The following is a 202,646-nucleotide window of genomic DNA, read 5'->3' as shown; positions in this document are numbered from 1 at the left end:
ACTCAAAATTCTGAGTCTATGCTGACGGGTTGCTCAGGTTCTAGGATAAGTTATGTGTACCCAGTGATAGCAAACTAAAAAATGATATCATGATAGAGGCTCACAGTTCAAAGTTCACCATGCATATGGAAAGTACTAAGATGTACCAAAACATGCGATCTCGATTCAGGTAGAACAAGATGAAAAATAAATTTTATGGATTTCGTCTCCAAGTGCCTTATATGCCAATAGATCAAGGTAGAGCATCAACGCCTAGACATACTATTTCAGCCATTACCAATCCCATAGTAGAAATGGAAATATATCACCATGGACTTTATAACAAGATTATCTAGGGCACGCTCGAGACATGATCTAATCTGGGTGATTGTTGACCGACTCATAAAGTTATCTCATTTCTTGGCCATCAGAATGATTGATCCTTTGGATAAGCTAGTTAGAATCTATATTTGGGAGATAGTTAAACTTCATGGAGTTCCGGTGATAGTGGTATCAGACAGGGACCCTAGGCTCACTTTTCGGTTTTGGATAGATTTTTAATAAGTAATAGGGATGAAAGTGTCTCTTAGTACAATATTTCACCCCCAGATAGATGGAAAATCAGAGCGAACCATTTGCACATTAAAGAATATGCTCAGAGCTTGTATTCTAAATTTTGGAGGACACTGGGATGACTACCTACCCATGGTAGAGTTTACCTACAATAACAATTATCATATAAGTATTGGTATGGCTCCGCATGAGGCATTGTATAGCCGACCCTATAAATCACCAATTTGTTGGGAGGAGGTGGGCGACAAGAAATTAATTTGGCTAAGATCTTATAGATGAGACCATAATGAAGATTGTTAAAATCAAGAAAAATATTCAGACAGTCTAGAGTAGATAAAAAAGTTATGCGGACACCCAAATGAGAGATTTAAAATTTGAGAAAGGCGATTGAATGTTCTTTAATGTTACATTCTTTAAAGGTATCACTAGGTTTAGAAAGAAGAGAAAGTTGAACTCCTGGTTCATCGGACCATTTGAAATTTTGGATAAAATTTGGGTATCTACCTACAGACTAGCACTACCTTCGAAATTATCCAGAGTCTACAATGTCTTTCATTCGTTAATACTACGCAAGTATAACCTTGACCCCTCACATGTCTTATCTTACAAGCCATTTCTATTTTAGGAGAATTTATCTTACAATGAGGTATCGGTTAGTATGTTAGACTGAAAGAGCAGAGTGCTTCGCGACAGAGAAATTCTCTTTATCAATGTCTTATAGCAAAACCACTCGTAGGACGAGGTCAGTTGGGAGTTAGAATCAGAGTTCAAGACCCAATATCCTCAATTGTTTAACTAGTGAGTGGGGCAACAATTTGAGGGACCTAATTTTCTTAAAGGGAGGAGAGTTGTAACACTCTGAGCCTGGGATGACAAAATTTATATTAATAATAATTTTAGAAATTTTTAGTTTTAATTTTTTTAGAATTTTTGAAGAAAATTATATTTTAAATGTATTTGAAAATAATTTTAAAAGGGATGGGCCAAATTGAAAATAAGGAAGGACCCATTTAAAATAAAAATTTAAAAATTGGGGCAAAAGTGTAAAAATAAAAAAGGTTGCCACATCAGTAGCACGACCAGTTGTCGTGCGCCACATGGCAAACACGCGGATATGCATTCCACATAGGAGGCCACGTGGGCAATCTACGTAGTAATCGATCCAACAGCCTGTACTCCTGCGTGCACGAATGGCTCATATCCGTTTTTTCATCAGGTGCGATCAAATAGTCCACGTGTCTTCAATCGGACGACCTTGATTTACTTCCCAAATAAGCTAGATCCGACAGTGGAGATCATTCCATGTAGACCTAAATAGATGGTTCATATCAAGAAAAGAGAAGTATTTAAACTCTTCTTTCATTGAAACCCTAACCCTAGCCACAATTAGTTCACAGGAGAAGAAGAAGAAGAAGAGCAGTCGGAAGAGAAGCTGACCACCGTCGCTGCTGCATCGGAGACCCAAATCGACCTTAGTAAGTGAAATTTTTCTCCTCTTCATTTCATTTTTTCATTCCAAACTACCCAAAGCCCTGATGCTGAAAAACTCGAGGGAAAACTAGAAATGGTGGCCAGAGCTTGGATGAGCCATTTCTCCCGAAATAAAAAAACTCCTCCAGTGATTTCTGAAAAAAATAAATAAATAAATGTGATCTGAAAAATGAAATAATATTCTATAGATAAAATACAATAGTTTAAGCCAATTTTAAAATATGTTTGATAATAAAAAACTTATGAGATATGGAGTTTAAAAATTTTTATTACATGCTTAGTAATTTTTAACTTTTATTATTTCAATGATAAAAATGATATATTTGTGGATAATAGATGGTATAAAGGTAGTATTTTTTAAAATTATTAATGGTTATTTTAATATGTTCTTTAATTAATAGTAGCTTTAATGTAAAATATATGACTAATAGCTTTTTAAAAATTCATTATAAGATTTTGTGAATTATTTAATTTATTAAAATTATTTATAATTTATTCAGTTTTTTAATCAACTGTGTAAGTTTATTATGCATAAAGGACCATCAAATTTAATTGAGTCCTGTTTAAAAATGATCTGTTATGTTTAAAAATATTTTTAATTTTAATGTATCAAATTAAAGAGGTGATTTTATTTTATGTGTAGAGATCAAAAACATAATTTCTGATTTTATAATTGATAAAATTAAAAATAACAAAAATTTAAAAATATAATTAGACGATTATGTTCTCTAAATCATACGTAATATTTTTCGATTCTAACATTTTGTTATAAAAAAAAAAGTGTGAGAAATTTAACATAATCATGTATTAATTTAAAAGATCTATCACGGAACGCATAAATTTCTTCTACTGTAGATTTAGCTACGTTTCTATTACAGATTTATTCTCTTTGATTCGATACGAACATATTTTATATTTTATATGTAAACCTAATTTATTTTGAAATCCCTATATAACCTTCATTAAATTAACTCAAACATTCTTTTTAGTTGATTTTGATGATCTCCAAACATGAGTGGTAATATCCAGCTTATTTTAATCTATTCAAAGATTGAAAAATATGCTTAAGAAATGAGAATCTTAACTTAAACATATTTTTGGTGTAGAAAATCATTACCTAACCAAGACTAGAGTTAATAATTAATCATTCATATATATATATATAATTACTATATATTAAAGCTGTCTTAACAGCTATAGAAAATACAAATAACAAACTTTTCTAAGAATCAACCTGCAAAAGTAGTCAAAAGATTTTCAACATACGATATGCTAATAATAAATTATTATTATTCTCTGCTAATTGTGTTCCGCTGGTGGTAATTGATGGATTAGTGAATTAAATTAGAAATTTAGGATGTGATTATGGAAAAATGAAGTAATGGGTAGGTGGAGTTCTTTCTAGAAACAAATTTTTAGGTTAAGAATTTAATTTAATTTAATTTGTAATATATTTTATTTATTAAAATTTTTTAATTAAAAAATTACATATTTTAATGGTAGAATATGGTATGAATTTATGCACAACACAAGCCTAGATTTTTAAGAAAATAATTATATTTAACTAAAAGTAATTAATAATTATGTTTAAAATTAAGTAAGTGACAAACTCACATTTGAGTTTCTTTTTTTTTTTTTTTTTCAAATACAGAATGGCATTTTAGTAATTAAATGGGGATTCGTGGGAGATTTTTAAGAAAGTAGAAAACGTGGGCGTTGAAAAGTCAATGGTTCGTGGCGAAAAGCATTGGAGTGAAGTAGAAACCAAGACTTGACGCAAAACGATGCCGAATTAGCTGACGTTCAAGGCAGCTACGGGGAAGGAAGCTTCTTCAGTTCGCATTTCATTTCATTTCATTTCATTTTAATTTGAAGAAACGTTTCGTTTTTAATTCAACAATGGGGCGGTCAAACATTTAACAAAGAAAATTTTTCTCCACCAAGTGTATTCATATATACACACACACACATATATATATATATTAATAAATGAAATAATGCCCACACCACCCATGAAATTTAAGTGATTATTGTTTTTTTTTTACAAAATTTTTAAAGCGATTTTCTAAATTGTCATTTAAATTATAGATTTCAATTTTGATTATTGACTAATGTAAAAAATATATATATATTATGTTAAAGTGAAAAATATAAAAATTATTTATTTAATTAAATAATAACTTATAATTCTTCTTTTGAATCTTTAATTAGTAGTGTTCAGACTACTAATTATGTATTAATTTATATATGTATTGGATAAATACCCAAATCACTACTCCAAAAGATACTATTTTGTTATATATTTTTCAGGTTATTTTTTATTTTACTTTACTTTACGAAAAATATTAAAAAAATAAATTTATAATATATATACAATCACATAACAAAATAAAATTAAAAAAGATATAAAATTTAACGTAATTTAACAAATATATCTACATTCACGGATAAAACTTGAAAGAAAATTTAATATGATGAAAGTTGATAATACATTACCAACAGAGTTGTATACCTTTATATTAACAAAATATTAGAATTTTTTCTCTTTTTTCGTAATACTTCTTAAGACGTGCACAAAATATTTCTTATAATATACACAAAATATTGCAAGAATGAAACTATATCGACAAAAAAATAATATGAAAATTACATAAAGTATTAAATAGATATTAGATATTAGTTATATATGGCTCTCCTATTTCCGACTATAAAAATAGAGAGAGAGAGCCATAGAGAGGAGACATTCTGAGCGTAAAAAGGGAGAGATCTGTGCATATAGAGAGAAAGAGAGCTGTGTGTAGAGAGAGAAAGTAAACTGAATAAAAAGACCGACATGTAGTGGAAAGAGTTGTCTGGTGCGCAGTGAGAAACTTGTCTGTATGTGCCGAAAACAGAAAGTCAGATAGGGAATAGTGCAACGAGGTGCGGCTGGAGAAAGAGACCCACATAATGAATATATGAGCATTAGAATGTATGCAAATGAATGATTTGTGAATTAGTATAAATAAATTATGGATGAGTCTATGTATGGGTGTAGTGTATATAGGTAAGAATGTATAAGTGTCATGGTTATAGGAATTATCTTAGAAATTCCATTAAACTAAGAAGGTTATGTATGTATATATGTAAAACTATACATGTATCTGTTGTGTTTATGTGAATAAAATTATTTGTATAAAGGGTGTGCATGTATATAAGTGTATTGATTGATAATTAAATAATTATAAAAGTTAAACTTTGTAGGAATATGGGTAAATAGAGTATACTTGTTATATGTGGAGATATATAAGCATTTAGGTTTTGTAAGTAGGTGTGCTAGAGCGATGAGATTAATTTATAAAATAATAATGAATATTTAAAAGATGTAAAAATCCGTTTAACCGGTATTACTGAGGGTGGGTGTGCGTGTAGTCTTTTAGCGTGTGACCGTGGTGAACCCTACCTGTGGATACAGTTTTAGCCAGACATGGTGAAACGATAAGAATTGTGAACTGTATACTGTGTACTACAAACTGTGAACTGTGAACTGAATTAGAACATATTCACGTAGTAGAGGGGATCTTTACTGCTCTCGTTGATGCCAGTGGGAATGACATCGCACGATGAAACTCTTAAAAGATGAAAAAAATAAAAATTATAAATCTTAAAAAAATGTAACTGAGAATAAAAGTATAACTGAAAAATGATAAGTAAACAATTTAATATGAAAGTCATATTAACATATACAATGATAAGTAATTCAGTGACAAGTATAAATGATTATCAGAAAGTATAAGTTCAAATGCTAACTAATGAACAATATTATTTGTTTATGTAGACGTAATTTTAGAATATTTGTGATGTCTATGAAATCATATATAAAAGAGTGAATTATTGAGATATGTGAAATTATGGTTATTGTATTACTTAATAATTGATTTTAAAGAAAATATGCATATGTGCTGTAAATCTTACGTGATTAAGTGTATGTATATCTTATTATGGGCATTGCCTCTTTTTCCTTACTGAATCCATCAAACTCACCCTGTAACAGCCCCGAAAATTTAAAAGAAAATGTATGTATTAAAAATTCTAAGTGCGGAACCGAAATAAAAATTCTGATTAACATCCCTTACACAATAACCAAAAACGTATTCAACGTGTGAAAGAATAAACTAACTAAGGTAAATACTAGTAATGAATGCTATAAATAAAACTATGAAATCCTTAGGTGTCTACAAGCCGTCTTCTTACGGGACGGGCTCGGAAACCAAATCCTCATGATCTGAAATGGTTAAATAAGGAATGAGCTACACTAGTCCAGTAAAGATATCACATTATCTCACTGTCACAGAAGTAAAAGTTGGTAGAAAACAAAAACAACCAATGGAGTATAATTCATGATAAATTCATTTATCAATAATAAAACCCTTTACTGTCCACTTACCTCGGTGAGCTTCATGAAAACAATATAAAAAAATAATAACATTATAATATCATGAAATCATACACGTTTTATAACATAACACATATCATACCTTTGCATTTCAATCATCAGACCACATATTTTCATCTTTTATCAGCATACTAGTATCTATAGGGATCCATAGGGGTTCCCGCTACACGTGAATCATTCAGATTGATAACTTGATTCAGGGCCGTCCCCATACCCTGTCCGGTATGGGTGCCAAAAACTATAAACCTCAATACCTCGTCCCGGATGAGGGTGAAACGGGCCGTCCCCATATCCCGTCCGGTATGGGTGCCAAAACACATAAGGTCTCCATACCCCATCCGATATGAGAGACCACGTTCCTGGTAGGGTTCCCTACGGACCCGGTCCGTCCACCATCTCCCAGGATATCTAGTTAGGCTGTCGACATCATCCATTTATCAATTCACATACCTTTTTCTATTTTTCTTGATCTCAATTATCCAATCAAACATAAACACGTAAACAAGTAACGAACACCAAATAAGACAACAACGGGTTCCCAATAATTCAAACCATAATAAATGAAACCGTGATTCATGCATATGAAATCATAAAATAAATACATCAGATACCATGCTGCATTTTAAACTGTAAAATAGAACAACAACTGACCGAAAAATACATCAGATTCGGGCTCTATTAGCAACCTTAATTAATTATACACAATTCATGAAATACCATTTTATCATTTATTGAACTTTAATACCGTGATAGAAAATAGGGTGAGAAATCCTTACTTATTTCGGGGTCTGAAATTGGGTTCTTACTGCGCCTACGGGCTGTCCCTAAATTTCTTGAATTTTTTCTAGGAAACTGAAACACACTTCCGGTACCTGCACGTGTCCCAAAAAACTCCAAATCAGACACAGGGCCCTTTTCGGCCAATATCGAAATTCCGGCACGGCAGCTCCGCCGTGCTCTGGCGACGGTACCGCCGCCCGCAACGGCGATCCGCCTCGGGTTGGCCGTTTTCGGCCGAATTCTGCCAAACTTGCAATGGTTCCTGTGATAAAAAAATCCTAGGGCCCTCAGTGGGCCAAAAAATCACGAAAAACTGAGACTTACCGACGGCGGAGCTCTCGAGTGCGGCGGCTTCTTCGGCACGAGTCGCGATTTGATATTTTGCTTCGGTCAACATGTAGAGAAAAGGACGGTGATCACAGTGGTGTAAAAATTGCATCGAATGGGAACCGGGAAGGGCCTCATCGGAGGCAAAAATCGAGGGAAGCTACGGCAGTGCCGTTGGACTTCGGCGGTGTTTTTCGGCCGATTGACTGGTGGTTTAGCTCCGATTTGGCCATAGGCGAATTCAGTATCGAAAAACGAGCTAATGAGAGAAAACTTACCTCGTTTGGTGGTCAAAAATTCTCCGGTGCGGCGGCGGGCGGCGGCGGGTGGCGGCGGCCGGCTCTTCCGGTGACTGGTTCTTTTTTTCCGGCGAGGGTACTGGCGGCTAGGGTTTGGGGTTGAGTGTGGGTGATGTTATTTATAATCTTCTCCTTTTAATCTCAGCCGTCCATCATGATTTAATATGGACCGTCCGATCGCGATTAAAAGGGGAATAAATCTGGGTCGTCCATCGCGATGCGATCTAGGCTGTCCGTACGCGTGAGATCTGAACCGTTCGATCGCATGCATGCGAATCGCCCACGTGGCTCCGTTCCGCATCAACGTCCTTGCCACGCAGCGTGTTCTGGTTGGCCGGAGCTGCTAACGTGGCTGCTGACGTGACACAACTTTTTTAAATTATATTTTGACCCCCGATTTTCGATTTTCTTTTCAAAAACACCCCCAGAATCTAAAATTTCACCTCTTTTTCTCAAAATTAATTTCAGTTAAATCCCAAAAATAATTTTACCCTATTTTATTATTATTATTATTTTTATTTCTATTAAATTAAATTAAAATCTTATAAATTAAATATTAAAATAGAATAAAATTAAACAAAAATTCTAATAAAAATTAAAATAAATTAAATAATAAAAATACAAATTTTGAGTGTTACACACCCCAATTCACATCCTCCTCAATGTAGATTAGTTTAGATCAAGAGTAAGTTTAAAGTCAAATAAAAACTTTGAAAAATCTTTAGTGATAGTGAGAGTTCGTCTTGTAGAATCAGTTTAATTATATTATAACGATATAATATAAAGAATTTTGTAAACCTCATTACTTGTAATTTCGTATAGAGAATGATAGAATATTAAGTTTTTGCTTATTGTTACGTAAATTTATCAGGTTGTGTGTGGAATAACATCTTTTTCTCAATAGAGAAAGCGGGTCGTTACATATATAATTAACTAAAACTATCTGATTTGCTCGATTTCACTTAAATTAATTAAATTTAATCAATTCAATTGATTAACATAAGTCAATCGTTTTTTAAATATTCAAAAAAATTTAACCAAATCCAATCCCCTAAATCTATAAGTATGTATTGACTTAAAATTTTTAGCCACGAATATATGATTCGGATGATATGATATATTTTTTTTTGAAATTAATGACTTAAGCTTAACGTCTTATTTTTACTTTATCTAAAAAAATAAAATTTTAGTACTATTGGTATTAATAAGTTGTTGCACATTGTCAAATTTGAAAGCTGGACATACCCAAAACACTCACTTCACAAGCAATCATGTATCCAATTCCAAATGAATTCAAGAATTAAAAATAAATCCAACTATAATTATATAAGAATCTTAAGAACTTCTGTAGAATTTATTTAATGTAAATGAGTATTTTGCTACAAGCAAAATTCTGAGAGAGACAACTAATTTTCTTATTAAACCAATAGAATCAACTAATGTATAGCATTATCAAGAAATCCAGCAGATTTTCTTGAGCACTTCAAAATATAAATGAACTTAAAAATAGAAATTAAAGGTTAATTATTCCTTATAACTAAAAGGTTTAGCCTGATGCAAAGAGGAGCCTATGCCTTGGATGGAGCCAATTGCTGCAGCTAAGGAAACAAGAAGGCAAATGAAGCCTAAAATTTGCAAGCCAATCCACTTGATTGAGAAACTTTTGATTTGATTTTGAGCAATGTGCATTTGAACTGGAAAATAAACTGTCAGTGGCCAATACCCAATTGCTCCAAGCATTGAAAGAATGTCATTGAAGAAAGGCATTGCCATGGCTAAAATTGTTGCAATCACCACAAATCCTGTTCTCCATGTCAATCTCAACATATTCACTTTCAGTTCCATGTTGTTAATGCAGATTCCAATTGGGTATTCCTCTCTTACAAATTTGGACTTTACCCATTTCTTCTTTGCCCAGGATTCTACAGCAGAATATATGGGTTGTGCCAATACCTGTCATATAATATATATTATATGAGTAAATGAAAAAATAAAATGAACCCATTTTATCAAGAACCCTAATAAAGATCATAATGGAATTGATTAAACTGTGAAGAACCTGGTAGGCTCCAACTAGATGGATCACAATGAAGACATTGGCCAAATCAATTAACCAGAAAGGCTCATAAAACCCAAACCCAGTTAAGAGATTGCCAGGAGCAAGATTCCCAAATGCACCATAACCAACACAACCACATATAATATATATTGTTGTTGCTGTAGATATTCCTATCATGCTTGCCCTTTTCATCACTTTGTTTTCTGCTGGTTTTGACTTCAATGTGTCCTGAAAATTCAAACCCAAACTCATTCATTTTCAAATAAATATCTCCCAGTTTGTAAATTATGTCATAATGTTTCTTTCAAGAAATTTAAAAAAGGAAACAATGGATATATATATATATATATATATATATATATAAGAGACCTGTACTTCAATGAGAACTGAGGAATAAGTAAAGGAAAAAGCCATATCACCAAGGGCTCTGAACATTCTCCATGTTTTATCTGCAACGCTGTCAATATCTACACCCACTTCAATTCCACCCAAACTAGTTCTTTTCCCTTTCCCTATTGCATGACAAAAATTCTATTATTCTCAATGTGATTCTGTTTATAATTTTTTTCAATTAGATTTTCTTCATGCATAAACAAACATGTACAAATTGTATTTTCTTAAATCACGAAAACGTCTTGGACAAAACCCTTGTTTGAAAACATAGATTGTTGTAGAGAAAAAGAACGTTGAATTTTAAACATGTGATATGCTTTCATATTAGATGTACTGCTTGCAGTTTCTATTTTCTCGTCGATGAACTATTACGTAGTTCTTTCATATATATATCTCCTCTATCTCACTTTTCTTCTAGTATGTGTAGCGTAAAGAGTCACACAAATAAAACTTATCCTATAATAATAAGTACGCTTGATATATTTCTTAATGATTTTATTTAGTTTGAGACACATTCAACAATATATATACACACATCAATATATTTTGTACCATAATAATAATGGATAGTATAGTAAGACTTTGGATATTACCTGAAACAAGGGTTGCAATGGAAAGTCCAATCCCAATGGATGCATAACTAAAAGACATAGTAGCAGCAATAGTAGAGAGCCATGAGAGCTTGTGGATGTTTGGAATTTGAGATGCAAATATTTCAACTATACCCAAGCATATCATGTACGCATTATTTGAAAATTTGCATGAAGCTTTATGTCCTCTCTCATGAAAACAATTCGATTTCGCGATCGCCCTACAAATCATGTATTTCTTCTCATTATGTGCATCTCAATACATTTGTTTATATAGTTGAATCCTCATTAATAAACTTGTGGTTAGCAGTTTAGAATTACAATGTAAACGATTTTCCTTACACCATGCTTATTGATGCGGTGATTGTATAGCCGATCACCATCATACTTAGCATTGTATATTGGAAGATGCCACAAACTTTATACTTTTTGCCACCTATATAAATATTGCGTGAGAAAAAAGAAAAAATATCAACGTGTTAATAAGTTAAATCTATTATCTCAATATGTTAAAATAGTATGTGAAAATATTTGGACCAAGCCGAGATATATGTCAATGTTTATAAACTTTTGAGGACAATAAAAATAATAATAAGAAAATTTACGCAGGAAAATTTAATTACACTTAGAAGAAAATTTTTACAAGATGGTCTATTCTCAAGTAGTATCAGATTTTATCGTGACAAACGTACGTGAATTTCATTCTAAAATATCTGAATTAGAGATATTTATAGTAGAAACTTTATATTTTCGTTACATATTTTCTCTTTTTTCTATTTTTATAGGTTTCGAGAAAACTATAGCTTAGCAAAACAGAAGAAGGGACTATTAACATAATCGTTTATACTAAATTATATTATGTATAATTAAAATGGAAGAAAATTATTAGAAAAATTACCTAAATAAGCTTTGACAGCATGGATGTAAGAGTGATTTCTAGTGCCATTGGTGGGATGTGGAGATCTATAACAATCAGCCAAGAGAGTTGAAGTGTAGAAAGTGACTACGGAGAAGATAAGAAGAGTTGAAACACCAGCTATCCATCCAATCTGTGCAATGCCCCAACCAAGTGATAAAATTCCTGAACCTATTACTGCTGTTATTATATGTGCACTTGCTGTCCACATTGTCCCTGCATTTTCAAAATAAATAAATAAATAGATAATTTCAGCTATATAAGATATATATATATATAAGTAGAGGACTTAAAATTATTTTACTAATAAATTGAGAAAGCAGCTTTTTTCTCAAGAAAAAATCGTAACATAGAGAATGAAATAAAATAATAAACCAGGTAGTTGTTTTTTTGTACTCCCAGACAATTCGTCCATAGATCAAATCGGATATATAATTATCGAAATAATTATTGGAGATTCAAATAGTAGATATGCGAGTATGATAATTTATATGTTATTTTATATCTTTATGAATTTAAAAAAATTTGTTTGTATTGTATCGTTTGATCTACGTATCGAAACTGATAACGTTCGAGATTATGTAGAATTATACATAAAAAAAATTTTTTTGGCTCTCTCTTTAGATTTATATCTCTTTTATCTCTAAGAAGTTTTACTCCACTAGCAGATTTTTTCAGAAAATTTTATGTGTTTTAGTGTAGATGACGTATTTATTTATATTTTTTGGTTTCAATAATATTTTTTACGAACTTTATTTTTATTTATTATTACTTAAAAATGATCAATTTATTATTATCTAAGAGGTTTTACTTCACTAGTAGATTTTTTTGGAAAATTTTATGTATTTTAGTGTAGATGATATATATATTATATTTTTTTATTTTAATAAAATATTAATTATTAACTTATTCTATTAAATACTAACCAAAATATTAGTTGAATAACACAGTTTATGACATAATTATCGCATCACAAATAAATGTTAAAAGAATTTAATCCGACCCAAATCAAATTACTCACAGCACGACCTACGTTTAAATATCTAAACATAAATTAATATTAAATCCTAATTATATTTTGCATAACAGTTTAAGTCAAATTGATGGACTGGCTTGATTGATATTTAATAATAAGAATTAATGATGGCTAATTAATTATATATTAAAATGAAAGTGATGAATTAATATTTTTTAACTGTATGATACACATTTTTATCTGTTGTATGAAAATGTAAGTTCAAATTGTGAAATGTATATTTTGTTAAAATAAATTATATTACATTGCAATATTTTTATAGAATTGTATTATTATTAATTTGAATGCGCAAATTAATTAATTTTTAATACATGTAAAAATGTATAGGTTTAATTTTAAGAATATGCTTGATTGTATGGCATAATTATCTATATGCCGTTACACTACCATGTAATCAAACAGGAGTATATAAGTTTGATTATTATTTACAATCTGAATTGTTGAGTTGCACAAAAATCAGCTATTTTATATATATATATATATATATATATACACACACACACGCACATATATATATAATAAAAAGTACATACAATATATTAATAATATGGCACTAAAGGGTGTCACCTATTTACAAAATATTTACTATCAGCAAATATATACGTATGACATTTTCGAAATTCTTCGTTCAAAATTCCTCGTTCTATAAATGTTAGAACAGTTGTTTATATATATATATATATATATATTAAATAAAAAGTATATATAGTTTATTAATAATATGGCATTAAGGGGTTGTCGCCCATTTACAGATATTTAAACCTCAGCAAATATATATATATATATATATATATGTGACATTTCCAAAACTCTTTATTCAAAAGTCTTCATTCAATAAATGTTATAACAGCTGTTTATATATATATATATATTAAATAAAAAGTACATACAGTATATTAATAATATGGCCCTAAGAGCTGTTTATATATATATATATATATATAGTATTATCTTTTGGTTACTGCTAAAAACCAGGAGTAAAACTGGGGAAGCAAAATTGCGTGTAAATGACAAATAAAAACCTTGCGAGCATATCTGTAAATGGCAAAATGGCATTACTAAAGTAAAATTTTAATTTGAGACGTATACATTATATATAGTTCACCAAAAATTATATATTGGGAAAAAATATATATTTATATACGTGTGTGTAATTAATACACGACCACAAAAGTGGTAAAAGGAATGAAAAAAAAAAACAGTAAAACGCCTGTCCTTCAAACTTTTGGTAGGAGTTATATATATCTATATATACATATATACATATACATATATAGATATATACATATAGCATTTATTTTATTTCCCCGAAAGGAGCTGGGTCTCTATCTCAAGATATTATCGTCCCCCCCCCCCCCCCCTCAGCACCTCTTTATGCCATGGTCAGCTTGCTGTCATGGGGAGTTTCCAAAATATATTACTTTGATAAATTAGATTATGGATGAGTTAATCTTAATTAGCGACATTAAACATATTAGTATAATGATTTTTATTTCCAGATTGTTGTAATTAAATATAATTTAATTAATTATATTAATATTAGACTTTCATTTAATTTAATTAATTAATTAATAATAAACAAATATCAGAGTCCAGTTTCATAAAGTAGTCAAAATAAAAAAATTAAATTAAGTGGTCTTAAGGGTTCATTAATCTACTCCGTACATATATTATTAATTAATCCATAATTACAGTGAGAAAAAGATGGCAGATTGTATTCCTGGGTATTTTTTTGTCCCGAGTTGATATTAGTAAACGAAAATGTTGAATGCATGAGTATCGATATATATTTATATATATAGATGCATGTGTATTACGCGTGTGTGTGTGTATATGCATAAATATATATATATAGAGAGAGAGAGAGGGTTTGGGTACCGGTTCTTGCAGGCATTCCATCATCGTCAACCTCCATGTGAGCTCTGTCTACAACTTCGCCACCTTCAGAACCCAATTCGCATATTTCTGCATCCATCCCGCTCTCGCCTGCGTCAAATCTTCAATATTTACACCCATACGTACGTACATATATATACATATATACATGGGGGAAGAGGGAGAGAGGGAAGAGAAATGGGATTTTTAATGTTAAAAATCAAATAAGAAGAGAGGGTACAGATACTTACTGCCTCTGGGATCTGACTGCGAGTCAACCTACACGGTTGCTTTGGATTTTTTTTGGCCATATATGTATTAATGTGTGACTGGCTTTTATAGGACAACCCATCCACGTGGCGACATATTATTGGACAGAAATTAAACAGCATCGAACCTTTCGCGTTCCTTCTTTTTGCTTGCCTGCTCCAGATTTTCTTTTTTCTCTTTTTTTTTTAGTTAAAGAAATTAAAATTAAGTTTTTTTTTTAATTTTAATTTCCAAGTAGATTTTTATTTAACTTATTTCAATCTTAATAAATTTTTTAATTAATTGTATAATTTTAGTATCAATTTAAGTAAAAATTGTAATTGCATATGTTTTTTTATTATAAATCAAGTAGAAATTTTTAATTTATTTAATTTCGATGTAATTTTTAATTATAATTACTTGACTTTTTAATCAGATATTTTAACTATAGTAGAATTTTAAATTAAATTTTTAATGTGAATAAATAGTAAATGATTTCTTAATGTGAATTTATTTTAGACCTAAATAGGAAGAGGTAAACATATAAATAAGAAGCTAAATTTGTTATTTTGAAAACTAATTTCTATTTAGATTAATATGTAACAATCCCGGAAATTCAAAAGGAAATATATAATAATTTAAGTGCGGAAGCGAAATAAAAAGTTAAGGTTTACATCTCTTAGACAATAAGTTAAAAGTACTAAACAAATATTACGGAATGAATCTATTTAAAGAAACACGAGAAATGAGAAAAGTAAAAAAAAATAAAAATAAAGTATCTAGCATCTACTCGCAATCTTCTTGCAAATCGGGCTTGGGAACCAGGTCCTCTTGATCTGAAATTGTTAAATAAGTGGTGAGCTATACTAGTCTAGTAAGGACATTACACTATATCACCGGCACAGAAGTAAAGGTTGGTAGAAAATAAAAAACAACCAATGGAGCACTAAATTTAAACCAATACATTTATTAAAAATAAAACCATTTAGCTTTTTACTTATCATTGGGGAATTTATGAAAACAAATTATATAAGCAATAATATCATACAGATCATAACTTCATGCACGATCAGCAATATAGAATATATCATAAATTCACATTTATTAACAATAAACTAAATCATAACCGTTTCTCGTTTCACTAGCCTACTAGTATCCATAGGGGTGTCCCCACTACACGTGAACGTTTTTCCTTAACAATCTCAATTACAGGGCTGTCCTCATATCCCATCCGGTATGAGCACTAAGACATTAAACCTCAATACCTCGTCCAGTATGAGGGTGAAGCGGGCCGTCCCCATACCCCGTCCGATATAAGACAACGTTCACGGTAAGGTTCCCTATGAACCCGGTTCGTCCACCATCTCCCAAGATATCTAGTGAGGCTGTCATCTTATCTGTCTATTAGATCACACCCCTTTTCTGTTTTCCCTTAGTCTCCATTACCAAATCAAATATAGTTACATAAATAAATAAATATGCATCCGGCAATGCAATCATATGTTAGATCCCAAAATCAAACAGTGGTCAAGTAAGGCAATAATACATGCATTTAAACTATAAAATAGATAAACCAGAAACCATCATGCTTTTAGACTGCAAAATCAATCAACAGAAATTAATAAAGAACAATGTCCGGTTCGAGCTCCATTAGTAATCCAGAATTAATTATGAACATCTATTTAATTTGTACAAAATATAATATTATCATTTATTCAAACTTCAATTTCATGATAGGAAATAGAGTGAGGGTCCTTACTTGATTTGACGCCGAAAAATTAAATAGTTTACTGCACCTAAGGGCAGTCCTTAGGTTTCCTGAATTTTTCTTTGGGAATTGAAACGCACTTACAGTACCTACAAATATCCTAAATAAACCCAAAAATCAGTCCCAGAGCCTACTCAGCCAATTTTAAAAATCCGGCACGGTGGCTATTTCATGCTCCAACGACGGCACCGTCGCTTGTGGTTGCGATCCGCCTCGAGTTGGTTGTTTTCGGCCGAATTCAGCCAAATTTGTATCAGTTCCTTCGAGAAAACACACATAAGGCCTTCGGTTGGCTGAAAAAACATAGAAAACCGAAACTCACCAGCGGCGGGGCTCTCCGGTGCAGCGGCTCCTCCGGCTCACGTTGCGGTTGGATGTTTTGCTCCAGTCAACCTGTAGAGAAGGAAACGGTGATCACAACGATGGAAAAATCACATCGAACGGGAATCAAGAAGGACTTCATCGGAGGCATTTTTTAAAATACCCCGCGGCGGCACCGTTGGGCTTTGCTAGTATTTTTCGGCCAATTAGCCGGTCCTTTTGCTCTGTTTTGGTCATGGGTGTGTTTAAAATTATATTCTGAGCAAAGAGTAAAATTTTTACCTCGTTTGGCGGTCAAAAATTGCTCCGATGCGGCGGTAGGTGGCGGCTGCCCGGCGGCTGGGTTGTCTTCTCTGACGAGGGATTTTGGCGGCTAGGGTTAGGGTTTGGGTGCGGATGGGGTTATTTATACCCATCCACTTTTGATTTAAGTCGTCCATCGCTTTTGATCTGGACCGTCCGATCGCGATTAAATAGGAAGTGAATCTGGACCGTTCATCGCGATTCAATCTAGGCCGTCCGTGTGTGATTCAATCTGGATCGTCCGTGCGCGTGGGAATGGATCTCAACCGTTCGACTGCGAGCACGCGGATCGCCCACGTGACTCCTCCCGGCATGGCCTCCCGCGTCAGAGCCTCTGCTACCTGGCGCGTCCTGGTTGGTCGGGGCTGCTGACCGAGCATTTGATGTGGGGTAATTTTTTTAAATTATATTTTGACCCTCGGTTTCCTATTTTTCTTTCAAAAATACCCTCAAAATCTAAATTTTCACCCTTTTTTTCCAAAATTATTTTCAATTTAATCCTTAACAAATTTTTTTACCCATTTTTTTCATTAAAATAAATTAAATAAATAAATAACTATATTTAAAAAAAAAAATAAAAATAAAAGAAATTATTGGGTGTTACATAATATATGTAGTATCTAATTTATTTGTGTATAGAATTTTGATTATTTTGCATTTTAAATTTACTTTTAAAAATTGAATATAATTACATCATTATATTATCATCAATTTTCTTCCGCCTGTCTTCACTAATTGTATGATTATAATAAATTTGCAACAATAAATTACCAAATAATTCCTCAAAATTTGCCTTATTTTTTATTTTAGTTCTAAGTATTATTTTATTACAAAATGTTCTTTGCACTTTTTCAATTTTTATTTTCTGAAATATCATTTTGGCTAAAATGTTAAAATTTTCAATGAAAAGAGTTTAAATCCTTATGCCTTGTTTAGTTATTTTTGCTAACATATAATCAATTAAAACTTTAATCCTAAACAAAATTCATTTTTCTTTACTCTCTCTTTTTTCTTCATAAAACCTAACAAAAAGTTACTCTAGTTTGAATTAATGAATTAGACTAAAACTATGATAGAATCAATTAAGAAAAAAAAAACTAAAAATCATGAACACAAGATTGATTTGACTTTTGTTACATCCAAATTGAGGATCAAAAATGAAAATGTAAATCGATTAATAGAAATCCCGAAAATTGGAGCACATTAGTAAACTTAGTGAAAACAACAATTAATGTAAAGATATGGAACCTTAAAGGAAATAAATTTATAATTTAAATGCGGAAACGAATAATATGTTAGGATTTATATTTCTTACACAGTAAATTAAAATGTCCAATAGAGTTACGGGAATGTCCCTAATACAATAGTTCGTAAAAAAAATAAATGATTTAAAACATATAGATAAATGTCCTAGAGTTAATCTCTATTAGCTTTTGAAGGGGTTCGGGAGATAAACTTCTCACAGTCTTCTTACTTATCGGGATTTGGATCCTGATCTTCTTGATCTGAAATGGTTAATTAAATGATGAATTACACTAACCTAATAAGAATATCACACTACTCAATAATACAAAAAACTGAAGATTGGTAAAAATCAGAAGAACAACTAATGGAGCCCTTATTTTAATTAAATATATTTAATTTAAAAATATTTGTTTGATACTTACCGTTACGAGTTTTTTTAAAAAATAACCTATGAAGATCCATATTCATGCAACTTTTCATTTTCATGCACAAGAGGATAAGAGATGATAATTTTTCTTTCTTACTTGCTTACTGGAACCCGTAGGGGTCCATAGGGATGTTCCCCTACTCGTGAACCCAATATCTAATTTTAAAAATTAACCGGTCATCCCTATATCTCATACGGTAATGGACGTCAAACATTCTATCGTTTCGATATCTTGTCCGGTATGAAAGTGAACCATCTCTCTCGTACTTTTTCAGTAATGGACTTTTTAGTTCCATTCGACTGATGTATCATTCATGGTAGGATTCCATATATACTGGGCCCATCCGTCCTTTCATTGGGTAACCAGTAAGTCTTTCACATAAAAATTCTCATCAACAAAACAACCAATAAATACATATCAACATCTCTAATTATATTTACAGATCAATTAGACGACAATTATGTAGACGATATAGCTTATCATAACAAGGGATCGAGTAACCAAATAACCGAATAAACTAGATAAATTGATAAGACCATAAAAACTATAAATTAAGAACATGCACAATATGATAACAAGCAAGTAGAACAATACAAAAAAATAAACAAGAAATCAGGACAATTGTGAACTAACTAGTTCTGCCTCCACTAGTGGCCTGTAATTATTTTTAGGATTTTTTAAATTTTTACAAAAAAAATAAAATTATACGTCGTTAATTCTCAATTTACCATAACGGGAAATAGGGTGAGGGATCCTTACCCGGATTGGTGTTTCAAGACTCCACACTACCTAATACGTCTCCTAACGACCCTGAGTTTCTTAAATTTTTCTTGTGGAATTAAAAATATTCGTCACATATCTAAAAATACCCAAAAATTTAAATCGATGTTCAAAACTCTTTCATACCCATTTTGGGGTTCTAGCAAGGTGTCGCCACCCTGCTCCGGTGCCGGCTCTGCCGCCTGCAGTGGTGATTCGCCCTGGTCTAGTCAGTTTTGGTCGATTTTAGTCGATTTTACATGTAACCTTGTCGAAAAACACGTTAGGGGACCTAATTGGTCGAAAAATTACAAAAAATCGAACCTACCAACGGAGGGGTCTCCAGGTGCGGCGGCTCCGTTGGTCCTCCTTCGCGGCTGGGGTTTTTTCTTTGACTAACTTACACAGAAAAGGAAGGTGAACATAATGGTCAGAAAATCGCGTGAAACAGGAAGTGGGAAAGGGCTCATTAGAGGGATTTTTAGGTTTTAGCTGTGGTAGCTCCACCAAGCTTTGCCCAGAATTTTTGGCTCATCTGTCATCTCTCTTGCTCCGATATACCCACAGAGAGGCTCAGAATCGAATTCCAATTGGGTAGGGAGAAATTTTACCTTTTTTAGTAGTCGACGGTGGCTCCGGTACAATGACGGTTGGAAGTCGGCCTTCTTCTTTGGCGCCTAATTCTTCTTCTTCGATGGGGGATGGCGGCTAGGCTTTAGATTTCCTTGCGACACGAGGTATTTATACCCATTCCACGTTGATCTTGACAGTCCATTCGCGTCGATGTAGAGTAAGGAGGGTCATCCGATCTTTGTCTTGTTTAGGCTGATTGCGTGTACAAATCTGAATCATTTATCATGATTGATCTCGTCTATCAATCTCTATCAGGTCCATACTCAATTTTCTATCTACTATGTCTATGATACAAGCTTTGTATATAATCTCTCCTAGTAGTATCCTACTTCTAGGAATAGACATAAACAACACAAAATTTAGTTTTTCAGGTTATACATTCAAGTTTTGTGTAAAAATAGGTGAGATAAATAAATGTGAAGCACCAATATCAATTAAAATATGTGCAAGGTGATTACAGATAGTGTACGTATCCTCCATCACATCCGGGTTGACTTTATCATCTTGCTAAGTGAGGTTGTAAGCTCTGTCCTAAATAGGAGATGTGGCTTGGTTTTGATTTCGTAGGCACTGTCTCGCGTAGTGTTGGGCACTCCCACATATACAATAGTTTTACCGCGTACTGTTACCGGAGCCTGAAGAGGAGCTGAGTCACTAGCCTAGGCCTCTTGTTTTGTTAAAATTGTGTAGTGGGTACTGGTTTACGGTGTGAAACCAGAAGTCTGGGATTCCCCACTGCTTGAGGAAAGATGCGAAGGTTTCTCTTTACTAGTTATGCCTTGGCCATAACGGCTAAGTAGGTTTTGAGCTTAAATACGTACAGGTGTTGTCTAATCTCATGACAGAGGCCTCACTCAAACTTTCTTATCTTCCTGCCCTCATCCATCATGCTCTCAGGGGAATATCGGCTTAATTATAGGAACCTTCAAATATACTCTAACACAGTCATATCACCCTCAACTTGTGATATCCCATGTGTTAATTAAGACAAATGGGTGTCAGATACAGATTAAGAATAACGAGCGCATGATAATATTTATGTAGCGGAATCAAAACCCTAACAAATTCCTTATAGATACATATATATTATTCCAAATAAATACATCACTGAGGCCATAAGTGGCTACAAAATATAAAACATATGGGCCACTTATTTCACTATGCTACTGGAATTCATTAGTGTGCGGGAACAGATATGCACTCAGACTTGTAGATCCACGGGATCCTCGTAGACTTCCAAATATAGGTTTGCTTGTGGTTCCTCATTTTCTTCCTCATCTGGAGAAAGGGGGAGGGGGGAATGGAAATAGTAAGTTTCATATGCTCAGTAAAAAAAATAGTATTAAATTAACATGGTAAGATCTCAAAAGTTTATTATTTTATCTTATCGTTTAACTTTCTCATGTACCTAACTCATCATTAGGAAAAATCATTTATTTAAATATCAAAATAGTACATTAGCACAGAAAATCAATATACATATATCATGCCAATAATAGAAAAAATCAAATAAATTATGAAATACTCAGATATTTCGTGTCATACTTCATGAAATCCTTATAAACTTCCACCTCTGATGGCAGATACAGATACAGATTTTCAACTGTCCAAGTGGAATGACCAGATCAGATACAAATACGGCAATTTGCTCAAGCCCACATCCTACTAGCCAAACCATGGTATGATCTACGACCACAGTCGTACCAACCATAGTGGTCCTAACAAATAGTCTACAGTCACGATATTACTTAGTCACAGGTGATCCCTACAGATAGTGTGATACCACTCTCGTTAGAGAATACGTCGTCATCCACTTGGAGTGGTCCTCTTACGTCTTTCCAGACCAGATAGGAGAGAGAAAAATAGATACCCTAAAAGGCAAGGAGAACAAATACCTCTCAGAGATAAAAAAACATAACGAGACACTTGACGCAATATGCATATCATCAATACATATACACTTCGGACCATGTAGGCTTTATTTCACTTTTCTCCTTTTCTTTTATTTTATTTTATTCTTATTATCACAGGCTACGTATTACATTTATCACATGCAAATTCATCAAGTATCAGTAAATCACACAACATTCTTGAAAATCAGAACAATTCGACTCATTTGAATACAGAGGTATGCAAAACAGATAAAATAACTATCATATTAAATTTACTTATCTAAAATACTCGTTAGGACGTCGAAAGTAATATTAGATTTCTTATTAAAATCTCAATATTTTCTCCTTCAGCATTTTCCTTTCTTTTTCTTCTTCTTTCACTATTTTACTATCTCTCTCTCTCTCTTTCTAAATCTTTAAAAATGGAAAAAAAATGGAAGTATGGAGATGAAGGAAAGGGGAAGGGAAATTTTTAAAATTTCAGAACCGTTGGATTTGTGCCAAGTGACGAAATCTGATGAAAAGAGAGGAAGAAAAGAGTTTTGGCATGAAAAACGAGGGAAAAAATTTTTTTTCCACCGGCGACGGTGGCGCCTCGCCCAAGGCAACGACGGAGCCCTGCCCGAGGTGGCAGAGCCTGGCCAGACAAGCCTACTGCCACGTACATAAGGGCTAGTTTTCTCGTGCAAAGGGCCTAGGCGTACTAGGCGCCGTGCACGCAAGCCTCAGGGGCAAAGGGCCTATTCGCAAAGGCCTGTAGCGCCGACGGCATGCGAATAGTCTGTGGCACCAGTCCATGCATAAAGTGATGCGCGGACGGTCCGCCTGCATGCAACAAGATGCACGTACAAGTCCTAACCCCGAACCGTGTGTGCAGATCAAACGTGTGTGTTGTGTGCACATCTCGTGCGTGCGTGCGTGCAACAAGGACTTGCGCGTTGTGCGCACATCTCATGCGTGCTGGTATGCGGATGAGACGTACGCATTGTGTACACGCCTCGCGGCCACTGTGCGCGTATGCACGCGCGCACAATTCCTAGCACCCCCGCAGGTAAACCTATTTTCCCGCGAGTCAATTTTCTCTCATTTTGTCATTTTTTATTTTTATTTTTTATTTTTTCATTTTTGAAATAAGACAAAATAATGTAATGTAAATTAAAATAAAATGAAATAAATAATAGTAAAATTAATGAAATAAAAATAAAAATAAAAATAGATTAAAATCACGGATATTGAGAATGACATAAATTAATTTAAATTTAAGGTGGTAAAAAACCCTAATAAATAGAGTTTTCAAATTATTTTAGCACAGTGATGGGCGGGGTGTTACATCCCTCCCACCTAAAAAAATTTGGTCCTCAAATTTGTCTCGAATAAGTCTGGATACTTCTTCTGTATTTCGTCCTCTAACTCCTACGTCGCTTCTTCTGGAGTGTGATGCTACCAATGTACCTTCACCATAGGAATCGTCTTACTATATAAGACCTTATCAGTCCACCCGAGAATTTCTATAGGAATCTCCTCATAGGACATATCGACCTCTACCTGTACGTCATTACGAGAAATAACATAAGAAGGATCAGAGTGGTACTTCTTGAGCATCGAGATATGAAAGACATCATGTAAACCCGCGAACTCCTGAGATAGAGTGAGGCGTTAAACCACTAGTCCAATGCACTCGATGATAGAAAAAGGTCCCACATATCGAGGGCTCAACTTCCCTCTCTTTTTAAATCGCATCTTGCCTTTGTAAGGATATACTTTTAGGAAAACTTAATCTCCTACGACAAACTATAAGGGGCGCCTATGATTATCGGCGTACCTCTTTTGGCGGCTCTGGCCAGATGTGAAATTCTTGCAGATAATTGCAACTTTCTCAATGGTCTCCTGAATGAGGTCTGGTCCTAAGTGACGCTAGTTCCCGACTTCACTCCAGCAAGTAGAGGAACGACAAGGTCTTTCATACAAAACTTCATATGGGACCATACCGATACTAGAATGATAATTGTTATTATCAGCGAATTCACAAAGAGGAAGACGTTCATACCAGTTATTACCAAAGTCGAGAACGCAAATACGTAACATGTCTTCTAAATTATGGATCGTACGCTCAAGTTGACCATCAATCTGGGGATGATAAACGGTGCTGAAGTACAACCCAAACCCCAAGGCTTCTTGGAAGTTGTCCCAAAAGTGAGAGGTGAACCGGAGATCGTGGTCGGATATAATGGATGAGGGAACTCCATAGAGTCAAATAATCTCATCCACATATAGGCGGGCTAACTTACTGATGGAGTATGTGGTTCAAATAGGTAAGAAATGGGCAGTCTTGGTCAGCCTATCCACAATTACTCAAATAGTATTTCGACCAGAACAGGTCCTAAGTAATCTGGTGAAAAAATTCATAGTTACGTGCTCCCATTTCCATTTAGGAATTGGAAGACCCTGTAGCAATCCACCGAATCTCTCAGTTTCTGCCTTTATCTGTTGATAAGGAAGGCATCAGGAGACGTAATCGACTATATTCTTCTTCATTTCTGGCCATCAATATTGTCGCTTCAAGTCCTTATATATCTTGGTACTTCATGGATGGATAAATTAGAAACATGGGCAGTCTTGAGTACATTTGTGCATACTGCATTAGGGACCCAAGTTCGGTTCCAAAAATTAAACAATCCATCATTAGAGATCCTGAAATCAGGAGATTCATCCGAAGTAAACTTACCCAGGCTCTTGATGAGTTTCGGGTCTGTGGTCTGTGCTTCCCAAATCTTCATAAAAAAGATCCTGTAAGGCTCGGATCTAGGCGAGATAGGTGCCCTTGCCATAATAGTTAAGGCAGATCGATTGCACGATGTCCATCATCTTCTAACTGGAGGCAATGGTTTGGGCTAGCATAGTAGGCTCTCGTCGACTTAGGGCATCGACGACTAGATTCTCTCTCTCTGGGTGATAAATGATCTGACAATCATAATCCTTTAGAAGATCCATCCAACGTCTCTACCTCATGCTTAACTCCCATTGCGAAAAGGTATATTTGAGACTCTTATGGTCAGCGTAGATTTTAAAAGTTTGGCCATATAGGTAATGCCCCCATAACTTCAGGGCGAAGATAATGGTTGTCAGCTCCAGGTCGTGGGTATGGTAGTTCTGCTCGTGGACTTTGAGCTATCGAGATCCAAAGACGACTACTCTACCATGCTACATCATAACACACCCCAAATCGATATGAGATGCATCACAGTAAACTTGGAATCTCCCCTCATTGTCTAGGAGGATCAACACAGGGGTAGAAGTGAGACGGTGTTTTAGCTCCATAAAACTTTCACTGCATGCATAATTCCAATGAAAGGGTATACCCTTTTTGGTGAGCTGAGTCATGGGGATAGCGATCCTAATGAATTCGTCAATGAATCCTCGATAGTAACCTGTCAAGCAAAGAAAACTATGTACTTCAGCCACATTGGTGGGTGGACTCCGACTGGTCACTGATTCCACCTTAGACGGGTCTACAGAAACTCCTTCACTTGAGATTACATGACGAAAAAAAGAAACTTGATCCAACTAAAAGGAACACTTGCTTAATTTCGCATACAGTTGGTTTTGGCAAAGGGTCTCCAGCACTTCAGCTAAATGTATAATATGTTCCCCATAGCTTTTGGAATACACCAAAATGTCATCAATAAAGACAATGACTATCGATCCAGTGCATGTCGAAAAACTCGGTTCATTAGGTCCATGAAAGCTGCTGGGGCATTGGTCAATCCGAACGAAATCACCCTGAACTCGTACAATCCGTATCTACACCGAAAGGCAGTTTTCAGAATATTTTCTTCCTTCACACTTAATTGGTTGTACCCAATTCTGATATCGATCTTAGAGAATACCGTGACTCCTTGCCGTTGATCGAAGAGATCATCAATCTAAGGTAACAGGTACTTGCTTTTGATAGTCACTCGGTTGAGTTTCCTATAGTCCATGCAGAGTCGGAGGGTACCATCTTTTTTTTTACGAATAACACCACAGCGCCCTAAGGAGAATGACTAGAGAAAATGAATTTTCGAGTGATAAGATCAAAAAGTTGATGATCCAGCTCAGTTAGTTCAGTGCGACTCCTGCGATACGCGAGCTTCGAGATTGGTTGGGTGGCAGACAATAATTCAATCAAGAACTCTACCTCACGTGGGGGAGGTAGACCAGGGAGTTCAATGGGAAAGATGTCAGGAAAATTACAAACAATTAGTATGGAACATACAGTAGGATCAGCGTCCGTATTCCTATTCAATTGCTAGGAAAATGATAACAACTTTTATTTTGGGATCGTAAAGTTATAATTTTATTTTCACAGTTTATGTAGCTCTATACCTTTCCAACCAATCCATTCCTAATATTATATCAAATCCTACAAAATCTAATAGCATCAAGCTTACACATACTTCTATCCCTTAAGTTTTTATCTTACAGTCTTTATATACGCAATAAGCCTCTAATAGTCCCTTAGAGGGAGTTTCCGCCACTAGTGTTTTTCCTAAAGCTTCTGGTTTCAATTTTAGATTACCAACAAGTGCACAAGAAATAAAGAAGTGAGTTACACCAGTATCGATTAAAGCCTTGACATGAGTATTATGAATAGAAAGCATACCCTAGATGAGAACAGGAGTCAGAAGGACTTCAGTTTCATCTAAATGGTACACTCGACCTTGTGCTCTGGGTCTGACTACATCCTTCGATCGCTGAGGGCAGTCTTTTATAAGGTGTTGGGTGCTTTCGCACAGATAGCAGGCGTGATTGATATGCCGACATGGCAGGTCACGATGTGAGCGACCACAATGTTGACAAGGTTGATTAATTAGAAGGTAGGTGGGGCTGTAGATGGGGGCAAAGCAGGAGGAAGGGCAATTTTAGTTTGTTTGTCTGGGGGGTTACTCACTAAGTCAGGCAATCTCTTTCTAAGTTGTTGGGGTTGTTGTTGGGCTTGAACTTAAGCAAAGCGTTGGTGCTTAGCCGAGATAAGATCTTCGACCAACTAAGTATGTTTAAGTACCTCTACATACGAGCTAGGTCTCAGCATTAGGACCCAGTCATAAATGTCGACACGAAAGCCCTTGAGAAACTTTTTGACTTTTGGTGGTGACCATCAAAGGGGAAACCTAGACAACTGAACAAATCGGGCTACATATTGGGCTATAGACAAGCTTCCTTAGTGGAGGTCCTGGAATTCCTCCTCTTTTTTTACTGAATATAAGTAGGAAAGAAGTTATCAAAGAAAACATCCATGAAAACTTCCCAGGTAGTAATGGTAGGCAGGACTTCTTTTTTAAGTCGACATCAGTGTTCAGCTTCATTGTTTAACATAAAGGTTGCAATAAAGATTTTTTGTTCTTCGGTCAGGTCTAATACAGAGAAAAACTTCTCTATTTGTAGGATCCAAGCTTCAGCTACTAAAGGATCAGGACCACCTTCAAAGTGTGGGGGGTTAAGTTTCCTAAACTTCGTTACATTATGGGAGATCGACCGATCTAGGTTTTAGAATTCAGGGGCAGGGGGTGGACAAGGGTTAGCATGATTTTATCCTATGGCTGTAGTTAATCTTTGAAAAACTCAAAAAAGTTCTGCAAATTCAGCCCTGGTCGGATAATCAGGGCTTCAGGTCGTTTAGTACGCTTTACAGATGGTCTTCATCGCGTCATTCCTACAAAAACAAAAAGACACGAGTTGGCAGTTTAATCTTTGAAAGGAGGACATTTATCTTTCTTAGGTACTCTTAATGGTGTATCTATCTTAGACCTCAATATAAGGGATTTGTTCCACGATATTCTGCTCTCATACCACCTGTGACACCCCAAGTACTAGTTAAGACAAACGGGTGTCAGATACATATTTAGAATAACGAGTGCATGATAATATTTATGCAGTGAAATCAAAATCTTAACAAATTCCTTACAGATACATATATATTGTTCCAAATACATATATCACAGAGGCTAGAAGTGGCTATAAAATACAAAACATATGGGTTACTTCTTTCACTACGCTACTGGAATTCATCATAGTGCGGGAATAGACATGCACTCAGACTTACAGATCCACGAGATCCTCATAGATTTCCAAGGGTAGGTCTGTTTGTGGTTCTTCATTTTTTTCCTCATCTGGGAGAGAATGGAAAGAGTTAGTTTCATATTCTCAGTAAGAAAAACAATATTAAATTAACATCGTAAAATTTTAAAAGTTTATTATTTTATCTTACTGTTTAACTTCCTCGTTTACCTAACTCATCATTAGAAAAAATCATTTATTTGAATATCAAAATATAGCACAGAAAATCAATATACATATATCATGATAATAATAGAGAAAATCAAATAAATCATGAAATGCTCATATATTTCGTGTCATACTTCACGGAGTCGCTACAAACTTCCATCTCTGAGGACAGATACAGATACAGATTTCTAACTGTCCAAGTAGAATGACCAGATCATATAGGCAATTTGCTTAAGCCCACTTTCGACTAGCTAAACTATGGTACGATCTATGACCACTGTCGTACCAACCATAGTGGTCCTAACAGATAATCTATAGTCACGACATTACTTAGTCACGAGTGACTCCTACAGATAGTGCAATACTACTCTAGTCAGAGGGCACGACATCATCCACTAGGAGTAGTCCTCTTACAATTTTCCAAACCAGATAGGGGAAGGAAAAACAGATACCCGGAAGGGTAAGGAGAACAGATATCCCTCATATATAAAAAGGTTAACGAGATACTTGATACAGTATGCATGTCAATACATATATACTTCGGACCATATAGGCTTCATTCCACTTTTTTTTTCTTTTTCTTTTATTTTATTTTTATTATCACGGGCTACGTATTACATTTATCACATGCAAATTCATCAAGTGTTAGTAAATCACACAGCATGCTTGAAAATCAGAATAATTTGACTCATTTGAATACAGAGGCATGCAAAATAGAAAAAATAACTATCACATTAAATTTGTTTATCTAAAAATACTCCTTAGGACGTTGAAAGTAATACTAGATTCCTTACCAAAATATCGATATTTTCTTTTTCTTCTCTCTCACTATTACTACCTCTCTCTCTCTCTCTTAATCTTTAAAAATAAAATAAATAGAAGTATGGAGAGGAAGGGAAGAAGAAGGGCAATTTATAGAATTTTGAAAACATTGGATTCGCACCAAGTGGCAAAATCCAATGAAGAGAGAAGAGGAAAAGATTCTTTACACGAAAAACGAAGGAGAAAAATTTCCTCCATTGCCCGAGGTGGCAGAGCCCAACCGACGTGCTGCAAGCTAGCCCCAGGCACAAAGGTCCGTAGGCCTATAGTGCCAGTTCGTGTGCGTAGTGAGGCACGGACGGCCTGCCTGTGCGCGACAGGATACGGGCGCAGGTCTTGTTTTAATTAAATATATTTAACTTAAAAACTTTTGTTTAATACTTACCGTTACAAGTTTTTCAAAAAATAACCTATGAAGACCCATATTTATACCACTTTTTATTTTCATGCACAAAAGAATAAGAAAATAATTTTTCTTTCTTACTTGCTTACTAGTACCCCTAAGGGTCCATAGGGATGCTCTCCTACTTGTGAACCCAATATTCAATTTTAACAATTAACTGATCGTCCTCATACCCCGTTCAGTAATAGGCGTCAAATATCCAATTGCCTCGATATCTCATCTAGTATGAGGGTGAACCATATCTCCTACACCTTTTCGGTAAGAGACTTTTCAATCCTGTTCGACTGAGGTAACGTTCACGGTAGAGTTCCCTATGTATCGGGCCCATCCGCCCTTTCGTTGAATACCTAGTAAGTCTTTCATATAAATATTCACATCAACTAAACAACTAACAAACGCATACCAATATCTCATATTATATTTACATATCAATTAAATGACATTTATGCAGACGATATAATTTATCATAATAAATGATCGAGTAACCAGATAACCGAATAAACTAGATAAATCAATAAGAGCATAGAAAATATAAATTAAGAACATGTATAATATGAAAACAAACAAGTAGAATAGTACAGAAAAATAAACAAAAAATCAGAATATTTGTGAGCTAACCGGTTTTGACTCCACTAGTGAGCTGTAATTATTTTTAGAATTTTTTAAATTTTTATAAAAATACAAAATTATATATCGTTAAGCCTCAATTTACCGTAACAGGAAATAGGGTGAGAGATCTTTACCTGAATCAGTGTTTCGAGATGTCACATTGTCTATTACACCTCCTAACGGATCCCAAATTTTCTGAGTTTTTCTTATAGAATCCAAAACACTCATCACGTACCTAAAAATACCCCAAAAATTTAAAATCGATGTCCAAAACTCTTTCCGACCAATTTTTAGGTTCCGACACAGCGCTGGCTCCACCGCCCATTGTGGTGGTTCGCCCCGGCTTGACTGATTTTGGCCAGTTTTACACGTATCCCTACGAAAAAATACGTTATAAGGTCTCGATTGGCCGAAAAATCATAAAAAAACTGAACTTACCGACGAGGGGGTCTCCAGGTGCGGCAGCTCCGCCAGTATTTTTTTGCGGCTAGGTTCCTTCTTCGGCTACCTGCACACAAAAAGACGATGAAGACAATAATTAGAAAATCGTATGAAACAGGAAGCGGAAAGGGGCTCATCAAAGGAAGTTTTTAGTTTTGGCTGCGGCAGCTCCGTCGAACTCTGCTCGCAGTTTCTGGCTCACACATCATCCCTCTTACTCCGATATGGCCACAAAGAGGTTCGAAATCAAATTCTGAACATGTAGGGAGAAATTTTACCTTTTTTGACAGTCGACGGTGGCTCCGGTGCAGCATCGGTTGGCGATCGATCTTCTTCTCCAACGCCTGGTTCCTCTTCTCCGGCGAAGGCTAGCAGTCAAGGTTTGGGTTCCCTTGCGACGCGAGGTATTTATACCCATCTCGCATCTATCCGGACCATCCATTCGCATTGACGTGGAACAAGGAGGGCTATCTAATCTTTGCCTCTTTAGGCCGATTGCATGGACAAATCTAGACCGTTCATTGCGATTGATCTCGTACGTCCGATCGCGCCTAATGAGGAAACGAATGTAAGTCGTTCACGTGCGTGGGATCGAACTTAAGCTGTCGAATTGCTGGGTGCACGGATCGCTCGCGTGGTGCCGACGTCAACGTGTTTTGACACACGGCGTACTCCAATTCGTCGTAGCTGCTAACTACGTCATCCCGCATGACAGAATTTTTTTTTTTGTACTTTAACCTTCTGTTTCTAATTTTTCTTTCAAAAATACTTTTCGAACTCAAATTTTTACTAATTTTTTTAAAATTATTTTCAATTTTGTCTCTAATTTATTTTTTTTCAAAAATTTAATTAAATAAAAGTAAAATAAATTAAATAATTATTTTTATGTAATTATTAGATAACTAATCTAATAGAAAAATTATCCCGAACCGATTTCCGTATTCTCAAAAAAAAAAAAAAACTCTCTCTTTCTTATAGACAATCAACAACAAAACATCATTACATTACATGACTCAAACATAATCCAAAAAGAAAAACACTAATGACTATTCATCTTTTCTTTTGTTACAGAGAGAAATCTGGAACAAGAAAGTCAGTTCGGCGTATAACTTAATCTTCAACATTACTGTCATGGTCTCCTCATCTGAGCATGAGTTTCTCGTTCAATCAATTCCCAAGATCTCAGAACTTTTTGGAGACTAAAGTTGTCGCCTATTAGATTAGCTGAAACTAAATGCACGGTCAATCAACTACCCAAATCTATTTGCCGCTATCATTCTCAATTACTTCCCAAGATCAGACAACTTTTGGTATGCCAAACTTGTGGCTTATGTCAAGCCGATCTGGGTTATGTTGGCTGGGAATAGGTGCACGAAGATGACGAGACAGTACAATAGCCTAATTTTATCTTGCCTAATTTTTAGTCCAACATTATTACTAAGTACCAAGCCATTTTTCATCCAAATTATTTTTATATAAATAATTCAACTTATTCATCAAAAAAATATTCAAAATTTAAATAGAAATTATCTCATCTAACGTATTATCTTAAACAATAAGACATAAAATCAGTACATAAACATAAAATCGGTACGTATTTTTCTTCTTCGCTCTATTCGCCTTTAATACAAGTTAATACTCCATCCCGCTCGCGGTGCTTTTCAGAACCAATAGCAAATAGCATTATGTTCTTGATTTTTAGTTGCATTTTCTTTCCTGGTCCATCAAATATTTAAGCAGAACCAATAAATCCTTCAAGAGCTCAAGGGTATCTTGGCTCTTCATGATAATATAGAGCATTAGCTTCATTCCTCACTTTGTTATTTTTATGTATTTCAGACTAGTTTAGGTCATGGGTTACTTCATTGGCCTTTGACACATATGCTTTTATTCTTTCTGATGCACGTGATCTGGATTCCTTTTGATTTCTCTCCCTTTTTTTTTTTTTTTTTTTGCAGACTTTTATGATTATTTTTTGGTCCCTTTTCTTTGGTTTGATGATTAAAAAAAAAAAAGTAGTTTTATTATCGTATATTTTCTTTGTTTGTATTTTTATTTACATTCTATTCTATTACTGTATGATAATTTAGGACTCACGCACACATGGACGAATATGTATATAGATGAATACTTGGTACAACATAGATTATGCATTGATTAGACTTTTTAAGTCAACTAGATACTGTCTTCATATTCGCACATACATACAATAATACAAGTACGTACATATATTGTTGATTATAATAAAATAAGATGGCAGAATGTGTATCTGCAGACTCAGTTCACTTCAGCTTGTCTCACCAACTGAAAACATGTCAATAGGCAGTTCAATAACGATTAACTATAAGCCAATTACATAAACATATATATATATATGTGTGTGTGTGTGTGTGTGTGTTTATATATACATGTGTATGTACGTAATGGAGGAAAGGAAAGACCTGGAAATAAGCTTCAAGCTTCCTCCTTAAAACCGCATACTCTTGTTTCACTTGTTGGAAGCTCCTAATACATCTATAAGTTACATCAACTTCACTAATCAGCTTCATTATTGCTTCAAATCTCAGAAGTTGACTGTTAATATAATTACTCTTACAATTATTTGAAGAGAAAATTAATTTAAGTCTGATACAAAATTAAGAGATACCCGTTACCATCCAATCAAAAAAGAAAAAGAAAAGAATATTTTGAAGACTTACCCTTCAGCATCTTTTGCAATGCAGTGTTGCCTGAATACTGTACATTCATTCTTCACCTTTTTAGCTCCAATGCTGCAACCAACACATCAATATCCTATTCTCGTTTAATTCATTACATATTAATTACTTGACTTATTATTATCATAGTTTACATATTTCGTGCATAATTATTTATATGTTCTACTCGATAATCATAAATTTTGTATTATGACTTGTTATTATAAAAGTAAAAGTAAAAATTATCGAGAATATATAGAGATAAACTACGATTTAAAATTTTATTTATCAAAAAAAATTTATTAAATTAATATAAAATTAATACTTATTACAGTTTAGTATTTAAATTAATCCATCATTTGTATTATATTTTTATTTTTATTTTTATTCGATAGATTTAGAGCTCGAATCACCTTGAATGAAGAAACTAAAAGTAAGATTGAAGCAGCAATGTTTAAATTTGGTGTACCTTGAGATGCTACCTTTGAACTGGTGCATGAAATCATCCAGCTTTTCAAAATCAACAACTTTCTTCGCCCTGCAAATATTCTGAAAGTTACTTACAATATGTGTGTGTGTATATATATATATATATATATTAATTAAAAAGAAATAATTGTAGTTACAGAGCCATTTCTATGTTTTGAATGAGTCTTGCTGAGTCTTTGTAAAATAATACAACAACTTCCTCTACAAAATGTGGATTAGCATCATCTTCCAGTTCTTCTAGCTCAATGAATTGCTCGTCAAGGTACCCCTACAATAATTCATTTTCCTTATTTAACTATCATATATACATGCATACACATATGTATTACATATATATATATATATATATATATGTGGACATAGCTAATTTGAAGTGGGTTGCAATTTGGGCTTCTAAAACCCAATAGATAATTTCGTTTTGAAAAATAAAAAATAAAAAATAAAAAATGAATAAAACAGCAGATGGAAAAAGAGATATTATTGATATTGAAGAAAAATCAAGGATAAAGAGAAAAGAAAAGAAATAGAGTAATTAATAGTAAAAATAATATAATTAAATACTATATTCAAAATAGTTTATAAAATATAATAATAATTATTATTATTATTATAAGTCATTTGTGAATATTCTTTATTAATTATTACTCAAAATGATATGCACATAACAATAGAAATGCAACGTACCCAGCTACGAATATTCCATCAATTTTTTTCTGTCTGAAATTTCATCTCATCAAAAGAATTAATTTTTACACACACACACACACATATATATATATATGCAGATATAATTTAGCCAAAAAGTATGTTAATAAAATTAATCGCAATAAAATTTTATTTACATATATATATATATATAATAAGAACAAGAGAATGTTTATAAAAATGGAAAAAAAAAAGAACCCATTTTCCATTAATCATAAAATGGGTATGTCATCTATATTGTATAAAACATAGAAAGAAGATATATATTTATATATAATTTTTCATTAGTTATATAATGGGTATATTTATATAATTACATTTTTCCTTTACTTAATTATTGTAGGTGGGTATAGAAAGAAGATGCATATATTTATATTTTTATATATATATATATATACATAACCTGATCAAAGAGGGACTTCCTCATGCTGGCAACTTGGTTTTGCAAGTCCATCGTAACGTGATTTTATATTTTGTGTTTTATGGGAATGATGCAATAGCAAAGGCGCACATATGTATTTATAGACAATATGGCTGGAGACAGAATTGGTGAAAAAAATAAATAAAAATCCAGAGGGTATACGTGTCAAGAAATACCAGATTATCAGGTTGGCACATCAAAGATATTTTCCATGCCTACAAAAACTTGGGTTATTGATCTATTTATTTCTAAGCATATATATATACACACACACACACATATATATGTGCGTGTATATATATATATATATGCTTAGAAATAAACAGATATATATATATATATGTATATATGGTTCTCATGATATTTCTGCCAACAATTTTCAATTAATCATATTCCTTTATTTATTTTTTTTTCTAATCATATATACATATATTCCTTCAACAGTTTGGATAATAGCCATGCAAGAAAACTAAATCAATTTCAAAGAAATGAAGTACGAGATTTAGTTCATAAACCTAATGATATAAACATTATTGGAACCAATGTATGTTTAGGAATAAAATGGATTAAATGTTAAATGGATGTAGTTATGGTGGAATATGATTAAATGTTAAATGGATGTTAAAGGAATATGCATATGCTTAAGATATAAAGACAACTAATTGATTCATTTCCAACAGATGACCTAATTCTTACTATTAGAAAGTATATATTACGTGTAATTAGAATAAAAAGTATGTTAGTAAAGTATCTGCTTACATAATTAATTGTATAATTTCTTTGTACTATTTTCTTAAAAATATTGTATATATAGTTTAATACTCAACTTAAAAATATAACATTTATTTTTTCACATGATATAAGAGTTTTAGAAAAAAAAACTTTACCATTTTTTTTATAAATTTTAATTGAATTTTCTCTCCAAAATAAAAAATATATATAAAAACTCTAAACGAGGTTAGTCTTCATAACCGGCCACCACAACCACCACTATCTGCCATCATAATTGGCCACCAACAAGCTCAACCACCTCAAACCGTTGCTCTAAGCAATTGTGCATCTCACACAACCATACCCATCAATCATGTACCCAACCGCGTGTTTTCCCTCTTCCATATTTGTTCTAGTCGTGACTCCACGTAAACATCACACCCTAGGACGGGCTACTATTGTTTCCCTCTACACCGCCAACACCTACGCATGCTAGCTCCTTATTAGAACCGACTTTAATGGACTATTTAAATCATATCGAATGTCACATCGTAAGTAACGGGCACAAAACCTAACATGACAAATTTGCAATAAACAATTGAAGAATTTCAACAAACTCATATTATTTACCGTCTAAATGGATAAAGTTATCATAACTGATCGATACAATATTAAAATAGAAAAAAAAAACTTACACATTTTAAACACTAGACTAAGACTGGTAGACCTATTAATTTGATGCTTGGGATGAAAAAAACTAAATGATAATGGCATAGCTCTAAACCTTAGTACTCTCAAATATTAGTGGTGCATGTATATTCTTATCAATGTAAGATAGGTTTTCGAAGCCGTCAGAGAAACGTACTCAAAGGTTAAGACACAACACATTTGTTATTTAACAACCACGCTTGCTCTACAAAATATAGAAACATACAAGTGACGAAATACTCCAACCTCTTAAAAGGTTGGTGATAAGAACTTGACCAGTGTTGATGTCCCATTGTGGATTGCATCAAAAACATAGTCACTACAAAGAAATTTGTGGAGAATAATAAAGCATACCAATTGATAGTAGGTCTTCATAAACAATATGATTACGCAAGTCAGATTATGGAAAAATAAGAAATTTCATCACTAAATGAAGCGATATCTCTTATAATTACAAAAGTGAGTTGAAGGGTGGTTATGCTAGAGCCTCGCTCCACAAAAAGCTTAATGATGACAACTAAAGGCTCCAAACCATAGCAACAGACGAATGAGACGAGTCACAATAATACATCAATAACTAGTATAGAGAATAAGAATAATCTTTGATATAACTTTTGCAAGAAACCAAGGTACACCAAGGAAAAATGCTAGAAGCTCTATGATAAGCCTACCACCTCCACTAAAGATTAGGGTACAAGAATAATTTCTCGAGGTCTCAAGGATAAACTCATATGGCCAACCAACAAGGGGAAGAGCATACTACCCATCTCAGTGAATAACGCAAAAATTGAGCACCTATACATTTGAGTTGAGTTTTTTGTAAAAGTCTAAAGATATAAGTCTATTGGCACATTCGGGTTACGTTTCTATTTCACATGAATTAAATCCATCAAGTAAACATTTTCACTTTCTTGATGATACATCTAGGAGCAAAAGTTCAAATAACCAATTCCATTAAGTACTTCAACACCTATATCCTGTGTCCCAATAATAAGAAAACAATCATCATTGATAGTTCAATAACGACAAGAATAGAAGTTAGAGACATAAAAATTAGTCATCACTTTACGCTTACTAATGTGCCTCATGTTCCCAAATTATACACGAATCTAAATTTCAGTAACCAAACTATTGCATTACGTCAATTAAGTCTTTCCTTCTTCTCATAATCAATCTCAAGACTAAAACTATGAAAAAATAATTAGACATACTCATGCATGGAACAAGTTATACTTCTCGAATGCACTTGAAATGCCACATATTGCTCTTTCCACTAAAATTTTAAAGACGACATTGTTACAACACAAACAATTAAGGACATCATTCTTTTTTCAATCCTTAATGTTATGTTTCCCTCCTTATTTAAAAATTTTAATAATCAAAATTTACAATGTGATGTATATAAATTAAAACATAAATGTGTAATTTTTTCTTAATAAGAAAAAAATCAACATTCCTTTTATATTGCTTCAAATGTGATGTTTGAGGACTAAATATTAATAATATTTCTGGAGATAAATGGTTTATTTCACTTATCGATGATTGCATTAAAGTAACTTAGCTCTTCTTACTAAAATTCAAATCTTGAAACCAGTCGTGTTATTCCTCATTTTCACAAAGTATATAGCTTTTAAAGCTAAGTTAAAATATGAAGGATATCTAAATACAGTTAAGTTAGTCCTACAAATATAGGAGGGTTGAAGTTAAAGAGAGAAGAAAACAAAAACTTATTCCTTACATTTAGTACTCAGTTCATCCTACTATATTCACTGAATATTAGAAATATATAAAATTCTTTTAGTATTTAAATTATATAACATCATAATTGTAAAATTTTTTATTCTAAGAAACAAAGAAAATTGAATTTCAACGTAACATTCACATTAAGTTTATGTATTTTACGCAGAATTTATATAATTAACTAAAATTTACCACTTGAATAAAAATGGGTAAATAGAAAGAGTAGTGGGATGAGAATTTTGTTGATAAGACATAGAATGCTACTTCATGGTGTAAAGTCCAAAGAAAGGTAAGGCTACGTGGCGGATAGAAATATGGTAATCGAAAGCAACTCCATAGAAGGAATCTCTTGTGGACCAAATAGCAAGCCACGTTTTTAGAATCCCATCAAAACAAAATGAACTCATCATAAAAGAATTTCAGAAATGGTTAGGGTCAGGCGTGAGTTTCTATAAGAAGCTTAAGGATATATGGAACCTCTCTGTAGCAGATGCTCCCTCTAGAACCACTACTGTATGCAAGTAGACCCACATTAATTCTACTATAGAAACAGTCTCTTCAACTACTTAAATTTCAAAGTAATATCTAAACTACAGAGGTTTAGCAGCTTGAATCATAACTAGAAGTTCAATAGGCCATTATTTTATTATTCTGCCTTTTCTTTTTTATACTATTACAAGCATGTTATGAAAGTTCCTCCTTTGGTTAAAAGCCAAAAAAATGTTGTAATTTTTTTAGCAGAAATTATAAAAACAACGGCAAAGGAGAATATAAACTGCTTTTTTTTTTTTTTGCCTTTTGTTTTCACAATCACTGCAAATATAAGACTTCTCTTTCTATCATTGTCTACTATGTCGACAGGAATCCAGCGAGGAAACTGATAAAGCCTCCACGTAATGCCCTGATTTGGCTTCTAAAGATAGAAAAAAGCTTCCTAACCATATTCCCATTTTCTTCTATTGTGTAAAAAATATCCTACTTTCTTTTCTTCCGATAACCAAGAGCACCAGAATAACAAGATTCCCGTTGGGTGTACTTTGTCTTCATATATTCTGCAGATACAACTCATTTTAGTTGCAATAAGGTTCTAACTATTTAGCAGGCCCTCGCAACAATAAAATACAACAAAAATATGTGACCAAGAAAAAAAGGGAGAGAAAACAAAGATTTCAACCTGTTACCAGATTGCCTTGGATTAGAAGGATAATTTATCAGTAATTATAATTTACTTCTCAGCAAGCTACAAAACCAAGATTTGTTAAGCATACAATTAAAATAAATACTTATCATTTAAAGGACTGAAAAGAAAGAAACAGAGGAGGAAAAAATGAAAAGACCACGTTCAGTGTACGGCAGCAATTTAAATGCACCTGTCCAGAAGCGAGAGGTAGAAATGACTGCATCAAAGAATCAGTAGGCCTTGCTAATTATTACCTTTGTTCCCTGATCAAGCATATGCTTATGCTCAAGGGTCGCCTCCAGAGGTTTGTGGGCGACATTGAATCATCCAAAAGCAAACTTTAAGGTTGTTGTATGTAACTTTCATATATATTCTTCTTGCAACACTGATTCTCTCATCTACGCAAGAATCCCATTGCTTGGTAGACATTACCGAGAGTAGCATCTGCTATCTCTGCAGCTTTTGTAGCGCCTTCTGCCAAAACTCTATCTAAATAAGCTGAATCAGATATTATTTCCTCATAGCGAAACTGCAAAAGCAGAGAATAATTGATGATAGAGGGACAATAATCAGTAGCAACTGGAAAATCAGTATCAGAAACCAAGCGAATAAACTGCCGTAAGAAAAAGGCTACCAACTCCACAAAATTAAAAACACAACCAATAAATTGATTGGAAATAAGATGCAGTTACATACTTTTCAGAGAAAAGAATCCAACTGCACTGATATAAAGCAAAAAAAAATTGCAGTTCATGCAAAAACTACTTAAATAAAATGCGGGCACAATAAATTGAATTAGAAAGTGAAACATCTAAGCAGATAATGAGACTTGCTTCAGTGGTCTGCCCTTCCCCTTGCTATTGTGGCTGAGTTCCATGGTATGGCTTCAAATCCCACAACTTACGACAAGAGGTGTAACCCTTGACCGAAAAAAGTGAGTAAACATGGCCATGGTTTACAAAGAATCCTGCTTCCAGCTCCCCATGGATAACAATTGGACTAGATCGGAGTGCCAACAGCATATGGTTCGAAAAATAATTCATGCTTGCTGGATTGCAGTCTGGAGACAAATATTGTTGCCAAAAAAGTGGCATTCAGGACAGTGGAAAAAAAGTTTGATATCACAATACTAACTGAAATCGACCTTGAAAGCAAAGATTACTTTCTAGATCGTTCGGACTGGCATTAAACATGGGTTCCTAGAAAGTATATCAAGTGAACTTTCTGCTTTCCATGCATGTAAAAAGGGAACAAAGAAGAAAACTTTTGAGCCTCTCCCATTTTCTTTACCGCAGATAATAAAAGAAGTGAGAAACCCATTTTATTTTATGACATTCTGATACAAACAACTACTGCTTCCTTTTTTGGGTATAGAAGATATCCATTTGGCTTTCATCTTTAGAAGCTAAACAAACAGCAATAGACCTTACTTAAACACTCAACCCCCAGTACCAGTAGATCCTTGTGCAACCATAAATGACCTTAGCAAAATTCCATAGTTAGCACCCACTCAAGCTGTTTTCTCATGGTAAGGTCCTCAAGTGAAACAACCCTTGACGAGCCAAGCCATATAATTTGTTGGGGCAAAGGTTTCCTTGTACATAGTTCACATATCAAAGATTTGAAACCCATCTTATATACTCAAAGAAAATACCAGTACCAGTGATCAGGGATAGACTTTATTTGACCACCCAACTCCAGGTGTTAGTAGATCCTTGTGGGACCTTACAGGAACTTACTGACCATATAGTTAGCACCCAGTCAAGCTGGTTTCTTTTCATAAGGACCTCAAGTGAAACTACATTTGATGTGCCCAAGCCATCTAGCTATTGGAGCAAACATTTCCTTGTGCTTAGTTCAATATCAAGGGTTCAAAACCCAATTTATATACCCCAACAAACCTACCTTTGCAGAACAACACACCACAAAGCTGTTCTATTCTGGAAATAATTATATGAAATGGGACGATAATTGGAAAGAAAATTACAGAGAGTTCAATATATCAAAAATGTGTTTGGCTGCACCATAACGCGCTAAAAGAGAGAAACCTGAATAGGATGTAGATGATCAATCAAGGCATCTGTTAAGAGGGTTTTAAACATTCCCCAATTCATATTTTGACATTCCTGTGCAACTTCCTGCAATAGAAGAAAGTCATACATTCTACATTTTAGACTATCTTGAAGCTAAATGAAGCACCTTATAATTAATACACAATCAAACATCTGGATGCCAATGAAATATTCATCCTAAATTCACCAACTTTCCACACCTCTTTTGTCTTGCCTGAAATGAGCTGATATATTGAAAGAAGATTGCTGCATTCGGGTCTTTCAGGATTGTCAAATTCTAAGCTGTGGAATATACCAGACCAACATAAGAAAGAGATCGTAGAAGACATCAAATTAGAAATAACCTTTGACATAAGTGAAGAAACTATAAAAACAATAAATTCATAAGTAAGCACTAACCCTGGAAATGAGTCTGTTTTGCAACGCTTTATCTTGTTTGATATTACCTACCCAAAAAAAAAAACAATCACAAACCATTGAGAAATCAGAAGACGGAAAGTAACACCATTAAGAGGGACAATAACAAAAGCACTAATCCAGATTGAAAAGAGGGAGAGTAACACCACTGAGAACTCAGTACCTCAAATATGTTCTATAATCTTCAATGACAATATTAAAATGAGAATATAATGCACACAACCACCAAAATCACATACCATAAAACCCAATTAATATTCATAAATCTAACTAGGAGAGCAACAAAATATTAGAAGCCCATAAATCCAACTTGGCGAGCAAAACAAATATTAGAAGCCAATTGCCAAAGGTGGAGGTGAAAATGAGAGCCACATTACATTTATGTGCTAAACGTTTTAAAAAAATGATTGAGTGTATTATGTGTGTGCTTGGAATGTTCTCAGACAATATCACAACCCTTCTTGGAAACAAACATTGAACTATCAGCTTTACTGGCCACAAAAGCCTAATTAAGAGACGAATGAATGGAACCTCTAAAACCAAGCCAACATAACTTGATTAAGACATTAAAGGGATTTTTAAAACTTACCAATATAGGCTGGATTTTCTTGTCCTCAAAACATCAGGGTTGCTTCATATAGAAATTTCTTTTAAGCACCCATAGAAGGAATGCATTCTTACATATTAGATGTATAGATCAGCTATACAGAAACTAGCAAGAGACAATTAGGACGCCAGAAGCCTAAATGACAGTATGTAAGTTTCATCACAATGAATTCCTGACCTATTGTCAAACACCTTGTGTAGCAAACGAGCTTTGAACCTTTCTAGAGACCCAACCTTTTATATTTCTTTTATATACCAAAGAAGAAGCCAGAATATTAGCACCAGGAGGAGGTGGAACAAAGCGCCATGACTAAATTCAGATGCCATAGCCGATGCCACTCGAAGAACTTAACTGGCCAGCATAAAACCTTAAGTTCTTTGGTCAAGGATGAAATCTTGGTCGAAGGAAACTTGGAAGATGTAATGACAAGGTAACAGTTCTTAGGTTTCAGCTTTGTCATCCAATCAGACACCAAGTAGTCTAGATACATCTGGGTTGGTGGAATGGTAGAAGCAAAGTTAAGAATGGAAAATTGAGTCTTAGAGATCAAGGAAAGTAAGCATTCTCCTCTCTCGTCTCTCCTCTCATGCGTGCATAGGTCCGGTAACCATAATAGACAACCCTAAATTTCTCTTCCATCCTTTGTCTGTTTCTCTCCCGGATACGCAAGGCTAGGGTTATGCGCCCGTGTTTGGTCGGCCATTGAGCTGACCAATCTCTCCAGTGGTCGACGTCTTTTAACCCAAACATACGTTTTTTTCTCATCGACCGAAAATCTTTTGACGTGATAAGGAACAACAAGTAACTAGATGGCCTCAAACTGTGCGAAAATGGCAAAGGCATTAGAATCACGATTTCTATGAATAGAAAATAGGTAAACTGGCTCATTGATTCCCTCAGAAGATTTCTATTGGCTTAGGGGGGGGGGGGCCCACTTGGGGCAAGAAGATTGTAGAGAACACACGTACAATATACTTAGTACTTTCAAGAAACCAGAATGGTAGAACACTGGTGCTATCGGAATAAAAAGGAAAACTTTACAAACGTGTGTTCATCCCAGAAGGGTATCAGGCGGAAGGATGGTGGCGTCTTATGAAAGTGGTGTTTGAGCTAACCAACATCCTGTTGGTTCATCCGGAAAAACATGGATCGAACTTGATTGCTTCAAATCCTCCTGAGTTAGGCTTCTTACCGAAGAGTACATCTGTGATATGTTGTCCTTATTGTTTACAAGATTTCTACATTGAAACGCTGGTTAGCAGGAAAAAAATCCTTCACAAAAAATCGTTCAGGTGGAGAAGCTTAACTGTGGTCGGGTGGAGAAGACAGTACCCGACTCGGTTGACACTTAGTTGACTAAATTTGAAAATCAAAAGGGCACAAAGGCGGGAAATAATTCCTCAAAGCCCAGTGGTGAAGGCTCATGCTCTACACCCTCCTGGAAGCCCAAATTTACTAAAGAAGAAAAAGAGAAATGAACTGCAAACTCTGGCCCGCACAAAGAAAACAGGAAAAAAAGAAACCCTAAAGTTTTATGGCAATAGAAGCCCAGAAAGAAGCAATCCCCAAAAAATCTTCCCAAACCAAGTTTAGACGAAAGGAATGATGATGCGAGCTGCTCTTATCCTCTTAAAGAGAATGAACTATCAGAGTACATAAAGAAAGACAAAATGAAAGACAGAGAGACAGACGAACAAGATACTGCTCGTTCGGTTTGCTCTAAGATTAGTGATCGAATTGATAAAGTGGGTGCCAGAGAACCAGACGACTCCAACTCTCCTTCCCTTCAGAATGCTTCGATGGATTACAATGCCCCTGTTCCAGAAGAGCTACCAATCGAAATTGCGTCCTTAGAGGAGGAACAAAAACCACCTTCAGAAGGTATGGCTCCCCCCTCCACTGACCTTGAAATTGCTATTTTATCTGAGACAGGTCTGGATAATAGCACAAGAGCTATGAACGTTAAGCACCCGAAATGGGTATTGGAACAAATATACTCGTAGTGGGTTCTCAGAAACATTCAACAAATCAGTGCAGAACTCGGTATCTCCCTGCAAGGTTTGGAACATGTATTTTTCCTGTTCTCAGAACTTGAAAAGAGACTGAATGAAGCAAGGTTGAACGATGAAAGTCTCAAAACTGCAAAGAAAAAAAAGGAAGTTGGCTTACGAGAATTGAGGCATCTCTACTCATCAATTAATTACAATGGCAGACGCAAGAAAAAGCTAGATTTGGCGGACAAACAAAACATTGTCAATGATAGGTAAAATCATTTCATGGAACGTGTGGGGATTAAATGACAGTAAAAAAATGACTATGATAAAAGGGTATCTAAATCGGTGGAAGTCAAATATTGTTTGTCTCCAGGAAACTAAGATGGAGAACATGAATGATTCGTTGGTCAACAGCATTTGGGGCATCAAAGACATTAGGTGGGTTCACCTTCAGGCTTCGGGCACCGCTGGAGGCATTTTATTAATGTGGAAACAGGAAATTATGGTTTCCAAAAATCATTTTATTGGCAAAACCACTACCTCTTGTCTTTTCACCTCTGTTTCGCATGGTACTAAATGGTACTTTGTCGAGGTTTATTATAGAGGCAGCAAAGAAGAAAGGGACATTCTTTGGAAGGAATTGTTTGAGTGCCAATGCCGTTGGGGGTATGTGGGTGTAGTTGGCGGTGAGTTCAATATGGTTCTCTATAGAAATGAATGTTCCGGTGATTTTTTCAATGGTGCTCTTGCGGATGAATTCTGCGACAACTTGGAAGCCCTCAATCTTTCTGATATGCCGTTGGTGGGTGGCTTTTGGATCTGGAGCAATCAAAGAAATCTTCCCAGTTTCTCCAGGATTGACCACTTGTTGATCCCTCTCTTCTTCTTTTGTTACCTAGTTTGTGTCAAAAAGTCCTTCCTAGACCAGTTTCTGACCACTTCCCTATCTCTTTAACCGATGATGGTATACACTGGGTCTTATCCCATTTCAGATTGATAACAAGTGGCTTCGGATTAACAGCTTCAAGGATATAGTCAAGAATTTTTGGAACTGTAGCTGGGTTGAGGGAATGGCGATTGGAACTGTAGCAGGGTTGAGGGAATGGCAAGTTACAGGTTGGCTTTTAAACTCAAGTCTCTGAAAAACACTATCAAAAAATGGACTAAGGAGGTGGGTCTCAAAGATGAATTGATGATTAATGACATACTAAATGAACTAAACTTGTTAGAACAACTTGAAGGTGTTTCTGGGCTCAACAGTTCTGATTTTCAAAAAAGGAATCAGTTGAGAAATGAGCTAGCTGAAAAACTTCATCAGGAAGCCATCGTTTGGAAGCAAAAATCAAGAGAAAAATGAATTAAAGAATGTGACAAGAATACAAAATTTTTCACTGTCTTGCTAATCACAAAAAGAGAAATAATTATGTTGATGAAATAAAGTATGAGGGGGAGGAGATCTCCGAAAATGGGAAGTTAAGAGAAGCTGCCCTCAATTATTTCCAACAGCTTTACACTGAGGAATTTCCAATCAGACCAAAGCTGGATAACCTGCACTTTGACACCCTTGACACAGCCAACAGTGAAATTCTTTGAGCAAGAGTTTTCTGAGGATGAAATTGTTGCTGCACTTAAAAGTTGTGATCGAGATAAATCCCCTGGACCAGATGGCTTCAATCTTAGATTTTTCCAGACCTTCTAGTCTATCATGAAAGATGAGATGCTTGACCTTTTCAAAGAATTCCATCGTGATGATGAGTTTGTTAAGTCCCTTAACTCTACATTGATTGTACTCATTCCAACGAAAGAGGGAGCTTATAGTTTCAAGGACTTCCGACCTATAAGTTTGAGCAGTAGTTTGTACAAATTAATTTCTAAGGTATTAGCCAAAAGGTTATCTAATGTTTTGCATTTAATCATTGGAGAAAATCAACACGCTTTTGTAAAGAGCAAACAAATTACTGATGACTTTATGATTGCCAATGAGATGGTGGATGATTTGATGGTTAATAAGAGATCCGGGGTGCTTTATAAACTTGATATGGAGAAGGCTTTTGACCATTTCAACTGGGAATTCATTGATTATATGCTTAACAGATTTGGGTTCGGTGTCAAATGGAGGAAATGGATAAGAACTTGTATCTCAACTCCTAACTTTGCTGTTATGGTGAACGCTGGCCCCTGCTCCTTTTTCCGTTTCTCTGGAGGCCTTCGACAAGGTGATTCTCTCTCTCCTTTGCTCTTTATTATTGTCATAGAAGCTTTTAGTAAGCTACTTAAGAGAACTACCGAACTAAGGATGATAAAAGGCAGCACTTTGGTTTGTGGGGATAGAAAAATTGAAATATCTCATCTCTTTTTTGCTGATGATTCACTGATTTTCTGCAAACCCAAACTCAATTATCTTCTTCATCTAAGATGCATGCTTCTTTGCTTTCAAGCTGTTTCCGGGCTCAAAATAAATATAAATAAGACTGAACTGGTGTGTATTGGTTCTGAGGTAGATAGTGACCATTTTGCCACTGTTTTGGGCTGTCAAGAGAAAAAGTTCCCTATTAAATACTTAGGTTTCCCCTTGGGCCTAAAGTATAAAGATTACAAAGGGTAGGATTCTGTCATTGATTTGTGGATAAAAGTTTGGCAAACTGGAAGAGGGGGTTTCCTGTCCAAAGGTGGTAGGTTAACTCTTATAAAAAGCACACTTTCCAACCTTCCCATATACTTCCTTTCAGTGTTGTCCATCCCTAGCAAAGTAGCCAAGCGTTTGGAAGCTATACATAACATATTTTTATGGAGTGGTACGGAGAACAAAAGAGTGTATCATCTTCTTAAATGGGAAGAAGTTCAATTGCCGATGAAGTTGGGAGGTCTCGGCATAAGATCTATCACTAACATCAATAAAGCTTTCCATGAAAAATTGATATGGAGATATTTAAATGAAGATAACAACCTTTGGAGGAAAGTTATAAAGATTAAATGGATGAAAAAAAACAATGATGGCAGATTTGTCTATCCTGAAAGACCTCACAGTACTAGTGCATGGAAAGGCATACTTGCCAATTATAATGAGCTGATTGCAAACACCCATTGGCAGGTGGGTCGGGGCACCAAGATTAATTTTTGGTATGATGTTTGGTGTGAAGAAAGAAACCTCAAATCTATTTTCCCCGCCATCTATGTTATAGCACAACGGAAAAATTTGCTAGTTTCTGAGACTTTTGACAGTTCAGGTCACTGTTATGTTGCGGTTAGTAGGAACTTAAACGATTAGGAGCTAGAAGAATTTGAGAATTTGTGATGGCCTATGTTCATTCGAGAGACACTCCTGACACTTTCATTTGGAAATTGAGTAAAAATGACAAGTTTTTCATCAACTCTTTTTATAATAAGATTGTTGGTTTTTGGGACCAGAACAACTTCGATCAAAAATTATCATTTCCGTTTAAAGTTATATGGAAAACAATGGCTCCCCCCAAGATTGCTTTCTTTTCATGGGAAGTGGCTAAGGAGAAAATTCTGACTTTGGATAATTTGATGAAAAGAGGTAGAACTTTGGTCAACAGGTGTTTCCTCTGCAAATGCAACGCTGAAAGCTGCAACCATATTCTGCTATGGTGCCCCTTCTCTACATATTTATGGAATATGATCTACAGCTTGATGGGTATTAATTAGGTAATGGCGGGCTCTATTCATAGAGAACTTTTGGTTTGGGAAAGTCTGCTTTCTAAGAACAAAGCTGTTTGCCTTATCCCCCTCTCTATTTTTTGGATCTTGTGGAAAGAGAGAAACAACCGTATTTTTGAGGGCATTGAAAATACTCTTGTAAATATTATAGATAGATGGTTACATTATTTTGTCTCCTTACTCTTGAGTCACAATTTACTATCTTTAAAAAATATTGAAGCAATTGTTGATATACTAATTGACATGTAACATCCTTTTGTATATGGGGCGGTACCTCCTTGGTACCTTTTAATTCGAATTTTCTTTTATTTCAAAAAAAAAGTTAAGAATGTTAACCAATAGATGAGAAAGAGTCTTATTGGTGGTTGAGAGACTGTTTTAGCTGTTGAAAATAGTTAAGTTAGCAGATATAGGTGGTCCATTAGGTTTGGAGAACTTTAGAAGCCTTTGGCTTACATAAGTAAGATTTTTAGGATAGGTGTAGGATAAGTAGGTGGAGTAGGATAGAGTAGAAGCAGAGGTCGACTTTGGAGGATGCAAAAATCCAAAATAAAGTTGGAGGAGAGATGCTGATTATCAATTAAAATAATCGAAGTCTGGAACCACTAATCTCTAGTTTTTTTTTAAAATAAAAATTGTAAATATATATTAACAGGGTACCAATGGGGGTACAACCCATTTACAAATTTACAAAGTTGTTAAGGTGTCCATAACATCCCCAAAATCTTCATTTCTAATGATATCATGACCGAAAACAATGTTTCTAAAATAATTAAATCATAACTCTGTTAGTCTATTAGTATCCATCTCTATACCATCAAACGCTCTCGTATTCCTTTCTTTTCAAATGACTCAGAAAAAGGTTAAAGGGATGATCTTAAGGCCAATCCCGTTCCAAGCCCATATCTCATCAAAAACCAAGCCTGAAATGACCCAATTGATCCTTAGCAGTCTATAAATCTAGCAGCATAGTTCATAGACAACCTGGCAGTGAAGAAGAAAATTACAGCATGATTCTTCAGCCCTCTTACACATCAAACACCCATTAACCACAATCTGTCCTCTAGTCTTAAGCTTATCAAGTGTCAATATACTTTCTCTACTAGCCTCCCACGCGAAGAAAGCAATTCTAGGCAGAACTCTGAATTTCCAAACCTATCTTGAAGGGAAGAGGGGTGTGTTATCCTGCCCAGCTCCATATCCTATTTCTAAAAATGCGTTTCATCAGTTCAGAAATATCAAATGCAGAAAAAAAGGGTTTGTCTATTCTGTCCAAAAAAAGAGGGGAATGCGCATTTGCTTGAAACAGTTCCCAAGTAACTGTTTTACGTCTTTGAGGACACATGGATCCTTTGATTATGTCTCCACGAAAATCTGATTGTTATGAATAACGTATCAAAGCTACTTCGTCTCTTTCATCAGAATTATTAGTATCCCCCACTATCTGCCTATAAAACAATTTAACCGTGAATTCACCCTTTTTGGACGGTTTCCATCGAACTTGGTCCGCATCATCTCTAATGCGACATTGTGAGACCAGCCTCAAAATTTCTTCATAATCAAAATACCTCTCAATCATTTAGATTTCGGAATCACTGATTTCTAGCGAAAGCAAAAGAAGATATAGTGCCATCAAAAACCCTCTTCCTTTCTTTCAAAATAATCCACATGATAGCCAATGGAATGAGAGAAGTAAGCTTTCTCCATGACTAGCACACCCTAATTTCATCCCAAGCAAACAATTCATCTGCAATCAAACCTCACTAGCCACCCAAGACAAGTTTAGGAAGTACAAATGTGAATCTCATAACCATCTAGCCTCGACACATCAAGGGAGTAGATGGTTGGGGAATTGACCCTCTTGCAAACAAGTCAAACATCCGTTAACAATGAATCTTCTGTGCTCCTTTAAGTGCCAATTTTCCTCACACAACCTCCTAGGCAAAAAAAGTGAACTTCTTTCTTCCTGCTCCTCTCTAAGGTGAGGATCAAAATTTGAACTTATTTCTGTTGTCTTTTTCCACGTGACCAAGTCCTCCCTTCAACCTGTGTTGGATTTTCAGATAACCAGCTTTAGACTAGAAATTGTCTTTGAGGCCTTGCACTTATTTTCCAATTAATCTAATGGAGATAACCAACTGAGAGTCACAAGACAAGAACCCAGCTAACATCAACGACTGCTAATTACAGGAGCAACGTCACAATCCTTACTTTTTTTTGCACATAAGCAATCGTAGCAAATTCAATGTCTCCGTTCTCCCTACCTCCAAAGAAGCAAATTTTCTTTAAACCATCATTGACTTTTCTGTAGTAGTGGTAGGAATCTCCTTAAGTTCCTTCCCATAGAAGAAATACCTAATTTTCTCTTTGCACTCCCTAAACCATAGGGACTTACCAAAATTCCCAAAGAGCTCAGAAAAAGCTTTAAACAGCCAAAATCTCTTGGTCAGAATATTATCTAGACAGTGAACAACATTCTTGAAAAGCCCAAGATACTCATTCTTGGCTTCTTCTGAATTCACATCTAATAACTCCCCGCACGTGTTTCAGAAAGTTTGGATACTTCTAGATTTTTCTAAGGCTTGATTTTTTTTAAAATAAAAATTACACCAAGTATATCAAATCACCAGCACCAAGGGGATGTCACCCACTTACAAAAATATTTATAAATCAGTTAGTATATTCATAACATTCCCAAAATCTGCCAACCTGTAAATATTATGTCCTAATATCAAAGACCCAAAGCAACGTAGCCATCTATTCCTAATTTTGGTCATCTCCTCTAGTCACTTTAATCAGAGGATATGCGTGTATCAACTATCCTTTCTAAGGGCTTATTAATTTGTTCAATCAGAGGATATGCAGCTTAGCATCTTCTCTAGTCACTTTAATGTAACAATCTTAAATACCTCTAATTATGCTTGTATCAACTCTGCCACCTCCTATGCCCACCTCATACTGATACGTCCTTTATTTCCTCTTTGCAACTAAAGCAGGCAAAGGATAGTTCAATCCAACTAAATATTCATTGTCCAGAAAACTTTTGCTCTACAATTAAAGCATCAACCAGTTAATTCATTTTGCATTGATTCAAAGTTGAAAGTAACAGGTAACTCTACCGAGTAACCTAAAGGCAATAATCAAACATAGGAACAGAAGAATGCAACTTTAGAAGACCTGTCTACCATCATTTTCAACAGATTTAATAGCATTAACTGTAAAATCTACATATGCATTTTCTTATCTCAAAAAATTCACATTGAATTTCTCTTTTCCAATGAATAAATTTCCCAGTGCATTAACAAAGTAAATAAGTAAAGGAAAAGAGAAGTGCTTAGAAATGAAGACATGACGCACGTAAAGAACATCTACTTACATCCTTTGTGTCTAGAAGATTAATTCTAGATTGATCAGAAGGTGCCGACTTGGACATCTAAACGATTGAAAAACAGAAGAATTAGTAGTCAATAGAAAGCTCCTTTCAGCAAATACTGCAAAAACAGTTATAAATAATTAAGCAACCATCTCTATCCAACCAAGGCTTTTAGGCTGAATGGTCATGTCATTTCAATTCAATTCCAGGTAATTTACTACCACATTTGCCATCATTAAAAAAAATAACTACCTATAGCCTCTCTTCTTATCAAGATATAGAATATAAGCCCTCAAAGAAAACAAGAAAAGGAGCATATAGCAGTAACATATTAAACTGAGTTGACGTTTAGAAGCTCTCTTTTAATGAGACTAGACAAGACAAGTTCTTAGTTCTGTTTGGTAACAAAAGTACAGAAACCGGACAACACAAGATCACTTTTTGGTGGAACCATTTCCTTACCTACCAAACCATGTAACAAGGTTTTTCTCAAAAGAAGAACAAAATAAAATCTCAACTTCTCTTAGAACCGCTCTCTAACGAGTCTCCAGACACCCCTTCCCTGAATCCCATCCCTAACCCTCTCCTTCTCAAAAGTGACAACAGGCAATGGCAATAATATTTTTACTTGAAACAAGTGAGCTAATGTGGTGATGTTGGCAGGCCAGCTTCATCAATTTAATAAAAATAACTATCAACTAACCAAATCAAAATTAACTTTATGGTTTGACATTAATTACAATATTTTTAATTTTTATAAATAATTTAATCATTGAAAAAAAGAATTCTATAGGAAAAGAACTACTATCAAAATTAAGGGAGAGACATTCCAAGGACAGAGGATGAGACATCCTACTGATTCTTTAGCTAGTAAAAAACAACATAAAGTAACATCAAAAAGCATTAAAAGGTCAAAAACAAAAAGCTTCCTCGGGTTACACATGATTATTGCATCTCAGCTTCTATGGAGGAAGTAAGAGAGACACCAAAAAGCTTTTCATGTCTTAATCCATAGGGAGGTCAAAAATGTCATTTTCTTAGATAGAAGAAGAATTATTGAGAAAAGACAAGACTATTACAAAAAGTACAGCGGACAAGTTATCCAGCTGAGGAAAGATGGAAAAGAAAACAAAATAAAAGGTGAATTACAACAAAACAAACAATACAAAACCGAAAGCATGTAACTTGACCATAGCTTCCCAACTCCTATGTAAAACAGAGAGGGAGATATCCAAGTAATTCCCATGAGCCTTAGCCCAAAGGAAAGCCAAGAAGGTTGTCTTCTCCCAAAGGATCGAGTCCAAAAAGAACGATTATTGAATATTTGATGATTTCTTTCAAACCAAATCATCCACTAAGCCTGTAAAAAGTGCTCCTTTCAATAATGGTCTACTCTTCACTCTTATCCCAACCCCACCAACGCTTGAACTAAGAAAGTATTCCAGTGAAGGAGGGGTAGCCAAAAAAATATTGAAAGTGCCATGAAGCTTACTCCATAATTTCCATGTTGTCTTACGATGAAGGAAGAGATGATTGTGTGTCTCTTCACTGTTACAGCACATCACATAAATTTTTTAACTGAACCAACTGAACCGACTGTTTGCTCACCCTTAGGCAACATCCAGAGTGGCCCTTTTTATTTGGCAGGTTAGTAGAGATTGCATCTTAACCTTGGATAAGCTGATTAGGAGGGGAAGAATATTCGTAATGGCTGGTACATATGCAAGAGAGATGCAAAATAATGTAACCATATTCGCATGTCTATAGACAATTTGGTTGTAAAGAAACCATCAAATATTTAATAATTGATCTTTCCCGGTTGATATGTTATGGAAAAGATATGACTTTTTCAGCTTCCTTATAGGCCAAGCACATGGAAAATTATCTGAGATTCATAGAAATTGAGAAGTAATAATACGTGATGACTCATGATTTCATCATGTTCCATGTGTTATTTATGTTATTTTGTTTTCACTAGCATCCTTTTGATGTGATATTTTATCCATTATTCTCGCATTGACTCTTTCTCTTTCTTAATTATTTCTATTTCTATCAAAAAACTAAGTACTGACACAAAAGATTGGGAAAACATTAAGCTATTGAAACAAAAAAACTTCAGTTTCTCATGTCCATGCATTGCATAGAAAATTTAAAACTTTTATGGTCAAACTTCAGAAATGATGAAACCTTGGAAAGACCATCAGTGAGAGACATAACTCTTGCTCCTGCTGGTGAAATAAGAGGCTCAGGAACCTAAAGTATAACATGCTGTCAATAAAGAGTTTCCATCACTTGTAAAACTTGAAAGATTAGATGAAAGATGTCAATTAGTCATAGAGAAAAAAAGATTTCACCTTAAAAATAGAACCACCACGTCTGCAATCATAATACAGTATTTAAGTGTTAATTCTTCAAACTAGATTAGCATAAGAAGAAAAGAAAGTTATACTAAATGATAATTTTTGCAATGTTTGACTCAATATTCTATATCTGCAACTGATATAACTCCTTACCCGCCCAGTTTTTTCCACTTTCTTCCACCATATAAATAATTAATACGATCAGCCAGTTCACGAGTCAACTCTAAATGCTGCTTCTGATCCTCACCAACTGGAACAAAGTCAGACTGCAGATGCATGCTGCAGTTTATAAGAATCATGAATATTCATAGTAGTTATCAACTCAAAATCAGTTTATGCATTTGTGAAAAGCAATAAGCAAATATAAATATTTTAGTGACAAAATCTTATGAAGAAATTTCCATATCAAGTATAATAATAGTTTCAATTTTGATCAACACCTGGTATAAAAGAATATCAGAAGCCATGAGGACTGGATACGTTAAAAGAGCCACACCAACATTTTCATCCCCCTGCAAAACCAACATCAGGATAACACAATCATTCTGCGATTCATTGAAAAACTATGGTTATCTAGGACCATTGGAAGCGAATATCAAATTCATTACGAAGAAGCAATAATGTCAAACAAATCTAATCATGTATTATAGATAAAATGTATTAGCTTTTATTGCACTTGAAACTGATAAACATGATCTTTTAGCTTGCACCATAATCCACGATAAAAATATTAGTATTTTCTTTCAATTATAATAAGTGCAACGAAGATCTCCTTCAAGTCCTCAAGGACGAGTGACTAAGTGTTTCAGCACTGGAGCACTTTGAGGAGGCTTTACCAAAGATAAGTTATTTCACTCTATATCAATAGTCGAAAGTTTATAAAATCACTAGAGGTCATGATGCAAAATCTAAATCAAATGCAATGCTAAATGGACAAGAAGCTCTCATGCAATGACAAACATACCGCCTTGCGAGATTTTTCTTTGAACTGAATCATTCGATTCAACCAACCAATAGGTGTAGATGAGCTTAGAAGCCACATTAATTCTACATGGGCACGGACATGAGACTGCACAAATACACAAGCCTGCATATCCAAATCAAATATCTCAGAAATTTGGAGTTATGAATGTCTAGCATGACTATTTAAAAAAAAAGAAGTAAATATCTAGTATGCCTATTGATTAAAGGACATCATAGAAAACCAATAACTGCAGAGAACCTTTGAGGTGTCTACACCACATGCCAAATATATTGCAGCTGTATCTCTGGTTGCCTTCAAAAGCTTTTGTGTATCATAAGGTAAAGTAATCTATGGATCAAGAGAAGTGTAGTAATCAGTAGAGAGAGAGAGAGAGAGGCAATTTTCACAAGAAATACCATAAAATAAGAAAAATGTATCAAAAAAAAGAATTTCAGAATCATATGAATGCCAACAACAACTCAAACAACATACCGCATGAAGGTCCACAATAAAAAAGAGAGTCTCATATGCACTCTGCAAATTAGAAAAGTACAATAGGCATCAAAATCGTACAAGCTTACTGAAAATTTTGATTAATCAATGTGCAGTAAACAACCAAGATAACTATTTCAAAACCATTTGATGTGCTTCCATCCTGTTTTCATCCCGAACCACAACTTAATTGAACCATCTCAAATGAGATCTGCAATGAGTTGAACTCCTCAAATGACTTGTAAGTTTTCTTTTCATTGGAACTGACTTGGTAACTTGGTTTTACAGAAACATCCATAATATATAATTTATAAAGAAATAGCAAAACTGACATTAAAGTCTATAAAATTTAGGTTGAGTTGCTAATAGTTGGTAAACTGAATGACAATATCCTTTAGATAAGAAATAATTCTACTTAAAACACTATGCCACGAGGGAAAAAAAAAAACAATAAACCACCTGAAGAGCTATCCAATTTTTTATTGCACCAAGATAATTCCCGAGGTGAATAGACCCTGTAGGCTGGACACCAGACACTACTCTCTTCCTGTAACCAAAGGATTATCTCAATTAAGCATGGACATAATGAAATTAAAAAAGAAGGCAAAAGATTAAAAAAATAACTAAAGGCCAAACACGTTTTTCAAACCATACCATCCACATGCCTACCTGTTACCCACTATCACCAACAAATGGGACCTAAAACCCCTAATAAGTAAGGCCAACACAAGCACAGAGTGATTCAATTGATCTATGTCCCATAATTGTAAGCTATTCATCGATGAAACATTCCTCTAAAGCAGCGAAGTAACCTAGTTATAGCATTCAGTAGTGAACAAACAATAAGACTTCCAAGCACCTTTCTACAAGAAAGTAATTTCGTTTATACCAGCAGATTATAAAAAATGCGAGACTAAATAAACTTCAATCAATATTCAAACGATTCACATTGATAAATGAGGAATCAAACACCTAAAAAATGGAAATTACTTGACTGGTGTCGAAGAAACCTCGGGAGCAACAGGTTGCGCGAGCGAGACACTGCAGCAGCAACGGGAACCAGCACAATTGTATCCATCTACAGCATGCCTCTTGAGAATCAACTCCGAACTTCTCAATAACTTACTCCGGTATCCACCATTTATCCTGCTCGGAACCAGAAACCACGTACATTTATTCATTTTAAATTGGTGAAAACAAAGGGGAACGAATGACATTATACGGCAAATATAGAGAGAGTACAGTGAAGAGCTGAGGCGTGGAGAGGACTGAGAGAGGATTAGAAAGTGAGAGAGAATGGCACCGGCACCGCCCATCTCTTCGTTCTCTCCTGGCGTTCTTCCTTGTCTCTTGAGTTTTTCTGTGACTCCCGTGTACTTCTAGGAGGACAAGAGCCAATTAAGAGATATCCGTAGCTTATTCATCAAAATATGTATACGTCTGTATATTTAAGGGTTAAAAGAATTTAACGCGAAGTGACAAAATGAAAATTAATACAATTAAATAAAAAATATTCTATATTATTTGAATAAGATAGTAATAAAAGTGAAATATATATATATTGTTTTGATAGGGAGGAAATAGAAGTAAAAAAAGTAAAATTATGAATATATAAAAGTAAATAATCACTATTATTATCTTATTTTGTTCTTTATACATAAAATCTGGTATCCTTCGTTGCTACACGCAAGTTATAAAAAAGAGAAATTTGAATAATTAATTTAATACTTTATAAAATTAATTCAATTATTTTCATAATTAATTTAAAATATTAAATGTATCAGTTAATTGCAGTTGTTAAATTTTATAGGATTTAACTAATTTGTGCATTTTAACATGAATTTTATATTTCAATTATACATTTATTTAATATAATTCAATAAATATAAATATAAATAAAATTAATGGTTTATTAAAATCAAATAAAAATAATGAATTAACTTAAAACTAGACTCCTGCGTGTATAACCCCAATTTTTGGCTTAATAATAGTATCTTCATACAACAATCTCATAACATTTTTTGCTACTCACAAAAAGATATATTAAACATCACTACTATCAAAATTTATTTGCATTACTAGATAATTTTTACAAGAAGAATCTAATGTTAGATGAACAACTATGTTCTTCAACCAAAGCCATTGCCTGAATTCTGCTGCTTGTCTACCTAGCACTCTGACAGTCTCTTCCTTGATAGTTTGAAGCCATCATTTTCTCCTCTCATTTTATGGTAATAAGACTAAAACACTCCATAACTACAATGATTCTGGACTCATGGAGGGTCTAATCCTTGAAGGCATTCTCATAATTTCCTGTGATTGAACTCCAAACCTGGACTTGAATGAATTATTGGGCGTGATTGACATCTTATTTAATGCATAGTCAAGATCAAGATCTTGCTCATCAAAGCTTCTTCCCATCTCCTCCATGAAATTATCCCCATTCTCATTCACAAAGACCTCCGCAACTTCGTCATCACTATTGTCAACACTATTGTCTTCTTCATCAACTTCATTGCTACTTCTTACCATTGACCAGTATATAAAGTTTGGCCGGATGAAACTGTTTATAAAGATTTAAAAAGACAAGAAAGACAACAAAAAAAGAGTATATCAGCAACAAGATTGAAGCAATAAGTCTTATTCAAAATGAGTGGTCACCCTACCAACTGCTGCATGCATTCCTATTATCTAAGTAATTCATCAATATATCCACAATATCTTCTATTTGGAGGATTACTTCAGAAACTCAAAAGTTAAACCACAACATTTTACCATTGAATTTTTATTTTCTTCTTTGTCCAATTACCAAGACACTTGATTATGATTGAACAAGAAATTCTGGTTCCAGGACAGTTAATTAAACACAAAGAAGACCTCCGGGTATGCCTCCTTGGAGCTCTGATAACATGTGGATTTTAAGCACTAAGAGTACATAAAGTAATATTAATCAACCTAAAAGTTAGAATTTAAACCTGTCACACTTCTTCAGCAAGCATGGATCGAATGGAAAGAACATATCAAGCCTTTCAATGCCGCCATATACACGTGAAAGTTCCGACTCCAGTAGGTCATCAAAAATGAACATTTCAGATACCACAAATAGATGAGCTGCTTTAGCTTGGCGAAGGAACTCATCTACCACAGATGGCAAGCAAACCTGTTTATAACATTAACAGGAGGATTAAACCATCTTTATCCGATTAAACGTGAGGTGTCACAAATCTTAGCAATAACAAAGAAAACAAAGATAGATCCTCTCCTAAAGAATTAGGATAGATGCTTAGGAACTAATCTTTTATTTCATATATGTTAGGATCCATTTTCTAAAAAATTTAATCCCCAGAATTGCTCACCTTCAGTGGGTTTAATTTATGTTTCAAGATCAGCTCCAGAGGCAAGATTGAAAGCTGTGACTTGAGACGAGGAATGTCCATAATAGATCTCATTCGAAAGCATAGGACATACATAATAGCCTGTTGTTATGCATTAAGCATCAATGTATCAGTTTCATAACCAATTCATACTACTAGAAATGGACAAGACAAGTATGCAATAGCTTTACTTTTATTCCCAAAATTTTTCACAGAAAACAATGAGCAAAGATGTTTGTAGTGGTAAGCATTGCTGACCTGGCAATCATACAACCAACTAGGACAATAAGAGTGTTCTCTGCTCACAGCAGATTTGAGACCATAATGAAAAAAAATGTACTTTAGGTTATGTTTGGGATACATGAACTTCACTTTGGTAATGGTAACTCATTTTGAATTTTGATTGAATTTGAAATGCATTCTTTTAGTTTCACGTGATATTCCCTTGAAGTCAATTTTCATCATTGATAACCTCATTAAACATGGTAAGATTGTGGTTAGAAGATGTTTTCTTTTGCAACAATGCTATGGAGACAACTTAAAATCAGGCTGCATCGGGGCTGAAAATAAACCTCTTCAAATCAGAGCTTGCTAGAGCAGGGAGTCGTGGGGATGGCAGCAAATATGCCAAGGTATTGGGGTGCAAGGCAGTGGTGTTTCCTATGAAATATTTGGGGGTTCCTTTGGGAGCCAAATTTAAAGATAAGTGTACCTGGAAACCGGTTATTGAAATGTTTGAAAATAGACTTGCAGGTTGGAAAAGAAATTTCCTATCAAAGGGCCACTTAACTCTAATCAAAAGCACTATGTCCAACCTCCCTATTTACAACCTTTCGACACTCACCATCCCTAAAGAAATTGCAAGGAAATTGGAAGCTATTCAATGTAGATTTCTATGGAGCGATGAAGATGGAAAAAGAAGGTACTATTTGGTTAATTGGAAGGAGGTTTAAAAACCAATTCATAGTGGTGGTTTGGGGATAAGATCTCTTGTCAACATGAATTTGGCACTTCAAGGAAAATGGTTATGGAAGTTTTTGAATGAAGATTACAAGCTGTGGAGAAAAACTGTGCCTGTCCGCTGGGGTGATCTGAATGCGGTATGTTCTGGGGCCAGCTCTAGGCCTCATGGACGAGGCTTGTGGAAGAACATAATGAAACAATGGCTGAGGTTCTATAGCTGTATTAAATGGAACCAGTGGGAAGGGAATAAAATCAGTTTCTGGTGTGACAAATGACTTGGTGATGACAGTTTGCAGAATAGATTTCCCATAATTTTTTACTGCCCATTCGAAATTGATGTTGGTGGCTGATGCATACCAGGTTTGCAATGATTGTGTTGTATGGTCTGTTAATGTGAATAGACACTTAAACGACTGGGAAATTCAAGAGTTTGAAGAACTTTTGGCGCTTTTGGAGAAGCAGAATGTGAAAGAGGGCTCGGATCAGGTCTCCTAGAAGTTAGAAAAAAGGGAAAATTTTTCTGTCCATTCATACTACAGAATGCTGAATGGTGGGGATGAGGATGACAGTTGGGATTTCCCTTTTAAACAAATTTGGAATTCTAAAGTTCCGCCCAAAGTGGCCTTTTTTGCGTGGGAAGCAACCAGGGAAAGTATTCTCACTATGGACAAATTAAAAAGGAGGGGACAGGTTATTGTATGTGTGCAGAGGAAACTTGCAATCACTTACTTTTATGGTGCCCCGTGACCTATAGTTTGTGGTGTATAATTTATAGGCTGCTGGGGATTAATTGGGTTGTGACTGGAAATGTTAGGGATGAAATTTGGGCTTGGGATGGGCTTAAGATCAATGGTAATGTTTCTACTTTGATTCCATTGATTGTTTTTTGGGTTATAGAATGCAAGAACATTTGAGAGGAAAGAATTAGAGTTGTATTAATTAAGAGATAGGTGATTTAATTATTTCAGGACAAACTCGTTAGGGCATGATATGATGAGTGAGGAGAATTTTGGGATTGTCATTGATATGCTAACTACACTGTAAATCTTTTGTAAATAGGTTGGTATCCCTTTTTTGGTACCATGTCAATATACTAATACATTTTTATTTCAAAAAAGAAACGATGCTATGGAGACAACATATCTTCTTCTGCTAAGATGTATCATCTCGTATTTTTGTGGTCTATGATTCTGAACCCCTAAAGAGTGCAAACAGTTCATGGCCGGTGTGCTAGCAGATGTTGTGGGTGTGACCAGGTATCTTGCGTGATCAGAGAAGAAAAAAGATTATTTCTCTCATTCCTCCGGTTAGTTCATAGGTTATATTGTAGGAAAAGAATAATTATGTTTGTTATTATGATGTTTGCCACTAGAAATTTTTTTTTTTTTTTTTGTTTAAGGGTCATGAACTCAAATTAGCAGAAGATCAAGAGGACACTATTGACATTGTGACTAACTGGTAAAGTCTATCTTTTACTTCATCTTGTACTTGGAATGCACCACTTTGGTGCTTTTAAATAAATTCTTCTTTTCTTCTAAAAAAATTTATCCTCATTGTTGAAATCTGGATTTCCCAATAAAGTCCATAAATGAGGTTTATTCATCCAAACGTAGCCTTAAAGTTTTTTTATCATGGATAGAATTAAACACTGAACATGCAATGATATTACGTTTTTGTACAACACGCAGCTATATGCATGTGGTGCAGAACAAGAAGATGCTAATTTGGAACAAATTCAGTACTAACGAAGTTTATGTAAATTATTATTGCCGTTTTAACATTTTTTGTTCATTTAGCTTGCTTAGGTAGATTTTAAGTATCATTAGGTTATAATACTTTTCTCATTGTAGTTACAGTTATTTACCAACAAAAATCCTTTTTTTCTGTCTTTCAAACTTTTTCTGTTCTCATGCAGAAAATGGAAGATAAAACATTAGCACAAAAAGTTAGAAAAACAAAAGATGTATCTACTTTTGTTTGTTATCGAAAGAGCACATACCTGGCATGCAGAGTAGAAAACTTGGTGCATTCTTGGATTAGAATCATATTCCCTAGTTTTGCAATATTCCAAGCACCAATCCACCAGCCTAAAATTTAAAAAATTAAGAATAATGTCTATGCTAAAATGAAATGGTTAGATCATTATAATTTCATCTTCAACATCAAATAACAGAATGCAAAGGACCTTTTCAGCATGGTAACAATAAAAGAGGCTGACAAGAATTTTCCGCGTGATAAATAACTAGCGAGATAAGCCACAGCACTCATCCTGCATAGGAAAGAAAATATAGATTATTGCTGGACGAGAAGCCTCTAAACATTTAATTAACCCAATCATGCACTATGCTAGTTTAGGAGTGTAAGAGAGTGCAACTCAAATTCAGAACTGTTGAAAAATGATCTAATTTAAGGTAATAACAATACATCATAATAATGCATGAGTCTTAAAAGCACACAGGTTCATGTATTGATGCATATTGATATTAGGTTCATGTATCATCAAAAGTCACGTATATGGATAACTAAATTCACGTACATTTAAAATTACTTGTGATAGCCCTATTCATGTATTTGATCAAAAGTCCTCACCTACACATTAAGGGTGATAAAGAGTAAAACAGAGTGTCACAGACAGTAACCTAAGAAATCTAACTTCTGTTGAAAATCGTCTGTTTGAAAGAACTTTCTGGTTGGAAGAAATGCCTCTATCAAAATACATGAATAAGATGGCTGCTATTACATTCTTAAGTTACTGTCCCGTTTTGTGTTTTCTTCATGTGAACATCATGATGAGGTTGAAGCCTACTGGGCCCTCCTATCTGCCTCCTCTGTCTGCGCCTCCAAACAACCTTCTGCCTCCAATTTGTTTCAGCCGTCCAAATATTTCAATTGCTAGATTCTGCTCTGTTTTCCTCATTCCAGCTAGGCTTTTGTTTTGGGAAATCACTTGGAACTGGCTTTTGGAAGATTTTTTGGCAGCCCATTGATAACAGCCTCGTATGCTTTAGGCTGATTTCTACTTTCCTTCTCACATCTCACCTTACCTATTTTCTTGGAGGTCATCCATAATAATTAGAAATATTCCTCTAGTAAAAGCTGATCCCCCTTGATTGCCTCCTTTATCAATAACTTTCTACTGTTACTCCAGACTATATCCTTAGGCTTGATTCTAGCTTTTCTAAAAATTGAGTCAACTCCCTTACCAATCTGCTGTGAGACCCCAATCACACCACCATCAACTCCCTTAATGCCTGCTCTGTCTCCATTGGCTCTCTATTCTGGCTCCGTTAAATTTCCATGCTCTCCCAACTGCTCCAGTGCCAACTCTAATTCCCTCCAGCCAGAGCAATTCTTTTCCTCTGGCACACAAATCCTACTCCTACTTTTCTTCCTTATGTAATGGGAAATAGCTATGAATCTCCAGTTTCCGCACACCTCGGCCAATGTGTCCTGTCAATACCTTGCATACTCGCACATACAGCGCAACTTTGCCCAAAGATACTCTTAAGAATTGCCTAAGGCAATCAACTCTCTTCTGTTCAACAGATATTTGAAAAGACTGGAAGAAATACTCACAGTTCTCCCAGGTCCAATCTCTCTGCAAACTCCAAATTTCTTTCCTCTCAGTACTGAAATCAACCCAAGAATCTGTTGTGCCTGCTTTGCATGAGTCAACTGTATGTTTGCTCCATGACTTTTATGATCTCAGAAAATGTGCAAATCTAGAAACTAAAAGGATCAATTGACCAAAAGAAACTTTCTATCAGAATCAGAATATGACTGGTTACCTTTTACTGGTTGCTCAGAACCATCATCTCTTTCAACCATAAGTTAAAAGGGGTGGTCTGTTTAAAAGAACTTTCTGGTTGGAAGAAAACCATTAAGTGTGATGCTTAAGATTCATAGGTTTGATATCAGGAATCCTAGGTTTGATATCTAAGTTCTATCCCCAAATGCAAACATGCATACATGTACAAGTGCATATTGTTATCATCTAGTTTCATGGATAATTGAAGGTTCAAACATATTTATCATTAACTGTCAGTGCATGTATCATTGAAAAGTGTATTCTTGTACCACTAATTGCCATAATCATATTCACATATACGATTATATATAAGTGTGATTAACAATCGAGCAAATGTAACATGCAGTAACTTTGGACATCTAAATACTCCCTAAATTTGGGCATCTAGTCTTGAGTCAAGAAGTAATTAGTTGCTATTGTGTAGACCAAAACTATACGAGAAAGAGGTCAAACCAAGCCAAGTTAAACCCTGGAGATTAGAGTTGCTAAACCCTTGCACAGTGGGAGGCTCTAACTATCTCCAAGAAGTGTCATTGCATCTTTTAGCCAGTTTCAATATAACTTCATTCTGATTTTAATGTGTTTGTCTGTGTGGGTAACATAAGAATCAAAATAGATACATCGATTAGAAAAGTACATGCTTCATTTGGCATTTTGAACACCCACATCAACTAAACTCATAACATGCTTTTCCGGGGCCACTCATACCATGCTTGATAGCAGTCATAATATGCATTTATGGTACCATATGGCATAACTAAATATTAAAAATTTAGATTCTGTTTGGATAAATTTTAGTGATGGATAATTAATGTATGATCATAACAGTGATTGAATGGCAATAACACAAAATGAGAACAACAATATTTTTTATATTTAGATAATTGTGTATTAATGTATATTAATGACAGCTGTTTTGTTTAGATGACAGAATAGTATGGTTGTATTTTCAGTCAAATTATTAATTTATCTATGTCTTATTATATATAATACTAAATGATATATAATAAGTATGTAATAAAAATAAATAAATTATATAAGAATATAATTAAATTTGTATTTAAATAAATAATTATTAAACATAATCAAAATAAATTTTTATATTTAATAAAATAAATAAAATTTTATTAATTATTATTTATATTATCACATTAATTTAATTTTAATAAAAATAAAATAATTTATATATTAGAAACAAATAGTTGTAATAATATATTATTATATTAAATTTAAAATTATTTCAAAAAATAAAAAATTAAAATGTATTTGAAATAATCATTTATTTAGGAGGGTATAGCAAGAATTAAACATATTTTATAAGGGTATAATGGAAAATACAATTATTTGTCAGTCACATACCACCGATTCGGTAGTTTTTAAAATTCATTTAAAATGTGCCAGTTGGCTACCATTTGCTACCATCTCATCAGGTTGTAAGTTGAAACAAACAAAATTTTATCACGCTCATGAAATACCATACATTAATTTACTATCATTTACTACTATCCAAATAGGACGTTAAGAAGATGACCGAACTTATTTTCAAGATAAAGATGACTATATCTACACAAATACCAATTGGAAATTTATTTGAGTACTGAAACAGTATCGCAAATCAATTTTACAATCCACATCAAGCACCAACCGATCACCACTTAAGAAGCAACATATACGCCTAAAATATGGAGTCACTGATACAGTATGCCATACCTTGTCATTGATGGGTTGCTACTGCAAACAAAAATATCTGCCAGCTTGGTGGCATATCTAACACCACATTTTTCAGGATCTAGTGCGCAGGCATAGAACAGTATAAACTGCAACAAGAAGAAAATAAGGGCTAAATTAATTAGATAACCAGGTGAGGCTGTTGAGCTTTATGTACTTGCTAAAGGAAGCTCAAAAAATCAGTGACATCTTTTTAATAAAAGAAAAATCAGTGACATATTGATGCTAGTATATACATTACCTGGGAAAATTTTGACTTGTATGTACTCATAACATATTTCTCAAATGACCGGAGAAGAGTTTCAAATATCTGAAACAGCAATCAAACTTCAGAATGTACCTTTGCTGATTAGATGAAACGAACAAATTGAGGGAACATAGCTTCAAAATGTACCTCAATTAATCGGCCAGCGGCTTGGCAGGATTCAAGGTGCTCAAGAGTTAGGACCATCAAGCTATCTAATAATTCAGCAATTACATTCCCGCCTAAACTCTTCCTACTTAAAGATCCACTTGGAAACTGTTAAGGAATCATTGATTAGCATAAGCCAGCAAACAGCCATTCTAGGAGATTGTAGATATAGCTCAATATAATCAATTCAACTTTATATGAATAAACAGAAAGAGGCTAATATGCTATATAACATCTCAAATCCAGAAACAGATATAGCAATAGCTTGCCCCTACCAACTAACCTTATCTTCGGAATAATTGAACATTGAAATTCCCGTTAATCCCAAATTGTAATTGAAACTTATGTTTGGAATAAATCATAAATCTGCAAAGTATTTTATGAAATTTAACGCACTTTGAGTTTTTTTTTTTTTAAATAAAAGTCTTGCATGTATTGAGTTGAAGGTGCCAAGGGGGCACCACCTATGCACAACATTACTTACAAGTCGATTAAATTATCAATCACAGAACCAAAATCATCTAAACAATCAATGTTATGTCCCAAAATAGTGGAGACAAAAAAATGAAACCAACTGTTAGTGATAATGCTAAAGTCAGCTTCTTTGTCTTCAAATGCTCGGTTGTTCCTCTCGAACCCAGAAGATAGTGATAGGAATTAGTCTGAGGATTTTCCTTATTTTGCTTATGCCTTCCCAAGCAAGGAGCACTTGAGCATTTTTAATCTGGTGAAACTTTGGTGATTTATATTTATCTTTCGAACAACATAATTCACTTCCAAATTCCATCAAGTTTATGGAAATTACAAAATGCATGTTTCCAATACCACTCAAAGTTCATTGGGAATGAATTTTCATGTTTGGAAGAATTCTAAATTAAAAACTAAGATTTAAATGAATTCTACGAAGTTCGTCAATTCATTTGTTCAAATCACAAACACAATGTACAGGAATAGATTTTAGTTTCTATGGCTTCAGATGCTAGACTGACAGCATCATCTAAAACGGTTCCAGACTCAGGTCCGGGGTAGTTATGTGTCGGGTGCCTGACTCATTCACTGTCTAAATGGATCAATCTGACTTAGGGTAGAAGGGTAGAAAATGAGGAACAGGCAATTTCACCCTGGTGTGTTATCCCATAGAGAGGACTCCACAAACTCCCGGCATAGACGAGCAATTTCATCCTCTACTCTTGACCAGAAGGGTTCTGTGAAGCTGAAGGTGGATTAAAAGCCACATGCTGTGTGGCCATCAAACACTGCATTGTCTCCACAATCAGCACATATAGTTGGGATTGGTTTTATGCCAGTTTAGCCTGAAGTTTCACTTCCAACTTCGAAGCCACATTCTTGTACACCTCTATCATGAAGTTTTGGAGTCGCTGATCCATTCCTCTTGCTCTAACTGATTCCTCCAACTTGAGAAATCCTTTGAGAGTCAGCGTTTCCTTTGTTTTTCTCCAGCTTAACAATAGTAGCGAGAGACTAGCCCAGTGTAGGCGGCAGGTACCTGACTCGTTCATTGTTTTGAATGAATCAAGCTGGCTTAGGGTTAGAGAGATGGAAAATGAAGAAGACCAGAGGGAGAGCAACATGAGGAAGAGGGTTTAGAAAAAAAGAGAATAGTAGAGAATATGAAATATATTTTCATTAAAATTCCCATATCTACTATTACAAGTCTCCTTGGTACTATATTGCACCACCCAGCCGGTAGATGGCAAAACAGAAAAATAACAAACATAATAGTTAAGTTAAGTATACTGACAGTTGGCACTCCAATTGTTGTTTGTACTAGTTATTCTTCTTATCTAATTTCTAAAGGCTATATTATTTATGAAAAAAAATAACAGAAAGTGATACACCATAGTCTTCTACCTAGTTATTCTGGATCCTAGCAGTAAGCAGCCAACTAAAAGTCACCAAATTGATTCAATGATGCATACAGGAATCACAAACTTATTTATGAAATAATAATAATAATAGACTAATTATTGATAGATGTCAAGACCCAATAATCCACTTTAGAGTAAGTTAATGTGATCGTGCAAGAAACCTGATAGGTAAACCTCATGCAAAACAATAATTGTCCTTCAATATTCTGAATTTCCTCACCCTTTCCACAGCTTCCTTAGGAAAAAAAAGAATATTAGCATTTGCTTCCAAAGAGCTTGAGCTAATATCACATTCAAGTGCATGCAATCTGAACCCACCAAAAACGAAGTCCTTGAATGCAGAAGATATTAATTCTGTGAATAGTATTGATGCTTCTAATAAACTACCACTGGAGATAGCACTTATTGATTGAAGGTCAACATAAAAACCAATAATTAGCCAAAAGACATAAGACCTTACCTCATCACCATCTTGGTTGTCATCTGCAGCATCATTGACATCTTCAAGTTCCATATCAAATATGCCTTTACCTGAGTCTTCTTGTAGAATGTCATCCCAACCTATCTCCACCTAAAAGGGGACGAATACATCATGCCCCATGACATTAAAGCAAATCATGTTTTAGAAGGCACTAACTGTGCTATAGGGCATGTTTTATTCACTTACATCCAAATCTCTCAGCCTCTCCACCACTGCCTCAAGTATCACACTACCAACAATTTCACCAATTGTGCTACTCTCCAACCTTAACATGTTCTCCACATAAATCACAATTAACTGCATGGGAAAGAAATGCTTTTAATTAGGAAAAGTGATACTTTTGGCTGGCGTCTTTAACCAGAATCACAAGAAATTCCAATTTAAAGAACATCAAGATAAATCAACTGATGGAGAATGGCACGTTGAACTAACATTATCCTTTTTATGGATTGTTGGCATTCTTTGGGCAATTATTGGCAATAATCTCAAAGGAACCAGAGGCACCAAATCAGAAATTTTTTGCAGAGCTGTATGCACCCTAGAAAGAACTTCATACTTCTGAGCAAGACCGCGTGGCATTGTAAGTTTATCTAAGAAATAATAAGGAGGCATGAAATTGCTTACGAGCATCTCCAAACATGAATCAAGATATTTTTCACTTGAAACAGCCTATAATATGGCAAAAAGATTGTCACAAGGATGGCCAAACAAATTTCAAAAATCATATAATTTCAGGAGAAACAAAACAACAGACCAAAGAGGTAATCAGGTCAATCAGCGCGTCCAACACATGAGGTCCATAGTTCCACATGCTCATTCCAAAAATCTGAAAAAAAAAAAACATTATCGTGCAAAATAGGAGAAAGAAGTGAAAGAACAAACTGATATCTAAAAAATAAGAGTATAAACGTAAATACAGCATAAACTCACGGAGGAAAGAAGAGAGCCATGATGAACAACATCTATGAAAGTCACTGCTCCTGAGAGTCCCTTTAAACTCGTCTGTCAATGGAATGCAGACTGATTATTTTAAGTTGCGGAAGGCAAATGCTCAATCACTTGAAGAAACTAAACATACCTCAAGCAGGGCCACCTCATCAGGGGCAAGACGTCCACTGTGGTGCATAACTCCAACAAGCTGATTATAACTATCACTATCACCCTAAACAACAAAAACCATCTTCAAGTAACTTGAGCGCATAATGACATAGCAAGTTGATCAGTTAAAGGACTAGTCTCAAAAATCCAATTATCAAAAAAATAAAATAAAATAAAATAGATAGTGACGAAATCACAACTAAATTTATTGTGGAAGAGTACATAATAGTAAGAATCCAAAGAGAGTAAATCACTAAAAGCACTCCACAAGTGACCTTTTGTCAAGAAAAGTAAAAACTATGAGCGTCAATCTTCTGGAAGCTAAAGTCAACCAAATGGAAAAAAAAACGTGGTATGTGAAACCTGATAAGCAGCACAAGCGCCTAGTGCAGGTTGTACTCCAGTGCGGCAGGCTCTAATTGCACACCTAATCCTAAACCTTACATATTGTCTGATCTTAAATCCTAAACCAAATCCCCTGTGCGCTAAAGCTGATGAAGATTCATATTGTCCGATACAAATATAAGCCCTATAAAATAAACAAAATATTAAGAACCATTTGAATACTTACATATTGGACTGAAGCAAGGGCGTCCCGGACATAGCGGACCACATTAAGATCGTCAAGCTCATCGTATACACTGTTGTTATTCGCCAATTCCACTCCCATTATTAGAGACACTAAACCAGTCGCGGCAACTATCAGCGGTGGGGAATTCGAAACTAGCAAGGACGCAAGTTTGAGAAACTTGGCGAAGAGTGTTTGCGGTATTGGGCGCTGCGTACCGGCGAAGCTCCGAGAAGTAAGATGCTAAGGCTGTTTGACGGAGATGCGAAACCGACGGCAATAGACTCTGATGCTCCGGTGACCGTGGGAATCAAAGGAGGAAAAATACTACTTTGCAAGAAGCTGGAGACGGGGGGAAGGTGAGAGGATTGTCAGGTTGCCGCGAACTGGATAAAGAGAGAGGGAGAGAGGAGGCTTTGAAGATACCTAAAAAGGGTTTTGATGAATGGAATAATGGAAGTACGCGGCTCCGGAGCAAAAAGAGCTTAGAGCTGTCTACGAGTTGCAGTCACAAAGTGGGTAAAATTTACAGGACTTCGATGCGGAAAAGTAATATAGTATTATTAAAATTTGTGTGAAATATAATATTATAACTAATTAATTAATTAATTATGTTATACAATTAGAATTTAGTATTAGAAACATAATATTATATTTATTTATTTAATAAATTATTAATTTCGAATGAAATTTAATCAAAATAGAATTTACCTATAAAATTATAATTTCCAACTCATAAATGCGAACACACTCTTCTACATTGAAGTGCTCTCTTGCAAAATTGTGGTAAAAAATATTTTGTATTTGAATCTTTAAAATATATATACAAAAATTTCCACATTCAATAAATATGTTGGTTAAAACAAAAAATAAAATTAATAAATAAATAAATAAAGAAAATAGAATTAAAGACATAAAAAATGATTTACAATTTAAAATTTAGCCAGCTCCCTTCTTGCTTGTTTTAAAGAATTTAAAAATTATTATGTGGATTCATTTTCTTGGTCACGTGACCTTGGTTGTGAAAACTAATTATAAAAAGAAGTTTTAAATATTAGTTAAAAAATTTAACTATTTCTTTAAATACAAAAAATTAGCCAAAATTAATTTGCCTTTATGTTAAAATTAATTTGTCTTTTTCTTTTTAACATTAAGGTATATTTTAGTGTTTAATTTAGCTTTCAATATGATTAACAACAATTCATTCCCCTGTAACTATAATCATATGTTTTTTTTATAGGTTGTTATCGGTAACACCATAACCAAACTTTTATTTCTTCTATTCAAATAATATTACGCTTAAATAATCCATGCTATACACTCAGAAAAAGCTTGAACAAGTACTTATACTCGAAACCAATACAAGTGGGTAGATAGAGAATATCTAGGACGCGAGACAACTCTCTCCAATAAACTCGGCAAAATAATCTTGTAACTTCGGGAGAATGAGTGCCTCCTCACAAAAGAGATTACAGCAACTAGATTGGGGCGACTGTTTACCAAAAACTTAGGTCTCTGTAAAATCATAAGACCATGTATGGGGGTTAACCCCTGTAAAGTGCTGGAAGTCAAAGAAGTTGGTGATCTGATGACTAAGGAGCTGGCGACATAAACCTAGGTGAACATCAGTCGTAACTATAACGATTATAAGATAGTGAAATTTTTTGTTGGGTAAGTTCTGACGTGCTTAACATCATAACCAGACTTTATTTCATACATTCATATAATGTATTAGGAAATAAAGATGTTATAATTAGTTACTAGATAAGTAATGTTAATGAGTAAAAAATTGTCAATTATAAATTTAAAAGTACTAATAATTGAGTAAGACATGATCAACTCTCATAATTATTGTATAGTTAACAGTATAAGATAATATGTAAAGGTTCGAAACTTAAATATAAATAAATTCATAAATTAAATGCGGAAGCGATTAATAGAGTTAGAGTTTACATTCTTTATACAATTGTTTTGAATGCTAAATAGGGTTACGAGAATATCCATTATAAAAGACAAAAAATAATTAAAGAAATAAAACGAAAAACGAATAACTAAACATCTTATGACAACCTTCACTAGCACTTAAAGGAAGTATAAATAATGAACTACTCACAACCTTCTTATTGACCGGGATCTGGATATTGGTTCTCTTGATTTGAAATAGTTAATAAAATGGTGAGTTATACTACCACAGTAATAATATCACACTAATTATAAATACGAAAAACTGAATATTAGTAAAAAAATAAATAAATAAAAACTAAAAGAGCCATTGCTTTATTTAAATACATTTAAACTTAAAGCCATTTATTTAATATTTACCATAATAAGTTTTTAAAATATAATCTATGAAAATCTATATCTATACCACTTTCACTCTCACGCATAAGAGAATAATAAATAATAACTTTCATTTCTTACCTGCTTACTGGTACCTCTGGGATCCATAGGAGTGTCCTCCTTACCCGTGAACCCGATATCCAATTAAAATAATTAACTGACATTCCCTATACCCTGTATGATAATGAGCACCAAATATTTCATCGCCTTGATACTCCGTGTAACACCCGAATAAAAATAAAGATTTTATTTATTTATTTTTATCCTTATTTATTTATTTGAATTTTTTTATTTAATTTAATTTAATTTAATTCAATGAAAATAAAAAATAATAATAATGATAAATTTGGGTAAAAATATTATTTGGATTTAATTGAAATTGATTTTGGGAAAAAGAGTTGAAAATTTGGATTCTATGGGAGTTTTTGAAAAGAAAATCGGAAACCGGAGGTCAAAACGTAATTTAGAAAAGTTGTGCCACGTCAGCGGCCCGGTCAGCAGCCCTGGCCAACCAGAACGCGCTGCGTGGTAAGGCAACGCTGACCAGGGAACGGGCCACGTGGGCGATCCGTGTACGCGCGATCGGACGGCCCAGATCAAACGTGCGCACGGACGGCCCAGATTGCATCGCGATGAACAGTCCAGATTTAGTCATAATTAAATCGCGATCGAACGGTCCAGATTCAATCTTGATGGACGGTCGAGATTAAAAGGCAAATGGTATAAAGACCCCCACCCACACCTGACCAAAGAAACCCAAGCCGCCAGTGCTTGCCGGAGAAGAAGAACTAGACGTCGGAGGAGCCGACCGCCGCCACCCGCCGCCGCGCCGAGGAAGTTTCTGACCGCCGATCGAGGTAATTTTTCTTCCCCTTACTCGTTTTTCGACGCTGAGTCCGCCTATGGCCAAACCGGAGCCAAACAACAGGCCAAACGACCGAAAAATCGAGCCGAAACCCAGCGGCGCCGCCGCGCCCCTCCTCGGTTTTTGTCTCCGATGAGACCCTTCCCGGCCTTCGTTTGATGCAAATTTTATACTACAGTGATCACCGTTTTTTTCTCTACAGGTTGATCGGAGCCAAACATCAAAACGCGACTCACGCCGGAGGAGCCGCCGCACCCGAGAGCACCGCCGCCGGTAAGTTTCAGTTTTTCGTGATTTTTCGGCCCACCGAGGGCCCTAGGGTTATTCTATCGCAGGGACCGATGCAAGCGTGGCCGAATTCGACCGAAAACGGCCGAAAAAGCCAACCCGAGGCGAATCACCGCCGCAAGCCTAATTTGGGATTTTTTGGAACACGTGCAGGTACCAGTAGTGCGTTTCAGTTCCCCAGAAAAAAATTCAGGAAAAATTTGGGACAGCCTGTAGGCGCACTGTAGAGCCGTATTCAGACCCCGAAACAAGTAAGGACCCCTCACCCTATTTCCTATCACGGTATTAAAGCTTAATAAATAATTAAGCGGTATTTTGTGACTTTATAGATGTGAAATTGATTAAGGTTACCAATGGAGCCCGAATCTGGTATATTGTTGGTCAGTTCTCATTTGATCTATTTTCAGTATTAAATGCAGCATGATGTTTGATGTATTCATTTTATGGTCTCGTATGCATGAACTATGGTTTCTTTTATTATGGTTGGTATTATGGTGAACCCGATACTGTGTTGTCTTGTTTGGTGTCAATTACTAGTTTACAGGTTTGTGTATGATTGGATGAGTGATACCAAGAAAAATGACAAAAAGGTTATGTGAATTGATGAGTGGATAATGTGGACAGCCTGACTAGATATCATGGGAGATAGAGGACGGATCGGGTCCGTAGGGAACCCTACCAGGAACGTGGTCTCTCATACCGAACGGGGTATGGAGACCTTCTGTGTTTTGGCGCCCATACCAGACGGGGTGTGGGGATGGCCCGTTTCACCCTCATACCGGACGCAGTATTGAGGTTCATAGTTTTGGTGCCCATACCGGACGGGGTATGGGGACGGCTCTGGAATCAGGTTATAAATGTTAAGGGTTCACGAGTAGCGGGACCCCTATGGATCCCCATGTATACTAGTAGGCTGGTAAATGAGGAAAATGTGTTGTTTAATGATTGAAATGCAAATGCGTGATAAGTATTATGTTATACAGTTCATATGATTTCATGATGATGATAATGTTATTGCTTTCATATGTTGTTTTATGGATCTCACCGAGGTAAGTGGACAGTAAAGGTTTTTATATTAATAAACGAGTTTATTATAAATTATGTTCTATTGGTCTTTTTTTTGTGTTTTCTACCCACCTTTACCTCCGTGGCGGTGAGATAGTGTGATGTCTTTACTGGGCTGGTGTAGCTCATTCCTTATTTAACCATTTCAGATCAGGAAAACATTGTTCCAGAGCCCGTTCCGCAGAAAGACGACGAAGGGGACGCCTAAAGACTCCGTAGTTATATTTATAGTTCTTATTTTCGAGTATCTCTTTTAGTTAGTTTGTTCTTTTATATTTTGAGCACTTTTTTGCTTTTGTGTAAGGGATGTTAATCAAAATTTTTATTACGTTTCCACATTTGATATTTTTAATACATATATTTCATTCTAAATTTTCGGGGCCGTTACACTCCGTCTGGTATGAGGGTGAACTATATCTCCTAAACGTTTGTGTTATGAGACTTCTTAGCCCTGTCCAACTGAAATAACGTCTACGGTAGAGTTCTCTATGTACCAAGATTGTCCACTCTTTCACCGGGTACCTAGTAAGTCTTTCACATACAGATTTCCATCAACAACTAACCAACAAGCACATACCAATATCTCATTGTATATTTACAGTTCAATCATACGACATTTAAACAAACAGTACGATTTTATACCTCAACAATTAAAAAATATAATTGAGGTATTTATTTCAAATTAATGAATTAGATAAAGATCACGATCAGACAATTAATAAATGAAAAATAATTAAAAGTAATAATTTTAATCATATGGTTGATCAATCAAACAAGTATGACAATACTGAAAAATAAACGAGAAATCAATACGATTGTGAACTAATCGATTCCGGGTCCATTAGTAACTTATAATTATTTTTACAATTTTCTAATTTTTAAAAAAAATACAAAATTATATATCGTTAAATTTTAATTTACCGTAATAGAGAATAGGGTGAGGGATCCTTATCTAGGTTGGTGTTTCAAGACGTTGAACTATCTACTACGTCTCCTAACGGGTACTGAATTTCTTGAATTTTTTTTTGTAGAATCTAAAATACTCGTCACATACCTAAAAATACCCCAAAAATCCAAAATCGGTGTCCAAAACTCATTTCGGTCAATTTTAAGGTTCCAGCATGGCGGCACCGTCGTGCTCCAGCGCTGGCTCCATTGCTCACGGTAGCAGTTCACCTTGGCCTGGCAAGTTTTGGCTGGTTTTGGTCGTATCCTTGTAGAACAACACATTAGGAGACTCGGTTGACCGAAAGATAACAAAAAATCGAACCTATCGGCGGGGAGAACCTTCGGGTGCGACTGCTCCGTCGGTTCTCCTTCGTGACTGAGATTCTTTCTTTGGCTAACTTACACATAAAAGGACGGTAAACACAATAATTAAAAAATTACGTAAAACGAGAATCGAGAAGGGGCTCATCGGAGGGATTTTGGAGTTTTAGCCGTAGCAGCTCTGCTGGACTTCGCTCGCAATTTATGGTTCACTCGCCATCTTTCTTACTCTGATTTGACAATAAGTGTGCTAGAAATCGAATTTCGAGCGGGTAGGAAAATTTTTTATCTTTTTTGGCGACCGATGGTGGCTCCGGTGTGGTGGAGTTTGGCAGTCGACTTCTTTTTTCTGCATTTTCTCCTTCTTCTTCGGCGAAGGTTAACAGCTAAGGTTCGAGTTTCTGTGTGATGCAAAGTATTTATACCCATTCTACGTTGATTTGAATCATCTATCGTGATCAATCTCGTCCATCCGATCACGTCTAAAGGAGAAACGAATTCGTACCATCCACGTGCACAGGATTGATCTTGGACCGTTTGATTGCGGGGCACGCGGATCGCCAGTGTGGCTTCCCGTGTGGCACTGATGTCAGTGTACTTTGCTGCACGACGTGCTCTAATTCGTCGAGATTGTTGACTGGACAGTCCTACGTGGTCAAACTTTCTCTTTTTGCACTTTAATCTCCCTTTTTCCAATTTTTCTTTTAAAAATACTATTTGAATTCAAAATTTCATCAATTTTTCTCAAAATTATTTTTAATATCGTCCCTAATTTTTTTTTCATAATTTCAATTAAATAAAAATAAATTAAATAAAATAATTTGATAAAAAAAATATTTCAGGCATTTTTTAGGGCTGAGTATTACATCATGATATCATGCACTATAAATAAAAATGTAGTTAGAAATATATATATAACATAAAGAGGAGATAGAAACATATATAATGTAAAGAAAAACATCTACTTCTAAATCTTTATTGAGATTATTACATTTAACAAGTAAAATGTTTAATATTATTTATGCATGATAATCCTTTTATTATTATAATTTTTTTCCACAATATTTATCTATAAATAATAATGTCAAATATATTTTTTGGTAAAGTAACAATACTGAAAAATTAAATAAAAAATAATGAAAAATTCAAGATTTTAATGTTGTTCTAATTTATCTTACCCATTAATTAAAACAAATATCACTGTCCAGAATAAACAATTTAAAAATATTTTAACTGGTCTATGCTATATTTTTCTTATATTACTTAAAATATTAGTATCCAATTGAAAGTATGTTCTAATAATAGATTTATGACTCGCATTTGGTGTGTGCTCAAGCATTCTGCTTAATTACTTTTTTAGCCTCAAAGTATACTTTTTCTAATAAATTATTTTTTTTTCACTTTATAGGTACATATTATATACATGCAATTTCGATAACATAGTCTATAAATGTTAATATAAATTAAATGTTAAGAGTTTTGTTTTGTTATTGTATGAATATATATAACATGTTGATTACATTTCAAGTTTTGTAGGTGATATATTTAGTATAGTTTAGGTGTTACATACGATTATCTTTCAATTGGATATATTAAATTTATTTTTAAAATATTCTAGATAAAATAAAAAAATTATGAAGTGACAAAAATTTCAGACAAAATTAATTGAACCGGTTTAAACTGAATTGGTCAAACAATTTGTTCAATTGAATCAATTAAGAATATATAAATTTTAAAAAAATCCTAAAATCCATCCGGCGCATGAATCGACTCATCGCCTTTAGCCCTGGTTGTTGGTCTTTCACAGTCAGTATTTACAAACTCGCTCAACTCATCTTCCCTATTTCCTCTTGTTCTCTGATTGATTCACATTTCTTGACGGCTTTCTCTTACAAGTTTGAGCTGTGCTCAACCTTGAGGCTCCCACCTAAGCTCATATTATTTTCAATATCGTCCTTAATTTTTTTTTCTCATAATTTCAAATAAATAAAATAAAATAATTTTTTTAAAAAATAATTTAATAACAAAAAAATATTTCAAGCCTTTTTTGGGGCCAAGTATTACATAATGATGTCATGCACTATAAATAATAATATAGTTAGAAATATATATATATATAACATAAATAGAAGATAGAAACATATATAATATAAAGAAAAACATCTACTTCTAAATCCTTATTGAGATTATTATATTTAACAAGTAAAATGTTTAATATTATTTATGTATGATAATCCTTTTATTATTATAATTTTTTTTGCACAATATTTATCTATTAATAATAGTGTCAAATATATTTTTAGGTAAAGCAACAATACCGAAAAATTAAATAAAAAATAACGAAAGATTCAAGATTTTAATGTTGTTCTAATTTATCTTACCCATTAATTAAAAAAAATATTACTGTCTGAAATAAACAACTTCAAAATATTTTAACTGGTTTATGCTATATTTTTCTTATATTACTTAAAATATTAGTATCTAATTGAAAGTATGTTTTAATAATAGATTTATGACTCGCATTTGGTTTGTGTTCAAGCATTCTGCTCAATTACTTTTTTAGCCTCAAAGTATAGTTTTCCTAATAATTTTTTTTTTCACTTTATAGGTACATATTATATATATGCAATTTTGATAACATAGTCTATAAATGTTAATGTAAATTAAATGTTAAGAGTTTTTTTTGTTATTGTATGAATATATATAACATGTTGATTACATTTCACGTTTTGTAGGTGATATATTGAGTATAATTTAGGTTTTATATATGATTATCTTTCAATTGGATATATTAAATTTATTTTGTAAATATTTTAGATAAAATAAAAAAATTATGAAGTGACAAAAATTTCAGACAAAATTAATTGAACCGGTTTAAACTAAATTGATCAAACAATTTGTTTAATTGAATCAATTAAGAATATATAAATTCTAAAAAAACTTAAAATCCATCCGGCGCATGAGTCGACTCGTCGCCCTTGGCCCTAGTTGTCAGTCTTTCACAGTCAATATTTACAAACTCACTCAACTCATCTTCCCTCCTCATATTCTCTATTTGATTCTGTAGCAGCCCCGGTAATTCATAATGGAAATTATATTATAAATATCAAATGCGGAAGCGAAGACAAAATTGATTAACATCGCTTACACTAAAACCAAAAACGTGCTCGCAAAATATAAAAGATTAAACTACCTAAAGGGGAAACTTGAAAGTAAAAACTACGAATGTGACTATGAAGTCCTTAGGCGTCCCCTTCGTCGTCCTCCTGCGGAACCGGCTCGGGAACGATGTCTTCTTGATCTGAAATGATTAAATAAGGAATGAGCTACACTAGCCCAGTAAAGACATCACGATATCTCACCGTCACGGAGGTAAAGGTGGGTAGAAAACACAAAAGACCAATGGAGCATGATTTACGACAAATCATTTTATTAATAATAAAACCTTTACCATCCACTTACTTCGGTGGAATTTATAAAACAATATACGAAAGCAATAATATTATCATAATCATGGAATCATATAAACTGTAAAACATAACACTTATCACGCCTTTTGTAATTCAATCATTATACAACATATCTTTTCCTTATTTACCAGCCTACTAGTATCCGTGGGGGTCCATAGGGGTCCCACTACCCGTTAATCCTTAACACTTGAAATCAAATTCCAGGGCCGTCCCCATACCCCGTCCGGTATGGGCGCCAAACCATAGACCTCATTACCCCGCCCGGTATGAGGGTGAAACGGGCCGTCCCCATACCCCGTCCGGTATGGGCGCCAAAACATAGACCTCATTACCCCGTCCGGTATGAGGGTGAAACTGGCCGTCCCCATACCCCATCCGGTATGGGAGACCACAATCCCGGTAGGGTTCCCTACAGACCCGGTCCGTCCACCATCTCCCAGGATATCTAGTCAGGCTGACCACATTATACCATTATCCATTTACATAATTTTTCATTCTCTTTTTCCTCAGCCAGCATCATTAATCCACATACAAGCAAGCAAACAGTAATTTATGCTAAACAGACAACATACAGCATCAATATCCCGGTCATTTAATCCATAATCAATAAAACAGTACAACATGCACACGAAACTATAAAATGAAAACATCGAACCTCATGCTACATTTAAAACTGTAAAACATGCCAAATAACAGTTAACCGACAAATACACTAGACTTGGGCTCCATTAGCGACCTTAAGCAATTTCACACATTCGTTGATTCATGAAATACCGTTTTATCATTTATTGAACTTTAAAACCGTGATAGGAAATAAGGTGAGGGGTCCTTACTCATTTCGAGGTCCGAACACGGCTTCACAGTGCGCTTGCAGGCTGTCCCTAATTTTCCCTGAATTTTCCTCGGGGAACTGAAACGCACTACTGGTACCTGCACGTGTTCCAAAAAAAATCCCAAATTAGGCCCAGGGCCCCTTTCGGCCCAAATCGCAACTCCGGCATGGCGGCTCCGCCGTGCTCCGGCGACGGCGCCGCCGCTGGCGGCGGCGATTCGCCTCGGGTTGGCTGTTTTCAGCCGTTTCCGGCCGAATTCGGCCACACTCGCATCGGTCCCTGCAAGAAAACAACCCTAGGGCCCTCGGGGGGCCAAAAAATCACGAAAAAACGGAGCTTACCGGCGGCGGCGCTCTCGGGTGCGGCGGCTCTCCGACGAGATTCATGTTTTGGTGATTCGGCTCCGGTCAACCTGTAGAGAAAATAATGGTGATCACGGTGATATAAAAATTGCATCAAACGGAGGCCGGGAAGGGCCTCATCGGAGGCAAAAATCGAGAAGGGCGCGGCGGCGCCGCTGGGCTTCGGCCGTGTATTCCGGCCGTTTGGCCGGGATTTTGGCTCCGATTTGGCCACAGGAGGAATCAGCGTGGAAAAATGAGTCGGGGGTACGAAATTTACCTCGATCGGCGGTCGGAAGTTCCTCCGGTGCGGCGACGGGTGGCGGCGGCCGGCTTCTGGTTCGTCTTCTTCGGCGAGTGGCAGGCGACTAGGGTTTGTGGTCTGGTGTGGGGGTTCTATTTATAACCCCTTGCCTTTTGATCTCAGCCGTCCATTTTGTTTTAATCTGAGCCGTCCGTTTTTGATTAAATCTGGGTCGTCCGTGCGTTTAAATCTGGGCCGTCCGATCGCACGCTCGATCTGGGCCGTCCGATCGTGCCCACGCGGATCGCCAGCGTGGCCCTTTTTGGAACGACGTGATTTTGCCACGTAGCAGGTCTCGATTGGCCGGGACTGCTGACCGGGCCTGCTGACGTGGCTGCCGACGTGGCTTTTTTTTTTTTTTTTTTTCTTGGTCCGGGCGCTACAGTTTCACATTTCTTGACGGCCTTCCCTCACAAGTTTGAGCTGTGCTCAGCCTTGAGGCTCCCACATGAGCTCCTATTGTTTTCAATATCGTTCCTAATTTTTTATTCTCATAATTTTAATTAAATAAAAATAAATTAAATAAAATAAATTTTAATAAATAATTTAATAATAAAACAATATTTATTGACTTTTTTGGGGCCAAGTATTACATAATGATATCATGCACTATAAATAGTTAGAAATATATATATCTATATATATATATATAACATAAATAAAAGATAGAAACATATATAAAGTAAATAAAAACATCTACTTCTAAATCCTTATTAAGATTATTACATTTAACAAGTAAAATGTTTAACATTATTTATGCATGATAATCCTTTTATTATTATAATTTTTTTCCACAATATTTATCTATTAATAATAGTGTCAAATATATTTTTAGGTAAAGTAACAATACTGAAAAATTAAATAAAAAATAATGAAAGATTCAAGATTTTAATGTTGTTCTAATTTATCTTATCCATTAATTAAAAAAAATATTACTGTCTGGAATAAACAACTTAAAAATATTTTAATTGGTTTATACTATATTTTTCTTATATTACTTAAAATATTAGTATCTAATTGAAAGTATGTTCTAATAATAGATTTATGACTCGCATTTGGTTTGTGTTAAAACATTCTGCTTAATTACTTTTTTAGCCTCAAAGTATACTTTTCCTAATAATTTTTTTTTTTTCACTTTATAGATACATTTTATATATATGTAATTTCGATAACATAGTTTATAAATGTTAATGTAAATTAAATGTTAAGAGTTTTGTTTTCTTATTGCATGAATATGTATAAGATATTGATTACATTTCAAGTTTTGTAGGTGATATATTGAGTATAATTTAGGTTTTACATATGATTATCTTTCAATTGAATATACTAAATTTATTTTGTAAATATTTTAGATAAAATAAAAAAATTATGAAGTGACAAAAATTTCAGACAAAATTAATTGAACCGGTTTAAACTGAATTGGTCAAACAATTTGTTCAATTGAATCAATTAAGAATATATAAATTTTAAAAAAACCTAAAATCCATCCGGCGCATGAGTCGACTCGTCGCCCTTGGCCCTGGTTGTCGGTCTTTCACAGTCAGTATTTACAAACTCACTCAATTCATCTTCCCTATTTCCTCAAATTCTGTGTTTGATTCACGTTTCTTGACGACCTTCCCTCACAAGTTTGAGCTGTGCTCCACCTTGAGGCTCCCACCTGAGCTCCTATTGTTTTCAATATCGTCCCTAATTTTTTTTTCTCATAATTTCAATTAAATAAAATAATTTAATAATAAAAAAATATTTCAAGCCTTTTTTGGGGCCGAGTATTACATAATGATATCATGCACTATAAATAATAATGTAGTTAGAAATATAACATAAAGAGAAGATAGAAACATATATAATGTAAGGAAAAACATCTACTTTAAATCCTTATTGAGATTATTACATTTAACAAGTAAAATGTTTAATATTATTTATGCATGATAATCCTTTTATTATTATAATTTTTTTCCACAATATTTATCTATTAATAATAGTGTCAAATATATTTTTAGGTAAAGTAACAATACTGAAAAATTAAATAAAAAATAATGAAAGATTCAAGATTTTAAGATTGTTCTAATTTATCTTACCCATTAATTAAAAAAAAATATTACTGTATGGAATAAACAACTTAAAAATATTTTAACTGGTTTATGCTATATTTTTCTTATATTACTTAAAATATTAGTATCCAATTGAAAGTATGTTCTAATAATAGATTTATGACTCACATTTGGTTTGTGTTCAAGCATTCTGTTTAATTACTTTTTTAGCCTCAAAGTATACTTTTCCTAATAAATTATTATTATTATTTTCATTTTATAGGTACATATTATATATATGCAATTTCGATAACGAAGTCTATAAATGTTAATGTAAATTAAATGTTAAGAGTTTTGTTTTGTTATTGTATGAATATATATAACATGTTGATTACATTTCAAGTTTTGTAGATAATATATTGAGTATAATTTAAGTTTTACACATGATTATCTTTCAATTGGACATATTAAATTTATTTTGTAAATATTTTAGATAAAATAAAAAAATTATGAAGTGACAAAAATTTCAGACAAAATTAATTGAACCGGTTTAAACTGAATTTGTCAAACAATTTGTTTAATTGAATCAAGTAAGAATATATAAATTTTAAAAAATCCTAAAATTTATCCGGCGCATGAATCGACTCATCGTCATTGGCCCTGGTTGTCGGTCTTTTACAGTCAGTATTTACAAACTCACTCAACTCATCTTCCCTATTTCCTCAAATTCTGTGTTTGATTCACGTTTCTTGACGACCTTCTCTCACAAGTTTGAGTTGTGCTCAGCCTTGAGGCTCCCACTTGAGCTCCTATTGTTTTCAATATCGTCTTTAATTTTTTTCTCATAATTTCAATTAAATAAAAATAATTTAATAATAACAAAATATTTCATGCCTTTTTTGGGGCCGAGTATTACAATATGATATCATGCACTATAAATAATAATGTAGTTAGAAATATATATATAAAACATAAATAGAAGATAGAAACATATATAATATAAAGAAAAACATCTACTTTTAAATCTTTATTGAGAGTATTATATTTAACAAGTAAAATATTTAATATTATTTATGCATGATAATCCTTTTATTATTATAATTTTTTTCCACAATATTTATCTATTAATAATAGTGTCAAATACATTTTTAGGTAAAGTAACAATACTGAAAAATTAAATAAAAAATAATAAAAGATTCAAGATTTTAATATTGTTCTAATTTATCTTACCCATTAATTAAAAGAAATATTATTGTATGGAATAAATAACTTAAAAATATTTTAATTGATTTATACTATATTTTTCTTATATTACTTAAAATATTAGTATCTAATTGAAAGTATATTTTAATAATAGATTTATGACTCGCATTTGGTTTGTGTTTAAGCATTCTGCTCAGTTACTTTTTTAGCCTTAAAATATACTTTTCCTAATAAATTATTATTTTTTTTCACTTTATAGGTACATATTATATATATGCAATTTTAATAACGCAGTCTATAAATATTAATGTAAATTAAATATTAAGAGTTTTATTTTGTTATTGTATGAATATATATAACATGTTTATTACATTTCAAGTTTTGTAAGTAATATATTGATTATAATTTAAGTTTTACATATGATTTTCTTTCAAATAGATATATTAAATTTATTTTATAAATATTTTAAATAAAATAAAAAAATTATAAAGTGACAAAAATTTCAGATAAAATTAATTGAATTGGTCATACAATATATTCAATTAAATCAATTAACAATATATAAATTTTAAAAAAACCTAAAATCCCTTGGCCTTAGTTGTCATCTTTCACAGTCAGTATTTACAAACTCACTCAATTCATTTTCCCTATTTCCTCCTCTTCTCTATTTGATTCACGTTTCTTGACGGCCTTTCCCTCACAAGTTTGAGCTGTGCTCAGCCTTGAGGCTCCCTCCTATTCTCCGCCTCACGAGTCACGGCTATCACGAACTCTCCGGTTATTCATCCTTACCTCGCTCGCCGCGGTCCAAGCTTGCTACCTGCCTCGCCGTGGTCGGCCATCACACCTGCAGTGGACAGAAAATCAGAAAGCGCCGAACCTTGCCCGAGCCCGGAGGTGACTCAGCAACTCGATGCTCATTTATGTTTGGGATGTCGTTTCTTTTTCAATTGTTTTTAAAAAGCAAAAGACTATGGTATTGTTGTGTTCTGTTATTGTGGTGTGTAATTTTGTAAACTAGGTAGTTGTAGAAAAACTAGGAAGTGAAAATTGAAGTACAATTGATGTTGGAGTGGAGGTTGCCGGATTGCTATAAACTTTGTGTTTTGACGAATTTGAAAACTAGGAAGGTTATTTGGTTTCGGTTCATAATGCTTAATGAGTTGGTTCAGTCAGTTAATGGAGTTAATCGGTTTTTCAGTTTGGTTTTTTTTAAACAAGGAGACCAATGTTCACCAAGGTAGGATGTTATGAACGATCTCTTTGTGTCAATTTCAAGCTTATATTGAATTTTTCTTGAGCCAGTCTCAAATTTTGTATTATTTTTCCAAATGAGCTGAACTGTATTAAAAAACTTTTGGTTTTGAGCCAAGTGTGAGACGAAATGCTCGTGTCTGGGTTTGCCAGGTTCTTCGCTATTTTTTGGTCTGTTTATCGTTCAATACAAAAAATTAGCTCTCTTCAACACAGTAAGCTACTTTTTCATTAATTTTGATATGAACTCTGTCTTCATCTGTATGTAGATATGAAGTTTTGTATATTTATGAATACGATACAGTTATATTTCTTCTTTTCGTCTATTGCAAGTCATTAATTCATCGTTCTGTCTGTTGTTTGTGGCAAAATCCTAGTTCTCTCTTTATGACAGTTAGTTCTGTCTTCAATATGATATGAACTTTACCTGCATATGTATATAGATATAAACTTATTTGTGAGTATGATGCCGTGGGTGTACTGAATGGTTTCTATTTTTATTTTTCTTGATCTTTTAAGTGCTAGTTAGAGAGATGCAGAAACCAAAGAATATAGAGTTCACCAAGCAGCCTTATATTGAGGATGTTGGCCCTCGAAGAATGTAAGTATTTTCTATGATAGGGTTTTTTTTAACCATCTTTTATAGTTTTTCTGAAGTTAAAATCAATTGAAGAAGGCTCCATTTCTTGTTAAACTTTTTAGTAATATTTTATGTTGTAATTCCGCAGAAAGAGCATAGAATTCTCAATGCTTTCTGATTCAGAGATTGTCAAATCAGGGGAAGTGCAAGTATGGCAAGGGGTATACTATGATCCCAAAGGCAAGCCTATTGAAGGTGGCTTATTGGACCCCCGCATGGTATTACATTCTTCTTTTTCTATATAGTTTAAAAGAAATGCACACATGTATGAGCTTGTGTTTCCATATCTCTCTCTCTATATGTATAGTGCAGACATGTATGTATGCAGGGGCATGCATGAGCTTGTATTTCCATACTGCTCTCTATGTATACTATTTGTTTCCTCTCTCCCTATGCATGCTAGTATAACTTCTCTCTCTCTCTAATTTCCCTTTCTCTTTATGTATGTTAGTATGTTTCTAGTTGTTAAATATGGGGCATGCTTGAAGCATTGTTCTTATTTAACGGATTGATGAGTTTTTGATTGACTTTGAGCTTGTAGAAGATTTGGAAATGTCAGAAAATATAGGATTGCAGGCAGGATTTAAAGGGTTAGTATTGGCTGTGGATTAACCTGGTATTATCTTAGGTTGGATCCAGTAATATAATAAGTACTCTTCTCTCAAAATATAAAAGTAGCATGGGATCTCTACTGAAGAGTGAAATGAAAATGAAAATCTAACTGGACGATTGATTGTTGAAAGCAAATGATTGAACAATATGCTATTTTTTTCTCTCTATAAGCCCTTATGTGTACTAAACTGGGGCTGAACCTGTTAAGTAAATCTGACAAAGAAACACCTATATTATTGAGCCACCCATGGCCTGGATAATGGGAAAGGTTCTTGGAAAGGATGAGGCAGTGCATGTGTAGGGTCTGGGGAGGGCAGATATGTAGAAGAGGAAAAAATTTGAATGGCATTAGAACTTCAATAATGAACTGTGTTTTTATCGTTTCATCTATATTTCTGTTGCCCTCTACTCTAAGAAAGGCAGCTTGGTATTTGCTGCCTCCTCGGTTAAGATTATGCAAAGTAGGAATTGCTGTCTTCATGAGTGATTTAGTCGGATTTAAATGTTATCTTTTTTTGGAGGAACTCATTTTCGTACTTATGCTTTTGTGTTGGATATATACTATATCCTTTTGATAGTATTACTTTCATTATTTAAATTTGTGGTGAAGAAAGAGAGAGACTCTGAATAAGGGTTTATCCTGTTTAAGAAAGGGCCATATTCTTTATACTTATGAGGACTTTTGAGACCTTATTGGTATCTTGACAGATCTGTAAAAGTTTCTTTATGGGTTGCACCTCCTAGGAGTTATATATACTAACTAATATTTACTCTCAAAAGAGAAAGAAAAAGGCACTGAATGGTCGCTGATTCGTTGGTTTCAGGGTCCTGCAAATAAAACTTGCAGATGCGCCACCTGCGGTGGGGACTATGGAGATTGTCCAGGACATTATGGATACTTGAGTCTTGCTCTCCCTGTTTATAATGTTGGATATCTGGCTACTATTTTGGACATTTTAAAGTGCATTTGTAAGGTATTGGAATGATAATACATGAATATTTGGCACTTTTTCCAAGTCTCATTTTCTTCAGCAGAATAAATTGTGTTCGATATGTATTTTCATGTCATGTTATGACTGAAGTATATGTTTGCTGGTACAGATAAACTCGATTTTTGGAATTTATTTGAAATTTCACATTTAGTAGAACTATGAGACACAAAAATTATTTACTTTGTTAGGATTAACCTTATTGAGAATTTCAAGTGGAATTGTAAATTACATTTTAAATTCTACCAGAATTCGTGGGCTTTAGAATGTATTTGAGATTCTCTAGGATGTCAATTTTATCATTTATAAAGACATTTTCTTCGTTTCATAGTGGACTACGAGTAGATTTTTAGTAATTCCATAAGAAATAGTTTATTTGTTTTGATAATAGCAGCAGGGAACTATAAAATATGGTTATAAAAGAGTCAGATGAGGTCTTACGGCAGCTTTTTTCCACAATAAGGAGGCTAAGTTGGGTCAAGCTTCCTGCATGTCCCATACTCAAATTTGATAGCACTATTATAGCCACGACACTGTGTCTGGATATTCTGTTACAGTCCATTGCTTTCTGTCAAGTATTTTAAACAGAAAATAAGTAATATAGCCAATTTTGATTGGAAAGGGTAACCATTCAAACTAAGATTAAGAAAATAATGATGCGAAATTCCTAACTGCTTAGAACTTTTAAATATAGTAAGAACATACATGATGCAGGCTTGTAAAACATGTCAAATATGCAAGTGTAGGCGGTGGCTGAGTCATGAATTTTGTGGACAGGGGAGGGGAATAATTCATCACTGAGAATAAATGGAGCTGTTGGGCAAAACTCCCATTATAAATAATTTTTAATTGTAACTTTTTTCTTTTATTTATTATATAAATATTTTTTTTTGTTCTTATTATGTTTATTGCTTTAGTTTTCTTACAACAAAATATTATTGCACCTTATGTCATATACGTGTTTATGTTTTTAATTTTTCATTTACTTATTTACTTTATTTATATATAAAAATCTAATCCACTTATGTATTTTCTTTTTTATTATTGTAAACAAAATTAAGAAATTATAAGCAAATTACAAATTTTGCAAAAAATATTTAAAAATAATAATACATAAAATATTGAAAAAATCTTGGGGCAATAGAAGAAATATTAAGAAATTCATGATGCTACAAAATTTGAACCCGTGCATGGGTTGGGGGGGGGGGGGGGGGTGTTGGGGTTGGGTTGGCGGCATACCTTGAAAGCCTTTGATGGCAGTGTTAGGCAATAGCTGTTGCATGCATGGCAGGACTAATATGTATAAATTTTGAATTTTGTAGGTGAGCTACTTGGTCAAGTGTCTTCTGTACTTCTATGAATATTGATTATTATAAATGGAGTCATATTCCATTGTTCATCCTTGAATGCAAGCTTGAATTCTGTTAACCATGATTTTAGCAGTTCTGATTTAGAAAACTTTCTTGACAGTCTTGTTCCTGTATACTTCTCGAGGAGAAATTGTGCAAAGACTATTTGAAGAAGATGAGAAGTCCGAGAATGGAACCTCTGCGGAAGAGTGATTTGATGAAAACAATTGTAAAAAAGTGCAGTGCCATGGCAAGCAGCAAAGCTATAAAGTGCTCAAGATGTGGTTATATAAATGGTTTGGCATCTAATTAACTAAGTATATCTCTGGACATGATGCATTAATTATTGATCATGAAATAGGATGGCTATTGAATCAGTGCAAATGTAAGACTTAAACCGTTGCTTTGGCATCTAATTAACTAAGTATATCTCTATACATAATACATTAATTTTTTTTTTTTGAGATAAAAGATGAAAGTGTTATTATTCATGAAGGTGTTATTATTCACAAAGGTACTAAGGAAGTACCATCCATATATGTATTAGTTACATATCAATTAAATGGTCAATGACACATCCCATATCTTCCCAATCTAATATGTCATGCCCCAGTAAAATGGAACCGAAAGTATGAAACACATAATGCATCAATTATTGATCGTGAAATAGGATGGCTATTGAATCAGTGCAAATGCAACAGTTAAATGGTTGCTGTGCTATCAAACATTATGTCTAACTTGCAAAGTGATCTGTGTTTGAGAGATTCAATGTGAGTGAAAAGATTTCCTATAAGACTAATGGTGTTATCCAATAAATATTTTACTTACTATTTTCCTGGAAATTTCATCATAGTGATTGCTTTGGTATTTGATAACTCGAAATGGGGTCAAAGTTTCGTTTTGTGGATTTTCTTTTCAATTGCTTGAGTGCCATTTATTTGTAATTTGATATATATAATTTCCTATATTCTTATGCAAAAATATATGGAACTTTCAGGAATGGTTAAGAAAGCAATATCTATGCTGGGTATCATTCATGATCGTTCAAAAATCAATGGTGGGAGCTTGGAAGAATTCAGATCTGCAATCTCTCACACAAAAGAATCTAAGTCATCCATTAATCCTGCTACTTATATTATTAATCCTGTGGAAGTGCTTTCTCTCTTCAGAAGGATGAGTGATGAGGTATATCTCTATGGACAGTTTAATCTTCTTTTCTTCTTTGAGGTACTGAATGGAATCATCAGTCATATTCATTTTTAAGAAAGTAGGTTCACAACAATGGAAGAGGTATTCTAAACAAAGAAAAGGCATGCATTTTACACCATGCAGAGAAAGTCTGATCTTCTAACAATATAAACCGTCATTTTGTTTAATTGTATGACAGGATTGTGAATTGCTTTATCTTTCTGACAGACCTGAGAAGCTCATGATAACAAGCATTGCTGTACCACCTATACCTGTCCGGCCTTCTGTTATCATTGATGGATCACAGAGGTTTTGCAAGCATATTTAGCTGGATTTTGTATTAAATAGTTTTCTCATTAAATTTTAAACTTCTCTTCTAGCTCATCAATGCTTGGTTTGGCTAGAAAGCTAATGCTTAATTCGTCTTCCTTTGTGCAGCAATGAAAACGACATAACAGAGAGGTTAAAACGAATCATTCAAGCAAATGCGAGCCTTCGTCAAGAATTGTTAGAACCAAGTGCGGCATTTAAAAGTTTGGTATAAGAAATTTTATTTGTTAAACTTTATGTTCTAGGACTTTCATTTGTCACTATCATAATGATATTATAATAAAGTAATAGGATCCTAACCTCCGGGACATTTGTTTCTATTATTCTTGTGTGAATTTATTTATGGTTATCAGCCATCCTTGGCCTAAAATGAAATATTGAGCAAAAGAGGAATATGCATTAGAGATGAACTTCTTGGGTCCTCTCTGAGTTGTCTTTTTTTACTGCAAAAAGAAGTAATACGAATAGAGAGAAAAAGAAGAAAGTAGAATTGAGAGGATCACAAATCCTCAAAGACCTCAAGAAGAACAACAGGAAAAAGTAAACAAAGCAGAAAAAATCAATTCAATAGTGCACCTTGATCCATTAGTAACAAGGTTAAGGAGACATATTTGAGACACCCATGAACCTTGTGTCAGGAACCTGTCCTGATCCATAAAGAAACTAAGGTAGAAGAAGGAGAGGAAAGTAAAGAATTGAAGAAGCACGCTTTGCTGTAGAGAAACAAACCAATTTCTGACCATTTCTCTTACATTACCAACCATTACCCAGCTAATCCCAAAAACCCACATGCCATAGTCCAGAAATTATATGCAAGAGAACACTATAGTAAGATATGGTTACAAGTCTCATCGGCTCTCTTACATAGAAAGCATGAGGTCACCATAATCTTTCATCATCTCAACAATTTGTCAATGGCAAGAATACATCCATGCTCTGCTTCCCAAGTAAAGAAAGCAACTTTAGAGATATTATTCACATTTCAGATTTAATGGAAAGGAAACTTGTTCTCTAATGTATCATTCTTGGGCAAATAGTTATAAAAGGACACAACCGAGACATCCCTACTTAGGTGAAAGTGCAAATCGGTTGGTAATAGTTCTCATTCAGACATGTAGAAGACAATGAACTCAAGAGAGTTTCATATTCATTTATTTTCTAATCCTTAAGATTTCTCAATACCTGACTGAAATATCCTTATATCTTGCAATAGCAAACATCTGTAGAAACCTGTCTCTAAGTGCACCTTCTCCAAGCCAAGGATTCGTCTCGGAGCTGGTTCTCTCTCCATTGCCAACAATCCACCTGATACATTCCTGAAATTTATAACTTTCCATAAATATTTTTTTACATCCCATCCAATGCAGTTTTATCAAAACTCTGGAATACCAACTTCTATCTACCATACCAAATTTTGCCTCAGTCACCCTCCACCAAAGAATACTGTTTTCTTTCATAAACCCGAAATCTACTTGTCATGAAGTGCTTGCTTCATTTCTACTATAGATCTCAAATCCAAACTGCAGTGATGCAATAGTCTTTTTATCATTTCCCATGCCACCAAATGATATTTCCCTTTCTCCTGGGAATCATGCTATAGAATGTACATTAATTTGCTTCCAATTTCTTATCTACACACATGGGGATTGTTAAAAGGGATATATAGTACAAAGGAAAGTTGGATAACGTACTTTTAATGAGTAAAGCACCCACTTTTGGATAATAAATTTCTCACCCTGCCAATCTCCTCTCATACCTTACCACAACAGGATCTCTCATTCTCCCATATTTGTATTTTGCTCCCAAAGGGCATCAAATTACACCCCAAGACTTCTGCAAATCTAGTAGTGTTACTCCCCTCGCCCAGTTTCATCAATTCTGACTTTGTAAGATTGATATTAGAGGTGCAATTCTCGTGCTCAGGAATCTCACCCCTTTTTCTTTTTCTTTCTCTCTTGTGGTGATGAAATAGAGGATTAAGTGGAATTTGACTATTGGAATTCCCAATATGTAGCAAACAAATACACATAGGCATTCACATTGTCGGAGTTACATTTTTCTTATTTATTAACTACAAAAACCAAGAGGTGACCAAGGGATACTTGAAGATTCTAGGGTTGCGTTTTAACCGCAAAACACATAACTCAACCAAACGAGCACCTCTCCAGAGGATCCTACATTCTACTTCACCCCAACTCCTCCAAGAGACAAATTTAGTAAAACAATTGAGGAAAGGGGAGAAATTCACATGTCGCCAAAAGAATTAAGAAGCCTAGTCGTAAGGTTCAATACCACAGGTCAAATTTATCTTGTGTATTCCATGTATTTGAGTGAATGGCATAACTTAGTTTTTAATGAAAACTTCCATAACCATTTAGCTTTAAAGTGTTAATATTAGAGGCCTGATTCCTGAGACTCAAGTGCCAAGCCCTTTGGTTATGTATTTTCCTCATGACTAGTAGTATCTATGTTACTACTTATACATGCAAATACTATTATTGTTACTTTTGGTACTGCTGTATTTCTTGTTATGCTTACGTTGAAGATTTTTGTTTAGGCTGGATGGGATATGCTTCAAGTTGAGGTTGCACAGTACATAAATAGTGATGTTCGTGGTGTTCCGTTTGCCATGCAAGTGGCCAAACCTTTGAGTGGTTTTGTCCAGCGCCTTAAGGGGAAGCAGGGACGCTTTCGTGGGAACTTATCTGGAAAGCGTGTTGAATTTACCGGACGGACTGTTATATCTCCTGACCCTAATTTGAAAATTACTGAGGTAGCTCTTTGTTGCAAAACTCGAAGTACTTTTTTCTCTAAAAAATATATTTTTCCCTAAAAAAGATGAAGGTTTTATAGGAGCTTGTGTTAGAATGGGTTCTCATGGATGCCATACTCAGGTAGCAATTCCTATTCACATGGCACGGATATTAACCTATCCCGAGTGCGTTTCTCATCATAATATTGAGAAGTTGAGACAGTGTGTTCGTAATGGCCCTTCTAAATATCCTGGTGCAAGGACGATTGGTTATCCTGATGGTTCTAAGAGGTTTATCAATTCTTGGCCTTGTTTTCTTGTTTGTAGCCTCTCTTTTTATGTTTTAAATAACATGCGATTTTACCCTTTATGCCACAGGGTTTTAATGGGTGATTACAGAAAGCGCCTTGCTGATGAGCTCAAATTTGGTTGCATAGTTCATCGCCATTTAGAAGATGGAGACATTGTTCTTTTTAACAGACAACCAAGCTTGCATCGGATGTCTATCATGTGCCATAGGGTGATTTATCCACAATTTGAGTGGCAATTCTTGTGCCATATATATATTTTTTTATTTTTGATTAATTAGATAATCTGCTTTGGCATGTAGGCAAGAATAATGCCTTGGAGGACATTAAGGTTTAATGAATCTGTTTGTAATCCATATAATGCTGATTTTGATGGGGACGAGATGAATATGCATGTCCCACAAACAGAAGAAGCTCGAACAGAGGCACTTTTGCTGATGGGGGTAAATTCTTTGGAATTCATTGTTATGTGGAATTTTCCTGAATCATCATATTAAATATGTGTAATGTCCAATGTTGACTTGCTTTCTTAGATTGCTTCAAAGAGACTCATCTACTTAATATTGAACTGCTCCCTTCTTTCCAAAACTTTATAATAAGTAATGGTGACATGGTTCTCTGGAAAAGAGTAACTTTTAGATGGTGGTTGAGTTCCAGAATGGTAAGAGGAAAACTTAATAGACATAATAGTACTAGTTAATGGTAATGCCAGGATTTTTCAACTCATTTTCAGCAGGACGGATTTGTTTTCATGGCTTCTCTGTGGGTCAAGGCTTATCGCCTGTTTCTTGGGTACCTTTTTTATCATGGAAAGGGATAGCTTATAGATGATTTCTTTAATCTCTTATTATTTTTGCCTTTTTTTTTGCTGTGTAGGATACTGTATCCGCCCTGTTTGTCCTCTCACTCTTTCTAATAAAATTTTCTTTTCTTATTGGAAAATAGTCATAGTAATCAGTGATTCCATATAAAAATAGAGATACCCCTATTTGGCCTGGGTAACTACTCATATTCATTACTATGTAATAACTTTAACTCATAATTGATGTGTCAGATTTCTGAGAGAGAACAATGAAAAATCTTCCTGAACTGTTTAAGTGCAGGGAGGACAGAGTTGTAGTAGCTAGCTGAAATTATTATGATGCCAAAGTGAAAATGTCCCAAAACAGTCTTTGTTCTAACTGTGCTCTAAGATGTGCAGTAGACTGAACTGGACCATCATTTATAGCCAGAGGACGCTTCCTGTGATTGGTCAAGTCAGGAATTTGTCAGCGAAATCATGACAATTTGAGATGCTAAATAGTATGATAAATGCTTAATCTACCTTTTTTTTTATGGTAGAAAGGTCCTTAATATACTTACTAGTTAAATATTGAACCATGTGGATTATTTGTGAAAATTCTAAAAAGTCAAACTAGGTTCTGTTTTTCATATTCTTCTTTCAGAGTACATTCCAACAATCTGGAATTTCTGAAGGGGTTATGCTCGTTCTCGGTGTTAATAGTGTATTAGAGAGAAGCCTTTTGGCATGATGATGATTCTGGAGTTTATGTATCTGATTTTGCCTGTTTGTTTGAGGTGCTTATAATGTGTATTTTATCTGCTTAGCCTCGAAAATTATAGTTCTTTAAGCTGAAGTCATGATAATGAGGAAACTAAGAGCACATTTCGGGCACCAAATAGGAGTATCCCTTTAGGATCATGTTCTGCCTTGTAGACTGGTTTCTTTTTACCCTTCTCCGCTTGAATTTTCTTATATATGGTACTGCTGCACTTAACCATCCTTTGGTCTTCCTTAGGTGCAAAATAATTTATGCACTCCAAAAAATGGAGAAATTCTGGTGGCATCTACTCAAGATTTTCTTACATCATCCTATCTTATAACAAGGAGGGACACGTTCTATGACCGTGCAGCTTTTTCACTTATGTGTTCTTATATGGGTGATGGCATGGATGCCATTGATCTGCCAACACCTACAATTCTGAAGGTAAGATGCTGGCTTTGATGATGTTGCAACACGGCAGTAATGTTGTTTCTCTTCATTTTTGTCTCATGTTTAGGTTTTATATCATTTTGTTGTATCACTTTGCTACTAGTACTGTTGAAACTGTTCACTGAAAAATACTTTCATGGTTGATGGTAAATACTATCTGGTAATGGTAAGTTTTTTGAAGTCTTATCTTTTTTTTTTTTTGGAAATATAAAGTGGGAAAAATATATTAACAATTGACACCAAGGGGGTACCAACCCGTATACAAAGTTCTTATAAGTTTACTAAAATATCAATGAGGTCCCCTAAATTCTTTGTAGAGTAAAGAGGATGACCCAATAATAAAAATGTAAGGGTCTGGAACCATTTATTCTAATAAAGTCAAAATCATTTTGAACCGAGTTAGCCATTATCCAATTGATTCCTAAAAGCCCATTGACTATAGTACAAAGCTTGTATACCATCGGACACCAGAGAAGCACATGGTTACAAGTCCCCTAGGCCCTTTTACAGATATAGCATACATTCACCATTATCTTGCCCCGTTTCATTAATTTGTCTATGATCAGGATGCATTCCCTACCGGCTTCCCATGCGGAAAATGATACACGAGGCGGAACTTTAATATTCAAAATCTGTCTAAATGGAAACCTAGTGCCCGAGTCTTCTTACTTGGTCAAATGTTAATAATAAAAATTTTACCGAGAAGGACCAATTAGTATTGAGACACCACACAAGATTGTTGTTGCTACCAATCCATGGTTACGAAAGATAAGGTTCTTAACAATTCTTAGTACTCATAGATCTCTCGTCTTTGAGATTTCTCTGTACTACAACCTGCCATTCCTTCCCCTCCCAACCCCTCCTCTCCCCTCGCCCCTCCCAAAAAAAAGGAAAAGAACTTCCCTGAATGAATCATTAATTCAGATGTCTTTCTGTTGTACTATAAAAAATTTGAGGGTATGGGTCTTTGAGGGATCCACCTTCCAATCACAGGTCGTTCCACAATCTGACTCTATCACCCTTGACTACATTCCACTTTTACATGAAATTTGGCTTGGCCCACACAAGTTCTCTTCTACAAACCTTTCCCATGTGGTCTTGACATAGCTCTTGTTAACCACCCTCTCTTGTCTGTACCAAATTTCACTACTATCGCCTCTTCCAAAGCCTACCTTCTTTTTCCATAAACCTCCACAGACACTTGACTTGGAAGGCTCCATTCATCTCCACCAAGGATCGTAACCTTGAACCACCAAAAGATAGAGGCTTCTTGATTTCTTCTCAAAGCCACCAGATGGTATCTTCTTCTTCTCTCCGAATCACCCCATAAGAATTTGCTACAGATACCTTTCAATTTCTTGCCCGCACTCACCGAGATAGTCAATAGGGACATATAGTAAATAGGTAAATTACCCAGTGTACTTTTGATAAGCTAAAGTCTTCTCCCTTTAAGAAGTAGTGCTCTCTTCCACCATGCTAATTGCTGCTCAAAACTTGTTCACTACCAGATCCCACATACTCACCTCTTTAAAATTAGGCCCCACAGGAAGTCCCAAATAATTGATTGACAATTTGACTGCCTTCCTGCCCATGACCCTAGCCAAACTATCAGAATCATTCTCATCTCCGAATCTCACCAACTCAGATTTAGCAAGATTAATGTTTATCTCCTGAAACCGCCCTGAAGCCCATCAGTACACACTTGAGATTGAGAATGACTCTCTTATCTGGCTCACAAAATATCATAGTATCATTTGCAAAAAAATAAACAGGTTACCAGTTCCCCACCCCAACTTAAGGTCTTTGAATAAATCTAAAGTCTCTGGCTCTTATCAACATTTTCCGAAGTCTTAACTAAATGAAAATGGTTATTGCTGGCTCAACATCTCTGTCTCTTTCTTGTTACTCTGTATGTCAGCATCAGGCCTTCTTGGTTGTGGTTTTCTCAATCTTCTTTATGCCAGTATTTCCTTAGGAGATATCTGGTTACAGAGAGGAAGTATCTTGATATTGCCTTAGTAGCAGGCAGGAACAAAGGACACAATTAACTTTCAGAAAAAATGTGATCTTTTAATTTGTTTATACATGTATGAGATATTTTGGTTCGTGAAATCCATTTTGATTTTTTTTTTCTTTGTAAGAAGATTAATCCTTTTGGCCCAGTGCATAATTGAGAATGAACAGAAGCTCCACCACAGCGATGAGTTTAAGTAGACAAGTCATTCTACTGTTCTGACAGAGTGTAAGAGTTATTTATTCACAAGGGATATAAGGAGTTGCCACCACTATGGAAGAGAAGAATTGACAAGAACTAATGAGTAATATAACATTAATATCTCCTTAATTGTTCTAACAGAGTGAAAAGATTCTTTTAATTTAAAAGACAATCTATTCACAGGAGACTGAAGGAGTTGGCAGCAGTATGGAGGAGAAGAATTGTCAAGAACTAATGAGTAGAAATATCATTAAATAAGAATTGTTGGAACTGAGCTCTGGCAAACCAGTGCTCCTAATCCTCCCTATTTGTTGGAACTTAGCCTTGGAAAAAGAATGCTCCCTAATTCTGTGAAAGGAGAATGCAAAATATAAAATATTGCATTTCTTTCTCTAGATATGATGCAAAAAAAGGGCTAAAGGAGTGAGTAAAATGATTATCTTTTTACTCTTTTCAATCTGAAAGCTCCTCTCATATTGAGATTATGAAGTGTTACAACCCTTGCAAAGAAAGCAACGCGAGAAGAGGCATTTCCCTTTGAAATGTTCTTCCAGGAGTAAATAGTTTCTGTTCTAGATGAGTATTTGAGTAAAAAATATGGTCTCATCTGTAACTTTTTAAAGCAATGGACTTGTAATATGTGTTTTTGGATAATTATTGTTATTTTCACTACAAAGTTGCACTTATTATAGATCCCGGATTTGTTGTTTTAAAAAGTTGTACCTTTTTCTTTAGTTTTTTCCTTAAATCTTTCAATTTGTAATTTCTATGCAATTTTCATTCTGCAGCCAGTAGAACTTTGGACTGGTAAGCAACTATTCAACGTTTTACTACGACCAAATGCAAGTTTGAGAGTCTATCTCACTCTCACGTTGAAGGAGAAGAACTTCAAAAAGAACAAGATAGATGATACAATGTGCCCCAATGATGGATTTGTTTACTTTCGGAATAGTGAACTAATAACAGGACAATTGGGAAAGGCAACTGTTGGTGAGTTTTTTTTTTTTTTTAAAGTTAATATCTTAACTTTTTTTTTTTGAAAATAATATCTTAACTTCTTTTTTTCCATCACTTTGATATTTTAACCTTTTTGTGTACCATTAAAACAATTCTCTGAAGGTGAATATTTTCACCGTCTCAGAAAATTTTACCGACTGAAGTTTCATGGCTGATAAATCTATTTGCAAGTTATCTAAAGACAATTTTCTATCTTGGATGTTTGATCAAATCGTTAACAAAAATGCAGTGTCTAGGTAGGATTTCCAGATTTTATTCTAGGATCTTAACACGAGCGTAGCATGATTTCAGCAACTCACATGTAACAGAAAATCAGACTCCTATTATGATACATTTAAAGTTTGGAGTAAATTATGATCTAATGCCTTATGTTTGGTTGTTTTCACATTTGGTATCTTGTTTCTATTTTTTGGGAGTTCAGTGCCTGTAATTTGTCTTTTTTCTCAATAATTTATTTGAAAAAAAGTTTGTTTTTTTCTCATGTTACTTTTGACTAATAGTTTTTTTGAGGTTATTTTCTTTTAGTATTTTGTAATTTTGTCCTGATTTTTATTTGTTTAGCCTAGGTCTGATATGTATAGATCTTTACAAGTATAAAGATGAGAGTTCATTTGCATTCTAAGACTAATATGTAAAATTGCCAATTTGAGAAACCACATGAATTGAATGTGTAAGAAAAAAACATATTGAAATTGAAAATAGTCAAACCACAAGGTATCGGAACTGTACTTTGCTCAAAATTTTAATATTTTAAAATGAAATAGAAAAAGAGAATAGGAGGAAAAATGTGGACTTTATTTACTTTTATCATGGGATTGAGCAATTGCTGGGTGGATGATGCTAGGCCTTTAAGGAGACTGGGGTTTGTTGAGTTAGAGCTGAAGGTTTTGAGACTTAATGATGGGCCGAGCAGGAGAGTAGGAAGGCTGGGTATGGACAAAAATTTGGGCCTGGGTCGAGGAAATTTTGGGGCTGGAATCGGGTAGCTCTTCACAGTTGAGCTCGGGTAAAACAAAAAATCGGGTCTGGTAGAAAACCCAAAAGTCCATGTTGATAGAAATTGCTCAAGGGCATATAAATTCTTCTTGGAGTAGAGCTTGTTCAAGGGTTTGGTTGAGCAAACGTGGGTGAAGTAATCTTATTATTGGTTGCAGTTCGGGTTTAAACTCACTGATAAAACTGGAAATGAAAAATTTCTCTAAACGAGTGGGACTGTTCATTTTCGTTAACGCACACAAATGTTTGACACGTGCTTGATATTTTAGAACAGTTCCGTTTTGCATCATCTTGTTAACTTCTTCAATAAAATCTTTTTGTAAGGCGCCCCAATTGTTCGACAAAGTTCCTCCACGAAAAAATTCCATTCAAGCTCTTCAACATTCGCCAACCATCCTTGGTACTAAACGTCTGCTATGTCACGTAGGAAGAGTTATGCCATCTTCACTTTCTGTTCTTTTGGTGTTCTGTGTACCAAAGTATATTTATCGTATCTTAGGATCCAAGCACGGGGATTAATACCCTTAAAAAGTGAAATTTCTACCTTGGGCAAGCTAGGCACTTAACCAAAAGGGGTGAACCAGTCCAGTTCATGGTGAAATTGGAGGACCTGTTTGATTGGAAACTTGAACCGGGTTAGTCTAAACTAAGCCAGCTCGGTTCATTTATTTTAAACCCTAAATCGATCAAACCGGTTTTGGGATTTCTTTTAACTTCTAAAATCAACTTTCTCCTTTCTTCATCTTCATACGCGAGGGAAGTCTCTAGGATCCCTTGCTATCCAATTGGGACGGTGGTGGGCTGGGCTGCCGAACTGGCCTTCTCTTGGTGCTACGTGCAGCCGCGCAACTTCTCTACCAGGCATTCGAATTGTTGGTACGATTTTCTCTGAATCTCGTGAAATTCGGCCATGAGGTCGGATTGTAGTTGGTTAAGCTCTTTCGCCATCGGCTCCACCTGCTCCGCCATGACCACTGTCTTTCCTTTGGATTTGGTTTGCAAGACAACCTTGATGTGTGATTTAGCCAGCTCCGAAAGTTCTGATACCACCTTGTCAGAAGCCTTACTCATGTCTTTGGACCGGAGAAAGAAAAGAGAAAAAGAAGAGAACGAAGAGAAAAGAAGAGAGATTTTTATTAGGTAAAATTATTTCTTATTTTCCATGCTTTGCAATGATGAAGAATGACCTATTTATATGCAAATGGTGATGAAGGCAAAACCCAGTCGGCCTTTGTGGCGGCAACGACAGACGCAGGATGTGATGGTAACGGTTAGGTTGATGCAAAACCCTAAATCCTATGCAGACAAAATGACTAATTTACCCCTGCGTGTGAGTTTCACTTTTTACCCAACCAGAGACGGCTTCTTGATATAAGAGGCACATTGCTGAACCATGTTAAATTTCTTTGTGTTCTTTTCTCTATTGTGATAGCCAAAAGATCCTCCACCAATCCTCAGCTTCAGTTCTTTCAGGATCAACAATCTCCTTGTGCCTCATTTGTTCTCGGCGCTCTTAGCTCTAGAAATCTTCTTTTCTATTTCGTTTAAGGAAAGTGGGAGGACCCATCTTCACTCCTCAAGGATTTGGTCCAAGTGTTATGAGCCATTAGCCAAATGATTCTAAAAGAAATATGAACAACTGCTTAATCCGTTTTTGAGAATAAAACAGAGATAAAACTGAAATACTTAATCTCTAGACTAAAGAAATAAAATTAGAACCTTTTCCTAATCCCATAACTTCAGTTTTCCCTTATAAATCACATAAAAGGTTTCGTCTCTATGATGAGAGTTTCCTTTGGGATAGAAATGACATTACCAATGGTTGATGATTTATTTAATAGCAAAAAGGATGGATTGGTGTGTAAACTTGATATGGAAAAAGCATATAATCATGTGAATTGAAATTTTGTGGATTACATGCTCTTGAGAATGGGTTTGGATAGAAATGGAGAAGTTTGATGAAAGTTTTTGTCACTACCACTTCTTTTGCTGTTTTAGTAAATGGGGGCCCTTCCAATTTCTTCAATGCTTCAAGAGGACTGTGACAAGGCGATCTGCTATCCCCCATTTTGTTTATAATGGTGATGGAGGCTTTAAACAGGTTAATGAATAGAGCTCATGAATAACAACTGATTAGTGGTGTTTCAGTGGGAAGGAGAGGGGTTACCACTGAAATTTTGCATCTTTTTTTTTGCCGATGATACTCTAATTTTCTGTCAACCGGAATTGAGAAGTTTGTTACATTTGAGATGCATGCTTATGTGCTTCCTAGCTGTTTCAGGACTCAAGATAAACTTTTTTTTTTTTTGAAATAAAAAGTGCTAATGTAGTATTATAAACAAAGAACTAAAAGAGGGTACTGCTCATATACAGTAAATTTACATTCTAGTGAGGGTATCAATGACAACCCCAAAATCTACTCCACTCATCATGTCACGCCTCAAAAACATATTTCCAAAAAAATGAAACCACCTATCTCTCAATCTATTCACCAGAGTTTCCCTTCCCTCAAAAACTCTAAGGTTTCTCTCTTTCCAGATGATTCACATTAATGTGAGAGGAATCAAATTGTTGCCATCATTTTCAAGCCTGAACCTACTCCATGCCCATATTTCTTCTTTGACAGAACCAGTCACCACCCAATTTAGCCTCAGAAGCCCATACACCATACTCCATAGTTCATAAGCCACAGGACACCACAAAAGAAGATGATTACAGGTCTCCTCAGCTGACAAACACATGTAACACCTGTTGACAATAAAATGACCCCTCGAGACTAATTTATCTTGCGTCAAAATACATCCCTTAGCTGCCTCCCATGCAAAGAAACCAATCCTAGGAGTAACTCTAGAATTCCAAATCTGTTTTGCTGGAAAGTTACATATTCTGTTAACCCCTTCACCCCTGATGTAGCAGTAATAAGACTTAACAGAAAAAACCTCATTCTGATTCAGCCTCCATTTCAAACAGTCAGCAGAGTTGTTTAGTTTCTGTGCTTCCAGAATACACAGCAAATTCTGGTAATCCTGGATTTCCCAGTCGTTCAAATTTCTGGAAACATTCACTTCCCAACATCTGGTGTCATTGTGCTCCCTATACACCTCCTTGACAACCATATTTCTAGACTGGGCTATCTCAAATAATTTTGGGAAATGGTTCATGAGACAGCCCCCTTCGATCCAAACATCCTTCTAAAATCTGATTTTATCGCCACAACCAATGCTCCATTCAATACAATTCCGGAACTTGTGCCAATCTATCAAAACTTTCCTCCACAGACCAAGACCGTGCTTTCTCCTAATTCTGCCATGCTCCTCTCTGTCCGGAATATTATCCCATTTTGGTTACAATAATCTTCCTCCAAAGTCCATCTTCATCTTTGAGGAACTTCCATAACCATTTTTTCCCTAAAAGCAGTATTTAGATCAGTAAGCGATTTTATTCGAGGGCCCTCATGTTCAACAGGTTTCTTGATGTCACCCCAATTAACAAGGTGATATTTTCGGGATCCCTCCTCATCACACCGTAAAAAACAACATTGAATAGACTACAATAATCATAATGGACTCAAGATAAACTTACACAAGTCTGAAATGACAAGAATTGGTGAGAGTGGGGTTGCTGGATCTTTTGATATGATCATGGGCTGCAAAGAGTTAAAATTTCCTTTCAAATACCATGGCATTCCTCTCGGTGCTAAATATAAAGATCAAATGCCTTGGGAACCAGTGATAGATTTGTTTGAAAAAAGACTTGTGGGTCAAAAACGAAATTTCCTTTCGAAGGGGGAAGGTACACTTTAATAAAGAGTACTTTGACAAATCTCAATATATTTCCTATCAACAATTATTATCCCCATCAAGGTGGCTAAAAGATTGGAAGCAATACAATGTAAATTCATTTGGGGTGATAGTGAAGAGGAGAGAAAGTACTATCTTGTCAAGTGGGAGGATGTCAAAGAACCTATCAATTATGGGGGCCTTGGAATTAGGTCCATGGTCAACATGAACATCGCTCTATAGGGGAAATGGCTTTGGCGATACATGATGGAAGAAAATAGTTTATGGAGAAGGATTGTTCATTGTCGTTGGGGCATGTACATGGATAAGAATGAGGTCAGTAGGTTTCCAGCAACACATGGAAGAGGATTGTGGAGGAAAATATTGATGCAATGGTGCAATTTTCAGCAATGTGTCACTTGGAAATTGGGGAGAGGAAACAGGATTAGCTTTTGGGATGACATCTGGATTGGGGATGGCTGTCTCAGCAGGAAATTTTCAAGAATTTTCAGCATTCCCCAGTCAAAACAGATGGCTGTTGAGGAAGCATACCGGGAATTTAATGACAGCATTGTATGGTCTATTAATGTCAGCAGGAACTTGAATGATTGAGAAGTTTACGAATTTGAGGAATTGATGAAGCTGCTGGCAGAACAGAGTGTTTCTAATTGTGATGACCGGGTTGTATGGCAGTGTGAAAAAAATGACATTTTTTTTGTGAAGATATATTGCCATTTTTTATGCAGAAAACAGAACATGCCTACACTTAATTTTCTAGCAAAACAAATTTGGAAAACCAAGGCTTCGCCTCACATTGCTTTTTTTGCCTGGGAGGCATGTTGGGAGAGGATTTTAACTATTGACAAGCTGAGAATTAGAGGAAGGGTGCTGGTTAATAGTTGCTATTGCTGTTTAAAAGCTGAGGAAACATGTAACTACTTTTTATTATGGTGTCCGACAGCATATAAGTTATGGCGCATGATCTATAGTCTTTTGGGGATTGATTGGGTTATGCTTGGGTCTGTGGTGGGAGAAATTTGGACTTGGAATGAATTATATGTAAAAAAATAAGATTGCTAACTTGATTCCTTCAACCGTCTTCTGGATCATTTAGAAGGAGAGAAATAATAGGGTTTTTGATAGTATAGAGAGTAGTATCTTTAGTTTCAAAGATAAGTGGATTCATTACTTTAGATTTATTTTGTTAGGTAATGACATTATCAGTGATGTTGATTTTGGGAATGTTATTGATATGCTAATAAGATTGTAAATTTTTCGTAAATAGGTGTTACTCCCTTTTTTGTACTCTGTTAATATATACTATATTTTTTGTCTAAAAAAAAGAAATGTCATTAACAACCTTGATCAATAAAATATTTTTTCTTGCTAAAAAACACACATAAACACACACACTCTCTCCCTTCGATTTTCTCTTATTATTTGGGTGTTTTCTTGATTAGGAAATTTTTGTAGGGTTTTATCCTAGTTCAACTCCTTTCTATTGTTTCTATGATTCTTTTTTCTTTCTTTTAGCAAATCTATCTTGTCTATTTCTTCCTATATTTCTTCACTTGAAGCCTGAATTTGATCTATTCTCTTTTTTGTTATTTTTATTATTTATTATCATTGGATAAGTTGGCTTTCATATCCGTTAACTTCCTAAATGTTCCCCTATTCTTGTATTTTCTAATCTAATTTCCTCTAATTTTCTTCTATCATAGATAAGTTGGCTTCATTTTTTTTTATAAATAAAAAGTATAAAGTTGTGTATTAATATGACCACCAAAGAGGTGCCAATTCATGTACAAAAGAATTTGCAAATCTATCAATTTATCAAGTAGGTCTCTTAAATCCTCCATCGATTGTGGAGAATGACCCAATAACAAAAAGTAAGGTTATGGAACCATATGTTTTTTAGTACATCAAACCCATTCACATCATCCACCTCATAAAAAATGTAACGGTCTGTAACCTCTCTTTCTACACTGTCCAAAAAATTGTTTGCAGTATCAAGTCTGCATGTTTGGTCTTACTCCTGATGTTCCTCTACACCTAGATGTCATCTCTCACCAATCCTGCCATCATCCAACTAATACCTAACAACTTATAAACCATAGTCCACAACTTGTACACCACTGGACACCACAACAGTATATAGTTACAGTTCTCCTCTGCCCTCTTGCTAAAGTAACAAGTGTTAACCAAAATCTTGCCCATTCTCTTCAACTTGATTGTTAAGATACATTCTTTGTTAGCCTCTCATGCAAAAAATGATACTCGTGGAGGAACCCTTACCTTCCAAATTTATCTGTACAAAATTCTAACACCATTACCATCACATTTGAACAACTGCTTGTAGAAAGACTTGATCATGAAGGATCCAGTCTTAGTAAGACTCCTCTGAGGACTATCATTACCACCATCCAACGTCATTTAAGAAAGGGTTCTTAACATTTTCTCATAATCGCCTACTTCCCAATCATTCAGGTTCCTCGAAGCCAAAACTTGCCCCTCCTCCCCCGCTTCAACTTCCATGTAAAAGTCACATATCTTTATGCCTTTCTGTTGAGTTATGGCAAAGATTTAAGGATATTGGTCCCTGAGGGTGCCTCCTTCCATCCATTGAGCTTCACAAATTTGACTCTATCCCTCCTACCAACCTTCTATTTGATGCATGCTTTGAACTTTTTCCTTCCTACCCCTATCTTTTTCCACAAACTTTTACCATAAGATCTTGATGCTATTTTGGTGGACCATCCACTCTTTTTAGTATCAAATTTCGCTGTGATGATCCTTCTGTAGTAAGCTCCCTTGTCTTTCATAAACCTCCCTAACCACTTACCTTGCAATGCCTCATTCATTTCCACAAAAGACCGTAAACCCAAACTTGCAAGGGATAGTGGTTTCTTAAGCTCATTCCATGCAACCAGATGATATTTCTTCTATCTTCCACATCTTCTCAAAGGAACCTGTCACTTCCAACTTCTTGGCTACACTTACTGGAATAGTCAAATAGACATGTAATAAATAGGTAAGTTGCTCATCATACTTTTAATGAGCGTGAGTCTTCCTCCTTATGAAAGAAAGTCTCGCTTCTACCTTGCAAGTCTCCGTTCAAACCTATTCACCACCGGATCCCTTGTCTTTACATTCTTATAGTTTGCACCTAGAGGCAAACCCAAATATCTACCATTAGAGTCTCCCTCTCTCCCTGATCTCACCATCTCTGATAGATAAGTTGGATTCATATCCTACTTTCGCTACATTTAGAAGAATAGTCAAAGAAGAATAAGAACTTGGATTTTAATAATCTTGTAGATCAAATAAAAGAGGATGATTGTGAGTTGAAGATTAAGAGAATAGTTTAAGGGGATTATTTACTCATGAGGCAGGAGCAAATTACAGGATCAAATTGCATGGCTGATGAAAGAGTATCTGTTTCATTTTCCATTATAACATTGTGAACCTCAATTTTTATATTTGCTATGTGGTAACCTATGGAAAAAAAATTTACTTCAGGAAATGGCAACAAGGATGGATTGTATTCTGTTCTCCTCAGGGACTATGGTGCACATGCTGCTGCAACTTGCATGAATCGGCTTGCTAAATTGAGGTTAGTGCTAATGTGCATTTAGAGAATGCTGGACCATTTTACTTTGAAATGCTGGTGAAGTGCAACTTTTTCTTTTCTTTTCTTTCTTCTATTGGTTTTCAGAAGTGCATTATATATATTTCCATATATATGTTTGCTTTTCTTTTTTTTGTTTGGGGCTGATTTTAGTTTTCTTTTTTTTTATGTTGATATGCAAAGGATTGCATTACTACTGGGTTAGGGGAGAGCATCGGTTGGCTTCTGTCACTTTGCTCAAAAAAATTGAAAAAGCGAATTAACCAACCATGACTATGTAACTGACCAACTGTGGTACTAAAACCGAAATCGAAAAACCAAATTAATGTAGTATTTTTTTCTCCTCACAAGTCACACTCTATGTAACTATTTTTTTTTTTTCGTGCTAGTTGATAGGAAAGTTGAAGGCAATAAGGATACTACATTAAACAGTCACTAATAAATTTTTGCAAATGATTTTCTGCAAAAATCGAAAAACCAAATTAATGTAGGAACCGTTTAGTTGATTTTTTTTTCATTTCAGTTTAATCAATTTAATCAGTTTTAATTCGTTTTTGCTATTCCTAGCAATATTGATTTAGTTCCTGCCATCAATTCTTCAGTAAATTAGCATATTCTGTCACAGATTTGCTTTCTTGCATGGAAAACCTAGTTTTGGTTGTCAAATCATAGATCTGACTGCATTTTTTATTTGGGAATAAGTTTCTCCAACATCTTCTCCAACTTCTTTAGCAGCGGGCAGAAATATGCAAGTGTTGCTTATATATAGTGACATTTATAAAGCCCCAAGCCATTATAACTGAATCTTCTTCATCCTAGACATTGGATTGTGGGTTACCCAGTTTAGGTTTGGTGCCTACAATATTACTGATTTTTCTTTTTCCTTTCTTTTGAGATAAAAAGCGTAGTATTATTGTTAAAATTTGCTCGAGGACTGCACATGAAGTAGTGTTTCCTAGTTTTTAGGAGAGTTTTTTTTTTTTAATTTTCTTAATTTATGATATGTAGTTATACCTTATTTTGAGGATCATGAACATAGTAGTTAGTTAATTTAAAATCATGAACTTAGTGGTTAGTTAATTTAGAATCATGAACTTAGTGGGTAGTTAAGGATCATGAATTTAATGGTCAGTTAATTTAGGATCATGAACTTAGTGGGTATTTAATTTTCAAATCTATTTAATGTAAGTTTTTCCTTTTGTTGTTGTCTTCCAGTGATATCCTTTTATGAAATTCAGATTTCTCAATTTTCTATATCTCTAAAAACCTTCATTTGGTATCAGAGTTCTCTTCTTAAGGGACCTGTGTGTGAGTTTTGACACGTCATGGAAGCTGAAGCCAATCTCTCATCAATTGCTTTGTCAGTGTTTGACGAAGACAACTACCAAATTTGGGCATGGAGACATACTTGGAAGCTTTAGATATATGGGAAGCTGTGGAAGAGGATTACGAAATTCCTCCGCTACCAAATAATCCCACCATAGTTTATATCAAAAGTCACAAAGAAAAACAAAAACAAGAAGTAAATGGCAAAAACAACTTTGTTTGCTGCCGTTTCAACAACCATTTTCACAAGAATCATGACTCTTGAAATAACAAAAGAGGTGTGAGATTATCTGAATGAAAAATATGTAGGAGATGAAAAGATAAGAGCAATGCAAATAAGGGAATTTGAGCTGCAAAAGATGAAAGAGTCTGAGACAATCAAAGAGTACTCAGACAGATTGCTTGGCGTTGTCAACAAGGTCAGGTTACTTGGCACTGATTTTACTGATTTAAGAATTGTAGAGAAAATTCTGGTTACTGTGCCTGAAAAATATGAAGCTCCAATAACCATCTTGGAAAACACAAAGGATATGTCCAAGATCACATTGGCAGAGTTGTTAAATGTCTTGCAGACTCAAGAGCAAATGAGGCTTATGAGACAAGATGGTATTGTTGAAGGAGCCTTGGCAGTCAAACACCATAATGCCGAGAGGAACAACAGGAAGAAGAACGTTAAGAAGAATGAGGTCTTGAGTTGTGAGAGCACTTCAAATAATCAAAATCGAAGCAAGGGTGGAAGCTCAAAGGGAAAGTACCCCCCTTGTAAGCATTATGGCAAAAAAAGGTCATACATTATTTAACTGCTGGAAGAGACCAGTTGCAAAGTGCAGCAAATGCAATTAGCTTGGACATGAAGCTGTTATTTGGATAAGCAAATTTCAAAAGCAAGAAGCAGGTGCCTAAGTTGCCGATCAAGATGAAGAAGACCAAATTTTTGTGACAACGTGTTTTTCAACAAGGAGCTCTTCAGAGTGTTGGTTGATTAACAGTGGTTGTACAAATCACATGACTTGTGACAGAACTCTTTTTAAGAAATTAAAATCCACTGAAATAACGAAGGTCAGAATTGGAAATGGTGGTTATATTGGTGCAAAAGAAAAAGGAACTATTGTAATTACAACAAGTTCACGTGCAAAAACAATTCCTGATGTTCTTTATGTACCTGATATTGATCTAAATCTGCTGAGTGTAGGCTAGTTAATAAAAAAAGGATTTAAAGTGTCCTTTGAAAACTAGTATCGCCATATCTATGATAGAAGGGATGAAGCTAGTTTGGCCAGGATTTTAGGATGCAAAGTCACTAATTTGTCTATTAAGTACCTTGGTCTCCCACTTAGGGCAAAACATAAAGATGTTAGAACATGGGAGCCCATTATTGACATGTTTGATAGGAGGTTAGTGGGTTGAAAGAGGAATTTCCTTTCTAAAGTGGGGAGACTCACTTTAATTAAGAGCACACTTGTTAACTTACCAATCTACTATCTATCCATCATAACAATTCTGGCCAGCATCGCAAGAAGACTTGAAAGCATTCAGTGTAGATTCCTTTGGGGGTGATGAAGATGGTAACAAAAAGTATCATTTGATTAGGTGGGAGGAGGTTAAAAAACCGATTTGGGAGGGAGGCCTCAGCTTGAAGTATATTGTGGAGTTAAACCGGGCTTTCCATGGGAAATGACTGTGGAGATCTCTTGGGGAGAAGAAGAAAATGTGGTGGAAGATTGTTTGTGCTAGATGGGGAGATTGGGAGAGAGAGATTGGAAGAAGGGGTAAATTTAAGGCTCACGGGGTGAGCCTTTGGAGGAAAATTAGGGATGACAACCAATACATCGAAGGCTATGTGGGGTGGAAAGTTGGTAGGGGGTGATGGGGATAGGTTTTGGCATGACGAATGGATGAGGAATTTCAGCTTAAAAAACAGATTTAAAAGAATTTTTGACATTGCTTGCAATAAGGATGCTAAGGTGGAGGAGATGTGTGAGTTTATGGGGGAGGATAGGGTGTGGGATGTGAAGGTGAAGAGAAGATTGCATGATTGGGAAATTGATGAGTACAATAGCTTGTTTTTGTCTCTAACAAAAGCAAATTTGAATACTAAAAATGATAAAAGAATATGGAAGCCTGATGAGAAGAAAAGCTTCTCGGTGAAATCTTTATACAATTGTCTGATTAAGAAGGATAACAGCTGTATCATGTCTGCTCTTTATAAGCAAATTTGGAAATCTAAAATCCCTCCTAGAATGACTTTTTTTGCATGGGAGGCAGCTAATGAATGTATTTTGACCCTGGATATGCTAAAAAGGAAGGAGAATGTGCTGGTTAATAGGTGCTATTTATGCCATGTTGCTGAGGAATCGTGCAACCACTTATTATTATTTTGCCCAATGGCTAACAGCATTTGGACCTCTATTTTTGGGTTGTTAAGGTTAAATTGGGTCATGGCTGGGAGTGTGAGTAATGAGCTGTGAGTGTGGGTGGGCATTTGTAAAAAGAAACATCAATTGTTCCTTATTCAACTTACAATTCTTTGGGTAGTGTGGAAGGAGAGGAATTGTAGAGTTTTTGAGGGTATAGAAACTAATTTTACTACAATTAGAGAGAGATGAATTTATATTTTTCGCTTTATTTTGTTGGGTCATGACATAAAAAATATGTGGGACTTTGGTGCTATCATAGACTACTTAATTGACATGTAACTAATTTGTATTCGGGCGGTACCCCCTTAGTACCTTGTGCATAATAATATTTTCGTTTTATTTCAAAAAAATATCTATGATGCCGTTAGACAGGAGATTTTACAAGTTAAAATAAAAGGTAAAAGTTTCTCATTTGACCTAATGGAGGAAAAAAATACAACCTATTCCACGGAAGCCAACATTATCGAAATGTGGCATAGGCGGCTCGAGCAATGACATTTTCAACAAATGTTGAAAATGGAGAAAAATGATATCACAAGAGGCTTACCAATTCTTGCTGATCGTTTGCTAAATTGTCATGCTTGTCAATTTGGTAAATTAAATAGGATGCTATTTTTTAAATCATCTTGGAGAGCCTCACACAAGCTGCAACTAGTCCACACAGATGTAGGAGGACCTCAAAGAACACTATTACTTCAAGAATTTAATTTGTTATGCGAGGAAGATGGCATTGAACATCCATTTATTGCCCCTATACTCCAAAACAAAATGGAGTTAGTGAAAGAAGAAACAAATATGTGATGGAGATGGCCACATGCACGTTGCATGAAAAGGAGTTGCCAAAGAAGTTTTGGGTAGAGTCAGCCAACACTGTAGTATTTCTGCAAAATAGACTTCCAAGCAAAGTTTTGGAAGACAAAAATCCTTTCGAGGTTTGGTATGGGTATAAACCTTCATTAAGCTTTCTCAAAGTGTTTGGTTGTGTGTGTTTTGTCTATATTCCACAAGTCAAGCAGGATAAACTTGACAAGAAAGCAATTCCAGTATCTTTATGGATTATAGCTCAGTTTCCAAAGCCTTTAAGGTGAATAATCCTCAAATAGGAAAAATGAAGATAATTAGAGATGTTTACTTCAACGAGGATGAGAAATGCGATTGGGAGGATTCAAGAAGAACAGGTAGAGTCTTACAAGAACTTAAAAACAATTCTCTTGAAAATGGAACAACAAACCAGCGGCAGAATGAATTGGAAGATGATCCTTCAATAAGAGAAACAAGACCACTTTTAGACATCTATCAGAGATGTAATGTGACAATATATGAACTTGTTGGACATAAAGCTCTTAAAGACCCTAAGTGGAAAAGAGCAATGGAGGAGGATATTTCAATGATCTAGAAGAATAAAACATGAGAATTAGTTGAAAGACCTAAAGGTAGAAAAGTCATTGAAGTGAAATGAGTGTACAAAACAAAGCTCAATGCAGATTGCTCCATTAACAAATACAAAGCCAGATCTGTTGTTAAGGGTTATGCTCATATTTTTGGTGTTGAGTACTCTGAAACTTTTGCTCCTGTTGCTTGATTAGATACAATCAGATTATTGCTAACCATAGTTACAAAAAAGTTGGAAACTGCTCCATTTAGATGTCAAATCAGCGGTTCTAAATGATGCTTTACATGAAGAAATATATGTAGAGCAACCAGATGGTTTTGTGGTGCAAGACGAAAAAGATAAGGTCTACCTGCTCAAAAAGACTCTCTATAGTCTCTAGCTAGCACCTAGAGCCTTGTATAGCAAGATAGATGAACATTTATTGAGCTTAGGCTTTAAAAAAAGCTTATCTGAGGCCATTCTTTATGTTAAACAGAGGGAAAATGATATTCTCATTGTGTCTCTTTATATTGATAATCTTTTGGTAACAGAAAACAACACACAACTGACTGAGGATTTCAAACAAGAAATGGTGTAGGTTTTTGAAATGAAAGATTTTGGTTTTATGACTTACTTTCTTGGGATGGAGGTCAAGCAAAGCCAAAATAAAGTATTCATCTACCAGAAAAAATATGCAAGGAAGATGGTGCTGATAAAATTGATGAAAGTTGTTATAGAAGTCTGATGGTTGCTTAATGTATCTTATAGCAACAAGACCAAACATTCTGTTTGTTGTAAGTCTTTTATTTTAATTTATGCATTGCGCTAGTGAAATGCATTTAAGAGCAGCAAAAAGCATATTAAGATATATCAAATGTACTGTTGATTATGGTGTCTAGTTTGATAAGTGTGAAAACTTTAAATTATGTGGATTCTCAGATAGTGACTAAGCCGGGTCTGTTGATGACACGAAAAGTATCTCAAGATACTGTTTTAGTTTATGTTCAGAAGTTTTCTCATAGTGCTCAAAGAAGCAAGAGATTGTAGCACAATCCACTACAGAGGTAGAATTTATTGCAGCAACAACAACAGTAAACCAAGCTTTATGGTTGAAGAAAATTCTATTTGATCTACATATGGAGCAAAAAAGCAGCACTGAGATTTTTGTTAACAATCAGACAACAATTGCAATTTCTCACAATCGGATGTTTCATGGGAAAACTAAGCATTTCAACATCAAACTCTACTTCTTGAGGGAGGTGCAGCAAAATGGATAAGTAACATTAATTTAATGCAGGTCTGGAGATCAGCTGACAGATATTTTTAGGAAACCACTTCCAGTTAGGAAGTTCGAGCTTCTAAAGCAGCAAATTGAAGTTTTAGTTCCCAAAACAAGGAGGATTGTCAAAATTTGCTTTAGGACTGCACATGAAGTAGTGTTTTCTAGTTTTTAGGAGTTCTTTTGTTATTTTCTGAATTTATGATGCGTAGTTATGCCTTATTTTTAGGATCATGAACTTCATGGTTAGTTAATTTAGGATCATGAACTTAGTGGGTAGTTAAAGATCATGAATTTAGTGGTTAGTTAATTTAGAACCATGAACTTAGTGGGTATTTAATTTTCAAGTTTATTTAGTGTAAGTTTTTCCCGTTACTTCTGTATTCTAGTGATATCCTTCTATGAAATTCAGATTTTCTCAATTTTCTTTATCTCTAAAAACCTTCAATTATAAACAAAAGTATCAAAGGGGTACTACCCGAGTGCAAAAAGGTTAACAAGTTAGTTATAAGATTAATGACATTCGCAAAATCTTCCACCCTATAAATATCACGACCCAAAATTAAAGAACCAAAAGTATTTAACCACTTATCTCTAATACTTATATACTCCTCTTTAATACTCTCAAAAGTTCTAGTATTTCTCTCTTTCCATATCACCCAAAAATGGTTAAAGGCATAAAATTGAAAAAGTTTCTTTTTACAAATTTCCTTCCATGCCCACAGCTCATCCCAAACCGAACCTGCAATTACCCAATGAGGATGGTTTGGATCAGTTGTGATCAATTCAGGTAATTCTTTCCATTTAGATGATAGGCAGACTGATCTAATTCATCTAAATTAATTACATATAGCTGACATTTCTTAACAGTTCTTTTTTCTTTTTTGAGAAAAGACCTAGATGTTAATAGAGTAAAAAATGTTGGAAACTAACTAATATGGGGTATGGTGATTTCTCCTATAAAAGGAGTGGAATTTGACCTTTTTTGTCTTGCAACGTTTGGGATAAGCTTAAAAGGTAAATTTTTGGAGTGTTAAGGCTTTTCTTGAAGTCAATTCAAATGTTGAGGTGTTCCTATGATTCTGTATTGATTTTACTTGCAGTCTTCAATGTCTCATCATTTAATATTTTGGTTTGTGATCTTTGCTGTCACAAGCTGCATAACATACTTATGTTCACTTGCAGTTTTAGTTCTGAAAAGAAAATATACATTTTCTCATGAATATTTCTAATATTTGTTTGTGTGCAGTGCTCGATGGATTGGAAATCATGGCTTCTCTATTGGAATTGATGATGTTCAACCAGGAAAAGAGTTGAACCGCAAGAAAGCAGAAACAATTATGCATGAATATAATGAATGTGATATAACTATAAAAAGGTTCAATGAAGGCAAGCTAACACTTAAACCTGGTTGTGATGCTGCTCAATCACTGGAAGCCAATATAACAGAGATACTGAATCGGATTCGAGAAAAGACTGGGAAAGTAAAGATCTGCCTTGCTTTATTTTGTGTGATCTTTTTCTATGTGAATCTATTGAAGGGCTGCTGCAAGATTATGTGGTTTCTTGAGTAGCTTATTTTTATTATGCAATTATTGTTTTCTAGCATTATGTTATTGAAATTAAATATGTGACTCTTCATTTGCATCTGGAAATCATCAAGTAAGCTGCTTTTGTTGGATTGGAGCATTCATATTGGACTGTTTAATTTAATTTGTTTTAATTTTATTATAGGACTGTATGGAAGGACTGCATTGGAGAAACAGTCCCTTGATTATGTCCCAATGTGGCTCCAAAGGATCCCCCATTAATATAAGCCAGATGGTTGCATGTGTTGGTCAGCAATCAGTTGGTGGTCGGCGTGCTCCCGATGGATTTATAGACCGAAGCCTTCCTCATTTCCCTTGCAAATCAAAAATTCCTGCTGTAAGTTAAATATTCCTTTTCGAGCACTATTGCTGTTTATGAATTTTGTAGTTGATTTTCTTAATCTAAATAGAAATTGGACGAAAATTTTGATTCTCATGGTTCTGGGAGAAATTATTCGTTGATGAATATTGTAAAAAAATGTTTATGATATAGTGAAGTGGTCATAAAAGTTGGTTAATTACAGGTTCTACTTAGTCTTGTTTAGCTGAAAAAAAAGTAAAGGTCTGAACGTTGATGGAATTTCTGATCTTTTTGTCTCTGACTTCAGGCTAAAGGCTTTGTTGCTAATTCATTCTACAGTGGATTGAGTGCTACTGAGTTTTTCTTCCATACCATGGGTGGGCGAGAAGGTCTTGTGGATACAGCGGTATGTGCAACGCCTTCACTATCTTTTTTTATTCAATAAAATTGTAACTTTTTTCGTAGTTGAAGTTGCAAGTGCGTTTCTCTTAAAATATAATGATCTGCCATTTGCATGCATGCATATGTTTATGAGTCATTCCTTACTAATGCTAATATACGCGAAATAAGATGACTACCTATAAGGTATACAGGAATTGGGTGATCAAAACAATACAAATATGTTTGCTTAACAATTGCCTGCCTATATCGATCTTTGTACCCAATGGTTTGTGGGACTGCATGAGAAGTAACAAATAATATGAGAATTAGAGAACAGAAGAAATATGTAGTGCAGAAGAATGGGTGCCCGAGATGGGTACTTAAAAATTGGCTATCATTTGAGGGGTGGGATGAAGATGATGAGGAAAAGGAAAGAACTAAAATTGTGCTTGGTTCAAATTCTCTATTCCTATATCTTAATTATTTAATTTATAATTTAATTATAAATAAATTATTTGATGCAGAAGTGAACTAATTTCACTCGTCTTCAAAGCCTTTTTCTTTTCTTTTATCCTTTTTTTTTTCTTTTTTCTGTTGATTCTCATTTATATTCTATAGAATTAGAAATTTGAGTGAAACTCTAACCTACAGGTTTTCTGGTACAATGCTTCATTATTGTGGTTTTCGGTTTTATGTTGGGAATGTAATGCCATGATCTTCAGTCAGGACATCCAGGATCTTAATGGACATGCCTGTTTCTAGTTTGCAAAGAAACTGGGAGGCCCTTCATAGTGATCTCTCTCTTAGTTTTCTTTCTAGTTCTGCAATTGGTTTCTTTGTATTTGAACTTCTCCCCTGTATTTTTTCTCATCTTAAATATTTCCTAGTTCTTTTCTTATAAAATAAAGAATTGGTTTGACAAGCTGATCCAGTTAAAAGAGAGTAGTCTTGATGAAAAGAAAATCTAAAGCTGGCATCTTTTGAACTGATTTGAAGCCTTTTATTGCCCTAAATTGCATGAGGAGATGATAAGGAATACATTCAGCTTAAAGAATCTGTAGTCAAACACAAACAGGTTTAACTAGAAGAAAATGTGAGAATGGCAGGTGCCCTTGATGAAGCCTTTAGATAGAAATCCTCAATTCATTATTTGTGAAAGTGTCAGGATGTTTCGATCCTGGATCTGATTAAGAAACAAATTTGAGTTTGGTGGAGTAAATAACAGAGAGAAGAGAAAGAAGTTGAGAAGAAAGGAGAAGAATATTAACAGAAGAGAAGAGAATTGAGTTTTGATAGGTCAATAATATTCCAGTATTTTCGAAAAATATCCTCCTTACAATTATATCTTGCTCGTTTATATTTTTCTGCCCGAGAAAGTAGGAAAGGGAATAGCAGAAAAAGCATAAATAGAAAACAGCATAGAAATAAGAATTTGTGAGCCATAAAATTAGGAAACCAAGAGAAGCAATGCCAGCAGCTTTTCTGTTGACACTGCAACCCTTACATGTCACATGGGTCCTGACATTACTCCCTCCTCAAAATCTTTTTCTGAAATAATCCTGTCCTCAAGGATCTCTATAGCCATAAAGCACAGTTCAAAGAAATAATCCAAGGCAATCTACCACCATTTGGAAATGCCAGTTTACATTCTACTCGACTGGTTTAAACAACAATCCTATGCAAAGGTGATATTAACATGCTAAACATCCTTCAAATGAATTCCATACTTGTTGCTGAAGTATGGTCACCCATATTTAACATACTAGAAATTTGCAGAAGTGGGAACTCAGAAAATTTGAAAATCTGATTTGTTTATTGTCTGCTCAACAGTTGAATGCTGGTGAGGATAAGGTGCAGTGGAAGGTGGATAAAAGTGGGGTTTTTTTCTGTCAAATCTTACTACAAGCACTTAACTAGCAGAAATAATGTCATGAACTTAATTTTTCCTACAAGGCAGATTTGGAAGGCTAATGTTTCCCCTATAGTTGCTTTTTTTGAATGAGAAGCAAGTAGAGAATGCATATTGACAATTGATAACTTAATTGCTAGTGGGCTGTTTATTCCCAACAGATGTTATTTATGTATGGCTGATGCGGAAAACTGCAGGCATGTTTTGTTGTGGTGTCTGATGGTGTTTGGATTGTGGAGTGCTATTTATAGCTTGATTTTGTAAATTGGCTAATGGCTGGGTCTATTAGGGAGGAGTTGTGGGAATGGAAAAGAATTCAATTAGATAGAAAGTTGAAATATATTATTCCATTATCCTTGTTTTAGATTCTTTGGAAGGAAAGAAATTCTAAAGCTTTTGAGGGTAAACCTACTGATTTGTATAAGTTAGGACATGACATGATTAGTGATGTGGATTTTGGGTATGTCATTGACTCACTAATTATATTGTAAAGCTTTATGTATAGGGAGTGGTACCCCCAGTTGTTTGGTACCATGTTAATATAGTTCACACTTTTTATTTAAAAAAAAAGTGACAGTTTCAAACAGACGGATAAAAGTAATGTGTGTTTTATGTATGATACTAAGTACTATAATGCAATTAGTTACTTAGAGATGTAATGGACCAAAAGCACAATGAAATAAAGAAACTTAAAGTGCAAGAAAAACAATATGTATATGATTTATTTTTTATTTTTTTTATAATGTATGAAAGGATGCAAAATATGTTTTTTTTTTTTAACTACGAAGAATAACAAATATGTAAAGATAAAAGATGCAAGATAGTAAGATTTATCTCGATTTTAAGCTCGATTCCAAATTATATGGAACCCAGGATCAGCTAACGTGATAAAAAATTCCATATATACTTTAGTGTTCCAAAATTTTTAAACTCTCAACAAACCATTCCTACTTAACCTATATTCAACACGTGAATGTCAACCAAGGTAATTAAGATGATGATTTGAATTTGATTAAACGCCATAAGATGGAATCTTGATAAGTGAAATAAATTTAATAGGAATCGATAAAATGCCACAAGAACTTATCTTGATAAGTTGAATCAATTCCCGCTCAAGAAAAAGATTATAAAAAATTTGACTTTTTTTAAAAAATAAAAGTATAAAGTTTTATTGAAGTAAAAGTGCCAAAGGGGCACCGTCCATTTACAAAAATTTACAGTTCTATTAAATAATCGACAATAGAGCCGAGATCATTAAAGCATTCAATGTTATGTTTTAAAATAGTGGATCCAAAATAATAGAATCAGTTGTCAATGACGATTCTGAAGTTGATTTCTTTTCCTTCGAAAATATGATTGTTTCATTTCTTTCAAATGACCTAAAATATAGTGAGAGGGACGAGTCTAAGAGTTTTCTTGTGGCAGCTCAATCCTTCCCATGCAAGTAATTCATCCAAAATTGATTTATGTTTGACCCAAGATAGTCCCATGAGGCCAAGAATAGTAGACCAAAGGTTGTGAAAGACCAGACATCTCAGGAGTAGGTGATTACATGTTTCATTGCTGTTTTTGCAGAGAAAGCATCTATTGACAATTGTAAAATCTCTTTTCGTTAAATTATTTAGTGTAAGAATGCGGCCCTTTGTTGCTTCCCATGCAAAAAAGGAAATTCTTGGAGTGGCACCCGATTTTCAAATAATATTAGCTGGAAATTTTGTATGTTTTTGTGAAATATTGCCGACCAAAGTTTTATGCATGGACTTAATTGAGAAAATACCAGATTTGGTGTGTTGTCAGATGAGTTTGTCATTGCTGCCAGTTAGGTGGATGTGAGACAGAATTTGGAGCAGATGTTTATATTCCTCAATTTCCCAATCTTGCAAGTTTCTAAACACAATCACCTGTCATTGATTCAATCCAACAACATATTTACTAAAATGTCTTTGTGTCTAACAATCGCGTAAATTATTGAAAACTTGATTGGAATCCTTTTCTATCATGCCAAATATCGTTCCAGAAATGAACTTTGGTGCCATTGTTGATGCTCCACTAGAATTATGAAGAATTAGGTTTTTTAGATTTCAAATACCTCTCCATAAGCTTGAGCCATAACTGCTGTTTTTTATTTTAGAGTTATCATTGCAGTCACCATTGAACTATTTGCTCATAATGATTGATTTTCAAAGGCTATTGTTGTCATTCCAAAATCACCATATTCATTTTCCAAATAAAGCTTTATTTAGTTTGTCAGTTGACCTCAAACCCAGCCCACCTTTTTTGAATGGTTTCTTGATTTCTTTCTAATTTACAATATGAAGTTTTTTGTTATTGTTGTCACCATCACCCTAAAGAAAATTACGTTGTATGACCTCTAGTTTGTTGGCAACATGCTTAGAATATTAAGTACAGATAATAGGTAGATGGGAAGATTTGAGAGTGTGCTTTTGATGAGTGTAAGTCTGTCTCCCTTGGATAAGAACCTCATCTTTCAATTATTGGATTCCAACAGCTTTTATCTTTGAGTTTAGCACCAAGAGGAGCACCAAGATAAGTAATGGGGAGACGAGATAATTTATAGTCTAAAAAACGGCAAGTGTGTCACCCGAGGAAATGCCCAAAACCACTAACTCAAATTTGTGTAGTTTTACTGTTAGTCCTGATATTGCTTAGAAGCAGAGTAAGACACATCGCAGAAAATTAAGGAGCGAATATCAGATTGACAGAAAATGTGTGTCATCAGCAAAAAATAAATAGGTAATCTCCATTTGATTCTCTTGTTGGCCAACAGTGATACCTTTTAAAAGCTGCAATTCTTTAGCTTTTTCCAATAATTTATTTAAATCTTCCACATCGATGATGAAAAGGAGAGGAGAAAGGGGATCATCTTGTTTCAAACCCTTGGAAGCAGTGAAAAAATTCGATGGACTGCCATTAACCATGACTGCAAAACTAGATGTAGAAATGCACGTTCTAATCCAACCTCTCCATTTTGTACTAAAACCAAGTCTCTCTAGCATGTAGTCAATAAAGTCCCAATTAATGTGATCAAAAGCTTTCTCCGTATCCAGTTTACATAATGCCCATTTTTTGTTATTCCTGATGGTTTCGTCCACTACTTCATTTGTAATAAGAATAGCATCTGTAATCTGTCTAAAAAAAATAAAAGCATTTTGTGATTCCCCAATAACTTTATGTAAAATAATAGCAAGGCTTTTAGATAACACTTTTGAGAGAAGTTTGTATATGCAGCCAATAAAACTTATAGGCTGGAAGCCTTTGATGTTTTTCGAGTTGGGTAATTTAGGTATCATGGCAAGAAAAGTAGAATCAAGAGCTCTTACAAACGAGTCATGATTTATGAAAATCATTGAAGAAGCCAATAATGTTGCTTTTGACAACCTTCCAAAAAGTCTGTATGAATTTGAGATTAAATCCATCCGGCCCTGGGGCTTTGTCCCCATCACAATCCCTCAAGCAGTCAAAGATTTCAAATTCAGAAAAACTTTTTTCCAATGATAAGCAATCATCCATATCAATTCTGTTAAACATTAAATCATCAAGTTTAGGGCGAGAGCCAATGGTTTTAGTATAGAGTTTTTGAAAATACTTACAAGCACCATTTCTTAGATCATTGTTGTTTTGAAGTAGTTGACCATCAATAGTGAGTTCGTTAACAAAATTGACCCTTCTGCGGTGGTTTGCAAGCATATGGAAGTATTTAGTGTTTCTGTCCCCATTCTTAAGCCATTTCTTTGTAGATTTTTGCTTCCAAGAAGTAGCTTCCATTTGTAGTCTGTGCGCCAGATCAACTTTCAATTTGTTCTTTCTGTCAATATTGTCGATTTCATCAATAATATCTGAAATGTCCTCTTCCTCGTCTGCCAATAGTTTTATACCACTTCTTAATCTTTGTTTTGATTTTTTTTGAGTTTTTGAGCAATTCTATAACTAGCCGTGCCACCGACTTGAGTGTTTTTCCAAGTGTCATTCACTAGTGCTTTGAAACTATCCAATGTGATCCACTTGTTATCCAGGCGGAAGGGAATGGGCCCCCATTGGATTCTATCCGAGACCAACATGATGGGAAAATGGTTTGAAGTGAGTCTCGACAGGAGTTTTTGGTAAATATTTGGAAGTGAAATCATCAGATCGGAGGTGATAAGGAACCTGTCAATCCTTGAGAAAGAAGGTTGATCACGCATATTACTCCATGTCCATTTCCCGCCATTAAGTGGGAGGTAAGTCAAGTTAAGATTATTGATGAGGGAATGAAAATCCTCAATGCTAGAATCATCGTAGCTTCTGCCTGATCTTTCAGATCTTTTTAAAACCATATTAAAGTCTCCACCAATGATACCTTTATTACCCCAAGAACTTTTGATCATCTGGAGTTCAGTTGCTAACAATATGCGCTCTGTGTTGTAGCCTCTACAATAAACACCAGAGAAGTACCAAGTCTCGCTGTTAGATAAATTTGAGAATAAACAAGAGAGGGTGATCTCACTGGTAATAACATTTTGGCATTGAAACCGGTCTTTTCTCCACATGATAATGATGCCATTAGCTGATTCTTTGGCTGGTAAAAAATGCCAGCCAATATCATTGGGACTCCAAATGCTTCTAATGAATTTATTGCTCACTGAGCTCTTTTTTGTTTCCTGCAGACAGATTATGGATGGTTTCCACTTGTTGAGACATCCTCTAACAGTTGTTCTCTTCTTTGAGTCATTTAAGCCCCTTACATTCCATGAAAGTATTCTGTCAAACATCATTGAGAAATTGAAATACTGCCATTTTCCCTGTTCTTTTTGTTGCATCAATCATAGTTAATGGAGGTTTGTAGACGTCTCAATTCACGTGAACTCCCATCTTTCTGTTTCTTTCGGCCCTTTTCAAGGAGCATAATGCTTTTGTTCTCCTCATTCCTATTAACTTCCATATCTGCAAGAAGAAGTTGAATTTCTTTTTCGTAACCAAAAAGAGGGGCACCGAGGAACTTACTTACACAGAAAATATTTTTGTTGATCCACTCAGAGTAGAGGTGAATGTCTCCCTCGTGGTTCCCTTTGAGTATGTGATCCAGGGAATTAATTAATTCTGCCAAATTGGTATCTTTAAGAGTTTGCAGAGGCGAGGGGTTTGATTCTGATTCTGTGTGTATTGTGACCAATTCTGTTCCATTGGTGTGGATGTGTTCCTCTTCATGATTTACTGGTAGTCGAAGAAAACAACTTGGTTCGGGAGACCAGTCATTAGAGCTGAAAACTCTGGCAGCCATGTCCCAGTGCAACTGTGTTGCATTTGGCTGGTTTGAGGAAGGAGAAGTTTCTTTGTTGTCGGTGAAAATTCCTTCACTATGAGCAGCCATAACACTGTGTGCTAGGGTCTGAGTCTTGGAATTTGTATTAGTGTTCTGCGCAACTGAAGGTAAAACTCTTTTCTTTCTCCATTCCCTCTTTACTTTCTTAATTTTTTTACTGGCTTAAGAGGGTTCTGATTGGGCTTGCTTGGGCCAGCTTGATTAGTCCATTTTCCTTTCTCTGCCCAGAAAAATTTGGGCTTTTTGTGGTTGTCTTTTGGTGCCCGAAATCCAGTTAAAAAGGTCCCATTTGATTTTGTTGACTTAATCTTCTAATTTTGTCTCAGGCAGCTTTTGGTGGTGGCAGAGTTTGTCCTTTTGTCAGATGCAATTTGAATTTCCAGCCTTTTTGGTTTCCTCTTCGGGTTGGGTGGGGTTTCTTGCGTTCGGGTACAAGCCGAGTCGTTGCACTGAAGTATGGCTGCGTAAGTTTTCTTCTCCGGCGAAACCAACAGGACTTGGATTTGCGTTTTGCAGGTAGGGCAACAAACGGGACTCGAAAACATTGCATTGTTTACCATGGGTGTCGGGCTTGCTATCTTTTTCTGAAGTTTAAAGGGGTTTACCAAAGGAATTTCAGACAGCTTGGAACTTGCTTTCATAAAACGTCACCAACCTCCAGCCTCATAGCCGTCCGGAATGAAGATTCTCCTTGTTGACTTTTCTCTTTCGTGAGAGGACCAGAGCCCGGCCTCTTCTATTCCGGATCATCACTAGAAAGAGATATCGTTGGTCACCTTTAAACTTTTTTACCTCAGGACTTCCCACCCCTGTTCCAGTTGAAGTCGTTGAGTGATTCGGTAATCCATCTCACTTCGTTTCTATTGAGGCTTATTGACACCCTGTTTCTGTGGCCGTTTTCACTTATTTGAAGTCCATCGAGTTTTCTTCCTTTGCAGACGACGTTGTAAGACTTATTTTCAATGAGAATGAACCGCTTCGAGTTGGAGAGAAACATTGTTCAATGAAAACAGAAATCAAGTCAGTCCTACGGCCGACCCGTTTAGGGAAAATTGTACTAGTGTTTGGTTTAAGAATTTGGTTGTTAGGAAAAGAAGGGTTGAAGAAATGGGAAAATCAAAGAGAAGGCCGGTTGATTGGGAGAGTTTTAGAGAGAGAGTTTTTTAGAGAGAAGATAGACGAAAACTTCACTAATTAAAAATTAAAAACATTATAATTTTATTATTTTTAAACTTGAATTAATACATTTGTGAATTAATGACCTAGTGTAAACCATTTGGATAATAAGAAAAACAATCTCCTAAATTAATTGTAAAATTACATAGAAAAATAAATATACAATAGAATAAAAAATTTGCAATAATTAAAAGGATTGTTTTCTAAAATAGGATAGATTTGATCTCTATTTTTAAATGGAGATCTTAATGAATGGTGGAAGATTTAAGGGGAATAAAAAGATAATTAGGGCTGGCCAATAAAGAGGAATTATGGTCACCCATAAGTTTCCTAAACTGTGAGATTTGCCCTCTTAATTGTGTTTTCGTCTTCTTCCCATATTAATTGCGGCTTACGAGTAATTTTTCCTCCTTTGCCAATTCTCCCCTTTAAGGGGAATATTTTCCGCGGGAATAGGAAAGGAAATCCCATGGGGAATCTCCTTCTTTCCATCTTGGACAATTTCTCCCTTATGAAGAAATTCTTTTCCCTTTCCTTGCTTAATCATTTGGGCTTGGGATGAGATTTGTAAAAAGAAGAAAATTGTAAAACTTATTCATTTAACTATATTTTGGGTGGTGTAGAAAGAGAGAAACAGTAGAGCATTGAAGGGTGTTTGGGGGATATGGTAAGAATTAGAAATAGTTGGACACATGTTTTTGGATCTTTAATTCTAGGTTATGATATATATGGGTGGGAGGATTTTAGGAAAGTCATTGACGTTCTAACTGAGATGTAAATATTTTGTATATGGGTGAGACCCTTTTGGTGCTGTATACTTAATACGCATTCTTTTTTATCTCAAAAAAAAATCCACAAGTCGTTTTTTGCCAACACCCCATAATAAAATAGAGTCATAGGTAAAAACAATGACTGCCTGGGCTCCTGAAAGCATCTGAGTCTTTCTATTTCAGAAAAAATGTACTTAAGTTATTTGGGGTGATACTTCTCTTGTAGCTACACTATAAATCAGTTACCTTCTAGAGTCTCTGAGTTTTGAAAGTCCAATAGACATTCTTTCCATATATTATCCTAATCTACACATGACAAGTCATTTTATCCCCAGAATATCTGGGTCTGTATTATTTGTCCGTATTCTTAGTATAACTCCAGGGAAATTAAATCTGATGGAATTAAAATTTGTCTTTGTGGGTTACTCTTCAACTTAAAAAGGATATAAGTGTTATTGTCGTCTCTAAAAAAGGTTCTACATCTCGGTGGACGTTACTTTCCATGAGCACTTGTCTTATTTCATCACTCCTTATCTTCAAGGGGAGAATTCAATAATGGAAGATAAGGATTTTTTACATGACTTGCCAATATTATCAACATCGGGAGTCCTTTGTTCATCTATGTCGAATTAAGAAAGTGAAAATGCTACGTCTGAAAATTCTAGATATGAAAATCTTGTAGCTGAACTGATACCAGAAACTCACTGAGAATTAACAGCCCTGCCATTGAGAATATAAGATTTGGAAAAAGCAAAGTGTTTTGAAGGTAGAAGGTGAGCATCCCAGAATCCAACCTGGATCCTAAGAATGAGATAACAATTTATAATTCTTCATTTCAAAGTGAAACTGAATCTCATGTCAGCAATAATGAACAGGACCTTTTGTTGCTGTTCGGAGAGGGACTGGAGTGTCTACAAGATGACCCCAATACCGCCTTTCACATTTTTTGTCATTTCAAAAACTTTTACCATCTAATGGGGCTTTCCTTATTAGCTTGAACACCATTGTCATTCTCACTACCTTATTTGAAGCTTTGTCCAATGAGAAATGGAAACAAACTATGAATGTGGAGATGGAGGCATTGGAAGAAAACAAAACTCAGGAGTTGGTGAAGTTACCAGCAAGAAAGAAACCGGCAGAATGTAAATGAAAGTGAAGTACAAAGCCGATGGATCAATAGAAGGATACAAAGCATGGCTGGTGCCCAAAGGGTATACTTAAACCCAGAGGAAGATATAAGGCACGGCTGGTGGTCACATATGTTAAAGATTTGTTTTCTATGTACATTTCTCTTCTTAGAATTGCTTATTAACACACTTCTTAAAAGTAGATTAGATCATAAAACAACTGGCCTAGAGGAAAGAAAGTTTTCCATATCTAAGAAAAAAGAAACTGCAACATATAAGAACGATAAACTGTCTACCCAAATACGAAATTAAGTATAGACCAGCCCCCCGAAGAGGGATACATATGGCTGCCTATGTTTTCATTAATTTGATTATTGCTTGTTCCTAAAACAGAGATTTAACTGTTATTTGACGAGATGGGTAAATATCTTGGGACCTAACTCAGATTGTTAAATACTTTTCTCTCTTGCAGGTGAAAACAGCTGATACTGGCTACATGTCTCGCAGACTGATCAAAGGCTTGGAGGACCTTTCTGTTCATTATGACTACACTGTACGCAATGCAAGTGGATGCATAGTTCAATTTGTTTATGGAGATGATGGCATGGACCCGGCATCTATGGAAGCAAAGAGTGGAGTTCCTCTGAATTTTGACAGGTTGTTCTTGAAAATACAGGTCTGACACCCTTATCCTCTTGTTTTCTTGTAATTTCATTGCCTGCATGTGGTGGAACCAATCTCACCCTTGTTTGGTTTCTGTTTAAAGGCTACTTGCCCTGCTGGGGAAAATGATAGCTATTTATCTCCAGGAGAAATCTCTGGAAAGTTAGAAGAAGAATTAGTGAAACAAAGTGTAGCTCATGGAGGAGATTGCTCTGAAGCCTTCAAGAGATCTCTAAGAGACTTTTTTGGTGTTCTTGGGGGCAGATTAAAGAGAACAATGGAATTGGTTGAAGAATATGCTGCTGGGGGAAAATGCAAGGATCTAGAAAAAGTTGCCCACAAAGTATCTGGCATCACCAATAAGCTGCTGGAGGTAATAAAGTATACAACTTCACTTATATTTCTTGCTTGATTCCTGTTTATAGTCTTGTATGTCCAAGACTATTGCTTGAATTTAGACAATCAAATAGGATGCATGTGCTTAGCATTATTCTTTTTTTTATAATCATGTTTGCATTACTGTTGGTGACTTTGACTCATCATTTTTTGCTTCCATTTTAACGCATATAGTATCTGCCTCGGCATATGAACAAAAATTGTACATCAACTTTCTTTTGCAGTTGTCACGCTAGTTATTTGCTTAAAGTAATGAGAATTATGCTTTTTTAGAGTTTTTATATTTCTCTTCATTTTCTAATCACATTAAGCCAAGGTTATGAATAGGGAAAATAATTTCAGAATGAATGAGAGAGAAGCTGAACCAAGGATCCAGTGGGTGGTGTAGCTTTGGTTGCTAGTCTCTGCTTGTGGTGGCCAAATTTGAGAATCAAGAAAGATACTATAGCACAGAGGTTGTTGGCCTGTAAGAAGTATAAAAACAAGAATGGTTTCTTACTATGCAACCAAAACCCCTAGCTTTTCTTGGATAGACATTTAATCTGCTATTGATGGTTACACAACATAATGTTGCTTGCTTTCAATTTCTTCTTTAAAGATCATGGGTAGCTTTTTATGATGAAAAATTAGATTCCAAGTAGCTTATGGTGTCGAATTCGGTTGAAGTGGTTAATTGCTAATTTATAGTTTTAAAACAATGAGAATGGTTTTTGTCACAGTCTTAGGCTTTAGTTTCCCAGTTTTGATGTCACTGCTGAAGCTCGTCTAAGAGAACCTTCAATTTTTATAGAACAACTTTTTGGATTATTAGTTGATGATTTTATTTATAATAATATATGTATTTATATATTTGAAATAAAATATATATTTATATGAAAGCTAATTGAATTAGATCTCTATTAAAATTTGTAATCATAGTCCTTTTTCTATTCTAATTTCTATTATAAATTTAATTATAATTATAGAAATCATAGTCCTAGTTTTATTTCAATTTTCTAATCTAAAATCTAAATCTAAATATTTAATAAGAATCTTAGAGAATTTAACTCTTACTATTTCTTTAAAGAAATTAACTTCCTACTCACCTTTTTTTTTTTTTGAGATAATACTTTCTACTGACCTATAGACTGAAATTCCCTTATTTTGTTGCTTTCATGGTCCAACACTCCCTTTTTTTGGTGCACTGTGACATTCTTCTCCTCTTCGACTTGAAGCTTGTCCACAAGCACTGGAGTGAAATATTTGATCATCCTTCCTCTGATCCCTTGTTTCCTCTTTATCTCTTGCCTCATTTTGTTCAAATTCCAAGGGAAATAACAATTCATGCACATAGCCTGGGGCAATTTCCCCGCTCAATTTCTTGATAAGCAATGGTACTATCCTCCGATTTTCTTTGATCCTCAGAGCTTTGCCAACGTCATACTAGCAGTAAAGTCATATGGTTGTTGTAGTGTGACTTTAACAACAATATATTCTTGGAGCCCAATGATGAAGATTTCAACTTCTTGCTCAGTGCTGAGAGTTTGCACACACAGAAAGTTGCTTGAAATTGTTCTCTCACGTTTCAGTTTAATTATTTCTCTAAGTTTGTTTCTGCATATTGGAAGATTGGATCTAAGGCGGCAATATGATTTAAATTCTTTTCAAGGGACTTTGATTGGTCTTGCTCCTACTTCAGAAACCATACTTCGGCATCTTCTTCAAGGTGAAAAGAGGCTAAGCCCATCTTGTCTTCTTTGGTTGTCTTTTAGTGTCAGAAGGAATGCTTGCACCGATTGGTCCATTCCAATGGATCAGCTAAGCTATAACATTGAGAAAGTCTAACCTTGCCAACTGCAGCACTGTACTTCCCCCATCTATAATGTTGCTGGAGTCAGTTGGCTTCTTGTCCTTTCTTTTTGTCAACCTGGTTGTGTCGGTAGTCTCTCCTTATTGCTGATAATTCTCTGGAGAGGTTTTCAATTTGAGCGGTAAGCCTGCACTCCCTCTCTTTTGAGCGGGCACGAACCTCTTGGTAACTTCTAAATTGGGAACGATCCCTCTCTTGAGTGTGTGGGCTTCATTTATGTATCAAATTGTTGCAAAATTTTGAAATCTTCTATGATGATCGGCTCCTATACAGATTTCTCATGGTCCCAAGTTTTGGATCTGATCAAGGGGCCTTCCGATGTGGAGTCCCAAGGCAAGGAAGCTTTGCTTCCCAACTATACGGATTAATTTACGTACTTCTTTATTCTAATTCTTGAATCATAGTCCATCTTACAATTTCTTGAATCATAGTCCATCTTTTATTCTAATTCCTAATCTAAAGCTACTTATAATTATAGGAATAATAGTACTAGTTTTATTCCAATTTCTTAATCTAAATCTAAATACTTAGTAGAAATTCTTAAAAGATTCTATTTTTTATCAGTCCTTTGGGGAAACCAACTTCCTACTCAATCATAGATTTAAAAATTCCTATCTTTTGCTGTTTCTGCGGGTCCCACGCCCTCCTCTGTTATGTATTATAACAATTTCCCATTTGGGAGGTGAAAGGGAAAGGAAAGAAAAGAATACAGAGGGGATTGAAAAGTGTAGAATTTAGAAAAAAAAAATAATTTTATTTCTCATTTTTTAGGTTATTACACTTAAGGAATTTATAGAATTTCTAACAAATTAATAAGAAAAATTTTATTTTAATGAAATTCTAATAATATAAAATTATTATTCTCATATAATGCTAATTACATAATACTAAATAATTAAATAATTAACTAATTAAATAATAAAATATGTTATTCAGTACCCTCCTCAAGTTGTTGCAAGAACATCGCATATGTCTAACTTGCATATCAAGTTGCAAATCTGAGATGTACATGCGTGGAAGAGCCGAAAAAGGACCAGAAAAAGCTAGTCAAAGCGGCTTGCGTGCGAAAAAGGCCTGGTCGCGAAATCAGAGGCGGCCACGCTCAAGGAAGCCAAAAAGGGACCAAAGAAGGTTGGTCATAGCGGCTCGTGCGCGGAAGAAGCAGATTTGTCTGGCAAGGTAGCAAGTCAACTTGGCTCAAAACAGCTCAAAAAAAGGCTTGAAGTCGGCTCAAAAACAGCTCGGGCTCAGCTCCTCCTGACAAAACTGACTTGGCCTGACGCTGATGTTCTTCTTCCGCCGTGTCGTGCATCAGTGGCTGTGCAGATTTGGATCCGATTTGCAAAACCGGAAAACAATCGGATCAGACCTTCTGTTCTCCCCGATCTAGTCGGAGGCAGAACCGAAGCAAGCTGATTGGCAACTAGGAAGCCTCTGGAACCAATATTTTCTGGTTAAACCCAGATGCAGATGCACCAGGAAGCTGAAGCCGGAAAGCAGAAACAATGGAAATCGCGGATCAGAAGCTGTGCAAAGAGGCAGGGGTCAAATCAGTGGTTGTATGCGGACCAGTTGCTGCGTGCAAGGGAGCCAGAGAATAAAATACTACAAACTAGAGGCTGTGTGCGAGGAAGTAGTGCGAACAGCTGAGTGTCACCGGAGCAGAGAGATCGGGTAGGCCGGAGACGCTCACTGGAACAGGGTGACAGGCCGCCAGTGAGGTTAAGACTCTGTTTGGCTGGGTGGTGAGAATATTCTAAGGTTTTGAAAGAAACTCTGAAATTAAAAATTCTAAAATACCCTTATTTTTGTTCTGATACCATGTAGAATTTGAAAAAAAAAAAAAATTTTATTTCTCATTCTTTAGATTGTTATACTTAAGGTATTTATAAAATTTCTAACATACTAATAAGAAAATTCTTATTTTAATAGAATTCTAATAATATGATATTATTATTCTCATAAAATTCTAATTATATAATACTAAATAATTAAATAATTAACTAATTAAATAATAAAATATAATATTCAACAAAAAGAAATGAGAGACTCCCTCTCATTATTTGATAACTTAAATATGAAAAGATCTTACTCGAGTCGCAGCTCTGGCTTAACTCAACTTGATGCATGGTCTTAACCTGAATTAGGTTATAGTCCGAGTTAGTTCTGGTCTAGACGTGACTCAATTCACAGTTCTGCTCTGGCTCAATTGCTGGTATGATCTCGACCTGAACCAGGGCATAGTTATGGCCCTGACCAATCCAGGTCAGTCTTGGGCCAGCTTGACCCAACTTGGCTTGGAGTATCAAACTAGGCCTAGCTTAGGGGCACATTTTTTGTCCTGTTTAATGAGTTGACAAATTAGGAAATTTGTCTTTTCTTTAATTTTTCTCCATTTTACCCAAATTGGGAAATTCAAAAAAGGCATACCAATTTGAAAGGGAAATGGAGGGTTGAAAATTAACTCTCCAATCCATTCCTTTCCCCTCATTGGATAAACTCCTAAGCAATAGATAGGGAAATGGGGTGAGATTTGGGTTGGTGATTGCATTACCATTCCACTGGTGCACTTAAATTTGCTATGACTCTAACCCCAATCTGAATTCTCAATAGGTAGGGAAATGGAGGGTCCGTAAGTAACAGTTCATTTTTCCAGTTTCAGTTGATAACACTCTCAAACAAGGAGAAGGAACTGACAATCATTTTCTTCTGCCATTTTCCCTCATGTTCCTCTATTTAGCCATACTCTAAAAACTTTAGCAAGCCTAATATTTATTGCTAGCCATGACAGATCTCAGAGTTGAGAATTTCATCTAATAGTTTACTGGTTGTGAGGCTAGATGTTACAGAGTTGTCAAGGCAAGCTTGATGATGTGTCATAGCTTGAATAGTTTCTAAAATTAGCAAAACGAATATTGCATTTAATACATTTGGTGAAACAGAAGGCAGAATGTTCTGAAGCAGTTTGTGAGGGTTGTTGTGTGGAGAGCAAGGAGCATAGTGGTTTTTCAGGGGTGCACATTTCGCTCATTGCTGGGTCATAGTGGTTGTAGTGCAACTCCAGAAATTTTTATCAGCATATTTGACCACTATGTTTTCTCTGGAATGAAATGTTTATCTTGGCTTTGTTTTTCAATTAAGGAATAAATATAATTAAGAAGCAAAAGAGGATAATTTATAATATTGTTGACTATGATAGTTTATTAATAATTATTTTAGTTTATTATTTAATTAGTTGATATTATATAATTAGAATTCTATGAAAATAATAATATAATATAATTAAAATTTTAATAGAATAAGAATTTCTCTATCAGTAAGTTAGAAATTTTATAAATATTTTAGATGTAATAATATAAAATTTGTGAAAAATAAAATTTAATATTTTTTCTCTTCAAAATCAATATGGCCTCAGAATCAAATGAAACTATTTTAGGATTTAATTTCACAGTTTCTTTCAAATCCTAAAATAGCATAATAGGTTAGGTTAGAACCCATTTATCCAGATCTACTCTCATCACCACCTCGAACATATCTGAGCCGAGTCGAGCCGCTGCCAGACAGATCTAACTCGCGTCATTGCCGAGCGGAGCTGTGCCTGACAGATCTGGTTCCATTTTATAACTTGGTTTGCAAGTTGTGCATATATGATATCGCTGCACTAATTTGAGGGGTAGTGTTGATTATGATAGTTTATTATTTAATTATTTTAATTAGCTGATATTATATAATTAGGATTTTATGAGAATAATAACATTATATAATTAGAATTCTAGTAGAATAAGAATTTTCTTATCAGTATGTTAGAAATTTTATAAATATTTTAAGTGTAATAACATAAAGGGTGTGAGAAATAAAATTAATATTTTTTCTCTCCAAAAATCAACAAGTATATCATCTTACAATAAGAACAAGAGAAAAGAGAACAGAAAGTCCTTGATATAGAATGGCTCTCAGCTCCTTTCCAAATTAGATAGAGTGTATTCCTGACAAATTCACATGCCTTAGCTCATGAAGATGCCAGAAACCCTGTCATATCCGATTTCCTGACTTCTTTGTGTTTAAGGCACATGTCACTTTTCCTTTCCAAATTAGACAGAGGTATATTCCTGAAAAATTCATGTGCCTCAGCTCATGAAGACGCCAGAAACACCATTGTATCCCAATTTCCTGACTTCCCTGTGTGTAAGGCACATGGCTCTTTTCTGGGTACCTTTTTCTATTATGCAGTTCTTTTTCATCAACATTTCTTTTTCTTTTTCAATTATGTTCTTTGGTTTGTTCTTTTACAGTTTTTAGGAGGGTAACTTACCCTCCTTGTATTCTCTTCCTCTCTAATTAAGGTCTTCTTCTTTACTTGAAAAGTTAACATTCTGAAGCACAAGGGTGCAACAACAAGACAACCGAAAATCCATTAGTTAATGTTTATTACAATAAAGGTTCCCTCACTTTTGCTATGATGGGAAATGTTGTTGATGTAGGATAAATAGAGCTTGAAATTAACTTGTCCATGAATAGCACAAAATTTGAAAAAGATCAGGTTTAAGAAAATAGAAGTAATAGGAAATAATTGTAGATTTATGCATTGGGAATTAAAGAGTAGGAGAAAAACTAGAGGAAATTGGGAATTAAGGTTAAGGACAAGAGAAAAATAGACAAAATAGATTGACAATGGAGGACTAGAACCATAATGACAGATGTGTATTTCAAAAAAAATATAACAGATGTAATAGGAAATACCCTAACAACATAACCCCAGGTTCATAATTCTCTACCATTGTCTAGATTAGTGATGTAGAACAGGTTGATCCTAGAATGAAATATTCCAATTTTAAGAGTTAACTGTGTATGTACTTTTGTGCATTTTTAAGTATATTTAGTTTACTTAGGAACTAGTGAAAATATGTCCTTTTTTAGAAGAGAAGAAAACTACCAATGGAGTACAGTATAAACCAACATTTGACAATAATAAGTTAGAAAGGCAACAAGTCAAGAGGTTAAGAGCACTTCACACCAAGATGCCTTTTATCTACCAATAAATGACAGTTTGCCAAGCTAAAGGTAGCATTCAGAGTATAGTTTCAATACTAAACATTTGTAAAATGCTGCATAACCTTTTTCTTCTCTGTTTATTTGTTTTTCTTTTCTTTTTTTTTTTCTTTGTGGTGTCCATTACATATGATGCATATTCTTCTGCACGTTTAACTTCTATCTTGAATGAGAACTTGCAAAGGTTATGATATTCTTTTTTAGAAGAATTCCTTCCTTTCTCTACACCACCACTTTCATACTTGATTGCCATTTATCTGTATCCAACAATTGCTTTTCAATTATTGGGAATTGAGTGAAAATAATTTCTGCCAGTTATGTTCCCCTAGGTCATTTGTATCCTAATTATTTGTCCGTGTTCTATTTATAGCATCCTTCTGATTAAAAGAAAAAAAAATGCTTCCTTTGGTTTATTGTAGGTTTTTGTTGAAACTTGCATATCTCGTTATCATTTAAAAAAAATTGAATCTGGGACTGCAATTGGGGCAATAGGAGCACAAAGTATTGGAGAACCTGGGACGCAAATGACATTAAAAACCTTCCATTTTGCTGGCGTTGCAAGCATGAGTATCCTTATTCTTTTAGAGATCACTTCTGTAACCTTTGGTCATTTCTAGTTGTCCAGTTTATATTCCTAACTCTGCATCAGATATAACACAAGGAGTTCCTCGTATCAAGGAAATAATAAATGGGGCCAAAAAGATTAGCACACCTATCATTACAGCAGAACTCGAGCATGATAATGATGGTAAGCTTGCACTGAAGGTTAAAAATCGCATTGAAAAGACAAATTTAGGCCAGGTACGTGGTTAACTTAGTTTTTCATATTCTACAGTGTGTCTATTCTTTACGTTATTAATTCTGATAACTTCTTCATGGGATTGTTTCAATATGTAAGCTAGAAGTATTTTGAACTCATCTTAAGTATAAAAAGTCCAACATTGATCTGAAAACTTTGAGATGATTGGTCTACTTGTCTTGAGAACTCATTTTGGCTTCTTCTTAAGTTAAGCATGAGTTTAGACGAACTTATAACTTCTCTAGTAAACCAAAAGTTTTATTACTTTTATTACAAAACATGCTAGAGAAAAAACCTATATGAGTTGAATCCAAAGAAATGGTACCCTAGCTCTTTTGGTGCAACCATACTTTTTGGTTCTGTTTTAAAGTAGCCTTTTGATCCTATGATGTAGGTTGCAGAGAGGATTGAGATTGTAATGACCTCATCAGCATCAAAACCAGCATCGATAGTTATTGTGCTCGACATGGAAAGAATTTATAAAGCAGGTTTGTGTATAGATGCTAACAGCGTGAAAGAATCAATTCTGCGAACACCAAGAATCAAACTGAAGGAAAAGGTGAAAAATCTTAATTCTAGTTACCAAATTTGGATGCTGGTAGCAAATCCTAATCTTGTACCAGGTTTCTGTAATATGCAGCATATTAAAGTTTTGGACATTAAAAAGTTAAGAGTTTTACCAGATGCGGATAAAAGTAAATTTCATTTCGAGCTCCATGCATTAAAAAGTTCGCTTCCAGCTGTTACAGTGCAGGTGAGATTCATCTTCAGTAATTTTTAGTTGCTTGTTCTGCAACATCTTTGTCTTTCCGTTGCAGTGGTTGGCTTTTTGTGTTCTCATTTCATTGTCTTTGAATGACAGGGTATAAGAACTATTGAACGTGTTGTTGTTGCTGAAAAGAAGAAGGAGCATGAAGGAGCAGGACAAAAGTGGCAATTGTTGGTTGAGGGGTTAGTTTCCCGTGACGGGATTAGATTTAGTTATTTTTTAGTCTTTTTCAGTAATAATGGACAAGCTATTCTTCAATTAGTTTGTCCAATGCATCTTTTTCACTTGCTTTTGTGGAATGCTTAAATCTTAGTACCATTAATATTTTCCCAAACTTAAGTTTGAACTCTTGAGTCATAAACCTTGTCCTATCCCATCTTTCAGGACAGGCCTCCAAGCAGTTATGGGAACTGATGGAATTGATGGAAGTAACACAAAGAGTAACCATGTCATGGAAGTGCAACAGACACTAGGGATTGAGGCAGCAAGAAACTGCATAATTGACGAGATAAAGGATGTAATGGGAAATCATGGAATGACCATAGATATACGCCATATGATGCTTTTGGCAGATCTCATGACTTTCAGAGTAAGTACCTGTCTGTAAAATTTTTCAAATTTCTTACCTGAAATTTGGACGAACAATTAGGAAAGTTTTCTTTGCTTAATTTATTTTGTTATGTGGAGGATGCCTAATTATATTTGGATATTTTGTAGGGTGAAGTTCTTGGAATCACAAGATTTGGTATTCAGAAAATGGACAAAAGTGTTTTGATGCTTGCTTCGTTTGAGAAGACTGCAGATCATTTATTCAATGCTTCAGTCAGTGGGAAGGTTGACCGAATTGAGGGAGTAAGTGAATGCATCATTATGGGCATCCCGATGCAGATGGGCACAGGAGTACTCAAAGTTATGCAAAGGTTTGATGCAAGTGATGACGATCCTTATATTGGGAAATTATTAAAATTATTAATTGATGCACCTTATGTCTAGTTCATATGTCTATTTCATCTGCGTCATGTTCCAGTATCTTAGAGTTAATATGCTTTATGCATGTTTTACCATAGGATATTGGACCTGTTACAATCAGCTAAACTGCATACCATAATGTTTACTTTCGAATCCAATTTTAAATTCGTCATCAACTTTTAAATTATAAAGTATGAGTTCAACATTTCAGTTTACTTCCAATTATATCCTATTACCTAATAGTTACAAAGGGAAACAAAAACCTTATGTGGCTAGCATATATGGGCTGTGCCATCAAGTATTGTATAGCTTATATGAGATCAAAACAGTCAAACTCTTTTCTCTTCTGAGAAATCATGTGTTGGTGTTACCACCAGGATATGAGAAAAAAAAGGCTTTGCTATTTTTATGGCACACATAAACTTTAATGATGCATCTGCCTAGTCACAATTTGGCAGACAGTTGCATGCATAATTTTGCGGGGTAACAATTTGGCTAACAGTTGCATGCATAATTCTTTAAAGATTGAGGGCCTGATTTTGATTGATCAATCCAAAAAGTAGAGAATTAAATTGTAATTTGATCATAGATCATAAGCTGAAGGTGGATTTCTCTCTTTCATTTTGTTTTTTTTTTTTTTTTTGGGTTGTCTCTTGTGTTCCATTAATCTTATGAAGTGGTGGCATGCAGTCTGATTCCATGGGCTAATTTTGTTTGTCTTATTCGTAGGGTTGATCCGCTTCCGAAGTTGAGTTATGAGGCAGATCCAATCATTTCTTGAGCTCATCAAACCATTTCAAGATTTTGATGCAAGATTTTCGTAGTTGCAATTTGCATACAATTGACCTGCATCAGCATAGTTAACATGATCCCAGTTGCAAGTTGGTGAAAGCAAAGACATTTTTGGTATGGCATTTTGCTGAGTTTACCATACTTAATCCATTTCGATGCATGCCATGGATCGAAGAAGGTTGGCAATCCTTGTAAAGTTATACATTACAGAAGATCTGGCCAGAGCATCCACCATATTGCAGCAAGGAAAAGAAAATGTTTTGCCTCTATGAAACGGTATTGTAAATATTGGATCATTATTACTGATAATTTTTTAGATGATTTTAGTGGTACTCTGGATGACCAGCTACGAAATACAACTTATGAAAAAGTCGGGTCCTTTGTATCAATACGATGTGCTACTAGAGGAAAACTACTAATGGAAGAAAATGAGCTTCTAAATTTTGGAAATTTAAAATTTTACAGTCTGTACTGCAACAACTGAAAAGAGCCTTTGTTTTTCATTTCTGTTGCCAGACATAAGATGTTAACATTCCTGTAGTTTTCATCTTTAGAAATTTCTTTTCCAACATGCTGCTTAGGATTTCATCTTTTTATGTATTTAAGGAGATTCTTCCAAATCCCATCGGACAATGTTCACTAGAAATGAATAAACGATTAGAATATTTATCAACTTTATGTACAATTTCTTTATAATATTATGTAAAATATGTATTATTGTATGTACTCTGTTTTGTTGGGTTTCTTCCTACAAAAGACATTATTTGGGAGAAATGGATTAAATGAGATTTTCTCATCTTATCAAAATCAAAATCAATACATACAGTTTCTTCTATATTCTACCAAAAAGTAATAAGAGAAAGTATAAAGAAATTAATGGAAATAACTACCTAGAAACTAGGTTCAGTCTCCAGTGTCAAATGTCATATATAATTCGTATTTAAAGTTTCTTTTCCTCACTATCTTCAGCTTCTTTTCCTCTCAAAGCCTAAATCTATTCCCTCTTGTTCTTTGAAGCCCCAGAATTTGTTTTCTTAATTCCCTTAGTCGTGTCTCTCTGTCTTTGACTCATCATCACTTTAACTTCCCTTCTACTTCCTATATCTCTCTATCAGCCTCTCTCCTCTCTTCGTCTATGATTCTTGTCCTTTCCCAATCTCCCCTTCCCTTTCTTTACTTTCAATCATGGTAGGACCATGCTCCCTGGTTTTGCGAGTAGAGGAAGGAAAGCTCGTGAAGAAGGCTGGAAAAGCCAAGTCTTGGGAACTTTAAGAAAATACGACATTGTTTCTTAAAAGAATAGAAATGGGCTTTTTGGGCTTGAGTTCTTCTTATTTGGTATTGTGTCTGGATTTTTTCACTGGCTCAAACTGGATTAGGCTTGGCAGTTAAAAGCCGATGGGCTTTTGGGTTTAAAAGTTGGATTTTTATTCAATAATTGTGGTTAAAATGCTTAATTTGGGTCTAGAAATTAATTGGGTCAAGCTAAGAGACGTTTGGGCTTTAAATAGAATGAGGGCGTTATTTGGATTGGATTTGGAATCTTAAATTAAGTTGGGTTACAAAATTATTAATACTAATAAACTTAATTATGAACTTATTTGAAGTAAAAACAAAATTAGCTCGCATTATCTACCAAGATTTCTTACATCTATTAAAGTATTAAGGCCCCCTAAGATTTAACAAGAATAATTTGCATTAGGAGAGTAATTTTCTCTTCATTTATCACGTGTCCTGTACAATATAAACCCTGCAAAATACCTTAAAATTTCAAATTTATTGATGTCCTCATTCTCCTTAATTTTATTAGGATCTCCATTTCATTCTCAGATATTCCCATCATTTGATTATTTGATTAAAAATTGGGTATCCCACACGACGCACATCCTAGATTAATTAGAACTAATTAGATTAATTACTACTTCTTTTAATTGAAGAAAAAGAAAAGTCTTAAGGAAGAAAAATATTTGATTCTGTTCACTCCTCGTTTGGATTTTAATGGGTTAGTTTCCCACTGGAAAAATCTACAGATGGAATGCTACTGTGTATTTTTCCTTTTATCCCTTCAAAGAAAAGAGAATGTCAATCTCTCATTTTCAACAAAGGCGGACCAGACCATCATGAAAACGCGGCCAATATTAATGGAGTTGCAGTCTTTTCACGTTCTTCCAATTATACCATGATTTCACTTGCAAGACACAGCTTTCTGGTACCGTACCGAGAACTTAATAATCTTTTATTTTATTTTAATAAATTTTGTTTAGTCCACGTGGTTCTTCCTTTTTGACATTGGAACTTTCTTGTCAAACTTTCAACAATTCACATTTTTCAACTTTCTTTCTTCGTTTCCGTTGGTAGTCCTATATAAACCGCCTTGCCTCCTCCGTTTCATCACAAAAATCTTTCCTTTTCCTTTGCCCATTTCTTGCTGCCGTTTGTTCTTTAAGCTGGTCTTTTTGCAGAGTTTGTTGTTGCGTAGAGCAGAGAGAAAGGTTTCAGCTTTAATGGAGACTACAATGGTGAATGGTGGTGATTTCTTAGTGGTGGATAACATGGCAGGTGGTGGTGTCGAGGACGTCTATGGTGAGGATTTTGCCACGTTAGATCAGCTTCTCACTCCATGGACTGCCTCTGTTGCTAGGTAATCAGTTTGCCACAACTTTATATCTAATAGTAATAAAAATAGAATACGGAGTTTGGCTAATCCGGTTTTCTTTTTATTCTTTATCTCTCACATTTTGTGGTGAAATGATCTACTAAGGATTTTATGTTTTTAACTCATCATCTTCGTTGTAAATGTAATTCATGGAGTTTTTTAAATGAATTCTAGAACGGAAGCTTTTTAGATTTTTTTTGCACCTTGCTGTGAAAAGTGTTCGCGTTCATTTCCACTATTTTCTTGGCTAGAAATTCTTTCACAGATTTGTTTTTTTAACTTGGATTCACATTGTATTGTATTTATTTTTCTGTTCAAGATTTACCATTCTATCAAATTGGATTCACATTCCGTTGATGTTCAAGATTTGAGATGATAAGATCTTCTTATGTTTCGATGGTGTCAATTTTTATCCAGAGCAGTTTTACATTATTTGAAAGGCACAATAAACTATATAATCTTTAAGATATTATCATATTAACATTAGTAATCCTAGGATTCGATATATATATATGGAAATGGCTTCTTCAAATCTTTTGAATTGCTTCTTTTATGGAGAGAATGGTGGGATATGCAGGACTTAGTAGCAGAACAAAATTGCTACTCTATGACGCACAATTATAAAAAAGCTGAGTACAATTAGATGAACAAACAGAACCTTGTCTTTATGATGATTCTTTATTTTACAAACGCAATTTATCTCAAACTGAATCTTGTTGTTCTGATGGACAAATTACAATATTGCTTTTGAAGAGTTTTACTTCAGATTCAAAATAAAAAAAAAAAAGGAAAAAGACCTTTAGCTTTGTCATTTCTTTTGTTTGTTTGTTTGGTCTTTCTCATTTTTTCTGCTATTGTCATTTCTTTCGTTTTGGTAGATGCAAGGTCTTAAATTTTTATAGAGTTTGTTAATCACCCCAGTTTCATATCTTCTGCTTCACACATTGCAGTGGATATACTTTGTTGCGAGACCCACACCACAACAAGGGACTTGCCTTTACTGAAAAAGAAAGAGATGCTCATTATTTGCGAGGCCTTCTGCCTCCAGCAGTCCTAACTCAGGAGCTTCAGGTTTTTTTAATTTCCATTTTTATGACAATGCAAATGGTTGAAATCCATCATCATATCCTTTTTTATTCTTTCCAGTTAACTTTTGTTTAACTTAATATGCTTTGGGTTATCAGGAGAAGAAACTAATGCACAACCTTCGTCAATACCAAGTTCCTTTACAGCGATACATGGCCATGATGGATCTTCAGGTATCCATTTGCTTGGTTACAGTTCATTGTAGCATGGAGGCTGGTAGATTTGTTATAAACGGGTCCTCTCAAATGTATGCAGAGGAGGTTTATTATTTACTGAATGTAGCTCCACTGTTTTGGACTTTGCAGGAGAGAAATGAAAGGCTGTTTTACAAGCTTCTTATTGATAATGTTGAGGAGCTGCTCCCAGTTGTGTACACTCCAACAGTTGGGGAGGCTTGCCAGAAATATGGGAGCATTTTCAGGCGCCCTCAGGGTCTCTACATTAGTTTGAAAGAAAAGTATATTCACTTGTACCATTCTGTTTATATTTTCAAAGTTCTTCGTTTCCTAGTTTCAAGGGGATGCTGACTGGTGGGATCTTTTAGGGGGAAAATCCTTGAAGTATTGAAAAACTGGCCAGAGAGAAGTGTTCAAGTCATCGTTGTTACTGATGGTGAACGAATTTTGGGACTTGGAGATCTTGGCTGCCAGGTAATAATATTTGTCTGCCTCATGTTTGGGCTCCTCTTGGCGCTAAGACATGTTAAATGAAAATGTTAAAATCTTGCAGGGAATGGGGATTCCTGTTGGGAAACTTTCCCTCTATACAGCTCTAGGTGGAATTCGTCCTTCAGCGGTTAGCATTACTCTTCATCTGTTAATTTTCATTGACTGATTGATTTTTAATTTTTCCTTTATTTTTTCATTAGTAATTAGTGCTGGGAGTAAGATTTGTCACAGGAAAGCAACTTTGTGCTAAGAAAAATTAATCACAAGGAATATTATAATTTTACATTACTTAATGTCATTGTTTGTCTTTATCTATTAAAAAAAAAAAAAAAGAAGTCCTTCTTTGTCTTTCTAATGTGACCGACTCCTCTGAGTTATTCAAACACATTGTAAATATTTATGGTCTTCAATCAGTAAGATAACAGGTTATATTCAACTCATTTCACTACTTGCATTTGACTATTTTCAGTGCTTGCCTGTTACCATTGATGTTGGCACAAACAACGAGAAGTTGTTGAATGATGAGTTCTACATTGGGCTTAAACAAAGAAGGGCAACTGGGCAGGTCAGATGCATTTCTTTGGTCTTTCTTCAATTCCCTTTTCCTGCGGCATCATAAATTTTTTATTTGTCACTACTTAAGTTTATGTCTCAATCTTCACTTTTATTTCAAAAAACAAAAGTTTATGTCTCAATCTTATGAAATATTTAAGAAGTTTTTGCTTCTGTTGTTTAGGAATATGCTGAACTGCTACAGGAGTTCATGACTGCCGTTAAGCAGAGCTACGGAGAGAAGGTCTTAATACAGGTTGGTCCACAGTTTTGTTGTCATAAAAAATTAATAGACCAAATGTTTTCACAATCTTTATTTTCTAAAGAAATATACATGTTTTTCTAGTTTGAAGATTTTGCAAACCACAACGCGTTTGAGCTGCTGGCCAAATACAGCTCCTCTCATCTCGTTTTCAATGATGATATACAGGTAACATGTTGTCAAAGCTCTTTCCATCATCCCCACTGAAGTTTAGAAATTGCATGTTAAGAAGCAATTTTCTAATGATGAACTCTTCTTTGTTCATTTCAGGGTACTGCGTCTGTGGTACTGGCTGGGCTTATCGCAGCTCTAAAGCTGGTTGGTGGAGCCCTAGCAGATCATACTTTCTTATTCTTGGGTGCTGGTGAGGTAGGGCTTGATCCTTATGTCCTTTGCCATATTAAAATAAAATCTTTACAGGACATGTTTATCCCCCTTTTAAGGATGACCTTTGTTATTCCCATGTGTATAATGGTATGTAGCTTCTTGTTTGTATTTTATGTCTTAAATATTCTGTCCTTTGGTTTTGAAGGCTGGAACTGGTATAGCTGAGCTTATAGCTCTTCAGATATCAAAGGAGGTATTGAATCATCACTTACCTCAACTCTTTTTCTTTTTATTCTTTTCAGTAATTCATTATAATTAACTGTTGCTCTAATTTAATGGCAGACAAATGCTCCAATTGAAGAGACCCGCAAGAAGATTTGGCTTGTGGACTCAAAGGTAATATCTACTGAAAGCTTCCTAGCTTCTCTCACTTTCCCTCTGTCTGTATGTGTTTCACATGCTTGTGCCATGTCTCCTACTGTGTCTCTGTAATGCTATTGCTTTTTCTCTTTTCTAAACCGCTATAATTGATTTTGTGGCAGGGACTGATTGTCGACTCCCGTAAGGGATCCCTTCAACACTTTAAGAAGCCTTGGGCACATGAGCATGAACCTGTCAAGACACTTTTAGATGCTGTCAAGGTGTGAAAATTACGTTCACATTACGTAATTTAGAGGATTCCATCCATTTATATTCGCATTTCAACACAATTTTTTTTTGAACTCTCACGATAAGTGATAGCAAGAGTGTGAATATGAACAGTGGAAATGCTGATAGTATTTTTGTTACTTCCATTTCCTTGTAAAGCTGTTTATCTTCATCTTGTTTTTTAATCAGGCCATCAAGCCAACAGTTCTGATAGGATCATCTGGAGTGGGAAAAACATTCACAAAGGAAGTTGTTGAAGCCATGACAAGCTTCAATGAGGTTCTCTTTCTATCTCTTTCTCTTTCTCCTGTTACGAATACTATTTTATCGGAAGGGTTTGACTTTAACATCGATGATTTGAGTGCAGAAACCTCTTATTCTTGCTCTATCAAATCCTACCTCTCAATCTGAATGCACAGCAGAACAAGCATACACATGGAGTGAGGTACCCATTTATAGGTTTTTTGGTTCAAACCTACTACTTGAAATCAGATTGGCTTCAAAGTATGGCGAAGATCCTTTCTAATCATTTTTGCATCCTCTCTTCCTTTTTCAAAATGGCAGGGCAAAGCAATCTACGCTAGTGGAAGCCCATTCGATCCTGTTGAGTACAATGGGAAAGTTTTTGCGCCCGGCCAGGTTCATATTCCTAGAACATTCTTTTTGAGGCATTAGCGTAATTAACTTTACATTAACTAGTGCCTTGATTCTCCTTAAATTTCCATTCAGGCAAACAATGCTTACATATTCCCTGGCTTTGGTTTGGGTTTGATAATCTCTGGTGCAATTCGTGTGCACGATGATATGCTTTTGGCAGCCTGTAAGTATACCAGGAATAGTGGTTAATGAGTTCGAAATTAATATATTATGTTATTTTATAATTCATTATGTTCTAACCTCATACCTAGTAAAGTAAAAATTTAGAATTTAATTTCTTGGGAAATTTCTGTCATGGACACAGCGGAGGCTTTGGCTGCCCAAGTTACCGAGGAAAATTTTGAAAAGGGATTGATTTACCCACCATTCTCCAACATCAGAAAGATATCAGCCCATATCGCCGCTAAAGTTGCCGCAAAGGCATATGAACTTGGTGAGTGCTGTTCTGCCAAGTGCACAATGCAAGCAATCAGACTCTTACTTCTGTATCGTTCAATAGGATTTATTTTTTTTTTTGCAGGTCTAGCTTCGCATCTTCCTCGACCCGAGAATCTTGTCAAGTATGCCGAGAGCTGCATGTACAGTCCAGTGTACAGGAACTATCGCTGAACCCGAGCACGATCTTCTGCATTTTGCAATCTTAGTCAATTATCTTGCTCTTAGGTTTCTTGTTTTGCAAGTGATGATGATTTCGTTGTCGGGAGTTCTTCTATTCAGCACATTCTTTTGAGCATTTAGTGTAGTATACATGTATTCTGAGATTGTTGCAGTATGCATAGTTGTTTTTGTTCTCAGTTCTGCAATGCGTTTTCAGCATTTAATAAAGAGAAGTAGCGTGTTAAGGAGCAAATACCAATGTGCAATAATTATATATTCACATACATATGTATATATATATAACTTGCAAGAGTAGAGAATTCTCCTTTTCCATTCAATCTATAGATTTGGCATCTTTCACATGAATCCTTTTCTAACGGTGGCGTTACCCATAATCGTATAAATTGTAAGCATCTACTTGCAGAGTAGAGATTTAGCATTTTATTAAATTAAAAGATAGAAAACTAAAATTATATATAAATTAGTTAATTAAAGAGAAAATTAAAAAAAAAATCAAATTAGAAAGAAATGTTTTATTATTAAACTGGTTCAAACCGAGATTTTTGAGGAGAATGGTTTCGATTGAACTGTTTAATCAGTTTAGCCAATTCGGGAATTGTAATATTTTTATTTTATTTTTTAAAAATTAAAATTTATTGTTATTATTATTATTATTAGTAGGTGAGATTTTTTTTTTAAGGGAAAAAAAAAAGGGAAGAAGAAAGAGAAAAAGAGGGAAAGAAAAATATAAAGCCAATTAAAAAAAAAAAGTGTAAAAATGAAAAGAAAGATGGGAGCCCAAAATTAAATAAGAAAGAGAGATCCAATTTCCTCATTTAGCCTTTTCCAATATGTTAGCCATCCAGAAACAGAGAAAAGGCCTTAACCCACCTGCCTTAAAACACCCAAAACAACAAAGAGACAGAAGAGAAAGGGGAAAAGCTGGGAGACGATGACAGAGAGATTGCTTTTGATGTTACACTGACGAGAATGAGAAAAGCAGAGGGCATATGGTTGGTGGGGAAGGGGCTGTGTTAGCTCGCTATTGGGGTTTCCTATTCTCGAAACTTTCAACTATCAGAAAGCGTGACGAGTTACGATGGTTTGACGCTCGAGGATATTGTCGAAAAAGGAAGGGTTGAAAAGCTGTGTTTTGGACTCATTTGGTTGGCATGGTGCCGAAGAGGGAAGAAGAGAAATTCGATGGAGACTGTTTGATGCTTCCAGAGGCCTAGAATTCAGAGGACGAGAAGGGCAAGGAGCTTAATTTCTTTTTCTCTGCTGAGTATTGGCATTTTGTCCAAGGAGGGATATAGAAGTGTGACTAAAAGGGGAGTTGTGTTTCGGAGTGAAAGGGGGGGAAAGGCACGGTTGAGGGAAGATTTCCTGGGGTTCGGGGTGTGACGAACAAGTAGGCCAAGTGCGAGAGGAAAGGGTTCTCAAGAGGGATTTTCTGGGAAAGAGAAGGATAAGGGCTGTCGGGGATTGAGGGACCAAGATAGGGGGAGGCTCGAGTGTCAGAAGAAAGGGAAGATTTTTTCCGGGAAAGTTCGGGAAAACAGTAGAGAGAGAGAGGTTGAAGCGAAGAGGTTGATTAGGGAGTAAGAAGAGTAACAGAACAGATCAGGATGCTGTCACTAAAAAAGAGTACATAATAAAAGAACAATCAATCAGTGTGTAATAAATTAACTAGAATGGATTAAGAAATTAAATAAGAAAAATGGCACTTGACACTGCAATTATTTGTGAAATCTTCAGCTTAATGCACACTTTAGATGATAATAACAATAATAAGAGTACTTTTTGAAGCCACATTCCATGGAAAAACTTCTGCCTAGACTAGATTAACAAAGCATTTGCTAATTTCAACAACGAGCATGTGATGCTCGTTCCGGGACTTGCCTTCCCTGAGCTCCTTGTTGCATGTTTCAGAGTCCCCACATCACCAACATCAATTCATACCATCTTGTTTCCAAGTGAAGCAAATAAAAACTTCCCTTCCCACCCCCTACAATATAACACATACATGATTGTTATTGGCAAAATTGGGATGTTCCTTTCAACATTACAGGCTGTCATCCAACTAAATTTCTGCATGAGCTTTTCTTGCCTTGTCCATATTGAGTTCTGAGATGAAGAAACTTACCTCCAAATCATATTTTTATCACCATAATTTCAAGACCCAAAATCATGGCATAAACGAATGAGGTGTTCTTTTTACTTTCTTGTTTCAATTACAACTTCTCATTCACAGGGCTATTTTTCAATTACACAAACTCCCTTCCACCAATATACTGCCACTTTGGTTTATATGTGCTCCAAATCTCAAGTCTGTGATCGAGGACTTGGGGGAATAAGCAAACTGTTCGTTTAGATAATTGGAGAATCTGTACCAGTTCTTAGCAGTCATATATACATACACATAAAAGTAGGGATCATTACAGTATTAACTTGGCCAGCAGGAAAACCGGGCAATTTTAGTGGATATCATCAGAAACTTGGGAACTTCTTATTGCCCAGAATTCTTCAGGCTTCAAATTCTTCTTTGTGCCTGTGAAAAGCCATCCCAATTGTGTTTCACAAGTTGCACAATTTGCTATTGTCCATGCATACCTGAAATTGGAAATTCACAAATTATAATCCAACATGACCCTTGTTACTCCAACCCAAAACTCACAAAAAAGCAGTATTACAACATTTTGACAGTTTATGAAACCAATATCTAAATTCTTTAAATAACTTCTCAGTCAATCACTTAAATATTGAAATTTGAAGGTAGTACTGTTGTCAAACAATTTCACTATCAACGTGACCTTCTATTTTACTCGTTTAAAGCTCTTCCCATCATCTATTAATCATCTCCAACTACCACAAATCTCAAGAAGAGTCAAATTCAATGCAGACATTTTCGAAGGCTCTCCCCTGCCAGCTATTAATCACCTCCATTTACCAAAAATCCAAGAAAAGTAAAACTCAATTCAGAGATTTCAAAATAGGGCAGGCCACTTGATGCAAAACCAAGTCACAATGAATAACAAGTTCATTAAAAATTAAATCTATTACGTTGCATATAGTCCAAGTCTATCATATTCTCATTCAATTCCTAGCTGTTATTATAAATATGATAGGATTTAATCATAAATTACATATTTGATACCTAATTAGGCAACTCAAACTTGTATCTTCAATTTCGCAATAATAGATATATATTCCTACTTGTGAAGATAATAGGAAATTTCAGAACAAAACTAAATATAACACTTGAGAGTTTCATATATCACACGGAAGAAGTCTTCAAATGTCACTCTTAAAAAGTTTGGTTATCTTACAAAACCCAAAATAAAAGCAAATATCAAGAACAGTTCATTGAATAATTGAACAACTTTAAAAAGTGACATTATGAAGGTCATGACAGTGCTTCCTAAGTAACATTCTGCACATATGATTAGACTAGGACATATTAATTTTGGCCATACCTGAAAATAATTTGTAGATAAGTAAAAACAACTAATCTATTTAGAAGACCTAACCCAAATTCATTCTCCATCATCCTCCATTTTCTCCAATCAACACTAGGAAATTAATACTACATGATTAGGAAATTTACTATAAAGGAAAACATAAATTACACGCTAAAAAATTAAATTCCTAAACAAGATAAAATCATAATACTAAAAGTCCTAATTTTGGCCATACCTGACAATAATTTGTAGATAAGTAAAAACAACTAATCTATTTAGAAGGTCTAACCCAAATTCATTCTCCATCATCCTCCATTTTCTCCAATCAAGTTTTGAAGTGTCGAAGTATCCAATAACAAGATTTTGGAGCTTTCCAAGAAAATTTTGCTAAAAATTTGCACTTGCTCATTCTCACTAGAGGCAAAAACAATGAAGAAAAATAATTGGTTAGGAGCATAAAACACCATAGGTAAAAGAAAATCAATTATGAATCTCCAAAGGTTCAATTGTTGGTTTAGTTCCTCCAAGCATTGAACTTCTGTAGAACTCTCTTTAGGTGAAGGATCTTGAGGATTCTCAAAATCTTCTCTCAAGAAAACAAGGTAGAGCTGTTTCTCACTCCAACAGGTTCTATCTCTTTATTTTCTAACTAAGTGACAGCTGTTGTGGAGTTTGATATCTACACATCAATTCTCTCTCTTCCCAACCTATCTCTCTCTCTATTTCTATCTCTTGTACCTACCTCGCCAACTCGTCGAAGCTAATGTCCAAGGCTCATGACGATCTAATTCAGTTATATCTGTTTTAAATGGGAATAAAACATTGTGGTTTTCCTTGCATATTTTGACTTATTTCATATTTCAAGTAATTTTAGTTCAGGATATTTAATTTCAGTGAACTTCCATATTTGCCTAGCTAGAACAGTAGGCAATTTAGTTTATCAAATTTTTTTTTTTAAAAAAAAAGCATCAAATTAATTGGGTTTGATATTCTCTACAAACTTGGATTACTTCGACATCAATTAATTTTAGATTTGAGTTTCAGGTGCTTCATTTCATTTGGCTAGTTCAGCGTAGTTGTGTCAGGTTTATTGGATTAGAGGTTCTGCTATCTCACAGCAATACAATTCAATCTGTTTTCCTCAAATTCTTTGGGGCTTAAAAATCCTACAAGCCTCCAACTGCGGTTATTTTGCCTACTTCAAATTCAGCTAAATCTAAATAACACCTAGGATTTCTTAGGCATCACATCTAAAAAGTTTAAGCATCATTTAAGAGTTTTATTGGTACAAACAACCAGAAAAGTAAGACGCTTTCAAAGTATTTCATTAAATAATTGAATTCTGTTTCAAAAAATGAAATTACAAAGATATCTATAATGTTTGTTAAGTAATCTTCACCAAACAGGATAAACCTATAGAAATACTAAAACAAATAATATTGAAAATACTACTCCTAATAAGATAGGAAACTAATAATAATAAGATTAGGAATAACTATTCTTAATAAAGTAGAAAATGCTACTAACAAAAATAGGAAAACTAGATGCTAGAAAGAATAAATCAAACTATATAACAGATTTCTAATTAGTAGATATCTCATATTTGATTCTGATTTCTAATCTATTTAGGCAATCTATAGCTATCCTATTTTGCATCTAAAACTCGCTTAAGACCTCAGTTATTAATACCAACAATATATAAAATGACAGAAATCGAGGTAATTAAATGAAACTGTCTTCAGAGAAAAAATAGAAGCTTCATAAAGTCTATGAAAGAGTCATAGGTTAAGCCCATACCCAGGAAACCAACTATATTCTTTACTTGGTCTACCCAAAAGGGCTATGCCTTTTGCCTTTTGAAGAGTCACTATCTCATGCACAAAACCGTGCGCATTCACATAAGCACCAAGAGGACCTTCACTAGACATCACCATCATATCACTCCTCTTTGCAATAACAGTCTGCAAAAAGTATTTATTTCAAAAAATAAAACAGTCTGCATAAAGTAAACACATAAAATAATAAAATCATTATTAGTATCAATATTGTAAAAAAAATGGACGGAAACAAACTGACTTAAGGAAGTACATTTTAACCTTACAGATTTTACATCGAATACAATCAAAGCTCTCAAGCAACTCAATTTCCCGCTTCAATCTATATGAAACTCCATCAATGTCCAGAAGTTCCTGCCTTGTTCTTTCAGATACCGGAATTTTACTGGCAATATAAAATGACAGAAGATCAGGTTTCTTCACCAAAGTCTCCACATTAGGTGCCCCAACTATCAGCTTCCACAAACCTGTAAATTGTTAACACCTAACCGTTAGCATCGTTAAGAGTAAAAAGGGCACATGCCAACAGGTCAAACTCTCATTAACTCGCTCTCTCAACAAAAAAATTCAATCAAAGCAAAAAGATAAACAGGTTGGAAGAACGTTCAGCAAGCACTTCTTGCTTGTGGCAAGTGATTGGGGTGTGAGAAGGCTATGGTGCCTTCTCCAACCAGAAGGTTCCTGGTAATTAAAAGGAAATTTTTTCACATCGGAATTATTGGTTGGAAAGGTGATGATTAGAAGGTGAGCAAAAATGGGATAGGCTATTGTATGTCAATCTTGTTTTGGGATGAGGAGCTGGAACAGTTGCTTAGAGCATCGCATGAGTTTTACAGGAAGGAAGGGATTTTGGCTGCACAGCATAGTGGGGAAACAACATATTCTGTCGGTGGCCATGGGAGACAATGAGGGTGGGAAGTTTCTCATTTTCACAAAGAAAAAGGGGATGCTCGAAGAAGAGTATACATTCCTGAAGGTCCTTAAACGAGTGGATGGTGGAGGATGATAATGGTAATGAATGTAGTGATGGAAAGAACTTCTAGAGCTCCATGGGATTAAATTCTGAAGAGTTTGAAGAAGGGAGTTGAAACCAATCCTATGGTTCCCACGGGTAATCCAAAATGCTCCCTAACTGTTGCTCAGAGTGGAGAAGCAGTTTGCTGATCTAGCGAAGGAAGGAGGAGAGGTGAGGCGAGTAGGGAAGACAAAATCTGAATCTAGGGAAGGTCGAGTGAAATTCAAATTTCAAAACGCAACAAGGTTGCGTCATTTTAGCTGGTTTACTCAAAAGGTTGGGCCTCGATTGAGGAAGCTCAATGTTACCCCACATGGGATGGTCGGTTCTTCTGGTGGGCCGATGAAGAAATTTTTTGTGGTTGGAAAAGGAAATGAGTCAGTGGGAGTAGGGTTAGATTCAAATGGCAATGGAGGCCGTCAACTCAAGGAAGGAAGCAAAGCCCAAGCCTGAGAATCAGGAAGAAAGAAAGATCACGTGCATTTCCATGGAGTCAGAAAAGGAGTCAAAATTAGCTCCAGCTAGAAGGACAATGACAGAGAAGAGGGTGAATGTAGTCGACTGGAGGAGTAAGGAAGAAAGGGCAATTTTCTCATGGTGATGGAAGAGGATCAGGTTGGAGGTTCCAGTCAGAGGCGCCCAAGGTGGAGGATGCATTGCCTTTGGTTGTTGCCCAGGGGAGAGATAAGGGACAGGTATACATTGGAGCAGAGAGGATTAAGGCTGATGAGAAGAAAGAGGGCAGTTTGCAGGTAACAATTTCCAAAGGTAAGAACAGAGATGGATTTAGTGAGGATGAATTTTCAAATGGGTCATCAACACTTTCCAAAAGATCAGGAAACTGCTTGGAGTGATGGGCTTGAAGGGCAAGTAAATTGCTCAGGAAGATCAAGAGCAGGAATGAAACATCAAGCGCAAAAAAAACAGAATTTCAGCCTTAAAGGAGAGACAATGCATGGATATGGCTAGGAAGTTGAAAAATTTGCAAACAACAATTAACTTGAGAGTCCAAGAAGGGGGGGAAGAGGGAAGAAGGAATCTTCAATTTCAGCCTTATGTTAGGTCGCATAATTTCATTTATGAGGAGTTTGAATAACTCCATGAAGATGGCAGTTATTAAAGGACATATGTTGAGATGGAAACAAGATGTAATTTATCTTCAGGAAATAAAAATTGATTATTTTTGGGACATTTAGCACATAGCATGTGGAAGGGAAAGAAGTTTTAATCAGGAGTTGCCAGCTACAAAAGCAGCAGGTGGGTTAGTTGTTTTATGGTATGAGAACAATTTGAAATGCTTTGTCATTTTCAAGAGAGACCACTCCATCTCTATTTGTCTGAATTTAAGGGGAATAGTTGGTGTTGGATATCTATTGAAGTGTATGGTAAAGGAGAGAGAAGGGAGAGGGAGAAATTGTGGAGTGTTAGAAGAGTGTAGGAGGAGGTGGCATCATACATGGGTTGGGGGAAAGGGATTTTCATATGGTTCTTAGGATTTTGGAGGCTTCTATGTAGCCTTTCTCTAGAATATGAACTGAGTTCAAAGCCTTATTGAATAGATTGAATCTTATGGATTTGCCTATCTCAGGAGACAAGAGGACTTAGTCAAACCGAAGAACTAATCCCAGTTCCTCTAGAATTAGCCATCGATTTCTTTTCAAGTTTGGATGAAAGAGCTATTTCAGAAGCTTCTTCATAGTATAGTTTCCAGTCATCTCCCCTTTTGCATTGACTCAGATGGTATTAAATAGGGCCCTAGTATATTTAGATTCAAGGACAAGTGGTTATAGAAGTCGCGTTTTCAAGATAAAGTCAAAGAATGGTGGGATGGTGCAATAGTTGAAGGAATACGAATTTGCAGGGCGGCTAAGAAGATTTTAACAATCAAGACAAAAATAAAACAATGGAGTAATGACACTGGGGGGGGGAGAGGATCAAGAAATGCAAGCCCTATTCCAGGAGATACAGAGACTTGACAATGCGGATGGGGAGGTTAGCTTAGCCCCACAAGACCTTGAAAGAAGGGAGAATACCAACCTTGAATCAGTCGAATTTAAATGAAGGAGATTGTTTAGAGAAAAAAATGAGAGCTAGATGGATCAACAAGGGAGATAGAAAATACTAAGTTCTGTCATAGCATGGCCAACCATCATATTAGACTCAACTATATGCAAAAAATTGGAAATCGAGGTAAAAATTCTCTCCTTGGTTCAGATTTCGATTCTAAACCCACCTGTGGCCAAATAAGAGCCAAAACACCGGCCAATCGGTCGGAAAACACCGCCGAACCTCAGCTACCGCGGGTTTTCTCAGTTTTTGCCTCCGATGAGACCATTCCTGATTCCCGTTCAATTTAATTTTTCCACCATTGTGACCAGTGTTCCTTCCTCTACAGATTGATTGAAGCAAAATACCAAATCGCGACTCGATCCGGAGGAGCCGCCGCACCGGAGAGCCCCGCAGCCGGTAAGTCTCGATTTTTTATGTTTTTCGGCCCACTGAGGGCCTTACGTGTGTTTTCTCGTAGGAACTGGTGCTAGTTTGGCTGAATTCGGCCAGAAACGGTTGAAAACAGCCAACCCGAGGCGGATCGCCGCTGCAGGCGGCGGCGCCGTCGTCGGAGCACGGCGCAGCTGCCGTGCCGAAATTTTAAAATTGGCCGAGTAGGCCGCAGTTAAGGGTTCTTGGGCGAGAGCAGTACTAGGATGGGTGACCTCCTGCGAAGTTCTCGTGTCGCACTAATTTTTTTTCAGACAGGTCATTCTACGTTACGCGCGACTGGAACTATAGTCCGCTGGTTTATACGCAGATGTGAGTTAAGACGCAGGGACATTTTAATCGATATTAGAACGAGAAGGAGAGGTGCAGTGTGAACGCACAAGGAAACAAATGATGGGAGGGGGGAGGGAAGGATAAGGAGTGTATGTATTTTCAGCACAAAATGAAACAGGTGCGATCATACCAGCACAAGTGCACCGGATCCCATCACTACTCCGCAGTCAAGTGTGCTTTGGCGAAAGTAATACAAAGATGGGTTACCTCCTGGGAAGTTCTCGTGTTGCACCAATTTTTTTTTTCAGATGGGTCGTTCGACGTTACGCGCGACTGGAACTATGGTCCGCTGGTTTATACGCAAACAAGGCCCATAAGGTGAAATGGCTGTGGAAGGTTTATGAACAAGTAGGACAGTGTTTCGAAGATGATGATTGCAGCTAATTCAGTACAAAGGGAAGGATTGGTTTGTAAGGATGCCTGGCTAATCATCCTTATGGTGAAGGGTTGTGGAAGGAAATTTTTATGGGAAGAGAGAAGTTCCAGAAGTGCATTAAGTGAAGGGTTGGGACAGGGAACAACAGAATTTTGGGCATGATGAGTGAGTAAATGGAAGAGTGCTCAAACTCCAATTTCCTCATATTTTTGCTATTGCTCGACACAAGGAGGTCATGGTCAAGGATTCTTGCTGTGGATTATCAGAGAATGGCCCATGGATTGTGGAGATTCAAGGAATCTCAACGAGTATGAATCACTTCTACTGGCCCCTTTCCAAGTATGTTCTTCGCCTGAAGTGGCAACAAGAGAGTGCATTCTAACCCTGACAAGTTGATCAGGAGGGGAAGAATCTTGGTTAATGGGTTTTTTTGTGCACAAGTGATGCAAAATCTTTTAACTATATTCTCTTGTGGTGTCTATTTCCTTATCAGATGTGGACTTTAGCCTATGATTTTCTGGGAATAAATTGGATGATGGTCGGACCAGGGAGAGATGAGATTCAGGATTAAAAAGGAACACATAAAGACAAGAGCTTCTCAAGCTTTATTCCTTTGACCACTTTTTGGGTCATTTAGAGGGAAAGAAGCAGAAGACTTTTGAGGGTGTATAGGCTAATTTTGATAGATTTAAGGAAACATGATTCGAAACCCGAAGTTTTTGGATAAAAAGGTCATCCTCTTCATTCTTGTGAAGCTCTAGAGGAATTCATAAATATTTTACTTAACATGTAACTATTTTATATATGGGTTCGTACTCCATCGGTGTTTGTGAGTATATGATATTTTTAGTTCAAAAGGAAAAGGGGGAGACAACTTTCAAGGGAATCATAAAAGTGAAACAATCTCCCTAATTTTGGAAATGAAAAATAGACAAAAACACAAATCAATATTTCATTTGACCCAAAAGGAAATTGAAATGCAGTGATAAAGTAATTTCCAAATTTCGAGTAGCTTTAAAATCTACCTTTTTGAATGAAACAGCATTGACCTCTTTTCATGACCCTTTTTTTTAAGATTATGGCTTCTGTGATGAAGTCTAGATTAGACATTAAACTCACAGAACAAAGAAAAATGCACCACAGTAAGAAAATAATTCATAGCAAACACACTTAAGCTATTAACTTTCAGAAGGGAAACTTGAGCAGAGCAAAAGTACCTGCTGCTCTTTGAGCAAGATAATACGAATCATACATTCGATATACCCAAAATGGCCAAAATGCTTTTGGAACTCTACGAAATTGGTTTAAATCAGCAACTTTCTGAGAGCTTGTTGACCCCTCCCCTCTGTGACATCTTCTTTGTGCCATGGAATCCTTCCTAATTTCTAAGCCAACATCTTCGATTTGGCTGTCATTATCAAAAAGTGATGATCTACGGGATGCAGAGTTGTTCTGACAAGATCGGCTAGATTGAATATCTGATTCACTAACCCTATCATCATCACTGCTTGTTAATTCATCCATCATGTCATAGTCATAATAGGGATCAACCACAGAATGGTGAATTCTCTTCTCTGTTGGTGAAAGTGCACTTTCAAAACTTTCCTCTGACCCAGCTTCAGACTCATCATCTCTACCTCCATACCCATGTGATGAACCACTAGAAGGTGGCAGCATATGTGAGTGACGGTGGGCCCTCAAGTTCCTCACTGGGCCCGATTTCCCACATGCATCCTTAGGGATCTTTAGTGGCACATCTTCCTCAATAATTTGAACCTCTCCGCAAGGCTATAAGAAAATGTGCATAAAAATCAGCCTTTTATCACATAACAATAGCCTGCTACTTGGATTTAAAAAAAAACTAAAAACATTAAACTATTCCAACCGCTCCTCCTTCATCAATCCAACGGCGCCTTAGGCGAAATCGTTGTTGGCCGCGAGTAACCAGATTCAATGAACCATCCTCCAAGTGGCGATACTGCCGAATCTGCAAGTAAATGCCAGGGTGCATAGGCTACATAATGAACATTAAACCAACTACAACTGTTCTTCCCAAAAATACTAGTTTAACAGTGTAATTATCAAGGAACAAAATTAAGGAATCTCAATTCTCACCTAAAAAGCAAAAGTCACAACTGTAAAGTTCTAACTTTTAATCATAATATCTACCACAAGTGAACCACAAGCACAGGGAAATTTTTGAACATTATAAAGCAGAAACCAAGCAAAGAGCACAAAGAAGTCTGTAAATGAAAACACCTTTGAGGACACTTGCCAAAAAGGATGGATGCAAAATGGATAAAAATTTATTTCCCTTCCTAACAATAGATAAAGCATTCGACATACTATAACCAATAACTTTGTTATATCTGGTTCTAAGAGATACAAAATCATCAAACAAGATCTATTGTCCTTATCTTGTTAAATCAAATTTAAACTCTCTGACATCCCACCAGCTTCACATGATCTTCTTATACAACAAACTTCTGGGAATAATCAAATTGTTACATTCCATATCTATTTTGCAGCAGCCTAGAGTAAATTTACCAAACAAAGAGGCCATAACTTAGCAATCCCAGGAACTATCATGTCCCATAGTAATTTAATAAATCACCCATTTTGCATCAATATGTGAAAATCTAATTAGTGCTAATACAATTAATACGTATATCTTACAGAGATCATGAATGTGACATTCAACACCTAAATAGTACTCAAATGGTAATTTGTCAACTCTCTGACTTTGAATAAACATCTTATATCCTCATTAAGTTTCCTCTCTTTTCCCCCTTAAGGACAAGATCGAGAAACTACACCTCTGCAGTTGTCCCTGTGATTGCAAATCTTGCTCGTGCACCTCCATAATCCCTATAAACACGAACCTAAAAAAAAAATTAAGACTTTTAAGCTTTCTAACAAAAACAAAGAAAAGAAAAAAGTGCTATAAACAGAACAAACAAAGAACAGAAATCAAAAGAAGTTAACTTACCACACCTATGGTATATGGAGCATCAACTTGAGTCAATGCTCTTCCAACAGCAGCTATAAAAGTGGCTTGGATAACTCTGAGAGGAAGAATAGCCTCCGGAAATAGAACAACCCCTGACAAATATTAAACAGTACTGCCGGAATAAAATTTGAATGGTCATAACACTACACTTGCAAGAACGTCAATTGCATAGCTCTCATAAGATTTTTTGAGAAATTGCCTTCATAAGATTCTGACAGGATGCAAAGAAGATTTGAAGTATTCGTTAAATATATCTAGGACATGAGGTCTATGCTGAAAAGAGATGCATTGGTATACCAAAAGCTACTGCTGGTGAACCTAGAGATGATATGTCATCCCCAGACAGGCAATGCTCAAGTACCTTCAAGATAGAATAGTGGGAGCTTCAAGATCGTGCCACCATCCAAGAAAGACAATCTGTGGTGAGTATCTTCAACTTCTGTTGTAATAAAAAAAAAACAGAACACACAATCTCAGATACACTGGTAGCATCGAAGATATCAGAATAGAACAGCACAGGAGATAGGATTCATACCACCCAGATATGTATGTAACGAAGCCACAGCAGGATTAAAGGTCAATGCATCAGATGTCAATACATCAGATGTAAATGCATTAGATGTAAATGGACCAGATGAGTATGCACCAGTTCTGTCCATACCAGACGCCATAAAAATGTCAGCAGTTTAGGATAAAATAATATCTCAGAGAAACAATAGACCCATTGATTAACCTTCAGTTCTGTTTTCTATATCTTCTCCAATATAAGGAAATGGAACAACTACACGTTCCCTAGCAGTACAAAGGTCATGCCGCACCCAAAAGAAAGCCCCAAAAATATTGAATGTCACATCCTCAGCCAAATTGAGGGCATTATTCTGTCCTAATCTTAAATGTGCATATGATCCAACAGATTTATTTTCTTTACACCAGCTCTCTCAGCAGCCAAATATATGGTTCAACAAGTACGCAGAATTTCAGTTGGAGTGTCTGTCTGTGCTACTTGATATCTGTCAAATCAAGTAGCTTATAAATTAAACCAGACAATCATACTAAGAGGATGTTTGAAATTACTTATTTGCTTATAAGCACCTCTAAGTATTTTATTTCAATCTCCTTATTTGATAATTTTTTTTTATAGATAAAAGAGTAGAAAAATATATTAGAGTAGGCACCAAGGGAGTGTCACCCATGTACAAAAGATTTACAAATCTAATCTACAATGAAACCAAAATCATCAAGGTTACAAAGGTGGTGTCCCAATAATGTGGACCCAAAAAAATGGAACCTTATTTGATAACTTAGAAAACATCATACTTTTTTAAAGAAAAAGATATATTGTACTTGTAACCAATTTACTTAGGCATCCTAACTTTTTTAGATTCTTTTTTTATCTAACCAATTTACTTAAATATCCTCTACATACTCACTTAAAACTAATAACATATATAATAACATAAATTATAAGAAATTTGTTTTTTTTTTCTGAAATACAAAATGGGAAATTATAAGATGTTTGTAATAAATATATTTCTTTTAAAAAAAATAACTTCTTTTTATTTCATAAAAAATAGAGCACCATTGCACCATTAATCTCTCTCTCTCTCTCTCTCTCTCTCTCTCTCTCTCTCTAACCATCCCACCTCTCTTCGACGGCCTCAAGTCGGCCATTGGGGCCGACCATAGTGAACGGGAACATGAACCAAAACGGACAAAAATTCCTAGTAATTGACAACAAGTCTTTCAATTAAGCCAGTGAGGGAAGGAGGTTGGACGGATTGAGAATTTGCGAGAATGGGCAAGGCTTTAGAACTACGATATCCTTAGACAAGGTAGAGGTGGAATGGTTACTGAAGGCGTTAAAGGATTTTGGAGGAAAGGGGGTACCCCTTGGGCTAAGCATGTCATTGGTCAAGGGCACAAACTTTAGATATCGTTTGGAAGTAACAGGAGAACCTTATATCTTATGTTATCTATGTTGTGGGGCAGGAATGCGAAGAGGACCTTCATCCCAGAGGGAGAATAGGAGAGGGGGTGATGATTATTCATGATTGCGGCATTCAAATTTGCGAAACAGCCAGTTGTAAACCCTGATGGTAGAGCATAGACAAAGAGGGTTGCTGGACAAGAGGGAAGATCAGGACAGCCTTCTAACAAGAAAGCCTTATATTTTATGTTATCCGCACTGTGGGGCAGGAATGCGAAGAGGATCTTAATCTCAAAGGGAGGACAGGAGAGGGGCTAGTGGTTATTCATGATTGTGGCATTCAACTTTGCAAAACAGCTGGTTGTAAACCCTAATGGTAGAGCGAAGACGAAGAGGGTTATCTGTGCTATGGGGGGCTAGTGGTTATTCACGTTTGGAAGTAACAGGAGAGCCTTATATCTTATGTTATCCGTGTTGTGGGGTAAGAATGAGAAGAGGATCTTCATCTCGGAGGGAGATAAGGAGAGCGGCTGGTGGTTATTCACGATTGCGGCATTCAAATTTGCGAAACGGTCAGTTGTAAACCCTAATGGTAGAGCAAAGACATAGAGGGTTTCTAGAAAAGAGGGAAGATCAGGATAGACAACTCTGTAGAAAGCGGCCTTTAAATGTCCACATTGTGTGGTGCCCATTCGTTTTTCGATGGAAGTTGGAGTACCAAACTCCTACCCGACGGCACTTCAATCGGGAGGACAGTAGGCGTTATGGGTAGGGCAAACGCGACCCAAGAGGGAGTGGGGTCGGATTGCACCAAAAAGCCAAACAAAGAGGAAGGTCTGAAATGCAAAGGGAGTAAGTCGTTTTGATCCTTGAGGCTCTTTCAGGCTGAGACGAGCAGGCCCAGGGCATAAAGTTAGTTTTGGGCCCAATGGGAAAAGGAGATTCACCCAAGTAGAGAACAAGAAGTGGATCGCAAAGCCTAGCGTGAGAGAGTTGAAGCCCAGTAATAGCAGGCCTAAATTAAGAGGCTGGTGGAGACCCATGGATAGTATCCATACCCGTGGGGAGTCATCGGGTCATAAGGACCCAATGTGCAAAATTTCCCAAATCGAAGACAGAGACGCGGGTGAGAAGGTGGAGGAGAAGGAAGTGGATTTGATGGTGAAGGTGTGTGACGAGAAGGCCGTCGAAATTAGATGAAGCCCCTTGTCCCATTGAAACTGAGCGAGAAGAGAAGGAGGAAGATAGTTGCGGTGTCGAGTTCACAAGGGCCAACGACAATAATGGCGGTGAGTTGGCAATGGTCCTAATGGAGAAGGCATAGGTGATTTTTGTGGAGCCGAATCTGGACATTGAAGAGATTCTAACTATGAGCTTGGATGCCATTGACCTGGTGGACAAGGAAGGTGAAGGGAGCTCTCTATGGATATTACAGAATGTCCAGAGGTTCAACAGAATGATGGGGGTCTCTCTTGAATGTATGGAAGAACGGGTATTTACTTTTTTCTCGAAAATTGAAAGGAGAGCGGTTAAATAGAAGCCGAGAGTGGTAGTGACTAAGGGGAAAAAAAGAAAGGTGTGGGTACTCCGAGAGAGCTAAAGAGACTAGAGTACTCTGTAAACTATGATGGCCAGATGAAGGAGGGGAAGAAGGAGGGAGGATTTAGAATCTTATTTTAATGATTGGTAAAATAGTGTCATGAAATATAAGAAGAATTAATGATAAGTGTAAACGCCTTGTTCTTTGGGGGTGTTTATCTAAATGGAAGCTGGATGTTGTATGCCTTCAGGAATCTAAAATAAAGGATTATACTGATGATGTTTTGAAAAGTCTATGGAGAGAAATGGACATGGGGTGGTAGGGTATCCCGACTAGGGAGTCGGATGGGAGAATTTTAATTATGTGGAAGGAGGAGTAGGGATAATGAAGGGGAAGACCACTATGTCTTTTCTATTTAAGAATTGTAGTAGTGATGAGTGGGATTTCACAGGGGTGGGGGTACTGTCGTAGGAACAGCGAGAAGAAGGAGATTTTGTGGAAGGCGCTAGATGAGTGTAAAAAGAATTGGGGAGAGAATTGGATTGTTTTGGGGGAGGGGATTTTAACATGGTCTTAAGAAAGGAGGAAAGGAACAACGCTAATTTTTCCACTAGTTGTGCGAAGAAATTCACTGAGCCTGTGGATAGGTAGGGTATGTTGGATTTACCACTGGTTAGGGGCCGTGGACTTGGACCAATCAAAGAGACCATCTCTCTTGCTCCCAGATCAACCATTTTTTTATTCTATTGTAGCTTGCAGGTGTATAACAAAAACTATTGCAACATCCTATGTCAAATCATTTCCCAATATATCTTGAATCTGATGGCATCTAATGGGGACCTATTCCATTCTGATTGGACAACAAATGATTGAGGGTGGATATATTCAGGGTTATGGTAGGAAGAAAAGTGGAAGAGATTGAATTTTCACGGTAAGGCTAGCTTCCGGATCGCCTGTAAGTTGAAGGCGCTGAAAGATGAGAACAAATTGTGGACCAAGGAGGAATTTAACAATCTAATGAATGAACTTGATGAGCTGGATAAATAGGAGGGGGTGGAAGGGTTGGATGCTAGGGAGAGGAAAAAAGGAGATCCTCTAAAGGTAAAATTGGCCAGCATAATCAGTATAGAGGAGGTTTCTTGGAGATAGAAATCTAGAGAAAAGTGGTTAAAGAAAGGGGAACGCAATATAAAGTACTTCCATGTTTTGGCAAGTCACAGAAGGAGATGCAATTATATGGAAGAATTCTGGCTTGATGAGAAGCTAGTCAAGGGTAATAATGATATGAGGCAAGCTGCTCGGGACTACTTTTCTGGTTTGTATATGGAAGATTGTGGAAGAAGGCCTAGACTAGATGGGATGCATTTCAAAAGGCTGTCAGATGCCAGTAGACAGTTATTAGCGGCAGATTTTACTGAAAATGAGGTTCTTGAGAGCCTAAAGATGTGTAATAGGGACAAAACTCCTGGACCAGATGGGTTTAACATTAAGTTCCTACGGGAATTCTGCCATGTAATCAAGGGTGATGTGATAGATCTATTTAGGGAGTTGCACGATTCAAGTGAATTTGTGAATTCTCTAGACACAACTTTCCCTTATTCATATTGCAAAGAAGAATGCAGCCAAAGATATCAAAGATTTTAGACTCATTAACCTGGTGGGATGCATCTACAAACTTATTGCTAAAGTTTTGGCTAGAAGACTGCCGGGGGTTTTAAGGTAATTGGGGAATGTCAACATGCTTCTGTGGGGGGAAGCAGATCTTGGATGCTGTCATAGCACCGAATGAAATGGTGGATGAGTTGGTGGCAAGGAAGGAGGGGAATTTATGTAAGCTTGATGTTAAGAAGGTGTATGATCATGTTTGTTGAAATTTTGTTGAATACATGTTGGAAAGAATGGGTTTCGGGCAGAAATGGAAAAAATGGATGCATACTTGCGACCTCCACTTCTTTTGTTGTCCTCATTAATGGTGGCCTGTCAAAATTTTTTATAACTTCTAGAGGGTTGCGACAAGATGATCCCCTTTCTCCATTATTGTTCATAATTGTTATGAAAGCTTTGAATGGTTTAATGACAAAAGCAAAGGATTTGCAAGTGGTGAGTGGTGTTACCATGGGCAGAGGAGACAATACTATTGAGGTATGACATCTTTTCTTTGAAGATGACAATCTAATTTTCTATCGGACGGAGGTGAGGAATCTTCTACATCTAAGGTGTGTTCTCTCATGCTTTGAAGCAGTTTTAGGGCTCAACATTAATTTAAGTCATAATTGGTCAAAATCGGTGAAACAAGGGATCGGGGTCGTCTTGCAAAGGTTATGGGGTGTAAAGCTATCAATTTGTCAATAAAATACCTAGGTGTTCCACTGGGGGGCAAAATACAAGAATCCGAGAACGTGGGAGCAATTGGTGGATATATGTGAGAAACGACTTGCAAGTTGGAAGAGAAATTGTTTATCTAAAGGAGGTAGGTTCACTTTAATCAAGAGTACCCTTTCAAATCTTCCCATTTATTATCTATCTACTTTGATGATTCTTGTGAAAGTTATAAGGAGAATAGTGGTCATCCAGTGTCAATTCCTTCAGGGAGATGAGGGGGGAAGAAGGAGGTATCACTTGGTTAAGTGAGAAATGAAAAAGCCTTTTAACCAAGGAGGTTTGGGAATTAAATCCCTTGTTGAGATGAAGGTTGCTCTTCAAGGGAATTGGTTGTGGAGATTTCTGAATGAGGATAGGATAGGATCTGGAGGAGGATCATTGAGGTGAGGTGAGAGGACCTTGAGGAGGGGGTATGGTGGAAGGATTAGCATACTACATGGGATGGTTTTATGGAGGAAAATCCTGATGGACTGGCCACACTTCAAGGAATACATTCAGTGGAAACTTGTAAAAGGTAATAGAATAAGATTCTGGTTGGATAAGTGGCTGGAAGGAGAATGTCTCATGAGGTGATTTCCAAGAATTTTTGCTATTGCACAGCCTAAGAAAATGGTGATAGAAGAGATGTATAGAGATATCAATGGCAGCACAAAATGGACGGTGAATGTCACTAAAAACCTGAATGATTGGGAAGTCAGTGACTATGAATCACTTTGCAATTCCTTGCCGCATACAGGTTAACTCCAACACTGATCAGATTCAATGGAAGCTGAAGCAGAAAAAAGATTTCTTTGTCAAATCGTACTATAATCATATTATGCGGACTGGACAGGGTAGGAGACATGATTTCCTGGCTCACCAAATCTGGAAATCAAATGTGCCCCCCAGAATCACCTTTTTCACTTGGGAGGCAAGTCCGGAATGCATTTTGACCATTGATAAGTTGATATTAAGAGTTTAGATTATGGTCAACAAGTATTATTTATGTATGAATGCAGCAGAATATTACAACCACATTCTTTTGTAGTATCCTACTACGCACAATCTATGGTGTATGATATATAGTCTCTTGGGGATTAATTGGATTATGGCGGGTTCAGTCAAAGAGGAAATTTGCGCTTGGGAAGGGTTATGTAAAAAGAAAGAGTTTGTAAAGATGATTCCATCGACCATTTTTTGGGTCCTTCGGAAAGAGAGGAAAGAAACAAATAGTAGAGCTTTTGAGAGCAAAAAGAATAGTAGGTTAAAAGATAGATAGCTTCGTAATTTTGAGTCTATTTTGTTAGGGCATGACTTTATTAGGGATGAGAATTTTAGGAACGTCATTAACACTAACACAATTTTAATTTTTTGTACATGGGTGGTACCCCATTTGGTACCCTATTAATAAATACTTCACACTTTTTACCTAAAAAAAATCATCAAAAATACATTACCACTAATTTTTTAAAATAAGAATTTATGCGTTTTAACTAACCAGGCAAACGCAGAACATTTTTTAAGCAGTACCAAACACTCTTACGTTAGTTAAAACTTACTTAACACCCTAACTAGCAGGACATCATTCGTTCAAACTTTCATTTACGTTCTAAGTAATTTCGACGCCATTCAACCCAAAGCACAAAACCATTAGTTAACAAGTATAAGACAAACAAAGAGAAAACTGAAACTCCAGTTGAAACCCAGAAAGGAAAGAAAATGTTTAATTCAACAAATGAATGCATGAATAAGCTAAAATCACTAATTTCAGCCATTACCACTCAAACGTAGCCATAGACAGACACAAGTAACAAATTCGAATTTCATAAACCCTAAGCACGGAATAAGAGACAAAAAATATAAAATAATCAGTGTGGGTATGAAGATTACTCACAGTGGTGGCCTGTAAGTGAGGTTGCGCTCTTCTTCTTCTGATTCCATATAGCCATCGACTTCTTCGATCTGCAATTCCTCGAATTCCAGCTCTCGAATCTGCTGGATCTGCTGCCTCTCTCTCTCCAGTATACTTTCTTCGTCCATTTCTCCGCCCCTTTTCCCTTTACGAGGGTGTTGTGTCGGGAGGTTTAGCTTTAAATGAGTTTCTGTTGGGAATTGAAGTGCGATTTATAGTGTACCCGCCATGGCCGTGATGTTCGAGGCGGCAAACCCGCGAGGATTTTTGTTTGTTTCCCCATTCTCAGTTTTTGTTCGTTTCGGTTAAAATATTTTAGAATAGAAAAAAAAATTATTAAATCAAAATACTAAACCGAATCGATTGAAAAATCTAATAAAACCGAAATTAAACCGGCTGAAGTTCATAACCAAAAGGCAACCCCAATCTTTTCTATTTTTTTTCAGCATTAAATTTAAAATATTATTATTTTTAGAAAAATCAAAAATGCTATTAGTGCATTTTTAATGGCTTTAATGAGATTTGAAATAAATGCTATAAATCTAAAATTGTGCAGTAAGATTAATGCAGTGTTTAATACATTTCAAATGATATAATATAGTTTTCCTAAATCAATTCGGTTGGTTTTTTTTACCTTTAAGATTTTAGTATGGTACTAATTCATCAAATCTCTTGACTCTAATAAAAAGAGATCATGATTGACAAAACAGATCATGTATTTGGTTCGATTGTATTATACTAGATTGTGAGCGATACTTATGGCCAACTTGTTGTTACAGTATAAACGCATAATTTATTTATTTGATTTTAAGGTCTTTCAAGATTATTTTTATCCATAATGATTCATTCATCTTTTATGTTATTACCTGAAACTCTAATTTTTCAATTGATCTTACAATTATATTTTGTTTTTTTTTCTCCAAGTAACTATATTGCCTCTAAGAAAAGTACAATAGTCTATAACAAATTTTTTATCTAGAGTTGATCATGCATAATTTGTATAAGTATAAACTACTAAAAGTAATTTTTTATTCTTTTTAAACATAATTTCTCTTTTTGGTTTAAGTATCATAATACTCTATAGGATGTTTATAGGTGCATTTATTCCGCATTGTGCATGAATTAACTTATAACCTTTACTGCATAAGTGACGTCCAGTCTTGTGTGGGATAAATAGATTAATTTTTTAACTAATCTCTGATACATTTCCTTATTTATTGGTGTATCTTCACATGTTATTCATAGTTTGTTATTAGGATCAATGGGAGTGTTAACTAGTTTGCATGCTGGATTGTTAGTGTTTTTTAGCATATTATGAATGTATTTTTGTCGAAACATAAAAATTTCATATTTAGAGCGGACAACTTCAATTCCCAAAAAATATTTCAACTTACTTAGTTCTTTGATCTCATATCCTTTTGTTAGACATTATTGTAGTGTTTTTTATTATTTTTCGTTCATTTCTTGTTACTACATTATCATTGGCTTATATTAAAAGCATTTTAACTCTCCTCATATTTGTGTGTTTTAAATGAAAAGAGTATGGTCTTTTTTATTCTATTAAATTCCAGATTTATCATAATCCTTAAAAATCTGTCAAACCATGCTCATGGTGATTGCTTAAGTTTATACAAAATTTTCTTTTATTTACATACCTTATTTGACTTTACTCATCTGTCAAAGCCTAATGAAATATCTATGTAGATTTTTTCTTCTAAATTTCTATGCAATAAGGTATTTTTCACATTAAATTATTGTAACTGTGAGTCAATGTGGACAACTAAAGACAACAAGATTTGCACATTATTCACTTTGGCTACTGATACAAATATCTTCTAGTAATTTATTCAATATGTTTGTATATAGTTTTTTGCCACCAGTCTCGCTATATATCTTTCAATTGTGTTATCTATTTTATATTTGATTGAGAAAACTCAATGCATTCAAACAGTTTCTTGTCTTTAGCATATCCACCAGTTCCCAAGTTTGATTATTTTCAAGTATTTATATTTCCGCACTCTAAAATTTTTTAATTTTTCACATGGCAATGCCTCATATAAAGTATTAGGGATTACTCATTATTAAAAGTTACGAGAAAAATTCTATTAGTTAATGCTTAACAAATGACACAAAATTGCAAGATGGGATACAAAGGATGTTTAGTGTATTCTCATGTACCTTTACAAAATGCAATATGTATATTGTTATCAGATAATTATATACATTTTTCTACACTTACATTATTTCTAGGATCAATGTTAGATTATTGGAGTTGTTTTGGCTCAGTATTCGACATCTCCCTCCTTGTATGCACCTGAAAAACTTAGAATCGAGTATGATATATAGAGATAATGGATTTTGAAAGTTTTCTTACAATTGTTAGTTTTTTTATGGAATCTGTATGTTTTCTTATGGTGATGGTTTTGAGGTGTGTGGTAATGATGGTTGGGTTAAAACTTATTATGAATTATGTATCATTATCTTATAATATAGACTTCTTTTAAAGATAAAATTAGATAAAATGAGATTCTTGTTCAATAAATATAATATTCACAGGCACATAGAATTTTTGGGTGGGCAAATGATAACATTTGTAATATTCTTAAATTGAGAAATAGCCCACAAATACACGTTTTAAGATTTAGGGATCCAGTTTTCTTCTTTGATGTAATGACTATGAACAAAACCAACACACCCAAATATTCGAGTGATAAGATAGTTTATGACACGCACTACTAGATAAAACTATTGAAATGTAATGTAGGTGGCAAATGATTAATAATGTAGATGACAATAAAGACAATTTCGCCCCAATATCTTTTTGGGATATTATTTTAGAAAAGAAAAATTTTGGTAGTGGTTAAAAGGCGATTATTCTTGTGTTGTTGTAGAGTTTGGACGCATAATAATTCATGAATAATTAATTCTTGGTGGAAAAATGATGAAAAAGTGTGATTGAAAAAATCTTTGGCATTATTGATGTAAAATTTTTTTATGGATGTTATAAATTGAGTTTTTATCATCTTACAGAACTGAGGTATAATATGACTAACATCATATTTGACTTTGAGCAAAAATAGTTAGGTGACTTTAGCGCAATTGTCATTAAAAAATACAAACTATCGAGTTTTAAAAATATTAAGTACGTGAGATTATTCCAAAATATTACTATGGATTAATGAAATGGAACTAAGCTTTATTCATTACTAATAAGAAAAATTTCATACTTATATTTTGTAAACTCATAGATATTGCCGTATGAACTTTCACATTCCGAATTCTTAAATAATGAGAGAAACATCACCTTTAAGATGAAGAGAGATGGGTGTCCGAGTATTTTATGATAAACTCAAATCTTATCCGTAAGGTTGGTATTACTAACAGAGAAATATCTCTCAGGTGCATTCAAGTAGTAGAGTTTGTTTATGACTTCAATGTATCTAATTATTTTCCTCGAATTTAATCCTAAAAGTCATAGCGAGGAGAGTCAAATATAACTTTTCAATTCAAGTTTTCTAATAATTTACTTACTGAAACTAGTACACGATTTAAGGGCATGTAATATATTTTTCAGAATAATGCTACAACTAAGTTTAATATCATCTTTGCTTGCAATACTATTGAGAGAACCATCTGCATTGACAATCTTTCTATTACTTATACATTAAACATATGTATAAATATGTTTAAAAATATTGGTCTTATGATATGTGTCTCATGAATGTATAATCAAAAAGTTCTCAAATAATTTCTATAAGACATTTAGTTCCTGTGAGGTAGAAGTCATACTTAATTGTCCCAATAATTCGATACTTATTTGTTTCTCTAAAAACTCAAGTCATATCCTTAATCTTTCAATCTCCTCTATAAATTTATTAAAATTTGAAGTTGTCATGGTGGGATTTGCTTTGGTAATTTGTGACATAATCTCCAACATCCTTTAAGAATTAGTTAGAAATTAATTATTAAAAAAGAAAGAAAATTTATTGAAAGGATTTTACCCAAAAAACACATGATTGCGTGAAGTTGTTTGAACATGGTTGCTATGAAGACGACAAAGAAGAGTGCATTGGAAGTCACAATTTGCTACTGCTAGTGGTGGAAGTGGTTGGTCATGTGGTGGTCGACGACAAGAGGGTAGTGGCTAGTTATAAAGGTGGACTCTTTAGATATTTTATTTGGGCAATTAAGGTCAAATAGAGTTTATAAAAGAATTTAATGATTTCTTGATTTAAACCTCTGATACTATGTTAAGAATGCTTTTAATTAATATGTATTTTATTAAATATTATAAACATATATATATATATATATACAAGTTTTATAGAACAAAAAAATAATATACAATTGATTATAATTAATTACAAATGATATAATTTTATTATTTAATTTTATTTGTTTACTTTTTAATATTCTGATTTATTTCCTATTTTAATATTATGATCTTATTAATTTTTTAATACCATAATTTATTTCTTATTTAACACATTGATTTACATACTCTTTAATATTATGATTTACTTCTCTTTAATATATTAATTTATTTCTATATTTTATAAAATATAATTTATTAACTATAATTACTAATAACTACTTAGCTAAATAGTTAGTTTAAAAAAATAATAAGTTCTAATTAGATTGTACTATATGTATCTTCCTTTAAAGATTGTATTTTTTTTTGTGTTAATGCTCATGTATCAACTAGAAAAGCAATGTATAAATTCTAATTCTAACACCATTTTATTTTAATTTTTCTTTTTGTTTTGTACAAGGAGAGACAAAAACCAAAAAAAAAAAAATTAAGAGATCATCATGTACATCCAGAGCCAGGAGACATATATGATATCGTCAGTGAGAAATTGTTGGAGATTATTAGGCACCTGAACATGAGAATAGAGGTCCATTGGTAGAGAGAAGTTGACATTTGCCAACCAATTAGCGCATCTATTTATTTCGCGATAAACATTTTGGATCCTGACCTACCAGTCCTGCAATAACAAGTGTTTGATCTTACGAATGAGGACGGCATGCGCATTAGTGTCGTAATTCTTCTTAGTAAGTAAGTGCACCGTCAAAGTGTTATCCATTTCTATGATAATACTACAAAACCTAGTGTGCCAAGTAAGTTGAAGGTCATCAAGAGTACTCCAAAGTTCGGCCTGAAGTACAAAACATCTATCAATCTTCCTATTGAAACTTCTCAGGTAGGCACCATCCTCATCCCTAATATGCACCATCCGTGTTCATCTTCTACCAACCCCTAGGAGATTTCTGCCAAAATATAAGTTCTTATGACCTGTGTGTCATACCTGGAAAAAAAAATAAAGATTCATATTATTAGCCATAAAAGTGTAATCAGTCATGAGGAACATATTATTTGCAAGCTCATTGATGTTACTCTCACTCTCTTGAAAAATAAACTTATTCCTATGGTTTCAAAAGCTCCAGTAAGTAAGACAAAATGTCACTCTCTAATCCTGAACTGTCTTGCACCAAGGTCGATTATTTTTAGGGTTCAACATGAACTACTCATCAACAATATTGCAGAAGAAAGTTGAATGGGCTTCAGTAGGTATGATCTTCAACCACAGCAGTTTAGCCACGCTGCAATTACGAAGGATATGATCCACACCCTCAATAGGGTCGCCACACCTACTGCACTCAACAGTAGAGGAAATGTAATATTGATATCTCTCCTAATTCGTTAAGATCTTCCCCTTAGTAGCCAACCAGAGGAACGTATGCACCCGTTGAGCACCTGACCAATGCTAAATATCTCTCTAATTCCTATCCTCCGGGTGTTTTTGATCACTCTCCAGGAGCGCATAAACTGAGCTAATTGAGAAACACTCAGAGCTCATCAAACCCCAAAAGCAGGAGTCTGGGATATTATCATCTCTAAGGGCCAATACCACAGCCATCTGGAGCAACGTGTCCATCAACAACACCCGGTGCAGGGCCTCCTAATTCCATTGGTCGGACGACACCACGTAATCCTTGACATATCTATGGAGATAGTGCTCAACAATATATACGAAAGCCAAAAGTTTAAACGGCCCCAGGTCTTCTAACTAATAGTCTTCCCAAAACCTAACATTTCTCCCCGATCTAATTGACCATTTGATACCATACGAATATCTATCCAAAGATGGCTAAGGTTGCGCTAAAGATGAGAGATTGGTCATATTAGCTTGTAACTCTGCGATAAGCCAGATCATCTATACTTGTGGGTGAGGACCTAGACCCATAATAGATTAGGCTTCGCCAACATAGAAAAAGTTAATTTCATCAAGAAAGCTTGGTTTTACTTGTGGACAGACTGAAGTCAGCTCCCCTCAGCGTCGTAAGGCATGCACATGTCAGTCCAATTGACAATGTTGATTTTCTGGTTGCCACTCCCCTAACCCCAAATAAACTTCTCGACCACCACTTCAATCTGATCGCATAGGGATTTATGCAAGATTGTGGTTTATATAGCATAAGCGGGGATAGTCATGAGGACGGACTTGGCCAAAGTTAAACACCTTGTAAAAGAAAGAAGGTGAGTGTTCCAGCCAGATAATTTTTTGTTAATCTTTTCAAAGATGTAGTGATAAGTATCCTTGTTTACTCTTTCATGTAGTAAGGGAACTCCCAAATATTTATCAAGATTATTGGAGATTTGAAACCCAAACATTAACTAAGACAACTAGCCTCACCCATGGTAACATTGCGAGAAAATAAAAAAAGTGTTTTGGTCGCACTCACCTTGTGGCTCGAGTTGGCACAGAAATCCTCTAAGAATTCTTTTATAACCTGAGTTTGGTCATCAGTGTATTTCCCAATGAGTACCAAGTCATCTGCAAAGAAGAGATGTGAGAGGGCAAAACCCTTCTTACTAAGGAAGATTGACTTCCAAGTACCATTTATTACCCAAGTCTTGATGCAATGGGATAGTTGTTTCATGCATAACACAAATATGTAGGGTGAAAGTGGGTCCCCTTATTCAATGCCTCTAGTAGGCTGGAATTTCTGGGTGAGACAACCATTCCATAACAATTGCATAAAACAAGAGGATATACACTGTATGATGATTCTGATAAAGTTAGGAGGGAGACCAATATTAAGCAGAGTGTGCTCCACATATTCCCAACAAATGCGATCATAAGCTTTTTTTAAGTCCACCTTAATGGCCACCCACTTGTCTTTCGGCCGTAGATGTTGCGCAGAATGGACCACTTCTTCGGCAATAACAATGTTATCCGTGATATTCCTGCCGGCTACAAAGTTAGCTTGGGTAGGGCCAACCAAAAAAGGTATTAAGTGCTTGAGTTTTATTGGTAAGAATTTAGTAATGATTTTAGATAACATTGTTAATAAGCTGATCAGATGAAATTCTTTAGTAGTCTCTCATCTAGCAACTTTAGGAATGAGGGTAATAAGAGTCTTGTTAATCTTAGTGGCAGTTGTTCGCCATGGAAGATACTTTTGATCATTGCACATACCGACTCGCCTACAGTCTTTCATTGGTTCTAGAAGAACACCGCATGAAGATCATCCACTTCGGGGGCCTTCAAGGGGTGTATATTAAATAAAACGTCGTAAATTTCATGGTTCGTAATCTCATAGTCTAACTGAGTGACCATAATCGCTGTTAACTTTATGAACAAGCCTCTAACAGTGTATTGTGGTATGGGTCCCTCTTCGGCCGTATAAAGGTTATCAAAGAAAGTGAATGTCATTACCCGAAGCTGGCCTTCATTGGTACTCTAATTACTATCTCCATCTTTAAGCATATTAATTTTGTTCTTTTTCCTTCTAGAGATAGTTTGAGTATGAAAGTATTTGGTGTTGCTATCCCTTAGAGAAATCCAATTACATCAAGATTTTTGTTTTTAAAACATCTTTTCTTGTAATAACACCCCCTCTAATTCATCTTTCAAGGAGTTTTTCAACTTTTGAAGCCGAACAGAGTGGTGTCTCTCCAATGCCCATTGGATCCCATCCAGTTTTACCAGGAGGATACGTTTTCTCTTAGTGATATGGTCAAACACATTTCTATTCCAGTCTTGTACAGTCTCACTGAAGCTACTAATATTTTCCTGGATAGGAAGATGGTTTTGCCAATTTCTCCTAACTAAGTTAGGGAAATCAGGGTGAGATAGCCACGCAGCTAAAAAGCAAAAGGGCTCAGGGTACTTATTGTGAGAATGACGGGTGTAAGGAATAATCAGGATAGGCCTATGATCAGATTGGACTTCTGGAAGGTGGTGAACGATGGCCTTCGGGAAGTGGTTGAACCATCTGATTACACATAACTCTATCAAGCCATTGAAAAATGGTCCCACGTTGCCATGTAAAGTTCGGCCCTACATAATCAAGTTGTTGTAAAGAATTAACATTAATAAACTAGTCAAAAAGAGCGCAACCTTTAGACTGTTTAGCCGTCCCCCCTCTTCGGTTGTCCGACTCTAGGATGACATTGAAATCCCCAATAAAGAGTCAAGGGTGATCTAAGTTATGTCCGATAGTGGTGAGCTCCTTACTAAGGTCTTTTCATTTATGGGGATTTGGGCTCCCATAGACAATAGAGAGGGAAAAATCTTCCCAACCATCATTCCTACTTACCTTGGAATGGATAAACTGATGATAGTTCTAGTCCACAATAACCTGGATAGACTCTCTCCACATCATCCAAATGCCTCCCGAAAAACCAACCGTCTCAACTCTATGGGAGTAGTCAAAGCCCAGATTCTTGATCACTTTATCCGTTTTTTTGCCTGCCGTCCTAAGCTCAATTAACGCAACCAAGACAGGGTTGTGGATATTGACAAATGACTTTAGGGTGCGTCAGAGACCAGTTTTTACAACGCCTTGACAATTCCATACAATAAATGAGTAATCCATAAGGTAAGGATAAGGGAAAGAGGAGCTGATGCTCAGGAGAAGGACTATCCTTGCTCCCTTTTAAGAGCATCGACAAAGCTCGAAATAAGGCTTACATCCTTATTGACAAGCTCTTAAATTTCGGACTAAAGAGGGTTGATCATAGTGGAATCAGTGGATGTAGTTGTCTCATCCTCTTTCTTATCTTTACTTTGTTTTTTGAAAGTCGTATTAAATTTTATGCCTTTACTGATACCAAGTCTATCAAGAAGTTTGACTACCGGCCTCATATGATCTCTTAAGGAGATCGTTGGTGGCATAGAGCTATGGGGGGATGACCGATTGAGTTCGTAGTCTTGGTCCGCCCTATCTTTAATTATTACAATGGTATTCTTTGAAGGTTCCAGTATAGTAGTGTCTTGATTTATTATAAACTTCTCATTATTAGTCATTCTTGTACCACGGGGGCTAATGCATACTTTTATCCCACTAAATTCTCCGTCCATATTAGTCATGGGCATCATACGTCTAATTGTGGGCTTAATATTGGCCAACATGATAGAACTCATGATTTCGGGAATGGCATCCATCGTCTTATGATCATTGTTTTCCACCTTCAACGTTTTTCCTTTACTCCTTGGGGGTTGTCTCTCACTTTAGACCTCCAGTTGTTTAGGGGTTTTAACCACTAGCCAATTTGGTCTTTCTAGAGCTCCCTCCATATCTATAATCATATTAAATCTTGACCCATCTTATTATTCTCTCTTGGGATATCTGGTCATTTGCCTGGTAGGATAAGACCCTTACTTCTAACTTTCCTCCCCTTGCATTGGATTTGCATCCATGGACCATAGTTTTCATCTGGCGTCACCACATTATCTTGTTCCCTGGGGCCTGTGCTTCCACTATTGCCTAAATCAATCTCCGTCTCAGCATTTTTCTTGCATTGGCCTTTAAGGTGCCCATAAACTCCACAACCGAAGCATATAACAGGCAAACCTTTATATTCCACTCTCTGTAGGCGCCCATCTAGCATGAACTTATAAATGAGTGGTTTGGTCAGGTCAATTCCAACCGTCAATCGAGCAAATTTACCCTATTTTGTGGATTCAGTATTACATCAATGTGAAATACCTTTCTTATCACCCTGGAAATAGCTCTGAGCAGACTCTTATGGTAATAATGGATGGAGAGGCCAGGAAAACGCACCCAAGCCACCACATTAGTTACATCAGGGTTAGCAGTAGAGAAACTGGGGGACCAAGGCTACACCATGAGGTAATGACCATATATAACCCATGAGCCATCTGTCAGAACATGCAGGTAGTCCTCTGTCGAGTGGAACTTGACCATATAGTAATCATTATCGAGGTCAATCAGGTGTAATCGATTAGTGGACTTTCACAGGCTATGAAGTTTTGCCTAGAGTGCTTTATACCCAGTCGGCTTCCTAAGCAGTCGAGTAATCACCATAAGTTTCATATTTTGTGCTAGGAGATTATGCACCTTATTCGAAAAACTGATTCTCGATATTCCATTCTCCATGCCAAAAGTAACATTCCTGTCCCTGATCTCAATTTCATCTTGGCTGGCAATAGCTTGATGACTATTGATGAGTTTATCTCTAAATGAGGGTTTTGCATTCAATGCTTTCTACGGCGAAGGCAATTTCTCAAGGTGCGTAGTTTGCAGTTTCTCGGTTGTAAATTGCTTAAAATTTACCGCCTCTCTGCCTATTCCATAAGCCTCATCCCCAATCACAGTATCCACTATATACACATTTTCTACACTCAAATTTTCCACACTAGACCAGAGCAAGGTTGGGACTGTTGGTCGGGTCGCACCAGGATAGGGGAGAGCCGCCGCTGTTGCCGAGTTACCAACAACCATCATTGTCTCCACCATTGGCTCATCCTCCGCAAACAGCCCCTGGATTGCAAACGGTCGGGTCTCATTCGGACACATAGGGCGGGTCGCACCAAATTGTTCCACTGCCCCTGATTTTACATCTCCTCCCATTGGCGTTGGGACCAGGCCCTGTTCGTCTGCCATCGATGCAAGAGATTAGCCCCAGCACAAATCGCGTCGTTCCACCGTATTTGGTACGTTTCCGGGTCGGTGACGTCTCTTTTACTTCCATCGCTTCGTCTATCATCCCTTTCTCCGAACTCTTGTGCTCAACAGGAAATGAAGAGTGGTTTTCTTTCGGTCTTATCTTAACCTTCTTTGTGGACCGGTTTGTTTCCGGATAAGGCTTCCATTAAGGCGACCTCAAGAGAGAGTAGCATCTTGGGATTGGCGGTTTAGAGTTCTGGTGGTTTAGGAGCGGCGTTGAGAGAAGAAGACAGCTTAGAGTTTTTAGAGAGAGGTTTTTTTTTTTTCCTTTTAAACCAATAGTGAGAGGTATATTTGTCTGTTGCTCTAATTCCAACAACACTTTATTGAATTTTCCTGAAATCAAACATTAGAATTACATAAATTTGAACATCAATTCTCCTAGGGTGAACCAAACCCAGCAAAAATGTGGGAAGGAAGTCTGGGCACCCAAGTAAAAATTTGGTGGAGCTGTATCCTCTGCAACTTCTAGGGTTTTCAACCCATTTAATTCAAGCTTTGGAGACGGAAATTTCTATCAGCCTTTAATCACTCGTTAAGAAAGGAGCCAAAAGAAGAGCCAGATAGTTTGTTTCTTCCTTTTTCCTGTTAGTTTTGGGGAGGGGGACTTAGATGGATCGTCTTCGCCCGAGACAGAGACTGCTTTTCTCTGGCTTCACAAACGCTGAGGTACGACAAGAGAGCTCTTGCTTTTCTTCTGTTTCTATCGTATCTTTATATGGCTGATGATGATTAATTTGTTTGGCCATAGGTTTTATTAGAATATATACTGGAATCAAATATCTGTTTCCTGTGTCATGGGAATATGGGATACGTGTCTTTAGTGAAAGCTTTGATGTGACCCACTGATTCAGTGCAATTGTTTAATCAATATGTTGTTTAACTCATATGTTGTTTCCTGTTCGTGGAGCTGGAGAAATTGCAATTCAAAGTTGTTAGAAATGCCAACATTAGCTTTGTGAACGTCAGGTTCTTCAGTGGAATTCTAATATTACCAGAAAACAATTGTATCAACACTCATTGTTGACACAGAGTCTTAATTCATCATTTCTGTTAATATTATTGGCAGTAGTTGACAGAAATGTTCATAAACTTCTGTAACTTGATGGTGCATTCCATGCCAATGTTAGAATCTCTCTTGGTTGTACGTTGTGATATCAATGAATTGTGTTTGAATTCAATTGCAAAATTCTTATGTCCTTATTTTTGGACTCAACTGTTTAATTAAACATTGTTTCTGGTTCAGGCTAACTTTTATTCCAAATCATTAATCAACAGTAAAACAGCTATTTTTCCTCTTACAATAGGTGGAGAAGATGGAGAAAGTTGTAACGAAACTGGGAGGACAAATGGTGAACAGGGAATTCTGTCAAAAAATTACAAGAAGTTTTAAGTGAGTGCTTCCATTGGACTTTTAGGTTGATTAGGTATTTGGTTAGGACTGAGGCTTATGTTTGATGAACCTTCTCTAAACTGATGAATTTGGTCAATAACTTGTTTTTTTTCTCAAATATTTTCATAACTTTTTTTTTTCCAAATATTTTCTTTGCAGTTCCTCTTCAGGTCGTGCTGGCAAACCTATCATTAAGTGGACTGAGGTTCTTGCATCTTGCATTTCTCTTAACTCCCTATTCTAATTTGGCTTGGTTCTGTGCATTGTCACAGTTATTCAAACATTAGAACTGTAATAAATGTCCTATTGTACTAATAACTATGTACAGGTACAAAATTGGTTCCATAGTAGGCTGCAAGAAAGCACATCCAAAGTAGCTTCTTCAACTGATGCGTCAAAAAATGAGTCTGTACTTCGAGAGAATGATCCTCCAAATAAGGAAAATGGAGGTTCTAGAGGTGCGTCTTTCTGAATATGATTCTTAAGTTTTGAAACATTTGCCATGTACATGAACATGAGCATTTATTTTTAACTAGTCTATCAAAATTTGTTTCTTTTTTTTATATGATTCTCATGTGATTTCGTAGCTCTTTTTTTTTTTTGGGGGGGACAGGGGGTGGGGGGGAGGGAGGCTACTAGTTTGTTGTGCTTTCTGTGGTTTTTCTTTATAGGTACCTGATATTTTATAATTGTTCTACAAGTTTACTGGTCCTATGGAAAAAATTTAGATATGAAGGCATCTCAGTTCTGGTTGGTCTAACTTGTACATAGTCTGTGAAAGACTTTGGAGCATGTTAATACTGTGATGACGACTCTAAAGTACTGATATTAACACTCAGATATTTTACTGGTTGCGACCGTGTATTTGGAATCCATTGTTAAGATAACATAATTTTGAAGATTTGTGGATTAATAGAGTCAAGTTACAAAGAAAATTATCTGAAACAATAGAATTTGAATGGGATAAAAACTTCTGTTTCTAGAATATCTTAGTGGTGCAGCTCTTGATGTGTCATTGCAGTTTTCTACATTTATCTCTAAGATGCCTGGTTTTAACATTAACATGCCATTGCATGGCAGATAATACGTAATGCATCTCTTTAGAATATTAGCATAGCTTGATGAACTAAAGAAGGCATATAGGATAATTTTTAAGACAAAGTTGCATCATTAGTTTTGACCATAAAATAACTAAGATGGTCATTCATTAAAATGATGAGGCTTCAATTGGATAGAAACAGGACAAGAAAGGTTTCTCTTTCTTACTTTTTGTCTTGATCCTATTAGTTAACAATTCTTAGTTTCTAGGACTCGTATCTCTTATGATATCCTTTTTAGATAGAAAATGGGACCTGTAGGACATTTGACCTGTTTGTCCTTTAAACTTCTGCCAAGAGATTTATTTCTGAATCACCATTTTTTTTCAGGAGTAGGAGAGAAGATTCCCAATTTGGAAGAATTGGAATTCGAGGCCAGGTCTTCAAAAGATGGAGCATGGTAAGCATGCATATTAATGAAAAAGCAAGAACAATTAAAATTGTTGTGGTCATTGCTAAAATGTTGATAGATCTCTATGATGACACCGTTTTTAATGTTTAAGCATAAGAAATCATAGTTTTGAATTGCAAGACAAGGCATCAGCTATTTAAGTATTGTCATTCTACTCCAAAATTGTAGATGACAATGAGAAATATTGGATAAGAAAGCATAACAGAATGGTTGAAAGTACTTTATAGCTGATTTTAGGCACATAAGAGTGATGTTTACATGGATACAGATATTTTATTCACGCGTAGGTGAAATTTTAGAAGGTTGGGAATAATCTTAGTTGTAGATTTGATTCAAGACCTTTTTCTTGGAGTGAGTAATCTAGGGGCAAGATTGGAGGCATGGTACTATGAGGACATTTGGTGTTGCTTATTGAGCGTATTTAAGCAGTTCTAAGTAACTTGTTAAAATTTATCTGTTTGCTAATGGAATAAGAAGGATACTTAGTGTATTGCCGATTAGAAACTTTAAGAGAGAAAGAATAAGCACATTCCCCCTAACTTTTCCTGTATTGACTTACGATGCTAATTGTCATGACATGTTCAGTTATTTTTTCTCATACATTTATCTTTGTTTGCATTAAAAACTAGAAAAAGTTCATGTTTATATAGGCATTTTATCTAAACATGTAACTACCTATTTTCTAGATCATCAAACTGGTACTTCGTATTACTAAAACATCTATTGCAGTATTCACACTTCTTTCAACAATCTCAAATACCAGTACATTATTTCAATTAAAAAGCCCTCTCTGATATGTGATTGAACATTTTGGAGATTCTGCTACCATCAATTGCACGTTGCAGTAGTTTTGCCAATCATGGCATGTTCACCACAGTACCATTTGTCTTAAAGGTCACTTGCTTACTAAGTCATGGGTTGCAATAAACTGTCATATAGTTCACTTGGAGAGTGGTCATGAATAATGCTATCCGAGATTCTTATTTATTTTATATTGAATGATTTCAGTGTCTAAAATACCTTGAAAGTCTGTCCGATGGAGATACTTGCTTAGGGATCAATCCTTTGAAGAAATATGCAATAATTTTCAATCAAGGAAGACTTTCAGTATGATTGCACTGCTTTGAAGCAAAATAGATGCTATAAAAAGTAGTTATGGAAACTCTTCTGGTTCTAATCCATGTAGCCACATTAATGAGATCCCATTTCTTGTAAATTTAACCTGAACACATTAGTTTTGTAATCAACATTTTCTGCTCTTCAAAACCAAACTCTACCAATTATGCTACTTTGTCTTCTTACAACTAAGTTTGGGTTTAGGAAGGAAGAGAGAGTCCCTTTATCCTTGTGAGTCTATTTAGTGGTCGTCTCCCCCCTCTTTCTGCTACGGCCAACCTAGCTAGTTGGAGCAGGAAAGCCAGTTGAACCGTGTGGTGGAGTGTAAATAATTTAACACAGTTCTAGAAAGTGAAGTTTGATATACTGTGTAATGAACTTCCAAACAGATGGGCTAACAACTTACTTTAGGCACTAAAAATAGAAATACTTAGCTTATTCAGCTAAATGTTCTTGTACCTTCCATGAGAAAAATCTCATGTTAACATAGGTGAAAGGTACCTTTCACCCCATACCTGAATCAGCCTGCTGAACACCCATAAGAGATTGACAGTCAAAAGCAGATTTTTGCAGTTAGATGGTGGGGTTCAAATAAAATATAACCTTGTTACTTGGTAGAAAACAAAGTAGCCATCATGCAAAGTGGGCTAGGGATAACATCAATTGCAATCTTCATTCTGCATTGTTTGCTAAGATGCTGTGATGGTTTTTATCCTCTAAAAATGCCCTGTGGAGAAATTCTTCACTACAAGGTATGGTTTTGCTATTAGTGGGTGGTTTTCTTGAGGGGGCAGGGGTACTTTTGGCTTTACCCAATCCAGTTGGATTAACAAGGACTTGAATGACATTATGAGCTGCTCCAACTTTTTATGTTGGCAATGCGAGGAGGGTCTAGTATTGGTGACTGTTGGTGTATGTATGGACCGCTAAACTTAACATTTTCTTCTGTTGACAGGTTTGAGGCTAAGGTAGAAGAATGCTATGAGTACACAATGGGTGAGATTCAATTAAATACTCCTATTCTCCAGAACTCAATGACTAGGAGGTGGATGAGTGGATTTCCCTATTTGCATATTCGGAATCAGTTTGCGTCCAGCCCAATCAGGAAGATTTCCTGGTGTGGGAGATCTCTAGAAATGGCTTGTTAAAACCACTACCACTTTTTTTACCAGATTTTGCATTGTTTTTCCTTGAAAAAGCCATAGAAGACCTAGGCATTGCCCCTTAGTGGTCTCAGTGAGAAGCAGCTTGGGAAAGATTTCTTACTTTGAATAACTTGATAAAAAGAGGAAGAATTCTGAGTTGATGGCTTACTTTAAAAAAAAAATCTGGTTGATGGCTGTTGTTTATGCCTACCAGGGTGGGTATCCCCTGCCCATTTTCTCGTTTCATTTTCTGACACTAAAATGCTCTGGGATTTGGCTCTTGCTCATCTTAAATATTTCTTTGCGTGTTGTGTTCTTCTGTTGCGTCAAAGAGGAAATTTGGATGTCGTCTGGCTTGAAGGTCGGAAAATGTCATCTTCATTCTTTTGTCCATTTTTTCGCATAATTTGGAAATAGGAAAGTTTTTGAGAATTCTTCATCCTTTTTGGCTGGCATCAGAAGAGAATTACTGGTTGATGATTCGTATGTATTTTGTCTTGGAGTCACCCAATCAAGATGGGGTAGATATAGATATCTTGGATTTTTTTTATATTTCATCCTTTAGGAATTGTAAATGTTGCATATTTTTGTAGTTGAGTGGTACTCAGCGCCTTTTTAATGAATTATAGTTCTCTGAAAAAAAAATCATTTCTTTTGTTGTGTTTTAGTTGTCTGAAAATAGCAATGAATTGTAGCTATGAAGAGGAAAAAGCTTCTTATTCTTTTTGTTCTGGTGTCTGTCTGATGATTCAATTGAACAGTTAGGCACTTGCTTGATGCTATTTCTTAAGGTCTTGTTATTTTTCTCACCGCAGGTATGATGTTGACACATTTCTTTGTCATAGATATACTTGTTCTGGAGAAGCTGTAAGTATTTAAACTGTGAAGTACTTGCATTGTTATTTGAAGGGAACTAACTAATATAAGATTTTTCTTTCTAAGTAATCATGATATTTTGAATATGTTGGTATGTGGTTGCATGTTAGTATGTACTTTTGTATGTGACAAGCCATGTTGTGGTGATTCTGATATAACTAATAACTATATGAAAAACCTGAATATCTTTTATTCTTTAATCTGTAAATTCATTAACGTTTTTGTTAATTATTAAAGGAAGTTCGTGTCAGATTTGTTGGATTTGGAGTTGAGGAAGATGAGTGGGTGAATGTTAAAAATGCTGTACGAGAAAGATCCATTCCACTGGAGCACACTGAATGTCATAAGTTGAAGACTGGAGATCTTGTTCTATGCTTCCAGGTAATTCTAAATGCATTACATAAATCTTGAAATGCCATGAAACTTGTTGCCTTTTATTTTCCTTGCATATTTATGGTTAACTGAATTTTAGGAGAGAAGAGATCAAGCAATCTATTATGATGCTCACGTCAAAGAAATTCAAAGGAGAATGCATGATATAAGGGGATGCAGGTGTCTTTTCCTAATCCGTTATGACCATGACAATAGTGAGGCAAGTATTGCTTACACATGATGATGCTCCATGCCCGTTTAATTGGCTTGTAATTGTCTTCTAATACTTGTTCATTCCTTACTTGCTAGGAGAGAGTTCGATTGAGGAGACTATGTCGCAGACCAACGTATTAAATTGTATTCTACCTGCAAGCAAACTCACAAATATTTCATCGACTCTAAGCTGGGTAGGGTTGCCACACTATTTGTATGATATGAACATTGTAGATTTGATGAATTTAAGTTTATGCAATTACAGGTGTTATCAGCGCACTTCTTTTTCTCTTCTGTGGAGCTAATGGAACTGTTTCTCCTTTGAATTTGCTCTTTGCTGTCTCCTTTTCTCACCGTCTTCATTATGGCGCCGGAAATTGTTACATCGCAAAACTTTAGGTGCTATCACTGGAGCAAACATAAAATTTATATAGAATTTCTGGAACTTCATACCTATTTCAATAAATGTAACTTCTAGTTCATGAATATTAATTTAATGTATAAAGTTTTAAGATTTTTAATAAAATTTGAAATGTATTTTAGTTTTAACTTCTGAGTTTAATTTCTGTTATCTATTAAAATTTGTGTATCTAATAATTGAGTAAATGTGAACTCATAATTTTTTTACAAATTTGAATTTGTTCCAGCCACATATTTCCACAACTGTTGGACTCATCAAGATTTAGTTCACTCATCACAAGACAGTAAATGGTAATAGAAGGAAACAAAAACTTATGCATTTTTAGACATTCGTTGAAAAATAAATTCTTGATTAAAAAAAAATTAGTTATTGAAACAATCAAATTGCTGTTAAAATGAATAATAAAAAATATTTCAACACATGCACAGTAAAACTACCCAACAAAATGGGATTCAATCAAATTACAATTCGAGTACTGAGCTTTTTTCGGTATCAACTACTTTTTACCATTCGATAATTAGATACGTAATTACAAACAGAACTATAATTAGCCCCCCAACACAACATTTAGAAACAAAATACAAAACGAAATTGGATAGGAAATAAAACATCTCCTTTCAGTCTTTCCCATTACATCCCAATTCAATATCATTCTTGGCACACATTTTTTTTCTAATGGCAGGCTTGTATTACAGGTATTGGACCTGTACACAACTCTATTTCACTGCAAAGTTATGTAATTATCTGTCTAGAAAAGTTTTATTCAACCAAGAAAGCTGAATGTTGGTGGAAGCACATAGACATACCATCGTCAAACGGATTACATTTCCATGTCAAGGTTGATTCTTCACCACCCGAGTTGCTCCGACAAGAAAAGCTTCCATTTGAGACCTACAACTGAAGAAAAACAATAGAATACACAACATTAATTATGCATTACAAGGTGCAATAAAAAAGTTGGAACTTCTCCAGTTCTAGCTAAGTTCCCCTTACTCTATCTGGTATTTGAAAGAATGCAGCCCTGAATATGCATACAAACAATGCTCAGGATACCAAGAGTAAGAATCAGAAATTATAAATATCCAACTGCAGATGAGATACCTTTCACATAATCCAGTGAAAAAAAGGTGGGAAGTGGTTGAGAGAAATTGAAAAGATGTCATTTTGTAATTTGAGCAAAATTTATAAACCACATGCCTTGAAGAAGACACAGAATTGGAGTTACAATGCCGAGAATATAGTTAAGTGCAAAGTTACTAGAAAAACAACTTTCATAGCACATGCATGGTAGCAAACCCCCGAGTGTTGAAGTAAGAGATGTGCTTGGATTTCTTAAAAACACTAGGCAAATAAAAAATGAGGTACGCGCAAAATTCAATATTCAATTCCACTAATGAAGCCTCACTAAAAAACAATCTTACTGTGGAAAGCACAAAAATAGATCATTTCATATATAATCATATGATATCAACTTCTTGAAACCCGTTACACTCATTATACCCCCACTTCCACCCCCCCTCCCCCCAAACCCAAAAAAGAAAAAGCTAAAAGGACAAACTGGTACAACTCAGCTAAATGATGTATTCACATGATAGGCATTCCAATCAATTCAAGCTCCAAATATTAGGAGTTCATAGGGAATTTATTTACCAAAGGAGATTTAAAGAAAAAAAAGTCGCATGGTCAATTCCTCTATCTACAGGTATGTTAGAAACAAATGAGCTACTTATATGGAGTTTACTTCAAGAATTATCCTTAGTCAAGGCATCAAGATATGAAAATCTCATTTCATATAAATTCTAAATAGAACTAAAACAACAAATTTCATATTTCCTACAAACTAATTATTGGATGATGAGTCATGATGGTTTGGAGGAGCTTGTTCATTTGTTTGGTTTCTATCTTCACACAATCACCTAGGGCATACATATGTTAATTGGAAATAACTTCACAAAATCCATTTCCAAATAAATTCCAGAAAACTAATTCTGAATATTTATTTATACCAGGGTTTTAAAAGGGATATGCAAAGATTCAATTTGGTCTTACAGGGTTCAGTTTAAAGACTTTAAAGCGGTGACATACCCTTTATGCTTTAATGATTAAATTTTTTTCCACTTAATTAGAAAAAAAGAAACAAAATTTGACTCATATTCTCCCTAAAATCAATTTATTATGGGGGAAACCTTAAACCATAGATGCTATACATGAATAAACCAAATGGCCTGTGCATGACAAATAAAAACAGTGTAAACCATGCCAACAAAAATACCAAAAGCATCAGAGATCAATAAAATTATGCCAGTCAAGTAATAGAATGGATGGTAATAAGGTAAAGAATAAAAATAATTAACCAAATTGCAACAAAATAGAAGGAACCACAAACTCCAGTATGAAAATTGTGTCAGGTACCTGGAGTCCCAGGACTTTCCAAACTGCAAAAAGGCACTTAGTCCGAGAATATCTGACTGTTTAGAAGGGCATTGCTCCTGTATTTCTAATCCGAAGATCCTAAACATGAAAATGAATTCCTTTACCTGTGATAATAATGCACGGAAAATCTTGCAACTCCTTATTGTTAAGACTCACGCAAACAATCAGATACAACCTGCAATACAATAATTAAGCCAACACACTATAGACCACTGACAGCAGCTCTTAGTGACAGATGACCAAGAACATTGACACAATGAAACCATCTGCTCTCTGTGGAAGTAGCCAGTAAAAAAGTATTAATTAATAAATACTTAAACAGCCTATCTAACAACATAAAATTCAAGCAGGTCGAATGATCCTTAGCTTTTTATCTGGTGCCAACCAAAATAATAAAATCCACTCAGCTTACATGGCTTTCTGAGTTAATTAACTCTAGCCAAGTCAAAGTAACACCTAAAGATGTCTGAATCTTAGGAGAGCAGAGGTGTAAAGGAAATGGAATTGAAGCAGTTGCATATATCTAAGTTTAATTTAATTACATGTGCACAGACTCCTAGGAAGCACCTCTTACATGAATGAAAGTCAACAGTAAACCACAGTGAACTGTTGCCTCAAAAGTCTACAAGATAAGAAACATGTTTTCCCTCCTCAAAGGTTAAAATCAGATAACCCAGATGCGAGATGTTAAATAAACAATCTTAAGGATACTCAAGTTCAGAAACAAAAAGTACAGAATGAACAACTGAAAGGACCTAAAGCCCACTGAAACATTTCCAAAACATCTTTTGATAATCAATGACCTGTGCACATGCCTCCAACAAACTAATTATTGTTCAAAAACTATACATTCCAATAGTAATAAAGAGGCCCCATCCTAGCAGACATTAAACATCTACGTTTCGTTCTCAAGAACTTAGACTGAATTGAAAGACAGCACAGGTGTTTGCAATAGATGCTACATGATGATGACAATTAAGTTGAGTTTTTGCATATATCAAGTCCCACATGCAGTGTCCAGACAACCTGGCTATAGATTATCCTAGTCTCCACTGGGGTGGATGATCAACAGCTATCTCTTCTCGTACGAGCGCATGATCAAAAATGAAATCATTCACATCCCAGCAAAAGTTTTGCATGTTTATGAAACAGTTCGACCGTAGCAAACAGATGCAATATAAAGATTCTTCGCCCATTTCTCCTGCAAAAGAAAAATTGTAAATCTTCTGCATTTTGTCAAATAGAGACAAAAAATATATACGAAATAGAGCAACGGTTAAAATAGTAATTTTGGTTCTGCTGTTCAATTTTCTTCAAAAAAGCAAATATTATGGGAACAACCAAATCAGAAAATGGTTGGCCATTGACAAGGAACCAACAAATTACTGTCAAATATTTCCATCCAAGATGTACTCGATAAGGCAGTAAAATGCGAAACCAAATGGCTCTTTTTCTTTCCTTTTCTTGCTTTTTGCTAGACAATTACTCCCTCATTAATTAAATCCTGACAAAAGCACAGCAAAATACAAACAAAAAATTTTCTTTATTTTGACATCCCATTTACTATTTCTTTTCGTCTCCCTTGTTTCTTCTCTTGTTCCCCCATTTTCCTTCTTTAAACATGCAAACCCTTTCTTGCATGATCAAACGCACAACTCAATGTCATTTGTAGTCTGCATCCGTGAGTCACCAACACTCCAGTCTCACCGGCATTGCCGTTTAGCCACCCTCACCGGCATTGCAGGTGTGCTGCCCTCCTCTGTATCCCTTCTCTCTCACTCCTTCCCTCTTTTCTTCTTTATCTTCTCTCTTTTTTCTGCCATTAGCTGCTCAACCCTACTCACTCTCTTCTCTAACAGCTGTTGGATCAACAAATGTAGCAGCAGTAATAGAAATCTTAAAAGATTTTTATTTATTTGTTCCTCTTGCTTTTTAAAGAGTGTTTCCTTCAAAAGACCTTTTAAGTTTCTGAATGCTTCTTGATTTGTTTAAAGGCAGTGAATTCCATCAAGGATCTCTATTAAATGCTAAGCCACAATTGAAGGTTGAGGATCCATATCAAAATTACTTCAAATTTGGAGTGCCAAAATGAATATTTATTTGGAGGAGAATAAGAAATCTCAATTACGACCTTGACATGCGTACTAGGGAAAGCAGAAGTTCTAAGAGTTTCTTGCGTCTCATCAGCCGGTTTTCTTCTTGGCACACTGAGAACAAAAGCAGCCTGGTCCCAGGTTGCTGCAGTAGAGGTTATGCGGTAACCACTGTCCCACCTTCGATGAATACCTTCACTGGGGTATAGAAAATCTAGTTCCACAACCTGTGATAAACCCCAGGAACGAAAATAATGTCAATATTTATATCTTTTTCTTTCCCACCATGATAAATTCAACTTTAGCATAAATCAAAAGATGCCAACAGAACCTGGTCAGAAAACCCAGCACCACGAGACATAACGATTGCCCATCTACTTCCAGCAGTAGCCATGGAAGTGACATAAAAACCCTCCCGCCATTTTTTATTTATCCATTTAAAAGGAAATGAATCACTAACTTTATAAGATTGCTGCAGATACTGGGTTCCTGGATTCACATATAATTTGAGAAAGCATTATGACATAGAAATCCCATTTTCAGGTTATAATAAGCTAAAAGTAAGAAGGAAAAGGAAACCAACCTTTAGACATTACAACTAATGAGCTTCCATTATTTGCTCCTGCTATTGCACTGATGTAATAATTCTTCTCCCACTGCTCCATAATCCACTCCTTCAGAAAGGACGAAAGTTACTTGGTTAGTTGTTGGTCTCAAACAGACTTAACTTCTCTAAGCATAAAGTATCAGGATCCAAATTGTGCAGCTTCACCGCAATATGCAACACATTTTGGCATGTAGCATAAAAAGTGACAAATTTCAAAAAGATAACTTCCTGGTTCATAGGTAACACAATCAACCTTGTGAAGAAAGTACGGTGAGAGTTCATAAACTTGAGCAATGAATCCAGTTCCGGCATCCATAATTAGAGCCCATAGATTTGCACAAGAAGCCACACTGCTGATAAACAATCCATCTTCATTTCCCTTCTCAATATGCTGTGAGAGCCTCACATCAGCCACATTATAATGATATCTACAACAGGAGGGAAATATCAAATCCTGTCCTGCCATAAAATTCATGAAATAATCAAGTAACTTTTAGATCATACCTTTGCTTCATTGGCCTACGAGCATTGTAAACACTAATCCATTGTGTTGCTGGCATTCCCATCCGAACCTTCTTCTTTGGTTGTTCATCTTCTTCTTCCTCTATAGTCAAACGTCCCCTCTTATGGCCGACTTGATAAATAAGCTTCATAATAAATTTGCATGTTAAGTAAAATCGAAACAAAACTCATGTAGATTTGTCTCAAGTACAAAACAATCATATGATCCAGAAAGGAAATATGAAGTACCTTCTGAGCACCATCAGTGTTTATTGGCCTAATATCTGGATTTGGACCAACAATCCCATCAAAAAGGGAGATATATTTAGCATAGTTGGGTTCCTCGTCAAATTTCAAATTCACTACATATTCAACAAATTGCCGGAAAGGCTGAGGGCAAAAGCAACACAGGGTTTCTGGGGAAGTGGCCATCTTCTTCTTGCAGACTAGAAATCCTTTATTTTCTCCCTAAATAAATCATCCTACTATCAGAGGGTGAAATATAAAATATATGTAATCATTCAACAATTTGGATGCTATAAACCTGATATCCTTGCCAAGGCAACCGGCCACGTAGAAGAAAAACAAGTGTGTAAGCAAGAGACTCCAAGTCATCCCTCCGGCTTCCAATCCTACCAAGATGAGCATGGACGCTAGCATACCGCACTGTCCCCCTGCAACACAGGGATCACAAAACACAATGAACTATTATGTGAAATAAAAGGACATGCAGAAATGCCAAGCAGAAATAAAGTTGCTTTGGTCAAACAAAGGCATCAAATTTAGATGACCTGAATACATCTGGACGTTGATCATAATCAACATGCAACCCAGTTGAACTATCTCGCCACTTGGTTGCTGGAAGGTCACAGAAAAATAAAAAGCCTACAGATTAGTTTTAATTCTAAGCCACAAGCACAAAATAAGATATTAACACCTTACCTAATCCAAGGTCAACAAGAAACAATTTCTTCTCGTCAGAAGTTCCTGGGGTGCCAAGCAAAAAGTTCTCAGGTTTGACATCACCATGCACATATCTGCCAAAGATTGGAGCAGCTACATCATCCAAATATTCATTACAAAGACGAAAAGAAACTACTAAAGCGTCATTGGCTGAAAGCCATTTACTCATCTAAGTCACGAATAAGGTTTGAACTTCTTTTTTTCTTTTCAAAAGTAAGGAATTATGGTAAAATAACGACAACGTGCAAAATTTATGATCATGTCCTATTTCTCATTCTGTGGCCAAGATCGATAGTAAGCTTGATGCAGAGACAGGCACAGTCACTTGCTCCCAGGCTCTGCTAAGATCAGACATACTACTAAAAACTAATCACACTTGTACTCAAATATCATGCTTACACTCAAATATCACATTTACACTTGAAATATCACCACTATACTCAAAGTGTCACATCTACATTCGGGATATCACATACAGGATTTCATCGCGCGATATTGTTTATATCGTCATCAAGGAGAGGCGAATGTAAAGGTAATATTTGAGTGTAATTGTGAAATTCTAGTGAAATGCATAAAATTTCAATATAGAAATTAATTATTAAAGATAAGCGAACTATTAAATCTAAAGATTGTAAAGTTAAAAGCACTTTGAAAAAATTACAAGGAACATTTGATTTGAGAAATTTTAGTATTACATTTATTATATGCATGCATGTGCTTGCATGACGCCTGATTTGAATATTAAATAGCAGAAATACTTACTAAGCTAGTAAAACTCATTGAATTTCACACATGATATTTTATAGATCACGTGAATCTGGAATAAGTGCCAGACGAGTGAAGGACACCTGAGGGCGCCTTGATCAGTGTATATTCTATTTTATTTTAGTTATCGTATCGTTTGTTAAACTCTACTTGTGAATCTCATGTTCTATATATATGAATGTTGTATATATATCAGAAGGATGATTAGTTCAATTTAAATTTTTGAGCTGTGCTTCTGGATATTTTGTGGATCCCACTGGTTGGGAGTAGTATGAGTACGTCATAATATGGCAAAATTGCCTGACAAGCCAAGTATCCTTATATTTCACCAAAGGGGGTGGAGAAAAGATCATAAACAGCATTAGCAAAAGAAGTATCACCCTTTTGAGTGCATCTTCTCCAGTATAGATATTGCTTCAATAGCAATACATGCAACCATTTCAATGGACATCCTGGAATTGAAAAGAAAGCAGTTAAAAAAAAAAAGAACAAAGATTAGATGAAAACAAACAAAAATTTCGAAGATTAAAAAAAAAACCAAAATCAGGAAGAAATCCTTACGTATGCGAGTTATTATTCCAAACATCCCACAAGCTAGGTCCCAGAATGTCCATGACCTGTATGGATTGTAGAATTACGTCACAGGATCCTTCTAAGATCAGAATGGAGCAAGATATGACTCACTGTTCAAACGGAAAAATTGGAAGAAGACACATACCATGACATAGTAATCACCTTGCCGGCCTTTGTAATGAACTCGTGGCACACCATGACTACCACCAAGGGCGCTACACAAACAGAACAGCAAGCAAGAGTTACTTCACATAGGGAGTAACCAGGACAACTGAGGACTCAACTAACACAAAACAAGCATACATCAAGAGAAAAGCAGAAGTCCTACTTGTACACTTGCCACTCATATGGTGGACCATAATTACATCCTTTGCTGCTTCTGTGCTCAAATTTTAAGGCTACCTGAAACATGCGCATATCAAATTAGCAAATAACCCGTGAAGTTACTGTTTAAGCATGCCAATGCACATACAAAGAAGGAAATACCTCTGCAGCTCCAGGCCCAGTTCCAATTCTCCTGCCAACATATACTTGGCCAAAACCACCTTTTCCTAACTTTCTTTCTATTTTATACATTGGAGAACCACCAACCTGGACCTGTTGCAATGAAAGTAAACAATAAAATGATTTTCCAAACTAGATAACCACGTTATCTTGGACAAGCATGATAGTTGTCAACTTAAGACAGAGGCCTTTCGAACATACTCCTTAAATTATGACTTGCTTTCATAACATTTACAGAAAAAGATAATCATCTAAGGGACAAAAAGATATATCCAACCGACTAATAAAACATAAAATCTCGAAATTTCCTCATTAGAAAACTTTAATCTCTTAGCTTCGACTTAAAGGGAAAAAATCCAACATAAAATCGATCATCCAAAAAAGAAAACATCTTTTTTTCTAAATCACCTTCTCGGGAAGCGGTGCTGTGCTTCCTTCATCCTCAGCTCCAGGCCCCTTATCGCCGCTTCCTCGGCCGCTATCGTACTCGTCCATGGTCTTCTTAGCCACCTCTTTACTCAAAACCCTAACCTCTTCCCCCCTCTCTTCCCCCAATAACGGCGTCGCTTGCACACCGTCCACACGGTCCACAATATTATTGCTTCCGCCGGCTTTATCGTCGGCAACAGCTACTGGGTCCTTGTTCCTCTTGTTCTGAGCGGTCCTCCTCTGGCGACTGGGTCGGGCAGTGAGCTTGTCGGGTTGCGGAATCGGGGCAATCGGGTTCGGGTTTGGGTTGTTCTGGGCCCGATTTCTGCGTGCGTGGCTACGCAGCTCAGGCATCGTACTGAAAATGTCTGTCCATGAAGGTTCAAGAAGGTTCCAGAATCATACAAACAAATATCACATAACAAGGATCAATTTTGAGCAATGAAGAGAGAACGAACGTTGTTGATGGAGATTAAGGATCGAGGAGAAAGTTAGGGTTTGGAGATTGGAAATTTGGAGATCTGTGGAGGGAAATGAAAAGAATGGTGTTCTCTTTCTCTACTGAAGGAGAGAGCGATGAACGATGTGATGTAAGGAAGCAAGTGTTCTCTTGATTTTTCTTTTCTTCTCTTACTGGTAATTACTTGTTTTCCATTAGCTGGTACAATTCAGTACTTGCGGCAACCAGGTGGAATAAAAATTGAAGCTTTAATTTTTTAACTGCAGTAAATTATGTAGTTAACGAGGAGTCACAGGCTTTCAATTCTTATGTTGACCTTTTTACTAGATATGGTGAATTTTAAAACAGTAAAAGAAAATATGATTTGATGTTTTCATGTAAAAATTAGTAATTAATACAAAATATGAAATAACAAAAGATTTGTTTGTTTTCAGGGAAGCGAGGTGTGAAATTTAGAGAAAATTTAGAATTTTTTTTTTTTTTTTTTTTTTGTATATTGAGACTGAATATATATATGTGGATATATATAATTTTTATAAAGAAAAAAAATTAGTTCAATAACTACAGTAGATCAAATCGATTCCCAATCTAACTAAAATTCTCTAACTCGAATTTTATAATTTTAAGAAGACATATTTTCAAATATTAAGATAAAACACTTACGAACTTTTAATGCTCCCATCAAATTGGTGAATATGCATTTTTTATCGGTTAAGTTTATTGGTCATTCTCATCAAATTTTTAAATCTTTCGAAAGTAGTTTGATCCATGATAATTCACACACTTATGTTATCACATTAAATTTTACATCGATATTTGATCTAACACCATATTATGGTCGTATTTCTCAAAATTATAAGATTACATATAAGAAAAGTGTAATAACTCACAATAAACTATCTATCAACTAGTAAATCTACATTATCTACATCATACCTGAAAGAATAATCTAATGTTCCGTTTTAATACAATTTATTTACCAAGATTAGCTTTTAGGTAATATAATATTTTATAAACTGAATAAATATAGTATCTCTTAAATTATGCATAGATGGACTAATTACATTTTAAGTCATATTTAATGTATGAACTTATATGAGTAAGATATATAATTTTTTCAACCAGTCTTTAATACATTTCTTTAATCACAGTTAGAGCTTTATTTTACTAGCTTTACTCTCTGTCTTATACATAATTCTGATGTGAAATAAAGATCCATTAGACTCAGTTACTTTAATTCTCAAATGTCTTTCGGTCTTCCAAATTCTTTTATCTTTAATGTTTTGATTAAACATCTTCTTAATGTTTTTTTCTTATTCTTATATTTCTTGACTACTCTTATCATTGATATATATACTAAAAAAATTGTGATATTTTTTAAATCTAAATACTTTATAAATAATATATAATCTCTCAGATAATGTTTATACCAAGCGGCAAACATTATTTTCTCAAATCTTCCAAATCCAAACCCTTAGTATACCTCCTAAACCATATAGTATTTTTTTTTTATATACACAATTTATTATGTCTTATTTTTCCTTAGAAGCCTTCATCAGTATCTATGTATATATCTTCCTCAATATTATTACAAAGAAAAATATTCTTACACATAATTACTCTAAATACTAATTAAAGTTTGTAGATTAAATGACGATAAATTTTTTACTATATTTGTTTCACCGAATGTCTCATAATAGTCCACATTGTAGTTTATGTATATCTTTTTTTTTCATCTAATTTATATATTCTTAAAAAGTTATTTGTTATGTAATTTATTATAAATACCTATTTGCATCTTATAGGCTTTTATTTAGGTGATTTATAAGTAATTTTTCATCTTTAGTTTTTGAATATATTTTATTATAGTATCTTTATCTATAATAATATTTGTTTAGATAAGTTTTAAAAGTATAACTGTAAAAAAAAACAATAATAATAACGAAATGGATGAAGGGCTTGAATAAATGGAAAAAATATATATATATATATCATATTCGTAAGTTATATAGATATACTTAAAAGGAAAAAAAAAATTCTAAGTATAATGTTCTCTAATATAAATAAGAGATTCACTTTTTAACTCAAAGTTTTTTAAAACATTAAAAAATCTAATTTAAAATATTTTAAAGATAAATTTTTCTAGAAATTTTTTATGTATTTCAAAAGCCTTTCTTCGAAATATAACAAGAATAAAATGATTGGCTTTAAAAAGTGGTAAAAAATAATTTTCGTTATAAAATCATTTTATAGTATGGATTTCATCATGTACCTTTTTTTATGTTAAGAAGAAATAAAACGATGAGATGTAAAAAATTACATCACATCTATGTTCAAAATTTTAAAAATATATGTAATGTGAAAATTATTTTGTATACTCACTTCTCTGTGTTTTTCTAAAATTTAAAGATTAATAGTAAAATTATTAAGATATGTGTAAATTTTATTACAAATCAGTTATGTTTATAATGTTTTTACGAAAAAATTCACTAAAAATAAGAAATATCAAGAAACTAAGTAATTAACAGAAAATTAGTTAAGAATAGAAAATCCTAACAAAAATTCCTAAAAGATTAGGAAACTAAAATACTAGGAATAGAAAATCTTAAGAAAACTAATAAACTAAAGATAATAAATTAAAATAATAAAATAGGAAACTAAAATAATAAAACCTAAAATAGTCAAATAAACTTGAACTTGTAAAGTGTGTAGCATTTCCTCATGAATTAAGTTCATTATCAGAGTTTTATGATTGTAAAGAAAACTTGTCAGTTAGATATTACTCAAAAATATTAACAATACTAAAAATATTAAAGATATTTATATTGACAAGATTAATCTTATAAGTATTATAAGCAATCTTCAGAAGAATCTGAATAATTATTTTATTTTTTTGTCATTCAATTATTGTAAAAACCTATAGAAAAATTATGTTTGTGAAGATGAATTATCGCTAAGCACTTTTTGTAAACAATTTAAGATATTTATATCGATCAACAACTATTTTATAACATAAATTTATATCTTTTACGTTTTACTTAATTTCTTGATGAATTTTTTATATACGATCGATAAATTCTTCTATTTTAAGATAGAGTATTGATAGAGGGAATCAATGGAATCAAGTTTGCTATATATTTTAGAGTATTGGTGTAAAGAACTCCACAAAGGAGTTTCTTGATAGAACCATTAGACATGTTGTTACAGGCAAACTCGATCTACAAAATGGTAGTATTTTATTGACTCGGCTTATTCACTAGTCTGTGAATGTATTATTGTATTTCAAATAAGTATCGAATAATCTCTACAACATCATCCAAAAATAACTTACACTGGGAAGAAGTTATAGAATGAGGAACACCATGAAAACAAACAATTTTCCAAAAGAACAAGTAAGCTGCATAAAAGGCATTTGAAGTTTCTTACAATGAAGAAAGTAAACCATTTTGGAGAAATAATCAATTACAACAAACACCAAAATCAATGCCTTGTTGAGTCCATGGTAAATCAAGAACAAAACCCATGGTCAAATCTTGCCAAATTGTCTCAGAACAGGCATAGGCGTAGGCGTGTAAAGATTGGTACTTTGAGCTTGTCTCTTGGCTTTCTAACAAATCAGACATCGTTGAACATCACATTTGATATCTATTTAAGTTAAAGCCAGTAGAATCTATGTTCCACCAAAGTAATCGTCTTATCTAGGTCAGAATGCACTCCTAATTCTTCAACGTGCAATTCCTGAATTATAATTCAACAAAAAATACCAAGGGTAACTCTATAGTTTTGAAATAAAAACCCATCCTGAATCACGAAATTAGTAACAAATTCCCTATCATTGCATCTTGCTCAGACATTACTAAAATCTTCATCATTAGTATAACTATCCTTCAAATAATCAAACCCCACAATATTAGTACTAACTACAGCTAACAAAGAGGTTCATCGGACTCCATATATCAATTACGTTATTATGTTGACCAGATTTATACTCAAAAACAAAAGTGAATTTTTGTGAGAAAGTAATTCAACGGGCATGCATCCTATTTACTATTTTTAGGAGTTTATGAACTTTAAAGGTTGATGATCCATAAATAAAACAAACTCTCATTAGATCAAACAGTGCTTATAATGCTTTAGAGCTCGAATTACTGTATAAAACTCAAGTTCATAAGCTAGTCCACTTTTCATGAGGTTTACTAACCTTTTCACTATAGAATTCCACTCGACAATCTTCTTGAGACAAAACAACTCTAATTCCTAATGTTGACACATAACCAGTCAACTTCAAAGACTTTCTCAAAACTTGGAAGCACCAATATGGCTGCATACCCAACTTTGCTTTGGTCAGAGCAAACTTATCTTGTCTTTTTTCCCATTCGAACTAGCCTTTTTAAGCCATGGAAACTTTGTACCTAGCACACTGTTTAAGGGGCTGGTCTTTCTTATATTGCCTTTACTTTTCTATATCCAAATGTATACCATCTTTTCCCACAACAAAATATGTAAGGCTTTATGATATATATATATATATATATATATGTGCAATATGTAAGTTTGTGAAGTGTCCTTCAGCTGCTAACTTGACTTTATGGTCGAGAAAAGCTTTGTTGGCTTCAACAAGGATTTCATCACCATGGATGAGTAACTTATGGCAGTACCAAGCCAAGAATAATCTGCCTTGTTAAAGAACTGAGTTGATTCAGGTGCATCGTTGTTTTCTCCTGCATCATCTGGCAACTCCCATTCTGGGTGTCTTCTTCTCATTGCTTCCTCTTTGTATTCTTCTCTTTGGTACTTATCATAGCACTGTTGCCAGTTTAACCAGTTTGTGTCAGACGTGCAATTAGATTCAACAATTATATATGTTATCTTTGATATAGCAAGTTTATGTCAGTTTAGCAAGCCTTACATTCAATATGGCAACTCCCGTTTGATCTAAGGGGCTGGACTTGGGGAGTTTCATTATACTTTCTATAGTATTCACAATCTCTATTAGATATAACAATTTTTACCTCTCTCTCTCTCTCTCTAGTTATCTTTTCAACCTCATTAATAAACATTTCTAAGGTGTCTATTGATTGAGATTTTTCAGCAAACATAATCGTAATATGAAAAATCATCAACAAAGCATATATGAGTTTAGAAAAAAAGGCATTGTGCTTCTTGGCTGCTTGTTAATTATGCGATTTATCTCGTTATCTTTAATACAATCGACACAAATACTGAAATCAGTACAATTTAAATAAAAAAATATATATTTTTATGAGTTTTTGTATTCTTTCGTAGATATGTGACCAAATTATTTATGTCATAATAAGCAGAGGTTTCACCCACTAACAATAAATATAATAACACACACTAATAATTTACATGAAAAAATAAGGACCAAAATGCTTAACAAGACAAGCAAAGAGGCATCAAACCTTAATAGGGATTCAGACACCAGGCCTAATATTAGAAATTTCAGCCAATATAGAAAGGTATCAAGAAATAACATATGCCAGTGATTATTTGCTGATAAAAACAAGAGAATGATGCAATGAACATCAGAAATTTGAGAGAGTTGGGAGAGAGAAGTGGAGATAGATTTTGGGAAAAATGGAGAGAGTGTTTTCCATTTATTACATCGGAGTATTTATACACACAAGAATTAAGTAATTACAAGATGACCAACTAGCTTTTACAGTACTACACACTATTTTCAACAAATTACAAAACAGTAAGTAGTTTAATATACTCTAATAAAAAGGAGCTGGATAAAAAATGGCCTTTGAGAAGTATTTCAACCTGTTGGATGACTTGGGTAGAAGTGGGTTTTGTCAGATGACAAAAACCAGTGCTTTTAATATTATGTGATTCAATTCTTCTTTCATGGATTTGGGGTTCATCTTCACTGCCAGGGCCCCCTAAATTGTCTTGGCCTTGTTGACTTCTTTCCTTTTGCCTTGCCCTTGAAGTGCCAAAGAACTGGACTGGGTTGAAATTGATGAGAATGAACAGTGCTGGGTTGAGCTTATCAGAAATAATAGAAGAAATGGGCTATGGATTTAAGAGGAAACACAGCAATTTGAGTCCATAGAAAGCAAAGGATCTGATTTTTCTACTGCATATTTCCCATTTCTTTTTTTGCTCATATATATATATATTTCTATCTTTATTCTCTTTTTTCTTTCAAGCTTTAAGGGTATTAAAAGTATCAACTATTAAGATAATGCGTGTTCAAATAAATCTCCCTTTTGTTTCGGAAATAGTTTCCGCACATAATAATTGATAAGAATGTGGGTGCACACTCGAGAGAATACGTATCACTTTCTATTCTAAAAAAGATCGAACACATCTAATTCGAGAAATAAAATTTAGTAATTAAACTTAAAAGAACTTTGACATCTTACTAATTTTTTTCATGTTCTAATCAAAGATAACTCATATTAAAATATGTAACACACTTAAAAAGTTCATATAAGATCAAAATTCCAAACTAAGCATACATACTTCTTTATAAATCATCATGTCTTCCATTTTCTTCCTTTTTTTCCTATGCTAGCTTCTATTACTTTTTAACTTTTGATGCAAATAGTTTTTCAAATTATGATCAAATGTAATAGTTAATAAAAATTAAATACTTATAATTTTGTCAAAACTAATGCACGTGTTCTAACAGCAACATAATTTTCTATCATTCTTATTATATATTCGAATAGCAGAATTTGGAGTAAATAATTGAACTTGTTAAGAAATATAACGGGATTTATCGTATTGCAGAATCAAGCAAATCGAATTTAAATTAATAAATTATTTATTATTATTTTTTTATTATTCAATACCACGAAATGTAATTATAGTGTACATATTCAAAAAAGTTTAATCAAATATACGATTTATAGAATTGTAAATCGCATAAGTTACATTATATCTCTATATTCAGTTTTAATATATAAAGGTATACATATGTCTATATATAACACTAAATTAAATTAAGAAAAACCAAAAATTCAATAATTTTTTTTTTTTGAAAACCCACAAAAAGTTATATCTAAATATGTAATATATCATATAAACTAAAACTCATAAATTAAAAATAAGAGTAGAATGCTAAAATAAATAGAAACAAATTTAATTAAAACAATTTCATTAAGTTGGCCCGTGCATAAAATAATAACGCTTTAACTTTACTTCTCATTTGTGGCTAAGTGGGCCGCTGTTAATAATTTTTAGCGCCCAATTCTTGCTAATCTAATTGATACTTTTCTTCCATTGATATTACATATAATTTATATATATATATATAAATAATAATATTTTGAATTGTAAAGTTTATATATAAATGCACAATCACCTACCCACCATATAAATATTTCTATATAAAATATTATATTTAACACCTATCTTTATTACTTTAGGTTATAATGTAATCATTACAACGCAATGGTCCGCCAACAAAATTCCACAAACCGCAATTCGTATATATATATATTATTTTAAAAAAAGAATAATAATAAAATAAAAATGTAATAATTACAATCTACTTTTGTGTGTTAATTAATCATTAATTATGTAATTATAGGGAAATTATACTTAAACTTTTGTCATTATAGCGAATATGATAAGTTTAAAACTCCTTTTTCACTAATCGAGGCATTAATATTTAATTAAGTAAAAGCCAAAAAAATATAAATAAAATTTATGTAATTTTTTATATCAATATTTGCAGACTTTATAATATACAATATACTTAATTATATATTATATATGGGTAAAAATTATAAATTATATGCTTGAAATAAAAATTATTCTTGGTTACTTTTTAATTTCATTTCTTTTGCATCTTAAAATTAGAAAAAGAAAAAAAAAACCAGGTTTAAATAAAACTTATGGGATTCATGTAAAAGCTTTAATTTTGTTAGTATGGATAATATATAAGTATATATAATATGCATTTCTGTATATAATAAAGTGAGTTATAATTATATTTAAATTCAACTTATCCTCCGATAAAGTTAAAAGTTATACACAGTATAAAAAATATATATATACATATATAATTGCCTTATGATTGTATATGTATAGCAGGGAAGAAACGTATACTTACACTTCCAATTTTCCTCCCTTTTCAGGCCTTTAAATTGAGAATGTGCGACCTTACACCAAACCCAAAACCAGAAGTAGGATTAACGAAGATGTACAAGAAACTATCCAAAACGGTGCGTGTAGTTTTCTTCATGATTCAAAAGAGTATATCGAAGAGCAAAGATCTGCAGATCTTGATGAAACGTGGCAAGGTCCTAGGCGAGTCCGTAAACCACTTGATGATCCACACTCACACCGCGCTCAGTTGCCGTCCTCACGACGTTCACCTCTCTTTCGTTTCTCCGTCTCCCAGGTACTACGAGTTTAGCTGCAGTGACACACCGCCGCCGCGGCTTTTCCACATCACCAGGCGAAAATCTCACAAGCGTCATGGTCGTGTGTCAGTCTCGCCGTCGCCGTCGACGGCGACTTCGGCGGGGATGGAGAATGACGGCGGGGGATTTCAAGTGGATGAGGCGGCGGAGGAGTTCATTCAGAGGTTTTATATGCAGTTGAGGTTGCAGAAATGGATGGCCGGCCAGAGTGAGAATAATTTGGCTTGTGAGAAATTATTAGGCGTACGTTGCTCATATTAACACTTGTAATTCGCTTACTTACACTTTCTAAAATGTACAAGATCGGTGGGTTTTCGTAATTATTCTTTTCTTTTTCTTTACGTGATTTTTCATGATTATCAATGGGGTAGACCATCTGCATGCTTACACACAAAGGTCCAAGACCACTTCAACACAAGATTAAATCTAATTACAATCTTTAATAAGTTTGATTAGACTTACATATGACTTCAAGCCTTATACTACGTATAATGTGCCATCCTCAAACTTGTATTATTATATATCATTTGTGTTCGGAGTGACCCTTAATTTCCCTTTCTCCATTTCTATTATACGGAGTCTAATATGTTTGATTAGACTTTCTCCATTTGTGTTCGTGAAGTTTGATTTTCAGTTGCATATAATTCCAAATCAAGTAGGTCCAAAACTCATTCCCGTACAAGTTTGTAACCTAGTCTTATTGACACGACTTAACCTAAAACAACAAAGATAATCTTGGTTTTTATGTTCCCCATTCCCTTTTACTATTTTTAAAGTCACTTTTAACATTAGGATAAAAACAACTTTCAATATGTTTGCTATGATAAAAATATCTTTCAATATGTAGATCTCTTAGTTTTAATTAGTAAGGGTGATAGATGTGATTCAACTAGTAATCAAACAAATATAAATTCTCTTTTGTGCCATAAAGCTTGTGGGTAACACAACAACCTTAAGGTTATATGATTATCCTATCGTGATTGAAGGCAATAGTCGGTGTTGTATGCTTTTATGATTTATAATTTAGTGTTAACATGCTTTGAGGAATTTATATATGATTTAAACTACCATTTTTCGTTGATATTCATTCCCTATATCATGTCTTTAGGATACGATAGTAACCATTCAATAAAAACACTAGATAAATAGGATCGTCACGAACACTAGTAAAACTAATGCAATTCCCTTTAGCCAAAATGAATTGCTAGTTTTAGAACGTAAGTAAAAAACGATATAATACAGTTTCATATCTCTCATAACTAATTAAAAATTTTATAATCTTTATAGAGAAACTCTAACCAATAGTCGATGGAAAGTACACTAAAAGGGAGAAAGATATTTACGATCTCGAAAAGACTTAAGAGGTAAGGCTCATAAGCTCTATTTTAAAATTTACAACTCATCAATTATATATATGTTTTTCACATATGGTTCCCTTTTCATGTTACATAATTGATTCTTTTAAGATTTTGATATTCCTTTCAAACCTAAGGCTATGTATTTGATTTAACTACGCACACCTTATTAATTTTAAAACAATTTTAAAAAATATTGGTTAGGCATAGAAATTGTTACTGGGGTGAATGATCCATGAACAAATTCTTGGGACATTAAAGTCATAACCATCCAGAAGTTAAAGATCTTAATAAACTTAACTTGGATGAACTACTTTGTTCACTTATGACCTAGGAGAGGACCATGAAACAAAGAGATAATGAAGATAACAAAAAGAAGAAAGTGGTGGCACAAAAGGCTACATCCTTATATGAAAAATGATAAGGAAGATAACAGAGAGAATGGTGATGAGGAAAGAAATATCTTCACTCAAAAAAATTAAAAAATTTATAAGGAGAAGAAATTTAGTGACAGAAAACCCTTACTAAAAGGAGAATCAAATAAGAAGAAATATTTCATTTGCTACGGATGTAAAAAGTCTGGTCATGTGATAGCAAAATGTCCTAAAGTAAAAAAAAGATCGAAAAAAGCTCAAGAAGAAAGCATTAGCAGTACATAAAGTGATAACAATAATAATG

General features: G+C 35.0%; 10 protein-coding genes and 1 pseudogene across 26 annotated transcripts; 5 read left to right on the top strand and 6 right to left on the bottom strand.

The window, feature by feature from the left end:
* Positions 1-9,243: 9,243 nt before the first annotated feature.
* LOC110822058 (amino acid permease 8-like) lies at positions 9,244-15,073 on the bottom strand. 2 transcript variants are annotated; one of them, XM_088208235.1, is made up of 8 exons: positions 15,005-15,073; positions 14,757-14,864; positions 11,825-12,058; positions 11,269-11,362; positions 10,930-11,147; positions 10,313-10,455; positions 9,944-10,171; positions 9,244-9,837 (listed from the first exon to the last, which is right to left on the bottom strand). In XM_088208235.1, exons 2-8 carry the CDS (start codon positions 14,851-14,853, stop codon positions 9,409-9,411), a joined length of 1,443 nt encoding a protein of 480 aa, XP_088064361.1. In that variant the 5' UTR covers positions 14,854-14,864; positions 15,005-15,073; the 3' UTR covers positions 9,244-9,408. The 2 variants fall into 2 exon arrangements, with proteins under 2 accessions (XP_088064361.1, XP_088064362.1); XM_088208236.1 differs by lacking the exon at positions 15,005-15,073 and having other exon boundaries at positions 14,757-14,979.
* Positions 15,074-33,021: 17,948 nt separating this feature from the next.
* On the bottom strand, positions 33,022-35,436 carry LOC110822111 (histidine-containing phosphotransfer protein 4-like). 2 transcript variants are annotated; one of them, XM_088206834.1, is made up of 6 exons: positions 35,184-35,436; positions 34,213-34,343; positions 34,056-34,124; positions 33,590-33,661; positions 33,332-33,464; positions 33,022-33,194 (listed from the first exon to the last, which is right to left on the bottom strand). In XM_088206834.1, exons 1-6 carry the CDS (start codon positions 35,232-35,234, stop codon positions 33,168-33,170), a joined length of 483 nt encoding a protein of 160 aa, XP_088062960.1. In that variant the 5' UTR covers positions 35,235-35,436; the 3' UTR covers positions 33,022-33,167. The 2 variants fall into 2 exon arrangements, with proteins under 2 accessions (XP_088062960.1, XP_088062961.1); XM_088206835.1 differs by having other exon boundaries at positions 33,332-33,404; positions 35,184-35,416.
* Positions 35,437-38,980: 3,544 nt separating this feature from the next.
* Positions 38,981-56,930, bottom strand: OVA4 (Nucleotidylyl transferase superfamily protein). Of its 5 annotated transcripts, XR_015813033.1 has the most exons (17): positions 56,743-56,930; positions 56,491-56,646; positions 55,960-56,047; positions 55,501-55,542; positions 55,267-55,356; positions 55,009-55,131; positions 54,485-54,556; positions 54,198-54,310; positions 54,039-54,060; positions 53,872-53,937; positions 51,688-51,744; positions 42,012-42,058; positions 41,813-41,894; positions 41,589-41,678; positions 39,795-40,069; positions 39,535-39,600; positions 38,981-39,412 (listed from the first exon to the last, which is right to left on the bottom strand). XR_015813033.1 is itself a non-coding variant. In XM_022051879.2 (15 exons), exons 1-15 carry the CDS (start codon positions 56,814-56,816, stop codon positions 39,935-39,937), a joined length of 1,257 nt encoding a protein of 418 aa, XP_021907571.2. In that variant the 5' UTR covers positions 56,817-56,930; the 3' UTR covers positions 39,512-39,934. The 5 variants fall into 5 exon arrangements, 2 of the variants coding, with proteins under 2 accessions (XP_021907571.2, XP_088062959.1); XR_015813032.1 differs by having other exon boundaries at positions 39,535-40,069; XR_015813034.1 differs by lacking the exon at positions 39,535-39,600.
* Positions 56,931-57,460: 530 nt separating this feature from the next.
* Positions 57,461-70,350, bottom strand: LOC110822056 (RNA polymerase I specific transcription initiation factor RRN3 protein). The gene is made up of 15 exons (XM_088207119.1): positions 69,825-70,350; positions 69,234-69,317; positions 69,086-69,157; positions 68,910-68,981; positions 68,588-68,824; positions 68,342-68,452; positions 68,135-68,245; positions 65,768-65,893; positions 65,615-65,683; positions 65,356-65,462; positions 62,023-62,106; positions 61,837-61,924; positions 58,857-58,976; positions 58,476-58,660; positions 57,461-58,063 (listed from the first exon to the last, which is right to left on the bottom strand). The coding sequence occupies exons 1-15, from the start codon at positions 69,921-69,923 to the stop codon at positions 57,757-57,759; spliced, it is 1,872 nt and encodes a 623-aa protein (XP_088063245.1). The 5' UTR covers positions 69,924-70,350; the 3' UTR covers positions 57,461-57,756.
* Positions 70,351-84,443: 14,093 nt separating this feature from the next.
* Positions 84,444-137,814, top strand: NRPC1 (nuclear RNA polymerase C1). Of its 4 annotated transcripts, XM_022052006.2 has the most exons (28): positions 84,448-84,729; positions 85,606-85,687; positions 85,815-85,944; positions 87,163-87,312; positions 88,798-88,972; positions 89,674-89,861; positions 90,064-90,173; positions 90,303-90,402; positions 92,752-92,967; positions 93,089-93,237; positions 93,325-93,466; positions 93,557-93,697; positions 95,054-95,242; positions 98,252-98,453; positions 106,775-106,868; positions 114,527-114,761; positions 115,012-115,203; positions 115,475-115,573; positions 126,323-126,526; positions 126,617-126,886; positions 134,227-134,374; positions 134,457-134,608; positions 135,001-135,165; positions 135,247-135,360; positions 135,469-135,557; positions 135,760-135,964; positions 136,093-136,295; positions 137,074-137,814. In XM_022052006.2, exons 2-28 carry the CDS (start codon positions 85,620-85,622, stop codon positions 137,123-137,125), a joined length of 4,182 nt encoding a protein of 1,393 aa, XP_021907698.2. In that variant the 5' UTR covers positions 84,448-84,729; positions 85,606-85,619; the 3' UTR covers positions 137,126-137,814. The 4 variants fall into 4 exon arrangements, 3 of the variants coding, with proteins under 3 accessions (XP_021907698.2, XP_088063908.1, XP_021907700.2); XR_002541189.2 differs by lacking the exons at positions 135,760-135,964; positions 136,093-136,295; positions 137,074-137,814 and having other exon boundaries at positions 84,444-84,729; positions 135,230-135,360; positions 135,469-135,536; XM_088207782.1 differs by lacking the exons at positions 84,448-84,729; positions 85,606-85,687; positions 85,815-85,944; positions 87,163-87,312 and having other exon boundaries at positions 88,857-88,993.
* Positions 137,815-139,186: 1,372 nt separating this feature from the next.
* Positions 139,187-144,842, top strand: LOC110822044 (NADP-dependent malic enzyme-like). Its single transcript, XM_022052049.2, has 20 exons — positions 139,187-139,345; positions 139,599-139,777; positions 140,743-140,863; positions 140,977-141,051; positions 141,184-141,335; positions 141,423-141,528; positions 141,608-141,673; positions 142,016-142,111; positions 142,283-142,354; positions 142,445-142,528; positions 142,631-142,729; positions 142,893-142,940; positions 143,030-143,083; positions 143,230-143,328; positions 143,525-143,614; positions 143,703-143,780; positions 143,900-143,974; positions 144,065-144,155; positions 144,297-144,425; positions 144,513-144,842. The coding sequence occupies exons 1-20, from the start codon at positions 139,316-139,318 to the stop codon at positions 144,599-144,601; spliced, it is 1,833 nt and encodes a 610-aa protein (XP_021907741.1). The 5' UTR covers positions 139,187-139,315; the 3' UTR covers positions 144,602-144,842.
* A 1,938-nt stretch (positions 144,843-146,780) lies between these two features.
* LOC110824933 (ATP-dependent protease La (LON) domain protein) lies at positions 146,781-165,166 on the bottom strand. 2 transcript variants are annotated; one of them, XM_088207838.1, is made up of 10 exons: positions 164,841-165,166; positions 157,654-157,769; positions 157,480-157,557; positions 157,098-157,210; positions 156,925-156,990; positions 155,994-156,095; positions 155,326-155,896; positions 150,147-150,352; positions 149,848-150,011; positions 146,781-147,202 (listed from the first exon to the last, which is right to left on the bottom strand). In XM_088207838.1, exons 1-10 carry the CDS (start codon positions 164,984-164,986, stop codon positions 147,067-147,069), a joined length of 1,698 nt encoding a protein of 565 aa, XP_088063964.1. In that variant the 5' UTR covers positions 164,987-165,166; the 3' UTR covers positions 146,781-147,066. The 2 variants fall into 2 exon arrangements, with proteins under 2 accessions (XP_088063964.1, XP_088063966.1); XM_088207840.1 differs by lacking the exon at positions 146,781-147,202 and having other exon boundaries at positions 149,898-150,011; positions 150,152-150,352.
* LOC148252911 (5S ribosomal RNA) lies at positions 153,849-153,967 on the top strand (annotated as a pseudogene).
* A 10,821-nt stretch (positions 165,167-175,987) lies between the features above and the next one.
* On the top strand, positions 175,988-183,011 carry LOC110822055 (protein SAWADEE HOMEODOMAIN HOMOLOG 1-like). 4 transcript variants are annotated; one of them, XR_015813639.1, is made up of 10 exons: positions 176,007-176,507; positions 177,125-177,231; positions 177,391-177,436; positions 177,560-177,689; positions 178,659-178,728; positions 181,817-181,868; positions 182,115-182,258; positions 182,350-182,469; positions 182,559-182,656; positions 182,728-183,011. XR_015813639.1 is itself a non-coding variant. In XM_088208371.1 (9 exons), exons 1-9 carry the CDS (start codon positions 176,451-176,453, stop codon positions 182,601-182,603), a joined length of 750 nt encoding a protein of 249 aa, XP_088064497.1. In that variant the 5' UTR covers positions 176,009-176,450; the 3' UTR covers positions 182,604-182,788. The 4 variants fall into 4 exon arrangements, 1 of the variants encoding a protein (XP_088064497.1); XR_015813638.1 differs by having other exon boundaries at positions 176,011-176,507; positions 177,146-177,231; XR_015813640.1 differs by lacking the exons at positions 182,559-182,656; positions 182,728-183,011 and adding an exon at positions 180,812-180,852 and having other exon boundaries at positions 175,988-176,507; positions 177,146-177,231.
* Positions 183,012-183,282: 271 nt separating this feature from the next.
* On the bottom strand, positions 183,283-192,423 carry LOC110822099 (Protein kinase family protein). 4 transcript variants are annotated; one of them, XM_088208369.1, is made up of 17 exons: positions 191,731-192,423; positions 191,305-191,415; positions 191,147-191,220; positions 190,964-191,033; positions 190,807-190,862; positions 190,626-190,697; positions 189,460-189,554; positions 189,309-189,375; positions 189,062-189,191; positions 188,767-188,985; positions 188,521-188,663; positions 188,270-188,444; positions 187,993-188,083; positions 187,741-187,898; positions 185,296-187,636; positions 183,690-183,780; positions 183,283-183,607 (listed from the first exon to the last, which is right to left on the bottom strand). In XM_088208369.1, exons 1-15 carry the CDS (start codon positions 192,103-192,105, stop codon positions 187,337-187,339), a joined length of 2,136 nt encoding a protein of 711 aa, XP_088064495.1. In that variant the 5' UTR covers positions 192,106-192,423; the 3' UTR covers positions 183,283-183,607; positions 183,690-183,780; positions 185,296-187,336. The 4 variants fall into 4 exon arrangements, with proteins under 4 accessions (XP_088064495.1, XP_021907798.1, XP_088064494.1 ...); XM_022052106.2 differs by having other exon boundaries at positions 183,283-183,780; positions 185,296-186,517; positions 187,448-187,636; positions 191,731-192,422; XM_088208368.1 differs by having other exon boundaries at positions 183,690-187,636.
* Positions 192,424-200,286: 7,863 nt separating this feature from the next.
* Positions 200,287-201,163, top strand: LOC110822102 (Avr9/Cf-9 rapidly elicited protein). Its single transcript, XM_022052108.2, has one exon. It carries the CDS (start codon positions 200,341-200,343, stop codon positions 200,872-200,874), a length of 534 nt encoding a protein of 177 aa, XP_021907800.2. The 5' UTR covers positions 200,287-200,340; the 3' UTR covers positions 200,875-201,163.
* The last annotated feature ends 1,483 nt before the right edge of the window (positions 201,164-202,646 follow it).

This window comes from Carica papaya, chromosome 7 (genome assembly GCF_054855325.1).
Source record: "Carica papaya isolate Zhongbai chromosome 7, ASM5485532v1, whole genome shotgun sequence".
NCBI classification, from domain to species: Eukaryota; Viridiplantae; Streptophyta; class Magnoliopsida; order Brassicales; family Caricaceae; genus Carica; species Carica papaya.
Note: the sequence above shows the minus strand (reverse complement) of the source record. Positions and strands in the feature narration are given on the sequence as shown.

Excerpts from the sequence above, each read along its gene's own strand:
- LOC110822058 (XM_088208235.1), bottom strand. The coding sequence starts at position 14,853 with ATGGATGCAGAAATATGCGAATTGGGTTCTGAAGGTGGCGAAGTTGTA. Across the intron at positions 12,059-14,756 it reads TGGAATGCCTGCAAGAACCG|GGACAATGTGGACAGCAAGT; the intron begins GTACCCAAACCC and ends TTGAAAATGCAG. Across the intron at positions 9,838-9,943 it reads ATCTAGTTGGAGCCTACCAG|GTATTGGCACAACCCATATA; the intron begins GTTCTTCACAGT and ends ATTATATGACAG.
- LOC110822111 (XM_088206834.1), bottom strand. The coding sequence starts at position 35,234 with ATGGACTTGCAAAACCAAGTTGCCAGCATGAGGAAGTCCCTCTTTGAT. Across the intron at positions 33,662-34,055 it reads TTCAAAGGTAGCATCTCAAG|CATTGGAGCTAAAAAGGTGA; the intron begins GTACACCAAATT and ends TGTTGGTTGCAG. Across the intron at positions 33,465-33,589 it reads ATTGCAAAAGATGCTGAAGG|TCAACTTCTGAGATTTGAAG; the intron begins GTAAGTCTTCAA and ends TTATATTAACAG.
- OVA4 (XM_022051879.2), bottom strand. The coding sequence starts at position 56,816 with ATGGGCGGTGCCGGTGCCATTCTCTCTCACTTTCTAATCCTCTCTCAG. Across the intron at positions 55,132-55,266 it reads GTGGTGTAGACACCTCAAAG|GCTTGTGTATTTGTGCAGTC; the intron begins GTTCTCTGCAGT and ends TTGGATATGCAG. Across the intron at positions 54,557-55,008 it reads AAGAAAAATCTCGCAAGGCG|GGGGATGAAAATGTTGGTGT; the intron begins GTATGTTTGTCA and ends TTGGTTTTGCAG.
- LOC110822056 (XM_088207119.1), bottom strand. The coding sequence starts at position 69,923 with ATGGGAGTGGAATTGGCGAATAACAACAGTGTATACGATGAGCTTGAC. Across the intron at positions 65,463-65,614 it reads ACAAGTCAAAATTTTCCCAG|TTTATACTGTTCTATGCCTG; the intron begins GTAATGTATATA and ends TTCTTGTTGCAG. Across the intron at positions 58,064-58,475 it reads TTGCTGAAGAAGTGTGACAG|TTTCATCCGGCCAAACTTTA; the intron begins GTTTAAATTCTA and ends CTTTATAAACAG.
- NRPC1 (XM_022052006.2), top strand. The coding sequence starts at position 85,620 with ATGCAGAAACCAAAGAATATAGAGTTCACCAAGCAGCCTTATATTGAG. Across the intron at positions 95,243-98,251 it reads CAACACCTACAATTCTGAAG|CCAGTAGAACTTTGGACTGG; the intron begins GTAAGATGCTGG and ends TTCATTCTGCAG. Across the intron at positions 106,869-114,526 it reads AATCGGCTTGCTAAATTGAG|TGCTCGATGGATTGGAAATC; the intron begins GTTAGTGCTAAT and ends GTTTGTGTGCAG.
- LOC110822044 (XM_022052049.2), top strand. The coding sequence starts at position 139,316 with ATGATTTCACTTGCAAGACACAGCTTTCTG. Across the intron at positions 143,084-143,229 it reads TTTGGCTTGTGGACTCAAAG|GGACTGATTGTCGACTCCCG; the intron begins GTAATATCTACT and ends ATTTTGTGGCAG. Across the intron at positions 143,781-143,899 it reads AAGCATACACATGGAGTGAG|GGCAAAGCAATCTACGCTAG; the intron begins GTACCCATTTAT and ends TCAAAATGGCAG.
- LOC110824933 (XM_088207838.1), bottom strand. The coding sequence starts at position 164,986 with ATGGACGAAGAAAGTATACTGGAGAGAGAGAGGCAGCAGATCCAGCAG. Across the intron at positions 156,991-157,097 it reads CTCCATATACCATAGGTGTG|GTTCGTGTTTATAGGGATTA; the intron begins GTAAGTTAACTT and ends TTTTTTTTTTAG. Across the intron at positions 150,353-155,325 it reads TCTTGCTCAAAGAGCAGCAG|GTTTGTGGAAGCTGATAGTT; the intron begins GTACTTTTGCTC and ends AACAATTTACAG.
- LOC110822055 (XM_088208371.1), top strand. The coding sequence starts at position 176,451 with ATGGATCGTCTTCGCCCGAGACAGAGACTGCTTTTCTCTGGCTTCACA. Across the intron at positions 176,508-177,145 it reads CTGGCTTCACAAACGCTGAG|GTGGAGAAGATGGAGAAAGT; the intron begins GTACGACAAGAG and ends CTCTTACAATAG. Across the intron at positions 177,437-177,559 it reads CTATCATTAAGTGGACTGAG|GTACAAAATTGGTTCCATAG; the intron begins GTTCTTGCATCT and ends AACTATGTACAG.
- LOC110822099 (XM_088208368.1), bottom strand. The coding sequence starts at position 192,105 with ATGCCTGAGCTGCGTAGCCACGCACGCAGAAATCGGGCCCAGAACAAC. Across the intron at positions 189,192-189,308 it reads CAACGTCCAGATGTATTCAG|GGGGACAGTGCGGTATGCTA; the intron begins GTCATCTAAATT and ends CCTGTGTTGCAG. Across the intron at positions 188,084-188,269 it reads CACCGTACTTTCTTCACAAG|GAGTGGATTATGGAGCAGTG; the intron begins GTTGATTGTGTT and ends TCCTTTCTGAAG.
- LOC110822102 (XM_022052108.2), top strand. The coding sequence starts at position 200,341 with ATGTGCGACCTTACACCAAACCCAAAACCAGAAGTAGGATTAACGAAG.